Source organism: Lepidochelys olivacea (assembly GCF_965140295.1).
Source record: "Lepidochelys olivacea isolate rLepOli2 genome assembly, chromosome: 2".
In the NCBI taxonomy this organism is placed as follows: domain Eukaryota; kingdom Metazoa; phylum Chordata; order Testudines; family Cheloniidae; genus Lepidochelys; species Lepidochelys olivacea.
Genome location: NC_140412.1, coordinates 127,644,086 through 127,932,443, shown reverse-complemented (window position 1 = coordinate 127,932,443; position 288,358 = coordinate 127,644,086). Strand labels below are relative to the sequence as shown.

At 40.3% G+C, this 288,358-nt stretch overlaps 1 protein-coding gene across 1 annotated transcript; it reads right to left on the bottom strand.

Annotated features, from left to right (window-relative positions):
- Positions 1-81,654: 81,654 nt before the first annotated feature.
- CDH9 (cadherin 9) lies at positions 81,655-218,114 on the bottom strand. Its single transcript, XM_084619616.1, has 12 exons — positions 217,853-218,114; positions 181,613-181,936; positions 140,120-140,414; positions 118,195-118,314; positions 116,723-116,890; positions 112,690-112,877; positions 110,023-110,276; positions 107,549-107,685; positions 106,072-106,193; positions 86,913-87,030; positions 86,432-86,683; positions 81,655-82,530 (listed from the first exon to the last, which is right to left on the bottom strand). The coding sequence occupies exons 2-12, from the start codon at positions 181,838-181,840 to the stop codon at positions 82,043-82,045; spliced, it is 2,370 nt and encodes a 789-aa protein (XP_084475742.1). The 5' UTR covers positions 181,841-181,936; positions 217,853-218,114; the 3' UTR covers positions 81,655-82,042.
- Between the last annotated feature and the right edge of the window lie 70,244 nt (positions 218,115-288,358).

Here is a 288,358-nt window from a genome sequence, read left to right as displayed (position 1 = left end):
TACTGCTTAAAAATAGATTTAAAGCCATAGCCAGCATTTAGGTGAACAAAGCTGCTGCACAATAACTTTTTCTTATATTTAAATAGTTCCCATGCTCATCTTAATGGTGACTATTTTGTGTTTGGTCTGCATCTGTTTTACTCTCTAATTTTCTGCAACCCGAATCTTTTGAAAATATGCGTTAGAGCTGGGTTTGGCCTTTTATATTGTTCAAGCTTAGTCAGCACTTTAGGAAATTATGTCCACAGAATCACTGCAATCAGAGATGAAAACTGTACTTGATCATTTGTGTTAACTCATTTTATGGAGAGGGCTGAATTCCATTTTGAATTATTCTCCGCAGGCTGCATTGCAAATAGAGGATCAATCAACATGTGTTAAATAACTATTAAATGCAAAATTCATTCCAAAGACCACTATCCATTTTAGTTCAATGTTACTTTTATAAATGAAGGGCTCAATCTAGAGGCCACTGAAATCAAAGAATGTCTTTCCATTGATTTCAGTGGGCTTTGGATCAGGCCCTTAATGAACAAACGGGGAGTTAAGGCTCTCATAGTAACCTTAGTTCACCACATTGCATCATAAATGTATATCCAAAGCTATCTAGTAGATAAGTTCATTGTGTTTATGGCTCAAGTGCAACTCCACATTTTATTAACAATGTATTTATGGGTACACTCATTAATAACATATCGTTATCACTCTCTTGTTTGGGACAGGAAACCATTTGGAACTTGATAACATTTGATGTGCAAGACTTTTTTTTATAGCTTTACATCTGCATCATTTGATTTCTTTATATTGGATATAAGGTATGTAAACTAATATTAATGAATGGTAAATGTACTATATGTTGGGTTATTGATTTCATTTTCCACTTTAGTACCTTTTCTAGTAGAGAATGTTTATACAGATACTTGTCGCATAAAATTATAATGAAAGTTATTGCTTTTCTTCCTAGATATGAAGCCAAATTCTGGCATTAAGATAAAACAAATAAATGCTAATGTGTGCAACGGAATATGTATCTTATATAGAGCTTGATCTTGTGAGGTAGTGCCCAGTTCCCTCAATTCTGTGACACAGCAGAAGATGCTCAGTACTTTGCATGTCCATGCCCATGCCCACAGTGCATATCATAGCACATTTTCAAAGTATGGGTGAACTTGTTCAGGTTAAAATAAAATCCAAGTCAAATCATGTCAGGAATCAGGGCCTTCCAAAGAGCCAATCTCCAGACAACCTAACATGTGCATCTGGCATGTAGTATCTACCTGATTGCCTATTCTGCCTGACTGGTTGGAAGTGTCAGAAGACCAGCTCTTAAACTCAACAACAGCAGCTCAGTGGCTGATCAAAGCATTCAGCCACAGCTGTGATAACTCTGACTCCTGCCTTGTTCCTGTCTTGGACCCAACCCTGCCTTGCATCATTCCAGGTGACAGACCCTCAGCTCTGATGTATGACTTCTGATTTTGGCTCTGACCCTTGGCTCTGGCATTTGGCCTCTGAATCTGGCTATGACCCATGGCTCTGATTCCCGACTATTGACTCCTGCTCTAACCACTTGGCCTGACTCCTTCTCTAACCACTGGAGAAAACTGCCCATGTACTGGTCACTGACAAATGGAACCTTTCATGAAGGTTCAAAATATTCAAAGTATTATTTCCTCATTATTGTTCATTTTCATGAATATCCAGATTTCTTCTAGCCAGGTTTGGAAGTGAAAGTCTAAAATACAAGAAGAGGGATTTCCAATCAGACTGAGAACAGGGAACATCTTGGCAATCTCAGAGAAGAACCTGTTTGGTCCCATGAAATTTATAGCCCAGTCTTGTAGGGAGACATTGATAGGTTGGATAAGGTTCACGTCAGCATCCTAACATGAAAGCGCTTTTCAACCCCCTCACTCTCTATGGTTGGCTTTTTGTTTTTGTATTTTCATGTTGAAAAAGGATTCACAAATGTATGTTTTTGGAAATGTTTGGTGAAGATATTAATTATTTCTTTAGCTATTTCACAGAAATGCAGCATAATCTGCTTACAGTTTTAAACCACAGTGATTTAATGCCTGGAATTAACAGTAAGAAGACAGTATAGCTATCAATAACATTAAGATGAACATGGATGGGTCATTGATGAGGGCTATAATTCACAGACTAACATCCTGTCAATGGTGAAGAAAGAAAAGTGGGAAACTATTTTACTTCAGATAGTTAATCTATCAACACCCTAAATTATATAGAGAAAAATAATACAACTGAACAAAAGGGAGAGAGATATTCAAAGTATGAGGGGAAATTATTGTTAGAAGAATTTTAGTGGTATATTCAATGAGTTATGCAGATGCAATATTAGACTAGGACAGATATATGGGATGGGGAAATACTTCACAATCTTCCTAATCATTTTTATTAGTTTGTATATGTTTTGGAATGAGCTTTTAAAAATGAAAGCCTGTTTGCCCTATATGAATGCTAAAGACCTCATGTTTGATATGAATAGGGTTTTTATTTTATTTTATTTTAATTTAATTTTATGTGTCTCCTTAGCTAAATGTTCCCTTCCTCTACTGCTGAGCAGTGTGTTGTCTCCTGGTTGGTTTCCATCATCCACCTTCGTGGTGTTGATACAGTAGTTGGGATATAAAAGAGATCAGAATACTTTGGGATTAAATGAATTCTACAAATTGAATATATTTTATTTTAGTGTTGTTTTAAAACTCTGTCGTCTTAACTTGAAATTACTTCAGACCCAGAAAAAAATGTAACATTTGTATTACTTTGATTTATGTTTGTAGCATAATATAAAATTCAAAATTTTGCTGGTCACAAATTTGGCTGGCAAATGAATGTTTTTTTGTCTGTACCTGTGCTCTGTCATAGGTCTCTCTCTCCCTGTGTGTGTGTGCGTGTGTGTCTTCCACTCCACCTTGGGACCTCCTCTGTGTTGCCAGCAGTCTTCTCCCTCTCTATTTCTGTTTCATCTGGACACATTGTTTTCCCTTGACAGTGAATTGTAATGACTGAGAGAACTGTCAGAGTTGTATTAGACACTGAAGTTCTCTCTGGTGCTTCTGAGAACAATCTAAAACAATATAAGAATTCCTACTGAGCTCAATGGTGTGAAGAGTACAATAATACTCCATCTTAACTATGATTCATATCCCGTCCTTCGCTCATTTGTTGCACTTTATGGCAATACTGATATGCATATGTAAGCAGATAAACATAGACAAATGGTACTCTGATATGAAATTGTAAAATTGGACTGGAAATAGATTGTTCAGGAGAGCACATCTGTCATCATAAAAAAGATCTCTTGAAATGTAGTATAACAAAGCCATAAAACACTGAAGTTCCACAGGGAGCCGAGAGGCACTCACATGCCATGATGATTGGCTCCAGCATAAGAACCTTGGTAGGTATGTAAAAAGGAAAAGATTTATTGTTCACCCTGTATACAAGAGCTTTTTAGCATTGTATGTTCTAGGGTTACCTCTAAGAATAATTACATCCAAATGGTATCTGCCTACACACGTTTGAATGGAATACATAAAAGCCCTTTGCCATTTACTAGTATGTAAAGCATACAGTACAACAAACACAAGGCAAACCGGATCTGGCTTTTAAAAAGCTGGAGGGTGACTGCTGCATCTTGTACAAGGATCTGTATGCTTGCAAATACTTTACATCAGATCCTGGTTGGAAGCTGGCATTTTCAAAGGTCATGAAGCTCCTCAGCACTAGTCAATTACTGAACAAAGGGTACCACTGACAGTTTTAACACTGTGGCTGAATTAGCTGAGCACTTGCTGAGACAATCAAACCTTTTCACCAAAAGCAGCCTGACAAACTCTACAAGATTTCTGCCAAAAGTTTCAAAAATCAGACCACCATCACCCATAAACTTTCTTTTGCTGCATTTTCAAGGTTTTTTTTTTTTTTAAAGGAAAAAATCACAATAAACAATGAGAAAACAGCAGTGTTCTCTATTGGCTTGCACCTTGTAAAGTTACGTACAGCTGTGTTATCATTCTGACCTGGTGGTATTTTATCAGTTCCTTGCACAAGTGAACTATGGAGCCTAAGCACTGATGAAAACATCCAACATTTCTAGTACTGTACATTGCTGTAAGTCGCTGGCTCAGAGGGCTATGGTATGCTACTTACAATCTTTCAATGGAGAGTGCATCATAATTACAAGGGGGCAAAAACAAGACAAAATGTTCTTTTAGGGGGGCAGGGGCAGGAAAGGGGGAAAAAGTGAAGGAGATAAAAGGCCCAGTATTGGGGTTTAGTTTGTAGCACTGGATGTGTTTGCAAGGAAACATTATCAACTAATAGAATACGTGTATACAGATCATTGTGTGGTATTTATTTATTTGCACTAGAGATAGTGAAAAGGGGAAGCAGGAAAAGTCTATTAAACTTACAGTAGCACTTTTTATTTTTACTTATCTATGTTTCACCACCAAGCAGTCAGCTGTATGAGGAAATTGTTTTTATTGTCTTTTCCATCTGAGTTATATAGCTGACGCAGACTGACACAGAGGCTGATTCTGTGTTCTAAAAGCTAACTCTTGGCTATCAGTTTGTCATGGGTATGGGACACCAGATCCTTTGTATCCATGAGTAACCCATAATATTCAACACAATTTACATTTTGCTTGAAACATTAATGATGATTTGCACATGCATGTTTTCACTAGTTTATTAAACATACCTATTGCATGCATGTAAATTATTATTATTTGCATTCTAGTAGCACCTAGAGTCTCAACTGGCTCTAGGAATCCATTGTGCTAGGTACTGTGCATATACAAAGTAAGACTTTCCTTGCCTGTAAGAGTTGACATAATCTAACTCTTTCTGTTATATACAGACACATCCATGTACACACTCAGACAAATGTTGTTTTAGGTATAATAATTATCTAGAAGATGGTACCATTTGTTGGCTTCCTCAGACAGTGGGTGATGTAAAAAGTTCATTCAATCGCTAGACAGATTTACCAGTTATAGACATATTCCCCATTTTAAGCACAGAGAATATCTCTAAAAACAGAATGGATTTTTTAAGTCTACCCGCAATGTCTATTCATTTGTCTATAACTATTCATATAAGTAAAAATCAAAATTATATAAGAAAGACATTTTTGAAAGCACTCAAGCTAGTGAATCTGTCTACGAAGTAAGCTTCTTGTGTGCATGAAGTATTTTAAATGTGTGAACACAAAGAGGCAGGGAGGGGATAGGGTAGACCAAAAGGTAAAACCAGAACTGTTGCAAATTTTTTCATACATGCCAGAATTCACCTGAAATCAAAGTGAGTCTGAATTCTATTTTTTTCCCACAAACCTCTGCCCATTTTCACCTTGAACCTGGGGTGATGGTGTTCAGACATCCCTTTACCTCCTATATGACTCACCCCTCCCAAGTATCCCCATCCCTGAAAGGTCCTTTCTATTATTTGTCTTTGGAAGAGGGATCTAGATGTCAAGCTGTCTGGAGTGGCTCATGACCATGTGTGCCAACCTCAGGGCAGACTGTTACACATGAACCCCAAACTGGCTGAGTGTTCTATAATTATATATCACCAACCAAGTATCAAGTGTGAACTCCTTAAGCACTATAACAGCCTTGACGTGGAATCACAGACAGTTCCCTTGGGCACTCCTGCCACATAGGCTAGCTATGCTTTGTGATAGATGATCCCTTATCATCCCTTATCCCAAAAATCACATTGATATTCAGGTTACTCCCAGTCCCAAAGGACTAGTCACTTACCCCAGGTCAATAACACCCTAGATGCCTCAGCAATGACAACACTTGTAGCCAATCCTATAGTAAACTCACTAAAGATTTATTAACTAGAAAAATGAGTTATTTACAAGTTTAATGCAGGTAAACTTACACACACAGACACACAAATGAGTTGGACTTGGTTCCAAAAAGTAATGGAAACTGCTGTAATGTGCAAGTTTTGTATGTTCTTGTGACAGGACACTATCAGTAACATCCAGATCACTGATATTGCTACAGCCTAAAGACAGCTGCAGGCCCAGCTGCAGGCAGTTAACCTTTCTTTTGGGGGATTATGACCACCAGCATGGTAATCAGTGGACAAACAATGTTAATGGGAGGATATAAGTAGATGGAAGAGGAAGCAAGGGGAGAGCTCAGAAAGAAAACTCAGAGGATGAGCTTGGGCTGAAAAGCGAAGTCTTCAGGGGAAGCCCCCTTTGCTCTAAGCCTGTATTATACTGTGATAATTTGTAAGGAAAAAATAAATACATAAGTTGGTGAAAGGATAACAACCTGGTGTGTGTTTGTGATTGTGAGACCGTGCAAACAGGCCAGGCAGTGGAGTACACCGAGTAGTGAAGAGGCACCTTGTGACAGTCCTTTAGGGCTACCCCAAACTAAGTAGCTTGGGGTTCCTTTGCTTAAGCTTAGAAATACTGCCCTTTGCAAATTTCAGGCAGCATAATAATACAGTTCCTTCTTTTCATGGATATTTATTCCCTTCTCCCAGAGTTCAAACTGTGATGAGATGAGAGTTTGTGCATGTCCCCTCTTTGTGGGTGTGGGAGGACCAATCAACCAAGTCTTTTGTCCACTGATGTTTCACAATGGTTTCTCCAGTGTCTATAGGCCTTCTTTGGTAGGTCAGGAAATGACACCTTTTGTAGTAAACTAGCATTTCACATTTGGTAATGCTTCTCTCCTGACTGTCAGGGTTTCCAGTTACATAGCAAACACTTTTAATGTTACCTTATAATACGGGCTCAGATATTATAAGCGAGATCAATTCTTGCAGATACCCATGAACATTTCATAAAGTCCAAACACTAAACGTATTCATACAAACTGAACATTCATTTTAACAATGGTAGCACACAGGTGTGCCAGACTTGCTTCCAACTATACACTTGTCAGTGTTCAGTGAGGCCTAGGGACCTGGGCATGAGCTGTTGTCTAGTCTGCTAACATCACACCAAGCTCTACCCCTCTCCCATGAAGTCTTCCTGAGCCGCTGGCTCACTACTTGCTCTTTGGGGACAATGGGACACTTCCCTCTCAGGGTCTTTGGGTAATAACTGGTTTTCAGGTACTGCTCACAGTTCTTGCAATATCTTTGGAAGAGGGTCATAATGTGAACCCCTCTACCTCTGACCCTCTTACAGGGCAGGAGAAGAACAGGGACATATTTCGAATCACACTGTTAGCTGTTGAGGAATGATCCCTGACTATGGCAGAGATGACCCATAATCCTCAGTGCACAGTTGCTAGGGAACACATCCCCTCTAACATATCAAATGTTAAGGATGGTGGAATTCAAGATGAGGCAGAAGGCAGGGGCTACAGAGGACGAAGGCATTTTGCTAGAGGTTTGAGTTCATGCAGTGGCTGAGTTAACACATTTGTTTGTTCCATTGTCATTGTCTTTTAAATTGAGTTTTAGTTCAGTTATTAAAATCAATAGGGATTGGAATAAACCAATAGAAATTATATCTGAGGATTTAAGAACTTGGAGCAAAAACAAAATCTCTATTTTGGGGGAGTTAGGTGCGAATTGTTTCTGAACATAGTAGTGCTCAGTTGTCCCTCCCCTTTATCTTACCTTGGCCTCTCAGTTTCTTAGGTGTCTTCTGAAAGTAATCAGCCCTGTCTGTGCCTCTGGTGCAGCTACCATGCCAACTGCAAAGCAGGGGATGGATCCTGTTCCCACTGAGAAAATGGCAAAACTCACATTGGCATATACTCTATACATCACACTCGGAATAAAAGCCTTATGCACTCAAGTCATTTTGATTTGTTGGCTGTTCTCTCTTGGGTCTGAGTCTGCTGATTCATAAGACATGAACTGAATCTCTTCACTGACATTGTATGGAAACACAGACATCATGATGACCTCTATAGATATCTATCTCATATATATCCCACCCATGCAACAAAGATATTGGACCTGGCCTACAGTTCAGTTCACTATTAGTACAGGGCACTGTCCTTAGGGTTACTGAGTACCCTTGAATGTTTAAATCTGTGACAACTCTCACTTCACTGCAGGGTAGACATATGTAGCCATTTTCAGCTGACATAATTATTCAGGATCACATCAGATCAACCAACCACGCTTCAAAAAATCTGTCTCTCCTTACACAGCAAGCCTATATATTCATCTTCAATTTGAGAAGAGCAATCTATCTCACACTCAGCTGATTGCTCATTTGGCAGTTGTCACAGACACAGTAAAAAGTACAGCATCTGTGATGGAGAAATGATTCTGGAAGCTCCATTCAGTGATCATCCAGGTGGTGTCCAGCAGGAAACATACATTTCTACTTTGCCTTCTTAAGTGTGATGGCATCCGGTAATGAGGCATTCTCATGAGTAAAGTGAAAAATGGAGTACTTGAAAAGAGTCATACTGAATAAATGGCTGAGACAACAGCTCTTTATGCACCATTAAGTCAGGGCTCTAGACCATGCAAAAGATACTTTGAAGTGGTGGATGATAAATCAAAGAACAGCAGCCATGCCTGGTACTAGACTCACAGACTGGAAAAGGATGTGAGGGACATCTCAGTTTAAGGCATTTGTTCCAAAGAAGGGGTAGTGGAGGGGGGAAAACCAGCATAGTTTTCCTGGTACTCAGCAGTCTGACATGTCCTTCTGAAAATGCAGTCTGTTTTGAAAGAGCAACACATCCTAATGACAGATAGCATTAAACCAATGGCATCCCAACAGGAAATATGGGAACTGGAAGGATATGCAAACTCCCGAAAGCAATGATGCTGTTGCAGTGGGCAAAAGCCTGCTCTATACATTTGACAGAGTACAGTTTGTCCAGTGCCTCTTTTCTGTTGACAATGATAAAATGAGAAGTTGTCCCATTCTGTCTATAACCACCATAGGTTTTCTGAGCCAGTGAAAACATATTTCCATCCATCCCTTCAGGTCAGAGATAGAGCTGATATTTCCTTGAAGGTATTTGAGTACTTCTATTGGGACCACACTGCTTGATTTTTAAAATGTAATTAATTAATTAATTAATTATTTTAAATAAAAAGTCTGCCTATTGAGTAGGAAACTACGAGGAAAGAAGGACTTGGGACAGTTTTACACACTTTGTGGGTTTCAAAAGCCTCTATCCAAAATCTGCAGTTTTGGAACAAAGTCACCTCCTATGTAAAGAGAAATCATGCCTCAGCAATCTATTAGAATGCTTTTAGGGAATCAACAAACATGTGTACAAGGGTAATCCAGTGGATAGCGTGTACCTGGATTTTCAGAAAGCCTTCAGTAAGGTCCCTGTTCCAAGGCTCTTTAAGAAAAGGAAGCTCTAACCACACACCTACTACACAAGGGCTGTGAGCAAGGTCAGTGTAGAGGACTTACTCCAGCTTCACTTTAATTGGAGAGGCGTCCACTGGGGGTATCTGGATGGTGTTGTTCCTATCCCCTAAAGACTCCAGAGCAACTGACAAACAATCCCTAAGAGTTTACTTTAGACCTAATAGCAGCACATTTCTCCTACCCTTCAAATAGGAAGAACAGAATTATAAAATTGCGGCATTCAGAAAACATTTTTCAGCACCTTGATAATACATACAGTCAATCAGAAAAAACTGTCCAACACTGAGTGACATCAAACATAACTCACTATTCAGTTAAGCATTTGGTTTATCAATCACTCATGAACCATGTGCATTGTGTTAACTCAGATCATACTTGCCTTCTTGCCAAATGCTATGCCAGATTTTTGACTACATAAATGGATATGTGTGATGTGCTTTCATTCCCGCTCTGCCAATTTAACTGCCTTCTCTTTTGAAGAAAAGAATGATGGGGAGGGTTTGAACACATTTTTGTGAATTTATATGAAAGTCATTAAAAGTAGCTATGTTTGCTAGGAGAGTGCATAGGTTTAACAGGGTAGAAGTCAAAGCTTATCATATTAATCGGAAAACTAACTATTGGAATGGTGTGGTCAACAAAGGTCAGGCGCATTGGACAAGAAGACAAACAAGCAACTCCAATGGTGACACTACTAGCAGCCCATAATATTAGAGGCACGAGCCATTGCTTTCCACCCTCAGAGAAATAGGAAATCAGACTCCACAGAGGGAAAACTATGCAAACAAAACAAACTTTTCTGCACTCAAACTCATCACTTATTTCCAAAAGTTAAATAATTAGCATTACATCTCAACTGGATATTCAGATTGTCACATTATTTGACTGTTTAATACATAGTTTGCTAAATAATCCTGGTAAAACTGATTATTTAATGAGCAGGACATATGGCAACGATAGTCTGACGATTGGAAACAGCATATTATTATAACACTTTATTCTGTACATTAAAAACTGACAAAATATTGATTGCATATTGAAATGTATGGGAGACATGCCACTACCCACCAATCCTCTTGGGAAAAATCTGAACCAAAAGAAAAAAGACTGAATACAACATATTAGGCAAAATCCTGACCATGCATTGAACTGGCAAGGAACAAAGCCAAACCAGATAGGAGTCATATTTTCAGGGAGTGGAGACATTAGCAGCAGCTGTAAAACTGTTTTACTTTCACCAATCCCAACCCCTATTCCTAGTTTTGGAATCCCTAGCTCCATGCTGCTTTATGGTTCCAGGCAACTTGGACCAGTCTGATAACTCTGAAATAGAGTTACCAGCTTGTGAGAGGGACCCACTGGGGATGGAAGTAGAGAAGGACAGCATAGTCTCCTGCAATCTTAGTGGTATGCCCACCCACAAGTACTATTTTATTTTTTCAGGATTCTGAGTGAACACTGCTCCCTGAAACCCTCTAATTTTCCTCTTTTTTCCCTCTAAAGTTTCCTCTTTGAGTGTATACTGAAGCCTCGGGAATGCAGTAAACTTCTGTGGCATCTGGGCAGTTGAGAGGAGGGTCAGAGTTAGTGCCAGTTGAAAATTTTCCATCTAAACAATTTTTTTAATTGAAAGTTGGGGGTGGGGTGGGGGAGGGTGACTAAATTGCTTTGTCAAGTGTCAGCTTTTTGAGGAAAACCTCCATTTTCCATTTGAAAAAGGACACCCCAAACCCCAAATATTTAGTTTAAAAACCAAAATATTTTAATTCAGACATGCTACCACGCTGCCTCATGGTAGTTGTATCTTGGTTTCCTCATATTCCTATTCTTCTCTATGGTCCTAGCTTCCCAGTTGGACTACATCTCCCATGATGACACCTGGCAAAAGAGTACTATGATGCACAACCTCCCTTCACCAAGAGGAAAGATCATAGTGCATTATAAGATGTATCTATATCTATCTACCTACCTATCTATCTATCTAGTCCAAGTAGACTAGAGGAGGAGAGGGGGAGGAAGCATGATGTAACCATGATGTAGTCCAACGAGGCACCATAGCATATTTTTGAATTGTACAATTCCTGAATTGTTGTATTTTGGGTGGGGATTTTTTGTGTCTCCCTCGTGCATCCCTCCCCTCCCCCCAGTCACAATTTTCCTCAAGGAAAAGAAACATTTTCCCATCTAACTAGTCAATTTACAAACAGGACTGGTTGAGAAGGCAGGGAACTCTCTCTTTTTGGGCGCCATAGTTCCAGGTACAGAGTAGCTGAGGAACTTCTATGCACTCCCTGTTCTGTTGGTCTGATTCTCATCAAAACAAGGCAGTCTGGCACAAAGTTCCTCTTCATGATAGAGAAGGGCCTGAGCACTTTGTAAGATATGACCTATTAATATTTATTCAGTAGAAGAACTGGTAAATGTGTTTTTAAAAAGGACTTGGTGCTGGAGGAAGGGACCGAGGAAATGAAGTGAAAAAAATTAATCAACAAATAATGAGCCAGCATAAGAATGAAGGATAACCAGACATGAGCCACGGTATAAAAACACATCCCTGCCATGAATGAAAGCACAAACGTAACGGGAAAAATACATATGCAATTATGAACAAATAGTTTGAAGAACCACATTTCAAAATGTAGAAATGTACAGTGTGCTTGAAATGGAAAAAAAAATATCCAGCATCATGAAGCAGACATACATTTACAAGAAAAATCCAGAAATCAAAACAGAAACTAAGAGGCAGATTAAAAACAGCCAAAGGCTTTTATATCTTCTTACCATTGGCATTGAATGGAGGATAAGACTTCATGTTTTAAAACTCTGTTTGTTAAGTCTATATCACCATGACTCGGGATAGGCTTGTACAATGTCTTCTGTTCCAGGGATTGTTTTCAGCATAAAGTAATTTTTAGGCTAATTTCCTTTTACTTAAGTTACTTTGTACTTTTTTTCTATGTTCTCTTTATTTTAAAATAAATTGCACTATCCCCTGTTATGTTGCTTGAAAGAAAAATGCCAAAGGTCGAGGTGTTTTAAGCAAGTGGATATCAGTGATCCCATTCAGATCTCAATCTGAGCAAAGTGGCAAAGTTTGGGACTGTTCTGGCCAGAACTATATCTACTTTTAGCATGTTATTTATGTAACAGACAATTAAAGAATCAAGTTGATAACTGGATGCATATCCAGTTAACTATATGAGAATGAGATTGAGTAATACAATTATAAATCAACACTTCACCTAAATGAAAGAGCTATAAAATAGCCCTGAGATTCAACTGCAAAGCAATTAACCTATTAGATTTATCCTAGAATCAAAGGACTGGAAGGGACCTTGAGAGGTCATCTAGTACAGTCCCCTGTACTCATGGCAGGACTGAGTATTATCTAGACCGGGGTGGGAAAACTTTTTGGCCCAAGGGTCACATCTGGGTATGGAAATTGTATGGTGGGACATGAATGCTCATGAAATTGGGGGTTGGGGTGGGGCCAGACATGATGAATTCAGAGTGTGAGAGGGAGTGTTGGGGCACGGGGGATGAGGGCTCCGTCTGGAGGTTTGGACTCTGGGATGGGGCTGGGGATTAGGAGCTTGGAGTGCAGGAGGGTGCTCTGAGCTGGGGTGTAGGGGTTCAGAGGGCGGGAGGGGGATTGGGGTGTGTGTTGGGGGGGAAGCTCAGGTGTGAAGGCTCTGGGCAGTGCTTAACTCAGGCACTTTCCGGAAGTGTTGGAATCCCTACTCCAGCTCCTACATGGAGGTACAGCCAGGTGGCTCTGTGTGCTGCCCTGTCCGCAGGTGCCACCCCTGCAGTTCCCATTGACTGCGGTTCCTGGGCAATGGGAGCTGTGGGGGCAACACTTGGGGCAAGGGCAGCATGTGGAGCCCCCTGTCTGCCCCTATGCACAGGAGCTGGACTGGGACTTGACACTGCTTCTAGGAGCCATGCGAAGCCACAGCATGCGTGACAAGCCCCTGACCCTGCTCCCCGGCTGGAGTGCCAGAGCCGGACAAGCCCCAGACCGTGCTCCCCGGCGTTAGCTCAAGGGCCAGATTAAAATGTCTGAAGGGCCTGATGTGGCCCCCGGGCCAGTTTGCCCATCCCTGATCTAGACCATCCCTGACAGGTGTTTGTCTAACCTCCTTTTAAAGATCTCCCATGATGGAGATTCCACAACTTCCCTAGTTAATTTATTCTAGAGCTCAACCACCCTGATAGTTAGGAAGTTTTTCCTAACCTAAACCTCCCTTGCTGCAATTTAAGCCCATTGCTTCTTGTCTTATCCTCATCTGTTAAAAAGAACATTTTTTCTCCATCCTCCTTGTAACAACCTTTTACATACTTGAAAACTGTTATCATGTTGTTGTACCAATAAAATAAAAACCAGCAGGATCTTATTAAAGGGAAAAAGGCAAAATACCACATTTATTGTGAATACAGAAAGAATCATAGTAAGCAGTTAGTTATAGCTATAACATTCCATTCAATCTCATATTTATTCACACATTCATTCATACAAACACACACACACACACACAGGTTCTGCAAGGTTGTTATCATAGTTACCAGCCTTAGAGTTGCTCATGCCAAGCCACTGGCCAGATGGCCTGGACATGAGGAGGGATCAGGGCCTTGTCAGATGCTCATCTGATGCTCCTGGAAGTTGGTTTGCAGAATCAGACCCCAAAGTTCTCACTTTTTAGAGTCTATTTTTATAGGAATTTCTTCCTATGCCAGTCTATGGGAATTGCTTCATCATGCTGTTGCTGAATCAATCAGCAGATAGCACATTCCTGACGGCTCCAAGATGTTATCTTGTTCTTTGGTTCTCCCATTCTTGAGGCTGTTGGGTGGATTCCAGTCTGCCCTCCGGGTGGGGTCCTCTGGTTATTTCCACTTGACGCCTTCTTCAGCCGATGGACACTGGATTCTTAGGCTGGCACCTCCCTGATCATTCAGTTATTATCCACACCAAGCATCCATCCACATACATCCTCTATCTCTATTTTAATCACAATGGTTAATACAACAAAAGGGTGGGGAGTCTCTGGGTGCTGTTTCTGTTGTTAGAGTATTGCTTTGAGTCTCTCTCTCTGTGAATTGCTTTGAGAACAGACTCTGTCTTAGAATGTACTAACACAATTAGCAGCTTGCAAGTTTCACACATAGAGAGAGAGAAACAGTACCAAAAACCAAGAGACCTCTTAATTAGTAATACCCTGGAATTTAAACTCTGGGGAATCAAACTCATTTGTGATTTTAATACAGAACTTCTTTAATATGATCCAATAATGTCCCCCTCAGTCTTCTCTTTTCAGGACTAAACAAACCCATTTTTTTCAATCTTTCCTCCTAGTTCATGTTTCCTAGACCTTTAATAATTTTTGTTGCTCTTCTCTGGACTTTATCCAGTTTGTCCACATCTTTCCTGAAATGTGGTGCCCAGAACTGGACACAATACTCCAGTTGAAGCCAAATCAGTGCGGAGTAGAGCGGAAGAATTACTTCTCATGTCTTGCTTACAACACTCCTGCTAATACATCCGAGAATGATGTTTGCTTTTTTTGCAACAGTGTTACGCTGTTGGCTCATATTTAGCTTATGGTCCTCTTTGACCTCCTGTCATAAATATAAAGGGAAGGGTAAACACCTTTAAAATCCCTCCTGGCCAGAGGAAAAATCCTTTCACCTATAAAGGGTTAAGAATCTAGGATAACCTCGCTGGCAGCTGGCCAAAATGACCAATGAGGAGACAAGATACTTTGAAAGCTGGGGCTGGGGCGGGGGGCGGGGGGGGGAGAAACAAAGATTCTCTCTGTCTGTGTGATGCTTTTGCCGGGAACAGAACAGGAATGGAGTCTTAGAACATAGTAAGTAAACTAGCTAGATATGCGTTAGATTCTGTTTTGTTTAAATGGCTGAGAAAATAAGCTGTGCTGAATGGAATGGATATTCTTGTTTTTGTGTCTTTCTGTAACTGAAGGTTTTGCCCAGAGGGATTCTCTATGTTTTTAATCTAATTACCCTGTAAGGTATTTACCATCCTGATTTTACAGAGGTGATTCTTTTTTACTTTTTCTTCTATTAAAATTCTTCTTTTAAGAAACTGAATGTTTTTTTCATTGTTCTTAAGATCCAAGGGTTTGGGTCTGTGGTCACCTATGCAGATTGGTGAGGATTTTTATCAAGCCTTCCCCAGGAAATGGGGTGTAGGGTTTGGGGAGGATTTTGGGGGGAAAGACGTTTCCAAGCGGGCTCTCTCCCATTTATATATCTATTAGACGCTTGGTGGTAGCAGCAATAAAGTCCAAGGGAAAAAGGAAAACAGTTTGTTCCTTGGGGAAGTTTTAACCTAAGCTGGTAAAAATGAGATTTTTTTTGAACCAGAAGCACAGATTTTTTAAAAAGGACATTTTTTTTTCCTTTGGGCTGCTGGAAAGCAAGTTTTTAGCTGAAAGCAGTTAAAGGTTTTTTTTTTTTTTTTTTTTTTTTTTGCTCTCTGCTTGGGGACCAGAGAATTGTCCAAAGGGAATTGTCTTTTGTGAGCTCGAGTTTTCTCTACCTAAAGGCAGGGTAGTTAACCTCCTGCAGGGAAATTCATAAGTCTTCACAGACCTCCTGAAGAAGTTTTTTGTTTTTTTGTTTTTTTTTTAACCTAAAAGCAACTAGTGGGGTTTTCTGCCTATTTGCCTGGAGACAAAGGTGTTAGGGTTTTTTTTTAAGGATTTTTCTGTAGGCTGACAATCGCTATCAGAGAACATAGGTATCCAGACAGCACAGCAAAATTTTACAAGCCAAGTTTTTTTTGTTTTGTTTTATTTCTAACTCTCGGGTGTAAAGTTAGTTAAAAACAGAGAGCCCAAAACAGAAACAGCCCAAAGAGGCTGCCCACAGGAGAACTATGGAAACAAAGGAAACAGAATGGAAGCATGCTGAGGAGGAAAAGGAGGCTGCCCACAGGAGAGAAATGGAGGCAAGGGACAAAGAACTGGAGGAGAAGGAAAAAGAGAGGAAGCATGCACTGGAGATGGAGAAGGCAAAGGCTCAGCAGAATATTCCAACAAACCCTAGCAATCCTTCTCCAGGTACCACTTCCCATCCCAGAAAGTTCCCCACCTACAAGGCAGGCAATGATACCGAGGCCTTCTTAGAAAACTTCGAAAGGGTCTGCCTTGGGTACAGCATCTCTACAGACCAATACATGGTAGAGCTGAGGCCGCAGCTCAGTGGACCCTTAGCTGAGGTGGTGGCTGACATGCCTAAGGAACACATGAACCAGTATGAACTGTTTAAAACCAAGGCGAGAGTCGGAATGGGGCTAACCCGCGAGCATTCCCGTCAGCGGTTGAGAGCCCTAAGGTGGAAATCAGACGTGTCATTTACCCGACATGTCTACCATATTGTGAAACATTGGGAAGCCTGGATATCAGGAGCAAGTGTTAAATCTCCACAAGATTTGCCCTTCCTCATGCAAATGGAGCAGTTCTTAGAGAGTGTTCATGAGGAAATAGAAAGATACATCCTAGATGGGAAGCCCAAAACTGTAATCGAGGTGGGGGAGATTGGAGCCAATGGGTGGAGGTGGCAGAAAAGAAAAAAAACTGGTCGCAGTTGGAGCGGATACCAGAAGAGACAACCTCAGACCACACCCTACTACCGGAGGCAGCCCAAGGTCCCAAACTACCCCCCAAGGAACCCTCCAGACACCTTATCGTCCCGCCACACTGATCTCCAGCAACCCCCCTCGTCCCAGTGACCCGTCAGCTGGATGATGTTTTAAATGTAACAAGTCGGGCATGTAAAGTCCAACTGCCCCAAGAACCCCAACAGTTTGCAGTTCATTGCACTGGAATCCCACAAGAGGTCCTCAGGCCCAGATACTTCCCAGATACCCTCGGAGCGGAGGGAAACTGTGAGTGTGGGCGGGAAGAAGGTCACCGTGTGTAGGTGAGCACAAGTGTCGGCTATCCATGCTTCCTTAGTGGACCCCAATTTAATCAACCCAGAGATCCAAGTGATGATTCAACCCTTCAAGTCAAACTCTTTTGGCTTGCCTACAGCCAAGTTGCCTGTCCAGTACCAGGGCTGGTCAGGAACGTGGACTTTTGCAGTCTATGATGATTATCCCATCCCATGCTGTTGGGGGAAGACTTGGCCAATCATGTGAAATATAAGGCTTGAGCATCAGTGGTGGGTACTTAGTCTCGCAGGTTGTCAAGGCTCCTTCCCCACTCTGAACTCTAGGGTACAGATGTGGGGAGCTGCATGAAAGACCCCTAAACTTATTCTTACCAGCTTAGATTAAAAAACTTCCCCAAGGTACATACTTTGCCTTGTCCTTGAACAGTATGCTGCCACCACCAAGCATTTTAAACAAAGAACAGGGAAAGAGACCACTTGGAAACGTCTTCCCCCAAAATACCCCCCAAGCACTACACCCCCCTTTCCTGGGGAAAGCTTGATAATAATCTTCACCAATTTGTACAGGTGAACACAGACCCAAACCCTTGGATCTTAAGAACAATGACACATAAAACAGGTTCTTAAAGGAAGAATTTTAATGAAAGAAAAGGTAAAAGAATCACCTCTGTAAAATCAGGATGGTAAATACCTTAAAGGGTAATCAGATTCAAAACATAGAGAATCCCTCTAGGCAAAACCTTAAGTTACAAAAAGACACAAAAACAGAAGTATACATTCCATCCAGCACAGCTTATTTTACCAGCCATTAAACAAAAGAAAAATGCATTTCTAGCTACATTACTTACTAATTTAACAGGAGTTGTAAGGCTGCATTCTTGATCTGTTCCCAGCAAAAGACCCTTTGTTCCCCCCCCTCCAGATTTGAAAGTATCTTGTCCCCTCATTGGTCATTTTGGGTCAGGTGCCAGTGAGGTTACCTTAGCTTCTTAACCCTTAATAGGTGAAAGCGTTTTGCCTCTGGCCAGGAGGGACTTTATAGCACTGTATACAGAAAGGTGGTTACCCTTCCCTTTATATTTATGACAGCAGTACTCCTTCCTAGGGAGTCATTTCCCCTTTTGTATGAGAACAACTGATTGTTCCTTCCTTAGTGGAATACTTTGCATTTGTCCTTATTAATTTCACCCTATTTTCTTCAGACCATTTCTCCAGTTTGTCCAGATCATTTTTGAATTTTAATCTTATCCTTCAAAGCACTTGCAACCTCTCTAACGTTGGTATCCCCCGCAAACTTTATAACTTTATAACTTTCTGTCATTATCTAAATCATTGATGAAGATATTGAACAGAACTGGACCCAGAACTGATCCCTCATTATGCCCTTCCACCATGACTGTGTACCAATGATAACTGGGAATGGTTTTCCAACCACTTATTCGTCCACCTTATAGTAGCTTCCTCTAGGTTGCATTTCCCTAATTTGTTTATGCAAACTTAACTGCACAACAAAATAGTGTAAAATCTACTTTAGTATCTGCGTAATAAGTGTCCGACTTAAATCAAGAAAAAATATTTAGTGTTGAAGTTGAAACTCTAAATTTCTTTATTTTCTGAAAAAAGGAAAGGAGTACTTGTGGCACCTTAGAGACTCACAAATTTATTTGAGCATAAGCTTTTGTGAGCTACAGTTCACTTCATCAGATGCATGCAGTGGAAAATACAGTGGGGCGATTTTATACACACAGAGAACATGAAACAATGGGTGTTACCATTCACACTGTAACAAGAGTGATCAGGTAAGGTGAGCTATTACCAGCAGGAGAGAAAAAAAACCTTTTGTAGTGATAATCAAGGTGGGCCATTTCCAGCAGTTGACAAGAACATGTGAGGAAACAGATTAACAGTGCTGTTACTCTGAAACCTGTCTTTATTTTCTGAAGCTCGCTAGCCTGACTTGATGGTGAACTGTCAGATCAGATTTTCAATCTTTTGTGCATTTTTCTCTATAAAGAAGCCTTTAAAATTTTGAAATTCCTAGTAATTGATAAAATAACAGCCATTTAAATGCAAATGAATACTACATGTAAAAACTCAGGTAGAATTATGAAGGCTGAATATTTTTTCTCTTTGTATTTCATATCAGTAAACACCAATGGAAAATTCTTAACTGCAGAACCAAATAGTGTAACATTTAGGATTAAGGTTCAGCTATATCTAGAGAAAAAATGTGACTTTGAACATCTTCCTTCTTTTGATACAGTGTGGTTTGTGACGGCTGACAATTCACGCAACCATACCCCACTGTAGAAACCAAACTGAGGAAGTCTTTTACTCTAATGATCAAGGGGAGTGGGAAGGTGAACTGCAACCATACATTCTGGGGGCATGAAAATGTATTTGTTTTTGATATTACTGTTTCATTCAATCATAGTACCCGTCTGTTTTTGCAATTTTGTTTTTTCGCCATTCCTGTCATGTAGTTGTTGACCCACATGTTATCCTGTAAAATGTGCGCTCAATAAGGTCCCTTAACTTCTTCCTTTAATCTCATGGGCTTACTCCTTTAAGAATTTGATGTGTAGTAGTATTCCTGGACCTTTCTCTAAATAGTCTTTACATATTTCCTGTCATTCATCCTCCCTCAAGTTTCTTATCTAGACTATTTTAAAACATTTAGTTTTCTCCGTCTGAGTCCACTTAGAACACTTACAACAGACTAGTAAAAATAATTAGTAAAGTAGTAAATAGCCTAGAAGTAGCATTTGTGGAATTTTTTAGGAGTTCATATATGTACATGGTTTTCTTTTTGTAAGAGACAGTCTTAACTCTTCAAAAAACAAGAGTAGAGATACATTTGAACTCCTAAGATTTCCTCTGAGATAGTGCCAGCACCGATGATTAATGGGTTCAGGGCGGAAAAATGCTGCTTGCTGTATTTATTATTAATTTTTAAAATGAATTTAAACTTGGTGAAAAGCTCTTGATTGAGCTCTCCAGAAACTGAAGATCTCTATTTTAATAGTTCTCTTTGTATTACAGTAGCACCTAAAGGTGTACCAACCTATACAAGGGCCAAAGGCCTGGCTTCCTCCAGGCCTTGGGGATGCTCAACCCCATGCTCTGCCTCTACCTACCATCTTCACCCAAGCCTGCACCTCTACCTGGACTCTTCCCGCCCCTCTCCACTCCAGGCTCTGCCACCACACCTTCCCTCAAGCTCCTGCCCCACCTCTTCCTGCTTAATTCCATCCCCTCCCCGAGCATGCCCCTGCCACCCTGACTCCCCACCCCAGCGCCTTCTGCAAGCTGCAAAACAGTTGATTGCAGCAGGCGGGAGGTGCTGGGAGGGAGGGGGAGGAGTTGATTGGCGGGGCTGTCGGCAGACAGGAGGTGCTCGCAGGGTGGGGGGAGGTGAGGCAGGAGCTGGCTGCTGGTGGGTGCTCAACATCCACTAATTTTTTTTTCATATGTACTCCAGCCCTGAAGCACCCATGGAGTTTGTGCCTATGACAAGGGACCAATTGTGCAAGACATTTTATATATTTATATAAGAAACAGAACTTGCCTGGACAAGATTAATATCTGAACAGAAAAGTCAGGCAAGTGGTGGGAAAAGTGAAATGTTATCATCCTCATTGTATTAATGGAAATCTGAAGCATGGTGAGACTGAAGTGGCTTGCCCAGTTTCACACAGGAAGTGTGTGGCAGAACCAGAAACTGAACCCAAAACTTTTGAAGCTTTAAGCACAAATCATCCTTCCTCACTTATCAAAATAGACATAGCAGAAGTGCAGATCTTCTCACAGTGCCCTGCCAGCCTGCTTCAGAACTGTGGCCTGGGATAATATAAGAGGGCAATTGCAGTACTGGTGATAAGTAACTTGATATAAGCATCTTGCCTAATTTCTTCATGCACATGATTGGGAAGGTAAATGGATTAGTAGGCTAGAGACAGGGTGTCTGTACAACTTGAGATAAAGGGGAACATCCTGGTGCTATTTACAATGGACAAGATAAGTCTAGAAAGTAAGATGAGGCAAAGAGTAGGTTGTGCCTGCAGAATGTGTGGACAAGGCATGCTGTATAGGAATTGATTCCTGCAGAGTGACCAAGCCAATGCAAAAGTGTGTAATGCAATGTATAATTAAGAATGTGTGTGTTATTGGTGTTGGTAAAAATGCACATAAGGAAAAATTTTGCTGTGTAATTTTGGATGTGTGGTATGCCCTATACCCATCCCCTATGCTTGAGTCTAATCAACTCTGTATAGCTTTACTGTATGCCAAACAAATGAAACTGAGTGACGAGACTGGAGTCAAATTGAGTTCTTGGGGAACCAAGTGGAAAAGGTCTCAGTAAAAACCCCAACAGTAATATGTACTAATGACAACTTTAATTAAGCATACTTACTTAAGGTGTGCATACTTACTGTAAGAATGTAATGGCATTATTGTGTTCTTGCAAATGTTATCCTTTCTTATCTGATCTCCCCTTCCACTCCCCCATTTCTTTGCCATTATTTGTTGCTCTCATTCACAGGATCATGTCCAAAATTAGATTACAAGTTTTTGGGGGCATGGGATATGTGTTTGTATTAGTTCTGTAAAGAACCTAGCACTTTTTGGGGCATGATATAAGCAATTATAAAAATAATCATGATTATTATCAAAGTCAATGTGGGTTACTCAAGCAAGTGCTTACCAACATGAAAGCAAAGATTGCACAATCAGGGCTTTCAAGATTCTATGGAAGAACTTTCATATAGAAGACAAGATACAGATCACCAAATTGTACACCGTTCAATTCCACAGTAGCATGGTAATGAAGCATAGCCAAATCATAATAAGGAAAGTGGATGGGATTTTTGAGGACGGCAAAGGGCGTAGGATGCAATTGACTTGAAATGGGAGTAAATCTTGCAGACCCTTTGAAAATTTCATCTAGTGACTTTTATAGAGCTGGTTGGGAATTTTCTTTGTCAGAAAATGTTGATTTCTTGCAACTGAAACGTTTCACAGGAATGTACCAGTTCTGATTAAACTTTCATTGAGGAAGGTTCTCAGGTCCAAGATGGAATTACAGGTCAAAACCAAAGAGAGCTCCACCCTAGAATAGACATTAGACTGCTGGTTAAGACAGTGGTCATGGATTTGGGAGATCCAGGTTCAAGATTTTGCCTGATTAAGACAAAAGAATTGAAACTGGTCTCCCACACTCCAAGTGAGTGCACTAACCATTGGTTATTTTGTAGTGGGTGTGTTTGTTTTGTTTTGTGCAAAATACTTTGAAAGATCTGTTTAATCCTGATGAAAAATGGAATCATTTTTTGAAATCTCAAAGTTTCCCTGGATGGGAAAACTGTTTATCACCCAGCTCTACTTTTATATTGTATTTTCTATTTTCCTATAGTAATGTGGAACCATTCTCCTTTTTATAGTCATTTCTAGTTCTAATTGTAGGGGCTTTCGTAAATGGCAAGATGAGGAATATGATATAGAAAATATCCATGTTTACAATGCTAAAAAGTGAGCCAAGAAACAAAACCAAAATCCCAAATCCACTAGCTGGTTATTCTCTCCTTTGATCTCTTTAGTCCATTTGATCTTCATTTTGTCTTTTGCATTCTAAGCTTTCGGGACACAGACTGTCTTAATTTTGTGTCTTGTACTGTGGTAAATATGTTATCACAGTTTAACAAATAAAAAAATAATATGCGTGCAAAATATTATGACATAATTAATCAAATTATTTGATGAATGTTATTTAACCCAGCCTTATGACAGGCAACACTCATTAGTTAAGTCCTAATTATATCAAAGGTAGAAGAAGCTACCAGTTATAAAACTGACAACAGTTATAAAAGTTTCTCATGAACAGGCATCTGTTATTGGTTTTGAGATTCAAGGACAAAGACAGAAACTTTTAATGATAGTAAGAAAGGTTGCTGCTTTCTACTAATTTGGCACAGATAGAGAGATTAGACAGTTGATTCAAATAACAGATTGTACAAATACAGTAAGGATACAAGAACAGGTCCTCATGGTGATGATGTATGTGTTGCAAAGAGCGATACAGTCTCTATCTTTGTATTAAGCAAAAGTAATTGCTTTAATCAAAATAAGCTTAAACAGAGAAAACACATAGCCGGCACACACAGATCTCCAAGCCCAGTATTCCACCGATCTTGGTTTAAAGTGATAGATATTTTACAGCAGAAAAGCAACAAGTGCTTAATGTGTTGTTCAGATCTATTGCTTTCTGAAGCAATGAAACTATGAAGGAGGTGTTTATACTCCCTCCAAAAGTAGTACCATGTCACAACTGGGGCCTTGTGTGGGTATCCAAGCAGGGAGAGTGTCCTGCACAAGGGCCAGTCACAGTGGTAGTCCCTGTGCTTGTGTGTGTGTGTGTGTAAGGTGCTCCTCCCTCTGTGTACCCACTGGGGTGCATACTGCCCCAAAAGGGGCAGGCAGGGCAGGCCATAGCTGCCTATATACTGCTCAAAGAAGAGGCTGAGCTCATTGGAATGAACTAATTGCACAGCCTCTGTATTCACCAGAGAGCTCAAGGAGGGATTGTGCTTCAGAGACACAAGCCCTCTCAGCGCACCCTTTGGAGTCATGAAGCTGTATATTTGCCCATAGCCCAGGCTATGCCTTTCTGGCACAATCTAGTCCTATGACTGCTCTTACTATAGGCTATATACCTTGTAAACTATCTCCTTAAAGCTTTCCAAAGCACCTAACCTAAGAGCTAGTGCCGCGGGCAGAAAGATATATCAGGGTCTGATCAGTTTGCCACACAGCCATGACTAATTTTGGTTTCCAAAGCTAAAGAAGTTCTTGTCCTTAGGGCCCATCAGTTAGGATTGGTAGACATTTTTCTGTTTTATTTCAAAAGAAAATTGGCTAAATGAAAACTTTTGCGTGAAGTGTCTGGCTCGGTTGAAACATTTCAGTGTTTGGCAGTTTTTGGCCAAAAGTCCATTTTTTTCTTGGTGGGTTTAAAAAAAAAAAATTTCCTGCCAGCTCCAACATTCATTCTCACAAGCAGATGTTTTGAAGCCAGCCTCAGAACCTAAACTAAGAAAACTCAGTCTTCCTACATCCATGAAATCCACTCTATTAGTAGATAGCACTGTGGTTTCTGTGAAAGATGAAGTGGTTATAGTAGTCCCTGATGGCAGAGAAAAAGGCTGTGTCTAAAGTGCCAGAAAATTAATTTTATCCAGTAGTCAGTGAATAACCAATGCAGTGTGCAGAGTACCAGGATGATGTTCATCACATCATCTAGTGTTGCTTAGCGGAACAGATGGGCTGCTACTTTTGAACCAGTTGGAACTTTTTCACAGCTGGTGTTGTCACTCATAGAAACAGTGCACTGGAGTACCCAAGCCCAGCTGTCACAAACCTGATCACAGTGGCCACATCATCATCCAATAAGATGGAGTGTTGTCTCCTGGCCAGTTACAGACAGAAGAAAGCCAACCCAGCAGCTGTTGCTGTTTGTGAATCTGATTTCAGTGCAGAGTCTAGAAGGAGTTTCTGGGCTGTGCCCTATGTTGATGGGCAGAGGATAAGTTCCCTCAGCTGAAGGTGATGATATGGTTTTTGCTTGATCTTCAAATAGTTTGCTGCTTCCTACCAATGCAGTTTACATTGTTTCTAGTTTCAGTTTCAGATAGCAGGCTTCCATCTGAAGACATATCCCAATTAGCAAGGTAGCTTTTTGGTATGGGGATAGTAGTAGTATTTTATGCGAAGGATAAATACAAAGTTGGGTCTTATCAGTATGTTTTATGCATGTTTAAAAAGTGCAGCATCTCTCAATCTCCCCTAAGTGTTTTACATATCCATTGAATAGGGGAGAGAAAAGATTACATAAGATCATAGAATATCAGGATTGGAAGGGACCTCAGGAAGTCATCTAGTTCAAGCCCCTGCTCAAAGCATGACCAATCCCCAATTTTTGCCCCAGATCCCTAAATGGGCTCCTCAGGATTGAACTCACAACCCTGTGTTTTAGCAGGCCAATGCTCAAACCACTGAGCTATCCCTCCCCCCCATTAGTCTGTAAGGCCCCCACAAGAAGGCCCATACCACCAAGTATTAATACCTGTCCCCAGCTGCTCTCCAAGATAAGTGGCCCTCCACAAGTGTGGGCTGTGGGTGTCCATTTTGACCCTCTGGGCATGTCCTGAGGCCAAGGGTTCCTATCTGCTTTTCCCTGCCAGATATTTGAGGAGCGGGGCAGGGTCTCTCCCTCTCTGATCAGTTTGGAAAAGCAATTACCATTGACAGTATTACCTTTACATAGTCCTTGGGCTCAGAAGAAAGCCATATTATGTCCAGATCCTACATATACACACACAGAGCTGGGGGGACATCCCTCATAACTTTTAGTCCAGTGGTCAGAGTATTTACCTGGGAGAGGTGGACACCCAGTCCAAGTCTCCCCTCCACCTGAGTGAGAAAAGGGATTTGAACAAGTGTCTGCCACCCCTCAAGAGAGTGATCTAGCCACTGGGCTGTGATATTCTGATGAGGTTTTCTCTCAATCTCTCCTTTTGAAGCTGTTCCACTGTGGATTATTTTAAAAAGTCATTGGCACAGAAGGATTGGGTCCTTGAGCTCCCACCTCTCAGGAGAGTACACTTACCACCAACTACAGAGTCATTCTCATGCTTGTTCTGTCTCTGGCCCAATGCTTCTTTCATTATTTATCCTCTTCTGCCCCCAAACTTGGCTTCTTGCTAAAATAGTATAGGCACCTAACTCCATCAGAAGGTTTGCAGCTGAGAATCCCAACCAAAGGCAGGTGCCTCCTTTTAGCCCAGATTTAGGCACCTATCTCTCCTCATTCATTGTGCAGGAAGCCTAGGTGTCGAACTCAGGAGTTGTAAATCCAAGTGATTTTCTTAGATGTGGCAATGCTCAGTGTAACCATGCATAAGTTCTGTCGTGAATCTAGCCATTAGTCTTTCTGTGCCTCAGTTGGGGATAATGTCACTTTCTTACCTCTTGAAGGTGTTGTGAGAGTAAATACACTGAAGAATGTGAGGCACTTCAACACTCTGGTAATGGATGCCAAATAAGAATCTAAGATAGACAGGAATCATAGTGTCCTTTCAGTGAGACTTGACTTATTTTTTCTTGCTGCTTTTCTTAATCTAAAATAAATTATTTTTACCCTTTTGCATATGGAAAAAATTAGCAGTATTCATAGATTGGTGTTTGGTTTGAGAGAAAGAGAGGCCGAATAAACTAGAGGATCATGAAAGATTATCCCCCTGCTGTATGTGCCCAAAATAAAGCAATAGCACATGAACATTGGGACTTAAGACTGAGATATTGGAATGACATCACATTAGTTCCCAGTAAAAGCATTAACCCAATGTCACTTCTGTAAATCCTTTTAAATTAAGAAAAGCAACTTTAAACTCTGAGTGACTCCTCAAGGAACTGACGACACAAAGCACAGACCAAACCCACTTTATTAAAGACTGTCCTATCCAGCACAGTTGGTTTTACATCAAAAGTGTTCTCAGTTGAAAAGATCACTAACACGCCACAGTGTATAATAGCACCAAAATACAGCAAGATGTGTCCTGCACAGCTTGCTTTACAATATATTCATCTTTAAAAAGTGCTTAGTCTGTCTTACTTCTTCCTTACAGCTTACTTTATCATTACTTCTTCATTACAATAAGATGTTTTTAGTGATACTGCCCTAGATGAAGCTGATGTCCAATGCATAACTGGCACAGTAACAGGCTATTTTGATTTTAAAATCATTAGATTAAAAAAAAATCTGCAGCGACCTGTGCTACGTAATACCTTTCACTAACGTAGCCAGCATTATGGTGAGATAGAAAAGGGATTTTAACACTACAAGGTTCCTTCCCCACTCTGAACTCTAGGGTACAGATGTGGGGACCTGCATGAAAAAACCCCTAAGCTTATTTTTACCAGCTTAGGTTAAAACTTCCCCAAGGTACAAACTATTTTACCTTTTGTATTTTGTCCTTGGACTTTTTTGCTGCCACCACCAAGCGTCTAACAAATATAACAGGGAAAGAGCCCACTTGGAAACGTCTTTCCCCACAAAATCCCCCCCGAGGACTACACCCCCTTTCCTGGGGAAAGCATGATAAAAATCCTCACCAATTTGCATCGGTGAACACAGACCCAAACCCTTGGATCTTAAGAACAATGAAAAACAATAAGGTTCTTAAAAGAAGAATTTTAATGAAAGAAAAAGTAAAAGAACCACCTCTGTAAAATCAGGATGGTAAATACCTTACAGATTAATCAGATTCAAAACATAGAGAATCCCTCTAGGCAAAACCTTAAGTTACAAAAAGACACAAAAACAGGAATATACATTCCATCCAGCACAACTCATTTTATCAGCCATTTAAACAAAACAGAATTGAATGCTTATCTAACTAGATTGCTTACTGACTTTTTACAGGAGTTCTGACCTGCATTCCTGCTCTGATCCTGGCAAAAACAACACAGATGGAGAGAACCCTTTGTTTCCCCCTCCTCCAGCTTTGAAAGTGTCTTGTCTCCTCATTGGTTATTTTGGTCAGGTGCCAGGAAGGTTGTCTTAGCTTCTTAACCCTTTACAGGTGAAAGGGTTTTTCCTCTGGCCAGGAGGGATTTAAAGGTGTTTACCCTTCCCTTTATATGTATGACAAAGGCAGACTTAAAATATCAGGAGTCTGGTTCTCCTTCATAGCCCCACAAGTCAATTATCACATCTGAGGCACAGTTTACATTTGACAAAAATTTTGCAAGTTGTATCTCATCACCTCATATTACACCCCCAAAAGGTGTCCCTTTATAGTCTGGGGGGGATGCCGTGCACAAGGCCTACTTACCTTTTGGGGTGCAGTTTGGCCAAGATCCCTCCAAAAAGATGTGGACAGAGCCAAATCCCATACATTATCCACCTCAAAGACCAGCATAGTGAAAAGGTTATGTTACAGCTGGTCAAGCAGACTTATCTTGAACCTTAGTTATCCTGTACATGGGACCACAAAAGATAAATATCGATCTTCTTGACCATTGACAAATTCTGGGCATCTGTGGCAGATGTACAGGTGATTAATATGTCATATGTTTTAACACTGACATATATATATAGTGGAACCCACATGTGGGTCAAGTTGTGTTCAGGAGTATGCAGCTGAGACTGAGTGTACAAGATTTATCTCTAACTAAGTCAGACATTTTAGGGATATTATTCCTGTTAATTATTCCGTGATTCTGAAGACTTCTTGAGTGAACTTAACCATAAACTGGGTTTTAAAGGCATCAGTGAGGAGCAAAATACTATTCTTGAGCTGATAGATGTGCACAACTACAGCTGAAATAATACTCCATTGTTAGACATTGTGCACAGTAGCATAGTTGTATGTTCACATCAGTGTCAGCTGAGCTTTTTTTCTTGCTCTTTTCTAATTTACTGCATTTATCAGGGGATTTTATTTCTCCTGGGATCTATAGATTTCACATTATCCAGACGTCTTCTATGATTGTGCTGTCTGTCTACCTGTTTCGCCCATTGCCATCAGCTGCTACTATTTCTGTCACATTCAGTTGCTTACGATGTGATGGACATACTAGTGTACATGCTGGGTCTCCCAGAGCTGTAAATGAAGGATCCTTTGCAACATTTTATAAATATTGCTTTTTCCTGTTGGGGAACATCCACCCTCACTGAAATCAACTGTTGGGTATTGGTCACTTAGCATATTTCTATGGACTTGATGAGGTGACAGATTACAGTTTACAGTTTCCTATTTTGGAGTAATTTTTTAAATGTTCTTTCACCCCCCCCCCTCCCTTTTCCCCTTCTTGCTTGGTTTTTCAATCCCAAAAGGGATGACTAGGCCCCAAAAAATTTAAACCAGATTCATGATAGGGCCTTACTGTTTGAGTTTCAGTCAGTGTCACTTTCAGAGATTTTGACTATGTTGTTTGCTTCATATCACAAACAGTGCTGTCGATTTTTGTTCATGCTGACTGGTGCAAACCAATGTAGAATTTTTGGAACTATTATAGCAGGAAGTTGCACTGTTAGACATTGTCTTACCAATTTTTTAGCATGTGAACAAGTTTTAGTGTTTGAAGAAATGTTGTACTGTAGTTAGTTTTGTTATGCGGTAATCCTTTGAGGAAAACAGTGGAACATAACAGAGTTTGTGCTCTACTTTAGATTTTATATTTGCGGGCAATTCTTGGGACAGAGTAGCTTTTGGGGCACTGGACATTGGTGTGTGGGGCTGAGACTTCTAGAAGAGGGGGTTGCTTGTGTGCTATTTATGACAGCCTTTGTCCCAAGAGTGGGATAAATAAAACAAGCTGCACTCAGAGTATACCCTGGCTCCATGTGACAGATTTCTCCTCCACCAGGAATCCAACCTGCAAGGCCCCAGAATTCTGCATCCATTCAGTAATTTTTGTTATAGCTTACATTTTTATTGGCTTTCGAGGAGTCAGGGACATGTGCCATTTATGGTGTTTATATCAAAAGTAATGATTAAATAAATCAGTTCACTTCATCAGAAATTTTCTCTACTTATCTTGGTTGAAGATGTAGTGTAAATATTTTAAATAAGATCTTTCTTACTCACACTTAGCTTCTGCATGATCCTTCAGTATTGTCACAAATCTACTTCTGTTCATTACTTCACAGTATGTATGAATTGAGATGATTGTAATGTCTCAAGGTCTCTGTTACAATCTCATTTCAGACTGAAGCAGGATGGGAAATTGGTTGTGAAAAAGAATTTCACCTAGTTTAGGTACGAAGCTCCTCCTCACTGATGTACAATCAATACAACCTCAATTAAGTGAATTGGGATTTCATTAGTTGTAACTCCTATTAAAATCAGTGGGACATGCACTCCTGCCAGCAAGAGTATTACTGATTACTAAGGTTCTAACTGAAGGCAGATTTTGGCCAAGTAGAGAGTTTTTAAATGGTGCAGTTCAAACACAATTCCAAGCCTTTGTATGCTTAATATTTTGTTTGTGTGTCTCTTCGAAAGTATGCTCTGTATTGTTTACTTCACATTAATTCAAGTATAGATTTTGTGTATGTGGGTGTATGTATGTATTAAAATGTGGATGAAATTTCAGAGAAATCTAAATACTGAAATAATGCTACTAACTGCTATTTTGTTCATATGGTATTACTGTTATCTTCATACGTTCATTATTTGTACTCTGACCCCCACTTCTTGCTTCCAAGAGTTTGGTGGATAGTCTGGAACAAAAATTTGATCAAATAATATTTTTAGCTCCTGATTCAGAGCAAACATATATGCATAAAATCAGTGGGACTTAAGAATATGCATAAGCACTTTGCTGAATTGGAACCTCTATGTTCTTTTGTTTCTGTCTCTGTTCTTGTACCTTGCTTCTCTCTTGATAGTGGTCTATGCTATTGGCGCACACATCTATCACTCGCCATTCTGACATACTAAGTTGCATTTAATCAGCATTTAAAAGAATAAAAGATAATCTCAATCTTGGGTATATTATGTGCATTACTGTAACCTAGCATATTTGAATGATACAATTTATTTGTGTAGTCATGTAAGAAATATTTTTTTCCATATTAGGTGCTAGTAAATTCAGATGTCGGGCACTGTCTATTCAGCACTAACTGATCCAGGCTCCAATTATGTCAGAAAATGCCTTACCTCTCTACCATCTCAAAATACCTCGATTCTGCAGAAACCCTTGAGCTTGTCTGCTCCAAATGTGAAGCTAATTGATGCAAGGGGAAGTTTGTATTTTGTCACAGGCCTTCACCTCTGGAACTGGCTTTCAAACCTGGCCATTTTTAGTTTATAAGATCCATCTCTTCAGGCTTCCTACTAATTACAGAACTTTGGTAAGACGAGCCACTAAGGAACTCCTGTCTGTGCTCCTTTTTAGGGTAGTTGATTTTGCTGCTGTTACAGCAGTGGTGTAAACTTATCCAGTCATGCCTCCTTTACCATTCATGGAATTTGTTACACACACACACACACACACATTGCAGGTTATCTGAAGTAATTCCTTATTTCTAGTGCTTCCTTTAGAGCTGGGAGGCTGCAGCTGCTGGCTGGGGCATTGCCACCCTCACTTCGGCGCTGCTGCTAGTGACGGTACTGGCTTCAAAACTGGGTGGCTGAAGAGTGGCGGCTGCAGGCTGGGGAGTTCACAGGAGCTTGTGGCACAGGAGTACTGTTTTTTTTTATCTCGCTCCCACCCTGCCCTGCAATATCAACTCTATTTTTATCCCGCTCCCGCTATTGTGATGGTGTGTTCTGTGGAACCCAGGGGATCCCAGTTTCTTTGAGCCCCCAAGCACAATAGTACTAGAGATGGGTGAGGCAAATAATGCATTTGCTGAAGAGCATGCATGTGATAAGCTGTATCTAATGAGCCAAATGTTTCCAAATAGCAAATGAAAGACATTTGGGGGTGCACTGAGAGGTCAAGAGTTAATGGCAGAGGCTAGATGGAGATTTACAGGTGTCCTGAGAGAATTGTAGACAATCAACTCTGTCAGTTCTGATCTACCTGCCTCTCTGATTTTCCAGTCCTTCCTCACTTGGTTCAGGATTTTTTTATAAGCAGGTTGCTGCTCTCAGAGGGGAAAAAAATCTCCTTATTCTCACTGTTGTCAAACATTTTACACCTACAAAAATACATTTTAAAAGTCCCTTTGCAAAGAATGTGTTTATTTTTTTGACACAGGAGGATGCGGGAGGGCAATCAAAGGAGAACGCCTCTGTCAGATAAATGCTTATTTCATCTCCTCTTGTTTTGACATCTATCTCTGTGTAGGCCATTGCATTGTGTCTGCCTTTTTTTAGTGGGTATAATGCTTGAAATCTCCAGTCTGATATCCATACTTTAAAAAATGAAAACAAATCTCAGTTCTCTTATCCTCTTAGCTTACTCTTGTGAAGCTGATACTGACCCACTGCTCTGCCCTTTGTAGAGAATGTTTAAGCCCTATTACTTTCTCACTAATTTCTTATGACCAGCTTAGTTCTATTTTCTTTATTTTTTTTTTCAAATCTGAAACCTTTCTCATTGTTTTACAAGTAGGATGCCTGATTATGAATATTATTGGAATCTTAATATTTTGGTATTCAACCATCTTTAGTAGAGTCTTCACACTACATTCATATATTCAATATGTGATGGCAATTTTCCATTTGCATTCCTGAAGTGAAAGAATAATGTATAGATATTTCGGACGGTCTATACGTAATTTTTTTTGCCAGCATAGCTATTTTTGTTAAAAGTGTGTGTGGGGGGGGAGAAATCACATCACTAGCTGATATAACTATGCTAGCAAAAACTCATGTCCTTTTTCCAGGATAGCTTATTTCATTTGGGAAATTGGTATAAGCTATAGTGGAAAAATAACTGCTTTGCCAGTATAAGCTGTGTGTTCACAAGGGACATTGGTACAGCTGTACTGGCAAACCCTTTATAGTGTAGATAAGGCCTGGATCTGCATAAAACCAGCAGCTAACAAATTTACGTCATCTGTAAAATATCTATATTGATAGAACCTCTGACAAATACTTTTTCACAGCATTTTTCACAGTATAAGTGAGTGGACTTAAGCCAAGAATTACAATTTCCTGTAAAGTATAAATAGTTACATTTTAAATGCTTTAATTTTAATTGATTCATGATAGCTGAATGCTAGTTAGATGACTATGTAAGTTTTTTAGGGTCAAATTCTCGGAAAAAAATAATTACTGGCCTTTGTGCTTACAGTTGATGCCAGTATTGTTCAATTCATTATGCAGCTTCCATAACAAAACCCACTGGCAGTGATACTGCCCAGAGAGCTGTCATTCAATATGGCATCAGGCACTTGATCTCCATTAGGATGAGGAGTCAAGAAAGTTGACCTAGCAATGAATCTTTGAAAACCTTTGTGTTCAGAGGTCCCAGAACTTCTCAGAACTGATTAAGTCCCTCTTAGAAACTGCTGCAGAGTTGCAATCTATTCTGCAACATGTTGAATAGGTTAATTCCCATTGATTTTTATGAGATCCATACCCATGATAGTAAATGCTACAGCCAGTAGTGAGGAGTCGCTAATCCAAGCTCTTATAGTGCAGATTATATCCTGTAAGGTGAAATCACCCTAACTTCTATTAAAATTAATGCCTTTGAGCTGGCTGAATGCCTAGCACTTTCTTCTCCATTTCTGATAGTGTGGCTGCTTGGGGTCATGGCCAGTGGCTGCCCAAAGGCACCACCCCTCATTAAAAGTGATCTTCATCATAAGGAAGATGGGGGGTCTGTGAAGAGAAAATGCAGTCTGTGGCTTTATCAGCTCCCCACCCAGAATGGGAGATGATGCCTGCGTCTTTCTAGTCCCACTTCTTGCTAGCTCCCTCCCTCCCTTGTGGTAACAAGATGTTGTTACACTCCCCCCCCCCCCATGAAAATCCTGAGAATCCCTTACACATGGGTACCTTGGAGAAAAGTTGGACAATTCCCCATAAAAATGTCCTATTCCTCTTGTAAATCACAACATCCAGACACATCAGTAACTGTTTACATGTTATTTATCACTAATCCATCAAATCAGGGAGAATAATATTGAAGCAATGTCAGTAATTTAAACTTTAATTGTTCAAAAATCCTGAATTGCTTAAAATCATGAGAATTTTAAAAATTATGTATCTATTCTTCTGCTTTTTATTTCTGAGCTTTTAGGGTACACTCTGGCCATGTTTTTAGGCTTTTTTTCTGCAACCATCAGGGATAAAAACTTTATTTTCCTTTAAATGAAAGCTGAAATACTCACATAATCACTTGACTGCAGGAGCTGGGCTTTAAGAAGGACACAAAATATTATTTAGTCTCTAAGGTGCCACAAGTACTCCTTTTCTTTTTGTGGATATGGACTAACATGGCTGCTACTCTGAAACAAAATATTATGAGATTCACAATAATATTGTGAGAATTGGTAATACGTCAATAAGGTCTAAAGTGTGTCTCTCATCCACAGTTAATTTGATCTTACAATAGTATTGACATACGCACGAGGGGTTCTATTAGTCTAAATCAGTCACAGAAATTCCACAGTGTAGCAGCCTCAACATTAAAGAATCAAAGAGAGCTGCTGTGTTCTAAAAATGTATCCTATCTCAAAAGCCATTCTCAACTTCACTGCAGTACTTCCTCCCTCCTTTTCTCTGGACTGGCTTCCCGTTACAGATTTAAAGAACCAGTAACAAGGGAACTTATCCTCACAGCATACTGCTGGTCCCTCTTGTTGTTACCATAGGTTAACATGCAGCATATGACCTCAGCATAAAAATAATGGAGATGTTTTGAGCCAAAATATAAAATATTGTAAGAAATGCAAGCAAGAAAGACGTCATTGGCCTGAGATAGCGCACTATGTCAGTAAAAAGGAATAATAGCCATGAGGCTGTTCTGTCCCACAAAGCTTCAGTTTATAATGTGTCATCTTGGAGACACATCAAAGAATCACAGAATATCAGGGTTGGAAGGGACCTCAGGAGGTCATCTAGTCCAACCCCCTGCTCACAGCAGGACCAATCCCCAACTAAATCATCCCAGCCAGGGCTTTGTCAAGCCTGACCTTAAAAACCTCAAAGGAAGCAGATTCCACTACCTCTCTAGGTAACCCATTCCAGTGCTTCACCACCCTCCTAGTGAAAAAGTTTTTCCTAATATCCAACCTAAACCTTCCCACTGAAACTTGAGACCATTACTCCTCGTTCTGTCATCTGCTACCACTGAGAACAGTCTATATCCATCCTCTTTGGAACCCCCTTTCAGGTAATTGAAAGCAGCTATCAGATCCCCCCTCATTCTTCTCTTTTGCAGACTAAATAATCTCAGTTCCCTTGGCCTCTCCTTATAAGTCATGTGCTCCAGCCCCCTAATCATTTTTGTTGTCCTCCACTGGACAATTTTTCCACATCCTTCTTGCAGTGTGGGGCCCAAAACTGGACACAGTACTCCAGATGAGGCCTCACCAATGCTGAATAGAGGGGAATGATCACGTCCCTCGATCTGCTGGCAATGCTCCTACTTATGCAGCCCAAAATGCTGTTAGCCTTCTTGGCAACAAGGACATACTGTTGACTCATATCCAGCTTCTTGTCCACTGTCACCCCTAGGTCCTTTTCTACGGAACTGCTGCCTAGCCACTCGGTCCCTAGTCTGTAGCAGTGCATGGGATTCTTCTGTCCTCAGTGCAGGGCTCTGTTGAACCTCATCAGATTTCTTTTGGCCCAATTCTCTAATTTGTCTAGGTCCCTCTGTATCCTATCCCTACCCTCCAGCGTATCTACCACTCCTCCCAGTTTAGTGCCATCTGAAAACTTGCTGAGGGTGCAATCCACGCCATCCTCCAGATCATTAATATGTGAAACTATTTCCGCCTCATCTTTGTATGATTAGTTTCTCTGTGAAATATTATCATAAATAGAAATGTGACAACCTACCTGCAGTAAAATCAGCTTGACATTTGTTGTAAATGTAGTACTAGCTAACACTTGTAATATGGCCAGTAGCATTGTCTGCTGGCATTATTAACTTTATTCCTGCAATATATCTCTGTAGTTTAGATATTGTCACAGGACTGCCCAACAGTTCTCTTGAGTAGAGCTGGTGGGAAATTTTTTTTCAACACTTTTTTTTCCCCCACAGCAAAATGATGATACAGCAAAACTGAAACTTTTCTCAAAAATATATCTATTTAAACTAAACTTTTGTCAGGAAGAGTTCTCATGTCTTGAATGTGTGGGGGTAGGGGAAGAGGTGTAGGACTCACCCCCTACAATAACCCAGTGGTTAGAGCAACTACCAGGGATGTGGGAGACCCCTCGTTCAAGTCTCTGCTCCAAATATGGCACTTTGATATATCTGTTTTGTTCCAATTTGAAACAAAAATAATTTTAAAATCCTCAAATTTTTCACAAAATGGAATTCTTATTTTCTAGCCCATCTTAGTCTTGAATTCATTGTGCATTTGACTGAAATAACTAGTATCAGGAAAAAAATGTCCTATTGTTAAAGCTATTAAAAACAACACACATAAAGCCATGACTTCATGCAAACACAAATGGCCAAATATACAAACAGTGGGTAGCGGACAACCCTCAAAGTTGTTTAACCATGTTGTTAACATGTCATATGTCAATCTGCATTCCTTGCCAAAAATAAATAAATAAATATTTAGGCTACATATTCAAGGACACAAAAAATCTGGAAATGCTGAGTTTAGGTTGACTGGTTAAACCTATCTCTGTTCCTTCAGTGAGAGTTAGGATATGGTCTTCAAAGCTTTTCATCTGGTCCATCCAGTTGCAGCTTCTTTCTTCAACCAACTGACACATCTGTTGCTGTATTCTGTCAGGTCACATCTTCATTTCTATTCCCTCTGTATGGATCCTTCTGCTTCCCTGTATGGGGCCTGATCCAACATGCACACAAGTGAGGGGACAGACTACCATTTACTTTAATAGTCATTGTAATGAGGCCATTGTGCCTCCCCACTTCTTCCTTTTGCCCTAATCTCAGTCCCCGCCTGTACTTGATCTAGTTCTTCCTACTGGATCACAATGCCACATGTATACGTCACTAACTTCTCCTTCCACTTTTGTCCTCCTCTGTTCCTGAATTTTTAAAAAAAATCAGGAATGAAGGAGCAATCCATGATACCTGTTTGGATGATGAGATAAAATTTTTAGGGTGTGTTACAATTTTCATGTTAGTTTTCTTGCCACTACATAAACAGGTTCATACTTTATCCAACAAAATCACTTTCTTCTAACACTGAACGTGGAACATATTTAAAATAAGGAAAACAGTATAATCCCTAACACAATTCTTTGCCTCTGTCCCTCTGCTTCATTAACAGTTTATTTTTGTTTGATTTTTTTAATATTGGAGAGAGCATATGCTCCCCCCCCATTTAGCTAATTTCAGTTTCCTCTTGGTAAATTTTGCATTAACCATGCGCAGCCTAAATAAGTAGCCTCTGTTTAGGTGACATACACAGAGGTTGGCGGGGAGGATGTGTGTAGATGGAATTGTCCCCATAACCTGGAGTGAAAGCATGGAACATCTCTGCAGCCGTTCTGTGGTTGTTACTGGAGTCTGTGCATTGCTGCCACTTGCCCTGTAAATTGGATTTGTGGCTACTGGATCGACATCATTCATGGACTCACTGGCTAGACCCTGCCAGTCTCCATCTCTCCCATGAACCCCCTTGCATGCTCCTATGGTGTTAGCAACTACAGAATAGCACTTCATGGCTCTCAGGAGATATGGAGCCACACCTTGCATCCCATGTGTCTTGCCTTTCCCCCTGTGCAGTGGAACCACAGCACCTCAGCCCTTGTGTGACCATTTGAAGGGAGGCAGTTTAGCCCATGACAGCAATTACAAGATTTGTATTCAGTTCAAACACTACTGTTACGCAGGACTAGATTTTATTCTTGATGGTATTGAACCTGTTTTCTTTGCATTTGAGTTCCAGCTATGTCATGTGAAGAATTACTATTTGTGTGCTATCGATTTAAAACTTAATAATATGTTTGAAGCTTCACTTCTAAAACTGCAGTGAAAACTGATGTTTCCTCCAAAACTGATGGTAACAGATATTGTGTGAGTCCAAGGGCTGAAGGTGAAGGGCTCAATCCTGCTTCCACTAAAATCTATATCACAACTTTGATCTGTGTCTGTGGGAGCAGCCTCACAACACAAAATTCTACCCTGCCCTCAGAAACATTTGTGCAATTTCCACTGCTGTGTATGAGAGTCACATGAATGTATCCGGAACAAAACATGGCCTAAGAAAACTGAATATAATAGTGCATCACCAGCACAGCAAAGGGCTCTAAGTACATTTTACTTCATAGTGCTTATGTAGATGAACTACAAAATTTTATTGCAGTCTAGTAAATTTACCCAATATGCCCCATGACCCAAATCTTGGGATTTAGCACACATTCTACTGCTGAAGCCTCTGGAAACTGCTTTGTTGCCTGATTGCTCAACCCACCTGCAACCCCACCCAGTGATGAGCTGCCAAAATCTTAACAAACGGGTTCTATTCTCACCCCACGAGGGGATTGTTCCCCCCCACACACCTCCCGGGACTCCTGTCCATTCCAACACCCCGGGTTCCTTGATGCCCCACCCCCAGGACCCCTGCCCAATCCACCCCCCTACCCTGTCCCCTGACTGCCCCCAGAACCGGGAAGGAGGGTCTCGTGGGCCACCGTAGTGGGTGCCCATCCCACCCCTAAGAGCCAGAGGCACCTGCTGGGGGGCGAGGTGGAGAGTTCCGGAGGTGGTTACCTGGGGCAGTTCCCAAGAAGCATCCGGCAGGTCCCTCTGGCTCCTAGGGTCAGGGGAGTGTAGCTAGGGTGGGAGCAGGGGGAGCGGCCTCTCCCCCACTGATCACATCAAAAGTGGCACCTTAGGCGCCGACTCCCTGGGTGCTCTGGGGCTGGAGCACCCACGGGGAAAATTTGGTGGGTACAGAGCACCCATCGGCAGCTCCCGGCCCCAGCTCACCTCATCTCCGCTCCGCCTCCTCCCCTGAACCCACCGCCCTGCTCTGCTTCTCCGCCCCCTCACCCTGCTTCCCGCGAATCAGCTGTTCAGCGGGAAGCCTGGGAGGGCTGAGAAGCAGGCAGTGGCTTCCTGCTCAGGCCGAGGGTGGTGGAGGTGAGCTGGGGCAGGGAGTGGTTCCCCAGCACCGCCCCCCCCCAGGTTACCTGCTGCGGAGGGGGCGGCCCTCCTCACATCCCCCCGCCCCAGTTCACCTCCACCTCCCTGGGCCTGAGCGGGAAGCCGCCACCTGCTTCTCAGCCTGCCCCAGCTTCCCGTGCAAACAGCTGATTCGCGGGAAGCCTGGGGGGGCAGATAAGCAGATCGGGCCAGCGCGTTCATGGTAGAAGGTGGAGTTGAGGTGAGCTGGGGCCGGGTGAGGGGCGGGGAGCTGCCAGTCAGTGCTCTGCACCCACCAAATTTTCCCCATGGGTGCTCCAGGGCTGGAGCACCCATAGAGTCTGTGCCTAAGGTGCCACTTTTGGCCGGTTACATTTAGAAGCCCTTTTAGAATTGGTTGTCCCTCGCAGAACAACTGGTTCTAAAAGGGCTTCTAAATTTAAGAACCGGTTCTAGCAAACCGGTGCGAACCAACTCCAGCTCAACAGTGACCCCACCATTTAGTTTTTATGAGGTTGTTTCACAGATAACTAGTCATAGAAGCTGACTGAAAATATTTCAGTGGAACAGTGTTCTGTTGGAAAATGCATTTTCACTGAAATCGAAACTTTTGCATTAACACGATGATTTCAATGAAATTTTTGATGGGGAGAAAGTCAAACTGATTTCTTCTACCTTTCACTTAAATTTGATAATATTGAAATGATTTCTCTCTTGTTGTATTACACACAACATTTTAAATTATATATTTAATATGACAACATTTTGATATCAGAATGAAGCTTTTTTACCATATTGAAATGAATTGTTTCTGGGCTGATTTTTTCCCCATTCCACGAGAAATTTCAGGCAGAAGAGAAATTCTCTTTGCTGACAAGTCCTAATACGCATCAGTCCCGTGTAGTCCAGATTGTGTCAGATAGGTACGCCCTCAGCAAGAGGCAGCTGCGCTTCCTCGAGGGGAATGCAAGCAAAGCTAGTGCCTCATGCTGCACAGTCTGTCTGAGTGCTCTGCTGTGAAGGGGGTGGTGCATGAGCTGCTCAGTCGTTCTGGTGTGACAAGCCCCCTCCATGCAGGGCCCTAGAAATGCACCAAAGGTGAATTTGCTCAACTTCAAATTTTGATCTTGCTTCTGATTTTGTGTAGCGCTTAAGCATGTGACATTTCAGCTCCTTGAAAAAATGTTAGCTAAAGATATGGGAAGTGAAAATGGGGTTTCTAAAGGAATTTGTGACAAAACCTTAAACCAAGTTTTCTCAGAAGTATACTTGGTTTATATTACATTACCTTGAAACAACTGTTTTTCCCGGTGCCTTCAAATGTAGAGTGAATATAGCTTAAAGGTCTCCAAAACACAGATGGAACTAATTATTTCTACACTTGTTATAATATCTTATTTGTTTGTACTATAAAAACATCCAAAATATTTAAATATATCACATTCTATTATTGTTTAACAGTGCGATTAATCGTGATTAATTTTTTAATCGCTTTACAGCCCTAGTATATATTTATTTATATATATAAAGCCAGTGCATTTCATATGTGTGTGTGTGTGTGTGTATAATTAAAAAAATCACCTCCAGCCTCCCCAGTGGCGTAACCACTCACGCTTTCCCACAGCTCCAGCCTTTTGTACAATCTAGGTTTATAGTTGTCTGTTTAGGGACACATGGTAGTGAAAGCAAACAGAGACATAGGTTTTCCAAGGTTTCTAAACACAATTACTCTCTATTATATAGCAGAAAAGATACACAGATACAGACAAAAATTTATAAAACCTTATGTGCAGTTTTCACACCAGCCTGGAGCATTCTCTGGGCATAGGCCAGAGTCGCCTGGGGTATTCAGGATCCTTTTCTGTGCCTAATGGCTTCTTTTCCAAATTACTGAGTCGTGGGGTGGGAGGAGGTATTGTTTTATGATCTCTGTGTGTATATAAAGTCTCCTGCAGTTTCCACGGTATGCATCCGATGAAGTGAGCTGTAGCTCACGAAAGCTCATGCTCAAATAAATTGGTTAGTCTCTAAGGTGCCACAAGTACTCCTTTTCTCTCCTCCAAGTCAGCTTCCTTTAACCCTGATTGGTTCCACAATCAAAAACCATCCACTATTTCACAAAAGTATGCCCTTTTTGTTCCTCTCCCTTCCCTAAGTTTCCTCATCCTTTGCATCCTTCCTCTGTTCCACCTGCATTTATAAGTCCTAGCATTAACTCCTGGTTTCTTTGTTCTGACTCTTGGGGATTTTATACTCTTCAAATCCCAGTCCCCTGCAGAGAAGTTGGAGAAAAGTGGCTTGTTTGTCTCATTGTTCTGTCCAAGCCAGGTGCATTTCCTAGTCGATGTCAAAAAGAGGGGCTGCTCCCTTGCTCCTAAACACAGGGCTTGTCTTCACTACAGCTATAAGTCCACCTAAGTTACACTACTCCGGCTACATGAATAAAGTTGGAGTCAACGTAGCTTAGGTCGACTGTGCTGCATCGACGGAAGATGCTCTCTGGTCGACTTACCTTACTCTTTTTGGGGAACTGGAGTACTGGAGCTGACCGGAGAGAGCTCTGCCATTGATTTAGCAGGTATTCACTAGACCCGCTAAATCGATACCAGCTGTATCAATTGCAGCAGCGTCGATCTCCCCAGTAGTGAAGATGAGCCCACAGTAAAACAGACATAAGAATACAGACAGTTCATAAAAATCAAATTCTAATTTATAAGGGCTTGTCTACCTTGAAATGCTACAGTGGCACAGTGCAGTGCTAGAGACTACCTATGCTGACGGGAAGGGTTTTCTCATCAGCATGGGTAATCCACCTCCTTGAGAAGTAAGTAGCTAGGCCCATAGACTAATTCTTCTATCGACCTAGCACTGGCTACACTGGGGGTTAGGCCGCCATAGCTACATCTCTCAGGGATATGGATTTTTATACCCCTGAGAGATATAGCTATACTGATGCAAGTTTTTAGTGTAAACCAGCCCTAAGCTGTACATAGTTTGGTTCCCCAAATCCTGCCAGTTTCTATCAACTGTTTGGTAATCACCCACTGCAATTCTGAAATAAACTTTTTCTTGTATCCCTACTCATCCATTCTGATAAATAGACTGAAGATAGTATAACTGTATGGTATCCCCAACCCATTCCCAAAGTCTGTTTGTGCTTTTTTAAGGAACAAACACTAAACAGCACATGAACTTTATCATGATACCTTCTTCTTCTTTTTTTTACGGAAAATTTTGAACTGAAGAAGTTTGAGCAACTGCCAGACATTTTAAAGTAAAAGTGGAGTCATCTGAAACCTTGCTAACAATTTCTGCCGGGATTGCATTTTGTTTTGAAAATACACCATATGAAATTTCTGCAAGATTCTCCAGCTGTGCAATTCCTCCCTTTCAGGAATTTGCACACAAATAAAACATTTAGTTGCCATAATTAAAGGTTTATTGCACTGCATCCTCTACTGCGAATCCCAGACTGGAATCACTTTTATTTCCTACCACAATAGACTCTAGTAATAATCATTATTTTCTCTCTTCCCACTTTGCTATTCTTTCCCCTTTGCGTATTACTATTCTCTTGTTCCCTTTGAGCACTGCTGTTATCATATTCTATCTCTGTTTAGGTATAGAGAAGGTATAATGCCGTAAAAAAATGCCTGGTACGTTCAACTCTAATGGCAGATTGCCCAGAAAGATATTTAAAGAAAAAAAATAAATTAAGTAAAGGAAACACTTTAGAGAGTATTGTTGACAGAAAGTAGGGGGTGGGAAGCCACCCACTTAAAGACTTTCTAAATTAATAAATGTTATTTGAACTTCAATCTTTTTTCATTGTATTTCATCCTTTATTTTGAAAGGGGGAGTTGGATTCTTAAAAGGGGAAATAGATGGATTATACAATTGTAAACATTAGAGAAGGGAAGGTCCTACTAGGCCATCTACTCTGTCTCACTTCCAAAGCTAAATTAGTCCCTATGGTCTATGTATTTTCATATACTTTGTCCAGCTCACTTTTAAATGAATTCTGAATAGGGCTTCTTTTGGGAGAGAGTTCTTCATCAAACACAGATCACTAAAGACAAAATGCTCTTGACATTCAAACTAAATTTACCATTGCTAAATTTCATACTGCATAATTCTCATTTTTTGTTTTACTAAATTAAAGGCATTTCTAATGATCCCATCCCTTTTAATACATTTATAAAATAAATTGTACTGAATGTCTATAGTGATCATTTCTAGTTTTCATTCACAGAGAAAACAGGTACTCAAAACACAGTAATGCAGCTGGATGCTCTGAAGTACTATTTTCTGTATTTTTTTAAAGCATGTTAGCTGCATTTTGTTAAACACAAAGAGAATATCTGTAATTCCAGCATCTGATCAGGGTTGGACCAGACACTGTATTAAGAGCAGATTTTTTTTTTAAATTAACACAAAGGATTTCTTCTTCTACGAGCAAAGTAAGAAATGGTGCTAGTCTTACAATGAATCCTTTAGACCCTGCATAAGTCTAATTGATTTTCAGTGGGAGTTACTTCACCTATTGAGGAGAGAATACTCACCTTTGTATGTTCAGCAACAAAGAAGCAGCCTCCATTTCTGTGTTACTAGCGGCAAACAATAGTTGGTTTCTTAGTACAAAAGAAGAGAACTCTTTTAATAGAGGCTGTTTATACTCAGAATCTTGATGCTGTCAAATTTGATGAGCTAAAATCTACCACCTCCACTTTCTCTATTGCTGGTGTCATTGCAGGCTTGTAGAAAATGAAGCAATGGATAAAGTGTGAATCTCAGTATACAAAGAAGAGAATCAAGGCTTAGTCCTCGAAGATGGACAGCAGTTCAGGAGAACACTGCAAATGTTACCATTACAGTCCCTAAACTATTTAAGACAAATCCTACAGAAATGAGAAATGACCAAGAGGAGATCCTGTATAGTATCAGCATCAATATGCCATAATATTACAAGCCAGTATGTACAGAAATTTCTCAAACAAATGTAAAGGATGCAAGTTTCTTCACATTGTCCGTAATACGTTTTCTTAAGAAATAAAAGGTAAAGAAAAGCAATGCAGATAGTTTCTTATTGTATTAAGAGAACAGTGATTTATTTGGTCTGGCATGTTGACTCCCACAGTAGCTCAATGCATCGACCCGCATGTGTGACAACTGGAACAGGTAAACACTTCCATTACAATTGTTGGCTATCTATTGAGAACAATGTGCACACACTCACATGGCAGCAGAAGTATGGAAATACTCAATCTCCTATAACACAGCTCTGCTGTGAGGATGTGACCCTAACAAACCCTGAGTGCCAACTGGCAAAGGATTCACTATTCTGTAACAGCAACTTTTATCAGGCCTGACAAACTCACTACAGCTACCAAACTGCTATAATATTTTTTCCCCCTGAAGGGTCATGTGAGGTATCTAATGGAAATTTATGTCATACTGACCCTCAGTTGATGTATGTATGGATGACATTTAAGAAGTTGTATGTGCATATTGAAAATATATTTTAGGATCTGTCCCTCAGGCAGGGTTGACAGTTTTTCCTAGACAAAGAAATGTTGATTTATCTGTCTGCCTAGATGAATTAAGCATTGTAAGCCAACACAACGGAAACACCATTTACAGATGTTGACCGACAATGGGACGTGAACTCAACAGGGGAGAGCACACCAAAGTCTGAACTCTAAGTAGTCATGCTGTCAGTGGTAACAAAGACAATTAACTGTGGGAAACATAAGGAGAAGCAAAAGTCCATCTTGGTATCTATTTCATTGAGGAACATGCTTGAAAGATGAGGGGTGACTGGTGAATGTTTTGGATCCTGGTTTGACTGAAAACTAGCAAGATCTGCAGAAAAAGCTTAGATGTGAGGCTTTTGATGAAAGGATTATAGCCTGTCAAAGTTACATTTTAGTCTAGTAAAAGCATGGTATGCTTTTGCTTTATTTGTAACCTGTTGTTCTCATTACCCTTGTTCACTTTCTCTTAAAATCTTTACCTTCATTAACACAATTTACATTTGTTTTCAGCATACTTAGATTATAGTGCTGTGTTGTTATATTAGAGCTGATACTCCGTTGAATCAATCAAGCTGATGTGTGTTACTATTCCTTTGTGAGTAGCAAACCTGGTAATTATTGTACTGACAGGGGCTGGACACAACAGGAGGATGCTTCTGAGATGTTCAGGGACTGAGGACATACCAAGTGTTTACCTGCAAGGCAAAGTGGGGACTGGCAGATCCCAAAGGAGAGTGCTTGGGTGGCTGAAGGGCTGGCAGTGTCAGGGAGCTGACATCAAACTACCATAAGAAACACTCACTTTCACTAGAGGCAGGAGGGTAGAACAGCAACCCACAGTCCTGGACGCCCCAAGAAAGTGTCACAGAGCATGAGGGCAAACGTGACCTATAATCCTCTATAGGTTCGTTACCAATCAGATGCTAGGAATTACAGGTTATCCAATCTTAGTGACTCTGGTCCATTTCTGAGCTCTTCTGCTTAAAGGATAGTTGGCAGATGGTGTGGGATTGGAAATGTTCCCCCCACTCCTGCTGTTCCATGTTGGGGCAGTGCATCCTATTTCTGTTCTTGGGAGATTTAGGGTACACCACAGAAGCTGATGGTGAATGGCCAATTGGCACTTCTAGAAAACTAGGGGGGAAACAGCTGAGTCAAGGTTAGCGGCAGTCCCAGGGTTCAGATGTAGGAAGGTGATTTGAAGGTGGACGGGAACACCTATTGAGAGGGCAGAGATGTGATGGATGTTTGGAAAATGAACCTTAGTCCATTTTTGCAAATCATTCATCATTGAAAGGCCAGAAAGGACCATTACAATCATGGAATCTAACTGCCTGTATAACACAGGCAATGGACTTATTCTTACCTACCATTTATGAGAATACTCTTAAACTCAATAGCTTGTAGTTGACCTAGAACATATATTTGATGAAGACATTCAGTAATCACAGTAAGGCTCCAAGGGATGGAGAATTTACTCCAGTCCTTGGTGATGTGTTCTAACGATTAATTACTCTTCTAATGATTAATTTCTGTTTAATGATTAATTACATCGCTGTTGATAATTTATCTTTTTTCCACTAGGACTGAATTTTCCAGGCATTTGATCTAGTTATGCCTTCGTGTGCCTTATTAAAAAGCCCTCTAATACCTGATGTTTTCTTCCTGTGTAAATACTGATAAACCATGATCAAGTCACCTCTTACTCTTTTCTTTGATAAGCTAAATTGCCTTAGGTGAGAGTGTATTCATGAATCTGGGCTGGTGTTTGTTTATACACAAATTCTTTAATCCACCAGGATTTCAGATAGATTTTTGGTTCTTTGTGAAAATTTAATGTAACCCTGATGCATAACTTTAGTGCCCCTAACAGGGTATTCTTGAGAAACCTCCATACTGCTATAATGGCTTTTGATTTTCTCCTTCAGGCAGTTTCCATCTAATTTGTTCATGTTCCTTTTTCATGTTTTATACCACGGTATCATCTCTTGACCACCGAGAGGGTGATGGTGAAACATGAAGACATATCATGCTCTAAACCTTTCTCATTAGTTCAAATTCATCTCAGTGTAAACTCCATTGAAGCTGATAAAGTTACATCATGGTTGCATTGGATTAGACACAAGGTGAAATACAATGGAGAGACAGTTTTCAAACAGTTTATTCTCAGGAAAGTGTTACCTGTAATATTTCCATGGCCAGCACTCATTTATACTCTCCCACTTCTCCAGAAAGGAGGAAGAGGTCTGTTATGAAACTGTCCATGATAGAATGCTCCCTTTAGGCTATGGGGATGAATGTGAGTCCAATAGCCCCCACACTCAAGTGGGTACTGAGCGGTGTCTTTCTATTGGGCTGGTGCTCGACCCTATGCCCAAGGCCTCTCGACCATCTTATCTCCTCTCAGGGTCCCAGGTGAGACCACAAAACAGGCTGCAGTCAGCAAATGAGATTAAAAAAAAGAAAGGTAAAGAAAAACCTGTAAGCAGCCCTCTTCAGGAAATGGGTCTCTCTTACTTCAGAGGAGCCCAGGGAGTATTACTGCTGCTTCAGAATCACTGGGGTTCCAGTGGAAGTTTTTTTTTCCTCTTCAATTCAGGGATTCTGCACCCTCCTTCTCTCCTGAGTGGAGTTCCTTCCTTTTAAATCCCCCTGCAGTCCTAGCATATGTGGGTGTGGTGGGGCACAGTCACACCAGCCCAAAGTAGCTCATTAACCCCTTCAGTACTAACATGAGATTCAGTGGCAAATATATTGTCTTCAGGATTGAGTGCTACTGTTTCTCATGAAAAGAAAGTCATTCTTCCCAGCCCAGTGAAGCATCTGGAAACTATAATGACAGGTCCCAGTATTTTATCTGCTGGTTAGTGTCTTTCATAGTGTGAAAAGAAAAGTACTTGTGGCACCTTAGAGACTAACCAATTTATTTGAGCATAAGCTTTCGTGAGCTACAGCTCATTTAATCGGATGCATACTGTGGAAAGTATAGAAGATCTTTTTATACACACAAAGCATGAAAAAATGGGTGTTTACCACTACAAAAGGTTTTCTCTCCCCCACCCCACTCTCCTGCTGGTAATAGCTTATCTAAAGTGATCAGTCTCCTTACAATGTGTATGAAAATCAAGGTGGGCCATTTCCAGCACAAATCCAGGGTTTAACAAGAACATCTGGAAAAAACAAGGGGAAATAGGTTACCTTGCATAATGACTTAGGCTTGAATAGAGACTGGGGGTGGCTAAGTTAATTGTATCCAATTGCAAATGAATTCCAATTCAACAGTCTCTCGCTGGAGTCTGGTTTTGAAGGTTTTTTTTTTTGTAATATTGCAACTTTCATGTCTGTAATCACATGACCAGAGAGATTGAAGTGTTCTCCGACTGGTTTATGAATGTTATAATTCTTGACATCCGATTTGTGTCCATTTATTCTTTTATGTAGAGACTGTCCAGTTTGACCAATGTACATGGCAGAGGGGCATTGCTGGCACATGATGGCATATATCACATTGGTGGATGTGCAGGTGAACGAGCCTCTGATAGTGTGGCTGATGTTATTAGGCCCTGTGATGGTGTCCCCTGAATAGATATGTGGGCACAGTTGGCAACGGGCTTTGTTGCAAGGATAGGTTCCTGGGTTAGTGCTTCTGTTGTGTGGTATGTGGTTGCTGGTGAGTATTTGCTACAGGTTGGGGGGCTGTCTGTAGGCAAGGACTGGCCTGTTTCCCAAGATTTGTGAGAGTGTTGGGTCATCCTTCAGGATAGGTTGTAGATCCTTAATAATGCGTTGGAGGGGTTTTAGTTGGGGGCTGAAGGTGACGGCTAGTGGCGTTCTGTTATTTTCTTTGTTAGGCCTGTCCTGTAGTAGGTGACTTCTGGGAACTCTTCTGACTCTATCAATCTGTTTCTTCACTTCCGCAGGTGGGTATTGTAGTTGTAAGAATGCTTGATAGAGATCTTGTAGGTGTTTGTATCTGTCTAAGGGGTTGGAGCAAATGCGGTTGTATCGCAGAGCTTGGCTGTAGACAATGGATCGTGTGGTGTGGTCAGGGTGAAAGCTGGAGGCATGTAGGTAGGAATAGCGGTCAGTAGGTTTTTGGTATAGGGTGGTGTTTATGTGACCATCGTTTATGAGCACTTTAGTGTCCAGGAAGTGGATCTCTTGTGTGGACTGGACCAGGCTGAGGTTGATGGTGGGATGGAAATTGTTGAAATCATGGTGGAATTCCTCAAGGGCTTCTTTTCCATGGATCCAGATGATGAAGATGTCATCAATATAGCACAAGTAGAGTAGGGGCGTTAGGGGACGAGAGCTGAGGAAGCGTTGTTCTAAGTCAGCCATAAAAATGTTGGCGTACTGTAGGGCCATGAGGGTACCCATAGCAGTGCCGCTGATCTGAAGGTATGCATTGTCCCCAAATGTAAAATAGTTATGGGTAAGAACAAAGTCACAAAGTTCAGCCACCAGGTTAGCCGTAACATTATCGGGGATAGTGTTCTTGACGGCTTATAGTCCACCTTTGTGTGGAATGTTGGTGTAGAGGGCTTCTACATCCATAGTGGCCAGGATGGTGTTTTCAGGAAGATCACTGATGGATTGTAGTTTCCTCAGGAAGTCAGTGGTGTCTCCAAGGTAGCTGGGAGTGCTGGTAGTATAGGGCCTGATGAGGGAGTCTACATAGCCAGACAATCCTGCTGTCAGGGTGCCAATGCCTGAGATGATGGGGCGCCCAGGATTTCCAGGTTTATGGATCTTGGGTAGTAGATAGAATATCCCCGGTCGGGGTTCCAGGGGTGTGTTTGTGCGGATTTGATCTTGTGCTTTTTCAGGGAGTTTCTTGAGCAAATGCTGTAGTTTCTTTTGGTAACTCTCAGTGGGATCAGAGGGTAATGGCTTGTAGAAAGTGGTGTTGGAGAGCTGCCTAGCAGCCTCTTGTTCATATTCCGACCTATTCATGATGACAACAGCACCTCCTTTGCAAGCCTTTTTGATTATGATGTCAGAGTTGTTTCTGAGGTTTCATAGTGTGCAGGCACCTGAGCGGAGTGTGATCTGTGACTAAAGGAAAGTGGTTGCCTCATAAATAATACTGTAGGGAGTGCATTGCCCATTTTACCACCAGCACTTTGTTCTCTATGAAAGAGCATATCTTTTATCAAGAAAACAGCTTCCAGACTATATAAAGTACCATGTGTTCTTCTCCCTCCATCTCCTGTGAATTGACTGCCTTTGGTCCTCTATCTGATACATCAGTTTTCAGGATAAATTATTTTGAAAGGTCCAGATTAAAAAAGGCAGGCTCGAGACATAAACACTCCATACAAAGTCTTGAAGGCCTTATCACAGGCCTCTGACCAGTGGACCTTCCTAGGACATCTATTCTTCAAAAGAGGCCAATGAATGGGTCTGAAGTGGAGGCAAATCTTGGTATGAATCGCGAACAGAATCCCAACAGACCGAAGGAGCACATGTTTCTTCATCATGGACACTGGCTAGTCTCTCAACACTTGGACCTTGTTGACTAGTGTTTGTAAATGTCCCCCTCCTATGATTGCTGATGTTGCACCATTTGCTGCTGCTGTTGGGCAGCCTGTTGCTGCTAGTTCTCCGTAACCCCCTTTAATAATCAATCCAGATCCATTCTTAAGCAATGTCCCTTCCCTTATACCAGGGATGATCAATATGCCTGCATTCTCCACCAATTGTCAACCAATCTATCTGCGGTAGGGCACATGGGGAGTGCATACACGTGAGTCCAATTACTCCATCCTGCCCCCACTCCAGAGAGTGCAGCGGGGTATCTTTCTATTGGGCCAGCACTTAACCCTCTGGCAGGGGCCTCTCAACTGTCTCATCCCCTCTCGCGGTCCCAAGTGAAGCCACAAAACCACTCACAGCCAGCAAACAGGGTTGAGCAAAAGACAGGAAAAGAAAAGCCTGTAAGGAGCTTCTTCCAGGATATCAGCCTCTCTTACTTCAGAGGGGCCCTGGGATATCACTGCCACTTCAGAGTTCAATGGGTTTCCAGTGTGAGCCTCAGTCCTTTTTGCTTTTCATCTCAAGGGACCTGCACCCTTATTCTGGATGGCAGGGGCTCTGTTCAGGGCTGGAGAAGCTCAACATGGTTTCCCCATCTGAGTGGCATTCCCTCTTTTTAACTCTGTATGGAGTCCTGGCATGATTCACAGGTGCGTGAGGGTGGGTTGTCGAGAATGCCAGCTCAAAGAAACTTTTTAATCTTTCCATACTAGTGTGGAGTTTATATACCCCATTACATGGTTATTGTGACTCCTTTGTGTCCATTCATGATCCTTTGTGGAGGATGCATCCTACAGGATGAGAACAGTCCACGTTATATAAGACACATACCTATTAGCCTGGCATTTGTCCTTTTTTAAAAGCATTGTGGTAAGTTTTGAATTTAGGAATATGCATAACTGTTAAAACAATCTTTTATTTTTTCCACATTTTGCATTTTATGAGTGATATAATCTGAATGCCTCTGTCTTACATATTGCACAGGAAAGTTACTTTAAGCATTTGACACTTAAAAATTGACCCTACCAATGGGACGGGAATCTTTTTGAATATAGTCCCTAATGTTTTTTTGTAACTAAAGGCACTTAAATGTATAATTCAAATGCAAGTAGGTGGCTATATTAAGAGAGCAATTCCATCATAATCATTCTATGTTAGCATGTTAATGCTACTATCTTTTAGCATTTCCCAGAATTTTCTCAATTGCTTCATCCATTAACATCTTTCTAAAAGCCATAAATATTCTTTAAGAAAGCAAAATGCCATCTAGAAGCCTGTAATTGCTATCATAAAAATAAAAACAATCCATACAGCATTATAAACTAATGTTCTTAAAATCAAAATGTTTGACAACCAAAGTGTACTTCCCAGTGGCAAAACATTCAAGGCGTTCTTTATTAAACAAAGTCTTATTTCTGCTGATGCAGGAAGTGTGCAATTTCAGGAGGGTGATGCTAAGCAAAGGGACATTTGGCATAGTTTTCATAACATTCTTGAACAGAGATGTGAGAGGGTGAGCCCTGTGAATATAAAATTTTAAAAGCCTTTTATATTTTAGAAAGCCTTTAAAACATTTAAAGTTTTAAAGGCTTTATAAAATTATATAGAGAGATTTTAAAGAGGCTTGAAGACCCTGTTTGGAAACATCAAAGCAGATGTCCTGACATTTTCATATGGTTGGAAAGGAACAAAGGCAGGGAAGCACGTGTGGTTTGGCCTAACAAGTAAATAGCAGCAAGGAAAGAAGGAGCAAAGGTGTGTTTTCAGTTGTCCATCTGGTTTACGTTGTTACCCATCTTCACATTTATTTTATTGCTAGTTAGAAAGTAGTCAGTGGGGGGGTGGGATATTAATTAAACTATGATATCCTCTGAAAGACAAATGTACCAGCTTTAGTGCTCAGATGCCTCTAATTATCATATTGTAAGTGAAAGTGCTGAAAGCTTAACATTTTAGTGAAGTATGGCAGGGTTATACAATATAAGCTGTTGATAGGTACCTGTAACTTGGACTTGATAGACTGTGACATTAAAAGCAACAGCAGCACACCTCTTGCCTTCAGGCAAGAATTGTATGTGAATTTCAGACATGTTCCAAAGGGTTTCATAAATGTTGCATACAATATGTCACAAGAGGCTCATTCAGTGGCACTTGACAATTCAAAGTGTTCCTCCCGTTTTATAAATACGAGTGTACTTCTGAATTTAAGATCCAAATACTTTCCCACTTCTAAACCATTCAGAATTACTAACAAAATTAGAGAGCTATTATCTGAGCTTGTTCCTTTCTCTCTCCTTTTGCTTTTAGGAGTGCTGTCATTAAATTTGCTCTACATTTTAATTTTGACCTTTGTTTTCCATAAAGGACAAATAGCCACGTTCCTGTACTTTAAAATAAATCCAAACTCCTCCTGCATGAAGCTGAAGGAAAACTGGCTATAGAGAAGATCAGTTTTCATCGTCTGTGCAGAGAGAATCTATATAATCTCTCTCTCTACCCAAATCACAATCAATTCCCTCTCACTGTAACTTATTTCTGCTTGTTGCCTCACTATCAGTTTGCCCCCAATCAGTTTTTGAGAACTAATGTGTCTCACCTGGTCTCAGGGTGGCACTGGCCATTTATGAAGGAAAAGACCAGTGCACCTGTGAGTCAGCAACAGACAGGGGCTGAAGAAAGGCACCTGGGCCATACGAATGGGGAGAAACTGAGACAGTGGAGGGTTCGGTCAGGGAAAGTTCAGATGAGAGCTGACTGGGAGTGAGAGGTGGCAGGTGAGAGCTGTCAGAGCCAGGACAGAGGAGATAGTTCCTGTGGGAAGACTGAAGGCAGGAAAGCAGCGAGAGGCATTTCCTGGCTGGCATCACCAAGCCAGGGCTGAAATCCAAAGAGCACCAGAGGGAGCTGACTTTTAGGTGGTAAAGCTGGAGTCAAGGGCCAGAGAGGGCTGATGGCAGGAGACTAGTGGAGGAGTTTACCCTCTTATGTCTCCTGGGTGGAGAAGACTAAGGGCCAGGGTGCGTGGGGGATGTTCCCTGGGTGAGGATGAACTCCCAGAACAGTAAGCAGGAGGTGTAGGTGGTTCCTGCTAGGAAGAATGAGATTGCACTCCAGCTGGAACGGCTGGGGTAGCTGTTCTGGTAAAAAGACAGGAGAGGATTGATAAAGAGTGTGTAGTGTGGGCTATTCTGATGGACTAGATGATGTGGGGTTTTAAGGAGCATATGCAGTGTGATAACTGGGCTATGTTTTGGGACCTTTATTATGGACTATTTGGGCTATATTTTAGAAATAAACTGGCCCCAAGAAGGCTACTGTTGAGTCAAAAGAGAACATCATAGAGTCTTTGGGATCCCTACCAGGGGCAAATGAGGTAGGTATGCTGCTTCTGCCCTAGCCTGCTACTGGAGGGTACTCCAGGAGGGGCCACCCTATAACACACACAGACAAATCATAATAAATTATCCCCCAGCTCACATTCCTCTCACTGTCAAAATGAATTCTTCCTCACCAAAACAGTCACGTCCACCCTCCACTGAAACTCCATTGTGTTATAGCCTTTGATATAACCATGGCTGTCTCCAGCTTCCAGGTATTTTCAGGTTGTCATGCCAGTATTCTCTTCCCTTTCACTCCGACACTTCTATATACAAGGGTCTTTCCTGAGTACTCCTCCTTCTACCCGCACCCTATCTGGAGTCCTCCTGGTCTTCTCCAACCGCCCATTCAAATGTCCTCTCCATATTCCCCTTCTTCTGTCTCCCTCATGGCCCAATGGCACCGAGTTCTACAACTACTGTGGTGGCTGCAGGGTGCCAGCTGATGGTGATGATTCATCCATGTCCTAGCCTGGTCTACTCCTAAAACTTACGTTAACCTACATTGCTCAGGACAGTGCAACATAATTAGGTTGACCTAACCCTCACTGTAGACACTACTAGTTAATGGAGGAATTATTCTGTTGACCTAGATACTGTCTTTTGAGGGGGTGGATTTACTACAGTGATAGAGAAACCCTTTCCATGGCTGTAGCAAGTAGCAATACTATAGTGCTGCAGCACTTGCATTGTAGATATATCCCTAGTCAGATGATGGTGGCTAGTCTGAATCTGTCTCCTTCTGGTGCCCTGGTGCAAGGGGGTGGACACTAGGACAATCCTCAGCAGTCCACCCTGTTGACAGCTGCAGATGTATGCATTTACAAAGAGATAAAAGCAACATGATTCCAGATCTATGTTTAACTAATTATGAAGTGAGATACACTTGAGGCATAAGAATAAATTGTCTCCATAGTCAGAGTTCTGAAGTACTGTTAATTAAAAGCAACTTGATACTTTTTAGTGTGAAATTTGTTTTGGGGTTTAGGCTCACTAGGGTATGAAGATGAGAGACCCTTAGAATTTTTAGTTAATTAAGGGCTGAATTCTGCATTATGGGGAATGCTGTCTGGGAGGTGTAGAGTGCCCTCAGAAGAGGGGCTCAGCCACTTTCAAGATTGCACCATTTATGAGTGGTCATTAGCTTTCCTTTCCCTTCTCTTTAATATTTTTACATTTAAATATAGTGATTTTTATCCTGAAGGATCCCAAAGCACTTATGAACTATATAGCAATTACCAGGTACTTTAAAAAAGTTAATTCAATCTCAATATAATCCTCTTTAAAAGTCTTTTTACATTCTAGCTGCCTTTTGGGGCTTGTACAATTGCTACATATTGTATTTAAAAGCCTTATCCTACATTCCTTTCACAGCTATAACTCCCACTGAAGTAATCAGGAGATGTGGCATTCACAAGGAACACAGAATCATAGTTGAGTGTATATTTCCTGCAAGCAGACCTAGCCTGGTAATACCTAGTTTTGCCTTGAAAAGTTATTGTAAAGTTCTAAATCTCTCAACAGTAAGATTACACTAAAGAAGTAAATGTGTAAGACAAACAGTAAAGTACCAGTTCTCTAAATAAACAATCTCACCTATTGCCCAGGTTATTCCCCAGAAAGACACCTCACAAGGTAGAGATAATTTATGGTATGACTTTATTAAATAAACTAACAAGGTATAAAGGAGATGAATTAATATAGGCTTTTCAGCAAATTATGGCTGTAGCCAGAGAGCCTGACCACATCCCTTCTCCCAAGGGTTGATAGACCAGAGATACCCTCTGGCTCATGCAGGCTTCTGCGTGCAGCTTATACCAATCCATGCCGTTTCACATAGTGAATGTTCAAGTTGCCAGTGAGAGAAACTAGGGGTGATTTCTGTCGATGAGTCTCTCTGTAAGCTGCACACTGAATCTCACATTTCTGGGGAGATGTTTTTTTCCACCTATCTTCCCATCCAAAGAGCCAAATAAATATATCCCCTGTGAAGACAAAGTCCACCTTTAAAGTTGTGGCATAATATAGTTGAACATGTGTCTGAAATGAATTCTGGCATGACATGAACAGAGAAGAAAGCATGGTGATAAGTTACTGTAGCAACAACAACAGCATCATACACTAAATGCCAATATGATCTCCCAAGGATAAGGACTAAGTGATTGTCCTATGCCCTGCTCCTACGGATGTGGGTGGGTAGAATGCAAAATCTCTTTGCAGAAAGAGGTCAGCCTACATGGCTCTTTGCTCCTCTTTCAACTTAGCCTAAGGCAGGGGACAGCTACTTCCCAGCCAGTAAGAGTCAGAGTCTTAGTCTGACTTAGTCATGCCTGAGATGAACGTGGTCTACTATTGGTTAGGAGGGCAAGGAGGTTACCATCCAGGTTACCCACCCCACCCTCCCAAACAAACCTAACTCATCCAGCCACCACCCTGTGAATGTGTGTAGAGAACAAAGGACGGGAGGGGAGGGACAGGACAGCAAAGCTCAATTTGCAGAATAAATTGAGGGTGGAGATATATAATGATGGCCAGTCTTAGGGTACGGTTATAGTGCAATTGGAGGTGTGACTGCGGCATATGCAGACATACTCCAAGTAGCTGGAATTTAGCTAGCTCAAATAGCAATATCAATGAAGCTGCAGCAGCTCAGGCTGTACAAGCTTGCCTGGAACTTGCCTGGGTATGACTTGAGTGGCTAGCCCAGACCCCAAATAGAAAATCGCAAGGGAATGTTTGACACCACAGAACTCTTTTTTTCATTAATTGCTGCAAAAAGCAAGATAAAGCCCTCACTCCCCACCATGTTCAATATGTGGATTTGGTTGAATAATGTGGCAAGACACATTACAAAATAAATATTTATTCTGAAATGCCTAAGTGAGAAAGAAAATGCATGACAAATCCACTGTTTCTTTATATAATTTCTCTACAATTTGCTAGCTATTATAATGTTTTGAAATATTTAGCATTTTCTCAGCATGAGGACAGTGGCAAGGAAAAAAAATACTTCGTCATTGTGAAATCCCAGACAATTTTCTTATGAGCTGTGACTTCATGTTAATGTAAGAAAATCTCTGCAGTTGCTCGAGACAGAGCTTGTAATAACCATTTCAATCACACTAGAAAATAGATCCTGTTAATCACACTAGAAAATAGATCCTGTTAAACCAACTTGATTTTTTTTTAAGTTTGGTGATAAAGGTAGTAGTGATAATGTAATATACTTAGACTACTTTACAGTGTTTGTTTTAACATTGTCTGTATTTATATAGCTAAATTTAAATGTATATATCTAGGAACAAAGAATGTAGATCGTACTTACACAATGGGGAATTCTATTCTGGGACACCGTGACTCTGAAAAAGAATTGCAGGTCATGGAATATAATCAATGACCTCGCTGACAATGACCTCGCAGTGTGACACTGTGGCCAAAAGGACTAATGATGTCCTAGGATGAATCTTGGTAGAAGTTAGAGAGATTATTTTGCCCCTTTATTTGGTACTTATGCAACTGATGGTGGAATTCTGTGTCCAGTCCTCATGTCCACAATTCAATAAGGATGTTGAGAAATTGGAAACGGTTCAGAGAAAAGACACGAGAATGATTAAAGAATTAGAAAACACGCTTTAATAGTGATAGACTCGATGAGGTCAATTTATTTAGCTTAACACAGAGAAGGTTAATTTGTGACTCAGTTACAGTCTATAAGTACCTCAATGGGGAATAAATATTTAATGATGAGCCCTTCAATCTAGCAGATAAACGTATAACATGATCCAGTGGCTGGAAGTTAAAAATAGATAAATTCATACTGGAAATAACGTGTACATTTTTAAGAAGTGAGGGTAATGACAGAGTAAGATAGTATATTTTGAATAATGATATTCTCTAATAAATGGCTCATATAAAGAACAAGGAACTTGTTACTGCAAGCAGCTGGGGAGTTATCCTGCAGCTCAAGTGTTTGAAACATGTATTGGAGCTGAAGGACAAGCCTTCTGGTCTTCGTTTCCTCTGAATGACTGAAAAAATATACAATAATGATCCACCTGCAGCACACAGACTCCCTCAATAGTCTGTTTTAGCTCCAATGTACATGTGAAGCCTCATGGCAAGGTCATTTCTCAACATAAGGTAGAGAGCAACTAGTATTCTGTTGATGCAAAATGTTATTTTTTTCCTTGGACCCTGAAGGTTTGGTCTCTCTGCTCTGGAGAAATGTTTGAATAACAGTATCAGCTGGATGTGCCAGATCTATCTCATATAGTGATGAGAGCTATGGAGAGGAACTTAATAACTCTATATTCAGAGGAGTGTCTGAAGGATATTCAGTAAATAATACAATGGGTCACACATTGTATGATGAGGCTAAAACAAAATATTGAACAGCTATCCATTCAGTGAGCACCATCCATCCTACGGCACTGAGTGAAGCTAGGGTCCTATGGCAAAAATAGCATGCAGTCATGTAGTTAAAGATTGTATCTTAATGCATACACACAACAGCGCCAAATTAGGATTGCACAAGCAACCTTAATTATGGCACTTCCTAATTTTAAAATGCTCGACTTTGCAATGTTATCATTCCATTAATGTTGGGTTTTCCACTGTAATTTAGATCTGCAGTTACACAGCACTGTTATAAATAGGGTGACCAGATGTCCCTATTTTATAGGGACGGTCCCGATATTTGGGGCTTTTTCTTATATAGGCTCCTATTACCTCCCACCCCGTCCCAATTTTTCACACTTTCTGTCTGGTCACCCTAGTTTTAAAGAAAGCGAACTAATCCTACATAAAGTGCTGCCAACATAGCACTGACCAACCTTGAAACAGGAAGAAATATACATTCCTCTAATATCAATATAACCTGTCTGTTTGAGCTTGTCAGATACTAGAAAAATGGTGTCTGAACATTCAGCTGAATTCTGAATGGCTGCTCAGTTCAGCCATGTTCATGCCTCTTTTCCCCCTCCCCAATGAACATTTGAACAAAGAGGATTTTATTCAAACATTTGGGGAATGGTTATTGCTCATTCAAAGATGTATTCAGATAAAAACCAAAGGCATATGTAAATTAATCAGAGCACTTCTGTTATTCATTTGTGGCTAATCTTCATTTCTCTGGGTTAAAAAAAGTTTGTCATCCAATCAGGAACCAGAAACAAAGCCAGGAGTCTTAGGTGATTGTTTATATATTATGAAAAATGAAAAGCAAATTTTAAAACAAATCATGTGACATAAATAAACAATAGTCAAAGTAACTGGATTGTGATTATCTACAGGCTGAAAGTTGTTCATCCAAACTATTGGTTGTGAACTTCACCATCATATACACAAGCCTAGTAGGTAGAGTAGTGGAATGGCACTCAAGAGTTCTGGGTTCCACTCCTGGCTCTGCTTCTAGCCAGCATGGTGACCACTTCACCTCCCTGTACCTCAGTTTCCCTGTTTATATAGTAGGATAGTGATACTTTGTAACCCATTTTGAGATTTATTGTTGAAAAGCACTATATAAGAGTGCTGGGGTCATGGTATTATTGCTTAGGCCTTGTGTCAGCCTTTTGCATGATGCTAAATTTAATCCTCAATAAATACTTAGAAATGACAAATACATTTGCAGTAGTCAGGATTCAGTCAAGAATGACAAACAAGGCTACATTGATTGATTGACTAAATTATTTGCAACAAATCATTTGACCATCTCTCCTGTCTCAGTTGTATAATACTATAAGGATTGGTGACATTTTATTTTTTAATAAAATGACTATTCTATTTTTTAATTTTACCTTTAAATATCACAAGCATTGGAACTAGCAGGCTGAAAACCTCCATATTTTTGAATAAAATATGTCAGTGGTTACAAGAAAATAAATCTTTATTGGTTATAGGGTAAGCACACAAATTTAAATAATTAAATAAATTGGTGTGAAAACAGTTGCCTTCAGATCCTAGAAGAAGGATGGCCCAGTGGATAGGACCCTGGCCTAGGAGCTGGGGATCCTGTGTTCAAGTCTCTTACTCACCACAGATTTCCTGTATTGTCTAGGGCAAGTCATTTCGCCTCTCTGTTCCTGAGTTTCCCATCTGAGTAATAGGGATAATAATTCTTTCCTACCATGCACTGAAGATCAAGAGGTGCTCAAATGCTACATTAATGGGTTCCACATAAGCAACTCATAGAGAGTTTGCTGAATGTGAGAGGATGTGCTGTAAGTGCCCATAGTGAAAGCAAGGTCGACCTAAAGGACCGACTGCCATGACCTAGTTATTGCTATAATTTATTATTACTGTATAAATCAGATCTGGAATACTATTGGCCACATGGTCAGCATTCATTTGATCATTGGGTATGCTTATAGATTTGCCAATCGTCATTTCTATATTGAAAAATCTGAAATAACAAAGTATATCCATATGGGTTTTATTTCTCATGTTAGTGGATTCTTCCTCATTGAAACAAATCCTTAAGAAAAGAAGTGGAGACGACAAAAAATATCTATGTACCAATGGTAATCTCTAGCATCATTCTAGTACTGCCCGTCTCCAGTGTGCAAAATAGATTTGTTATAACATTGTTTTTTATTAGGCAATGTATAAAGCAAACACAGAAGCTCACATTTTCATCATTTTATGGATTGGAGAGTGATTTTCCTCATATCTTGTGCAATTTTTGTGTTTTTTAAAAAAACCCACCAACACACATATACTACATACATTTTCTAGATTATGTATATGAAATGTTGCACTCAGCATTGTTTTCTCAATAACATATTTTTGATGACTGCTTTTTAGCAAAATAAATGATTAGTTCAGTTGAATGACAGTGTGACAACAATAAACTTCTGCCAATTTACTGGCTTGAGATATAACTGATGAATACTTAAGAATCACAGTAACCACCAAAATTGTTTACAGAATATAATAGAAATGTGTGTTGAGAATTCACTCCTGTGTGTTGTCAGCCGTCTAAAAATCTTTTTATTTAAATTTTATGTTATATATATGCTGGTTTAGTTACCTGTTGTGGTGTTATAGTGTAAAATGGGTATAAAAGTGGCATGTTAGGACCATACCCATGTGTAGTTCTCTTTATCTATAAAGTAAAACAGCATAATTCATTAAAACAATAACAGCTAACAGCATAACACCATACATGTGCTTACCAAGTTAAACTGCTCTCTCTAATGTTAATCATGATTTAACATAAACACATCTGTAAAATTGCTGCTATTGGGCTGGTTTACAGCTGGTCCAGAAACTGTGGCCCTGTTTTGTAGTATTTATACAGGTTAGTTCTTTTTTGTTATATTGCTTATTAAATTGTTGCTGCCTGCTGTCTTTTATCCATGGCTTCAGTAGTTCAGCAGGTTTTTTCATCCATTTTATTGTAATTTCTTCGTCTAACCAGTAATAATGCTAATTACACAGAAGGCTTTATATCATGAATGACATTAGTAAATAAATACAGAATGTATACTTCAAAGAGGATGGAGCTAGGCTGTTCTTAGTGGTGGTAGATGACCGAACAAGGAGCAATGGTCTCAATTTGCAGTGGGGGAGGCCTAGATTGGATATTAGGAAAAACTATTTCACTGGAAGGGTGGTGAAGCACTGGAATGGGTTACTTAGGGAGGTGGTGGAATCTCCTTCCTTAGCGGTTTTTCAGGCCTGGCTTGACAAAGCCCTGGCTGGAATGATTTAATTGGGGTTGGTCCTGCTTTGAGCAGGAGATTGGACTCAATGGCCTTCTGAAGTCTCTTCCAACGCTCATCTTCTATGATTATATGAAGTGAGGAGAAGTAATTATGTTCTTACAATATTTGAAAGCATTCCCATGATATTTTACCAATAATCCTGCATTTCCTATATGCTACTGCTTTTTATTAAGGGCATAATGAACCTACTTGAATGTGACACCTACGGCATGTTTTTGACATCTTGGCTTTGAATTTTTGAAGCCCTTTTGAAAGTAAATATTAAATTTGCTGTACATTAATATTTTAGAACAGTGTGGTAATTATAGGCTGAAATTCAAATTAGCTATTTTTAGCTATCCATATTGACTCATCAATTGACAATATCCATTAATGCCCACATTTCCAGTGACCTGGAGTAATTTGACATCATAAAAGTACTGCCGTCACATGTCCGCTATGGCAAATGTTATCAGAATAATCACTGGGATTCCTTCTGGGCTGCAAAACCTAGTTTATACTTTTTCTTCTTTTCCAAATACTGGTCATCCTCACTTCCTCTTCCATGCAATTCCATGTACAATTCCCATCACCATTGACTTAGCATATCGTGTCCTTACAGTCCAGGACAAGGTGTTTGCTTCAATTTAGGATTACTTTAATTTAGAATGACTTTTTTTTCACAATGTGCATCCACTGATCCTTTCTTCTTCACTTTCCTTGCCCTGCTGTGAAATTCCTAAAATCCCCCAAAATAAGATAATTACCTCTTCTCTTGATATCCTTCACTCTCATTGTTTGGTCCTGGCTGCCCACTTTTACTTCCTAAACACAGAGTCACCATTCTCTACAAAGCTGATTCTCTGGCACTCCCCCTGTTCTGTAAAATCAGCCATTGTTTATCATGTACTTAAAAGCTCTTTCTTGACATTAAAACATTGTTCAGCTACATTGAAAGGACAGGAGACACGCGATATGGATTTAATCAGGCTGCAACTTTATCATTAGATGTCTTGGACTACCTGTCCGATAAAAACGTACAGCGCAGGCACTTCATTCAAATATGTTCATTCAAATAACTACCCGGGGCTTCCACTAGCCCTACTTCATTTTCCACCTAGGGTCCCCCAGCCAATCCATGATTTGGACCTTACCATCTCCCCCCCCCTCCTCCCTGTCCCGCATACAAGGGTTAAGGTAGGCTATAAGAAAGGGGAGAAATAGCTGCCATACCAATCATAGGAGCCCTGACCCTCCACCCCCATTCCATTCCTTTAACCAGCATTTCCTTTTATGTCCTTCACCAGGCAATTTATTTGATCACTGGATGCCTTCCCTATGGAGTTCTTTCACTGGACACCCACCCCACACTTACAAAATAGTTGTGACATACAGCATAATCCCCTTTCCTCCTTTCTATAATAGGTCCCCTGTGGCACCTGCTGTGAGGAAGGTGAAAAAGCCCATTCCACCTAAGCCAAAACAGAAAATTCCTTCCCAACCCTCTTAAAAAGAAGAGGCTAGTGCAATGCCCACAACAAGTCCTAACACAACCTGATATTTGCACCTCTAGGGGAGCAAGGATGGATGCTGCCTTGCTTGCTTCCTGGAGAAATGGCTTCTAATTCCAGGGTGTGCACCTTTTAAAACCTTCTGCCCTTACATTCCCAGGAGATGAGTCAGTCACCAGCTGACCCCTATGCACTTTTTTGCAGCAGTTTCTGACCTCTCCCCCTCCCCCGATAAAGCACTGTTACCTTCCTCTGGTAAGCCTCCCTCCCTCCCACTTCAGGTGTGGTGCAGTCATTATATCTTTTCCTTTCTCATTGAAGAGGAACTACCTCTAATGTGTCCAATTTCTTCTCAAAAGGGTGTTCATGACCCAGTTCTGTTTAGAATTTGCTGTGGCTACCATGGAAACTTCCCCAATGTGGTTAATGACGCCTCACTTTCTGCTAATGACGACTCTTTGACCTCTTTCCACTGTTTGACAATGTTGATGACTCCATCCTCCTGCATAGCCTGCATAGCAATCCATCGCATGATTATGTTTCCTAGTAATCTAACCTTTTATTCGCCATTTCCAGTTTTGGATCCTCCTTTTGTGCTAACATTGCTCCTCTCTGGCATCAAGCAAAGCTTAATTCACGATCTTCCATGTTTCCATGTCTGTCTTCCTTCTTATCATCTTTATTCTGGTTTAAAAATAACTGTCACATTTATATTGACTGTCACATTATATATATGCATCTGATGAAGTGAGCTGTAGCTCATGAAAGTGTATGCTGAAATAAATGTGTTAGTCTCTAAGGTGCCACAAGTACTCCTTTTCTTTTTGTGAATACACACTAACACGGCTGCTACTCTGAAACCATTTATATTGACGTTACTCAATTTTATAAAACTTTCAACACCTTGAATGACACCTTTTCCCACTCTGGGTGGGGCCCAAATATTATGTTATAATAATAAATCGGATAGTTTCATTCATACATTTTAATGAAGAAAAAGGATGTGACCTCTGGTATTAAAAATGCTGTTAAAGTAAGCATACTGAAGGGGGTTAAGATCCTCTCAAGTGAGCATACAGTAGTTGTTTATATTAATAAACAGTAGTTGCTTATATTAATAACCAATTTCTTAAAGGACTGTAACTGCAAAAGGTAGCTTTACTCTTAGCTATATTTAACTAACAGTTGTAAATATCCTCCTATATGTATTTCCCTCTACATACGTTATCCATGGGTACTCTGATGTGCTGTGACACACAATATATTTACTGGAAATACTGCCTCTAGAATGAGCTATAGCTGAGAGTGACATTCACTGGTCCAGAATCATTATTTTCAATGGTTTAATGAACAGCTTTTGGCACGGATGCAAAACCACCAGAAAGGATGAAAGAATTATGATTGTGCCTAAAAAGCTAACAAACTTACTGTTCCATCCTGCAGCCTACAAGACTTTTCTAACATCCAAAGGTACCAGAATCCTTTTCATAGTGTGCTTGAATACAGATTTGTCTACCATTAACTGATATTAATATAAACACTGACCTTTATTACATAGTATTTTGACATTATAGAACATGTGTATGAAAGAAAATAGTTTTTAGTAACACCTTTATATACATCTCAAATGACAGTATGAAGATGTCACAGAACATATCTTTAATAAATCTTCCTTCACTAATGCAAAAGTGAAAACTTTACACTAATTCATTATATTTCTCACATATGAATTAACAACAGGCTATGTAGCACAATTATTTCTAGGTGAATGATGGCAGAATTGTATAGTAAGTTTAGTAGGGATTCAGATAACCCCTACAGATGATATATATTTACATTTAAATATCTTTTAACATTATTTCTAAATAATTAGTTATTCAGTGAGCACAACTGATAATTATTACACTGAAGCTTTAATGACAAAGGTTGTGCATATTTTAATGTAATTTGAAATAGAGAAATGAGAGTAGATTAATAAAGAAAAATTGTAGAATACCATCTTACTTGTGAAGAAATTTTAGAGACTGAGAAATAAAAACAGCTCTTCAGAAGTCCAATAGTGAGATCAACCCAAGTTTTTCAAACTACAGTCATTGTCATCTAACCACTGTGAAAATACAATTCCCACATCGATATTAAATGATGTTAGCATGAATAATCTTATTCTAAGAAGTAAACAGTGAATTAATGTTACCACATTATATTATCTTATTACTAGAGATGTATAGACAGTTAAGATTTAGAAATATATACGCTTTGTCTCCTGGTCTAAAGTAACTGACTTAAAAATGGAAGGTTCAATGTGTTCTATTTTAGAAAAGATGCTAGTACCTGCAACACTATCCGCAGGGGCACACAACCATGGTTCATATTTACTGGAAAGCAAAGTAAGCTGACCAAAATCTTAGGAAGATCCAACTCATTGAATTCCTATGTACCTGTTCAAAATCTTACCCCAATTAATCTATTAGAGTCAAAATTTTCATCAACTGTTCATTGGCAAATATAAATCATGTTCAGAGTCAGACCACAGACAATCTGCCCATCTCATTTTCACTAAACCTTCCTTAATTATACAGCTATGGAAATGGCTCAAGTGGCATGACACCCCCTCAGAGGACTATTTCCCTACTTTGCCTATCTACCATATGCTAACCAAAGCAAGTTAACTGCATTATATTGGCACTCAAATGTTGGATCTAATGCTCCTAAGATTTCCACCAATGTAGTTCCATTGGATCTAATATAGCTACTTCTAATTTACACCAGTATGAGAGGATAATGGGGTCTATTCTGTGCTATTCAATTCTAAAGAGAGTTGAGAACTGATCATTCAGTTTGTTGCCTTAAGATGTGGCAGTGTGGAAGTTGTCACTCCTTATTCCCTATAGGGCCATGTGGAGGGACGACTGTTATATCTTCCAAAATCCTCTAAGCCGAATATGCCTTTTTAACGAAGTACAGTGATTTTATTTGGATTAGAACAACAAGAAAAATAAAGTAACTGCAAAAATGCATCATGGTAGCACCATGAGAAAGTCTTTTTTATTACAAGCTGCATCCAGTCTTCCTGTCCCATTCCTATGTTCACTCTCCAACTTCCAAATCTAGCTGCATCAGCTGCTAAGTCCTTTTAATTCGGTCACACAGAAGGTTCTAAACCTTAAGGGTGCAGTCACTACACACAATCAACATTTTTTTAAAGCTCCATACATCACAATCTCCCCTGTTACTTTTAAGTGATACATCTCAATTTTTGAATGCTTGCGATTTTAGTTTGTTCAAAAGCAGCTGTCAGGAACAGCAGCTGTCTCTTCCTCCACTACTTCATTTACCTTTATAGATTTTTTTATTGTCCCCCATCATTATTAAATTAAGTTTCTGCATTAACACAGCCATTGGTACTACCCTCTCTAGTTCAGTAAAGAAGGATAACAATTTTCTTTCTTAGAATGATGTCAACTAATTTTCAATTCCTCTTCTATTTCTGAATCTTTTCCTAGTAACAACTGGTCAATATGTTCACTATGTCTCCATTTCCCTCTGCTAGTGATGTCAGAGTTGATCGTTAAGAAACAATGCCCCTTGTTTCAGAGTAGCAGCCATGTTAGTCTGTATCTGCAAAAAGAACAGGAGTACTTATGGCACCTTAGAGACTAGCAAATTTATTTGAGCATAAGCTTTTGTGGGCTAAAGACCGATGAAGTGGACTGTAGCCCACAAAAGCTTATGCTCAAATATATTTGTTAGTCTCAAAGGTGCCACAAATGCACCTTGTGTTATCTTTGTGGAAGCCTATTTTGTTGATTTAATTGATAAAAGCAAGTTTGCAAGAATATATTCTTCCTAATTTTTCTCTGTCTTTCTTACGTGTGTGCAAAACAGCACTCTCGTTTTTCATTGATGTTAGGTGACAAGTAGTAGTTCTAGTGTTCTCTTAGCAATGATCCAAAGTAGCTTTGAAGTTCCTTTTTTGGAGTGATATGGGTTAGGAGGGGCAAATTCCTATTTACTACTTTGACTGTTTGGCTACAGAGTTTACTGGCACACCAAGTTAACAGGGCAGTAGCACTTTTCAAAATGTTGATATGTTTCTTCCTTAGGGTGGATTATTTTTAATAACAGGTTACAATTTGCAGAATATAGTAAAACTTGTGGAAAAAATGATGAAATCATAAAATGAACAATATTTTCCCACCCACATTTTTGTCTTGTTCCTGATATTAGGACAATATTTCTTTCTTAAATATGCCTTGTATTTCAATGAGACCATTATTATCTCCATTCAAATTTTCCAGCAGTATCCCATGCCACTCAGATAAGCAGATGGATTGTACACTGGGATGTCAAAAAGGGGGCCCGGAATGTGTGACTTCCAGTGACCTCCATGCCTTCAACCTGCAGTGGTCAGGAGCTGCAGGATCCCCAGCTGTCTGTGGGAGCAGGGAGATGTGGGGTACCTCCTCCTCCTCTAGCAGCCCTTAGCCACCACAGACACCCCACAGCTCCCAGCCTCCATGTGTAGCAGGGGGACCCCTGGAGCTGCAGGTAGCAAAGATACCCCGTCAGCTCCCAGTTGCTGCAGGCGGCTCCTAGCCCCTGTGCAGCTGTCCTGCTTCAGGTGGTGTGGGGACCTGAAGATCCCCATTTTGCCATGAATATTTTTAGTGAAAGTCACGGACGGGTCACAGATTCCAAGATTTTTTTCTTTTTTGCCCATGACCTGTCCATGACTTTTACTAAAAATATCCAGGAGAAAATTTTAGCCTTACTGATAACTAGAGCTGGTTGGGAACCGGAATTTCAATTCCATGGAAAATTCTGACATTTTAAAAATAAATTAGTTCCAAATCAGAACAAAATTCCAATATGGAAATTTCCAATGAAACAAAATGTTTTTTTTTTAAATAAAAATCATTTGGGGTCCATTAAAATGTTTTGTTTAAAATAAAAATGTTTAATTTTAATTTTGACTTAAAAATGTAAATATTTTTATCATATAAAATAAATTTTGCAGTGAGAAGTCATTTCTGAATGAAAAATCCAAACACTCCACTCCAAAGATGCTGTTTTGACATTACAAATATTATCAAAAATGCTTTAGTTTGATTTGTTTCTAAATGAAATTTTAGACATTGTTGACAATGAAAATTGACATGTTCCTTCAAAAATTGAGATTTTGACAAAATTCAATTTTCTGAAGGAAAAATGTTCTATTAGAAAATGTTCAATTAGCTCAACTTATAACTTTATTATTATTTATGCTTACTGAATACTGCCCATCTCAGCTTTCAAAATCTTGATTCTGGCCCCCCAAAATAATGTGTTTAGGATAGAAATTATGAGAATTTAAAAACAATAAAAGTTGAGTTCTTTTTATTTGTCTTCTGCTTTTTGAGCCTTTATGGATTCATATTTTCAAGCTATTTTGTGCACCATGAAACCTAGAAATTTACTCTTCCCTTAAATTCTATTGACAATCCTGTGAAGCATGAGATATTTGGAAATATATACAAACTGTAAGTCATTTATCTTTCTGTACTTTTCATTGTCAATTCTTTATGAATGTCAATACAAATATAATCTCTCTCACACTCACAAAGCTAAGACATAATCACATCTCTACAAGAGATGAGGATCTAAAAAAAAATCAAGTATCATGAGAATTCTGATAAAATCATGAGAAAGGACAACACTGACTAACACTGAATGGTATTTATCTCTCAAAAGTCAGATCAGACCCTCCTCTTTACTGAGCAAGAGGGTTAGTATCCAGGTGATCTATGCCTTAGGTTGGTTAGAAGAGGAAACTGCTGGAAATTGCTGCTTCCTCTGGGCCTGTTATTGAGGTGGGGCACATACTCGTCCTGCTCAGTTGGTCGACCATAGGTTTTTTTTCTCTGCTGACTAGCTGGTCATATTTTTCCCCTCCTGATCCACTCATGGGGTGCTGAAAATATTTTATGCTCTGACCAGCAAACAACATAGGGCCATACCTGTTTCTCCTCATTTCCTACACTGTGGAAGGTGGTGACATTATGAATTTGGGGATTCATAGATAAGGAAGGAGCAGCTAAAGGATTTAACCACGGTGAAGGACACAGCGGGAGGATTTTATCCCACGTCCTCACAGAGTTTTTAAAAATGATCCTGTTGATGTTATCCTATTCCTTCCCCTGCCAATTTTTAGTATGGGACCATTACTGGATGGCAGAGGAGACAAGACCTATGCCTATATAACCTACTGGTGAGCGTGTGTTACAGTTCCCGCACTATGCCCAGTTGACAGAGGATATGAATCTGCTGCAGCCCTAGTTAGGGAGCCATGGCTCTTTACCTCAAGCTGTAGCAGTTCACACACTTTTAGCTCTAGAGGTCCCCTGTTCAATGTGTTGGGCAAGATGGCAGAGGTTATACTCAGAGAACCAGAGCAGGCCAATGTGCTGGAAGCCAGTCATAGGGGCCAATACCTTAATAGGTCTTTGCCTACATAGAAAAAAGTACTGTTTTTTTCATATTATTTTTGTTATTATCTAAGTTTCCTGGTACAATAATAGCAATATATTAAAATACATCAAAATTTCATATTACAAAGAAATTCAGAATGAATAAAGTGAAGGTCCATCATGGAATACTAATATTCATATAAGTGTGCATAAGATAGATTGTACACAGTGTTGATATTTAAATTTCCATATCTGACATATCAGTGAATTGTTTTTCTTTTATTACATCCAGAGAAACACCACATTAAATGTACACTGTTAACAGCTGATTCATTGAATGCCATGTCTAATAATGGTCAAAGATAACCAAATTGTTTCATATTTTCTTGTAATTTCTGCTGCATAATGCTGAAATTAGGGCCTATGAAATACCATATTTCTATGTTTCTTGGAAGTGGAGGAAAATATACAAATACCACATGCTGGGCTGATTCAAGCATTTCACTATATTAGCATAAACATTTCTTTTTGAAAACAAATGCATAAAAAGCACAGCAGGATTGTAAATCTGGCATTTACACACACAGCTTTTGCTTATGTAGTATTAATAGTAAACTTGGGCTCTTCAAAGAGAAACTCACTGTGGCTTCATACAGGTGTAGGTGTCTGTCTGCACAGAATCTATGCAGGATCAGGGCCATGTCCCTCAGTAGCATTTCTTAAAAATAATCTGCTTTTAGAACCATTTGGTATCATTAATATTAGTTGTTGAAAAGTCCTTCTGGGAGCTCTGTATTCCCCTCCTGCCTTATCAGGACTGTTCTGTACTACGTGGTTGCTAGTGCTCTGTCCAATTAGTTTTAATTTTATTAGGGATTTCCTCGTTTAATCGTAATGGGATTTTCACCCTTGTTCCTTAGAGACTATTCTACTATCTAACAGATCTCAATGATAGGATGTTGCTTTTTCCCTCATACTCCATTGAAGTTTTCCCTGTCTTCATTTCATTGCATTCAAGGATAATCCTACATTTTTGACAAATTTTGATGACCTACTCTTTTATTTTGAGTCTCTTTTTCTGGTCTTTTGTAATTTTCTTAGAATTATATTTTAAAGTTCACTAATGTGAAAAGTGACTATTTAAAAATGACACTTGTTTTTACTGCTCTTAGCATTTTAGAGCCCATACAGGGAGCAAAAACTAGATTATTTTTCAGCTCACAATGAACTGAAGTTCTATGAGTTTTATTTTAAAACTTTTTAATACATTGAAATAAAGAATAAATAAATGAAACTAAATTCTAATTTCAGAAATACTGCTGGCAATGCATGAGCAAAAAAACAAACAATTACCACCCCCTCCCCCCCCAAAACCCCCCCAACAACAACAAACCAACAACACAGTTTGACTTTCTGATTCCATGCTGAGTTTGAGCATTGATAAGAATCAAAATAATCCTTTTACTAATATAATGAATGGATATGAACTTGAAGTTATTGACAGATTAGAAATATAGAACCACCATTTGTTACAGTTACGTATCAGTCTTAGAATGAATTTCCAACAGTGACAACAATATAATAAGATCAACATTTGGGGAGAAGGAATTATACCAAAAAGTAGCTTCGTATGATTCTAAAGAGGGATTTTTTTATTTGTATAAGCTAGTAAAAAAGAGTGTTCAGGTTCTTCCATCTTGGGAGACAGTATAATCTTATTTTGACTACAGGTGATACAGATTGTACAAGATTAGCTGGTTTTATAAGACTTCTACAATCTTGTGAGCCATGAAACCAGATCCTGAAATGTATCCCTTCCAGTTTTGGATCCTACCTGGAACCAGATCATTGGGAGGGATTCAGTTACAAGGATCTGCTTTTGATTACTGGGTAGACAATTGTCTATCTTTATCCTTTTCCTCAGTTTGATCATCCTCTCTCCTGAAGGCCAGAAGATTCATTTACAGTTTGAGAAATGTTTCATTTCTTCTCTTTTTTTGTTGCCAACTTCTGCCATTATCTTTTCTTCCTTATCAATATCATTATCCTCTTAATCCTTATCAATATAATTTGATCCTTCCATTTTTGTCTCGATGTAGCCTCCTTTTGTGATTTATTCCAATGGTTTCTAATGTGTGGTCCTGTAACAGGGCACAGGTGGGCCCCTCGAACTTCTGCAGCTTCTGCACCCACAAACCAGCCAGAAACCTCTGCTTTGGTGCAATCACCAGTGCTTTTTATTTACACTAGAAGTTCCCACCACCTTGTAGCTCCAGACAGCATCAGGCTTACAGCCTCAGAGACTGCTAGCTTCTGCAGCCAGCAGGGGAGAGTGGCCTCTAGCTCCCTGTTAGTGGATTCTGATTTATATAACTTCTGCATAGATCAGCTGTATCTACTGGGTTACTTTACATAATAAGTTTAGCAAGGTCAATGAGAGTTCTGAGGTTAAATTGCATCCCCTAATTAATTTAATAAAAGCGTCCCTCTGGTTGAAACATTCACCTCTCTGACTATAGAGACATGGGACAATTAAAAATACAAAAGAATAAAGCATCCATACTTGGGGGGTGGGGGAAATCTGGCTTTTTCTAGATTTTTGGGGCCAGAAGGGATAATTTGCTCATCTAGTCTGACCTGTGTTTCGATAAAGCATATCTTCCAGAAAGACATAGATTTTTTTAAATGAAGACTTCAAGAGATGGAGAATCCACCACTTCGCTTGATAACCTTCCAAAGTAATGAGGGAAGTAAGTATAAGATACCATGTATGAAACACATTGGGAACGCCTTTGACTGAGCAAACCTTTCTGCTGTTACTGTAATGGTATATATTGTGCATGTTACCCAGATACCAATAATGTGCAATAGCTACACCTAGTTAATCCTTTATTTTTCACTAGTTTTTTTTTTTTTATTTAAAACATATGTCCACTTGTTTTACTCCATCATCATCATCATCATCATCATCTTTTTAATCTGTCATAAAATTGTATGTACAGACAAAACTTCAAATAAGGAGGGGTGGGGGAAGGCTACCTAACCTGTTTTCATAGATCCATTCGATAACTAGATTTCCCCAGCCAGCCCCTCAACCCAGCTCCCGCTATGCCTTTCCTGTCTACTGCCTTCTTTCCCACAGACTCCAATCCCCAGGCTCCTTAGACATGTGAAATTCACTAGACAGAGTCCTGATCTGTTTACTTGGTAAGTTATGTGCAGCTAGGTAACTGTCTGGCAGGCCATGTTAATTCCACAGCTGGAGAAAGAGCCTCTCTAGAGTAGCTACATGTTCTGTTTCTTGGAGAATATTTGCTGTAAGACGCATTGCTTTTTCCACTTCCAGCTGTTCCTGATCTCAGAGAGGGAAAGCAATCCAACATATTCTAAAATCAAACCAGTAACGTGTTTGAGTTAGAAAAGAGTAGTAGTACACATCTATGTATTAAACAGTATTGGGCTTCGCTCTCCTCTCACATATATTAACGTGACACCCTAGACCTCAGTGGAGTTACTTCTTATAGGTTTTAAGTTTACTTACAGTTTACTTCTTCTGGTTGCTATGATCAAACCTACTGACTTCACAAGAGCTACATGTGGTGCTTTAAAGTATTGAGTGTGACTTTAGAGTCACAGGCTAAGTATCACTCAATTAGATAGTAAAATGTATTTGGAATAGATATACATTATAGGTGTAATAAATATATATTAGACTCTTTTTGGTGTAAAATACCTTATCTCTTCATTTAGCAGCCACTGCTTTGATTAGATTTAATTATTTCAATTTTTCCGTCTACATTTATGGTTTCTACCAGCATAGTTTGTGAGCACCTTTTTGCCCCTGATGGTTTAAAGTGAGATCAGTTTCAAATCAAGAGTGCTTTCTCCTAAATGTAACTGTTGTCCTCTGCGGCTTTCATTGTAAAGGTGAATGAGAAAGATGCAGGTTCTAAATGAAGATACAGACCATTGCAAATGTGTTTTTATTTATTTAATATTTTAGATTATATTATTTTATATTAAATATCAAAATATTTTTAATTATACTGACACTTGGACCTAAAAGTACATTATGTCCTGTATGGAAAAGACCAAGAATACTTTGTAGAAATGTATAAACTTTCCATAGGTGCTTTGAATTAGCTTATATAATTTAATATAGAAGCACAGTATTCTGGTACAATCATTTAAAAACTATAAAAAGGATCTCTTGCTTAAATTCTGTAACAAAATGTATATAGAATACAGAATACTATTAAGTATCTGTAGAACCCACTCAATTTTATAGAAATCTTCCATATGTGATTGGTGAAATCATCTTCTAATTTGTATATGTCCATCCAGTTTAAATACCACAAAACTTTTTTTTTTAAAAAAATATGATAAAATACATACCTAAGGTGAATTAAGAAACCTTGTGCCAAATTTCCAGACATGAGTTAATATTTACAACCAAACTTAAGACCTTTCTGAAAGAGGGTTTATACAAACTGGGGCTTTGGGAGGGAGAGAATAACTGTGTTAGGAGGAGGTTATTGTTTCCTGTAACAAATCGCATTGCAAGACTTTATGACAAAATCACATATAACGTTCTGTGTTGGTATGATGGGCTACATCAGCAAGTCAGTGAACTTGGAAGTGAATTACTGTTGGTAAAATCTCCCCCTTACTGGCAGCGCTCCATAAAGGTTGTCTGTGAAACAGTGCAGTGCTGGCCACACATCAGTGTCAAGTACTCCGGCACCACAGGACAGAATGGCTGAGGGCAGTCAGTGCACCATGCAGAGAAAAGCACTCTGTTATTCCTTCGGAAGAGATCAAAGTTCCTTCTGAGTATGTTGTAGAGGACAGTATATGCACTACTAGGTGAAGGAGCTTGTTCTTGCCCTTTAGCTGGCAGGCCAGCCCCTTAGGACGATGGTACACTGACATACACATTCTATACTCCTTGAGTACTGAGTTGAAACAGGGCCTTTCAGTTGTATGGGAGAAATGGGGGAAAGCCTTTTCATGTGCTTTTTTCTCTCTGTACATCCACACAACAAAGGGCAGGGTTTAGTCCTGTAGGTTTGTTATAAAATTACTAGCTGGGCACCCTTGGGAACTTGGTATTTGTTCTACAATGAGAAGATAATTTCTCATCTGGAAGTTAAATTAAAAGAGAGGGAAGAAATCATAACAAAAATGACTGTTTTTACAAGGATTGAGGACCAGCTGATGCGGAGTTCCGCAACCTGATATTGTTCCACTATGATCCCCTTCTGCCCCAATGTCATCTTCTCTGTCTGAAAGATTAACTCGGGACTAAAAACCATGTGATTGCTGCTGAGTTGCTATATTCTGTGAGCTATCTGAAATACTGTCCATCTCCCTCTCTCTCTGGAATTAAACACTCCTGGATGGGCCTTAGAATACACATCAGTTCAGTTGCAAGGCACCAAAAGAAGGCTAAACACAGAAGCATCATGGTGCTGATGATAGGTGTGGATATAGATGTGGGCTGTCTGGAAGCTGTGGGGCAGCTATAGATTGGCTGCAAGTAAAGTTAGTAGTTAGGGGAGGAAAGGATGGGCATCCCCAAACTACCCCAGATACCAAACTATCATGCTTGGTCCTAGCAACAAGCACTCTGTGCCCCCCTCCCAGCAGCTGAAATAATGTTCCATGTCCCCTTCAGTGACAAAAATGCCTAACATGCCCCCTCTTTCACTTGCCATATTCTCCACTGCATTCTTTTCCAGGGATAAGAGCCTCTAAATCATACTTCTAGCTACCAAAACCATTGACTGCATTCTCCATGAAAATCTTCCTACTTCCTATTCCTCCTCTAGGCTTATTTTTGGTTGTGGTCCTTGACAATATATATATATATTTGGATCCTGTACTGGTCAATAGCAATTCTTGTTCTGTTGTAAGGGGTAATAAACTGATTCTAATGCAATCTAAGTGGCGGCGAATAAATCTAACAGAAAATTGAAGGATAAAACCCTAATGAACAGCACTGTTATCCTTTTACACCCACCAAAAAATCTGCAAATCGGGGTTTGTGCAGACTCAGCTTGTCATTCTGCCATAAGAGGAAAAGGAAGAAATGCTTGGCACATCAGCTGTAAAAGCAATTGCATTTGAAACTATGTATATTCAAAGCATAAATAGGGTACATTAATATGTTATGACTAGAGCTGTGCAGAATTTCAAGGCAAAATGAACAATAACAGGGACTGTACCTATTTTTGAGTTCATGGGGTTATCATGAAAATGTATTTGCTGCTGAAGAGTGTCACATCTGCAGAAACATAATTGAAGCTGAACAATAAGCTTTTTGTACTCTTTGGATTTCTGTGAAATTATAGTGAAGATGCAAATCCCAACTTGCCCATAGCTGGAGGTATTTAGGGGTCTGGTTTCAGACTCATCTCTAGTTTAAGAGACCATTATTCCGAGGAAACTTGTACAGTTTAATATATTCCATATCCTGACAGGCCATTATTCAATAACCAAACATGAAACCACGTCCCTTCCTTTCATCTCTAGTATGTACTTAGCTGAACATACGTTGTGTTTTGCTGTTCCTTTGGGCCTAGAAATTGTCTTTACATGGGTAGAAGTGGCCCCAATATTTCCCTTTGATTAACTGTTGTATATAAAATAAACACACACACACTACTAACTTGCTTTATTCTCTGAAAAATTGCTGGTGCCACCTTCCTATCCAGAATACACCACTGTCTTATTATTATTATTATTTTATTTTATTATTTAGTATTCTAAGAGTTGGCTGAATTATTTTGTACTTTGAAATTTCAAGAAAAGGGGGAAAATGAATTGTTTTTGATTTCCACACACATGCACACACACCCTTTGGTGCATTCTCTCAATTCTTTCCCTCCCCACAAAGGAGAAGAAAACTGCTAAGAGACGCTTCTGTATGTAGTTCTTGTAGGTCTTACTTTTGCCCTGTTCAGGTCAATGTTAAAAATCCCCATTGATTTCAGTGGCACAGGATTGGGCCCATACAGCCAAATCCTGAGTTAGTTAGGCTGCATCCTGAATTTAGGGATTAAATAAGGGGAAAGCATGGGTCATCACAGCTTCACTCCTCTGCTGAAAATAGGCTGCAGAGCTCCCTCTCCTTGGCTGATATGGTGAAGACAAAAGAGACAAGGGAATCTGAAGACACAGCTACGGGAAAAGCTGGTGACTGATTTAGAAGTTTCTGGGGTACCGAGTCTTCCCAAGGGATTGTAGGTGGGGCAGCAGCACCTATCATGGAAGAAGAGGTCTCTTACCATAGTTCTCTAATAAACTTTTCTCCTCTAACAGACAATTAATCTGTCTCTTCCACCAATTCCCTTTCTCTCCATTTAAATAAGTGACATTAAGATCAACAGCAACATCTACGTACGGACATGGGAACTAAAACCTGTGTCTTCGGAGCCTGGACCACCTGATATTTCCCACAGGAGGAAGCACTTCCTCAGGAACTCAGAGTGACAGTATTCTGAGGCCAACTGTCCCATTTAACCCCAGAGGATGCCCCAGGAAGTTGTCTGGGCAACAACACAGACTTTGAGTCTGCTGTGACTCCAGACCTCACCTTGTGTCCTGATCTCTGATCCCAGCCTGACTCTTGCCTGATCCAGTCTCTACCTCTGACCAAAACACAGCCTGGCTTTTGCAGCAACAATAGCTTGACTTCGAGTGGTTCATGAGATCTGTCTTCATGGCCTTCCAGACCATATCACCCCTCAGACCAAGGCCTGCAGTTCTGGCATGAACTACTCTTCTAATTGTGCTTTTATATCCTCCACATACCATCACCAGGTAGATGGGCAGATGGAGGGGGTGAACCAAGTATTAGAGTAATACCTATGATGCTTTTGTCAACTATCACCAAGATAACTGGTTCCCCCTCCTTTCTTATGCCAATTCTCATACAATAATGCCGACCACACCTCCATGGGGCAGAGTCCTTTCCTCGCAAATTATGGAGTCTACTCTCACTTTCACCCAGCCTTGCTCGCAGACTCCCTGAACCCAGCAGCTGCTGACTGGGTCCAATGAATTCTCCATATACAGGAGGAGCTTAAGACATGAAATGGGACTATAAGCGATATGCAGACTGTCAATGCCAGGAAGTCCCAGCTCTCATGGTAGGTCAAAAGGTCTAGATTACAGCAAAACACCTCCATACAAACAGGCTGTCACTTGAGCTAAACTACCAGTTCTTTGCACCATTCCAGATTTATCAGCAAATCAACCCTTTCATCTTTCAGTTGCAGCTCCCTCGATCCCTGAAGGTACATCCTCTTTTCCATGTATCCCTCCTGAAGCCTTACATAGAGGACCCCTTTCCTGATTGGTTCCAACAGCCTCCCATGCCAGTCTAGCTCCAAGGGCTTGAGGTATATATAGTCCTTGATATCCTCAACTCTGAACTGCAGAGTGGGAGACTCTACTACCTAATAGAATGGGAGGGCTATAGGCCTAAAAAATGCTCCTGGGAATCCACTGCTAATGTCCATGTCCATTACCCTGACCTGGTAAAAAAAGGTTTCATCAACAACACCTGGATAAACCAGGCCCAGTGCCTGCCAGGAGGAAGGGTGTGCCTGGAGAGGGGGGTAATGTAAGGATTCAGGGATTAGAAGCTGGGTCTGCAGAGCTTGGGATGGCTGACTTTCCCACAGTGCCACCAGGAGGCCATGTGGAGCCATAGCTAGGGAGAATAAGCAACACAGGAAGTATTGCCCAAGGGACCAAGACTGACAGTACCCTGCAGCCCTCTGATTGGACAACCATCCTATTTAACTCTGGAGGGTGCCCCCAGAAGTTGTCTGGGCAGCAAGACAGACTTTGCACCTGCTGCAGCTCCAGACCTCATCTCCTGATCTCTCGTCTCTGATCCCAGTATGACCCTGACTCTTACCTCCTGACTCTAGCCTGCTACTACCTCTGATCTGTGATCTTTGACTGGAGCCTGACCCTGACCCTGCATCTAGCCTGGTACTACCACTGATCTGTGGTCTCTGACTGGAGCCTGACCCTGACCCTGCTTCTAGCCTGGTAATACCACTGGTCTCTGTTCTCAGCCTGATTTTGACCCCAACTCTTGCTTTTTGAACCCATCTGTAGCAATTCCTCCGAACTCTGCACAGACTACTGTCGCTGACACGTGGACCCCAGCTCAGCTGTAACTGCTAGGCAATACTGACAATGCTCCCTTACAGTAAGACAAAACTGATGACCTCTCCCTTTTATTTTTGATCTACTTTAACCACTGACGGGCATCATAACACAAGTAAGATTTCCTTCAAAGTCAATGGGAGTTTTTCCTGAGCAAAGCTTTCAGACTTGATACAAACAAAATCTTTGTCTCGTGACTTCAATTTGCTTCGCGATTGTCATAAATATAAAGGGAAGGGTAAACACCTTTAAATCCCTCCTGGCCAGACGAAAAACACTTTCACCTGTAAAGGGTTAAGAAACTAGGATAACCTCGCTGGCACCTGACCAAAATAACCAATGAGGAGACAAGATACTTTCAAAGCAGGAGGGGGGGAGAAACAAAGGTACTCTCTGTCTGTGTGTTGCTTTTGCCGGGACCAGAGCAGGAATGCAGGTCAGAACTCCTGTAAAGGGCTAATAAGCAATCTAGTTAGATATGTGTTAGATCCTGTTTTGTTTAAATGGCTGATAAAATGAGTTGTGCTGAATGGAATGTATATTCCTGTTTTTGTGTCTTTTTGTAACTTAAGGTTTTGCCTTGAGGGATTCTCTATGTTTTGAATCTGATTACCCTGTAAGGTATTTACCATCCTGATTTTACAGAGGTGGTTCTTTTACTTTTTCTTCAGTTAGAATTCTTCTTTTAAGAACCTGATTGCTTTTTCATTGTTCTTAAGATCCAAGGGCTTGGGTCTGTGTTCACCTATGCAAATTGGTGAGGATTTTTATCAAGCCTTTCCTGGGAAAGGGGGTGTAGGGTTTGGGATGATTTTGGGGGGAAAGACGTTTCCAAGTGGGCTCTTTCCCTGTTCTATATTTGTTAGACGCTTGGTGGTGGCAGCAATAAAGTCCAGGGACAAAAGGTAAAATAGTTTGTACCTTGGGGAAGTTTTAACCTAAACTGGTAAAAATAAGCTTAGGGGGTTTTTCATGCAGGCCCCCACATCTGTACCCTAGAGTTCAGAGTGGGGAAGGAACCTTGACAGCGATACATAGCATCAACACAAAATCTTTAAAATCCTGGAAACCAGAAGTTAAGGGGAAAACATCCTGCATACCTTGCAAATTCCATATTGCTTACACTCCAACTTTAAAGCTTTCATTTCCCTTTCCAGTAGATACTGAAAATAATGTGTACCCCAACTTCATCAAGTTGACAACAAACCTCAACACTGACCTCTTATGCCAACAGATGTGGTTCTCTCATTCCATGCCCCTGGGAAGTTATTCTGCCTTAAAGTTGCTGAGGTTGCCATTACAATTTTACATCTGAATGTAAATTTGATTAATTTGGAATATATAGTACTACTACACGCAACTATAACCTTCCCTTCATATGAATCATCAGCAGGATTTGAACCCCGTAATTTCTGATCTACCAGTCCCATCCTTAGCATCTGAGCCACAGGAGTGACCTCAATGTAAAGCAGCCACTAATGTGCACCTGACACATACTTCCCTGTGGATTATACACTTATTTGTTGAATAGAAGCAGAAAAGTGGAGATTAGGGATCCTGGATCCTATCCTTCGGTATGGGAGGAGAGTACAGTGTAGTGGTTACAGATATAACCAAATCACACACATTTGAACAAAGAATTTGAAAAGCAGCATGGCTGAGTAAATAAACTTTGGGTCTGGATTCTGTTTGCAGCTGTTCCCGAAGTGACTCTGTGTAATCGTATTGTTAACATACCTGTGTAAGGGGTGGGTAGATGCAGTAGTAGCACATACTTGACTGTCTGCTAGGTTGGGGTTCATAGTCTTGGTCACTATGAGGGTGGTGAAGTGCACAGAAATACAAATGGGAGAAAAGAGATTTGAACTTGTGGCCTGACAGTCCAGAGAATTTCTCTGAAGTGACGGCAGCTTTTGGTGAGGTTCTCTCTCATGTCAAAGTTCCAGATGTTAATCTGTATTACAACAGCAGTTCTGTCTTCAATGCAAAATACAGTAGGCTTGTCTTGGCGCATATATTTGCAGCTATTTTCAAATGTTCAAAATAAACTCTATGCAAAAACGCTACCTATCTACATATAATACTTTGGAAATTGTCACAAGTGGAGCAAAGCCCAGAGGGCTTCAAATTTCTTGGAAACAAAATCCAAAAATAAACTGAGGCATCCCATTGAAAATTTAAAACTACAGTGATTTTGGAACACTTAGTACTTTCTCTGTATATACTCACTTATCAAATCATGTTGAAAAATTGAAATGCTACACAAACTTTACATTCTTTGTTTTGCTTTTTGCCATTTTATGAGGGCTTTTTATTTAACAAAATGAAGGTTTAAAACTTTCTAAAATGAAACCTTTGCTGCAACCTTAATTAGCGTGTTGCAACTGGTTCCACCTTAATATGATGCCATGTCATCCTGTGATGTCAATGAAAAATCTCCATTGCTTAAAAACTGATTGCACAGTATTATCCATAGATTTATTAAATGTGTAAATGTGTTCTAGGTGATAAAAATGTATTCCATGCAATTTGCTAGGGTATTTTATCTGAAGGAAAACTACACTGAAATCTTTTAAAACTATTAAGGTTTTTTTTTTTATTCCTGTTAACTGCCCTTCAGTTTAAAAAAAGAAGAAGCATTATTAGCCTTAAAATTTGCCTTAAAGAGAGAGAGAGAGAGAGAGGAAAAAAAGAAAAGATTAGCTTGGAGCAGACTTTCTTGGATTGCTGACGTTTGCTTTCTCATCAAAATATAAAAAGCACAGTGAATTTGTTTTTGCCTGAATAACATATCTACTGAAACAAACCTTCATGGTTTCTTCAGTCCTCTGTAATTCATGTATTTAATTCTTTTATTGGCCAACTGCCAGTAAATGGGGATGCTGGAGGGGTGGAATCAACAGTGAAACTATATGTTGATGCCTTTGAACAGTACAATGTTGAAGTAAGACTACATTTATTTATAATCACCTGTGTTTGGACTTACCCAGAAAAATTGCTTTTTATTTTTTTCTACACTGTAGCTCTGTCAAAGAGAAACGCATTCATGTTTTTTTTTTCTTCTCTTCATTTTACAGTACAGCCATTATTCTGAAGTAAAGACGTTAGTTTGAAGAAAAAATCCATACAGCATATGATTCCTCCTGTTCAGTAATTTATGACTGGCAAAGTAAATGAAATAATGTTTTTATAAATACTAATTTATTTAATAAAAATACAAAAATATAAATATGCATATATAAAAATATCATGATGAATCAACACAGACATTCTTTAACTCAATAAATATGGCAGTAATATTAATTCCTTTTTTTAAGGTATATTTTTTTCAGATTATGTTACAACACGGGTGCACAATCTCCCAGCTAGTAATAAATGTGATGCAAAGCAATTAAAAAAAAAAGTATAAGTTTTCCATCTATTTATTATTAAAGGCACAAAAAGCCTTTTTTTAGTGTCTTCTCATTGTCTGTGAGAATCTTCCTTCAGGGGTTTTTAGGCAGAGAGGGTGAAGTATAGATTTTATTTTTATATCTAAATCAATCATATTCATTTACGTTGACTTATTGATTAAGCAAACCCTTACTAAAACAACACTTATTTTTTGTATTTTTTTCCAAGTAAGAGAGTGTAGGCCACTTTATCTAGTAACATAGACATTACCTCCACTAACACTGACCAAGTAACAGATTACTTTCTCAGTCTCGGTCACTGTCATCTCCACCATACATGTCTGCCAGCTTTTTAAATCGAGGTCCCCAGTCACTGAGGTAATCATAATCTTGGTTGCCATCCATAGTAAGTGATTCCAAAGAGCTAAGTGAATTTGCTATTGAATCGTTCCCTTCATAGGCATATGTCGCTAGTGAATCATAAGGGGGTGCAGTTGGGTCTAAATCATTTTCCTTTAGCCTTCGTTGAATAAAATCTTGGACATCAATGTTTTCCCACAGAGGTGCAGTCCTCCTTATCTGAAATATAGTTTCTGGGATAACATCTCTTCTCATCTTACTTTCTTCTCTTGCTTCTGGATTCCTTAGTGTTCCAATGTCAAAAGCCTGGGTATCTTCTTCTCCACCTCCTTCATCATTGTAAGTCACAATATTGTCTCGGACATCATCCTTTGAGATTATCAAGGGCTCTTTCTTTCTCTGCCTCTTCAGTGCTGCAAACAGCACAACTAAAACTGAAAACAAATAGATAATGAGATGCAGTGTAGCCTAAATAATGAGATGAACAAAATAGTTAGCACTGAAATGGAGTTAATGCACATTTGCAATGGACAAATTATTTTATAACTGAGAGAGAATGTTTGGAAAATAGGGGAAAACTACTGTCTAACAATAATAAAGTGAATGTTGATTCAGATATAAGAATTACAAATATATAATTTTAAAGTTAGGTTAAAGTTAAGGAATTGTATTATTGATTAGAATTTGCATTTTCAGCAGGAAGCAAAATCTTGTTCCTAATGTTTGTCATTGTGTGGTTCCACACTGGAGAGGAGGTTTCTTTGATCATAGTCCCTAATAATGTTTAGTTTGTTTCATTTCTGTTCTGTGGTGCTTGTCATGCAGACCTTAGGGGCAACATTTTCACAAGTGAGTGTATGGCTACACCTGTGCTGCTATAGCACTATAGTATAGACCAGGGATGGCCAACCTGAGCCTGAGAAGGAGCTAGAATTTACCACTGTACATTGCCAAAGATCCACAGTAATACATCATCAGCTTCCCCCCCTCACTCCTAGCACCTCCCACCCACGTGCAGCCCCGCCAATCAGCGCCTGCCCCTCCCTACCCGGACCTCCCAATCAGCTGTTTCATGGCATGCAGGAGGCTCTGGGGAGAAAGGGGAGGAGCGAGGGCACAGCAGGCTCGGGAGGGGGCATGGGAAGGGGTGGGGTGGGGGCAGGGCCTGTGGCAGAGCTAGGGGTTGAGCAGTGAGCACCTCCCGGAACATTGGAAAGTTGGTGCCTGTAGCTCCAGGCCCGGAGTCGGTGCCTATACAAGGAGCCACATATTAACTTCTGAAGAGCCGCGTGTGGCTCCGGAGCCACAGGTTGGCCACCCCTGGTATAGACACTTGCTACAGCAATGGAATCACTGCAGTAAATGCACCCCTTTGAGAGGAAGTAGATAGGTTGACAGAAGAACAAATGGATATAAACTGGCCATGAACAAATTCAGGATGGAAATTAGAAGAAAGTTTCTAACAATATGAGGAGTGAGGTTCCGGAACAACCTCCCAGGAGGAGTTGTGGGGGGCAAACAACTTAATTTAGTTTTAGGATAGAGCTGGACAATTATGAGTGTGATTGTATAACGGATTGCTTGTGATGGTAGGAGTCCGGGCTCAATAGCCCTGGGGCTCACATCCAGTTTGCCTTACATTCCCAAAATCTCATGCTTCAGGGTTTCAGCCAGCCATCTGCAGGGGCCAGGAAGGGATTTTTCCCTCCAATCTATTCTGAGAGGGTTTTTTTTTTATCTCCTTCCTCTGAAGCATCAGAGACGCCCATGGCTGGAGATGGAACATTGGATGTGGAGGAACAGTGCTCTGAGGTGGCACCAAGCATTTTCTCTCTCACATGCTTGATTGGTTGGTTCTTGCTCATATGCTCTGAGTCTAACTATGTCTAATCACTATATGTAGGGTTAAGAAGGAATTGTCCCCAAGGTCAGAATGGCAGGGGTCTTAGAGGTTTTTCACTTTCCTCTGCAGCGTGTAGGTGCAGGTGACTTTCCTTCATTATCGAGGTATAACTCACTTAATCATTTCCTTGTTATTGTGGGGGCCTCAGGCACTGGTGCACCTTGGTCCCTCCTGTGCTCTGCCTTTGGCACATCATAGTCTAGTCTCCTGTGGGTTGTAATGCTTTGGTCTCATTTGAGTTGTTGGATTTGATGTGCAGGTGCTGGGTGGTGGTGGAGGCCTGTTATATACAGGAGGAGAGACTAGATGATCTGGTGGTCCCTTCTGTCATTAAACTAGATGATCTGGTGGTCCCTTCTGGCATTATGACCTAGTGCTGTCTATACCTGTGCTTGAGTCATCTTAACTGAGTCTCTCAGGGGCACCTGCGTTTTTAGTGTAGGTCAAGCTTTACGTTCCTAAGGCCCCATTTTCAAAAGTGACAGGCACAGTATAATACAGCTTCTGCTGACGTAGCTATGTTGTCCAGGGGTATGAAGAGGTGTGATCTCTGACAGGGTATAGCTGTGCTGACAAAGGACACAAAAATGCTGTTATACTGACAAAGATCACAGTTTTTGCTGGTATAGCTTATTTCACTTGGGAGATGGGGACTGAAACAAGCTACAGCAGCAAAAGTGGGGTTACTCTAGTGTAGCTGTGTCCACACTAGGAGCGTTTTGTTTGGATAGTATGCTGGTATACCTATACTGGCAAAGCTCTCCTAGTTTATACATGGCCTAGATCCCATTGATTTTCAGTGAGACTTAGGGCTTGTCTTCACAATGGAGCTAAATTGGTGTTGCTGCAATCGATGAAGCAGCATCCGTTTTGCGGGTCTAGTGAAGACATGCTCAATCGATGAGAGAGCGCTCTCCCATCAATTTCTGTACTCCTGCTTAATGAGAGGTGGAAACAATCTGACAGGAGAGCATTTCCCATCACATAGCATAGTGTGGACCCCACAGTAAGTAGATCTAAGCTACATTGGCTTGAGATAGGCTAACGTAACTTAAATTGCGTAGTTTACATCAACCGGCAGCTGGAGGGTAAACCAGCCGTTTGGGTCCTAGGTGCCTAATTCACTTTTGAAAATAGGAATTAGGAGCCTAAGTCATTTAGGCTTTTTTTAAAAAAAATCTTGCCCTAAGAAGCTACAGTCATTGATGCCAAAACATTTATTGACTTCTGTGCTTGCAGGACTTGGTATCTAGGTCTGTACTAACAGCCACTTATATAAACAACTGATCCTGTTGCTTTAAGAAATACTAGTATAGCAATCTTCACCTTTGGATGGCGTAATTGAAGCTGAAGTGTGAACCTCTGCAGCAGGAGCTAAAGGACTAAGATCAGTAGCTAGGAGTTACAGCACAGTTAGGTCATCTGTGGATCAGATGTAGAAATGGATGCCTAACTCATGCTAAGAAGTAGGTTACATTTGTGCTCAGCAAGATGAGCCAACTTATACATGAGCACTGGTGAGTAAAAGGAGGAGAGGGCATGCTGGGGACAAGAGAGAACATGGTGAGAAGCTATATGCTTAAATGTGATCCACTGAATGGAGATAGTGCTACAGTTCTGTTCTATATAGTTTCTTTCTGTGTGCAGCAGCCATTTTTAGATTTTTGTTCAATTTCCCCTGTTAGCCAGGAATAGTGGTTAGTCAAGTATGTTTAAGAACTTCACTTATAAGAACCAGAGGCATTTATGAGGGCAGACCCCTTATTTATATGCTTATAAAGGTTCTGTGAATTAGTATCTTTCACAGTCAGATGCTTAGTGCCTCTTACATAAGCTGTGCATGGCATTCATGCTGATTTACCAGCTTCCAGTGTCTGCTTCCTCAGCACTTTCTCCAGTTGTCAAAGCCCTCCTCATCTCCCCAACCCCACCTCACCAGACTTCATCCTAGATCCCTGCATATCTTCTGATGTCCCTCCACTCTCTCCCTGTTCTTCTCCCTTCCATGCCCACCAGTTACCTCCTCCACCCCCTTCCACTTGCAAATGTCTGAAAGTTACTCTCTATATATAGCTCTTCCATTATATTTTAAAATATAGAAAATATAAATGACTTAATAACTGGTTTAATTGTTAATTTTTAAGTGTTAGGAGGCTGATTCTGTCATCTGTACGCCTATTGAGTAGTACATTACTCAACTTCATTAAATGGAGGACTACTTGTCAAGTAAGATAATACTCTGCATGAGTAAGGATAGCAGAATCTAGTCCTACGTTACTATTTGCCTCATATCACATCTTAGTAAAACAGTGACATTCTCATCCCAGTTTTCAGCTTTCTTTTGAGTAGTTGTAATGACTTACAGTCCACCCACCTATTAAAAAGCAGTTAGTGTGGAAAATGGCCACATATAGGTCACAAGGATCACTTACCTAACAGTATAATGATGCAGAGGAGAATGGCAATCAAAGCACCCGTGCTTAGGCCAGCTGAAAGAAGCAAGGCCTCGGCATTACAGGACTGCATGTTCCCCCGGCTATCACAGGCACACACTCGAATTGTCAGCGTGCCGGTGCTACTCTGGATTGGATAGTCATTATCAAATATTAAGACTGGCAGGAGATAGGTACTCATTTTACTGCGACTGTATCCATTTCTTCTAGTGAGAATCCCTGCCGTGTTATCTGAAATGGAGGAGCAGAATAACTGTGTGTGACAAAGTGATGTGGTCTCTGGCATGGGGGAAAACAGTGAGTTGACATGCTAGAGTTGCCAACCCTCCAGTATTGCCCTGGAGTCTCCAGGAATTAAAGATTAATCTTCAATTAAAGATAATATCATGTGATGAAACATCCAGAAATTCATCCAACCAAAGTTGGCAAGCCTATGACATGCAGGACCAGAGTTGTTTACCTTTGTTGTCGACAACAGAGAAGTTGGGATGAACTGCAAATTCGGGCACCAACTCAAAGAAGAATTTGTGGCCTCGAGGAGGCTCATCTTTGTCCACAGCACTAACAGTCTGGACCAGCTGTAAGGAAAACAAGGTGTTATGTTCTTAATGGGTTTTTTTTTTGTTTTTAAATAAGATAGCATTTTCATATAGCATATTGTAAAATACTCTATGCAATTATATTTGAAGAAGCCACCCAGTGCCCAAGAGTAAGTGTGCTGTGTGGTGGTCTCATGTTAAAACAAGAAGAGCTTCTGTTAAACACATCAGCTCTTTCATTTTTAACTTCACATCCACTTAACAGCACACAAACAAGGGTCTGCTCCTGGTGGCAGCAGGCAGCTTTCTATTCTAGTTAGTTCTCAGTGCCCTGCATTGCTGTGTGAAGGGTGCCCCTCTGGCCAATCCAGCCTCCTCCCATGCCCTTACATAAGTCAGCAGCTACTTCACACACTGTGCTCTGTAAGTGGGAAACATGGGTTCAGGTCCTAGTCCACATATTTTTGCTCCTGGAGATAAAGTTAGAATATTGCAGAAGCAGAATTCTTAGATGTTGGGGGCTGGGGGAAGGAGAGGGTGGAGAAATCTCTTGCATCACCTTAAATGGACACCTCTGGTTGTGGAATGGCACTGGTGGAAAGAGAGGGCAGTCAAGATCAGTTGTGAGGGGAAGATAGTAGCCCTGTCATAGGGCCATGGGAGCCAGCATGCATAAAGAGGAGGAAAATGTTAAGGGTTCCTTCTGGAATGCAGAAGACTCCCCTGCGGAGCTGGTGCTAATGCACTGGAGGCCTTAAACAGGAATATTTTGCCCCTCCTCCCCACAATACTAAAACAGGAAAATTCTTATAATAAAAACTGAATAGGCGGCCCCTTGAGCTGATCGGGGCTCTAAGCAATGCTTAGTCTGTTTATGCTTAGCACCTGCTCTCTCCCCTGCCACATTAAAAATAATTTTAGAAAAAGAAAACAAGTACTCTGGTATTTTTCAGACTAATTTACGATGTTGAAAGTTGCTAAAACTGGGAAAGCGAACACAGTAAGGAAGAGTGAGTTCAGTACCGATATTATATTAAGCATTGTGCAGTTATAACATGATGTCATTACATTTACTATGCTATAAACTGTGATAATTCATATGTACGGTAAAAATGAATACTGGATTGTTTACATTCACTAACTATTGTAGTACCACAGAAATCCAGCATGTTTTGCAATGTCCTGCTGCCGGAGTTGTGGCTCTATCCAAAAGGAGAAGCTTTGGGCTTAATCAGGTGTCAGGATAGCTCAGTGGCATGAGTGAGTGGGTGGATTTCTCAGAGAAAGGATTTGTGGCTGGACTCCAGAATAAGTCTCAGCAGAAAACTCTCCTTACCACTTCTTTACTCCTGGGCAGAGAGCTCCTTTAGCACATGCTGTGAAGATGGACCTGCTTTTTATGATATTGCGGTGTGCTGAGTGCCTCATTTGAGATGCTAAGTGTCTCCATTGTACTGGGCATCTTCCGCTTCCACTGACTTCAAAGGGGTTTGTTATCAAAAGGTTTATGCATGCAGCTTGTTTCGCTGAGATTTCCAGAGCACATGCATAGCATTAACTGTCCAAGCAAAAGCAGTAACTGCTAAATAATACTATCTTAAGCTTTTGTAGCAATTGAGTTAGACAGTTCCCTTAAAACACCTTTCTGAATATTAATTTCAATGAGAATTAAACACACTCATTCAATATTTTATATAGTTATTCTGTTTGGGACCTAACTTAGACTCTACTGACAATACAGCAAGAAAATATAGTAAAACACTAGATGAATAGTTGGCTCTGGAGTAATTTAATTATAGTCAGTAGAGTTACACTGTTGTAAATCAGGTGTGAATGGAGAATTTGGCTCATCAACTTCCTTGGCATTATTCCTCATTTACACCAGCGTTGGGGAGATCAGAATCAGGGTCTTTATGGTTTCCTGTTATCAGAACAGAACCTGTGAGGGAATTCATGAATGTCACGTTCCTTCATGATGAACAGAATATAGTTAAAGCAGGATTATGCAATATTTCTTAAAATTAATGAGGCTCTCAAGTACACATTAAGATCTCTATATTTTGAAAGCAATTAGGACCCTGACACTTGGGGAACTTTTTAAATACATTTGGCCAAGTTCACACTCTTTACAAAGGACTCTGTTGGCACGTCATTGAACCTGTAATTCCACTATCACTTTTTTCTCTAAATATTCCCAGTGTTGCTACCACTGCTACTGGCAGTAGCAATGGTGGATGTGATAGTGTAGGCATGGGTTTAGGTAGCTACAACATTTTAAGCCCCATGTCTCCTAAGCCTACAATTCCAGTGCCATTATAGCAGAAATTCCTTATGGTGGAAGGCTAGCAGAGTATCAAATTGACTGAAAAAAATTTCCTCCTGAATTTTTGTAGAGGTCTGAAGGACAATGTGAGAACAAAAACATCAGGTAGAAGAGAGAGAATTAGAATAGTGTGGATATTCGTCCAGATATTGCTAGGAAACATCCCGTAAGAAAATACCCAACTAGAATAGCTACCAAAGCATTGTAGCTGAGTATCATGTGGCTTTTCAAGATGTAATCAGTGAGATGTTTGTAAGATCCACATATGATTCCCTTCAAGTGAAAATAATATCAAGAGTGGACAATTGTGGCAGAAATAGAGGAACCTAATTACACTAAAAAATTATTGTGAGAATAATTCTGCAGAAAAGGGGAAAAAAAACAACCCTTATTATTTGTTAAAGGTATTGGTTGTCTTGAAAAGATGGAAGAATAAAGGGGGGGAAATGAAAAAAAAAATATTGCAGGCAAAGTTTTCCAAAACGAACAAACAAAAAATAGAAACATTATGAGGTTAGCTTTTGTAGATCTAAAAATCATGAATAAAACAGACTAAAGGCAATCCTAGATGCAAAAATTAAAGAGATGTAGCCATTCTGATTTTTGGTATGGTAGTGATACTGTAAAATCTAGGGCACAATGTTTTGCTATTTAAAGTTTGTGGTATAAAATGAAATACATGCTTTTTCCATTTTGAAACAGTTCTGAATTTGGAGTTGTACTCACGCTTCACAGAGATTTCAGAGAGATGCCTGACATTGTACGATTTATGAGAGTTTTTTTTCAAGAAAAAAGAAAAGGAGGACTTGTGGCACCTACAGCTCACGCAAGCTTATGCTCAAATAAATGTGTTAGTCTGTAAGGTGCCACAAGTCCTCCTTTTCTTTTTGCAGATACAGATTAACACGGCTGCTACTCTGAAATTTTTCAAGAAAGTGACTTTTACTCAACTCAAATGTGATTTCAAGCATATCAGACCTATTGAAAAAATGCATTCCTTTACGTTTAGCTGGCCTGGTGAATGAACTCAGATTGAAAAATTCAGCATTGTCAGTATTTCTACCTTTCTTAGGAGAATCAGTGTGAGGCAGCTCTTTGGGATTTATAGGATAAATTCCCATTCCTGAAGGGATCACTCAGTTTTTCAAGTGCTGATAATGTAAACCTGGGATGTCCATACAAACACTTCATTTTTATATCCAGCCCAGAGTAGTTGTACAGCCATTTAAACAATGTAGGCCGAGCTGTGCAACCTTTCTTCATGAGCACTTAGGCCCAGATCCCTGAAGGTATTTAGGTCTCTATGTGATTTCATAACTTTGAGGATCTGGGTCTTATTCCAACCGAAGTCAGAGGGACACCCCATGAGTGAGACATGAGGTGGGGTTCCACAGATGTGTAGGTGCTGGAACTAGAGGTGCTGTGGGTGCTGCAGCACACACCGGCCTGAAGTGGTTTCCATTATATCCAGGGTTTACAGTTTGGTTCAATGGCTCTCAGGACCCCCACTATACAGATTGTTCCAACACCCCTGTACATTCGGCCCCTGTTTATATATCTGTCACAGAGTGCCATCTCTTTTTCACATACTGCAGATGATTTCGATGCTATGGTGTTTTCTCCTCATTGCTCCAGACTACTGTAATTGTAAGTCACTCAGCATGCTTTAGACGATTCTCTTAAAGGCAGAACTGAAAGTTTCTTTATAAAAATCCAAGTAAGTCTTTTGTATGAATATGCATGAAGGCAATGGGCTGGGACAGAAAATATAGCAAAATGTTTGGGGAAAATATATTTACCATAATATTTTAACAAAAACTTGAGACAGCCAACACGTCCATGAGATGTTTGGCACTTTGCCACACACACGCCTTTTCAAAACGTCACTGTCAGTGTATATTGGTTATCATTATGAAACATGACACCTTTCTTTGAAAACAGCAGTTTTCATTCCCTTTGCATAAGGTAGCTGTGATGTCACTTGCTATGAAACCAGGAAGATTCCTGAGGCGTTCAGGGAGGCTAATTTATTTAAACAGTCCCTTCTTTGGAGTTTTCAAACAACTCAATTAACTTACAGCATAAGTTTTGTACTTTGCAATAATGATAATGTATTCTTAACCTGGGGATGCTTAACTGTCATGGCTTCCGAATTTTGCTTTTGTTCTGCTACATATTACGGAGCTGATTGGAGTGTAGCCTTGAATTCAGTTGAATGATTTGAGCTTTAAGTTCTAGTAATTTGTGACTTTGCCTGAAATGAACATAGATATTGCATAACACTAGATGGCTTTTCAAATGTCTACACTATTGTTTGTTTCTCTCATTGACTGTTTGTGAGATATCAAACATCAAAAATGTTACTAGTCCCCTGATTGACCAATTTTTTATTAACTTCAGTGTAGGGGTATGTCTACACTTACAGTGGCATGTAAAGCACACACACTGCCTGCCCTCCTAGCACAGGTATAAATAGCAGGGTATATACCCAACGTGGCTCTCTACACGCCCAAGCAGTGCCTCCCACATCTATTTTTAGCAATATAGGGTCCCACTACCATCCTCTTGATAAAGACTTTCCCTGCTGTCTCCCCCCACTACTAGAGCCTTTCACTGGCACGCTGTCATTACAGAGTGCAGTGTGCACACAGCCTGCTTTTCATTTTGTCATGTGGCTACATGAGCCCTGCATGCCACCACTAGTCTAAACAAGGCCTAGGAGTGAATATCACAAATCTCAAACCTTCAATCACGGTATTATCATTTCCTGACATTTGTTCATCTAGTTATGTGCTGCACATATTTTGTCAAGGATCTGCCACAAAAATCCCCCCCCTAAATCCATGATAAACTATGAAAAATATGCTGAGGGGGAGATTGTCATTGGACTTTGCTGAATGCGTAGGAAGGAGGGCACAAGGAGACTTTCCTACCATGCTCCCCTTGGGATGATGTGACTCCACTATCCCCTGAGTATATCAATGATCAATCATAATGGTAAGTGGAAAAGATGAAGATGTAGAAGAATCTGGGAGGGACTGTCCTTTTTAGGAATTCTTTCTAAAATATCTGTCCTTTGATGTAGTTTGATGCATTTTGAAGGCAAATGATTTACTCATCAGAAGTTGGCTCTAACCCCAGAGATAATTACCAACATGTCAGAGGTCAGAAAATCTTTCCCCTCTTCCTCCGTTTAAAAGGATTGCTGAGTTTTAACATATAACCCTACTAAGTCAATGGATGCCTACCCATAATTCAGCTACAGGTCTGTACAACAATGCATGATCAATATTTATCAATGGTGTCATGACAATTATGCCTTTCCCTGCTCCTTCCCAGCCTGTGGAGAAAATACAGAATAATGAAAGGAAAAAATCATTTTCCCAAATAAGATGAGCTCTATCCATGCTCTGATGTTTGGGAGCTCAAAAATGGCAAGAGAGAATATAGCACCAATGAGCAAAACAGTCTAGTTGTTGATCATTATTGTTAATGTGGTCTCAGCAAATATAGGGAGTTGGATGAGTTGATATCCTGGAGTTGAATTTTGCAATCATTGATTCATTCCATTGCAGTTCCATTAAGGTAAAACTCCCTGGCTTCCATGTAGAGAATTGCCTGACTCTGCCCCTAGTTCAGCTCAGGATCATGTACTGCTCTTAATGAGCTCATAGAATAAGGTTGTGAGAGGCTCTTGTGCAAGAGCCTTCCACAATAGCAGTCCTTGTGCTTCTGGAGCTCCATCACAGAAAAAGTGACACTTAAAAAAGGACAAAGATGAGTTGGGGCCAGGATCCTGCTGCTCCCACTTTAGCCCACATTACCAGTCTGTGGAACAGATCTGGAACTCATCCTAATGGATGAAGCAGAGATTATATTTCCATGTGAAAAAAGCAATTCTAGAGATGATGCCCTTCCTCAATAGACTCTCTCATCACTGCCGCCCCTGGATATTGCAACTCTGTACTGCTCCCCCGCCACACAGCTGCATCATATATGCCACAATCTACCCTCTAATATTGGCTGACATTGAACACAGGTATTGTAAGTTGGCAATGGAGAGGAATAATTGATATTTCTGGCTGCTTCCTGATGTGAATGAGATTTAGAAAGTGGTGTGATTAACAGCTAAGCTCAATTAAAAGAAAATCTTAAAATTAACTAAATATATTTATCTTCTCTGTCTAGCCCTCCTGCTGTGACCATCAGCGTTAAATGCACTGATGTGGTGCAACAGGAACCAATTACAATTCTAACAGGTTGGCTGCTTTAGGTGAGCTCTAAAATAGAGTAGAATAGTATGAAATGAATAATAGTATATTCTAATATATTGTACAGTATGCACTATCATACAATAACAGTATTGTACAGTACATTAAAATAGGCAACAAAACTGAAGACTATTTGGAATATAAATACTATGTCCAAAATGTTCACTATGTGCATTTAAATCCATAATTATATTCAGACATCTAATTAAAAGTGACTTGATTTTAAAGGTGTTGAGCCCTTGCAGCTCCCAATGAAGCCAACTTTACATAAGTGCCTAAATATGAATTTGGGTGCCTAACTTTAGATATCCATGCTTGAAATTTTTTACTTGAATCTCCTACTTTCCTGCAGCCACAGAAACCTGCAAATATCACATCCCTGCATATGTAACAAGTCGGAGGCAGTACTTTGGGGAATAATATTTGATGCAGATAATGTCTGTAGCATTACTACTGAATTTGCCATTTGGGGAAAATAATTTCTGGAATTACATGCTGAGCTCATGCTATTTGGAAGGAGCATCTGAATAGCTAAATACAAGGCCTCTGACAGCTACTTTTTTTTAAATGCACACATTTGCTCTAAATCTGCTCTCTTCCTTTTTAGCAACGTAAAACTTGGTGGGGATGTAATGGGAAGAATGTTGACTTACTAGAATCCACACAAATGTTACCCAAAGTCAAGTAAAATCTTTAAGCTCTTAAATATTGTTACAGGGTCAGGACAGTTGGCTACAGGAGAGTAATAGAAAGCAGATATATTAGCCCCAGGTTAAATAGGTCACTTTCCCCTGGGTAAGGTAACAGGGAAAGTTTTTTTTTTTTTTTTTTTTTGAAACAGAAAGAAAATTTATTGGTAACGCTTACAGAATTACCAAAGGAAACAAAACAACTATGCAACAAAACAACGCAATCAGAAGGTATAACACAGCAGCTTTCAGGAGGGAGAAGTGTTCAGGCTAGCCTGGGCCCAGAGCGGGGGGGCTTCCTCGACACTCGTGGTCTTCCACCCTCCTGAGTTACCTGGTGGCCTAGAGCGGGGGGGCTTCCTCGACACTCGTGGTCTTCCACCCCCTCGAGTTACCCAGTGCCGCGCCCAGTGTCACCGATCCTCCCTCTCCTGAGAGTGCCCGGTAAGATGGGCACGGCTGCGGGGTGGGCGGTTTAGGGAGGGGGGGGTAGACACCCATGTATTATAGGACCCCTCCTAGATGACAGGAATGATGGTATCCACAGCGGCAATGGCTGGGGCTGACGTCTCTCGCTCTTCCCCTCAATCAAAGGGTCAGACGGAGGGAACCAGACGGGGTCACCGAGCAGAGAACCCCAGACAGCGCCCACCGCTCCTCGAAGGCTTCAAGGGAGTCGGTGGACGCCGCCCAGAGGAACTCCGCTCGGATACGTGAGTGTACTGAGGATCGGAAAACGGCCTCACAATCGCAGGACGTTTCATGGGCCAACCTCCTCTCTCTGGTTTTATAAATGGCTGTTTTAGCCAAAGCTAGGAGGAGGTTGACCAGAAGATCCCGCGACTTTGTGGGGCCGTGGATGGGAAGTGTATAGATAAAGAGGTGGGGGGAAAAATGAAGCCAGAAGCGTAATAAAATATTTGTGAGGAGCCGGAAAAGGGGCTGCAATCTGGCACACTCTAAATACACGTGCGCCAGGGTTTCCCTCACATTACAAAAAGGACAAGTGTCCGGAATGGGGGTAAACCGTGTCAAAAAGACGCCCGTGCTCACAGCTCCGTGAAGGAGCTGCCAACTGATGTCCCCGACGGGCCTTGGGACCAGGGTGGAATACAGGCTGGCCCACCGAGGTTGCTCACCCTCCAAAGGTGGCAGGAGATCCCGCCACTTTGTATCGGGGCGGGACACCAGGGTGTGGGCATGAAGGGTGTGAAGCGTAAGTGTATATAAGTATTTCCGTGAAGCAATTTGAAAGCTAACCGGCTGCAATTCGTGCAGCCGGCTTGCAGTGAAAGGGTGAGGGGTGTGATGGGATCTACAAGGTGGGGGCCCGATGGAAAGGTCCGGCGGGCCTGGGGTAAGGGATGGGCGGGGTGCGCCCTCGCACAAGGCTCGGCTAACATAAGCCCGAGCAGCGGGGGTCAAGGCGGCCTTCACCTCCTGAAGTACGCGCCGGGGGGTACGGAGGCTGGAGAGCCCCATGCGCCGAGCGAGCATCAGGGGATCCAGCCAGTCTCTCCGGTCGTAGTCCAGGAGGTCTCCGACCCTCGTAACTTCCGCCAGGACCAACCTCTGGCGCACCGAGCGGGACTCCGCCACCTGCACACAGAGCTGGGGGTTGTGTAGCAGGGGCTCCGTGAGGAGATCTGCCCCCACGGTGGCCGCCACAGACCTGGTTGTTAGAAACAATTTCCAGGTCCGGAGGAGGTCCTGGTAGAAGGCCGGCAGCCCGGAGAGGTCTCGCGGAAAACCCCTCGAAGAAAGATAAAAGAGCTGCCGGTCATATCGAAGCCCTTGGAAACGGCGCAGGAAGGCGTGCGCCAGTATGCTCCATGCCGAACTACTTGCACTATAAAAGAGCCTCTGCAGGGCCTGGAGGCGGAAAACGCGGACCTGGGTGTACAGACACTGCAGGCCCTGCTCTCCTTCCTTCAGGGGTAGATGAAGAACTCCAACAGGGACCCAGTGCATTCCTGACCAGAAGAACTCTAGAATCAATCTCCGGAGGTGGGTCAGGAAACCCGGGGCCGGGGCCAGGGTGTTGAGCCGGTACCAGAGCGTGGACAGGACTAGTTGGTTAAGCACCAGTGCTCTCCCTCGGAGGGAGAGACATCGGAGAAGCCTCGTCCATCTCCGGATCCGCTCTATCACCCCGCCCTCTAAATTTTGCCAGTTCTCCGGCGGGGAAGGATGCGTGGCGGAAAGGTAAACGCCGAGATAGAGCAGTGGACCCGCACTCCACCGGATGGTCTGAAGTGCGGGTGGGAGGGAGCTCACCTGCCGCCAGTCCCCCACCGCCAAGCCAGAGCTCTTGACCCAGTTGACTCGGGCGGAGGAGGCTGCCGAGTAGATGGCTTGGCATGCCTCCACTCGCGCCAAGTCGCCCGGGTCCTGGACCACGAGGAGTACGTCATCGGCGTACGCCGACAGGACCAGCCGCAGCTCCGGCTCCCGCAGCACCAACCCTGTCATCCTCCTGCGGAGGAGACAGAGGAAAGGCTCGATCGCCAGAGCATACAACTGGCCCGAGAGGGGGCACCCCTGCCGCACTCCTCGCCCGAAGCTGACCGGTTCAGTCAGGGTCCAGTTGAGCCTAACCAAACACTCCGCGGAGGCATACAGCACCCGGAGAAAACTCACAAACTGAGGTCCAAATCCAAACGCCTGCAGAGTGCTCAGGAGGTACCCATGGTCTACTCTATCGAACGCCTTCTCCTGATCAAGAGACAGGAGGGCGAACGATAGACCATCTCTCCGCCCGAGTTCCAAAAGGTCTCGGACGAGAAAGAGGTTGTCGAAAATGCTGCGACCTGGGACAGTATAGGTCTGGTCTGGGTGGACCACGTCCGCCATCACGGACCCTAGCCGCAGCGAGATCGCTTTCGCTACGATTTTGTAATCCGTGCTAAGGAGTGAGACGGGACGCCAGTTTCGTAGATCGCGGAGGTCCCCCTTCTTCGGCAGCAAAGCAAGCACCGCTCGCCTGCATGACAGAGGGAGGACCCCGCTCTGCAAGGACTCAGCCCAGACGGTGACTAGGTCTGGGCCTAGAATGTCCCAGAACGCGCGGTAAAACTCCACGGTCAGCCCGTCCATGCCCGGAGATTTATTGGTGGGCATGCGACGGAGGGCTTCCGAGAACTCGGCCAGGGTGAGAGGCAGCTCTAGTCGGTCTCGGTCGCCCACGCTGACCGTGGGGAGTTCCTCCCAGAGCACCTCGCAAGCGTCAGGATCGGTCGGGTCCGGGGAGAAAAGGCTTGTGTAGAAGTCACGGGCCCTCCCACACATCTCCTCCGGACCCGTGAGGGGGGTGCCGTCTTCCGCAAGAAGGCAGGTGACGTGTTTCTTGGCCCCCCTCGTTTTCTCCAGGGCATAGAAGAAGCGGGAGCCGCGGTCCATCTCCCGAAGGAGGCGGATGCGGGATCGAACGAAGGCACCTCGGGCCCGGTGGTCCTCAAGGGCCCGGAGCTCCTCCCGCTTCTCCCGGCACGCTCCGCAGAGGGACGGGTCCTCGGGATCGGCGGCCAGGCGCCTCTCCATCTCTAAGACCTCCCGTTCCAGCTGCTCTATCGCCGCATTTCGCCGTCGGCTGGTGCCCCGAGTGTAGTCACGGCAGAAGAGCTTGGCGCGCACCTTCCCAAGATCCCACCATCGCCGCACCGAGGGAAAGGCACGCCACTGCTCTCGCCAGGCCAGCCAAAACTCCCGGAAGGACATCACAAAGCTCTCGTCTTCCAACAGGCTGTTATTAAAGTGCCAATAGGCCGGCCCCGGTCTCTCTGCACGGAGGGAAACCGTTACAGCGACTAAATGATGATCGGAGAATGGGGCCGGCCGAATGGCGGAGGAGTGGGCCTGTGAAAGATGGAAACGGGATAAATAAATACGGTCCAACCGAGAGTGGTGTGACCGATGGGCCTCCACCCGGACAAAGGTGAACGTGGAGGTGTCATCTGGGTGATGGTCGCGCCAGACGTCCACTAGGGAGTGATGGTCGACTATCCCTTGGAGAATATTCGCGGCGGCCGGACTCGGTTCGGCCCCTGAGCGGTCCCGTTCCTCGAGGGTGGTGTTAAAGTCCCCTCCCAGGACCAGGCACTCATGCGAATCCAGGGTGCCGAGAAAGTCGGACACCTGCTGATAAAATTGTGGCCGCCTGGAGCTCATTTGCGGGGCATAGATGTTAACAAGATTAACCACGAGCCCCTCCATACGGACTCGAAGGTGCAGCACGTGGCCCGGCATGGCCTCGTTGACCCCTAGCACCTCAGGCCGTAGGTTGGGGGAGAATAGGGTTGCCACTCCAGCCTGCCAGGTCGCAAAGTGGCTAAAGTATACCCCGTCCCCCCACTCCAGCCGCCACCTGTCCTCGGCGGCCGGGTCTGTATGGGTCTCCTGCAGGAAAACTACAGAGTACCTCCCCTCCCGAAGGTAAGAGAGCACCTGGGACCTGCGGAGAGCCATCCTACAGCCCCTGGTATTCAGGGTCGCAATAATAAGAGGCATCATACGGAGGGCTGGGGGGGTGGGGGTCTTGTATTGGCGGGGGGGTTCAGGGCCCCCGGCGGGTTGCGCAGCAACCCATGACCCATCCCGTGGGTGAGTAGATCGCTTCGGAAGCTGCGGGCTCGCTCGTAGGCCGCAGCACCGCGCTTTCCTTGCCCCCTGCCCTCCTTTATAAGGGCCTTTGTGGCCTGGAGGAGTTGATCAAAGTCCCCCCATAGCCGAAGAGCCAGCTGTGCCCTATTGCGGGCGCCACGGGAGTGCTCTAGGAACTTCCGTAGCGCATGCCGCAGCTCATGGGGGGGTGGGGTTACAATTCCCGAGGTATTCCCTGATGGGCCTCTTAATACAGCCTCGTGGTCCGCTAAGGCAGGTAGACAGGGTGCGGACCACCGACGGGGCGTCTGACAGGCTGGGGTTATTAAATTCATTTCACGCCTTGGGGTGGAGGGGGATGGCAGGGGAAAAATTGCCACTCCTAACGGGTCGCGACTAGAAAGTGCAAAGACTGCTCCCTGGGGGGAGTCTGCAAAAGGCGGAAAGGAAATAACCCCAGGGGCGGCATTAACATTGCAGAAGGAGGGACCTTGGGCAGGGGCAGGGGTGGGGGCAGGGGCAGGGGTAAGGCTCTGGGGTGCAGGAGGCGAGCAGCTAAAGGAAAGTGCCTCCTGAGCAGAATCAAGGGTTAAGGGGGAAGGGGAGGGGCTCCCAATAATGCTAGGTGCTGGCTCCATGGTGGTTTTAGCGGTCACGGCATCAGGTGGTGGACCGCCTTCTGCAGGGTGCTCACCCGGGAAGGCAAAAAGGGGGAGGGAGCATGGGGAAAGGGAGGCTGGGGTAAGGCTGCCCAGCTCGAGGCCGGCCGGCAGCAAATCATCCCCTCCCTGGGTGACCGGGGTCAAATCTAGGGCCTCAATCTCCGCATACACGGAGGAGAGGCCAACTCCTGCCACCCCGGGGGCCTCTCCTCTAGGGCCAGCCTCAACGGCCGCCTCGGGGTCCGTGGGGGGTTCGGGTAGCATCCAGGCAGAAGGGGTGTCCTCAGGAGTCTCGGAGGGGAGGGTTTCCCGTGGAGGGGGGATTCTGCCCTCCAATGCCAGTCCGTCTTCCCCTCCCGACACCGGCGGATGGATCTCGCTCGCGGCCGTGGCGGGAGGCTCAATAGCAGTGCCTCCTTTCCTGGTCTTCCGGGGGGCTTCCGCGTCGGGTGGATGCAGCGGAGCTCGAGCCTTCCGCTTGCCTCGCTTCCCCTGGACTAGGGTCCATCCCTCCATAGCATCATCTGGGGGCTGGTTAGCAGGGGTCGTGTCGGGGGGCGGAGGCGATGGTTTAGGGGTTCGGGGAGGTAGCGGTGGGGCAACATGAGGGGCGGGGGCTTCTCCTTGGGGAGGGCCCTCTCTTATACCCGATAATATCCTTGCCACACCCTCCTCCATGGGCTCTATTGGGGTGGTACTAGCAAGGGTGGAAACCCCTTGCTCGCCCGGGCATTGTAGGGAAGGTATCTCTTGGGCCCGGACGGCAGCAGCGATGGGTCGAGTAGGAGGAGGGTTGGTTTCTGGTACTGGGCAGCCAGGGGCGTCGGCAGCGACGGGGCCGATGTCCTGCCGGGTCTCGGGGGTTTCGGGTGCCTCTCCCTCCCGAGCCAAAGGGCAGTCTCTGCGGACGTGCCCCGCTGAGCGGCAGAGGTAGCACCGGGCCTCTCCGGTAGAATAAAAGACCCGATAGCGGGCTCCCTCGTAGGGGACTAGAAAGGACCCCTCAAGCGCCTCTCCGTCACGCGCCCCTGCCGGTGGTAGAAGCTGCACTTGCCGGCGGAACGAAAAAATGTGACGGAGGGTGGGGTCCTTGCAGCCCAACGGGAGAGGGCTGATGACAGAAACAAGTTTCCCCAGGGTGGAAAGAGCGGGTAACAGGGCAGCATTGGGTAAGAAGGGAGGAACGGAGGTAAGGACGAGGCGAACGCCCAGGTCTTCTAACGGTTCTAGGGGGACAAACACCCCCCCTACCGTCAGGCCCCTCTCCACCGCCTCCTGGGCGGCATCCTCCGAGGCTAAGAAGAAAACGACCTTCCCATACATCTTGGAGGCCGCCACAATAGCCGTGGGTCCTACCACCTTCGCCAACGCCTGCACGTATGTCTCCACGTGGGGCGAGGCGGACACCAGGAGGCAACGAACGCCGTGCTTCCTGGTCAAGGCGGGGAAAGGGCCTCGGCCGCTGGTGATGGTGGCAGAGGCGGGGGGGGGCGAGATGACGAGGCGGCAGGCAGCGGGAAGCCCGCTGCTGCCCGGGCATACGTCCTGGGGGCCGGGGGAGGGACAATCGCAGAGCTGGTGGAGGGAAACGCTGGGAGGGGCGCCACGGTTGATGACGAGGCCGCAGCGGTGGGGGCAGCCCCTGCCATGGAGGGCTCAGTGGTTTTAGCGGGGCCCTTTCCTTTCCACCCACCCCGGTCCTTCTGGCGAACCGGGGGGGGGTTCCTAGAATCTGGGGGGGTGGTGGGTGCAGCAGCAGCAGCAATCACCCTGGTGCCTCCTGCTACCGGTGCCCCAGCAGGGGGGGTGGTAAGTACCTTAACAATAGTAGTAGGGGGGGACCCTTGGGGGTTGGGCAGGGGTGGTGGTGGGGAAGGGACAACTAATTTTATTAAAGCAGTCTCGCCTCTCTCGTTCCCCGCCATTGTGAGCAGGGAGAGACAGGGAGACACCGGAAGAAGGAGGGGGGAGGGAAAAAGGCAGAATAGCCCCTCCTTCCGCTGGCTGCGGACGGGAAGGGAAAAAATGCCGAGGGAGGGGGGCTGGGAGGATGGGGGGGAACAAAATCGGGGTCCAAAAAAAGGGGCAAGTTGTGGGATAAGCAATCCGGGGGGGGGTGCAGACCCACACACGTTTGTCCAAAGAGTCTCGGTTGGTCGGTTGTTAGGTCCGGTCCGGAAGGCAAAGTTCAAAGCAAACAGCTGGATCCGAAGGGAGATGGCAGATCGCCAGCAGGGACAGACTGCGGGGGGGCCGTGACAGTTGTAATAACGATGGGGGGGTAGGGGCACCGATGGATCGGGGGTGGGGGTCTCCACGCCACACCCCCTGTGCCGCCACAAACGCAAGTAATCACAGTCAAACTCCCCCCCACGAGAGTATAATTCAGAAAGTTACTCAGTCTTACGGCCTCCGTCACAATGATTTATATTATTTCTTCTGTCCGATGGAATCTCCGTCTCCGGCTGTGTTGGCTGTGTTCCAAGTCCTCCGGTATGTTAAGAATGCTATGAGGTCCGAGCTACTGGCGAAATGGCTGGGTCTGGGGGTTTCCACTCCCCCCTCCGGACAGCAAAATCGGCAATCTTCTGAGGCAAATAGCTGCGCCCGAAAGCAGGCGTGGGGGGGGTGGCTGGCGAAGGACGTAGACGGAAAAAAAACACAAAAAATGAAAAAAAAAAACAAAAAAGCGTCTGGCCCGGTCGGGGGGGACTAAGGCAGGTGCAAAAAGTAAGAAAAATCCGGGCCAGGGGGCTTTAGGAAAGAACAGAAAGCAGATAGCTGAGGAGCAAGCAAAAGACGTTCCGTTTCCTAACAGGGAAAGTTCCAGAACAATCAGGAACCTTCTGGAGACAATTAAGACAGACAGGCTGATTAGAACACCTGCAGCCAATCAAGAAGCTGCTAGAATCAATTAAGGCAAGCTAATCAGGGCACCTGGGTTTAAAAAGGAGCTCACTTCAGTTTGTGGTGGGCGTGTAAGGAGCTGGGAGCAAGAGGTGCTAGGAGCTGAGAGTGAGAATGCGGACTATTGGAGGACTGAGGAGTACAAGCATTATCAGAGACCAGGAGGAAGGTCCTATGGTGAGGATAAAGAAGTGTTGGGAGGAGGTCATGGGGAAGTAGCCCAGGGAGTTGTAGCTGTCGCACAGCTGTTCCAGGAGGCACTCTAGACAGCTGCATTCCACAGGGCCCTGGGCCGGAACCCGGAGTAGAGTGCTGGCCCGGGTTCCCCCCAAACCTCCCAACTCCTGGTCAGACACAGGAGGAGTTGACCTGTACTCTGGGTTCACGAAAACGGCCAAACTGAGGGCTGCCATGAATCTCGGAGGCAAGCAAATCCACCAATAAGCGCAAGATGCACCAAGGTAGAGGAGGAACTTTGTCACAATATAAATAATATAGAAAGATCTGAGGGCCAAAAACAAAATGGAGGAAATAATAAAATAATAAAACAAAAGTATATAAAAGGGATAAAAGTATCTATGTAGATACATCTTGGGTGATGCTGCTTTAGTCCTTTGTGCTCCTTGAGAATCACATTGTCTCAAAATTTCTGATTGTTGTCAACCAGGTGATGCAGGGGCAGAGTTAAGATTGTTTGAGTGATATTAAATGAGCTTAACTGTACTTTCTAATACACTGAATATATTATATTTTTTGGGGGGGAGGAGGCAAGGTAAGTAGTTCCTCACATTAGAATATCTAGATTTTCTAACACTTGTATTTGTGACCAAACAGCAACTTCAAAACAGCCTTCTCTTTGAAGGCTTAAACTTTTTGTTAAGTGATAAATTATGTTCAACCTTTACTCCAGTTTATCTAAGGTTTCTGAAGAGGAGTGATCAAGTAGATAAATCAACTGCAAAATGCAAAATATTTGTCTCTAAAGTATTATTGCAGAATATGAACTTGAAGAATCAAAAGGAAAAGGAAAATGTAGGCAGTTAGTCAATTAACTCCCATAGAAAGTCAGTGTCCAACTCCTACTAAGTCTTATAGGTCACTTTGAAGATCCGAGCCCTAATTTACACCCAAAGAATGGGAAAGTGTTGTGAATTACACCCACACATTTAGTTGGGAAGCTAAATTGTAATTTGTGCATTATTGAGTATTCCATACATTTGGCGTTTGGAAAGCTATCATTTAAGAGGAGGTGACAAGTAGCCAGTCTGGGAGGAACTTGTTCTGTGACCATACCCCCAAATTTGAGTTCCCTCACTCAAAATATTACATATGCTTAATCTTGCTTTGCTTTGCCCAGTTCTATTAAAGCTTTTACCATGACTCACATTGATATCAATCACTGAACTGAGATTCTAAAAATTATTTGTCCACAATCTTGTACTATACAAAGAGGTTTTGTTGCACAGACAGAAATCTGGTCATATACCAGCAATACAGACTTGCTGGCCAGAATTATCTGAATGTATTTCTGTTGAAAAAGTAATTAATACATTATAAAACAAAACTACCAGAGTACAATAAACAGTAATTGGATGAAATTTCTAAGCTCATTACATAGATCTCAAACCTTGGTCACACATGAAAATGTATGTCACAGTGGTATCCTAATTATAAACATCACATTATTTTGTGACAAGGTGTACCATTAAGCTTAGAGTTTCATGTGTTTATTTCATTATCTGTTATAATTCCTACCATTATTTGCATTTAATTTAGTATTGCTGTTACTGTATATATTATTTTACTGTATTATGTGCATCAAAAGTAATGAAAATATTTGTATGAAAAAGAATCATATTGGCAGTGAAAGCCCTTGATACAAACCAAGGCAATTCTGGTCAAAGTATGTTATATTATCCTTCCAACTCACGGCCTGGCTCATACAATTGGTGACACTGGGTGAATAAAGTGAACAGAATGTGACTCAGTTGAGCCATTGGCTGCACATCTGCCACCTCTTTTTTTTCTTTCCTTTTCCAAAGTAACATTCAAATGTGCTTCGTGTTTCAATTGCTACCTTACACTCAATCTGTACTTCCTGACGTTCCCTAGTTTATAAGGTGAAATCTACACATACAGAGCTTACCCAAGAGGGCTCTACACTTTTTCTATCATGGGCTTCTGCCTCTGAATACAGTCTGGCCCTTAACTTTTAATTCCTTAGAAATCCATTCCATACTGAGATATTTTTAATGCAATGTTTCCACACAGAGTGAATGTTTATAGTGAAGGCATAACTCTGTGAACAAAGGTGTTAAAAACTGAAATGTCAACTGACCCCATGATAAACAGAGAGACAAGATGGGTGAGGTCATATCTTTTATTGGACCAACTTCTGTTTTGATAATTGTTTTGGGTTCCTTGAATGATCATGGAGTATGTTTCCTGATTTTTTTTTCTTCCTGGTACATGGCAGTATGTGATGAAATTGGTCCAATACAAAATAGTACCTTACTCACCTTGTCTTGCTAATGTCTTGAGAGCAACACAACTACAACAACACTGCAAACAGCAATGGAAGATAACAAATTTTGCTGTTTGAAATGAAATCTCCACAACATGAGGAGAAAGGAAGCAAAACTTACCAGTGACATCTACTTCATGAGTGAATCATAGACTATCAGGGTTGGAAGGGACCTCAGGAGGTCATGTACTCCAACCCCCTGCTCAAAGCAGGACCAAACAAAACATCATCCCCAAAGGACTCAAATCTATAGCTCTCTGACCACTACATAAACATCGAAGTTGTGCAATAAAATCTACCTCACACACATTCTCTCTCTGATATCCTGAGACTACCATAGCTACAACAATGCTGCAACCATCCATAGTAAATAGAAGATTGTAATAATTACAATAGTAATAGTGCAGCAAAACACACATATCATGGATATAGAGAAATATTCTATCTACCTGGAACTTTTATTCTCTTTTCTCCAAGCTAGTAAATTGCTTCCTCTTTAAATCTGTTTTAGTTTATTAAAAGGATGTGTTGATCCAGTTTGTATAAAGCAAGAGCCATCCTGGACCTTTGCACAAATTCAAATCTAACGCAAACTGAATCTTAACCAAGGTCTGATAAAGTTGACACATCTTTTTAGCTTTAAAATTATAGTTCCATACCACAATTTCTTGTTTCTGTCAGGTACCATAAATATGTGAGATTTCCAAAATTGGATTTTTGCATATTTCAAGTTATCAATAGATCATATAATGCTTTGGTAAGCATGCAGACAAGAAGAATTATCTAAACATATGAAATTTTAGTGACTTATCCATGACTCCTTCTATAAAAGAGATTTGTGACGAAGGCTATTAAATCATTACCTAAAAATAAAATATTGTGTATGTGTTATATTAGAGCCAAATCCTGCATTCCTTGTCCACCTGAAATGTCTATTGAATTTGGAAATACAGTCAGAAGATTTATTATTTATTATTTTTCATCCATGCGAATCAAGATTGTCATGAAGATGTTAGTCTCCCTTGTGAGTAACTCTAGAAATGAATAAAACACAGCAACAGAAGATACAGGCATAAATTTGCTGGTAGATTAAATATGCATTTACCTGTCCTGCTTTTGCATTTTCACAAACAAAAGTTTCATAATATTTAGCAAATTCTGGTGCATGGTCATTTATGTCTAAAATCCTGATGAAGACAGGTATCTGGCTACTTTGCTTAGGATTATCTGGAACAAGAAAATAATTTATAATTTAGCTAAGGAATAAAAGGATTGGAAAGATTTACAGTTCATGTAAGAGAAGTGAAATTATCAAGTATATTTCATCTAATTTCTCCCCTACCCCACAACATAAAAGAAATGTTCATATCTTTACAGTTATGTTCAGTTTTCTACTGGTATATAATTTAATATAGTTAAGACTCATATTTACATTTTAAACCCATTACATTATTTTTAAAAGAAAAATGTTATATTAAGGCAAAACTATCTTAGTCTAAATTGATTTGCAGTTGAAAACAGAATTTTAAATTATCCAAGGTGTCTGGCTTGCCAATGTATTCCAATCAGCAGTGAGTGTATACATGCTTATTTTCTGGGATCTGTGTCCTAAAATGGAGTTGCTGAGGTTAATCCAGGGGGGATAGATATATTGTATGGATCAATTCAAAGCCCTGTCTAGCTACAAAGGCAGGAAGAATGTATCTGACACCTTTGTCATTAATGTGCCACTCCAAGTAACCTCCTAGGCCAAACCATAGTCAATGGGATGAATAAAGTGAAGCAAATATTGGCAGTTGGGCCTGTGTTTGGAGAAAATAGTTTTCTTAAAGAAAAAATGGTATGGCTCTTTCTAAAAGATGGTCTGTGTATCCTATATGCTCATCACAGCTCATACAATGTTAATCTCACTACTTCCCAAAGTGAAGGAAGAAGTTGTAAGGAAGAGAAAAATAATGTCATAGAACATATCACTTAATCAATTGTGGTGTGCCACTTTGGAAGATACAAGGTCAGATTTTCTTTTCTGCCCGGGGGGAAGGGTAATATATTAACTTTACAGGCCTCTAGTTGTGACTGGGGCTGGGTTGATCTCTGGCGTAAATTAGAGCAGCCTGAAGGCCAATCTAATGTCTGCCCATGTTCCCAAAGGACCATTCTGATGGTCTGGAATTGCTGGAATGCTCTAACCATGCCCTCATTTTCTTATAAATTTCCCCTTTCCCCTAGAGGCTGAGGGAGCAATGTAGAATCACTATGCTGGCTCTGTACCAATTTATGCAAGGGAAATCCTCAGGAAGCCAGTTATGTTGGCTTTGTGCTGCTCTGCACAACTGAAATGGACCTGAAATTTTTTTTTAACTATGGGGAAAAGTAAGAAAATCATGAAATAATAAGTTTTTAATTAAAATTTACCCCTATTGAGTTTTCTGGCTTGTAGTTAGCAAATTATATGCTTGGCTGAAATTTTTAAAGACAGACAAGGGTGAATCTGGTAAAAAAATTTAAAACAGAAATTTGTTATAGAATTGCCAAATTTTCATGTTCTAACATTCTCTTCAGATAAGCCATCTCCAACTCACTGATTTCAGTTGCTATAACAGTGATATTGTGCCAGGGGTTTTCTTCCCGATCAAGTGGCTTTGAGATGAATATAGACCCATTTCCTGAATAGATGTTGAATATTCTGTCGAGGTCCGTGTGTCGATCCACAGAATATCTGTCAAGATATAATACAAGTGTGTATCACCCTCTTCTATTATATTTTCCAGTTTTGCTTACTAACCACCATTAAATGCTTCCAGTTTTACGTTAGGAAAGGCTACCTTAAAATTTGCAATATGGTATTACCTAAGGTTCCCTGTACTTACTATAGGGAATAACTAGTGCAGAGTACTGTAAATATTGAGTTAAGTTATTTAAGACGTTGGCTCTTTCTGAAAGATAGGGTGTAAACTCCATATGCTTAGCATAGCCCATACAATGTCAGTTTCATGGCATTGGTCTTAAATAGGATTAAAGGGTAACACATCTGTATAGGAAGCTATTCAGTATGAGTCATTTTACAAAATATATTTTAGCCCAGAAATATTACAAATTCTGGAATGATAGTAAGTTAACTCAGACTGAATTGTCTTTAAGATTTTCACAAATGATTAGAGATTTTGGATGTTCAGTTTTTTCGGTGCTTAATCTCAGACATCATCACAGGAATTTAATTTCGGTAACCATTGAGCATCCGCTCTCTGAAGACAAGGCACCTTTGATTTTTCTCAGGATGGGCAGAAAATCACTCAAAAATATTTTTTAAATTTTGGCTTTTGCATTTGTTGAGCTCTCTTTTCCTTCCAAAAAGATTAACTTACATTTATAGTCATCCTCTGATCTAGTGAGCTAGTGACCATTAGCCACAAACCTGTTGCGTGAAGAGCATATGCGTAATTTGCTTGATGACGTCATTTTGCCCAAAAATGTGCACGTAGGTCATTCAGCGTTGTCTCACTTTCAATCAGAAATGTAGCTGAAGCAGGTTTCACAATAATTTGCATGGTCTATGCACTAATGTACAAATGGTCAGTGTTATGCATGTCAGTTTAGACCAGGGGTGGGCAAAATTTTTGGCCTGAGGGCCACATTGGGGTTCTGAAACTGTATGGAGGGCCAGGTAGAGAAGGCTGTGCCTCCCAAAATAGCCTGGCCCTGCCCCCTATCCACCCCCTCCCACTTCCTCCACCCTGACTGCCCCCCTCAGAACTCCCAACCCATCCAACCCCCCCTGCTCCTTGTCCCCGGCCACCCCCTCCCAGGACCCCCCACCACTAACCGTCCCCCTGGACCTCACCCCCTACCCAACTCCCCCTGCTCCCTGTCCCCTGACTTCCCTGACTCCTATCCACACCCCCGTCCCCTGACAGGCACCCTGGGACTCCCAAACCTATCCAACCCCCCTGTTCCCCATCCCTTGACCGCCCCCCTCCAGAACCTCTACCTCTTATCCCCCCCGTCCCCTGACTTCCCCCTGGGGCCCCCTGCCCCTTATCCAACCCCCTCGGTCCCCGCTTATCATGACACTCAAAGCACCAGGACCGGCGGTCATGCTGCCGCGCAGTCGAGAGCACCAGGGCAGGCTGGCGGCCCTCACAGTTGCGCTGCCCGGCAGGAGCTCATAGCCCTGCTGCCCAGAGCGCTGGCTACACGGCTAGCTGAGGCTGCAGGGGAGGGTGGACACCAGGGGAAGGGCCAGGGGCTAGCCTCCCTGGCCGGGAACTCAAGGGCCTGGCAGGACGGTCTCGTGGGCCAGATGTGGCCCACGGGCCATAGTTTGCCCACCTCTGGTTTAGACAATAATAGCAGATGCGCTAACAGTTACGGCAGTAGCACAAGGCCAAACATTTACCTCCTAATTGTTATGACTTTCTCACAGTAGTTTCCTATTTAATATGCTGTACAAATGTTGATCATTAAATATTTAAGAAGTAGAACATGGTAGATGGTGTATCTCTACAGGGGATTGTTTCATTCACTGGGCCTGTTGCAAGGTGTGATGCAGAATGCTGAGTTCCATCGACCCGCAGAGATGCATGTTCATCCAACAGAAATCACCGTCTTGAACATCTTAGATAAGCAGGCCAATAGGGACAAATAAGGTAAAATAGCATTGCCCTGAAAATGATATAAGCAAGAGTTCTGCAAAGCAGTGTGTGTTTGTTATAATCAGGCTTATACACTTTTGCCTGACCCCCATATTTTTCCATTTGAAAAGACATATTGTGATGTATTAATTCTGTTTGCCATCACTAGATCTCCATAGATATTTGATTGCTCAGTTTCTTTCCACTTGATCACTGTAGGCCTGATCCTGTAATGTGCTAAGTGCCCTTAACTGTCACTTCACTCATTTGTGTCCTCTACTGTCACTGAGCTCATTTGGAATTAAAGCTGCTATTTACTGCTGAGGATCAGACCATATGCCATTTACTTTACTACATTTTGAGAGAAAGATGAAATGAGCATCTACATCTAAAGCATTTTACACCATGCATGAACTGATATTTACTTTATTGCATTCTTGGTAGTATCTGGATCTTGAGCTATCACTTGCCCAATGATAGTTCCCTCCTTGGAATCTTCATCTACTTCTATTATATAAGAGCTCCTGCTGAACACTGGAGGTTCGTCTATGTCTTCCACAGAAACTTTGATGAGAGCTGTGTCCTTAAATGGCCCCAAGTGGAAAAAGCGTGGGTCAGGATGAGTGTTGGCTGCCTCCACTCTTAAGGAGTACAGCATCTTGTTTTCAAAATCCAACTGCTAGAGAGCAAATGATAAAAAACTGGGGTCAGTTTACAAGAAATGTTAAAAAAAAATACAGCACTAAAATAATAGGGGCAGGAGTTATCAGGGACCACATTAGCAGGGTTCTTACATGCACATACTCAACTCATCAGTCACAGCAATATAGAGCCAATTATAGATGACTAAGGTACAGGACAGGGGATTCTTCATCCTATTATGCAAAATGTAGCTTGGTAATAGTGATTAGGAAGTTGGTAAAGTCACTTTCTCCTTTCATTGAATTATAGAATTGGAAGGGACCTCGAGATGTCATCTAGTCCAGTCCCCTGCACTCGTTGCAGGACCAATTATCTAGACACTTCCTGACAGCTGTTTGTCTAACCTGCTCTTAAAAATCTCCAATGCTGGAGATTCCACAACCTCCCTAGGCAATTTATTCCAGTTCTTAACCACCCTGACAGTTAGGAAGTTTTTCCTAATGTCCAACCTAAACCTCCCTTGCTGCAATTTAAGCCCATTGCTTCTTGTCCTATCCTCAGAGGTTGTAACAACCTTTTATGTACTTGAAAACTCTTACCGTGTTTCAAAGCAATTAAAATCTGCTATACTCTAGACATACAATAATGAACATATTCCATATTAAAATCTTGTAAAGGGGATTAATACTAGTGATGGGAAAATCTCAAAGGCATCATCATTTGGGATAAGCTTCTAAAGGCTTGCATGTTGAGCCTAAATTTTTATATAAAATTGCTTTTTAGAACAATCAATCCAGAATATTAGAGCTAGAGCTTTCTCATGAGTGTATTTTTGAATTTCCTTATTATGGCCAGTGTTAGGAATACCATGGGAAAAAAGCTTTTCTAATGGCAATCTGATACATCAGATTTGAGATGAAACTTGGAAGAAGGGCAGAAAATGGAAGGAAAAAGGTTTTAGTATGAGTGATGTGGGTTTTCTTAAAAGGTTTTTTTGTTTGCCAGACTTTAGGTTGGTTTAGCTATGAGACTGTGTCCATCAATAATTACATAATTATGACAGTGGTTAGCTTGGTTTTACCATTTATATTCTATGCTGTATTTCATCTCTTACAAATATGTATATTATTTTTATAGGATTCTGATGCAAATATTCCCCATAAACATGATTTATAAAACTGTATTTATAATCGAGTACTGGGTCAATCAAAAGTGGAATAGAATGAACTATGTGGGTCTGAGTTTTTTGTAGATCTTGACTATGATATCCAGCATATTGTTCTATCAAAATAAAATAAAAATGAGTTGTTCTAGCTCCAGTTTCAACTTTGATTCACATATTTGTTATATTAAAAAAAATTACATTAAAATAAGTTAAGGTTGAAAAGTCAAGCACTCAAAAATTTAGGAAGTATCAGAATTACAGTAGCCCAGACACATTCACTCAGCCTTATTTTGCATAAAAATGTGAAAATTATTCATAATTTTTCCAATTTTTTTCATTTTCAAAATGGGATTGCCAATTCTTTATCAGAAGCACTTTGCAAAGGTTCTCAGCTGATGAAGCTTAAATGACTTTGGATTTATGTTCATATCTAATTATGTACCTGTATGCAAGGTTTGGGTTTTACGGTTTTATTCATATTTTCAGGGGTTCACATGTTCAGTAGGAAAAAAAATGAGGCTAATGGCTGAAATGGAAAGTATCATGAGTTACCCCATATGATCTGTCTCAACAGCCCAAGGACAAACCCAAAATAGTGTGAACTGTAGCCTAAAATGTGTATTCAAATAACCTCAAAATAGTTTTCAATATGCTTATCTGGCCAATTTCAAGCCCTAAAGAATCACAGATTGTCTGTGAATTCAAGTTCTGTATATTCCTTTTATCTGAGAGCACCTGTTGACATGTCATGTAACTGTCAAGGTATGATGGAAATAGGGCAGATTTTAAATAGGCTGGAGGTTTGAGTTGAACCTTTCTTGCAGCTCTAGAAGAAATCCCTCAGTGGAGAGACAGGAAGGCTACAGGAGGATAGGTTATCTATGGTGGGTTAGTTCTCTTTAGAGGTGCGAGTTCATCAAACTCAGACCTTCAGGCAAACCTACAACATTTTGTTCACCTCAATCCCTTGTGAACCACGCTGCAGAGTTCAGATGTTGAACGCCTCCAGGTTTTCATGCCTCTACTTCAAAACTATTGTTTGTGAGAGTGTCTCTTTGATAGACAGCAGCTGTTGAGAATATTGCTTTATGTGAAATGACATGCCAAGAAAATTCCCCCAAGCCTTGGGAATAACAATAGCTGATGAAAAAAGAGGACAACAAAACTAATACAGTTTCTCATCAGGTGACCCCAGGTAAGACTTTCCTTTGCCCTCCCCCTTGAGGAAAGAAAAAACCCACCTGGAGTGCTAAGTGTAATAAAAAGAGAGGGAGGAAAAATAAACCTTTTTGATGGTTATAATCCCTTCCTGTGTGTCCTTGTCAGTGATGATATCAAACATGTCTGATCCTTCCCCTTTGGAAATGCTATATTCAATCTCAGCATTTTCACCCACATCGAGGTCATTGGCTTTTATTCTGCCGAGAGGAGTCCCAAGTGATGCAGACTCAGGAGAGCTGAATTGGTAAGTACCTGGAAAAGTTAAATCAAACTTTTTTTTAGTCTTTCATCTCTCTAAATAATGCCTTTTGTTTCCCCTAGATTTTTTTCTTTCAGTTGCCTTGAAAGTTGAAACATTCTAAGAAAAGTGCTCTTAGTCATCAGGAGTAAACTTTAAAACAAAGATGACTTGACTGTCAATGAAAAGTTTTGTTGTTTTTTTTAATGAAAGTGTGACACTTCAAAGGCACTTAGTACTGTATTCTTTATGTACTTTTCTTTTTGTACTTCAGATGAAAGGAACATAGATAGAAGCACAATAATACAGCAGTGATTATGACCCTGAGTAGTTAATGGATTTATTTATTTTGTCTATCTTCTAAAGACGTTTTCAATGATTGCAGAAGTTATTTTTTCTCTAGGAACCACAGTTTTCAAAACAAATAGCAGATCTGAGGAAGAAACTAAAATACAATAGACAAGGATTTCTATTTTGAAATTGCCTCGAACAGTTTTAAGTGTGTTTTATGTGAGATGTAAGTTTTTCATGGAAACACATAATACAGATATATCGCAAAAAGCAATTGAGATGTGTAATATGTAATATTCCTGCTAACTGCTTGAACTGTATGAAATTGTACAAATGTGTTCAGATTCTTGAATTAATTCACTTTGGACACGTTTGTTTTCATGCCTGATTTCTGTTAATGCTTGTGGAATCAGGTTTTACTAGCCTGGATGCTATTGACAAAGGAATTTTAACCTTGCACATCTTAGTACAGAAGGTAAATTTTAAATTTATCTTTTCCCAGCATATGTACCAAAAACCTAACTGTAAAGTTAGGCTCCTGCAGAACAGGAATAAAATCACATGAGTCTTTTGACTAGTCACAATCAGGAAATATAACTTGAACTTCCATTAGCAAGATATGGCGTTAAAATAATTCTTAAAACGGTGTTGGCAAATACTTAGTAGTAACAAGAAGGTGTGAGAAGTTTGCAGACATTTTGCATGCCAATTTGTTGAATATTTGTTATCTGTCGTTTGCACAGCTCACTTAGTTACTAGCAACATGCCACTCGTAACAATTAGAAACTGGAACCCCGTAGGATATGTTGTGAAGCCTTGCCTGACCAAGACAACCTTGGTGAAGGCAGTGTGCCTGAAGAAGATACAATCCCTATTTGAGTGGTTTAATGAACAGACAGACTGTACAAGCTACACCAGCCTATAGCAGGTATGGCCTATATCACTTGATATGACTAGTTCTCCTCTAACGATGCATCCATGGCCTTTCTCTTCTCTCTCATCCATTTTGTGTCACACTGAGAGAGCAGTTTCTGAGTTTTCCCAAGTACACTGATCATAACAGATCCTTGTGTGGGCTAAAGAAGGTTAAGTGAGTGTCTATCCCCAGTATCATGCACCTAAATCACAGTCTCTGACTCACTGGAAATGTCTTACCTTTAGAGATTTGTGAAAAAAATGGGTGATATAGTATGATGCTGAATTGTATTTGCTGTTAGAAAGTCAACCCTATAACTGAAAAATTAGCGGTGGCCTGCAAACCAGTAAGGCTGCAAAATTCATGTTACTCTCTTACAACAGGCTGAAAACTGTTTAGAAGTTAGATCTTATGACAACCAGCCTTCAAAAGTCTGACCTTTTCCATTTGTAGGCTTATCTAAACTTTTCATTCTGGCAATTGAGCCAGAAATCCTAGAGGCACAAACTTAGTCATGACACTTCAATTTTTCTCTGACATGAGAAGTCCAGAAATATCAGGGGAACACCTCCTTTGGGTGAGTTTGATTCTGAAAGCTGTCACTGTAATTGAGATGATGTCAGTGACCTGCATATTGTCAGCATACAAGATAATCAACTTGGTTTAGGGTATAATTCAGTTCCTGAAGTGTCCATTTTTTCATGATCATATGGTACAATTTTGTAAAGCTCTTGCCCTTCCTATCATTTATATTGTGCATAGCTCAGGTCTACTAGTTGTGTGCAGACAACTGTACCTTCTTAAAAACCTTTCTTTAAATACTTAGTCCAAGCCATGGTGGCTTCTCGTGAGAGTCTGTCAATTTCCCTTCTTTCTGGCCTCTCAAATAAATCAAATTATTTTTCAGTATTTTGGAGTTCATTCCTGTCTCTTTCACATGCAACTTCTTCCTCCCCTTTGGGCCTAGTTTCCCCGTATCCTATAGCCTCACATAAAGGGAAGAAAGGGAGGTAATTGGATACAGGAGGAGCAGATTTTTAAAATCAGCATCCTTTGGAAACATGCTCCAGTTCATGACTGTGTGAGGAGGAATGAAAACCTGTAGATTTTCCATTCATTTCTTGATTTGCAGGAGGAGCAGGAAACCAGCATTCTGGGAAGCAAGGCAAGAAAGGGGACTGGTCATTACCAATGTTACAATCATCTCAGTGTGTCCAGCCCAGATAAGGCCTTCCATATCACCTTCTGTGTTTCAGTGAGGTTTAAGCAGTGCACTGCATAGGGCCTTGTATGTGGCCTTTGCACTGGTGTAACTTTCACTCTAATTAAGGGCCTGATCCAAAGCCCATTCAAGTCAGCATAAAGGCTTGCACTGATTTCAATAGACTTTGGACAGGTCCTTTACTAACCTTGAAGACTACCAGCAGGAACAAAGGCTCCAGGGTTTCAGATGCCAAAGTTACATTACAACTATTTACTATTACATAGCCTTTAGTTTTAGATTGCAACTCCATGGCCAATCGTGTAATTCAGTGCAAAGAACTATACCCCATCTTTGGGTTCAACATCTCCAATCTGATAAAACCTCATGGACCATATTATGCTATTGGTTTATTTTTTAGCAGAACTCCCTGTTAAAGTCAAATGGGAGCATTCTGTTGAGAAATCAGTGGCCTGAGCTTGCCCTGTGAAGGTGGTCATTAGGTTAGCAAACTCACAACATAATAATCCATTCTGGACTGGGCGACAAGGTATTTTTCCTGTATTCATCACCATGGTATCTGAGTGCCTTACAGGTTTCCATAAATCCAGAAAGGTGGTCTCTAAATCAGCCTTGATGTTTGTTCAGTCTTTGGGGGGTCTGATGAGAGTGCAAGCAAGGACCCCAATCAGAGCCAAAGGCAATAGTAATTGAATAATGTGGATATTTTCCTAGCAGATACTGAACTGAAACTCTGAATTATTTTCATATAGTTTACCTAACAGTCATCAAGTGCTGCTTTTAACAACTTTTGATTGCTAATCCGTTTGGGATCAGATTTACACCAGCAGTCTAGGATTAAAGGGTCCACATCACATTGCACATCCCCTCTACCATCCCACTTTTCCTTGGCTGCCAGTTTTGCAGCCTAAAGGGTTTTCTTTCAAAAATATAATCATGTAAAATATGGGCCAGATTATCAAAATTACTCAGCACGTGCAGCTAGGGCTAGATTTTTGGCACCTAATGAAGTGGCCAGATTTTCAACAAAATTTAACCATCCAATAATGCCCATTATGAGGACTGGAAAACCAGACCACTCATTTAGGTGCCCAAGTGGGTTGGATACTGAGCTATTTTGAAAAGCTGACCTTGTATTTTACAATGTATTTGCTGTAACGATAAATTGTTTCAGACATAACATTGCAATTACCATGGGTTATTGGCTCCTGTTGAAATTATTTTAAGGGTTTGGGAAGTAAGTTTATTCTGCTAAAGAAGTTTGTTTGTCTTTTATTTTTAAAGTGGACTCCCATGTGCTTTGACAAAGCTGCAGCATAAGCAGACATAGCAGTGCAGCTGTAGATGTGAAAAAGTATCCCAGATGGTGATGGTTAAACAATTTTAAAGAAGCTTTTTGAAACACAGCAGAACTATTAAAGGCTCCATACTCTGGGGGAATCGAGGCGGATTGTCATTGACATCAGTCAGTGTGATGTTCACCGTAGTGGTCCCTGATAATCCTCCCATCTGGCCTCCCATGTCCTTGGCCTGGATGACCACTTGGTACTGCTCCCTGTTTTCTCTGCTCATGTCTGGTAAAGCAGTTTTGATTATTCCTTGGATAAAAGAAAAGAGGGGAGAAACAAAAAACACTTTAATCCCTGAGTTTTAAAATGTAAAATATATTGTACGGATGTTAATCCCAGGCAAACAAATAAAATTGAAGGTGTATTCAAATAAGGCTTTTAATCCATGACCGATTTAATGTGATTGCAAGAAAAGAGAGAAATATAGCAGTGCAATGATTCAGTGTTTGGACTGTGCTAAATCCATGTAATTATCCTTTTGATGAGGAAAAAAAAATGTTAGGTTTGTCACATTAACGAGAGCTTTTCAGGTATTTTCCCTGGCTATTATTTTGATAAGGTTATTAGCTCCGACCCTGGAGTGGTCTCTGTATTATACCACTTTTTCATTAACAGGGCAGAATTCTGTGTTATCCTGGATTCACTATTTCAAACTTCAGTAGATTCATAGGTTTTAACTTCAGAAGGGACCACTGGGGTCATCTGGTTTGAACTCCTGGATAACACAGGTCACTGGATTTCTATAAATTAATTCCTGTTTCAGGTCCACTAGCTGTGGCAGAACTAGAACATAACTTTTAGAAAAAAAACATCTAATCTTGAGTTAAAGATTTTTTTTAGGGAGAACTCATTACAACTCTTGATAAATTGTTCTGTTAGTTAATTACCCTCAATATTATTTTTGTGCCATATTTCCAGTCTGAATTTGTTTAGCTTCAACTTCCAGCCACTGGATCCTATTATACCTTTGTTTTCTAGATTGAAGAGCCCTCTATTATCAGATTTCTGACCCCAAGTAGATAAGTATAGACTGTAAGCAAGTCAACCCTTAACCTTCTCTCCGTTAAGCTAAATACACTGACCTCCTGGAGTCTTTCACTATAAGTTATGTTTCCAATCTTGTAGTCATTTGCAGGGCTCTTCTCTAAACCCTCTCCAATGTATCAACATCTTATGGAAGCATGAACCCCAGAACTGGACACGGAATTCCAGTAGTGGTCTCACCAGTGCCAAACACAGGTATAAAATACCCTCCCTATTCCTACTACTTTAAGAAAATAAAACTTACATTTTATGGTGCTGTAGGTTCACTGCCTTAATAATATGGGGCCATATCACGCCATCAGTTTTCAAGCAGAAATCAAGGGGGTCTTCTGCTTAAAACCAGATAGATAGTCCATGTTCATTCTGAGTTTGGGACAAATATTAGACAGTACTTGAACAATTTAATTAGAATTTTTATAAAATTGGGTATAAATACTTGAGTGAGAAGGATCTTTATCCCTGTGTGTATTTCTGTAATTATGACAAGTAAAACAGAAAGGGTTGCTGACCTGTCTCTGGGTCCACTGAGAAATATGGCTGTCCCTGGAGGATGCTATACACTACTTTGGCACTGTTTCCATAGTTGGCATCATCCGCATCTGTAGCTGTCACTTGAATAACAGAAGTTCCTAAATAGGAACAAAAACAAAGAATCTATCATATGAAAAGAGATAATTTAGATCATAAGGCTGATGTACATATTTTTCTTCTATTTATAAAATCTATATAATGACCAGATGCATAGAACAATCAAAACCGGCACAGAATACATCAGACTAATCCAGTGTTAACAAAATAATTCCTTCTCCATGCAAAATTAAAATAAAATGTAAAACAACACATTTTTCTCAGAATTAAAAAACAAAACAAAATAAGCCTCCCTTAAACGCATCTTTCAGAAAAAAGTCTGGGTAAACAGATAGGCCTTGATGCATGATCTGAAAGTCCAACACATCATGAGTTTATTGATCAAGGGGCAGCAAATCCAAGATCTGAGGATTGTCCTCTGAAAACACTCTGCTCTCAACTGGAACATGTCAGCTAATCTCAAGTGGTGGCCACAATGATGAGGTGGTCTCTGAAATGCAGAGGACCCATGCCATAAATAGCTTTATACAACCAATACACTGAATTGGACACAGATTAAGATTTAAAATCCTGTGAAACACAGGTATAAATGACTTCTGTGCAAAGCACTAATAAGTACTATAAAAGGGAAAAAATGTTTGGCACTAGCTGTTGTTTCTGAGCAGATCAGTAACCCTTTTGGAAGTTTGGGGGCGAGGGGGAGGGACAAATGAATGGATAAATGCAGTCAGTACAGAATCATAAAGTAAATCATTAACTCCTTGCCAAATGCAGATGGAGAAAAACACCCTTTTGGCCACATCTTCTTTCTGGATATCCTGTAGGGTCTCCAGATCCTGAATAAGAAAAGGTGTGGGTATACTCCATCCATCCATGGAAGGGGAGATATCACCTCTGTCATTTCCTATAGTTGCCCCCCCTCTCCCCCCCATCTCATCTAGGTTGAGCTTCAGTCAGCTACCCTTGCAGCAAAGCACCAGTCTTGACTAGACACTAGGAAAAAATTTGTCCACATTATCTGGAATTGATGGAACACAGGTGTTCTATAATTCCTTTCAGTGCTTCACGTATGCATTAAGCAAAGGGAATGACAGAGCAGAACTCTATGGTACTCCCATATGGCAAGGCCAGCAGGACAGATACTGCAACTGAGTCTTGTTAGATGCAACTCTGTTTACCATTGTGATATGGCAACAGTACCTACTGGTTAGGGCATTGTGAGTGGCATGGTAGAAGACAGGAAATATTTCTTCCTCTGCAACAAAAACAAGTAGTAAAATTATAAAAATGCTTTATGTCACAATCAGTCAAACTCTGAGGAGAATTTCTGCCCCACGCTCTTTAGATTTCTCTTTACCTGCTTAATCTGTCAAAGGTCATCTATAAACCAATGAGAGCTGTAAGGATAATGCAGAAGTAGGGGGTGTTTAAGGATAACTGTGTCAGTAAAGGGCAGAAGATAATGAGAGCATCCAGCCAGTCTGTGGATTAAGTAATTCACAAGGTGAACAAGATTCTTTCACAGACATATGTAGAACATAACTGGTCTCATCAGATGCTGAGTTGAAAAAGTAAAATTAGGCCTCTGCCACCACAGGGGCTAATATGGCCCTTTGTTGAAGGAAGTTTGGTGCTTTACCCCCACCCACCTCCTCCTGTCCCAGTTACGAGGTAAGATCCAGATCTCAGTTCAGGCTGTGTGTACAGAACACATTCCCAACCAGCAACTGATCTGCATCCCTATATGCTTGCTACAGTGGTGTCTAGGAGTTAAATAAGAACTGCAGAAAACAAAAACCTATTGAGGAGGATGAATAACTCTCTGGTGTACTTTGTGTTAAATTGTAGTCCGAAACTTTAAACATATATTTACCTTGTTCATCAAATGTGGGTATTTGGGGAATGCTTTGGTGAAAAGGTGAACCTTGGAGTATAGCTTGAAGATGATTTTCTTAGGGAAAGTGATCCACAGGTGAGGTCTGGCTTGTGTTGAGAAACCTCTACCTTATATTTCTTTTGAGTTTATTTTTGCTCTCTCAATCATTGGGACAGTCAGACCCAAACAGGGGGAAGTTGCAGAAGGAACTGTAACCTATTCTAGTCAGAGCTGGGTAGACCAGTATCAGAACTTTAATTGGATGTGACACAGAACGGGGTTCTAGTGCAGTTTGTGAAATACTGGTGAAATATGCTTTCTTTGATTTGTACCATTGTGCAAACTGGCCACTACGCAATGTATCAGCTGCTGCTTTCTAGTGAACTAATTGTCTAATCAGGAAAAGTGAGTTACAGTATTCCAGAATGGAAGGCTGAATGGCCTCTACAGCAGTCAGAAAGCTTCCCCACCCGCACCCCGAATTCCTAAAACAGAATAGATTCATAGATTCATAGATACTAAGGTCAGAAGGGACCGTTATGATCATCTAGTCTGACCTCCTGAACAACGCAGGCCACAGAATTTCACCCACGCACTCCTGCAAAAACCTTTCTTGTGAAAAAATATTGTATTTTTGACATTTTGTCCCAGTTTGGGACATTTCTTTTATTCAAAACTGCACATTATGTGGCAAAAAGGGATTCCCCTTTTTTGGGTCAGCTTTAATCAGGAGCCACATGCAAAACATAAGTAACTGTTGCACAGTACAACCCTACCTCCTCTCACAAAAGCAACCCTCTTTCCCCCACAAAACCTATAATTCATTCTATTAGCATAAATCTCCCACCACTATGGAGGCAGTATTTCATAAATACATGTATTTTGTAAATGTAGGGATGATATCATTCTTGTCCTTTCTAGCATATATGAGATGTTTTCATTTTTCTTTTTTTCTCCCCAAAGCTTTCTTTTGTATGTTGAAATGAAATGCTCTCCTCAATTGCATTACTAGGACTTGTACTGAAGGACCATAAGGCAATCTTACCGCATAGACAGATGTAATATGACTAAGCTGCTGTATATTTAATCTGTCTGAAATACTGTGTGGAGTAAATGCTCTTGCCACTAAATATAATGCATTTACAATAATAAAATAATTCCATAAAGTCTAACTGAGAAAGAATGGCTAAAACTGAATAACACTGCTAACCCTTGCCATCCTGCTGTTCAGTACTTTGGAGTACAACAACTTTCAGTACAATAACTTTAGTTTTTGTTTGGTGGTAATTATGCCTCTGATGCCCTGCTGGCAAATTTGAAAAACATTATAGAGGGAACAAAGAGCTGGAAAAGACAGAGTGATGTAGTTTGAAATGTTAGTATGCGTACATGTCCACACGTGTTTATCCTTTCTGGAGACTGGCTCCTCATCCCTGTCCTCCCAATAGGTACAGCCTAAGGAAGCACTTCTAGCATAACCATACCATACCAATGATGAGACAATCAGAGAAGGAAAGTAGTCAGATTAAAGCATGGCATTTGGGACTTTTTCAGTAATTAAAGAGAGACAATATAAAATGATGGGTCTTTCATAAAAAATGAACTATAACTATCTGAGTGTTTCTTTTTCATTTTTTTTTCAATGTGCTGTAAATATTTACAAGCAGAGGAGATGCTGCTCTAAGTTACACTCGCTGCCAATGGTCTCCATGGACTGAAATAGCAACTGGCAATCAGCACAAGGCTGGGTTTCTTGCATATGTCATCTTTACTCTGGCTGCACCTCTGTGCTGGCAGCAGTGAGGTGTGTGGTGGCGGAGCCGATAGGGATACTCCAGGTCTGTTGCCAAAATCTGCAACAGTGGGGCATGAAGTATAGCAACTATATCCTTTGTATATCCTTGAGGCTGCAGATAGTCTCAAAAGGAGCCAAGAGGATGAGACTGACTGGATAAAATGTTGGACAAAACATTTTTTGTCCAAATTGTTTCAATAGAATAGTAAAACAAAACAAAAACTAAATTAAAGGTCTTGTTTTGTAAGAAAAAATCAAAATGTTTCATTTTGACATGTTCTAAAGAACATGTTTCCTTTTTTTCAATTTGAAATGAATTTTCACGTTGAAAATTTCCTTTTTATTTTTTTAAATTAAATCCTTAAAAGATCAAAATACAAATGAAGCATTTTGGATCAAACACAGTGTTTCATTTGTCACAACATTATTTTTTGTACTTTTCGGTTTGCCGAAAAGTTTCCCTTTGGGTCTGCCCAAAACAATTTCTTTCAATGTTTTTGGAAATGCCAGCAAAAAAACAAACAAACAAAAAAACAGTTCTAATTATAACCCCCTTCTTCCCAAAATGCCAGCCCAAAGAATGGACCTGATGCAGTGGGGGAGCAGGCTACACCTTGTGCACTGGGGAACTTGGAAAGGAATTGTTCCTTCTTGATTGTTCTTGCTGAGATGCAGTTGTGTGTAAGCCCTTAATGTGGGAAAGTGCCTAAATGCCACCATATGGCTCCTTATCAGTAACAATTCAGATTAATAAAAGGGAGAATATCCAAATCTAATTTCAACTAAGTTTTTAGGTGAAATTATAGTTTTCAAGAAAATGCTGAAGCCAACAGCAGCAATCATAGCTGTGTAATATCTAGACAATCCCACAACACGTCAGTTTTTTTTTTTGTGTGTGTCTCTGGCAGAGCCCTGAGGATGTTTCTTTTTTGCACAGTTGCTTCTCCTCATCTTCAAAGCTCCCCATTTTGTCCAGTTCATTTGGCCAACAAAGACTTTATGGAAGCTTTTTGGTGACCCATAGTTCCTTTACTTACATCAACTAAAAGGGTCACTATTGAGAGAAATGGGATGCAGAAAACCCCTGCCATCCCAGAGCTTGGATGCTTAGTCTCTGAGAAGGGAAGCAGCATAGTCCAGTGGATAGTGCCCTAGGCTGGGACTGTGTTCTACTCCTGATTCTATCACAGACCTGCTGAGTGACCTTGGGAAAGACAGTTTTCCTCTCTATGCCTGTTGCTCCTCTAATCCTTTGTCTTATTCCTCTATTTAGACTATGAAGACCGATAGATTGTTGACTCCTTCTATGTGTTTGAAAAGCAGCTAGTACAATAGGGCCTCAATCTTAATTGTAGCCTCTAGATTCTACTATAATAAGAATAAATAATGATCTCTGCAGTGCCCCCAGCCTTTAGCAACCCAGGACATGACACACTGTAATCAGAAATCAGCCCTGAATCTCTAACATGACAGTGAAAATATGGTGCACTATTATTAGGACACCAGACTGACCTTACATTTGTTTGATGTGAGGACATTTTTGTCAGCTGAGAAAACTCGTGTTTGTGTGTTGATAAAGCCTGGTTCTGTAAACATTAATATAACTGTGGCAAATAATCATTTTCTATGTGACTGCTGTAAATAAAGATATTATTGTTAACTAAAATGTACATTAATGCGTGATTCATGAAAGCATTTTGCTGCTGTAGTAGTTAGATACTGTGGATTTTGTGGAAAAGATAATAAAGAGCTGTAATTTGAAAGAGAAATCCAAAGTCTGAAGCAGAAGGCAATGCAGCAAATTCCAGGGTTATCCTGGTCATATGCATTGTGAAATTAGACCAGTCACATTAAGGTTTGTTTTTTTTTAAAACAACAAAATAGTTAGCTACTATTGAGCCTAGATGATTGCAATCAATTTTTAAGTAAGCAATCACTGAAAGAACTTACTCTATTATTAGATTTAGGCATTTTATCATCAAAAGTCTTCACAAACTTTGGGTTCAGTCCTGCTGATGGTCCACATATATAATCTTCCACGAGGAGATGGGGGTGCTCAACACATAAGCGAATCAAGCCACCTATTGATTATGGGACATGCCATAAAACTGCTGAATGGGCTTGAACACATTATTTCATCTCTGTTTCCCACCCCACCATTCATCAGTCTTGTTTATTTAGGCTATAAGCTTTTTGAGGCAAAGACATCTCTCCCTTTGTGTTTCTACAGTATCTAGCACAATAGGGACCCAGTCTTGGTTGTGGCCTGTAGGCACTACCATATCATAAATAATGAAAATCTTGTTTAGGTATTAACAATTGAAAATGTTGGTCTAACTGACTTACCAAAGGGCACATAGTGAATCAGTGTCAGAATCAAGAGCTCAGTAAAATTTTTCAAAAGTGCCTAAATGTAATTTTTAACAGTCACTTTTGCACTTAGGAGTCTAATGCTATGTGTGCACTATAAGGCAGGAATGTGATGGCCAGCTCATGTACTCATACTCGTTCTAACTGCAATTGGGTTAATGAAAGGGTATGTACAAGAGCTGGGAATCACAACACAACTCATACTGTAGACATAGTCTAAAAGTATGTCTAGACTAGAGCTGGAAGTGTAATTTCTAGCTTGGGTAGACATACCAGAGCTAGCTCCAATCAAGATAGCATGCTAAAAATTGCAGTGTAGCCATGTCTACATGGGCAGCAGGGACAGGATAGCTGCCCTGAATACATACCTAGCATTTCAAATGGGCAACACTGCTATTTTTAGTACACTTGCTTGGTTAAAGCTAGCACTGGTCTGTCTATCCAAGTTGGAAATTACACCTACAGCTCCTATGTAGACATACAGTAAGTCTCATTGAAAGTCTGTGAGACTTATGCTCTTAGTGCCTTAGTCACTTTGAAAATAGGACTTAGTCTTTTACATCATTTAGGCTCTGTTGAAAATGTCATCCATGAGCTCAGGAGTTCCTGGTTTCCCAGTCCTGTGCTTGAACTATAAAGACTCACTTCCTGTGCTCCTCTGCCCTCACCCAATCGGCTATATTAAAGAGGTTTGGATTATTACATTGGTGTTATGAGACAATAAACCTTCTGATTTGCTCCTCCAGTGCATTGCACTATTTGTCATGCACTATTTAACATTTGCCATGGGGCTGAGTGAAGTAGTTCTCATTGGGGCAGCCTTGTGATGGGAAGGTCTTGAAAATCTGTGAATTACTGGCAACAGTGATATTTTATGGACTGCATTTGCATGCATGCATCCATAAACGCTTCAATGAACAACAAGTTGGCAGGTATTCTGACAAAACTGATTAGATGTGGGTGACAGGTATTTTAAATGTTTTAATACACACACAACTATTGTACAAAGAGCAATATTCTTATTCCCAAAGGGCTTGATCACACTTGTTCTTAATCTCAAAGCATCTTTTATAATATAGATAGGAGGTTAATAGAGACAGCTGGCTGAAAAGTGATTTGAGAAATATTTTGATATGAGGTCACATAGAAAACTCAATATGAGCTTGGAGATTGCCATTGTGGTGGAAAAAGACACTACTAGTCTTGGATTCATAGACAGAGAGAGCATATGAAAGCCAGCAATGTCACAATCAGAGCTGTATGGGAACAGGAATTTCCATTTTGATGGAAATTCCACAATTTTGAAATTTGTGTTAATTCTGAATTGGAACAAATCAAAGAATTTTTAATTTTTTTGCAAAATGAAATTTTTGATTTTGTGTGCGTTTGTTTTGGGTTAATTTAAATACTAAGTTTTGAGGAAATCAAAATGTTTTGTTAGGTTTTTGACTTTTTAATTTTCAGTTATATAATATAATATCATCTAAAATAAATTTTGAAACAAAAAGTTTTTTCAATATGAAAATTCAAATATTTTGTTCCAATAAGTTTTTATAAGCTCTAAGCAGAAACAGAATAGAACATTTAGACCTTATCAGAACAATTTGTTTTAAATGAAGTTTCATCAAAATCAACATGTTCCCACAGAATGTTTTGATTTCAATGAATCAGCATTTTCTGACAGAAAAAAATTTCTATTGAAAAATTTTTCATCAGCTCTAGTAATAATGCTGTTCTAGATAGTCTTGATGCAGCCTCAGTTGGAATTTTGGTCTTGTAGTGCTATTATATAATGTGAGCAATTTCAGTCCCATATTATAACAGTATAGAAAAACTAAAGAAAATAAAATGTATGCCAACAAAGCAGATACAAGGAGGAGATTGCAGACACTAATTATATAGGATCAGATTCATTCCTGATGTGACTACATAAATATCAGCGGATTTGGGATGAATTTGACGCATAGTCTCAAAAAGAGAGCTCAAGGGGAACATGATTATAGAGTGTAAACAATATAAATGAAGGAATATAATTTATTCAGAGCTGTAAGAGATGAGGATATTAAGATGTGCAAACAAGTGGTTCTTGGGCGAAATCCTGAGACGTTTTGAGTAGAGATTGCATTTTTCGGCTTGTGGGCCTTTCAAAAAAAAAAAAGTCCTTTTGTGTTGACCCCAAAATTGGGGGGGGGGGAAATGTTGTGTTTGACCCAAACCAAAATGTTCAATTTTTATTTTTAAGATAGATTTGCAGTATATTTTGGAATGAAAAGTCACTTTGAGTCAGAAAATTAAATGTTTCATTTTGAAAGTGTCAAAACAAAACATTTAGATTTTTATTTTTTTTTTACTAGGACATTTTTTGATTGTAAAATTCAGCAAAAGTGACTCGATTTTGCTAAATGTTTCAGATGACTCAAATCTGCTTTTTTGGGGCGGGAATGTTTTGGGCAGAAAGTTTTGCTTGGATTTAGTACTGAGTGCTTGAATTTCCTACAGATTTTATGGGCAGTTTCAGAAGCCCAGCACCCCTGTGTCTGCCCTGTGAAGTGTGAAAGCTACAGACCCCTTGAATGAACTGCCAAAAGAAATGGTGGAAGCACTCTTACGGCAGATACTCAGGAACAGGATAGATAAAACATTATTGGGAATAATATAGAAAGTACTCCTTTGAATAAGCTGGGGGGTCAGACCAGATGACCCACATGAGCCCTTTTTTACCTTTCTGTCTCTGATTCTGTGAAGACAGTGCATCAAACTATAGACAGGGGGGAAATTTCACTGTCATATGGAATGCATGCTGAATCACCATCACTAACAGACCACAGACGCATGCTCGTGCAATAATAATGTTGCTGTGTTCCTACAATTTATTTAGTACATTTACTCCTATTATTAGTTTTGTCTCTGCGCGCTTCATTGTGGAAAACGATTATATTAAAAAAAATTAAACTGTGTGCTAAACTAAAATTGTTTTTAAAATGAAAACATGCTAATCTAGCAACAGCAAACCTAGTAATGTACAGACTTTTATATTTTTCCCCTTACTTTCAAAGCCATTTTAATGTCTGCATTAGGAAAAAGACCAAGATGAACTAAGGGGAGAGAGATTCCTTTCTGATGCTTAGGTCAGCATGGTTGTGCTGCAGCAAAGCTGATGCCAGATTCTGACACCATCACTAAAACCACAGAGCACCTTAATCTCCGAGTCGCAATCAATGGGACTGAAAAAAATATATTGAAAAAAAGGTTCTACGCAACTTAAGTGAAGATGTCAGAATCTTGGCTCTTTGTTCCTATGCTGTGATTAGTCTATTTGATGTGTCCTTTATCGTCACTGAACACTGAAAATTGTGTTCAAAGCATCTTTGTCTATGCTGTGTTCTGTGTGATGCTTCATTATGTTAATTTACATTGTATTAAAATAAGTTGCAGCATATTGTTTTGCGCCGCACTAAAAAACAGATCTTATTTGCACACTTTGGAAATAATCTAATTGTAGGGGACGTCTGGTGGAAGGAGATTGCCTTTGTATTCTGCTTACAAAATGGACACATTTGATATGCTTCATTTTAACATGCTGTTAGATAATAGGCCTGACATTTTCAAACTTGGATACCTAACGTTAGCCACTGAAATTCATACTCATGCACCCAAAATTAGTGGCATTATTTTTCAAAAGGGTTAGTTTCCATTTGACTCCAGTGAAAGTTTTGCTTAAGTAAGGACTGCAGGATTTGCCCCAGGCTTTGAAGGATGGAGAATAAAATGTGAAATATAATATAATTAATATATACACGTGTGTGTGTGTGTGTGTATACATAATATAGATGTGTTTTTATCTTTTTTTGGAAATAGTTTTTGTATTCAGATATATTTAAAATTGGACTAGTCAATTCCAGTTTGTGCCAGAAACCTACTAACAACTGCTGCTGAGCCAAAATGCAGAAAGGAATGTTTCCAAAGTAAACTCTGAGGCAGGTTAGAATTTAGTTTCATAAAGTGTTTTTCTGTCCGCAAAGACTAAATTATGAATTTTTGTGGTGTGGAGCGCTGGGAAAGGGGAGGACTCTGTAGTCCAATACAGCACAGAGGGAGACATTTTGTTATCGGTGTAAAAAGAAAAGGAGTACTTGTGGCACCTTAGAGACTAACAAATTTATTATTATTAGTCTCTAAAGTGCCACTAGTCGTCCTTTTCTTTTTGCGGATACAGACTAACACGGCTGCTGCTCTGACACTTGTTATCGGTATAATATTTCCAAGTGCCCCTAGACAGCATGGTGTTTTTCTATCCTGTTGCAAAGGTATTTCTTGAATGGTCCTGTTTTGTTGTTGGATGGGATATGACTCACATATGTCTCTCTCAGACATAAGTGATTAGCACTGCAGGCAGCGGTAACTAATCCCAACCATTGCAATCTCCAGCATCTGCAGCCCAGTAAAGGCTGTTCCCTGCATGGTTACATTGCATTGGGGGTAGGTAAGTTGCTCCTTACACTCACCCCTCTGGCATATATCTTCCCATGAACAAGCTTAATTGGAGCCATTATTTGAAATACCTTGTGAAGCAATGGGTTAGCTAGTTGTAGTTCAGATATTATGTAAGGAAAATGTGTTTGTGATGCTAACAACAGGTCACAGTCTTGGCCTTAAAACATGTCTATAGTGCGAGAGAAAATACTGGCCAGAACAATGAATCTGTTTTCAGAGTACCTATGGGATTTTTACCTGTGCATCAATCAGAAAGGGAGAGAAGGAACCTTGATTTAACATCTTATCCAAAGGACGGCATTGCTAACAGTGCAGAATGTATTCTCTAGTATCCCCGTGCAGTGTCAGCATTAGATGTGAGCAAAAAATGCTGATGTGTTGACTTCAAGCCAATCATATTTTTGTCCAGAGGTTAGAGTTTTATATTTGAACAAGTACTCAAGTAAAACTGAGGAAAATTGATACATCAAACAATTTCTGAGCATAAGTATGATAAAAGCACTTTCAACATGAATATAAAGATCTGAGCCAGTCAGCTGCAGAAACACTTTCTCTTTTCTAGGCAGAAATAATGGGAAATAAAATGACCCAATAAGATATTCACACAAATGGTATTACAATATATTATATGAGGGAGATAAAGAGGGAAACCACACATTTGCTATCAGTCATGGTTGGAAATTTGTACACTTGCTAGGATTGAATCTATCTTTGTACGTGAGGACCTCACAGTGTGTAATGCATTAATCCTCACTACCCTGCTGTGAGTTAGGTAAGTTCTATCATTCCTGTTTTACTAATAGGAAGTTGAGGCACAGAGAGGGTAAGTAACTTGCCCAAGTTTACACAGGGCCCTCCGTAGTGAAGCTGGAACTTGAACTCCAGTCTCCCAAATTCTAAACTAGTGCCCTGACCTTTGGAACAGATCGCAAATGCCATTTAAACACACTGGAAAGGAAGGGTTACAAAGTTATGTTTTTCTCTCATCCTTCTGGTTCCATGGAATAAGTTATTAGGGGAAAGTTTTCATCATGGGGCAAAGTGATATAACTAAGTGCCTCTCACGAATATCAGCTGGGAAGTGCCAATGAGCACCTAACTCCCTGGGCACTTCTTTGAAATCTACCCTACTTTATGGGAATGACACCTGGTTATTAGTTACCATACTTCAACTCCTGTGCCCCCTCACCTGATAAGCTGTTAGCGTCCCCTCCTACAGAAGGATGGCTTAGAGATTCTGAGTTTCAGGTCTGAATTACTTGGATTAGTTAGCACTAGTGATTTGAATCTCAGGAGTGTCGATTTAGCACTTTATCTTTCTGAGGGATATAGAATGGACTGTGCACTGTCTTCTTTCAAATAAGACATTATAAAAACTAAGGTCCTCTACTTGTGTGCACATTAAAGTTCCCATATTATTTTTTGGGAGATGAGGGTTTACTCCAATATTACTAGCTAAGTTCCATCCCCTCTCCTCTGCTGTACTAGTTTTCCATATGGTTGCTGTCGTTCTATATTGGAGATTATTACAATCCAATGCTGGGTGAAAAGATTCATGTTTATATAAAATTAGTAAAGCTTTACAAGAGGAAACATGCTGCAGAAATGAAATATATTATTTTAGAGAGAGAGAGAGAGAGACTTTTTAGAAGTAGAGCTAGGCAAAAATAATCATACCCCCAAAGAAACTGGTAAAATTATTACCAATACTTTTTGGTACCAGATAGGAAAAAGAAATACTTGGGTCATTTTTGGTCAATTTCACCCTCAAGGAAAATCAGTTTTCAGACAGAAAATAAAGCAATTGCCATTTTTTCACTTTCTAAAGCTCCTATCTGTCTGTCTGTCTAGTTGGAAGTAAAGGTCAGATTTGAACATACTGTAACTTCTTCTGCCACTTGGTCTCAATCCAAATCTTACACCGAGATCTTTACTAAAATGGAGGGTCACTGGCAGGAGAGGGAGTGTCTCTTGCACAATGGTGGAAAAGATTAATCAAAGAAAATAGCAAATATATTAAATAAATATCTAAGATGTACATAAAAATCAAACAAAATCAATATAAATTAATCACTTTAAGCTAAATGCTCCAGTTTCCTTTTGGTCATGTAAATACAAGGCAAAGGGATAAGTGCAAGAAAGGGGTGAAGAAGCATGTATTGTATAAGGACTTGTCTTCACCATGGGGAGATCAACGCTTCTGCAATAGATGCAGCAGGCATCGATTTAGCAGGTCGAGTGAAGACCCACTAAATCAACAGTAGAGCGCTCGCTGGTCAACCCCAGTACTCCAACTCTCTTAGAAGAGTAAAGAAGTTAACCAGAGAGCGTATCCTGTCAATGGAGCGCAGTGAAGACTCCGGGGTAAGTCAACCTAAGCTACATCAACTCCAGCTACATTATTCACGTAGCTGGAGTAGCGTAACTTAGGTCAATTTACCACATTAGTGAAGAAAAGTGCTAAGTCTTTACCCCCCAAACCTGCAAACGTTCCTGTATGTGAAAAATGCATAGTCAGCGCTCGACCAGTGCTTCTCTGCCTTCCCAAGCTATCCATATATGTCCAGACAGTTATGTGATATGTATGTGAATGTATGTGTTATATAATTTGAGAGCTATGACCTCAGGTCCTTCCCTGTGTCAGTAGTTCCTTGGAGTGTGATAATTTGTAATTTTTTGTAAATCTACCTTCTCGTGGGTTTTCCCATGTTTGCCATGATCTATCTCCTAATGTCCCCAAATCCTCCATTTTTATATCATTTAATGCATCTAATTATTGTAGCTCAAAAGCCCTTTTGGCGTTTCAGTAGGAAAAAAAGGTAGGCATAAGTGGACATACAATCTGTACAAAGAATAAATCCTTGGCCTTACAATCAAATCCATGCAGGAGGATCTTTATGCCTGCACAAAATCCCACTGAATTCAATGCAAAAGAGTCTGTCTGCACAGAACCTACAGGATCAAAGCCCGAGGCTATAAACTCCTTATGGCAGAGATGTCATTTTGTCAGTAAAGTGCTATTCACATTGTATATGTCACTGTATACATTATTTAAAATAATTATAATTCAGGAAGAAATAAGTATAATTTGAGAATACAAATGGGACTAGAGAAGTGAATAACAAGGCCTCAGTGGATTTTTCCCAGTAAAATGAAAAAACATAACCTGAAAAATGGAGATTTCCCCAACTAAGAATATTCTTCATCAAATTTAGTACACAATATTAGCAATAAGTCCCATATAAATGACTGATGAACATGAAGTATTAAGTTACTGTGTAGAAAGAGCTGTATCAATACTAAAAAAGTACTCCGATCCCTGGGAAAAAAACACATTTAACTTGTTTTGCACATTTGAAAATGGAAATATTTTGCTTTCTTACCTTGATATTTTTTTAAAAAAAATTGAGCACAGAACTGCCATTTTGCTTCAAATATTTTTCTGTGAAAATGTCAAAATTTCTCTCTAAGAAAGATTTGTATAATGAATACTAAAGAATCCTCAATTTTTAAAAAAACAGGAAAAATGTAAATATAAAAATGTAAATATACATATACAATATTACATACATACAATTGAGGAAACTACAGGTTTTGACACTATATAGTGGATTTGAAACTCATTTGAAGTTGCAAATACCAACTGAAACCTAATTCTCACAAAACGTGTCATAGTATTGTACAAAATATTCTGTCTACAATATCTATACTATGCAGTGTGAGAGTTTGCAGTGCAAAGGCTATATCTGACCACAGAATGTGGTATATCACTGTATGAAAAAGTCATTTTTTCTCTGCATTCTGGTTGCTTTTCTTTTCATGCTAACTCAAAGCTAGGCACACTCCCCCCCCCCCCACACACACACTTAACCAGAGCATATTTTGTCAGCTAACACTCCCAGATTCTTAATCTAATAGAAATGGGTTTTGTAGAGCATAACAAGGCCATGAGGCTCAACCTTATTCCTTGCCCTCTTGCACCTGAGACTGGGGAAAAAGTGTTCTATGTAGCATAAAAATGTAAATATTCCTTGATGGAATTTTACACAAATCTTTAAATTAATTCTTATTGACTTTTAAGCAAACTCAGAAATAGAAAACATGAGGTTTATCATATGTCACCACAGCTTTTCCTGTAAGAGTTTCAGAGGTGGAATAACCAATGTCCCCTGAGTTATCAGTAGCTATGATGACACAACGCAGAAGAAAGGTGATGGGAATACTCTAAAGCAAACATTTCAGTGTAGTCTCATTGAAAGCCATTAGGGAGCATGGTACTTAGGCTTTGTCTACACTGGCATGTGAAAGACAAAACTTTTGTCATTCAGGAGAGCTCTCTCCTGCCAACAAACAGCGGCTATACCATGTGCCTTTTAGTGGCACAGCTGTAGCAGCACAGCCATGTTGCTAAAAGCTCTGTCGTGTAGACACAAAGTCTGTCTTTTGAGGGAGATTATGCACATGGTGAAAAGTGATAATACTATTTTTAAAACAATCATTCCTCCTGTTTATCTGAGTGTGGGTGTGGCTGTAGCAAGTGCATGTAACGAGAGAGAGCACACAGCCCTCAGTTGCATCTGTTAAATCTGACTGACACTAATGGAGTTGACAGATAAATGAACGTGGTTTGACTTTATATTACACCTATTCTTATTGTGAACATGAAGTCAATTTGAGGATTAAAAAATATATTCTGAAGGATGTTTACCAACTGTATATTAGAGATTGGTGAATGATGAAGACTAGAAGCCTTTCTTGCTGACATTAAGAGGACAGGTAGAGAAGTGTGTAATATTGACCTAGTTCAAGACCAATTTGTTTCCAACCACTTTACTGCTTCTACTACTAACTTGTCTTTTCACAACTTCCTTCAGATGTAACACTTTCTTTTAAAACTTCAGAAAAGTCACTTTCATGCTTGCCTTTCCTTTGATAAACATAACTTTTATCTGTGATTGTGAAAGGTAAGAAGATAATAGACTAGATATAAATATATACACCAGTATAACATACATTTTACCTTTTCCTTTATAGATTGTCTTGAAAAGCCTCAGTTGAAATGATGTTGCTGAGTTTATTTTCAGTTTCCAATGTGTACTTAATAAACCTTTGATTATGCAGGTTGGAAGGTACTACAGGTTTTTTAAAATCTTTGGATGCTTCACAGAATACTTTTCTTGTAATATTTCCACGTTCCAATGTGGTGCAAAGAATAATCACCTCCTTCTATGTAGAAGCTGAATACTTCATCCTAAGAAGGACATCATCAGTCCTTTGTGTCCTTTGGAATATTGGAATTGCCATATGAGATCAGGCAATTGTTCCTTACAGTCTAGTGTACTATCTCTGACAGCAGCCAATAGTCAGTGGTTCAGAGTAAGGTGCAAAAATCTCCATAATGGACAACTACGGAATACATGTCCTTAGGGGAAGTTTCTTTCAACCACCTATAAGCCACTGGTTCCCAGTGGATTCCACAGTTTAATTATAATATGTTCAAATAAATATATATTCCTCTTGTCCTTCAAGCTTCTTTCTTTCAGTTTGTTTCCCTTTGCTTTTGTATTATATGAGCGGTTAAATAGCATCACTCAATTTGTCTCCTCTAAGTCATTCATTATTTCATATAATTCAGTATCTACTATATAAACTGAACAGTCCTAGTGTGAAGTCCTGTTCCCATTGGAGATACAATCTTTTCCGTTTCTCTACATGTAGAAGTATCTCCAAGTCTCTGACCATTTTCATCACCCATCTCTGAATTCTTCTTTGTCTGCAGTAGTCTCTACTGAGACTTGTTGATCAGAACAGAATATTCCAGGAATGAAATCATGGCCCTATTGAAATCAAGGGAAAAACTCCCTTTGACTTCCTTGGGGCCAAAAATTAATGTTCATTGTTTTGACAACCATTGATTTATAGTGTGATTATAATAAATTTTTCAGAGCTTCAGTTTTCATTTGCTGTCCCATTACTTATGTATCCAAGCATTTTGTTTTGATTTGCCTTTACCGAAACTGGCTAGCTTGTCCCTATTGCATCATGTTAGACTAGGTGTTTTATAACTCATTTAAATTCTTATTTGAATGCATTTACATTGTACTTGAGGAAGACTCACTGGTCTGTAATTCCTATACTCCATCCAAATATAGTTACAACACGTATTGCCCTCCAGTCCTTCAGTATAGAGGTTGATTTCAATGAGAAATTGCTTTTTGAGTTTGTGTTATTGACTAACTTACTCATTTATAAAATGTACCTCTGCGATGATCTCATGTTGTTCCTCCTCCATATCAGCTATATTTTCTATTCTCCTCTTTACTATCTGATGCAGAGTTACCTTAGTAATATTGGCACCCCTAACTGATCTCTGTCTTACTTGAGTGTTCCTTGATAGTTGGTGAAAAGAAAAGGAGTACTTGTGGCACCTTAGAGACTAACAAATTGATTTGAGCATAAGCTTTCATGCGCTACAGCTCCCTTCATCGGATGCATGCAGTGGAAAATACAGTGGGGAGATTTATATACATAGAGAACATGAAACAATGGGTGTTATCATACACACTGTAACAAGAGTGATCAGGTAAGGTGAGCTATTACCAGCAGGAGAGCGGGGGGAGCGATGGGGGGGACCTTTTGTAGTGATAATCAAAGTGGGCCATTTCCAGCAGTTGACAAGAACGTGTGAGGAATGGTGTGTGTGTGTGTGGGGCGGAGGGAATAGTTTTACTTTGTGTAATGTCCCATCCACTCCCAGTCTTTATTCAAGCCTAAGTTAATTGTATCCATTTACAAATTAATTCCAATTCAGCAGTCTCTCGTTGGAGTCTGTTTTTGAAGGTTTTTTGTTGAAGAATTTCCACTTTTAGGTCTGTAATAGAGTGACCAAAGAGATTGAAGTGTTCTCCGGCTGGTTTTTGAATGTTATAATTCTTGACGTCTGATTTGTGTCCATGTATTCTTTTACATAGAGACTGTCCAGTTTGGCCAAAGTACATGGCAGAGGGGCATTGCTGACACATGATGGCATATATCACATTGGTAGATGTGTAGGTGAATGAGCCTCTGATAGTGTGGCTGATGTGATTAGGCCCTATGATTGGGTCCCCTGAATAGATATGTGGACACAGTTGGCAATGGGCTTTGTTACAAGGATAGGTTCCTGGGTTAGTGGTTCTGTTGTGTGGTGTGTGGTTGCTGGTGAGTATTTGCTTCAGGTTGGGGGGCTGTCTGTAAGCAAGGACTGGCCTGTCTCTCAAGATCTGTGAGAGTGATGGGTTGTCCTTCAGGATAGGTTGTAGATCCTTGATGATGCGTTGGAGAGGTTTTAGTTGGGGGCTGAAGGTGATGGCTAGTGGCGTTCTGTTATTTTCTTTGTTGGGCCTGTCCTGTAGTAGGTAACTTCTGGGTACTCTTCTGGTTCTGTCAATCTGTTTCTTCACTTCAGCAGGTGGGTATTGTAGTTGTAAGAACGCTTGATAGAGATCTTGTAGGTGTTTGTATCTGTCTAAGGGGTTGGAGCAAATGCAGTTGTATCGTAGAGCTTGGCTGTAGACAACGGATTGTGTGGTGTGGTCTGGATGAAAGCTGGAGGCATGTAAGTAGGAATAGCGGTCAGTAGGTTTCTGGTATAGGGTGGTGTTTATGTGACCATCACTTATTAGCACCGTAGTGTCCAGGAAGTGGATCTCTTGTGTGGACTGGTCCAGGCTGAGGTTGATGGTGGGATGGAAATTGTTGAAATCATGAAATCATGGTGGAATTCCAGTCCTTGCAACAAAGCCCGTTGTAATGGATGTGTCATTACACAAAGTACAACTATTTCCCCATGTTTATCCCCCCCACCACAGACACACCGTTCCTCACATGTTCTCCCACCCTGATTATCACTACTAAAGGTTTCTCCCCCGACCCACTCTCCTGCTGTTATAGCTCACCTTACCTGATCACTCTTGTTACAGTGTGTATGGTAACACCCATTGTTTCATGTTCTCTATGTATATAAATCTCCCCACTGTATTTTCCACTGCATGCATCTGATGAAGTGAGCTGTAGTTCATGAAAGCTTATGCTCAAATAAATTTGTTAGTCTCCAAGGTGCCACAAGTCCTCCTGTTCTTTTTGCGGATACAGACTAACATGGCTGCTACTCTGAAACTTGATAGTTGGTGGTTTCCCCCCACTTCCTAGTTTACACAACCCTTTCCCCTCAAAACTTTAGCATTGTCTCTGTCACAAAGTTCCCAGTTCAGTGCCTGATAAATTCAAACATCATCTTCTCATCAACACACTGTGACTTTGAATTTGGCTGTGTACTTGGAACCAGACACATTTCAAAGAAAGCTATAGCAGAGGCCCTGAACTTCAGCCTACTTTCTAATCTAAATTTAGCTTTCAAGACTTCTCTTCTACACTGCTCTAATTCACTGATACCCAGTATGTACCACAGCTAGTAGAGATATTGCATATGAGGCATACATTAACTCAAATGCATGTGGATAATACAAATAATATTTTGCTGTGATTATGACAAATGTTATTTCAAGAAAAAAATTGATTTTTCTGCATAGAGAGATAAAAAGGAATTAATATAGGTGATCAGTAAATCCTAGACATTGAATTGCAAAGAGGTCATTCCTACTTAAATGTCATTTCCATAATGCACTGGTTACTCAGTTCAGCTCACATGCAATATAGATCCTAGCCATATAGGTGGGATCTGTGCCATTTCTAGTTGCACAGTCAGTTTTCATGTATTCATGTATTAATGTACCTTCTATATTTTGGCTATGCTTTCTATCATTATCCCTTGTTGCTGTTTTTTGTTGGGTTTTTTTTATGCCTTTTCTGTCTGTGCAATATTAATTGGCTTAAATTTATGTAACTTGATTTAATTAGATAGGAACATAGGACTGGGAGGGACTTCTAGGGTCCTGAAGATCAGTCTCTGCCATCTCAGGCAACCATATCATATAATCCCATTCATAAATTGATTATGCTCCATCTTAAAACAAGTTAGGCGGTTCCAGAATCTCACTCTTCTGATGGTTAGAACCTTCTAATTTCCAGGCTAAATGTATTCATGGACAGTTTATACTCATTTGTTCTTATGCCAGCTTAGTCCTTTAGTTTAAATAGCTCCTTTCCCTCCATGGTGCTAACCCCCATGACATATTTGTGGAAAGCAATCATCATCCCTTTCAGCCTTGCTTTTGCTAAGCTAAACAACCCAAGTTCTTTCAAGAAATCCACAACTTTCACACCTAATATGCTAGTCACGGAATGGTTTGCATGATCACCACATACCCTGCTGACAGTATTTTGAATTATCAAATTCCATACTGTCACAGCCTGTCTAAATCTCACAAGTGTACTCCAGTCTCCTGGAAAGCATATCCCATCTAAGGAAGTTTACCCATTCAACCCACATTGGTTCTTTCTCAATCTGCCATCTGCTTTCTGAGCAAGAGGAAGGGAGAAAACTGTTCTAAGTTGTGCCCTGCCTACAGTGTTTCTGTTCAGTGTCTTCAGAATCTGGCCTCTGTCTGCACATCCCATCAATCTGCTCTGGCCTCAAGATGCCGTACAGTAGTGAGGTTCTGAGGGCCAGGGTCTGCTTACACCCGTCATACATGTATGTCATTTGGACACAAGCCAAGTGGTCAGGCATTCTGCACAGTAAACTGTCTGCTTTCAACTGATTTTACTTCAGTCCACAAACAACTAATTAAGCAACCTACTACCCTTACTGCCAAACTCCGCTGTGCTCATTCTGTCAGAGCCACTCTCTGAGCTCCAGCTACTGTAGCTATATAAATTTATATTTATATTACCACCATCACCATAGTCTCTGGATATTTCATAGACAGCAGCCTCCACTGCCAAGAAACTGGATCCAATTCTGTTCTCTAACATTCCCTACTGACTCTAATGCGGCTGTACTGATGTACATGAAATCAGAACTGGGCACTTTGTTTTTGATGCCAAACTATTCCAGTGTAGTTCTTTCTTTAGAAATAAACTTAAAGTGAAAAACTATAGATACATTCTCAAAACCTGTTTTCTTTACAGACTTTTATCAAAATAAACCTCACCTCACAATTAGAAATAATTCTGTTTATTCCCTATTTTCCATATCTCTTTAAGAGAACCATTATTTGTGTTCTTTATAGCTCAGAAACTAATGCAAGAATTCCCCTTTCATGTCAACAAAATGAAGTTTTCTCTAACGCTTTCATATTTGTGCTACTGTTGCCAAGGACAGTGGTGAATTTCTTGAAGTTATTTTGAGAACACATGTATCTGTCAGAAATTGTTATTGGTACTTTGCCACTCTCAACAATGCCATTTTGCAGAGCTGATACAGCAGATCATGATATTAAATCACAGTGATTAAGCACAGATAAATCCACAACAACCAGTTGCCCCACTTTGCACGTGTGCTTTATATCCACCCAGCTCTGTTGGAGAGACCATCTCTATTCAAGAATCAATTAGACTCTTAGGTAATTATGAGAGCTTTTGATGAATGCCTATAGTGGCATGCTGGTGGATAATAGCTAAAGCATTATATTACACAAACAAAAAATGGAGAATTATTTTCTTTTGAGAACATATTCCTCACCCTACTATTCCTACAAGCACTTCATGTTTTGCTTTTCAATGCTGCCATTGTGAATAGCTGTAAAACATTTATTTCATTTAGAAAAATCTCCTTAGACTGAAATAGTAATGCTTTCCTTTCTCCCTCCCCCCTCCCATATGTTTTATATCTTGACAGAGAGAGACAGGTGGAATGTTTTTGTGGGGGTGGGAATGAGCAAAATGAGTTGAGGTATTAATAAGAACACATTTTGGTACAAAATGATTTCTTTACTTGTATATTTACAGATTGTTGTGTGTCAAGATGCAGAAATGTCCAATTGATTGGAATGTTAATATTCCTATACAAACACTAGTTGGACATGTTATAGAAGTGGTATTTTGAAGTGATGCAAAAGTAGCTGGTAGTAACTGATAAGACCATTATGTATACATTCCCATTTTGCTGTGACGAGTTTAAAACAGCCATAAAGAAGCCCGTGGTATGGAAAAAGGCATGAAAAGTGGATGAAAATGAAACAAATAAGCAAAACCAGGTTTCTGATCAGGAGTGATACGTTCCTGGCCACAGGAGTTATTGAATAGATAGTCACAGAAGCTTGTACTACTATTTAAATACACCAAATAACAACCTCTCCATTCTACTCAGGAGTTACTTTTATCCTAGAATCCCCAAAAGCCATTTTATATAAGGATAAGTTATACCTACCAACTCCAGACATTTCAGGAACACTGGCGGTGTACATGTCCTTTGTAAATTTTGGTTCATTGTCATTGATATCATGGATTTTAATGATAAATTCAGATTCCGGCTCCACTTGTCTTCCAGTCTTTCTGTCTATAGCCTTGGCACGTAGCACATACAGGGACTTTTCTTCTCGGTCCAATTTCTTTGCAGCATGAATATCTCCTGTATTTTCATCTATAATGAACAGACTGCCAGCCCCATCTCCTGTTAATATGTATTTTAAATTTCCATCTCCTTTATCTTGGTCAGTGTGTAGCTTCAGGGAGGTAGAAAAGAAGAATTCTATAAATATATGTATTGTTATTACAGACCAAATCATTTAGCATATATGAATAAGTCTGTACAAATCTTGACTGTAATTGGGGTCAGCAGTGGTTATCTTCTGTCTCACTGTTGGAAAAATTACAAATTTGAGACTCAGTCACACACATAAAATATCTCTAAACAAATTCATAAGGACACAAGGGAATGTAGAAGATAATACAGTAACATTTATAATAATCCAATGATAAGAAAAATGATGTTTCTTTCAACAGTCTGTCCAGAAACCCAGAGAAGTCTCATTATTGAAGATAAGAGACATCTAAAACTCTCAAGTCCTTTTTGTAAGATAAAATTAGGATTTATGTGTAGAATAGAACCAGTTGCTTTATATCAGTGATGAACAGATTGGTGTTAAGGATTAGAGCTTTCTGAAATTCCCAAAAGCACATGTAAAAGTTCTAACTGAAGAACCTTACAGTTTTATTCCATTTTTTTCTTGAGGGTCATCTATCTCAGTTAATGATTTACTCCCTCCCCCCATCCCCCACCCTCTGGTCCCCCTATATACAAGAAACAATTTTCAAGAACATTAGGGGGTAAACTTTCAGAGCATTGCATGGAGTTTAGCAGCTCTCTTCCTGTTAAAATTAAAGGGATGCCACATGGCTAAATCTTTTATTCTTATTCTTCTCATCCTCATAATTCAGCATATATGGAAATACATTTCCTTTTTTAAGGACATCTGTAATGTGTAGTCAGCACAGTTTTCATCATCAAGAAATCCCAACTATGTTGCATCCTACTGGCATCTGACAAGGATTTGATAACTTGATGCGCCATGATATTATTTTGGTTAGACAAAACCACATTAAAAGAAAGATTCCTTCTGTCCATTTTTAAATGGGCACTCATCAACCTAAAAAAAAAAAAAAAACACTGCATGTTATAAGTAGGTGTTCTTCAAGATCTAGTTCCAGAAAATTTCCTCAATACTATTTATTTTTCTGCTGGTATGTTCATGCTACCATGCTTACTCTTACAGTTTCTGTCTCCACATCTTCTGCTGTTACATCTTCCTAATACTCTGACTGGCTGGGTTCTTGCCAAAATGAGGAATAAAATATTAAATGGAAGTTACTGATTTTTAGTAATTCTAAAAAATGGAGTTACTGATACAAAGGGTCACTGTACTGAATTCTGCATTAAGTACCTATTTATTTTCCTCTTCCAAGGGCCAAAACCTGTTCATTTTACTCATGTTATCAGCGTGGCTTTGTTTACAGTAAGACAACTAGATGAAATAGTTACGGTGTGATGACAATGCTAATGCTACCTGTTTCTGATCTATACTATACTTCAAACCATTGGTTGCATGACTGTAGTTAATGGCTACTAACATTTCTAAGGTTTACATAGTACAGAGTGAAATCTTCACCCTACTAAAATCAATGGAAGTTTTACCATTGACATCCATGGGGTCAGGATTGCACCCATAAGTGCCTGATCCTGCAATTACATCAAGGGAAGTATGATTCGATCTGTACAATGGGACGTCTTACATGAGCAAATCAAGCAGGATATAAGCTATAGTATAAACGTAGCATTGGCTCAATGGTGAAACCCATATATATATATATATATATATATATATATATATATATATATATATATATATCCCAATCTCAAAATCAATATCTCAAAATACCAATATGGTATTTGGACTTTGTGCCTGTGTACACACACAAAGTCCAAATGCTGTTTTGATATTTTGGTATCCACTGTATGTGGAGTATAAGGAAATGCCATGCAGAAAGATAATTTAAAAAAAATATTGGTCATGATACATTTTATTTCAAGAATAAAATGGATTTATCTGAATGCCTAGGTTAAAGTAAATCAAGTTGATGTTAAATAAATCAGAGACATTGATCACAAACAGGTCATCAAGTGCTATTTCCATGCGCACTGTTATCTTATTTTATCTGTAACGTTGACCACAGCTACATATGTGGAACTTGCGCACTCAGTTTTCACGCATTAATAAATTAACATACTTTGTATATTTTGGATATACTGGTAATTTCTGTCATTGTCCCTTGTTTCTTCTTCTCTTTCTTGTATCTGTGCACTGTACAAGGTATATAACTGCTGGCTTAAATTCATGTAACCTTTTTAGTGATTATTTTTCCTGGTAGATGCTTATTTGGAATTCCCAGGCAATAGAATATGTGTATATAGGTTCAGACCTAATAGGACTATTTATATATCTATCTGGGGCCTGATCTCACATCTGCCTGCATACAATACACCTGTTGGGCCTGATTCTAGAAGTGTTCTGTATATGCAGCTCCCACTAACTTCAAAAGAAGTTCTACCTGTGGAAGGCTTTCACATCAGGCAAGAAATCCTGGCCCTATTAAAGTCAATGCAAGTTTTGCTGTTGAATTCAGTGGAGCTAGCATTTCACCCTAGGCTTTCATTAAGTAGTATCATAGGCAGCTTACATGCTCTGTGCTTTTCAAATTATTATTTTCACTGTTATTTTTTAAGTTAAGGACAATTATTTTAATTACATCACTGATGAATCCTTAAGATCCTTAGGGCCAAATTCAACCCTGGTAGAAGTAAATGCAATCCCACTGAAGTCAATAAAGTCACTGAAGTCATTTCAATCTTCTGTGCTGCCCGGCTGCATCTGGTAATTATATTACCACGTCAATGCAAGCTTGAATTCTTATTCAAAGATCTAAATACTAAGATTTTCTACACAGTATATGATCTTCATTTGAAGAATCTTTTCATGGGTGGCTTAAGCATTTTTTAATCTTTGTATGTTTTGCCAAATAACTCTGCTTTCAGTATCTTCTTAATTTTTTCAGATTAAAAAGAAGTTTGTACTTTATCTTACCTTGTAAGTGTTTTAAGTCAAGCTAATAACAATAAAAACTCAAATTTACATAGTGCTTTTCATTACAGTCCTTTTCAAACAGGAAGTGATATACAATCTTGACACTGAAAGATTGCTTCACCCACCTCCTGTATTCAATATCTGCAGCTGTTAAATTAGTGGACAATGACACTATATAACAGCATATGAACTAGAGAATGCCCCCTTTTATCTTCATATCTTCTATGTTGTTTTCTACCCTGGGAACCCACTCCTTTTTCTTGGGCACTATCCAACTCCCTCTAAAGTTAATGGAAAGTCAAAGTTGGATTTGGCCCATTGTTCTCCATGTGACTTTCCTCTCCTCATTCACATCCCTTCTTGGCATACATTTCTTTCATGACTCCTTTCTTTGATGATCCACCAGTCGTACATTCATTTTTAATTAAAAACAAAATAGAAGGGACAGTGCGTAGAGCCCACTTGATGTTTTGACCATCAGTCTTTGTAGTAGGTATATTGAACTTTTTTTCCTTTATCCAATTGAGACTGTAAGACCCTTGGAGAAGGGATCGTCTTCCTCTATGTTTGCATAAAGATCAACACATTGTTCGATCTCAATCATTGCCAATTTGCCAAATTGAAACTGATGGACACCTGCATGAATTCTGATCCACTAGTCCACCTATCTAGCTTCTTGGCAGACCTTGTGGTGGAGAGGTTGGAGCTGGTGATTCCTGTGCTTCCAGGGTCCTTATCTTCTCGGCTACCTGCCTGGCAGGATACTGAGAAGTTGAAAAGCTTGGGAGCTCCAGTTACTATGATCCTGAGGAGCCTGGAAGCCCAGAGAGCATATGTCATTTTGGAAACATCAAAATATTTCCGCTGTGGCAAGGTTTTAGTGTTCCTAAAATAAAATATTATGGACTTACATGTCCACACACAAAAAAAGTTTAGAGATTTGTACCAATGTGGAAAAACAAATTTTCCAAAAACATGACTTTTTTTTGTGGACCTGGAAGTCCCTTTCCCAGGCAGCTCTACAAATAAAACATCCCTGTGAGACTGCATAGAGGTATTTAAATAGAGAGAATGCAATTACACAATTGCATATTTTATTGATTTAATATTCCTTTTCTTGTAAAAAGTGTCATGGAGTTTTTAATAGCCCGACGTGATCCCGAATCTCAGCCTTACCGCTTGCATAAAATACAGCACATCCAGTAACACTGCAACAATATCACCACATCAGGGAGAAACAAAGTACTTTTTTAGGGGTCTTCCATTCCACTTTTGAATCCTACTTAGTAGATAAAATCTAAAGGGGGTCACAGCAGAAGGTAATATGTAGGCAAATATTAGTTTCTCAATCTTCAGATGCTCTTATAGATCATTATTGTGAGAATGCTAGCCTACTTATAGAGAAGGAAGAGATTTAGATAGCATGTATATACTTTGTATAAAAATCCATGGACTCTTGGATGATTACATTACACCTCGACTGAGAACCTTTTTGAGGAATGCTCATCACTTCCTTAAACTTTTCTTTTGGACATAGGAACTTGATGCTAAAATTCAGAAACTCAGTGAAATATTTCTAGGAAACAGTAAGTCAGTTTTATTTTTATTACAAAGCCCAAAAAGCAAGAAGGTTTAACATGGTTGTACATTTTATTTTTTATGTTTCTAATTTGAGCTGTTATGTTATTTTTATAGTAGTTCCATAATTTTCCAAAAGCATATTATTCCATTGGAAAATGCTATTTCCTTGAAATATAATTTTTTTGTGGGAATGTGTTAACTTCAACAATTTTGTTCAGAAAAAATAATTTGAATAAGATGAAAATATTCTATTTCAACCTTATCAGAATGCAATGTTTTGATTTTTCATTTCAAATGAGATTTTTTGAATTTTTTATTTAAATGTTGCACTTCAATACAATCAAAATGTTTCATTCTAATTTTGAATATTATAGAATATTGTTGAGTAATTTATACTTTTTTATTTTATATTATACTGTCTGAAATCTGAATGAAACATTTTGATTTTCCTGAAGAGGAATATTTTGACCTGAAACAAACAGACACACAATTTGAACAATATATTTTGCAGGAAATTTCATTTTTTGTTTGTTTGTTTGTTTGTTTCCATTCAAATCGCAAATGAAAACAAATTTGGAAATGTCAGAATTTCCAACAGAATAGAAATTCCAGATTTCAACCAGCTCTGTTTATTTTATGATTCAGCTCTTGGAAATATCACATGAACTATTTACAACAAACTAAACTTTTCAATAGTCAAAAACATAATTTAAGGAAAGATGAAATGAAATTAACTATTCCTTTGCACAAAGCCCATCTTAAAACAACAACAGCTGGACCATTCCAACTTTTTTTTTTCCTTTTTAAACGTAATACAGTGTTCATGAAAGATTTTGCCACCCTGGAGGGTAAAATCCTCTATCTATCTATTCTTTTATCACTTATAGCATTGACAGTGACTTTTAAAGTTTGCTCATGCTGCCTCTTCAATGTACTTTGACCCCTCCATAACAGTTAAGTTTCCTTGACCTCTCGTCTGAAACTAGTCACAAAGCTGTCAATCAGTTTCAATAGTGATTTTGGTTTTAGAGACCACCTGCCCACTAGGAATTGTGTGGAGACAATCTGCTCATTTCATGTAGACTACCAGGCAGTATTTGATGTCCAGACATTACTGATTTGGGGCTATGTTTGAACTGGCAGCCTGTGATAAAAGGTTCCATATCCGTTGGCATTGCTCTGTCAGTAACACTACTGGAAGTATAATCTGCAACACTATCACAACATAGTGCATCTTTGTTTTCTAGCAAATGTAAAAATCTTTCTACTTGTATTAAAAACTACAGGAAAATTCATTTGCCTATGATAGAAAACATAGGAAACTTGCAGTATGATAGTTTTAGACATCATCATTGTGTTGTTTTTATTTAGCAGTTACCTGGTTTCCTCACTGAAATAAAATACTACTTTGTAAAATGGAGCAGTGGCACCATTATCATCTAAATGCAAAATGTACTGCATTATTTTTGTTAGAGTGGTTGCAGATAGTATTGTACATCTTTATAGCCAAATGAATCTAGTTATAAATACAATTATACCAATGTCCTATAATTTAATTTTCACTAATCCACTATCCCGCTATTGTTTCTCTTCTACAAAAGTATTTAAAATTTGACATCGAAAATACTTCTACAACATTTCAAGATTCAGTTACTCCAAAAGAAGCCCACAGTGGGTCACATACAAATATGATTTGAAATATGTATGTGTTACAGACACAATATATTGTCAAGCTATTATTAAGATATGCATTTATTACTAAAACCAAGTAATAATAAGAAGAAAATAATTAGCCCAATCCTGTTCCCATTTATGTCAACAAGAATAGTGTTGAGCCCAACGCAAATGCCAGATATACATGCGTATAATTCATAAACTTTTGCAAATTCGGTATCTTGTGTGTGCGTGCGTATATGGAGTATATATATTTGGGGGTGTTCACAAAAAAAACAAGCACAAAAGGGCCCCTAATACATTCAAACTGGTATATATATATATATATATATATATATATATATATATATATATATATAAATATTGGAAGTAAGTAACATTTGATAAAATATTCAGCTCTGCCATTTATCAGTAGTAGAAATTCCTCCCTGTAGGAAGATATAGCTTTATTTGCTTCTACATGCTCCCTTTTCACTAGTCAGTGTTTTCAGTAATTAATACACTGTCGGAAATATGTCTGAATAAAGACATAGCTCAGACAATACACTTTAAGGATCCTGTTCTATTTCTATTAATATTATTCTCATTCAAATCTTTTGCTTTAGGTCTCCTACATGGCTATGTGGGTGCATCCTCAATGTGGTTTCTCTTGATATTTGTTAGACACAAAGACATTTGTGGTGGTGGGAATTAGCTGAGAGAATAATTGAGCATGCTTTGAAAATATGGAAATGGAAATTCCCCCTGACACTACACCCCATCCCCACTTAAATGGGATAAGCGTACCTTTCAAATGATATTTTCTATTCTATCTGTTTCTGCAACATGGGAAATTCATGCACCATGCTGATCTATGAAAAAGTTGTTGCTTCCAGAAAACATCCAGTCAGTATAATCTTACTATGAATATTACTATTTCTAATATAAATTTGAGCGGAAAGATCTCAGCAGTTGGCCTCCTATTAATGCCACATTCCCTCTATATCAACTACTAATTGCGTTCGCTCAAGCTTCACCCTTATCTCCTACTGATAAGCCGATAGTAGTTATGTGGCCTTTAAGTGTCTGGACACCAGCAATATTTGTGGTTATTTTCCCTGTGTGTATTGTTAGTGTGCAGGAATTAAAAAAAAAATACTTTCTTTACAATGTCTAAAAGGGTGTTGACGTTGTTGAAGGAGGAGGAGTAAGTCTAGTGTGCTGTAGGTATGATATGGCAGAAGGAGAAGTCAGGGTGTCAAAAGTAAAAGACAGCAATATGGCTACAGAAGGTTGCTGTTGAAGAAGGAGACAGCCCAATTAGAGGGGAGCAAGGAGATATTCTTCCTGTTTTCCCCTTACTGAAATTTCACCCTCCATATTTCAGATGTATCTAAACTGTACAGTAAGGACCTGATTATCAGCTCATTTATGTCTGTGTAACTGAGGAGTAACTCATGGAGTTATAAGGAGTCCGGTAGCACCTTAAAGACTAACCGATTTATTTGGGCATAAGCTTTTGTGGGTAAAAAACCGCTTATCTGAAGAAGTGTTTTTTTACCCATGAAAGCTTACGCCCAAATAAATGGGTTAGTCTTTAAGGTGCCACCGGACTCCTTGTTGTTTTTGTGGATACAGACTAACACTGCTACCCCCTGATACTTGACATCATGGAGTTATATTGACATAAAATCAATGCAAGTGACAGGAGAAACAGGATCTAGGCTTCTACTAGACACAGGCAAATTATATAGCTAGATTTACAAATACTTACTGAATCCAAAATTGTCACACTTCACCTGAATCTGAACATGCCATCTGCAATTCATTTCTGTTCAACTCCTGTGATAGCTGAAAAGGGAAAGAAGGACCCAACCCATCCAAAAGAGCAACTTGTGGCTAAAGACATTGTCATGAACAAATAGAGAGAGAGAAAACAAACCTTGATTTAGTCATGGGAGTTTAGAATAGAGACCTGCTCTTTTGTGAAATGAGGTGAGAAGCAGAAATCTTGATGCTGCTAAAGGAAAGAGAGAAGGGGGAGGAAGGTGCACAAAGAGAGCAGTAGACATATCCTCCATGTTGGCAGATATTGCATTAAAGTATACAACTGGTTTTGAAAGCTTTGCATTCTGCCTGCATACGGTAATGGTTTTAAAATATGCTATTCTTGCATTGTCTTCATCCTAGGCCCTAATTTTGGATCATCCATGCCCCACCTCATCTCCTTCCACCCATACAGCTCTCCCCAACCCTCGAACCCCAGGCTGTCCTACTCCATTCACACTCTGCCCCTATTTGCTATTAAATGCTTTTTAGAAGGTGTTGTGGTGGCCTTCACCCTCTCTCTGCTCCCAGGCTCTGTGGGATTTGCTGAACCCATACGATTCTCTCATGAACCTGTTGATTTCTTTAGCAATGTTCACTGTACAGCAGTGAGGGGGTGCAATGGAAAGAAGACTGTGCTGCCTTAGGGGGAAAGGAGGAGCCTACGATCCCCTCTGGTCAACTTTATGTTGGGGAGGAGGATGATTCCTTTCCTCTCCCTATGATACAGTAGGAGGAAGCTGCAAAAGAGGGATCAAGAGGTTGAAAACTGCCATGATTCCCTTTTCAAAGCTGAAGAGTGGCGAGTCAATCTGGGGAACTTTGTTGGCAGGGAGGGAAGATACTTAGGGGATTCCGGGATTAGGTTCAACTGGAGAGAGTACTGGGTTAGATACAGATCTGAGTGGATGCGAAGGTGCTTTTAGGGATCCAGGGTGATATAAGAATAAGCTAGAAATAAAGCCAGTTTACTACATGTCCCAAAATGCATTTTTGTTAATATGGGCAGATGGTTTATCACCTTTGCCTCTCTTTATATTGTGAGTACTGTGGACTGATTTACTGTGTGATCCTACACTTCCCGGATGCTCCTTTTTCTGTTTCAGCAATGGTTAGGGCTTGTCTACCTTTTCCACCTGCTCTTCAATGTATATCAGTAATGCTTGCGGCTTCCCTATGAAAAAAAAAATCCAATAACTTGTAATAGAAAGCTACAACTTTTCCACAAATTTTATTTATTGTACAAAATTACTGAGGGAACTATAACTGTTCTGTAGTGCTTTACAGGAGAGTTACGAGATTCTTTCAAGAGGGCATCACTCCCTATTGAATTCTTTAGTTTTGTAAAGTAATTTCAATGGAGCCTTATTACTTTCATCTCTGTTACGTCCACTGTATTTTACCATAAGATCTGGTTTTCTGTATGATTTTACTCTTATTTGCCCAATGTGGAGGGTAAGGTTTTGTGTGTTCGGACAAATAGTTTAACAATATTGAGGGCTGGCTTGCTTCATGGTCTTTTTATGCATTCTGGCACTTCTGGGTGTGTTTCATTGTGTGCTCTGATAAGATCATTTGTGAGAAGGAGCTTGGGGTTTGCATGCAGTTTATTTTATTCTTTTCCTGGTCATGGAAGCAAAGCAATAAATAATTGAAATGTAAAAGGAGATTATTATTTTGGGTTAAATCTATCACACATCAGTAGGGGAAACTTAGAAACTGAAAAATATACTGAGAAAAATGAAGCTAAAGCCCAAACCAAGGATGGATTTGGTTTTGTGTTTTCATACAAAGTATATCAGTAATGTAGGTGTTGCTGAGCCCTCAACTCAGTCATCTCAGCACATCTCTGCTCATTTATACTTCATGTATTCATTTATACTTCTGCTCATTTATACTTTATATATTTGAAACAGGCCACGCAATTCAGATGGAAAACTGTTTCTTTCCCCCCAAAACACATTACATTCAGCCTCCTCGTTCCTGGTACATTTAAGGTTCAATCTGTAAATCTAATTTTTAGCATACAAACAATTCTGCATTGCTGTGGAGGAAGTTTTAGGCTTGGTCTACACTGAACAATTATATTGGAATATCTGTGTCAGTCAGGAGTGTGAAAAACACACCCCTGACCAGTGTAATGTCATGAAGTCAGCTGGCTCTTGGTGTGGTTGCCTTGCAACACAATGAGCTCAGGTGGCCCCAATAAATCCTTACTATGAGGCTGTGCTCCCTCATTTAACAGAAGGGCCAAAAAGAAAAAAAAAATCACCATTTAAGCATTGTAGCATCAGCATCACAGTGGCAACTTAATTTGTCCTTCATCCACAGCTGTGCCAGACCTGCTTCCTGACCAGCTCTTGCTCCAACCCTTGTCTGCTGTGCTCCAGCCATAGTCCCTACCTTCCTGAGAACTTCTGTCTCCTAACATTGTCTTCTTCCTCATCGTGCCTCTGGTTCTACCTCTGGTTATTTTGCTCTAGCTGCTGGGCCAGACTCCTGTTCTAATCACGAGGTCACACCACCTGCATCTCTGCATGTGTCATGTAACTATGTCAATATAACTCACAGCGTAGATGCAGCTATGCCAGTGTAAGAGGGTTTCCTTTGACATAGCTAATTTAATTCAGGGAGGTGGTATTCCTATACAGAGAAAAAATAAAACCTTTCTACATTGCCTGGCTAAGCTGGTATAGCTATGCCAGTACAGTCTCCATTGTGTAGACATACCCTTAGTCTACCTTTATAATGTTGCTTTTCTTATGGTTTAGGGCAAAAGAGTCATAAGTATATAGTTCCAGATTTAAAACTTTGTTTAGTACAGTATAGCAATTCACTTAATATGAAATTATGTTAGATCATCTCAAAGCCAAGACATTTAGTGTTGTGGATGTGGGGGGGGGGGGGGAAGCAGCTAAGTAGAGTGCAAATTTGGTGTTCAGCAGACCAGGATATTCCTAAAGCCATGGACTCTATAGCGTCTTCATATTCAAACCACAAAGTGGTTATCTGGAGATGGGACCTGCAATCAAGTGGTATGGTCAATGAGTTTAGTGTGGATGCTCCCTAGCACAGATTTTCAAACAAGTTCATATATTTTTGCATCGGTAGAGAGACTACGTGGTCCCCAAGGATCACAGCTCTCAGTCCTGTGGCATAACCACTACCCAATACTCCTCCCTGGTTGTTCTCATTCTTATTTTCAGGGTAAATCTGCACATGAACGCGAGAGAGAAGGTGGTGATAGAAAAGGAGAGAGACTTGGTCCACAAATCATGAGAAATTAATTAAATTGCCATCACAAATACAGATAACTTACAGTTGTAATAATAATTTGTGATCCCACAGCCAATCCAGAGACCTCACAGAAAATATCTTGAGATCTAGTTACAGGTAGGAAATAAGCCAGTGTTCCCACTGTAAGATTTTATAACTGCCCTTGAAATTTAAAGCAGTCAATTATACAGCAGCAGCAGCCAATATTCTACTACATTAACATTTTACCTAATTTAAAAGTCTAAAGACAGCTTAATAACTGCAGTAGGTCTTCAGTATGGATTACAGTGGCAATATCTGGTTTGGTTTAATTTCCTATTCCTATGTGTTTAAGCAAAAGTTTTATGTATGTACTAAATGGTAATATATTTACCTGATCTGAATTTGTGACATCAGCACTAACTTCTTAATTAAACATTGCTAGTCTGTGTGTGAGGGTAACCTAAGTGACTGTATATTAAAAAAAAGAAATGACATTTACTTTCCTTATCTTCTGTTTTCCAGCATATGCTTCTTGTGTACATCATTCCACTGTTACAAATTCTCAGAGTACTGTACTCTGAAATGTGTTGGCAATTCCTGCTTGAGTAGTAGTGATGCTGCTGGGGCTGGAGGGGCAGAAAATTGCCATTCTATTAGGACTGGCTGAAGAGCCTACTCAGTAACTTCTGAGTTCTTCTGATGTCCAAAATATTTGGTGAACTCACTTGCTGAGGCCAGTTTCTCCTTTCTACACTCTGGGGACAGGATTCTGGAGATCAGGGTTTTCCTTGGCCTCCAGCTTCCCAGCTGGCTCCTGCACTTCAGGTTACAGGGTCTCTGGGCCAACTCTGACGATGTGGCTGGCTCATTGCTTTTCCCTATACTCTGAGAATTGGATCCTAAAGCACAGGGTTTTCTCCTCTTTAACGTATTCCATGGATATATCCCTGGATTGTAGTCCCCGAACCTACAGTACTAACCCATCACAGTGTTTTGTGAAACAGTCTAGATTTTGATTTGCTTGTCCCGAGTCTTTGAATCCAGGCTTACTAGATATCAGTATAGTCCCCAGGTATCTTCAAAATTCTGAAATAATCACATCATGATACAGCATGAAACAGTCACTTTAATCAATGATTGAAACAGGTAACTAAGGGAAGTGAAGTATCTGTGGCACCTTAGAGACTAACACATTTATCTGAGCATAAGCTTTCGTGAGCTACAGCTCACTTCAAGGGAAGTGGTAAATTCATCATCACATGGAAATTTTAAATTGAGAGCATTTAAAATGTCTTCCGAAAATATCCCTTCAATGAAAAAAATACTGTGTGAAATTCTACAGCCTGTATTATGCAGGGGGCCAGACTAAAAGTTCACAGTGGTCCCTGGTGGTCTTCAAATATATGAATCATAAGGGGGTCTATGAAGGACTTCATTCCTGCGGACAAACTGTACAAGTGTGTGTGTGTTTGGGGGGAGGGGTAACTTTACGTCTTCAAATCAAGACTAGGTCTCTTTTCGGAAGATATGGTTAGTCAAACACAAGTTATTGAGCTCGATACATGTGTAACTGGGTGAAATTCTATGGCCTGAGATATACAGCAGGTTAGATTAGATAATCCCTTCTGGTTTTACAATCTGAGACTCTGAATATTAATCTATGTCTTCTGAAACAAATTAATAATAATTACATTTAGCCCAGAAGATTCTAATTCAGATTATTTCCAAACCATCCACCCACTTCTACTTTTCTATGAATGACCAAAATGTCCACAGATGCTCTAAATTAAATATTCATTGAAGCACTGATTTGAATTTACATCTCCCACATGCCAGGTGAGTGCTCTAAGCACAGGGCTAGAGAATCGTTCTCACTTTCTGATGCAATGATTATTCAACTATTTTGTACAGCATGGAAGATTGAGAGACGCTCTCACCAGACTACGCATATCAGAATGTCCCATAGTCCAGTGTTAGGACACTTTTAGGTGGGAAATTCAAGTCACTTCTTCACAGCAGGCAGAGGTCTCTCAAATCCTAGGTGAGTGCCCTAACCACTTGTCTAAAAGTTATAAGGAGGCCACCCCTTTGTCCCCCCATTATGTGAACAGTGCCAAAATACCCTTGGAATCTAGCTGGGAAAAATGGTTAAACTATTTGGTGAATTTGCATCAATTTCACAAATAGTTTCAGGTCAACCAAAATTGCATTTTTTGACAAATAAACTAGTCATCCAAAAAAGTCACAGAGCTCTAGCAGTTAGCCAACCATGAAACACTTTTCATGTATTTTTCTTCCAGAGTGGCTCTGTCCTGAAAACTGGCCCCAAAGGTGATGCTATTGTGTTCTATATTTATTGATTCTTGATTTCCAGATCAAACATGCTTAACTGATAACTAACGAGATTTTTTTCCCCCTGAACTACTAGCTCTGCAAACTGAAAATAAGTTTTTAATCTAGTTTAATTCTATTAGCCCTGCAGAGCCAAAACACTCAAGAGAGTGAACTAGATTCTGTTTTTCTTGTGCATCATCAGCACACTTGTTTACTGTGTTTCAATGAGTTTCACTTGTCAAATCTATTATTGGAACTGAAGGCCTAAACAAACTGAGTTCTTTCCTCCCCGCTCTTCAAAACCAGTACTAAAGGTTCTGCAGGTCATATTTGGCCTTCAGTGTTACTCATGTAACCTGACTGCCAATAATAGGTTTGCACAGGTATAACTTGAAATACAATAAACAGCTCCATCAAAGATACATAAGGAGGAGTAGAATCTAGATTAAACTGCATTGAAAAGTATTCTAACAGCAGCAGACCCGCTGGTTAAGAATATGCCATTTTTATATAGTCCTAGTTAACAGAACATCATATATTGTACAAGAGTTTCTGAGTGAAAAATACAGCAATTGCTTTAAAAAACAAATCAAAACAATGTCCTGCTATAACCCCTGGGACAGCTCACCAGTGCTAGTGGAAGAGAGAGCACTTGATGTGTGGTGTTGGTATTTTTTTTTTATTGAACCTTCTACTTATTGACTACAATGATATAACAAAAACAATGGAAAATAATATTTTCCCAAAACATATGCACAAATCAAGGAACAGACTGTCAACTTAATAAAGAAAACAGAGAAAGCATTAAAAAACCACAGTTTCCTAGTCACGCTCCTAGCCCAGAGTAAGAATGCCATTCAGTGCTCCCATGCAATAGACAAACCCTCAAAACATTTTGAAGTGTTGTTCACTAAAGATTATTTAAAGAGTGCTTTGCAAATAAAACAACATAAAAGATTTGCTATTCTGACTGCCTACTTTTTCCCTCAGTGCTCTCAGCACACCGAAGAGGGAATCAGACACTGCAGCCACTATCTCAGATGCACTCTCTTGAGTGCTGACTTGCCCTGTTCTCCTCCTAGAACCCCTCCTTAGCTGTATTACCCTTAGAAGCTTGAACAAGACAGCCCACTAAATCTAAAGCTATGAATATGTCATGGAGATTGGTGTGTTGATTGCAGGGTTTCAAACATTTACAATGTTCTTAGGGATTTTCCAGCTGAAATGAGTCTCAGATTCTTTCAGCCATAACTATGTGCTAATTATGATTTTTGCCTGGGATGCAGTTTCTTTAACAGGTTCTGTTAGATGACTTTGCCTTTCACAGAACAGTGTTAATAAATGGAACAACTTAAGAATTCTTTGACAGCCTGGTATTTAGGGATATATGGTCTCGGAATATCTCATAAAGACATGCTACAAAGGAGAACATCTGTGCCTTACAGGGATATCTTGCTGCCTCTATTAGCAGGGGTACAATGTGCAGGAGGTAGGGGGCCCCACGTGGCCCCTGAGTGGAGCTAGAAATTTGGCCTAGTGCGGTGTTTAGAACTGGGAGCACTGGCTATTGGGAGCTGAAAGGAGAGGAAACAGGAAGAAGGGGGGGGAAGTTGAGGAGGCAGAGTGAGAGTTACCGAGATTGCAGCAGCAGCTTGGTAAAGAGATTTCCACTTTAAAACTAAAGTCCTGTTTTAAGTTTGTAAGTACCTTGCCTTGGTTGCTACAACATTTTGGTGACGAGGATGGGATCTTCTGCCTCTGAACCCACCTGCACCCTTTCTGCAAAGCCCAGGTGAGCCTCCAATTGCTTTTACTGTTTGGATCCATATGTTTGAGACTTATCTGCTTGCAATCAGTGCTACAGAGATTTCTAACGTAAGAAAGCGTGCTCTGCTAATCCACTGCCTTGGAGCAGAAGGGCAGTGTATATTTTACACTTTTCCCCTTGAAGATGATAAATACAAGACTGCACTCACTGCATTAAAGAACATTTTTGTGCCAAAAGTGAATATAGTAGCTAATCGCTACAGATTTTGCCAGCATGAGCAGAAAACAGGGGAGACTATAATGCAGTATATTGCTTCCCTGAGGAGTCTGATTGTAATTTTGGGAATATGGCAGATGAGATGATTAGAGACCAGCTCATTGAGAAAACAACCATGCTTCGTGTAAGAGAAAGCTTACTTCTAGAACCACAACTTATACTAAAAAAAGCAATAACCATTGCTACTCAGATTGAGTCAGCTACAGCTGAAGCCAAAATAATGAGCATGGATACAGGAGGCACAGTCCAGGCTGTGACTTCTTTGCAGAAAAGTTCACTACTGCTGCAGACAAATGATTACAAGAGGAAACCTAATGAAAAACCACCAAATCAGCAAATTCAAAATACAGTAAAAGCATGCTTTCGCTGTGGATCCCCACAACACCTTGCAAGCTACATAGGCTGTCTGGCAAAAGTAGCTCAGTGCAATCATTGCAAAAAGATTGGGCATTTTGCTAAAATATGTCGCAGCAGCTAGTTCAATTATCAGGTGCATGTAGTTACAATTCCAGATGTTACTGTGCTGAGCAAAATTACTACTGCACATATTCCAGAACAAATAAAGTGCACTGTAAATGTTTCTATCATACCCTCAGGCAAATCACGCTCTATTCAGCTAATGTTGGACACTGGCTCAGCAGTCTCTATACTATCTGATTCCATCTATTTGCATTACTTTAAAGATGTGCCTCTTACTGAACACAACTTCACTTGCTGTGCTATTTGAAAAACCACATTCCAGTACATGGCTGCCTGCCAGCAATAGTTACTTTTGGTGATTGCTGTGTAACTGCAGAGTTCTACATTGTCCACAAAGGCACTCCTATACTTGGTGGAGATTTATTGGCTGCTTTAAATTTCAGGGTAGTTAATGAACGAATTGATCTTCCTCAGCAAAGCACTCTTGCGGTACACACACCAGTTTCAGCTGGGACCCAACACCAGCTTGAGGAGAAACTTGGCTGTGCTTATGGGTTTCTGCATGAAGTTAAAATGCGGAATAATGTGATGCCTGTATGACAGAAATTACGGTGCTTACCATTTTCAGTCAGGGGAGCTGTTTCAGAGGAACTTAGAAAACTTGTTCAAGAGGACATTATTGAAGAGATTGACTCCTCAGAATGGGTTTCACCTACAGTAGTGATGCAGAAGAAAAGTGAAGGCATTCACCTTTGTGTGGACTTAAGGGAGCCAAATAAAGCTATTGTGATTGACAGGCATCCTCTTCCTCACATAGAATAAGTATTTTCAGAACTCCATGGAATAAAGATGTTTTCTACTCTTGATTTGCAGAGCGCATACCACCAGGTTATGTTACATGAAGATAGCAGAGACCTCACAGCATTTATTACACATGAGGGACTATTTCATTTTAAACGTGTTCCATACCATCTCGCATCTGCCCCGAGTGCCTTCCAAAAAATGATGTGATTGATTCTGAAGAATCAACATGGAGTTCAGTGCTATCTGGATGATATTATTGTGTTTGGAAATACTTCTGAGGAGCATGACAATAACCTGCAGTCTGTACTAAACTGCATCATCAAAGCAGGCCTCAAGCTCAATAGGTCCAAGTGAAAGTTTAGACAAATTGAACTCTCCTTTCTGGGCATACAATTTCACAGGCTGGACTAAAACCTGATCCAGATCATATCCTGGCAATTTCAAATGCTCCTCCTCCAACAGATTTGCAAACCTTATGTTCCTTCTTGGGCCTTACCTTCTGGTATGCAAAATTTATTCACAATTATGCTTCTGTCATTGAACTGTTACAAGAATTACTATGGACAAGTTCAACCTTAGTGTGGACAATAACACAAGCTAGTTTCAAAACGGTGAAAGACTTGATTATACATAGTCCAGTACTTGCACTATTCAGTCCTGCATTGCCCACAATTGTAACTACTGATGCTTCCGATTATGGACTTGGGGCTGTCCTCACACAACTTCAAGAGGACAACACAGAGAGAACTGTTGCATTTCCTTCAAGAACACTAAATAATGCTGAGAGAAAATATTCTACAGTCAAAAAACAAGCACTTGCTTGTGTCTGGGCTCCTGAAAAATGGAAAAGTTACCTGTGGAGCTGCATGTTCAAGTTGCGCACAGACCACAGCCCTTTGACGATGTTGTTCACCATAAGAGGACTGGGAAGAGCAGGATATCATATTGCTAGATGGTCTGCAAGACTACTCTGTTTCAATTATGAACTGGAATATAAGCCTGGAAACCAAAATGCGGTAGCTGATTGCCTTTCTCACCTGCCTTTGCCTTCACCAGATGGTCCACCGGAGGATGAGGATGTAGTAGTTGCACTTATTACAAGCACTCTCACTGCAGTTACAAGAGAACAATTTCAAGCTGCTTGTTCAGCGTGTCCAATTCAACAAAAACTATAGGAATTTCTGACAAAGAGATGGCCCAATAACTCTAAAAACCTTGACCCAGTTTTGCTGCCTCATTTTAGAGTTCAGGATGAACTCTATTTCTTTGCTTGATGGCTGTGTGCTACGAAGTACATACCAGCTACTTGTGCCAGAAGAATTACAGTCAAAACTCATACACCTAGCACATGATACTCATCAAGCAATTGTTAGAACCAAACAAAGACTACAGGATCTGTATTGGTGGCCAGGGATGGACTCTCAACCTGAAGCGCTCATAAAATCCTGTGTCACTTGCCAAATGCATGATAAGATAGCAGTGACGTGTACCACTCCATTACAGCCTGTTCCTCTTCCTGAATCTGCATGGAAAAAAGTGGCAATTGACATTGTTGGACACTTTGATACTGCTCCAAGTGACTGCCATTATACCATCACTTTAATTGACTATTTCAGTAAATGGCCTGAGGTAGTGTTTACATCACAAATCTCTTCTGCTACAGTAATTAAGTTCCTCTCTTCAGTTTTTAGCAGGGAAGGTAATGCCAAAGAACTGGTTTCTGATAATGGTAGTCAATTTACTTCCCTGGAGTCTGAAACTTCTCTAGCAGAGAGGAACATTTTACACAGAAGTTCATCCCTATACTACCCTCAAGCCAATGGGGAAATCAAATGGTTTAACAGAAGTTTGAAAGGCAGTTTGCAAACGGCTAAACTGGAAGGGTGATTGTGGATAACCTTCACTATTGATTTCTTGCAAGCATACCAGGCTATACGACATGCCACAACGCAAAGATCATCCACAGAGTTACTGCAAGGGAAACAGACGAATACTAAACTGAACATTGCTGGACTGTTAAAGGCATGACCTGATGCCCCAACCAAGGATGATGTGAGAAAAACAGTTGAACAGAACCAAGTAAAGTATAAGGCTTTCACAGACAAGTGGCAGGGTGCTAAGGAACCAAAGTTTGAGTGTGGTTCCTTCATTAGAATATGAAAACCTGGAATTTTATGCAAAGGGGACCATAAATTCACAGCTTCTCTTAAAATCATAGAGAAGAAGGGACCTTACACCTATCAACTTTCTGATGGGTGGGTATGGAATGCTTCTTATTTTCACCTGCCTATGCACCAAGAGGAGATTATGCCAACACCCATTCTGCATTGGATGACTTCACCGTAGTATCAACACAACAAGACATTGCACTGGAACCGGGGCTTGAGAGACGGCTTGTCAGACCCAAACGACCAGCTGTCTGGACTAGAGACTATGTTATGTAGTATCTACACTGTTTTCAGTGTAATATTTCTGCCTACAGTATAGTGTCTTGTTTCATATTTGTTCCTGTGGTTAGGAAAACAATGTTTATTTTAATTGGGAGAGTTTTTTTAAGAGAGGAGGGAATGTGGTGTTTAGATGCTGCTTGTTATTATTAGAACTGGGAGCATTGGCTGTTGGGAGTCTGAAAGGACAGGAAACAGGAAGGAGGGGCGGGAAGTTGAGGAGGCAGAGTGAGAGCTACTGAGGGTGCAGCAGCAGCTTGGTAAAGAGGTTTCCACTTTAAAAATAAAGTCCTGTTGAAGTTTGTTAGTACCTTGCCTTGGTTGCTACACACCTAGCTGCCTCACTGTCATGGGTGTTACGAGCTCAAGCACCTGCTTGCCCCCTGCTACTCCCCACACCTTTGCATTCCTTCTGGTGCCCATGGGTACCAGGCAGCACCAGCCTCCAGGGAGAAGCAAAGCATGGGGCACCAGAAAACCCCAGTCCCCAGGAGGGTTGGAGGATTGGATCCAAGCTTTTGGTGCTTCCTGGGGAAGTGGAGATGCAGGAGGAGGAGGAGGTCTGGGGCTCCCAGAACTGCCTGGTCTCTGGCAGGGATGGTGCTCTTCAGCCTGACCACCTCTCTGGGTAAGAGCTTGGGATTGAGGGTGGATGTAGAAGGGGTAGAGGGAGGGCAATACCAGGGGAAGAACACATTAATTTTCAGTGACTTAGTGATTTTGTCCCATGTTGAGAAACCTAGAGCCTGATTTCTTGAGTACTTAGCATCTTGTAGGTACACTCATCATTACTGTTCCATTGAGGATGATGAGTAAGTAGTAGTATTCTCAGTTTACTGGTGAGGAAACTGAGACAGAGAGATAGTGATTTGTCCAATGTCAGACAATGTATCAGTGGTAGATCTAGAATTAGATTTCCGGACATCTTGACTTCCAAGACAGCACACCTTTCTCCAGACTACACTGACTTACTGCTAGAAGTGCTGAGCATCCATCCACAACTCTCATTCACTTCAGCTGCCATTGCAAAGGCTCACAGTTTCTAAAATTTAGGGCCCAGGGCCCTAAAATGAGGAACATGCAATTTGTGTTGAAAACTTTGGTGACTTGTTCAGCATCACAGAGGAACTGTGTGATACAGGTAGGAATAGAAATGTATTATCTTAGGTGGCATTCACCTGCTTTAACCACAAGACCATCCCTGCTGTTGCGTCAGTCTCTTTCTTCACAGCTACCTCAATTTCTAGCATGAAAAAGGAATTGATCCTAAAGATAACAGCTTCATTCACTGCACAAACTTGATTCATTTCCTAAGCACTGAATGAGGCAAGGAACCTGTGGAAAAAGTAATTTGTGATCATGTATCATAAGGCATATTCAGAAAGAGACCAACATAAGGTTTCACAGACAACCTTAAATCCTTCATTTCCTAACTTTTGAGTCCTTAGTTTTACAATTTGAATAATTTTATTTTAACATAGTTTTTGTTTGTAATTTCTTAGGGTTCTTTTTCTGAAAACGAAAAAAAATCAAAACCAAATTGGATTATGTGCACCAGTAATACACCCCTCCTTCCAATCAATATGCATCAGGAACAGGATCTGAACTCTAAATCTGAACACTGCAGCACAAGCCTCTGCTTGATCTAAAGGACTAACTTTATGTAACTCACCTCAAACAGAGGATTTATGGGAGTCCAGCAAAAGGCACCTCTTTGATCCCAGGACTATCCCGATGCCAAATTTCAAAGTTGCCCTTAAAATCATAGAATATCAGGGTTGGAAGGGACCTCAGGAGGTCAGCTAGTCCAACTCCCTGCTCAAACAGGACCAAGGCCCCCAATTTTTGCCCCAGATCCCTAAATGGCCCCCTCAATGATTCAACTCACAATGCTCAGTTTAGCAGGCTAATGCTCAAACCGCTGAGCTATCCCTCCCCCCTGGATCATGGATCTGTAACAGCTTTTCCAAATAAGTTTGCAAGTTTTTGTGTTTTTTTTATGGGAAGTTTTAGACAATGTAAATCTAGAAGTTGATGGCATTCCCTCTACAAGTGAAGTTCATGCATATAAATGGAGAATACGTAAAGAAAGTTGGTGCAGAGTTAAGGCTGAAACTCAGTTTCCATTATAATCTGACATTAGCCCCCTCTCTCAAATCACACTCTCTCTCACACACACACATACACACACACACAGAATCTTTGCTTCTGTATTAGTATATGAGCTCTAATTTTCAAGTTGAGTTTTTCCATGAGATCTGAAGTAAATTAATCAAGGGAGGGGCTCATAATTCATGGCATGTTAAAAATATAGCTGTTTATCAGAGGTTAAAGAGTTTTCTAACTCGTTTTGCCTCTATGTAATATAAAAACAGAAAGGAGAGACTTCAGCAGTTTCTTCAATTTGGACTGGTGTAACTGACAGCATAATTTTGCTCACACTAAATCTGTTTGCCATTGCAATACATATAAATAGGCTTGGAAGGATTAGATTTTTTGTGGTAAATGTTAGTCAATATCAATTTCACTGTAAATCCTTCCCCCTAAAAAAGACAACTTTTTTCCATCAATGATAATCAAAAATTACAGATAGGCAAAGTAAGAAAAACGCTGCTTGAGAATTTACTAGATTTGGATATTTACTTTGTATATATTTATAGGTGTGTGGTTGACAGTTTGTTTTGTAATGGTTATAAAGCTTTGTCTATTGCACTAAATAATTATTGTCTCACTTCTCCTGTTTCTGATTCACTCCATAATTTCCCCCACTGTGGAAATTTAATCAATAAAAAAGCTTAAAAGCCATAATGCTGCATAACTGAAAATTTAAAACAAAAAAAAGCTTAAAAATAAACATCAATGTTATCTGTTGAAATTATTTTAAAAAATGATTTCTGCCTAGTCCACATATAAAGCAACCCTTTGACTGTAGCAATGCATCCCTATAAGAACTGATTAGAGATTACAGATTGCTCTGCTGATTGGTGTACGGTATAGTGTTAAATTGACAGATTATCTTGGCTAGACATATCATATCACTCTTTGAGGCTCACTATATTTCATTTTTTTGTGGGCTGATTCATGCAATGGACAGGATTGATGCATCAGACGTGTACAGGGAGGCAAAGAAAAGATTTGATATTCTTGACAGTTGCTTGTTGACAGCTTCCCTTTTTTCCTTACATAAAGCCTTCCTGGGAGAAACAAGAAGTTGCACAATACCACCATCTGAGGCAGACAGGTAAATTGCCCTTTCTAGGTAGTTACATGTTGATTTGTTCTGATGGGTTTCACACTCATTTTATCACTAGATTGGCAGATACTAGAAAACCACAATACAGTCCAAATGCTTCCCCCTTTCAGCATCTCTACGATGTTGTAATCAATGTGATTAAATATAATGCAATGTGGAAAGCATCTCAGGAAATGCCTTTTGCCCCCCCCCCCTTTTTTTATATAGCATATGAGTGCCTGACAAGAGGCAAATGATACATCTGGAAATTTCCATGGTCTAACGCTCATTTCCAGTGGCTTAAACTTGCAGGAATAGGTGATAAAGCATTTTTATGGAGAGAAAATCTGGTCTAAGACAGAATGTGACCCATCTGAGGCCTTTGGTGAGTGTAATTATTTAGGGAAAATTCCACATTTTTTGAGTGGAAAGGGGGAAACTTTTCTGGGATTTATTTTCTTTAAAGGTGGCTGCCTATAGCTGCCCAGGGACTTGGACTATTAGAATAAGACCCAGGGGAGATGGAATGCTGGTCAGAGGACAGGAGAAACATCAAAAATTGCATGATACATTTGTTTATCACATGTGCAGTTTATATCATGTATATGGATAAAGGTGGTGATATTAGCCTTGCAAAATTCTTAAGAAAACTTACCAGGCCAGACACACATCTTCCTTCCCCACACCACCCAAATATCTATACAATTGTGCATACATACACATATCCTTTGATTTCTCTCATACACATACCCTTTATATTATTATCATTTTTTATTTCTGTTGCAGTAGTACCCAGGAGCCCCAGCCATGGATCAGGAATTCATTGTGTTAGGTGCAGTACAAACATATAAGAAAAAGTTGGTGTCTTCCCTAAAGATCTTACAATTTAAGTAAAATATCCCTGTCTTGCTTGGGAATATGAAAGTGTTTGAGAAGGAGGCTGGGTTGAGCAACAATTGAATTGTCTTCTGCTTTTCTTTTCTTCTTTTCCTTTTGCTGTACGTTTGTTTAATTACATTTTTTTTTCTTCTGTAATATTTTTTGGGTTTTTTTTTTTTGTTTCCCATGTGCGGTTTAGTGGACTTTGCTCCCAATTTTGCAAACTCATAAGTATCTAACTAACTTACATACTTATCACCCCAACACTCCAGTAATCGAACATCTCATGCTATTTAATATATTTATCCTCACAATACCCTGGTGATGTAGTGAAGCACTATTATCACTATTGTACAGATGGGGAACTGAGGCACAGAGAGACTAAACTACTTACCCCTTTCACTTACCACTTACCTCTGCAGTGGGGGAGGTTTAGGTTGGATATTAGGAAAAACTTTTTCACTAGGAGGGTGGTGAAGCACTGGAATGCATTACCTAGGGAGGTGGTGGAATCTCCTTCCTTTGAGGTTTTTAAGGTCAGGCTTGACAAAGCCCTGGCTGAGATGATTTTGTTGGGGATTGGTCCTGCTTTGAGCAGGGGGTTGGACTAGATGTCCTCCTGAGGTCCCTTACAACCCTGATATTCTATGATACCCAAGGTCACCTAGGAAGTCTGTGGCAAAGCAGGAAATTTAACTCAAGTCTCCCTAATTCTAGCCTTGTTCCCTAGCCAATGGACATGCTTATCTTTATGCATGTGAATAGTCCCATTGAGGTCAATGAGATTACCCGTGAGTATGAAGTTAAAACATGCATAAAGATATGAATGATAGGGACTTAACCATTTCAAACATTTTCAGGTTTTTTTTTTAAATTTAGCTGAAATTACTTTTGCAAAACAATAATAAATATTTATTTGTTTGTGAAAAAAATCTTTTTTTTTAAACAAGCTTATCAAGGGATTTGAATTTTTATAAAATGTTTCTATTAAAAAAATTCAACCAGCTCTTATCAGGATTTTAGTCTTCAACTCCTGGCCATTCTGGCATTCAGGGAAAGCCACCACTTTTGAATGAAAGCCCTAAGATTTGGAGCACAGCTGTGGTTTTAAAGACCTTGCTTCCAGGAAATGTTTCAATGAAGTGTTGTCTGTAGAAAACCCAGTTCACTGTCAATAAATAATACATATGCTCTAAGATTCTTGAGCAATCATGATTCTCAAATGAGCAAACCTGTTCATGGTTTGTTGAGTTTAGCTAATAAAGTAATTGAGGAGGAGACTGTTGTAAACTAACATTCCTTTGTTCATGGTTTACCTTTTTCCATATCAGTTGTTAAGATAACTATTTCCAAGTTCCTGTCTAGCACCATTTGGTAATTACCAGCAGGCTATTGATCTGGCTAGTTATGGTGAGGCTAACTGCACACTTAAAAACAGAACAAGTTGAAAAAGAAAGTAAAAAATTCAGATACTTTTGAAGACATATTTGTACTGCAGCTTTTTAAATAGAACTATGTTTTCATTTTTATTTTTTATGAAAAACAGTGAATTTTCATTTTCATCCTTTTCCCCTGTGCTTATTCCTCTGCCTTTTCCCCACTTTTTTTCTTCCACCCCATGCCTTCTATTTCTTTTCCTGTTTTGCCACTGCATGCAATATAGCATAAATGATACTTTGCTTGTTTGGCCAGTCTGGAACTTATGAAAGGTTGCACAGCTGTAAAAGGACAGTTGCAGGTGGGGGAAAAAGGAGGATGGTGGTGGAAAAGGACGGGGAGGACTAACTTTTTTCATTTCTGGTTTAATTTAAAAAACCCTGAATTATTTCCTTAGAATTGTGAAATTTAGTTTTAGGAAAAAAAGGTTATTTTTCAATGAAAAACCATTGTTTAAAAACTTTTTGACAACTTCTGTGTAAAAAGATGCCATTTGATTGTAGTGCACATTAGGTGAAATGTTATGAATTTTCACCAAGAAGTCTTTATGAGATTGAATTGTGTTTTTAAATCCTTAAACATTTTCTAAACTATAAGCTTGAAAAGTGTGATTACACTGGTGTTGGCTCAACTGAATATGTGGCCTGGAAGTCTGGCACATTGGTACCAATATCAGGGGAAGAAATAGGCAGCTTTGAGGGAATTTATATCTGTTGGCAGAACTGAAGATGCACATGAGTTTAACAGGAGGTGTGTTTTGGAGTGAGGCTCAGTCATAGAGTTTAAACCAGAACGCAGCATCAGATCAAGTAGTGTAACCTCCTATATATCAGAGACCATCAACGCCACCAAGCACCCACACACTAAGCCCGACAACCGATAGGTCTTAGGATGAATCTGCAACTGAAGCTGTGCCAGGACTGGATGGGAGCAAAGTACAGATGCTCCTGAGAATGTTTCACATGTATCCATCCCAAGAAAGGGTGACACCAATTTTGCACTGAGAGATATGGTAGATACTAGGGAGAATGCCCCAAAAATTGAGTTCCTAAGTGCAATGGTAGCTCAGGATAAGCAATATAGATGTTACAGGTCAGTCTCTAGAGCGTGAACTGAAATCCAACAGTGAAAAGAGATCTTTAAAAATAAATTGAGTGATGACATATTTGCAAAAAAAAGATTCATCTTGGTTTTGAGGTTGGGGGGGGAAATATTTTAAAATTCTACTTGGCAAAATGAAGTTTCTGCTCAGTGCAGCACTTTAAGTGGTGTTAGGCACCCAGCACTGTGTCATCCCCTCAGTGCCAGCAGCCTCTCTCTTCTGATCTGTCTGGGGCTCCCTGCTTCAGCTCTATGGCTGAAGCCTAATGGGAGTGATGGGTGTGATGATGCCATCAGTGACTCTGTGTTCTATCACTCTGCTACTCAGCATATTAAAACAGAATATATCCTGGAAAATGCTAATTGTTTTTTTAATGTAACCAAAGGGAATTGTGGAGTTGATGTAAAAGAAAATTTCCAGATCCCAATCTGTTTTGCTTTATAGTAAGATGAAATACTCTACCGCTCAATTAAGTAAGAAAAAAAGATAAAAAAAATGTAGAAACTGATGGCTGAAGTGTGTGTGTGTGTCGGTGTGGTGTGGTGTGTATGAGAGACAGAGAATCATGAGACTTTATATAGCAGCAATGCTGGGGGGTTAGTAACCTAATGAAATATTCTGTTTTCTCTTCTGTAGTTCTTTCTGCCTTGTCTCTCCCCTTCGTCTTGTCATGAGTACTGCTATCGTAAGCCACCTTACTTGTGGAACTCTGAACAGTACCGGGTTTACCATGGTGACAGTGGTCGGGCCCGCCCTGCACTCACCAGGCGGCAGGAAGTGGAGCGTCCCCAAAAGTCCAGGAGCCAGGGGACCAGAGCGGAGCAGGCTGCGGTTGGGTCACTCCACTTCCTGCCATCCCATGAGTGCGGGGTCAGGCCCGCCCTGCAATCACCGGCAGCAGGAAATGGAGCGACACGGACCCAGCCCACTCCGGTCTGCTGGCTTGTGCTGGGGGTGATTTCTTTCCTGCCCCCACCAAGCCTGGGGCAGAGATGGAGTGATGAGGAAGGGGCATGGGCTGGGGAAGCGGGGGCTGAGGAAAAGAGGCAGTGGGGAAGGAAGGGTTTGGGATGGGGAGGAGATGGGGTAGTGGGGAAGGGGCATAGGATGGGGAAGAGAAAGGGATGGGGAATGTGGGGGAAAGGGGGAAGCTGGAGCCGAGCATACGGCATCCCCTTGGCAGAAGCTGGGGCTCCCCTGTTAAGCAGGCCCATCGATCCCTCACCCTGACCAGCCCTGCCCCCCTACATCTGTACCACCTCGATGAGCCCCCCAGGCATCCTCCACACTGTGCCCCAACCACCTGCACCTGGACCTCCACCCAAATGAACCCCAGCTCCCCTGCACCTAGACCCCCCGTGATGAGCACCAAACACCTTCACCTGGATCCCCTGCAGAGTCCCATTGCTGCTTCACCCCGCAATGAGCTTCTGTGCATCCAGATTTCCCACTCAGCCACCTGCACCCAGATTGCCCCACAGAGAACTCTCTTACCCCCACCTGGATCCCCCCACACTAAGTCTCTCTGCACTTAGATCCTGCTGCTGGGGTGAGCCTGGCACAGGGGGGCAGGGCCCCAGGTTGTTTCTGCGGCAGGCCTGGCCCTTGCACAGTGTCAGGGTTGGGTGCAGCCTCACTGCCGAGTCCCTGTCCCGGGGTGTGGGGCAGGGAGAGGCTGCAGGGTAATCTCCCACCTCCATGCAACCAGTGGCCTGTGCTCCCCACTGCCATGTTGGAGCCTCCACATTTATTTATTGACAAATAAAATTTTCAGAATTTTAAAATATTGTGCACAGAATTTTTAATTTTTTGGTTCAGAATCCCCTCAGGAATATGGGGTGCTCTGCAGTATGATGGTGGGACTGTGAGGAAGCTGGTGGGCAGTGGGGAGGTCTATGGGCGGGGGGCGCTGGGCGAGTTGGGTGGTGTGGAGGGTGCTGTGCAGTTGTGGTGGGAGGCCAGCGGGGGAGGTCTCTAGAAGGGATGGGGGTTGGGCATAGAGATCTGTGGTGGAGGTCTCTGGGTGAGGGGGCGCTGGGCATAAGGGTGTGGCACTGGGCAGGGGGGTGGTGTGATGCGGGCCCACCCTCAAGAGGAAGGGGCATGCTGGCAGCATAGGGCTGGGCTGGGCTGGGCAGGCCAGTGTGCGTCTGGCAGCTGCAGGTTTGTAAACAGTGCCCTCCTGCTGGGCTGCTCCGAGCCGGGCTGCTCCCGTTCCACTGTGTTTCATTGCCCCCAGCCCGCCCTTCACTCTAAAGACTGACCATCTTGCCCCCCCTGCACTTTGCCCCATGGGGGCCCACAAATATGTTTGGCACTGGGCCCACAAAAAGTTAATCTGGCCCTGTCTCTGAATGCTAACAAGTGCAGAGACGTAGAGAAAAGAATGGTTGTGTTTGAATATCTGTTGCAAAAGAAAATTAATTTCTAAGTGGGGTTATCATGTTTTGTTTTTAAACAAGGGACACATGCAAATGTCTTGAATGTAAATGGCTGGTTAACTGAATGAAGAGAAGAGTTCTTTTCTTAGCCAGGGATTCAGTATAAGTGTTGGTTGGGTTGATATTTTATTTCTGGTAAAGTGAAGCCTGATTCATCTGTTGTCATGAAAGTTGTTAAGGATAGGTCATTCATGGTTTGGGATAGTTTTGATCAACATTTTGAGTGACATTTATCCCTATGATGAAGAAGAAGAAAGGATTCTTCTTTAAAAACCTGAGTGGATTTTTATCAGACTGCCCATCTTATAATAGATTTTAGCTGGTGACTTTAATTGTATAATTTATGAGGGTTCTAATAGAAATCATCAAGACCTTCACCCATTATCTGCTAAGTAGCTGTCTTTTATTTTGCAAGCCAGTGTCCTTCATCTATGGAGGTATTTTAACTCTCATGTTGAGACAATATAGCTGGTTGAGCATCGCTACAAGCTGTGTCCTTAACAAGACTGGACATGTTTTATTCCTTTGAAAAAATCACAGAAATGTATTGTTAGCGAGTTTAACAGGATGGCTTGCCCCTGGGCTGGAGAGCCTGGGACTAACCTACTGGAGTCAGGACATTCCCTGCGAAGGGCAGCATTTGGCTGCAGTAATGGGGGAGAGAGGGGAAAGAAAGAGGAAAATGGAAATGAACATGAAAATTTAGGAAATTGCAGGTAGTAAGAAAGGCTCCTGCAGGGATGACTGCAATACCAGAGGATCTAGAAGTCAGGGTTAGAAATTTGAGACTCCAGCAGGGAGTGGCCTGCCAAAACAGGAAAGGCCAGATGCAAGAAGGCCTGGAAATAGGGTGACTTGGAGACTGCTGGAAGGGAACAGTCTCCAGCAGGAAGACCTGGGTCATGGGGTTTCCCTAAAGACACCAGAGGGAGGAAAAGCCCATGAGTGCCCCGACAAGAGGGTAAAACTGATGGATTTTGATTTGAGACTTTGAATTTTATTTCGGAGCTTTACTTGTGTGAATAAACTCTGAGAAAGGGTGGTGAACGTATAAGACAAATCTGCGCTGAGTTTGTGTATGGAGCCCATTGAGGGTATGTCTATGCTGCAATTAAAACCCTGTGGCTGGCCCATGCTGGCTGACTTAGGCTAAGGGGCTTGGGCTAAGGGGCTGTTTAATTGCTGTGTAGATCTTTGGGCTTGGGCTGGAGCCTGGGCCTAGGAACCTGTGAGGTGGGAGGGTCTCAGAGCTCAAGCTGCAGCCTGAGCCCAAATGTCTATGCCACAGTTAAACTGCCTCTTAGCCTGAGCCGCAGGAACCTGAGTCAGCTGGCACAGGTCAACTGCAGCAGTCTAATGGCAGGGTGTGTCTACACTACCAAATTAGGTCGATTTTATAGAAGTCAATTTTTAGAAATTGATTTTATACAGTCGATCGTGCATGTCCCTACTAAGTGCATTAAGTTGGCGGAGTGTGTCCTCACTATCGTGGCTAGCATTGACTTACAGAGCGGCACACTGTGGGAAGCTATCCCACAGTTCTGGCAGTCTCTGCTGCCCATTGGAACTCTGGGTTAAGCTCCCAATGCCTAATGGGGCAAAAACATTGTCGTGGGTGGTTTTGGGTACATGCTATCAGTTGCCCCTCCCTCTGCGAAAGCAATGGCGGACAATCATTTTGTGCCTTTTTTCCTGGGTTACCTATGCAGACGCCATAGCACGGCAAGCAGGGAGCCCACTCAGCTCACCACTGCTATTGCGACCCTTGTAAACACCTCACACATTATACTGCAGTAGGTGCATACCTGGCTAAGACACGGCAGCACGAGGACGATTGTGAGGAGGACATGACACAGACGTTCCTGAAAGCATGGTATGTGGAAATCGGGACATCATGGCGGCAGTGGGGCTGGTTGATACAGTGGAACGCAGATTCTGGGCCGGGCAAACAAGCACAGATTGGTGGGACTGCATAGTCTTGCAGGTATGGGATGATTCTCAGTGGCTGCAAAACTTTCCTGGAACTCTCTGAGTTGCTTTCCTGCACCGTGAAGTGCAGGAATACCAAGATGCGAGCTGCCCTGACAGTTGAGAAGAGAGAGGTGAAAGCCCTGTGGAAGCTTGCAACGCCTGACTGCTACCAGTCAGTTGGGAATCAATTTGGAATGGGCAAATCTACTGTGGGGACTGCTGTGATTCAAATAGCCAAAGCAGTCACTGACATTCTGCTATCAAGGGTAGTGACTCTGGAAAATGTGCAGGTCATAGTGGATGGCTTTGCTGCCATGGGTTTCCCTAACTGTGGTGGGGCAATAAACGGAACGCATGTACCTATCTTGGCACTGGACCACCTAGTCAACCAGTACATAACCACAAGAGATACTTCTCAATGGTGCTGCAAGCTCTGGTGGATCATAAGGGACATTTCACCGACATCAGCGTGGGATGGCTGGGAAAGGTGCATGATGCTCGCATCTTTAGGAACTCCGGGCTGTTTGAGTAGCTGCAAAAAGGGACTTACTTCCCAGACCAGAAAATTACTGTTGGGGATGTTGAAACGCCAATAGTTATCCTTGGAGACCAAGCCTACCCCTTGCTCCCATGGCTCATGAAGACATACACAGGCAGCCTGGACAGGAGTGTTGAAAACCCCAGGGCATGGCCACTAGTTAAATCGAGAGAATGGAAGGCCATAAGAGTCGAGAAAATCTCCCTGCTGAAGGCCGAAGGCCTTCTTGTCAACCCCCCTTAATAGAATTCAGGCCTGGCTGGTTTAAGTAAGCTCTTTTGCTCTTAATCAATGTTGCAGTTGTAAATAATGCCTCATAGTGTAAAGTTGGCTAATGCCAAATTAAAAATAACAAAAAAGAACCAGCTACAAGGCCAGACAGAATGTGCTAATTGTTTAAGTTGCTAAAAATGCTTGTTAAAAATTTCAAAAAATAAACATTATTATAACCCATATAAAAAGGTAAAGTATTTGTGCAAAGCTTTAATTAGCTAATATGTAATGCAGTAGAATTAAAAAATATAAAAATGTATATAATAACCTGCTCTGGTGTGCAGGATTTAAGATTTATCTCCCTGTACCTTTCTTTAAAATTCCAAATAAACTTTTCTGCTTCTCCACCCCGTTGTGTTTATTGGGTGACGCACACTGGGCAACAAACCCCTGCTGTTGTTTTGCTTCTGGGCACTGGGTGCCGGCAACAGGAGTAAGGAGCAGTTCAACTATCGGCTGAGCAAGTGCAGAATGGTGGTTGAATGTGCCTTTGGACGTTTAAAAGCTCGCTGGCACTGTTTGCTGACTAGTTTAGACCTCAGCGCAACCAGTATTCCCATTGTTATTACTGCTTGCTGTGTGCTCCATAATATCTGTGAGAGTAAGGGGAAGACGTTTATGGCGGGGTGGGAGGTTGAGGCAAATCACTTGGCTGCCAGTTTTGAACAGCCAGACACCAGGGCAATTAGAAGAGCACAGGTAGGAGCACTGGGCATCAGAGAGGCTTTGAAAACCAGTTTCATGACTGGCCAGGCTACGGTGTGACAATTTTGTGTGTTTCTCCTGGATGCAAACCCTCCCCCTTTGTTGATTTTAGTTCCCTGTAAGCCGACCACCCTCCCCCCTTTGATCACAGCTGGCAAAGGAAATAAAGTCACTATTGTTTTGAAACCATGCATTCTTTCTTTATTAATTAAAAAAAACGGGAGATAACTTAAAGGTAGCCTGGGTGGGGTAGAGTGGGGTGGGGGAGGAGGGAAGGCACATTGTTTATTGTAGCCACACTACAAATCAAAACTGTTTGAATGACAGCCTTCTGTTGCTTGGGCCATCCTCTGGAGTGGGGTGGCTGGGCGCCTGGAGCCTCCCACCGTGTTCCTAGGCATCTGGGTGAGGAGGATATAGAACTTGGTGAGGAGGGCAGGCAGTTGTACAATGGATGTAGCGGCGGTCTGTGCTCTTGTTGGCTTTCCTGCAGCTCCACCAGGCACCTGAGCATGTTGGTTTGCCCCCCCATTAGCCTCAATATTGCATCCTGCCTCTTCTCATCGTGCTCACTTAATGCTTTCCTGGACTCTGCCACTGAATGTCTCCATGCATTCAGCTGTGCCCTATCAGTGTGGGAGCTCGGAAAACATGTCATTGCGAGTGCAGATTTTTTGCCTTCTAATCTGCGATAATCTCAGGGATGGAGGTGATGGGGGAGCATAGACACATTTGCATCTGCAGGGGGAAAAAAAGGGAGAGTAAAATTTTAAGATGATACATTTCTGAGAACAAAAGGGAGACTCTTCCACAGTGAATCAAGCAATTCACAACAGACAGCACATGTGCTTTAGGTACAAGGTCACATTTTGCCTTTTATATTGCACACCTGCCGGTACGGTGACACATCACACACGGCTGGGCAACAGAATTCAGTTTCCAGGCAGCCATGGTAAGCCAAAGGGTATGTGGGTTTGGCTTCTAATGCCTTCATAACATGTGGGAATGTTTTCAAACTGCAGCATCCTCCTTTCCCGTAACAAGCAATGTCACTTGGGTTTACCATTTAAAAGGAGGGGCTGCGTTTTTTGGGTGGACGTGAGGCACACACCTGCCCCAACCCCTCCGCGTGGCTACTGGGGATGATGCCTTCACCCCTCCCCCCTCCGCGTAGCTATTAGCCAAGCGCAAACAGCCCAGCATGAACAGGGTCCTTTTACTGTTCTCTTACAACAATTCCCCTATTTCAACCAGGTGACCATGAATGATATCACTCTCCTGAGGCTAACACAGAAAGATAAAGACCGAATGCGACTTGAATGCGACCAAAACCCAGGACCATTCATTGCCATGCTTTGTGCTGCAATGGTCCAGACTACTTGCTACTGGCTTGGCGTGGTAAAGTGTCCTGCTGTGGAGGACAAAATAAGGCAGCCCTTCCCAGAAACCTTCTGCAAAGGCTTCCAGAGTACCTCCAGGAGAGCTTCATGGAGATGTCCCTGGAGGATTCCCGCTCCATCCCCAGACACGTTAACAGACTTTTCCAGTAGCTGTACTAGCCGCGAATGCATCCCAATTCTTCAGGGCAAATCAAACATTAAACACTATTGCTTTTAAACCCTGTACTGTAGTTACAAATGTGCACTCACCGGAGATGCCTTCTCTGCCTTCAGTGGAGGGGATCCCACCTTGGGTGGGTATTGGCTCCAGGATGATGAAAAGGTCCTGGCTGCCAGGAAGAACTGATTCAGTGCTTGCCTGCTGTGCATTCTCCTCCTCCTCTTCCTCATCCACAAAATCCTCCTCCTTGTGGTGTGACTCCCCCTTTGCAGGTGTCCACAGACAGGTGGTGGAGTACCCCCCCCCCCAGAATACTGTGTAGCTGATCATAGAAGCGGCCTGTATGGGGCTCTGACCCAGAGCAACCATTTGCCTCCTTTGTCTTTTGGTAGGCTTGCCTGAGCTCCTTAACTTTCACGTGGAACTGCTGTGTGTCCTTGTTGTAGTCTCTGTCTATCATGCCCTGTGCGATTTTTGGCATATATATTAGCATTTCTTCTTTTTGATTTGAGTTCTGCTTGCACGGATTCTTCTCCCCATACAGATTTAGTGTCTCCCATTCACTCCATGATGGAGCTCCTTCGTGATTCTGGGGGGACTGCATGATCACCTGTGCTGCTGAGCTCGCCACGCTGACAAACAGGAAATGAAATTTAAAAGTTCCTGGGGCTTTTCCGGTGTACCTGGCTAGTGCATCGGAGTTGAAAGTGCTGTCCAGAGCGGTCACATCAGAGCATTCTGGGATAGCTCCCGAAGGCCAAGAACATTGATTTGCATCTGCACTACCCCAAATTCGACCCAGCAAGGACAATTTTAGCGCTACTCCCCTTGCCGGGGAAAAGTACAGAAGTCTATTTTAAGAGCCCTTTAGGTCGACGGAACGGGGTTGCTTGTGTAGATGCATTCATTATGGGGGAGGGATAGCTCAGTGATTTGAGCATTGACCTGCTAAATCCAGGGTTGTGAGTTCAATCCTTGAGGGGGGCACTTAGGGATCTGGGGCAAAAATTGGGGATTGGTCCTGCTTTGAGCAGGAGGTTGGACAAGATGACTCCCTGAGGTCCTTTCCAACCCTGATATTCTATGATTATAAAATCAACCTAACATGGCTAAATTCAACCTAACCCTGTAGTGTAGACCAGGGCTGAGGGAGAAGTTATTAGCAAGGCACTGCAGAGTGACCTCTAGCCACAAGGATACAGCTCAGGACTCAATTGCCTTGGCTACAGTGTGTCATAACAGACAAAATTTTGAGAACTACGAGTGGTTTTCATTGCTGGAATGTTTGGCCACCTAGAAGCTCCTTTGTTAGGGTCTTGATATTTAAGATGTTGGGTCACCATAACTTTATGAAAATCAGGCCCATTTAAGGGGTGTGAAGTTGGCTGCCCAAAAACTGAGGAACCTGAATTCCATATTGTCTTTAAAAAATGTAGGTAATTATCACTAACAGACTATCTGATCATAGCCTGGTTTCATTTACTTTAGCTTTGCCTTTTCTGAAAGAATATGATCCTTATGGGTACTTTCTTTTTGTATTGGATGCATGCTTTGGGGTTTGTTTTAATGCTTTCTGGGGAGATTTGGCTAAATCTAGACATCTTCTTCTTCTCTTAGGCAACAGTGGGTGGTGAGTAAAGGTCACATGAAATGCTTTTGGCAGCAATATGTGCAGCAGGTAAATTGAACCTACCCCAGATCATGAAAGAGTCAGTGAAAGAAAGAATAGAAACCAATATCTCATTTTGTAAGCAATATGTTCTTAGGCTACGTGTGAGCCTGAATTATAGAAAACTGCTCTCGATTGACCTTTTGGATAGCAGCTTCCAAGCTGCACAAGTTAGAGCTAGATTTCAGAGGCTTAATGAAGTGCCTGCACTGACTCAGTATTCCTTTGGACTGGAAAAGAAAAATACTGAATAAAAGATAATTAGCCACTTTAAAATATTATTGAGGGGAGAGTTATACGATCTTGTGGAAATCCAAAGATTTTCAGTGGGGATTTACTCTCCGAAGAGGCTGAACATGGGACTGAAACAAAGCAGTTTATGAAGGAAACTGCATGGGCCTCAGGTCTTTCCCGGATCATAATGCCTTTCTCTCCTCCTGGCTATTTCACTTTCTTTATGAACAAGTTGTTTCAAATTTAATAGAGAATGAGATCCTTTCTCTAGGTCCTTTTTGACTACCCCATGAGACTTACGTGTCATGGAATTCTATAGAATGGTTAAAAATCCACTATGGAACAGATCTGATTCTCTATTAAATTCTATAGATTTTGGAGTAAATTCTATAGAATTCTACCAGTTTGATCCTTGCTAAATTATATAGGACTTCATAATAGTTGCAGTGCCATTTCCCTAGTCCCTGCAGAGAAGTCAGGGGTTCTGCGCTGTCCCTACTCTTGCATATAGATGGTGGGGTGGGGGAGTGGAACTGAGTTTTTGGGATATGTGTTCCTTCCCTGTAGAGGGCAAAGGAGATCTTGGGACCTATGGACCCAATGGGTGTGATTTGTATTAAATATTTTTATTGTCCCCAGAATAACTCAAAAAAATGATTTACCCCCTCTCTTCTAAAGGTGTTTGTGTTAGGATTCTAACAAGGAAATCTATCCCAAGTATACACATAGCTGGGTGAACAACTCATAGTGAACAATTCATTACTACTGTGTTTGAGAATTGTCAAATGAATTTGACAGCTTTGCTCATCATTTGCAAGTATTTGACAAATTTAAGATTGTGGATTACTCAGATGAATAATGTGATTATTCATTTTGGTATTAGATACTAGATAGACCTTCTGGGTGACTGATCCCTTTAAGTGACATAGTAATGTTTCTATTCCCAGTTTGGATGGCCTAGCCTTTAAGTAGCTCTTTGACTCTGCATGCCTTACTTTTGCCTATTTAGATTGTAAATTCTTTTGGAGAAAAGCTGTCTCTCCCTATGTGTTTGTATGCCGCCTAGTACAATGAGGCCCAGTTATCAGCAGAAACCTCTAGGCACTACCATAATATAATTGAGATGAAGAAGAATACAGAGAAGGGCAAGGTTAGTTTAGTCTGCCTTTGATCCTTTCAAGGGCAAAAGAACGGGAAGCTCAGGAGAGAAAGTGAGAGAGTAGTGAGCCTAGAGAATTTTAGGACATTTTAAACTTTTCCATTTTTGTATATGGACAAGTGTTATATTTGGCTGTATATGTAGATCCCAGATTGAAAAAAAAAATACATGGATCCCTTTCTGACCAAGTGTGTGGGAAAGGGGAGAGAGACACATCACAGATATATTGACTGTTCTGCAGATTTACATTCAATTTTCTCTTGCCAATTGATACAAAATAATGGCATGTGGCATATGTGTCCTACTAGTGAAAGATACACTATGGTCTGTGTCTCCTAGCTTGTTAATTTACACAGTGCCCTGGTTTTGGCCAACTGTATTAAATACCCCATATGTGTATCCTAATCAACAATATTTCCTATATCTGCCAAGTGCATTAACTGAATTTACTGAGCTCCTTTTTCTACCACATATCACCATTCACCACTGTTATTAACAAAAGCAATACAATAATAATTGGTAGGGCATGCGTGATCTGTTAGCGTACTATTATCTTATTTAATAGCCTCAGCACTAGGACAGGAAAATTTGGGTAACTATTGTGTTTGTGGTGCATCCTATAAACAACATTACATAGAGCAAGTACGTTGATTGAATTGACTCATAGATTTAACATAGTTATTGTTACAGACAGCTTGTAGTAATTGTGTTCTTGCTTGGTTCTAAACACAAAGTGTATTGTCAGATCTCTTTAATAACTTGGGATTCCCCTGCTGTGTTAATATTAAACAGTGTCCCATTAATAACTACATTTGCTGGTTACCAGTGTACACAGTAAACAAGAGAGGTTCTCATAGTTCTGAAGTAGAAAGTGGTCTGCATGAGCCAAGAATGTATGATTAAGCCCCATGCATTTTCTAGGAAGTAGACCTAAGAAGGACACCACCAACAGATTTCCTGTGCCTGTCTGGTACTGGCAAACCACAGTGCTGTAGAGAAATATCAGTATAATTAATACATTTTGATTGGCAAAAGCAGGATTGAGATGGGGAAATTTTGAATACAGAGGATGCAGTGAATGCTCTTGACCGGTCACAGGATGGTGGAGGGCGGGGGGGTTCATATGTTTGTGTGATGCTTATATGAGTGACATATTGCTGCTAATGCTCCTGTTGTTTTTGGTAGAGTTCTTGTCCTGAATCCTCTCACATGATATCACATCATATGGGATCCATCTTTTACATACCGGAGTCAATAGCAACATTCCCATTAACTTCAGTGAGTGAAGGATTAGGCCTGATTCTTGTGTGATACGATGTGATGCCCTCTATGTAATGTGGCAATTAATAACACAGCTTCTGATTCTGTTACATAACTTTCATATATTCACTGCAGTGCCTGTTTGAAGAGATGGGTTTGACTATATTTTGCTTTAGTGTAGCAGTTGCAGCCAATGACTTTAGTTTATTGTTCATTTATTGTGTGATGTTATGATTAACTCACATTATGTCAATGTAATCATTGTACGCTAAATTGAGTTAAGTTGTAGGATTATAGAAGTATAAGATTGATCAGTATTTAGAAGGGATAATTGTGTAGAAAGTATCTAAGGAAGGAAGGCTGAAATGCAAGACCTGTATGCTGAGGCCTGTAAGATTTTAGCTTAGCTATTTTAGGCCTTACAGATAAGAAATGCTGACATAAGTAAGTGACCGAAGAATAACCCGATGCCATAAAATTATGGGAAAAGATGTACCAAGGGGCAATATTGCAAAAAAAACAAAACAAAACACAGTAAGAGTATTTTTTTTTTCTTACAAGATACCCAGCAGTCATGTTTTTCTAACACATGCCCTAACTGCAGGGTGCAATATATGTGTAAATGATAATGAGGTATAGTCAGAACCACATTATAAAAAGAATGTGCCCAGATTAGGAAAATTGAGTTTCCTATGGAAAATTCCAGCAGGAACCATCCCTCTACAAATGGTCACTTGACAACGCATCCATCAGATCTTAAGAATATCCTTATGGATGTGAGTATAACTATATTTGTAACTTGTTCTTAGGGCTTTATAGGATTTTTATATGCATGAGTAATCACAACTTTAACTGTAACTTTAATAAAACTTGTAAAAACAGACTAGACCTTATACTTGTGAAATGTATGTGTGGTCACCATCCTTGGTCTTTGTGATCCTAGAGACTCTAAATCTGAAGCAAGTATCAGATGTGACTTTCACTCTGTTGAGCTTGAAACTGTAGGTGAACCCTCGGTGGTGTAACACCACATTACAAAATTCACTTTACATTAAAAAAAAAGGCTACACAATGTACAATGCACATGGGTGCATATGCACATACACACACACACACACACACACACTGAAGATAGAGCCTGGGAAGTACTGCTACCCTGTGAATGCTGCAGCTGCTGCTGGGGATAGGGAATGATAAGGATGGTTATTCCTCCCTCCCCCGCAATTACCACCAACTCTTCCACCTTCTCATGGATACTGTTGATTTTATTTTATTGTTCTTCCTGCTTCTCTCCCTCCTTCCTTTTCCAACTCCTAAGCCACAGATGGCTTTTAGGAGATGGCTGTGGAAGCATGTCTGATGTGACTCCTTATGCAAACAGAGCTTCACACCAGTACTTATGGCACATTTTCTCTTTGGAAGCCTTCTTGTGAACAAACACAGTCTCATCACTTTTAAAGAAGTGCCACGAGAATCCGGGCCTGACCCATGTGTTCCAGAGGAATCCCAGTAATTGAGACTCCATGAAACAAGTGTGTTGAAAGTTACTGTGGAATATGTTACAAGTGTGTTCAGAAGTAATGACACAAAATTGATGTTAGTTGGTGCTGCACTTAAAGTAAATGGGGATCCACAGGTATAAGTCAGGTCAAAATTTTAAGTGACATAAAAGCATAATGCTCACCTATATGAGATGTCTATAAATATAATGTTTAATATATCTTTCATATGCAAGCAGATAGCACAGCCAAGTAATCCAGTCCCAGCCAATTCCTAATAACACATTGTTATGTCATAGGCAAAATACACTAATGTAGTTGTACATTATTCAGTGGGACTGATCAGAAATTGAATCCACTATAGAGAAAAATAAATATTAATTTTGTCAACTATCTGATCCTCTAACAAGTGTGCTTAAAATGAGAGTTTCTGAATTCATTTCATTCTCTTTGTAGTACAACATTATTATATTACTCTAAGAGTCCTTCAGTCTATGTCTCTCCATATTAAAGAAGGGCTGGCTAGGAATTCTTGCTACCGACTCGTCCCCATGAGTCTGAATAAAAGTGTTCTCTCCTCACATGTAACACAATTTGCTAATTGCCATCAGATTCAGAGACAGAATACTAAACTGAGACTTAAGCTTTTCTCAGAACAGACATTGCTCTAAGAGTTGTTTTAAAAAACAAAACAAAACCCTTAGATGACTTTCCTGTTTGTCACACTTTGGGCCTGCTACATCTCTCACACCATTTTTATGATAACATAACTGGCTGAAATGGAATTACTCCTGTTTTACACTGAGAGCAGAATCATGGCAATTATGTACATTGTCAGATCATTAAATGATCTCAGGTCTTAAGGGTAAAGCATAGTATGGGGTGTGTCTTTATTTGTCCAGTAGTGCATTCCTGAAAGTCAGTGGGAATTTTGGGCATCGAAGGAATGCACGACTGGGTGAGGTGGGCATACCATCTGCTGTAGATTCAACAAAGTTGTCCCTTCCTTCATAGATACATTTTCTTTTTTAAAGAGAGAGAGAGAAAGAGAGAGAGATTCAGACTCTGATCTCAGTTATTCCAGATTTATACTGGCATAAATCTATTGAAGTCAATCAAATTACTTTGTATCCACACCTGTGTGACTGAGGTCCGAATTTGCTGCAGTTTCCTATTTCTTGTTTTTTTAAAATGATTTTCCAAGACAGAGATTTCTGTTTTTGTGAAGGCCTTGTCAGAAAACAGGGAATGTCAGGGCAGATGGTGAGGCACAGCAAAGGCTGCAAATCTGAAACTCCTTGATGTAATTATCACCAGGAAAGGCAAGAGGTCAACTTGGAGTCACAAAGATTCAGTTAGAATTCAGGGATGCTGTTGGAGCTAACAGCTGGAAGAGGACTCACTTTTTTTCAAGTAATCTAAGTAAAGATTAGAGTTTATTTGCTGGAAAAAAGGCTGAAGATCTTTTCTTTTCTCAACCACCATTCTTAATAACATAACGTCTCCACTGTACATGGATAACATTTTCATTATTAACAAATGGAATTTTGTGTGCATCTAGTGGAAAATATATCTCTGCATAATTGCAAATATCACAAAAGATTGGGTGTCATTGAGGGAACCTATCTTTTAGCTCTCCCTTGTAATATTTATCTTTGACAACTGAACACGGACTTGAAATGATACAGTGATTGAAACACCCCCACAAATGTGTGTTTGTCTAACCAGGAATTAGTAATGTTTAGGCTGAACTGTTGCCGTTTCATCACGACATCCCGCCTCCCAGTTCCTAACCCTTCTCCCTCAAACTATAATACATTATGCGTGCTTTGCTTTAGCGCTGATGAGAAAATAAGACCACCTGTTTTATATAAGAAATCAAGTAAGAAGAACTGTGCAAAGCACCACTTGTCTGATTTGTCAATCCTATGTGGTCTTTTAAATGCAAAGCTTACCTTGCCCACATACTGAGTATCTGGACCTGTGTACTCCTCCAGCAAGAAAAACTGATTCCACATCCAGCCACGTTTGCTGCGGTGCAGGGTTTTCCCATCATCCTGTGAAAACCCCAGTATCCTTCCTTTTTGTGAATACTTGATAGTCCTTTTGGGGGATGGTGTCATGTGAACCACATGAAGCATACAGGTCCAGAACAGAAATGACAAGCAGTAGCAAGTCCTCATTGTTTGCAGCTTTAGAAAGGACGCTGCTGGGGTCGACGTCTCTCCTGTTTCACCAGAACAAAACTCTTGAAAGGTTGTATTCCACTTTTAAAGGACCTGTGAAATGGACAAAAGTTTCTGGGTGAATTGTAATCATCTCTTGATCAATATTTGTTAAAGTATATTTGCAGCCTGGTTGTTAAAACTGCATTCCTAACTTGCACATGCGGTTGGTTGCCACAGCTGTGCTTGTAAATCAGAAAACTGCACACACAAAAGGCCAGCACAGGAAATGGGCCAATCATTTGTACAACCACTGTATTTTAGTTTGTTACTAAAATTAGATTAATTTGTATGTATCAGGCTCTTTAAGTCTTCTCTGTCCTCCTCTCTCTCCCTCTTTTTCCCAGGTATATGATTTCATGCACAAATAATTGTTGAATCAGGTAATATGTTTCTTGATCTTAAAAATTAAGCAGGCTCCCGTTATTTAGGTACAATGTTTAGCTGGGTTCTAAATCACAGAGCCAGTTCCTAGCTGCTACTATGATGCTAATGGAGAATCCACACAGAAACAAAGATTTCAATTTACTCAATCACATGGCTCACCTTGGCTTTGCCCCTGCCTGCTACTATCCCACCTTCCCCCTCTGCACAATGGTTCCAGAGAAGCTAAGATTTGCAGTGCAGAGAGACACACACCTCCTGTGTCCCACCGCCTAAATCCTGCCTTTGCTTATACAGTGGAACTGCATCAGTTCCTCTGCCAAGGGACTTACTGTGCTATAGATGCAGGATTTGTTCAGAAGAGCGTAAATGAAGAAAAGGGCCTCCTGCAGGTCCCCTGAACTGGGATTAATTATATTTATTAGATGAATTCTGTAAGATATCTATGTCCGAAAATTCCACTGGACTCATTTTGCATTTGGAGTAAATCTGATCTGAAAATGTCTCTCCCAACACCTCCCCACCCCTCAACCCCCCATAGAGAAACAAAATCAAAAAAGAGAAAAAAAGTCATTTTTGTTTAATTTTTCCACAGAAAATTTCAACTTTTCAATGAAAAATAAAAACCCTAAAAATCTAACCAAAAGTTGAAAATTTTCATTTGAAAACCAAAATGTTTGCTTTGCAAATGCCACTGAGGTGCCTCATGGGAGTTCTCCTTCAGATGACCCACGGCGTCATTCTCTTCCATGGGCTGGGCTCCCTGGCTGGACTACAACTCCCATGCAGCTACATGTTTTTTTATTTTTTTCTTAACAGCTGCACTCCATTATGAGAGTTCCATGGCAATGATGCATCACGGGAGATGTGGTCTGGCTGGGGACCCTGCCCCAAAGAGGAGAATGAGGCACCTGAACTGCCATGAGGCACAGTGGCAACAATTCTGAATCAAAGTTGTGGTTTTCAGCCATAATTTTGTTTGTTTGTTTTGTTTTTCAGGTGTCTGTATTTTTAAGAAGTTAAAATGTTCTGCAGAAAGTAGACACTTTTCACAAAACAGTGAATTTAGCTGAAAACAAACTTTCTGTCAACAAACAGTTTCAGTGGAAAAGTTGATGAGCTTAATGATTATAAAGTTGGACTTGATTCTTCACCATGCCTGGCTAGTACAGATCCTTGCATCTGTGGGGAATCCAGTTTGTCAGTGAGCCTCTGCATGGACACAGGGATTCTGAAGCAGGATCAAAGCCTTGGTGTATTTTAGTTACTTCAATCAGAGATTTATCTGAGAAAGAAGTGAAGGCTTGAAATATTTATCACTTTCTAGCATCATGTTTTAAAAACAAAAAGAAAACATTTTAATAGGTGTCTAATTTATGCAGAAAATTATAGTTATAATGCAGGAAAATTCTAATTTTCTTCATTTCTTTTTTTTAATTGAAGAATCAAAGCACACAGTGAATGAACTCTGATTTGCATAAAATCGTGCATGTACATAGATCTTGGCATAAATTAGAGAACATGTTTTGTTTGAATTCTGTAGGTATATTCAATATCTCATTTTGTCTCCTGTTATTCTCAGTATGTTTCTGTTGAGTTCAGAGAACCATGGAAGAGCTCTCCTGTGGCTAATTTAACACCTGTAAATTCCCAACTTGTTAAGTGAAGAATGTGTCCCGTAATAGATAGTGTGTTACTATAAAACTCAGACTCACCTGACTCAAATCCAATGGAGTTTATTTTTTTTAAAATCATTTATTTTGTTTTAAGTGACAAACTCATCTAAGTTTCGTTTTAATTATCAGCAACTAGAGCTGGTTTGAACTTTTTAATGAAACAGTTTCTCATCAGAAAATCCCAATTTGTTGAAACCACATAACTTTGCAAGAAATGTTTCATTTTGTTGAAACTTTAATTGGGAGGGTTTCTCAGGTCCAGGATGCATTTTTGGAGGGTATCAAAACAACAGAGAGTGAGCCCAGATTAGCCAATAGGCCAGTGCATAGGGTACTCATCTGGGAAGCAGGTGATCCGTATTCATCTATCTGTTTTGAATCAGGGACTTAAGCCTGAGTCTCTCACATCACAGCTGAGTCCCCTAATCACTGGGCTATTTGCTAGTCTGGAGTGGGTCCCTCTTGTTTTTCACTTTTTTTTTTTTTAAATTCTCTGTTTCATCCTGATGTGGAGCAGGACATTTATTGAAATCTCAAAAATGTTTTCAGGAAGGGCAAATTGTTTCCTGCCTAGCTCCATGAGCAACTCCAAATACTCTGCAGTGAAAATATATATTTAAATGTATATTCATTAAGCAACAAGAGCAATATACAACAATAAATTAGTTTCTGATCAACTTTTGGACAAAAGTGTTCTTGACAAAATCTAGGGAGTACATTTTACTTTCTGCTATTTTGTACTTACAATGCTTAATTATTTTTTCATTTGTTTGCAGTGTTTTTGTAGCAGTGTTGTTCCCAGAATATTAGGGAGATAAGATGGGTGACGAAATATCTTTTACTGGAAAATATTAGTGAAAGAGGCAAGCTTTTGAGCTACACAGAGCTCTTCTTCATCTTCCATCCCCCCACCCCCACCCCCCGAATCGAGGAAAGCTCTGTTTAGCTTGAAAGCTGGCCCAGAAGTTGATCCAATAAAATATATTTCTTCATCCACTTTGTCTCTTTATTTTTTCATGTCTTTCTCAATATACTTTATTATATTCATGGAATATATGGGCTTTTTCCTGTTGTTTATTGAACCCCCATACATCCACATATCTCACAACAGAATCTGCCTTCTGTTTAAGGCTTCTAGGATTACATAATTATTCCTCCCAAATCCACCTACTCAAGAAAACACTAGAAACTCAACATCGGCCAATACACTCTATTTCCAACGCAGAACCATGGACCAATGGACATGTCTAACCCACTTAGCTAGGTAGTACGTAGGTTGAAGTCAACAGCAAGCTCTACCCATGAGTGAGGTTAAAGGCAGCAGCTCTAGGAATTTCTGCAATGAGAAATTCTGCCCTGCTAAGCAGTAATTCTTTAACAGAGGATATACTGGAAAGACTGTCTGCTTCCACATTGTATTCCAGTCAGGGCAGGAGTTAAAATACTATAGTGAACTGGCTTTCTGCATGGTGCTGCCCTCTAGTGAATGGTTCACTGGGCTTGCTTACTGGGCAATAGGTCTTGTACTGTCAGCCAAACTCTTTCATCTCAATCAGTAGAGGCCTGTGTTTTGGGAGCTAATGAACCATGGATCTAACTTTTCCCATTGTGTGTGATAATATTGTAGATGTATGCATTCTCTGTAGAGTTAAATGTGTTATAATGGTGGGATGTTATAATGTCTACACTGAAACCAATAGCAAAACTCTCTCTGATTTTCAATAGGAGCAGCGTGGCATGGAAGTCTGAGAATGGAAGGAAAGGTTTTGTTTGTTTTCTTTCTAACTTGTGAAATGTACTGTGTCAGATACTATATTACAGCATTTATCCAGCATCTGTTGCTTGAGTCTTTCCCACCATCTAGTCAATCGATCTATCCTTCGTTTTACACAATGGAAAACACTTTATTTCCTTAGTTACATATGAGTTAAAGACATTATTTATGACACGCTATTCATATAGACACTTGAATGCACATATTGTGACCTGCATCCTTTCTTCAGGTTGCAAACCAGTTACATCTGATGCTCTTGAATGGTAGAAAATGAATGCTTTTTGCTGTCTGTGGAAGTAACCTGAAATCATTAAAATCTTCCAATGCAGTGAGTGAGTTTGATATCAAAGTCCTTAGGGAGTTCCAGGTAAATGAATTATCTTCATATGAAAGACATAATTCTCCTTAATACATTAACAATTGAAAAAAAAATTCTTAAAGCCTTTTGAATGTAAAACATTCTATTTAGATTCTTGAGGTGTACTGTGAAATAAGGCCTGCTGGGATCAATAGCAGGGATTTGTTAGCAATGATGCCAATTTAAATGTTACTATAGCAATCACCATGGTAATGTATTTAATTAGTGCTGCACAGTCACTCACAAGCATGATATGCATCTATTCTAACCTTCAGCAACTTTACAATAGAGCATGCAGAATAGTTTGTTTCAGTTGTTGACACTGAAATAAAGTTCCATTCCAAATGAAAAAATAAAAATAATGGAATATAGATGCATAAGCATGGTCCATCATATTTCAACTGACTAAAGTGTATGTTTATCTGCAGTAGAAGCACTAGATATGTCTCTCCTAAGTCTTTACATAAAAATGATGTACTTCTTGTTCTTAAAGGTCCAAAGAATCTACAAAGCTGGGACACATATTTTATATAGGATACGCAGCAGTGTGGGCCTAATTTTGTAGTCGTTTCTCATGTGAGTAGTCCCTGGCTCTGACTTCTGTGAAACTACTAACATGAGTAAAGGCTGTAGAATTAGGTGTGAGATCAGTATGACTTTTAAAGAGCAAGATATTTGTAGATGTAATATGGAGTGCGTGTCCTTTTTTCCCCCCTCCAAAATATAAACGATGGGGAAAATACTAAAAAGAACAAAAGGGTGAAAAAAATAATCAATTAAAGTGTGTGCACTAAGAAGCCTAGCGGACGTGAGCCAAATCTAATGTCATTAGCAGAATACTTTGGGGGGTTTAGGGAGACACAAAAGTAGAATTTAAATAGATTTAATAGTGGTTATCACAGACTGTGAGTATTAAGGATCTAATGTTATACCCAGTGGGGTTAGTGGAAATATTGCCATTTACTTCAGGCGGAACACGATTAATGAACAAATGATTCCAAATAATTAAGAACCAGATTTTCAAGTGCTCAGCACCTACAATTGAGGCCAGATTTTAGAAGAGCTCTGATCCATTTAAGTACCTCAACAAGAGCCAGATGTTTAAGAACAATCAGCATCAACAGCGCCCTTTCTGACAAGAGCTAGTCAGTAATTTTCTGACAAAACTGTTTTTCTTCAGAAAATGCCAATTCAAGAAAAACAAAAATGTTTTAAGAGCGCGAGACCTACCCTGATAACTAAGTACTTCCTTGGGAGATGCAGGGAGTTGAACTTGAACTATAGAGTCAATCCCTCTCTCTGGCCAAGAGCTATTTAATTAGTTATACGAAGTGGTAGAGCTTCAACAGGCGAGACTGAGAGTCCTTTAGTTTTTAAGGTCAGGCTTGACAAAGCCCTGGCTGAGATGATTTAATTGGGGATTGGTCCTGCTTTGAGCAGGGGGTTGGACTAGATGACCTCCTGAGGTCCCTTCCAACCCTTATATTCTATGATTCTATGATTCTATGATCCTGCCCCTGAATACCTGATAGCTGGTTAGGGCACTCAGCTGGGATATGGGAGACCCTTGTTTAAGTTCCTGCCCCAAATCAGGAAGAGCAGGATGTGGATCTTACAAATCCCATGTTGTTCTGCGGTGAGAGGATTATCTCACTCTTTAATTGAAACACTTTGGGCCAGGTTTTCAAAGAAGTTCAGCACTCAATGTGCTGCTGAACTGTTTTAAATAGATGTCCCCTTACTTTGGTACTTATGGAAGATGAACTCTTTTTTGAAAAATCTGCCCAGTATTGTGAATGCTGCACTGTGTTGAAATATTAGAAAGTCTATTGAATTCATGTCTATATCCACATCTATCGGCAAATAAATCTCTGATGAATGGGGTTATTAAAAAATATTTATCTTATTATTGAAATTAGAGTTAGCATTGTATTTAAAAATACCGCAAGTCCTAGAGACATTCTAGGTGGAGATACTGGGCTAGGTTCAGCCATAAAATAGACTTCTTTTTGCTTATCCAAGGTTTCAGACCCTTGGTGCTTGAAATTCTTAGAGCTTGAAATTCCCCTGGAGGGAACTTGCAGTAGTTCAATCCCTGCTTCACTGAGCCACTACAGTCGCATATGTGAGTGAAGATGGCAGGAGGATATGTTGATTCATATCTGAATAGTTCCCATGGGTAAGGGCTTGATGTCCACTGGCATATCCCTAGAAGAGTGTGGCGGTGAAAACACCATCTTCCCTCCCCAACAGTGAATCCCTTTTGGGGAGTGGGAGAGTACACTTTTACCCCACTCTGAGCCCTGGTCTACACTACGAGTTTAGGTTGAATTTAGTAGTGTTAGATCGATTTAATCCTGCACCTGTCCACACAACAAAGCCATTTTTGTTGACTTAATGGGCTCTTAAAATCTATTTCTGTACTCCTCCTCAATGAGGGGATTAGTGCTTAAATCGAAATCACCGGGATGAATTTGGGGTAGTGTGGATGCAATTCAACGGTATTGGCCTCTGGGAGCTATCCCAGAGTGCTCCATTGTGACTGCTCTGGACAGGATACACTGGCCAAGTAGACAGGAAAAGCCCCACAAACTTTTGAATTTCATTTCCTGTTTGGCCACTGTGGCAAGCTGAGCAGCACAGGTGATCTTGGAGTCCCAGAATTGCAAAAGAGCTCCAGCATGGACTGAATGGGAGGTACTGCATCTGATCGCTGTAAGGGGGAGACAAATCCATGCTATCAGAACTCTGTTCCAAAAGACGAATGCCAAAATATTTGAAAAAAATTTCCAAGGGTATGATGGACAGAGGCTATAACAGGACCCACAGCAGTGCCACGTGAAACTTAAGATGCTCGGGCAAGCCTATCAAAAAACCAAAGAGGTAAATGGCCACTCTGGGTCAGAGCTACAGAGCACTATTTTCCAGGTCTGTCTGTCCAAGTCATCCTGTGTGCAAGAAGCAATAAGAGGCTATGGAAATGTACTTTAGAAGCTCAAGTGGTGTTAAAATGTTACTACATTTCTTTCTGTGTGTGTGTGTGTGTGTGTGTGTGTATGTGTGTTGTTTGAATAGATAGTGGTCCCGATCTTGACGCCCGTTCTTCCCCACCTTAGTCTAGTCCCTTTTCACTACCCTGGTGATACAAATGTGCAGGAAAGCAGCCCTACCAGGGTAGCTTCCGATTTCCCCTATCTCCTGCCTTCCAGTCTGGGATATAGATTTGGTGAAGCTGGCTCTGTGCCATCCTCTCCGCTGGCATATAATGTGACCAGAGAATGCTGGGTAATTATAGGCTGTCAGCCTGCCATTGATCCCAAGCAAAATAATGGAACAGCTGGTAAAAGACTCAATCAATAAAGAATTAAAGGAGGGTAATATAATTAATGCCAATCAGCATGGGTTTGGGGAAAATAGATCTTGTCAAACTCACTTCATATCTTTTTTGGTTGAGATTACATGTTTAGTTGATAATAGTGCTGATGTAACATACTTACACTTCTTTAAGGCATTTGGACTTGGGACCACATAACATTTTGATTGAGAAACACGATCAATACAAAATCAACATGGTACACATTACATGGATTAAAAGCTGACTAAATGACAGGTCTCAATTTTTTTTTTTTTGTGAACGGGGAATCATTGAGTAGTGTGTTCCTTGTGGGATGGGATGGGTTCCTGGTGCTATGCTATTTAACATTTTTGTCAATGACTTGGAAAAAAATAAATCTTTACTGATAAATTTTGCAGATGACACAAATATTGGGGCAGTGGTAAATAATGAGGAGGACAGGGCATTGATATAGAGTGAGAAATCTGGGTTGCTTGGTAAACTGGGCCCAAGCAAGCAATGTGTTTTTCAGTATGACCAAATATAAAGTCATATATCTAGGAACAAAGAACTGTATCCTGGGGAGAAGAAACTGAAAAAGACCCAGGGATCAATGTTGGATGATCAGCTGAACATGAGCTCCTGATACAACATTATGGTCAAAAGGGCTAATGTGATTATTGGACGTATAAACAGGGTAATCTTGAGCAGGAATAAGGAGGTTATATTACCTCTGTATTTCACACTGTTGTCACCATTACTGAAATTGTGTGTCCAGTTCTGGTGTCCACAATTCAAGAATATTTTTAATAAACTAGGGAATATTCAGATAAGAGCCCTGAGAATGACAAGGATGGGAATCTTGCCTTATCCTGAAAGACAAAAGGAGCTCAATATATTTAGCTTAACAAAGAGAAGTTAAAGAGGTGACTTGTTCATAGTCCGTACATTCCTACATGAGGCTGCTCTAAGCTGTGTCTGGATCTGACTTGGCCTCGGGCAGTCCCACATGTTTAAAGCTACCTTTGTACCCCGTTGCCTCATGTATTCTGATAGACATCTGGCACAGTGGAATATTTGGCCCTATAGTTCCAAGAACCCAATACACTTATTGAAACTTACAGTAATAGTGCAGGGAATGTCAATATAAATATGAGGTTGAGATTTTGTGTCTGTTCTTATGTCTGTCCGGAAAGAATCTTTATCATAACTCCCTTCCATCTTCATAATAATTGTTCTGATGACTTGTGCATTTTCTTTGCTTTGTTAAAAGTGAGTTACAAAGAGGAAAACTTGTTATAGCCTACAACTATCACCGACAGTAGTTCATAAAAGAAAATTACAGTACCTCAGCAAATCCTTATCACAGACAGTGTTAATAACAGTAGTGCTTTGTACTCCTGTGGTACAGGTTGTTTCAGATTTCTTACACTGCCTGCTGCCAGCTTTTATAATTCAACTGTACAAGCTCAGATGTTTGTTTAAACTAGTTCCTACTAAAAGTGCCAAATTGGTAACTCTGAACAATGAAGGTCTCTATTTAACCACAGGAATAGCACTGGTCCTACTAGTGCAAGCTTCTTATACTACCCCATCAATTCCTCATATGCCACAGTGATGGATGACCTTATAAAAGCCGGTGTAGAGAGTTAGGCTCTAACTCTGGCCAGGTGGGTTTAATTCTAGGGGTGAGGCAATATATCAGTCTTCTTATCCATTTAATCCTTGGCCTCTCTACTGAGACTGCATTTAATTGTACTGATACCTTTTTATGATTTGGACACTTGTTCACTAGCAGTGGGACTGAGACCGCTACCTCTTTCATCTAGACCACCAAATAGGCTTTATGTGACACTGAAAACAAATTTTGGCCATTGCCATCCTGGGCCACATTTGAACTGGTGACCTAGAGGAGGAAGGTTTTGAACTTCAGTCTGAACTTCTAGCTCAGGTTCTGATCTGCATTACACTATTATAGAACTTCTGATCTGTTTTACCAGTATGAATCCAGAGTACCTTCACTAATTTAGTGGTGTCACTCAAGATTTATCTAGCTCCCTGTCTCTCACTGCCCTTCAGAGTCAAATACAATAAAAAACAAAGGAAATGATTGCATTAAACCCTGTCTGGTTTCTCTGACACACTTTGGAAAACAGAGGGCCACATTCCCCAATGCAGTGCAGCTGCCTTGCTCCATCTCACCAGCATGATTGAGCCCCCAAACCATCTTAATTCACCCAGAGAGGATCAAAGTCAGGGTGATCTACCAGTGACGAAGAGCATTTACACAACACAACATTCCTCCCAGGCTACATGCATAGCAGGTTAAAGGCATCATGTCTGAATCCTGCTCCATCACACTAATCCTCAGCTGTGGTTTTGGCCCTTGACTATTCTCAGGGCATGTCTACGCTATAGCCGCTACCGTGGCATAGCTATGATGCTACCACTGCACCACAGCGTAGACTCTTCCTACATCATGAAGGGTTTTTCCACCAATATAGTTAAGTCACTTCTCCGAGATGTGATAGCTTGGTAGGCCAAGGGTTAGGTCGCCCTCAGTGTGAAATGTTTCCCATCCCTGACCAATGTGTCTAGGTTGACAGAGTTTTTAAGTGTAGACCAGACCTAAAATATAATAGAGGAATTAGCCCTATAAGAAGAAATAGCAGTATCAACGGAATGCATAGGTAAGTACTACAGACAATTATATTCAGTCAGATTTTCTCTTTCCTTGCTTTCCGTGGGAATGGATATTTTTAGGTGCAGTACCTGGGTGATGTCCCCATCCTCTGTGACATCCTAACCATTTCTACAGCATCAAATTGTAGAAATGGTGTCACTATAGAATATTATGATGTCAGGCAGAGGTTAAGCAGTAGAATCTATTGAAATGCTTTTACTGCAGCTGTCCCAAAAGAACGGTAAATTGTTCCTAAATAGGAGTCTCCAAGATGAGGGCTAAAGGACTTGGGTGAACAAGCAGCTGTTCATGGCAGCGAAAATACCTTAAACTGCCTGATAGTGAATGATATGATATTTTATAATAAATATTACTATTAGATATTAGTAATAAATAATAAAGTATATTGAGATGTTATTTCCCTGCTGGCTAACGTGTTATGAATTATTAATAACAGAGTGAAGGTAATGATATAGTGACATAATCATAATGATGCAATGTTGTAAAAGTAAAATATATAAATCTATAACATTCTTTAATAATATGACCTTTAAATGTTCAGTGGAGCAGTTGTGTGATCTGCTGTCTGGATAATAAACAAACCTTTTAACATGTTGTAGAGAGAGTGTATCTTTTTATGTGCACGCACACATTTTCTATAAGAATAATCTGAAAGCAGAAGTGGAAAAGTTCAAAGAGAATGTTTTAGCTGACACTCAAGCTGGTTGAAACTTTGATGAGAAACGGTCAAATTTTTCATATAATTTTTGCCAAAAAAATTCACATTCCTAGTTGACCTACAGCAATAGAAATTAGGAAATTAAGAAAATTGAATGTAGTGAACCATCTTAAATGTGTAACTGTATCTCTATATTTATTGCAGGAGTCTGGTGGTGTGCTGCAAAGCCTAGGAACCCAAAATGCAAGTTAAGGATCAAATATAGGCCCTTTTATTTCTATGCTTTGGTAGTTCATGTCACAGTATTAGGCTAAAGATTTGAAGTAAATGAGAGCTTGGATTCTTACTTCACTGAGACCAGAAATTGGCCCTTAATTTAAATGATTAAGTTCTAACTTCATTTTGACTTTTTTTCCCTCTAAATGGCCGTTTATTTTACAATAATATGTATTTGTGCTAAGTTGCAAGAAGTCTTTTAATGTTATTCTTCAGGGGTCTGATTCAAAACTCTTTGAAGCTTTCAAGAGGCCTTTGGATCTGGCTACATTTTATCAAACCTGGATTAGCCCCCTTCCCCTCACCCCCAAAAAATCTACAGTTGATTTATGTTTTAGTGATGTAGCTGAAGACAAAATATTAAGAGAGGGAGACAATTTGCCTTTTTTTAATAGATTTATATATATTGGTCTGAAAGGTAAGTCAGTTAAAAATGTTTCTCCATATACACTCCCTTGATACTCTTATTTTGAAACACAGCACATCCCTCATTGCAAAAATAGAGCTGTTCATGAAGATCTGTTACTTTTCAGTTTTTACAGTTACTACCATGCACTAATATTTTAAAACATTTCATTGAAAATGTAGTCAAAACACTAAGTGGCAAAAGCATGTCTATTTTTATACAGTGCCCAAATTCTGTGTGCATTATGATTACATTTTACAAGAAACTGTTATGAAAACACATGTTTTATTCACTCTTTTTTCCACTGTCGTTAAATAGTACCTCAGGAAAACTTAGATGCCTGTATAATGTTTTGGTGCTGAGAATATACAGAGTTTTCTTACAAATAAATACTTGATATCCGATATCCAAAAGAGGGAGCCATAACATTGTGCTTTATTTTTCAATTTTATGTGCCTGTAGACTTGCATACCTTTTTCATTGTATTTTCAGTGTAAACATGCATTTTGCTTTGACGTTTTTGTTCTTATGTATTTATATACACAAACAACACAGTACTAATAATTTAACCAGTTAATTGATCTAGCAGTTTTAACTAGAATTGTGTAAAAAAGTCACATTGAATGTCAATACTTGAATGAGAGCGGAAAATAACCATTATCTTGTTATAAGACAGAGGACTGGGAGTCAGGAGCTCTTTCTTGATTTCTTGACTCTGCCAGATTCTTCTGATGTGACTTTGAAAAAGTCACTTGGTCTCTTTCTGCCTCAGTTCCCCTTCTATGAAATGGAGAAAAATAATACTTAGCTACCAAACAAGGAGGGGCGGGGTGTTTGTGGGCCAAAAAATAAATTTGCAGAACACTGTTAGATTTTATTTTGGATGGAAGGTTCTACACAAGCATCAAGTATTATTATTTGCAAAGTGAGACTTTACTTTGAAGCAAATTGTGTTCACAAATCTCTACCCACACTCTGAAAAATTTACCAAACATGGGCGGGGATTGTTCTCTCAGCTGGGAAGCCAGTAAACAAAGGTGTCTGCCTTTTAGGAATACAATAGAGAAGTAGATAAATGTATAGTATTTTCCTAACTACTTCAGGAGCTTCTATTTGTTCCCTCCCAAATGCTGCTACTACTTTCAGTGAGCTCCAGAGTGCCGCTATAGATAAGAAGAGGTATCCTGCAGCTTTTGACAGAAGAGGCGGTGGTGACAGGACGGACACTGAGTTGTCAAATTGGACCCCTAAGTTGTCCAACAGATGAATTACAAAATAGTTTTGGTTTGAAAATTTCTTTGAGAAGCAAACTCTGGCTGATTTTATATATCACCCATTCTTGATGCTCTTACATTATTTTTACACATAGTTTTAAAGGTCTTCCATGATGATGCACTGTGTGTTTGGAAGAAACAGCAATACACAGACAGGAGAGTTATATAACTATGGTATTACAGAGTGGCCATGTGAAAAGAAAAATGGATCCAAACGAAAACCTTAGTTTATAAAACCCTTAAATCTTAAGGGATAATTTCATACAGACATAGACCCAGATCTGGGTAGAAACCCAAATTTTGTGCCTAAAGCCAAACTCTCTAGTTAAATATTTATACATCATAGCCATATGAAATGGGCTTTAAAGGATAGTTTTTACTGTCCCTCCTTGTTGTTAATTAGCAATAGGTATTGAAATAAGAAGTATAGTTTTTTTTTCACTAATATTAATTCAAAGTTTCTAATTGTCAGCTGGGGAGGTAAGATCAGTGTGTTGGGTTGTGCACCAATACCAGCCCTGGTAGGGTTAATGAGGACTTTAGAGGCTAATTAGATTACCTGGTGTTACCTGACAGAAGTAGAGCAAGGATTAATTGAGAGGGGAGCCCAGTTGGGGAAGGTCTGGGACAGTACTACAAAGCTGGGGCTGTAGAAGGAGGAGTCTGCTATCACTCCCTAAGATGAGGGACATTGTCAGGGACAAGAAGGAAATCCAGGGGAAGAAGCCATGAGATCCTGCCCTGGAGTAAGGAGTTTAGCAAGAGTGTAGGAGAGGTTGAAGTAGTGTTGGGCAATAGAGTAAGTTCCTATGATAAACCCAGAAACTGGCAAGGGAAGGGAGAGATTCTGGATAGTCAGGAGCCATGGGACACAGCAAGAGAGACGGGCACTGAGCAGAAGAGGACTGCTGGTTTATAGGGTTCCTGAGCCAGAATCCAGTATAGCAGGTGGACCTGGGTTCCCCTGCCAGATACTGATATAGTGGCACAGAGTTTGGCTGACCATTATCTGGAGATGGCATTTGGACTGTGGTCTTGTTGGACTCTGTAATGCCAGAAGTGGTGGGCTAAATGGGGACCTGGCCAGAAGAAAGAGTATTGCAGAATGAACAACTTAACAGGTAACATTCTACAAGTCAGAAACCTGAATATTAACATGATGAAATACTGCGTCCCCTCTTAAAAATCAGAACAGCAAGCTGACCACATCCATCAGTGCCATTCATCACTCTGAGCTGGATCATACCCCACTAGATCCATATGAAGAGGTGGGTCTTCACATGCATATCCTCTTTTTATGTGGAAACTAGTGAAACCCTTAATGAATGTCTGGAATCTGCATTGTTGGAGGGGAGGAGTAGATGGGATGAGGTTAGAGGTGGTGACAAATGTTGTCAGCCCTCTAGTCATGTGTGTACCTCACCTAGAAAAGACATTAGCCCCCTCTGGTTTTACTACCTTTCAATTGTACGGGGGAGACTGCTACAGCCTAGGAAGAGTCCCTGAAGGTGGAGCTTCACTGCCAGAGAGGTGGGAGATCCCTGCCAGCAGCCCAAACCAGTGTAGAAACACATGGTCTTTACAGTGATGGTCATGGCTTACCACAGATGCACAAGGGTTGGGCTGGGGTCTCCTACCCTTTTCTTGGGTGAAGACAGAAGCCATGCCCCCCCTTCCCCAAAGAAGAATGTGAGGGATCCCCATGAGGAAATACCCCTTGCAGAAATTTCCCTTACTGGGCTCATTCCTCTGCCCTTTATCCTGGGAGGGGAAGACCTGGCCTGGCCCTACCTGTGGAAGGTCTCCTAATTATTTTACCACTATAGAGTGTATTACATCATTGAAATAACTGTTTCAGCATGGTAGAATGCGCCTGATTCGCAGGGCTGGATTAACTTTTTTCTGGACCTGGCACCAAACATATTTGTGGGCCCCCATGTGGTTGTGATGTGCCCTTTGCAAGTGTGGTCCTAGTGTGATAGCACCATTGATGCCATAGTAAATGTGGTACTGCTGGGATGGGAATAAAAACATTTATTCAAAAACAAAATAAGATATTTAAAGCCACACTGAGACCTCCACTCAGCCCATAGAGAACAAACTGGGCTATCAATGTACCCTGAACACCACTGAATTTGGTTTGTGTGGGAGAGGGGTTGTTTGTTAGTTTTGTCTTTTTTCTTTAAATACTCAGGGCCTGCTTGGGGACCTGAACACAAATGCTTAATTAGCACACTTATGAGCCATATTATGCCTGAATGTATCAGTCAGTGGTGTCTCACCTGCATTCCCCCCCCCCCCTCTCCACCCAAAGTTATGTTTTGTAAATACATTTTTTGAAAGCTGCATTTTCTACTTTGGTACAATAATGTTTACAAAACTTTGGGGCGGAGTGTGGAGAGGAAAATTGCTGGTGCCCATCTTTTGCAGGGAGAAATGGCCCCTGAGAGAAAACACACACTTTACCACAAAGGCTACCACAATCAAGCCTCAAGCTTCTATCCCAATCTTCACATCTGGGCTCTCTCTCCCCCTCCCCGCCCCATCCTTCCTACTGTCCCCATCCCACACAACTAACTCCATAACAAAGGCTCTCCTCAATCTTCCTGCTACTGCCCACCCCCTGACACACACTTTCACCCCAGGGCTGTCACCTCCCTCTCTTCTACTACACCCCCCACAATGAGCCAACCCCCACCTTCAACCCAGATTCTACCCTGCCTCCCTTTGCTCCCATCACACCAATCCCCACCTTAACACCCCTTTCTCCTACACCCCCCACACAGAGAAACCGCCAGTTCCCCCATTGTACCACAACTTGCCTCACAACTGCTCCTTTCCTCAAAAACTGGGCTGCGCCCTCTCCCCTCCCCAGAGTGCAAGGGGGCAGTTTTGGGCATTCCCACTGGCAGGGGGTGTGGCAGCTAGCACTGACAAGCCCCACTGTCCCCACCCTGCCCTGCTCCCAGGGACCACAGATAACCACTCCCACCCTGAAGTGCAGGATCAAGACGGTACCCAGGAGCCCCCGGGCATCACGTTCACTGGGGGGCTGCCCCAGTTCCCCAACACCCCAGAAGAGAGGGGGAGACTCAAGGGTGGGGGGAGTCAGGAGCTCCAAGCGGGAGGAGAGCGCAGTGGGTTTAACGCCATGAACCCCCTCCCTGCACCAGAGCATTTCCTTGCTTGGGGTTTCTCTTTGGTCCACTCCGACAACTTCAGCTGGGGTGGCTGGTAGCATGGCATGGGGCATTCTGGGACTAGTGGTGCAGTTGGCAGCACGGGTCCCAGGGCCTCAGCAGAACACAGCAGCAAACTACAACTCCCTGCAGGTCCCTTTTGAACCTGTGCACTGCGCTCCCCAGGCTGCTGAGTGTCTCAGCTGGTGCCAGGAAGTTGCTGACTCTTCACATTGCTGGGCTGTGGCCCAGGCTGGATTAACCCTTTGTGAGCCCCTTCCAAGTGTGGGCCTGGTGCCACGGGAGCCCTTGTAAACCTGGTATTGCTGATTTGTTTTATCACTACACACACCACTGTCTCATCTCTCTCATTGTGTGGCTTCTACATCAATGCATTCTATTATATATTTCAGGTGTATGTCTCACATATGTTACTGAAACAAGTTTTTTTCTCATTTCCCCCTTAACTTATTATTTATTTGTATTACCATAGCCCCTAAAATCCCTAATCCTGTACCAGAACCCCATTGTGCTAGTTGATGTATGAACACAGAACAAAACCAACAGTACCTGATCCAAAGAACTTATGATTTAAGTAAAAGACAAGAGACAATAGATGGGTACAGACAGGGCAGTGTAAGGGGATGGGATGGGATGGGATGGGGTGTACAGCCAGGATGGGCAGGGATGGTGTCTCTAGCCTCTGTTTGCCAGAAGCTGGCAATGAGCGCAGGGAATGGATCACTTCATTCATCACTCTTCATTCCCTCTGGAATTGGCCACTGTCAGAAGACAGGATACTGGGCTAGATGGACATTTGGTCTGACCCAGTATGGTTGTTCTTATGTAGGCTTCATAGAATCATAGAATATCATGGTTGGAAGGGACCTCAGGAGGTCATCTAGTCCAACCCCCTGCTCAAAGCAGGATCAATCCCCAACTAAATCATCCCAGCCAGAGCTTTGTCAAGCCTGATCTTAGAAATATCTAAGGAAGGAGATTCCACCACCTCCCTAGGTAACGCATTCCAGTGTTTCACCACCCTCCTAGTGAAAAAGTTTTTCCTAATATCCAACCTAAACCTCCCCCACTGCAATGGGAAGACCATTACTCCTTGTTCTGTCATCAGCTACCACTGAGAACAGTCTAGATCCATCCTCTTTGGAACCCCCTTTCAGGTAGTTGAAAGCAGCTATCAAATCCCCCCTCATTCTTCTCTTCCGCAGACTAAACAATCCCAGTTCCCTCAGCGTCTCCTCATAACTCATGTGTTCCAGTCCCCTAATCATTTTTGTTGCCCTCCGCTGGACTCTTTCCAATTTTTCCATATCCTTCTTGTAGTGTGGGTCCCAAAACTGGACACAGTACTCCAGATGAGGCCTCACCAATGTCGAATTGAGGGGAATGCTCACGTCTCTCGATCTGCTGGCAATGCCCCTACGTAAACATCCCAAAATGCCATTGGCCTTCTTGGCAACAAGGGCACACTGTTGATTCATATCCGGCTTCTCGTCCGCTGTAACCCTTAGGTCCTTTTCTGCAGAACTGCTGCCGAGCCATTTAGTCCCTAGTCTGTAGCGGTGCATGGGATTCTTCTGTCCTAAGTGCAGGACTCTGCACTTGTCCTTGTTGAACCTCATCAGATTTCTTTTGGCCAAATCCTCCAATTTGTCTAGGTCTCTCTGTATCCTATCCCTACCCTCCAGAGTATCTACCTCTCCTCCCAGTTTAGTGTCATCTGCAAACTTGCTGAGCATGCAATCCACACCATCCTCCAGATCATTTATGAAGATATTGAACAAAACCAGCCCCAGGACCGACCCTTGGGGCACTCCACTTGATACCGGCTGCCAATTAGACATGGAGCCATTGATCACTACCCGTTGAGCCTGACAATTTAGCCAGCTTTCTACCCACCTTATAGTCCATTCATCCAGCCCATACTTCTTTAACTTGTTGGCAAGAATACTGTGGGATACTGTGTCAAAAGCTAAAGGAGAGATTTGGAGGAGGGATTTCATTATTGTTAATGAGGTAATTTTGTGGATATTTATGGGAATCATCTCCCAAACTTGTGAGATATCATGGGAGAAAGCACCAAGCTACTTATTTGAAAATTTAACAAGTGGGCAATGGAGGCTGACACCATGAGTATAATCAGAGGTGGTCATTGATAACTGAATAGCAATTGAGAGGTGATAGGTTGTATGGGGATTGACTGTGAAGGGCTTTGAAAGTGAAAACAAGTAGAATAAGTTTGATTCAGTAGAGAAGGAGGAGCCGGTGGAGAAATTTAAAGAGAAGGGTAACATAGTCAAAGTGACTTGTATGTCCTTTGGGTGGTTGCTTCTCATCTGCAGACCAGGAGAATATTCTTTGAGTGGTACTTGTGAAGATCTCTGTTTGCCTCTTTGTCACACTGTTACTGAGTTATTCACATCCTAAGAGGAAAATGGCTTTGCTGTCCAGTTGTAACAGCTTTTCTGCATCTACTTGACAATCATGATCTGAAAACACTTGATCAGAAATCCTGCATCATAGAGATAAATTTCATATGATGTATCGTTGTTTCATTAAGAAAATCTCAACACAAATGCACTATAGTACTCAGTGAAGATGTAACAGTCCTTTTAACTGTCGTGATCTATATGTGTGACATACTGAATATTTCATAGACATATCTGCAATCTGTGTGTTCATATGAGCTCATTAATGTGTTCCTCTGGTTCTCTCTTGCATAAGCCCACACCCAAATGGCCTTCATGGATGAGGCATGCATTTCTTTCCTTATGCTGCATGGAAGTTAATTTAATTAATTTTAAAATTACATTATCAACCATCAATATGAAATTATGATGATCATCACTAGAAATTTTTATTTCTTTCTTTGCCTCCAGCTATCCCTCAGGTATCATCCCTTTGAGAAATTCTAGTTCTGCAAGTTTTGGGGGGAGAAATAAGCAAATACATTTTGAACAATAGCTTATCAGTGTTTATGTTCACATTGTAACTCTTATTGTATAGCAACTGTGCTTTACCTGAAACTTTTGGATGCTTTCCTCTGTTGAAAGCTGCAAATGCTTTTTAGTGCTATTTTACTGATTTGTATGTAGACCATTTTTTTCCCTATTATCCGCTATTGCATGACCCTAGTTATTTCTTTCACTGATTGATTTAATAACTTTAAATTAATCATGTATATTTACACCTGAAGTACTTGGTCTTTCGGTGTAACTAGATTTTTTTCCCCTCCTTCGGAGAGTAATACCTGGGATTTCCTCATGATTTGAACAGATCTGGTTTTTGTCTTTGGTGCAACTGATTTAGTAAAACAAATCTTTGATTTATTCTAGTTTATTATTTTGATTACATGAGATAATACCTGCAGTATACATTTAATCACTCATAATTTTTCACAAATTTTCATCCCTAATGCAGGCTGGTACCATACTCACAGTAGTAAAACTAAGTGGTCTCACTGTGAATTTTTATATTCACTTAACACTCGATAATGATAATCCCAGTTACTAGCAATTTCTCCTGATATAAATTCCTAAAATTTTACTTTTGTTTTCTCTACCTCAGATTTAGTCCTGATTTTCTGGTGCAGTTTTTCTGGCAACACATTATCTTGAGCCCTCTATCAAGTTTAACAGTGACAGGAGCTTCATAGAGTTCAAAACATTCTTTTCTTTCCCATATTATTAACAAAGGACACTCTTTCAAAAATCAATTAATCTAATGCTGCTCTTGCATCATCATATTTTTTAAAATACATGTTACTTGTTTTGAACATTTTTTTCAAAAAAAATTGTTCTTTTGTGTGTGCAGATTTTCCTGATATGTAGAACTTTAGAGTCTTTTTTTAAGCCCATTAAAGTCTGTGGAAAGCCACCTATTGATGTCAGTGTTTTTGAGGTGGGACATTATTATATTTGTGTAATTTTCATTACAGTGTCTTCCTTAACCTTGCATTAACTGCTCACTGTCTATGTATGTCTTCTCATGAAACGCACTGTTTCTGGGTGTTGTACTTTTTTGAATGACACTCATATCAGTGGCTTCATTGTCTGACTATACCGAAAGAACAGGAGACACTTGATATGGTTTTAATCAGGCTGCAACTTTATTGTTAGATGTCTGGGACTACCTGTCAGATAAAAGTGTGCAATGCAGGTAACTCCATGATCATTCAGTATTTACCTGGGAGGCTTTCACCAGCCCCACACTTTTCCATCCAGGTCCCCCAACCAAACCATTGATGGGACCTTACTATCCCCTCCACTCTGTGAATTAGGGTTAAGGTGTTCTATAAGGAAGGGGGGTTGGCTCCCTGCTGTGCCAGTCATAGGAACACCTCCCCTGCACCCCCACCCTGTTCCATTCCTTTAAGAAACAGCTTTTAAAATCCTTTTCCAAGCTATTTGTCTGGTCACTGTATCCTTTCCCTATGGAGTACCTGCCCTGGACATCCACCCCATGCTTACAAAATGAGTTGTGAGATATAGCCTAATTCCCTTCCCTACTCACCATAACAAAGCACTCCCTAAACCCACTGTGGGGAAGGCAAAAGAAACCCGCACTCCACCTTGACCAATCTGGTGGTGAGGGAAAAATACCTTCCCAGCTCTCATAAAAAGGAGAGGCTAGTGCAATGCCCACCACAGGTCCTGAGAAAACCTGGTATTTTGCAAGCACCAAGGGAGGGGCGGTGGGGGGGATGCTGTCCCGCCTGGTCAGAGAAAAAGAGACTTGCCCCTTTTCAACTCTGCAGTCCTTCCAATCCCAGGGGATGAATCCGTATAGCCAGGCTAACCAACTCCCCTTTTGCAGCAGCCTTGGAGCCTCTCTCCCATCCCTCACCCATAAAATGCTATTCTCCTTTCCCTGGCAAGCCAGACCATACTCCACTTCCCTGCTTAAGGTGCAGTGCAACCATTTTCTTATTTGTTCATCAAGGTTTTTATCCGTGATTTAGTAACTTATGAGGCTTAAATCATTGCAAAATCTAGATATCTTAACAGACTCTCCTTCCAGCTGGGGTTATTAATACCACAGATGATCTTGGTTTTTCATCAGAGATCTGTTAGGGCTCCAAATTCACATAGTTTATGTTTAGTTTCTGATGATACGTATCTATTGTCCTACATAGTTGCTATACACAAGTACACCTGACTTGATTTCAGTGATGCAGAGTGATGTCATGCAGAGTTAATAAAAATGGTTCTTGGTCTTAACTCTTTGCATGTATTGTTGTTAACTTTGGACCTCATCCTACCATATAAATCTAAGGATTAGCTGCATGTGCTGTATTTGTGCTTTCCCCCCTTACTGCTTAGCTAGATGTATCAAACCCATTTTTGACAATTTCTACTTTGAATGAATACCTCCACTCCTAGGGCCTTTCCACAACCCCACCCTCATTTGATGTTTCTAATTTTCCTAGTAGTCAAATACAAGTACACTTAGGCAGCTCCATATGTTAGACAGTAGAAGGTGTTACCTCAAATGTGTGAAAATACTAAGGGCCTAACTCTGATCTCATTGGTATCAGGTTTGCTTTCACTGATCATTTCCTATTACTTTGGTGGAGTTGCACCAGATTTACACCATTCTAGCAGAAAAGGGCTCTCTGGCTTTATTTCCCAATGTATAAAAGTCACTTACTTTTGATTTCAAGAAAGGGTAATGCTTTTGATATTAGAAGATTAGAGTCATATTATTTTTCACCAGCCAGTTATTCTCAGTGGGGATAAATGCCACATGGCAGAAGCTTGCTAATCTACACTTTGACAAACCATGCTTTTTATAACCAGCACAAAACACCTGGCGGTCCTCACAACCTACCCCATCCACCTCCATCTCTCAGCAAAGATTTAACAGCAGATGCTGCAATTATGTTTTATATTGCTAACACTTCACTATTTTTTACAAAATAGGCTTTATAACCCACATGTGCCTGTTCCTAAATGGCACAATATTAGGAAATGTATTGACCCGGGGGAACTCAGAAAGATCAGTCTCTCTCTGAGTTGCTGGATGTGTGTGGAGGGTGGTGCAGACTGCTTCCCATTGCGTATGTGGCCTGCTGTGGGATCAGCCGAAGGACAGGGGTATGGCCTTGTTCCTAGACCTCCACACCTCTTTGGGGTGATGTGTGCCCTTCCCGACTTATACAAAGATCCCATCCTGGGAGCAACTGAATACAGTGTATGGTCTATAGAGAGCATGACTCTTCAGTCTTATGTTAACTTATTCTCCTCTTTGACGTTTTCATTTAATGGGTTTTTTAATGTATGGATTCACTTCTGTTTAACCTGTGCATATTTTTTTGCATTCGTTTTGTTTGGATTCGCTTTACAAGTAGTTTTAGAGAATGTTAAGCAGATGAACAATGAACATCTGCTCACAAAAAGGTGATGAGCAATGGAGCAATTAAAACCAACAATTGTTGTTTACTGAATTTTAAAAGACATAAGCAGAGGTTTTCAGGAGCTTTTGCTAGATTTCATGAATGTGGTAATAGGTGAAATCATTTCCACTATCAGGCACAGTGATTTACAATAAGAAATAATGAGATTCTACCTTTGAAATAATTATGAAGTTTTATATATGTTACAATTCCCCCAAAGAGAAATTTTGCCATGTTTACAGAATTGTCACTGTTTTTTAAAGCAAAAAATGTTCCTCTTTATTTGCTTATAGAAATGACAATCTTCTTCTGTGCAGAAGACTGAAAAATTGGGATGGAACCATAAACAAATTTACTTTCTGTGAAACTACTGAAGACATCCCTTTTTCACTGGTTTTGTCATGTGTGCAAGAACGATGGGGCTTTGCGGGCATGTGAGGTGGGGGTATGTATGTGCACAACTCTAATTGCCACTTATGAAGGATACTCACCTTTCTGGGGATTTTCTACCTCCTGTTATCATTCAAATATTTTTTATATCTTTGACTGAGGAATGTGTGATTGTCTTTTAGCTGCACATAAGAAAACAACTGTTGGTAAATGCAGATGTTAGTGGAGAGCTTTTTATTATTAATGCCTATAATCCTCTATTTACCCAGACAACAAGAAGTAGTATAGCATAGATAGCAGCCTTAACAGCTTCCTACACCATTCATCATGTCTCAGTCTTGATCTGTGTAGACCAGTTTTAGCATGCCTATTTGTCTCTTTATCTTTGCTGATATTCCCACAGTTTAGGGGTGTGTTTTGTGATGGAAACATTTGCCAAATAAAAAAAACAAACAACTAATGTCACCTGCCTTGATTTTTTTTACACAGAAAAGTCTAATTGCAATTAATTGGGAGGGTTCAGAGAAAAATAAAACACATTATAAAAAACACCCCAAACCTTGCATGGGTTACTATACTCCCTCCTTTCTTCCCTAGACCATGAAAAGATTAGAGATTATCTTGGTGATTTGCTAACACTTGCATTCAGATTTTAAAAGGGCATTTCAGTAGAAAATACCACAGACATTTCTGGCTCTGGGTGCACCAAGATGAAGGCAGTAGACTTGTCATTCACCAAAAGAAGAGACCAGGTTGCCTGACTGGCCACTCAAGGAAAAGAAGTGGAAGGAATTCTCTTTTCTTCAGATAGGGGTTTAGAAAACACCTGTTGTTTGGAGGAGATTATATAAGATTGGAAAATTAATGGATGCTTATCTCTGAAACTTTTCAGGTATATTCATATAGCATCATTGTTCTTCAGAGTGAGTCTGAGTCACTGGCACCTCTCCCAGGAAATAGAAGATTCAGAACTAACCTATTGGTTAGAACAGATGATGTGCTGGGAGTGATGAGTCAGGGTACATTCAATCCAATTATTGATCAAGCAGAATGGCATAATGGATACAGCACTGGACTGGCAGAAGACTGGTTCTATTCCCAGCTCTAGCACTTGGTCTACTATATTTTTGGGGGCAAGTCACCTTTCTGTGCCTCAGTTTCTGTGATAGTGGTTCCCAGAACTGTGAGCCACTGTGTTACCAGTTCCCTGACACATCATCTTGTCTGCCATGTCAGCGAACTCTTCAGGACTCTGTCCATCCATCTTGCCTAGCAGGTAACAGTCAGTGAACTCCAATTCTCAAATTTCCCAGACATCTGTTTGTAGTACTCAGCTTCTGTCACAAAATTTTGTCAAGTTTGCAGGACCCTTAAAGAGACAGTACACAGCAGTTTATTAGCTGGGATTGACAAACCCTCCACTTCAAACAAAACACCGAGCTAGTTTATCATAAAAGTAAAACAAGTTTATTAACAACAGGGCATAGGATTAAGTAATACCAAAGAATAAAGAAAGAATAAAAATAAAAAAAGGTTACAAACAAACAAAACTAAAATGTGCTTCTAAGACTAAAACTTAACTTAATCAGCTCTAGTTCAAAAGGAGGACTTAAAGACGATAAAGTCATCATGGAGAAACTAAATGAATTCTTTGCTTCACTCTTCACGGCTGAGGATGTTAGGGAGATTCCCAAACCTGACAGATCTGAGGAATTGTCACAGATTGAAGTGACACTAGAGGAGGTTTTGGAATTAATTGAGAAACTTAACAGTATCAAGTCACCGGGACCAGATGGCATCCAACCAACAGTTCTGAAAGAACTCAAATGTGAAATTGCAGAACTATTAACTATGGTTTATAACCTGTCCTTTAAATCAGCTACTGTACACAATGACTGGAAGATAGCTAATGAAACACCAGTATTTAAGAAGGGCTCTAGAGGTGATCCTGGCAATTACAGACCGGTAAGTCTAACATCAGTACCAGGCAAATTAGTTGAAATGATTGATAATAAAGAATAAAATTGTCAGACACAAAGAACAACATAAATTGTTGCACAAAAGTCAACATGGTTTCCGTAAAGGGAGATCATGTCTTACTAATCTATTAGAGTTCTTTGAGGGGGTCAACAGACATGTGGACAAGGGGGATCCAGTGGACATAGTGTACTTAGATTTCCAGAAAGCCTTTGACAAGGTCCCTCACCAAAGGCTCTTAATTAAGTTGTCATGAGATAAGAGGGAAGATCCTTTCATGGATTGAGAACTGGTTTTCATGGATTGAGAACTGGTTAAAAGACAAGGAACAAAGGGTAGGAATAAATGGTAAATTTTCAGAATGGAGAGGGGTCAGTCCTAGGACCAATCTTATTCAACCTATTCATCAATGATCTGGAGAAAGGGGTAAACAGCTAGGTGGCAAAGTTTGCAGATGACACTAAACTGCTCAAGATAGTTAAGACCAAAGCAGACTGTGAAGAACTTCAAAAAGATCTCACCAAACTAAGTGATTGGGCAACAAAATGGCAAATGAAATTTAATGTGGATAAATGTAAAGTAATGCACATTGAAAAAAATAACCCCAATTAGACATATAATATGATGGGGGCTAATTTAGCTACAACTAATCAGGAGAAAGATCTTGGAGTCATTGTGGATAGTTCTCTGAAAACGTCCACGCAGTATGCAACAGCAATCAAAAAAGCAAGCAAGATGTTAGGAATCATTAAAAAAAGGATAGAGAATAAGATGGAGACTATCTTATTGCCCTTATATAAATCCATGGTATGCCCACATCTTGAATACTGTGTACAGATGTGGTCCCCCCATCTCAAAAAAGATATACCAGCATTAGAAAAGGTTCAGAAAAGGACAACTAAAATTATTAGGGGTTTGGAATGGGTCCCATATGAAGAGAGATTAAAGAGGTTAGGACTTTGCAGCTTGGAAAAGAGGAGACTAAGGGGGGATATGATAGAGGTATATAAAATCATGAGTAGTGTGGAGAAAGTGAACAAAGAAAAGTTATTTACTTGTCCCCATAATATAAGAACTAGGGGTCACCAAATGAAATTAATGGGTAGCAGGTTTAAAGCAAATAAAAGGAAATTCTTCTTCACTCAGCACACAGTCAATCTGTGGAACTCCTTGCCTGAGGAGGTTGTGAAGGCTAGGACTATAACATGGTTTAAAAGAGAACTGGATAAATTCATGGAGGTTAAGCCCATTAATCACTATCAGCCAAGATGGGTAAGGAATGGTGTCCCTAGCCTCTGTTTGTCAGAGAGTGAAGATGGATGGCAGGAGAGAGATCACTAGATCATTGCCTGTTAGGTTCACTCCCTCTGGGGCACTTGGCATTGGCCACTGTCGGTAGTCAGGATACTGGGCTGGATGGACTTTTGGTCTGACCCAGTATGGTCATTCTTATGTTCTTGTTCAAGATGGTTTCCCTACTTACAGCAACTTCTCCAACATGGCTGGCTGTTCCAGCCAGAATTCACCCTTACAAAATGATATTGCTGGTTTCTTTGTTCCCTCAAGAGATAGCTAACTCTTGGGCAGGGGTTCCCAAACTTGGTTTGTGGTTTGTACAGGGTAAGCCCCTGGTGGGCCACGAGATGCTTTGTTTACCTGAGCATCTACAGGTATGACCGCTTGCAGCTCCCAGTGGCTGCGGTTCACTCTTCCCGGCCAATGGGAACTGCGGGAAGTGGCGTGGGCCACCACTTCTCACACCTCCCATTGGCCGAGAATGGTGATCCGCAGCTACTGGGAACTGCGAGTGGCCATATCTACAGCGCTCAGGTAAACAAAGCATCTTGCAGCTTGCCAGGGGCTTACCCTGAACAAGCCTCAAACCAACTTTGGGAACCCCTGCTGTAGGGGTTTGTGCTCTCTCTGTCTCTCTTTATAGTCCAGTAAACCTTTGAAATGTATTCTTCTGAGGTATTGGCCTCTTTTATTTGTCTGGAGAAAATCTGATTATCAGCTCCCTCCTCCCTGAAATGCCAGGTTTAAAAACGTTTTAGGCTCATATTTCCAGCACATCTGTAAAGATTTTTGTGGGTTAACCGTACATACATCACACAAGAATATTAATAATCAATGAGTTATTAGTTTATACATGATATATTACATACCACCTTTTGGGTAAATGTCATGACAACAGTACCATCTGGCATTGGGGGTGCTCTTAGGGACACAGTTTCCCCATCTATGAAATGGGGATCATAATCCTGACCTCCTTTGTAAAGGGCTTTGAGATCTACTAATGAAAAGTGGTATATAAGAGCTAGGCATTATTACTAACAAATTGTTTGATTAATCTTTTAAACTTTCTCCTTTTGTACTGATAGTGTGTGGAGAGCAGCTATTCCCCTGGGATTTCTTCTTTGATATTTATTAGTGTGGGCTTGCTGCTCAAGGCTGCACACCTGAGGTAGCCAGCAGATTTTTCCCTTTGCCCAAAACATCTAGCCATCTCACCATAGTCTGATCCTAGCTAGGATATATTCCATAGGGATCTTGTCATGCCAATGTATTATGATCCGAGTACATGCATGGTTTACATGCTCTGCATACATTACAAACATATATTTTTACCACGGTCACCAGAAGTTCAGGATTGATTTCTTTCCTACTAACTGCTCAGGCTGACTAGCATGAAATTTAATTTGTGGCAATCAACTCGAGGTGAGGGGAGCATAAAATTAATGTGACTCATTTATGTTCCATTTCTGCAGCAATCTCCCCCTACTTATATCCCTTAATAGAATGTTTTATATAGCAGCTTTCATACTTTATAAAGCAGAGGCTAAAGCATTACTGTTGCAAACACTGTGTAGGCAAACTGTGTAGCTGTTATGCTTTCAACAGTGGTTCACTTAGCCCCTGCAATGGTGCAGCATTCCATAGTACTGCACCAAAATCAGGGCTGGATAAAGGTGATCCAGGACCATAGGCACATGAAAATTTGAGGCTACCTGTGGCTTCCCCCCTGCAGAGATGCCCTCATACCCTTGGAGTGGCAGTGTGAAGGTGCCCCAGTTCCTTCACAGGAGACAGTGGCATGGTAATCTCCTGTCCCTTTAAGAGAGGTACCAGGGCCCCTTCCTCCCCTTGTGAATGGAAGAGGTGGGCCTCTTATTATTTACATAAGTAGCCTGGATGTATATGTTTGGATGGATGAGGAAGTGCCCTTCTCCTCCTGCCCCATGTAGAGTCCCCTGCAGGGACAGTGCTGGTAGGGCCCTCCAGGGCAGTAGATCTTGGAGATAACATCCTATTGCGATGTGTGGGTCAGTTCACACTTCTCAGAGCTGTTGTTTCAGGCTGTCTGCAGACTAGGCAGATGTTACTGTGTTGGTTACACTTGGATCATATTTTTCAAGTTTTTCTTCAAAACCATGAAGCAAGTAATTTACTTAAAAAAGAAAGAAAGAAAGAAAGAAAGAAAGAAAGAAAGAAAGAAAGAAAGAAAGAAAGAAAGAAAGAAAGAAAGAAAGAAAGAAAGAAAGGCAAGACTCTCATTTTTATCAGAAGAACTAAGACCTTAGTCTTGGCACTATAGTGCCTATGCCTTGATTCAGTCCCGGACAAAATGTAAACTTTGAGCATAAATACTGCTCTTGGTTAAGAATGTAAAAGCCATGCAGATGCCTCTATAACTCTTTCCATCTGCTAGGAAGAGTTTAGGATCATTACAGTACAAATTTTGTCTTTATAACGTGAGAACATCACTAACATGGTGCTATCAGCCATTGCTGTGCAGCTTTGCAAGGAGTTAAAGATAGCCAACGACCTGTGTGACAGTACAATGGAATATCTGGAGAGCCATTGGGTAAATTTCACCCTACAAGTAATTTTCAAACAAATCGTTTAAAAATCAATGGGTTTCAGGGAAAACTATTGTTATCTAGAATTGGTGTGTCCATTTAGCCACAAAAAATGTGAGAAGCATATGCAATATGGGGCTGCTAACTAGTGTGTAGGCTCTTATGTGGAACATATTTGCACTAAAATGTAGCCATGAATTTGTTTTTTGTAAAGGGGAAAGTAGCAGTGACTAGAGATAATGTTGGCAGCGGTTTGCATTTGAATGCCAGGGTATCTCAGTCCTGATTTATAGCAACTTTGATAGTCCACTCCTTAGCCATTCTTTACCTAGATTCATCTTTTTTAAGAATTAAGTCAAATTGTGCGGTATTTTAATGATGTGCTAATGCTCACTAGTTATTAGGATGTGCCTTAATTTGGGCTCAATCATTGATCTCTAGGTGGGAAAGGATAATTCACTAATGTGTGTGTAGACCAGTGATTATGATGTGGTGTAGGGTATATGGTGAGGCAAGACAAAATGTAGTGCTTGTTAGGTTTTGAAATGACTCTTGAATGGCATGTTTGCATTAATGTTCATTAATATTTTAATTAATGGCAAAGGGTGCCTAGAACCCAGGACAAGCATCCTTCTGTTGTATAGAATTCCAAATAAATAATAAATCTGTGGTGCTGACAAACCCCTTCTCCTCAATCTTTCAAGCCCCAGGGAAACTTTTGCCATTACTGAATAATCACATTAAAGCAGAAGTTCTCAAACTGTGGTCTCTTGGTCTTTGGTGGGTCATGGAGCACTGGCAGGTGCTTTGCAGAAAGTTGACTGTTCACATGTGGCTGGTGCTCCCCATCCTTATTTCCAGACTCTAAATTACATTAAAAGGCAACTAAAAGTATATTCAATACTTTCGCTAAAATTCCTTTGCTATGTCGCCGGTTTCGTGTTTGCTGCAGGTATGTTATGATACCATGAGTGGAAGGGTAGGTGGTGTCTGAGGCAATCTCTGTATTAAAATGTGATCCATGCTATGAAAATGTGTGAGAATTGCTCTTTTAAAGTGATGTGTGTTCCTTGTCTTGTTAATAATATTATTAATAATAATAATAATAATAATTAATTAATAGATATCTAGCTCTTTGTAGCTCACTATGCCCATAGCGCTCAAACTGTTTTTCAAAAGAAGTAAATATCATTATCTCCATTACACAGATGAGGATATTTAACTGCAGGGATGGGGACTAATTTGCCCATAGTCACACAGTAAGGCAGTGACAAGGTTGGGAATCCACTGGGCTATGCTGCCTTCTATAGAAAAGATATAAATGTCATCCAAAAATGTGTCTTAATCATGAAACATGAGGTGTGTCACATAGATTGTAAACACTTTGGGGCAGAGGACCATCTTTTGGCTTTGTGCCTAGCACAATAGTCTCTTGCTCCATGACTTGGGCTCCTACACACTACCGCAATATAGATTCTAAATAATAAGAATAATTAATAAAGGATCAGAAATAAACATTAATTTCTAACATTTATGATTTTCTTCAGGCCCATATAATTTTTGGATTATTTTATTTTATTTTGCATAGGGAAATAAAGGTTAGACCTATTTCAGACATTGAAAGAAAGGGGGAAAATATCTTCCACAATGTGATATTTATTATAACTCCATGTGACAGGATTGTGCAATATTATTGTCAGACAGAGGTCATTTTAAACAGCCAGATTCTGCAACTCTTTCTTACTGGTGTGTACTCACAAAGGTGGTTCTATTGGCTTCAATGGGAGTACTCTGATTACTAAATGGTATTCAATGCCAGTAACTGCTGCAGAATCTGGTAGAATCTCTATGTTGCCTTTTGATAAATAAGATTATAGAAAACTGCTTTTGAAACAACGGGTTTTACAAGAGGCTATTGGGTAATCCAAGGCCAGATTGATTTCCACAGGTTTCATAGAAATCACGTTCACATAAACAGACAAAACAGATGAGAAGGAAAGAGAGCAAGAAAGCAAGCATGTGTTGGTTCCTAATTATATTAAATGGGATATTTGCATTATCACAATATGATGAAGAGCAGCATGAATAAGTAAATAGATTCACTATTTGACAGAAGCAGCATTGTAAAATACTTAGGAAACCCATTTTAGTCTGATGCTTGCTTTCAATTAAATTTGATTGTTTAAAAATCATTCCTTCCATGCTTGGCTCACTAAGAATGACATGAGCTGGGATTACATTGATTCATTAAATTTATATGTCACCAGTTTTCTAGCACCTTCTGATCATATCATAACATGAAAATTCTGGATTTTAAAATCATCCAATTTGCTTTCATAATATCTAGGCATTATGTCTTTTATCTCAAATCAGATGTAATAGATGAATATTTTTCACCTCCTCATCAAGAGGTGAATAACATATATTAAATGATGGAAGAATGGGGGAAATGGAAGATATTAACCATGATGATAATTTGATATGAAGATTTTAGAGCCTGATACAAGGCATGCCTTTTAATTTGCATTTATGAACACTTATACTCTCACACTCACTGATTTTTTATTGTTAAGGAATGCCAAAAAGTGTGTTATTCATCAGCAGAAAATGTGGGGGTTTGGATCAACTCATTACCCGTGAAATTGATTTTCAATTTCCAAAACTAATGGGATAAATGAAATATGCCCGTATAAACTGTCAGATGGCATAAATACTGAGAGGCAGATTCTCAGCTGGTGTAAATTGATTTCAATTGGCTTCAGTGGAGCTATGATGATTTGTGCCAGCTGAGTATTTGCCCCTAAGAATAATATTGAGAAGTTCTACTAGTATAGTTAATAATGACTTCATATTCCCTTAACAAACATAGATACATTACCCATACTTTTTCCTCTTTCACTGATGCTTTCAGTGGTGTTAGATTACTGTGCAGAGTTCAACAGCTCTTCTTCCATGTGCTTAAATGAGCTGTTGAAAAATATTTTCTGTGTCTGAGTGAAAATTTGGGTCTCTGTGCAATGACACATGGCTTTTTCTTCCCTTGAGTAAGGTCTGTGGGGGTCAGAACAACGTGGATAATATTTAATAGCCAACAAATGTACACTCACACATTTGAGTCTTTATGGTTTGGCATTTTTGAAGTCAGTAGTTTATAACAACAAAGCCACGATGATGCCATCTTGGGACAGGGTAAATTGGGTCTAAAATCTAAGTTGGCCCTTATATTCTAGATACCCTGTTAGCAAAATGTATGAAATGTAAATAGAAAGCTGCATTTCACTGATTTCAGAATACATAAAGTATCATATATGGAAAGATGTTGTGCATTCCCATATTTCTGCTCTAGAAACATTGTTTTTAAATAATAGATTTTATAAGAGACTACTTAATAATTCAAGAGCAGATTTTTATCATGGAAAGGCAGTGTTGAAATGGATAAGATATTGGACTGGAGATGCTGCTTGTATTTCTAACTCTGCCACTGACTTGCTGTGTGATCTTGAGCAAGTCACTTCAGCTTCTGGTGTGTCAGTCTCCTCATCTGTGACATGGGGATAGTGCTACTTACCTTGTTTTGTCAAACCCCTTGAGATACATGGATGAAAAGTGATATATAAGAGCTAAGTCGTTATAATAATATTACAGTGCTTTTCACCAATAGATCTCAATGCACTTCACAATCTGTAAGGTATTTATTCTCACAGCACCTCTGTGAGTAGAAAAATGCTACTATCCCCATTGTACAGATGCGGAGTTGAGGCACAGAAACTTGCTCAAACTGTCACAGGAAGTCTGTAGCAGAGTAGGGAACTGAACCTGGATTTCCCAAATCCTAGGCTAGTGTCATAAACACTGGATAATCCTTTCTCCCCATTATAATTAGCAAATGAAACATGCCACTCCTTTCCATACAGGATTGAACAGTTATTTGGCTCTAGCACTTTCTGAGTCTAGAACTTTCTTCTAAGCTGCACCTATATATACATAGTATTTTCTATGGTCCTTATCCTCCCTTTATTGAAGTCAGTGATAAAATTCTCATTAATTTCCATGGAATTCCAAGGAGCAGAGCTTAGGTCCACTAGGAAGGACATGAACAGTCATCTGATCAAAATGATACTGTCTTGTTTAGTCACTCAAGAAAAAAATCTAGTGGGCTTCTAATGTGAGAAGACTTTAAGTTATCAGATCTTTTTACCATGGTCAATCCCTGAAAGACAACACAATTATCTGTTTTTTTATCCTACAGCAAAATTTGCTATCAATCTGATATTTGTTTAAATGTGAAAGGAATGAATGCTTCTCCTGGTATTCTGTTTGTTCAGGTTTGTGAGTCATTTCCCTTCACTTTATTTCTTCCCAAAATTACTTTTCATAAGCTCACACACACAAAATGCAGTCTGCTTCCACTCAGACATCCCTATTCATGTTCAAATATTTGTGCTTCTCCAGATACAATTTGCATGTATCACCTGCTGCAAGCCCTAGAAATTCAGAAGGCACTCTGATGAGAGCAGAAGCATCTTTGTGTAGGTTTTTGTTTCAGCAGCATCCTACAGTTAAATAGTACACACTGAGGAAATGGGGCATTAATACAATACTAGCCCAATTCCAGACTTGTTCAGATGATTTTCCACAAGCATAAAATTTCTTCATGAACTGTGAAAATTTGTATGCAATGACTCTTTGAACATAACCGAGTGTTCATTTCCAATAAGGACTTACCACATCACTGAGCACTTGGAAGAATCTTGATTAGGAAGAAATAAAGACAGGATAGCAGTTCTGTATTTGAAAACAGCTGCTACATCTTTTGTGTCCTCCTAAAATCAAACCAAAATACCGGAAATAATGTGCCTTTAAGGGTCATATCTTGCCAGGTTGTTGGCAGTATTCCTCAGATGGAATTGAAATTAATCTACCACATTTCAACTTCTGAAGAAATTGATGTTCAGAGGAAATTTTGAACCATATTATTTACCACACCCACATCATACAGTTTTTGCCAGCTGAATACCTGTGACCTAGTGGCTGGCTAGACTTTCAGAAACCATTTCAATTTTCAAAGATTTCCAGACACAATCAGATGTTACTAGTAAGTTGTTTGGTTCTATTCATAGCCTTATGAATAAGGTCGTAGTTAAGTAATTACTTTCTATTTGGCACCTAAACTGGGGAACTAAATTATTCTCATTGGTTGATCTAATGATCACAGAGTATTTCTGCCAGCCCAACATAACTAACATGCTGTACAGTATCCTTGTTGACAAGCATTCAGACGAAAAGAATATGCACACCTCTATAAATGAGCTGTTATCCTGAAGTCTGGATAACTGGAATTTTGGTCCTTATTCATAATGGCCAATTCACCAGGCAAGTTAAAAAGCTTCTATACAGAAAATATGAAGGAATCTTAACATAAGATGCACAGAGACTAGGATACAATATTGCCATACTTATTTTGTCTTTCAGCTTCTTTTTGTACGTATGTAATACACATTGAATTTTATTAATATCCCTATTATAGCTTTTATCAAAATAATAATAATAGGTGTTATCCCTTCATGCAACCAAATGTATAACAGTTTAGTCCAAACATATTAAGAGAAATATATGTGTAGTCCAAACATATTAAGAGAAAAACAGAGACATGACAACTATATTGGGTACAACTTTGGTGGTTTACAATACTAAATAAAACAGACACACTTTCCTCAGTTAACATTCACATTATTCATCTTTTAAGGGCTGTGCTTTTGTTATAATTGTTTGGCTGCATAACGTGCCTGTTCATGTAAAAGTCTCATGTTATTGCTAATAAAACATTACAACAGGTGACAACAAAATATAAGGCACAAGGTCTAAATGTTTAATTGTATATCTATTCATGTTTAAAATTTAATTAATATCCTTTAGAGGGGGTGAAAAAACCACTACCTGTCCTCAATAAACTCCACTACTCTGACCAGTCTCATTAATAAGGAAGATGCTTGACCCTACTACTTAAGCTATTTTAACTGTTATACGTGAAGAATACTCATTGATTTTTAACTCCAGTGCATGGCTTACTCATATCATAAGAAACTTGAACTCAAGTACATTGCTCTGGGGCATGATCTTGCTCATATTAAAGTCAACTGCAGTTTTGCTACTGACTTTACTAGGAGCAGGATTGGACTCCTGGTTGTAAACTTGTCTGCTGCAAAAGGAAATTACCCTAAACGAGCTCCTATTCTATTATACTGACTCATTATTTTAAACTGTCTGCAAGAGGATAAATTGGTACGGTATGCATACAGCTACAGTATTCAGACCACTACATTATTACAAGGAATATTGATTTCCTTAACATTGGTATTCATCATTCTTTGTTTGAGACTTGTGTGCTCACTGAAATTGAATTGATGTGATTGCATGTTTTTTGTATGTGTAAAAAATGTCATTTATCAAATAATTGCATTCTGCAGATTACTTTGAAGTCAAAATATCAATTGTGCCTTTCATTCTTTCTGCCTTGATTTCTATCCAGTTTGCTGTTTCTAAATATCATGTTGGCTAGGTAGTTAGTTAGCACTTCTGGAAAGTAGCCATATACTTCAATCTGGCTGCCTTTGACTTACTGCTCAGAATATCCCAAGGAGCATTACCGTTACCTCTCCAGGTCCCTGAACCTTATGCTAACAGTCACTTTAACTGACCGTCAATTCTTCTCCTATATCAACTATATATAAAATATGGATATTTTTCTTTTAGCCCTACAGAGATAGGGATTTTTTTCACACAGTTTAATGGCTAAAACTTGCTTCTTGTTTATCCTTTTATCTAGAGTGAATTCTGACTAGATCCTTTCAATAAAAATAGAAATCAAAGATGGGGGGATTGCAGCTAACACACAGAAGAGGAGAGAGACTAGCCTGCATAAAAATGTTAGGATATACTGGTAAAGTACAAATAAAATAGAACTTACTGTATATTGACACTGTCTAATAGCATAAAGCTTCCTAATACACATAAAGCAGTCTCTATGTATATATTGTAATATTCAAGGAAATTAACCAGGCATTGCAAGTTTTGTGTTTCAACTTTCAATAGTGTATTACAATATTTTTTATAACATAGTCTCAAAATCCTTCCCCTCCTCCCCCCCCCCCCACCATTCCTTCTTATTCCAGAAAAGAAAAGAAACCAAACCAAACCAGAAAAGGTAACAATCAAGGATCACTGCTGGTTTGAACAACTTCTTTTAAAGAAAAGTTTCCACTTTTTGCTGCCAGTAATTCCAAGGCTAAAGTAGGTTAATCCTCTTACCTTATTCACCAATGTAAAGTGAATCTAGCTTGGCTCAGGGCTGCACTGCTCAGTGCTGCTTCTCTGCCTGCTTTCCCTCTTGCTGCCTGTTACAGTATCTCCACTGCTGGATCTAACTGGGGCTCCCTCTCTCCCAGCGTCACTTTTAACTCAGGCAGGCAGGGAGCTGAAGCCAAAGGGACTCTCTATCTGATTGGTTTCCATTCAGTGCCCATGATTAATAAGAAACGTCCCTCACACAGAGAGATATTGCTGCTGATGGAGCTGCAGTGCTCAACATGAGAAGGTTTGGGGCTGGGGTGAGTGCAGGCTTTTCCAGGCATACAGTGATTTGCAAGTGAATGCAGTGGGAGGGTACTGAGAGGAGGGCTTTGTCAAGGACCCCTTTTTGATAGAATGAGCCTCACGGTTTGAAGTCTCAGTTAATCAGCCCAGTTTAATCTGTTTTCAATTTTAATAATAAAGGTGAAGGCATGTCTGTAACCTGTAAATCATCTGGAGAAAAGATTTACCTGCATTATCTATCGTGATTCAATGCCATTTGTGCACACGCAATCACTGAAGAATTTGATATTACCTGGTGCCAGTGCAGGGACAAAAGATTTGAAGTTGAAAGAAAGAGAAGGTGAAGAAGATCCCCCACCCACTCCCAAATTTACAGCATTAGATTCATTTACAGAGATTGGTAAATTATGGGGGTGTTATTGCATCTCAAAACGCACATAATGCCACATTATTGAGAATGTTTCACTTGTCATGGTTAACAGTTCTAGCACAATTACTGACATATAGTTCTGCCAGCTAAGGGTAATCAAATTTCCTGCTTCACAGTGCAGTCTGATTACCTACAGGGGACAGGAAGGAATCTCTGTTCCCCACTTCCTACCTCCCCCAGTGTATGACAGTACATGTTTAGCTAGATATGTTCTGATTGGTTTTCACCTACATCTGAAGCATCAGATAGTGGCCTCAATAGACCACAGCACTGATGAAAATATAAATATAAACCCCATACCTGCGTCCAATCTTTTTTCGACCTTATCGCTTGGGAAGCCTGTGGCTTCAGCCAGGGACAGCTGAGGTTATTTCACTCACTGTCATAAGTTATGGTGACCATAAACTTGTAATGACCTTGTAGAGCCTGTTACTCGTCAGGATCATTGATGCAGAATATGGTCCATCCATGCTGCAAATACACCCTTCAGTGGGCTTGCGGGGGTGGTGTAGGGCAACAGAGGAATATCCAAATGTCTATGTGGAGCACCACTGAAACAGCACAAAGGGCATATGTTCTTACTCTGGCTAATTTAGAAGTGTATTTCTGTTTCAGATGAAGAGATGCAAAAGTACCTCATATGTAGGGCTCTACCAAATTCACAGTCCATTTTGGTCAATTGCACGATAATAGGAATTTAAAAATTATAAATTTAATGTTTCACCTATTTAAATCTGAAATTGCAAAGTACCGTGATCGTAGTGGCTTGACCCAAAAGGGGCGTTGCAAGGTTATTTTAGAGGGGTCATGGTATTGCCATTCTTACTTCTGTGTTGCTGCTGGGCAGCTAGAGAGCAGCGGCGGCTGCTGGCTGGGAGCCCAGCTCTTGAAGGCAGAGCTGCCACCAGCAGCAGCACAGAAGGAAGGATGGCATGGCATGGTATTGCCACCCTTACTTCTGAACTGCTACTGGCGGGGTGCTGCCTTCAGAGCTGGGTGCCTGGCTAACAGCCCGCCACTCTCCAGTCACCTCTAAAATAACCTTTCAATGCTCATGCAACTCCCTTTTGGGTCAAGACCCCCAATTTGAGGAATGCTGGTCTCCCCCATGAAATCTGAATAGTATAGGGCAAAAACACAAAAAAGGTCTGTGTGTGTGTTCACGGTCTGTGACACATTTTTCGTGGCTGTAAATTTGGTAGTGCCCTACTTATATATAAGTAGTGACACCAGTTCATACGTCTGAAATACTATTAGGATTATTGGTTTGGATTTTCCAGGAAGAAAAAATCTGCTCATCACTGTAGAGAAAATTTACTAAAACAAAGAGCAGTGTTAAGATGACAATAAGAGGAGAAGCAGAATATTATACAGGGTGAATCTGATGACCTACAGGACTGGAGTAATAGAAATTAGATTAAATTTAATAGTCCAAACTGCAAGGTTATGCACTAAAGGACTAACAATAAGAATTTCTGCTGTAAGCTGGGGGCTCATTGGAATACAACAGAGTGGTACTCAGTTGTACAACTGAGAACCAGAAAGACCTGGGTGTATTAGCAGAACTCAGAATGACTGTGAGGCAACAGTGTGGTGCAGCTGTTTGAAATAAATAAATAAATAAATAAGGCAATGCAATCCTAGAACATATCAGGAGAGGTATTTCCTGTAGATATAAGGAAGTACTACTGTACAAGGCACTGGTAAGACCTCATTTGGAATACTGTATACAGTTCTGGTCACGTGTGTTCAGGAAAGATTCATTCAAACTGGATCAGGTGCAGAGAATGACTGCTAGGATGATCAGGACAATGGAGTGCCTACTTTATGAGAGGACAGTGGAAGAGCTTGGCTTATTTAGCCTAGCAAAATGAAGTCTATGAGAGAATATGGTTGCTCTCAATAAATATATCAGGGGGTAAACACCAGGGAAGGGGCTGCACTATTTAAGCTAAACGACAATATTGGCACAAGAACAAATGGATATAGACTGGCCATGAATACATTTAGGCTGGGAATAAGAAGGTTTCTAACCATAAGCGTAGTGGGGGCAAACAACCTAACTAGTCTTAAAATGGAACTTGTTAAGTCTATGAATGGGATTATATAATGGGGTTCGTATGATAGCAGGGGGCTGAAGTTGATGACCCAGGAGATCCCTTTAAGTCCTGTGTCTTATGTTCCTGTGTAGCTCAACCAGCCAAATTGAGTTCTTTAAAGAACAAAGAATAATTTACTTATGAATAAGTTCTTCCTTAATACCACCCACCCCTCATTGATTAAGAATCATAAAGCTTATCTTCACAGCAGGCTGTTTCTAATGACCCATTTCACTGTCAGAATCCCATTTGACATTCTTAAGGATCAGATCCAATACAAATCAAAATCAGTGACAGTCTTTCCACTAACTTCAATGGTAATTGGACTGGACCCTAAATTAACTAATTTCTACTCTTTGATACTATGCACACATACAACTCCATTGAAGTAAGTACCTGCATGTGTGTAACAGAAGTCAGATTTTGGCCCATTATTTTGAAAGCAAAGGTAAAAACAAAACAAAACAACAACAACAAAAAAAACCCAGAAACAATTAATGTATCTTGACTAAACATGTAGAAAACAAGAAAAGTTTTAATAAGCACTTTTATCTCATGCTGTGTCTGCTTTAATTAACAGTAGAAATACTGAAGAGTTAGGTGATGGGATTCTTGTCTTCACCAGTTACACAGAATTATGTGTTCAATCAATAGCAAAGCAGAACAGAACATCTTGGCCCCAGTTCGGGGCCATATGCCATCTGCTTTTGATGCTCCATGGCACAAGCAGCCTTAAGCCTGGTGGCTCTAGCATGTTTGAGATTTTCCCTGAATAGAAGGATGCTTGGAGGTGTAGAACCATCATATTGACTCCTGTGTGACCCCTGTACAGGTTGCCAACAGGGGCATGCCTGTCAAGGGTAGCCAGGGCTTCTTTTTGCCTCAGCATTCTTTATACCGTTTTGGGTATACTAACCTGTGCTAGGAGACTAGCCTCATGCAGAGAAACCCCAAGGGCATGTCCATACACTCCTCCCATTCAACTCCACAAAGTGCTCCTCAGCCCTACCTGAGGATCTAGCCCCTTGCCTAAAGATAGCCATAGCCCAACTCAATACCAGGCATGCAGTGCTCAGGTGGGGAAGGCTGGTTCTCCAATGATGCCATATTTAAGCTCTGAATAAAACAAACAACGCTGTTTATATTAGCCTGTTCCTTCTCATATATTTTTATTTTTCAAAACATAGTACAGTAAGTACTATAGGGAAAAATGCTATGCCTTCAAAATAGACATTTTCTAATACAAACATCATACTATGATGATACACATGCTAAAAAAGCTTTATAAAATATACCATAAAGGGGATAAGCATCAATCAGGAAGACAAGAAGGAAAAGGTCTTGGAGAGCTTCCATATTGGTATAAAAGAAGAGCAAGCAAGAGCAGAATCTATGTGAGCGCTATAACTTGTTGAAAGATACCCCAGGAGGCAGAAAAAATAGATTCCTCCTTGTCAGAGTAGTCAGCAGCAATAGATATGGGAAAGCTGTATGTGTACCAAAGGGTGCAGCAGGATTTGCTTTGATTTCAAGCCAGGCCGTATTTTACAGAAGTTGCTTTGTGAAGCCTTTCTGGAATCAAGCCTTTTTTCTTCTTTTTAAACAGAAAGCATACTGAGCTTTGTTTGTTGGAGTCCATAGCAAAAACTCATAATAAGTACAGTCCTGTGAGGCTCTGAGTGCCTCCTGACTTCAGTGGGAGCGGGGAGCACAAAGCACCGTGCAGAATCAGGCTGTCTGCTATGTTAAATAGGTTTGTGCTCAATAATTTTTTACTCCTAATTTATTAGTCTCTTGGTGTGTTATTTATATTTACTTGCTTAGGCAAATCTAAATTCAAATCAATGCACCAATTTTACATTTTCTACCAACATGCAGGATACCAGAATAGCCCTATCACATTGTTTCATTTTAATCTCATCAGCAGAGAAGCTCTTGGGCATTTCAGCTACAAAGAGACCACATCCCTTTGGGATTTGCCATGATCCCATGGGCAGCGAGGTAAGATAAGGTATGGCAAGGTATGGTATGATCCCAATGGAAACAAGTCTAAGGGGAAAACAGTTCAAGAGAGTTGGCAATTTTTCAGAGAGACATTATTAAGGCCACAAAAGCAAAATATCCCACTGCATAGGAAAGGTAGGAAGTAAGGCAGGAGACCACACTGGCTTAAACAGGAGATCTTCAATGATCCGAAACTCAAAAAAATGCCCTACAATAAAATGGAAAGTAGGTCAAATTACAAAGGATGAATATAAATGAATAACACAAGTATGTTGGGACAAAATTACAAAGACAAGGCACGAAACCAAATTAAACTAGCTAGAAACATAAAGGATGACAAAAAAAAAACCCATGCTACAAGTATATTAGAAGCAAGAGGAAGACCAAACCAGGGTTAGCCTGTTACTCAATGAGGGGGGAGGGGGAACAATACCTGGAAATGGCAGAAGTGCTAAATGCTTTTTTATTTCAGTTTTCACCAAAAAAAGTTAGTTCTGATTGAACATCTAACATAGTGAATGCCAGTGAAAATGAGGTAGGATCAGAGGCTAAAATAGGGAAAGAACAAGTTAAAAATTAGATAGACAAGATAGATGTCTTCAAGTCATCAGGACCTTATGAAATACATCCAAGAATACTCAAGAAGCTGACTGAGGAGACAGCTGAGCCATTAGCAATTATCTTCAAAAAGTCATGGAAGGTGACAGAGATTCCAGAGGACTGGAAAAGGGCAAATATAGTGCTAATATATAAAAAGGGAATTAAGGACAACCTGGGAATTACAGACCAGCCAGCTTAACTTCAATACCCGGCAAGATAATGGGGCAAATAATTAAGCAATCAATTTGCAAACACCTAGGAGATAATTAGGAGACAAGTAACAGTCAGCATGGATTTGTCAAAAACAAATCATGTCAAACCAATCTAGTAGCTTTCTTTGACCCAGCCTTGCAGATAGGTAGAAGCTGTAGATGTGGTATATCTTGACTTTAGTAAAGTTTTTGATACTGTCTCGCTTGACCTTCTCATAAACAAACTAGGGAAATACAACCTAGATTGAGCTACTATAAGGTGCGTGCATAACCTGTTGGAAAACTGTTCCCAGAGAATAGTTATCAGTGGTTCAGTCAAGCGGGAAGGGCATAACAAGTGGGGTTCCACAGGGATCAGTTCTCGGTCCAGTTCTCATCAATATCTTCATAAATGATTTCAGTAATGGCATAGAGAGTACACTTATAATGTTTGAGGATGATACCAAGCTCGGAAGGGTAGCAAGTATTTTGGAGGACAGGATTGAAATTCAAAATGATCTGGACAAACTGGAGAAATGGTTTGAAGTAAATGGGATGAAATTCAATAAGGACAACTGTAAAGTATTCCATTTAGGAGGGAACAATCAGTTGCTCACATACAAAATGGGAAATGACTGCCTCAGAAGGAGTACTGCAGAAAGGGATCTTGGGGTCATAGTGGATCATAAGCTAAATATGAGTCAATAGTGTAACAGTGTGTTGCAAAAAAAGCCAGCATCATTCTAGGATGTATTAGCAGGAGTGTTGTAAGCAAGACATGAGAAGTAATTTTTCCACTCTGCTATGTGCTGGTTAGGCCTCAACTAGAGTATTGTCTCCAGTCCTGGGTGCCACATTTCAGGAAAGATGTGGACACATTTGAAGAAAGTCCAGAGAAGAACAACAAATATGATTAAAGGTCTAGAAAATATGATCTATGGGAGAAGATTGAAAAAGTTGGGTTTGTTTAGTCTGGAAAAGAGAAGACTGAGCAGGGACATAACAGTTTTCAATTAAATAAAGGATTATTAAAAGGAGGAGGGAAAAATACTTCTCCTTAACCTCTGGAGATAGGACAAAAATCAATGGGTTTAAATGGCAGCAAGGGCAGTTTAGGATGGACATTAGGAAAAAAAAACTTCCTAACTGTTAGGATAGTTAAACACTGGAATAAATTGCCTAAGGAAGTTGTGGAATCTCCATCACTGGAGATTTTTAAGAGCAGGTTAGACAAACATCTATCAGGGATAGTCTAGATAATACTTCATTCTGCCATGATTGCAGGGGACTGGACAAGATGACCTCTCTATGTCCCTTCCAGTCCTATGGTTCTATGACTATGAAATGAAAAATAATTAAGGGAAGCACCTATTTTAATCCATAGTTCATCTCAGTTGCCAGATCGCTCCTTCCTGTGTATAAAGCAACAGAGGAGCACAGTGGGACACATCATGGCCTTGAGACTCCACAGTATTTACTCTAGCTTCCTCTCTGGAATGTTGGATGGGATAACCCATGGGGAGGCAGTGTCCATGGTTCTGAATTCCCACAGTTATTCTGAGATCAGGTGGGAAAATCAGGCTGGTCATTGCTAGTAACATTTCCCCATATATAGGGTGAAGTTCATAAGCTTTTTAACAGGCTCAGTGTTAGTGATATTTTATAAGGTGTCTCTTAATGTTCCTCTAATAAAGGAAAAAATGCAGAAAAGTCTGAGAACGGAACAGTTAAGAAGCACATGAATAACAACCTTCTTCAGACTTGCAAGAGGAAAACTGATAATTTTTTTCCATTCAAGCACTGTACATTTTGACCAAAGTCCATAAAGCTCTGTGAAGCATAAAGAAACCAGATTGAGTTATCGCCATTAATTTAAAAATTGCATGTAAGCTCTTCCATATAGTCTTCTAGTTAATCATATCAAGAGAAAACAATTAGCTCTTCTCCTAGCTTTTCTCCAAGGCTTCTGGTCTCTTCCTGTCAAAGGCATTAAATGATTTATAAATTAAGGAGAACATGACTTCTCCCTCTCTAAGATTGACAGAACACTGCTAAATCAGACCCGACAAGCTCTTGATTTTGGCTAGCCCTCTGTGTGGTACTCAGGGGAGGGGGGGGCGAGGGGAGGGGCAAAAAAAAAGAGAAAATAAGAAACCAGCTGACCCCTTTGCACACCTATGCAAAAAGGAACCCCCATTCCAGTCTCAGAGTAGGAGTTACAGTACTAAAAGTGTCTACAAACTCCCCAAAGTAGCATGGTAGGATAGGGAGGAAGCAGCAGCAAGGTCAGATCATGGTAAGGATGATTATCTAATGTTAGAAAAGTACCATGCGACATTTACCAGCTTAAAACAAAACAAACATAAAATATAAACCAGACATGACATAATTTGCCACAGGACCAGTTGGTGTCAGGCTGGTAAGTTTACAACTTTAATATATTTGGATTATCAGAGGCACAGCAGTGACTGTAATTGCTAAGATTAAGTTCCAATTTCAATTACAACAGTTACCCCCCCATGTACACATACCTCTTTTGTTGCTCATAATTTTCTTGAGATAAACTAAATCTTCTGGGGCTAACATTTCCATCCTTGTTGTCAGCCCAGAGATAAATTATTTTGAGATAGTTGGCACACAACCAGTTGCCATTTTATTAGGTACATATGTGTGGAACAAAAAATCTTCCCATATGTTCCCATCAGAAACTGTATCTCTCAAAAGAAAAGGTTACAAATAGATTTTAAAAAGTATGATATGTAAGTAGGAGCCAATTTTCAACAAGCTCAGAAAAGCAGCTTTAAAGTTCCAACTATTTATAACAGACAATGGTGCAGAGTTTGAAGCAAACTAAACTCTAATAATGTCTATGATTTCACTATTATTTATAGTTCCAAAACATGGATGGGAATACAACATGTTGCATATAGCTGGTGTACTTTATTTATGCTATATCAGAAACAACATTGAATGATATGGCAAATATAAAGCTAAAAAGAGGAAGTTAATATAAAGGCATATGCATAAGTATGTAGAGTTCAGACTGAGGTTTTCTGTACCTTAACTCAGTATTTACGGACTTTCTGAGAGCTCAGTTTCATTAAAGCTGGATATAATTAGTGCAATTTCATTCCCCGACCTCAGACACCATCAGAAGAGAAAATTGTAAAGACACTTGCTCCTGCTATAGGGCTGAAACAACTTCATTAAAATGTTATTTGGCACGTACAACGTAGTTCATAAAATAACTTGATTTGGGGTTTCTGAATCCATTCTCTATTCCAACAAGTCCCATTTTCCTCATGTTCAGGGCATAGTAGGGAAGGACTGCGTAGATACTCAGAAAAAGTCCTGGGCAGCCCAACACAGTATGTGAGATGGTCACTGCTTTCTCATGTAGACTGCTTTGCTCATTGGAAATAGTGGTTTGTATCCAAGGTAGGTGAACCGCAGTTTTGTGTATCTCAATACAGGATCAGGTCTCCCTGGGTATTATGCAACTATATTGACTATAGGACAGATTTACAAAAAAATATTTAGGACCCTAAAGATGCAGATACATTCCTAGTGGGATTTAGAAAAATGCCTGAACAGGTTAGGCACTTAATACCCATTGAAAGTCAATAGGAGTTAGTCACCTAACTAGTTTAGGCATCTTTTGTAAATTCCACTAGATGCCTATCTGTATCTTTAGGCTACTAAATACCTTTGAAAATCTAGTACAGGGTCCTAATGTTCAGGAATGGTTAAATCTGTTCAAATTTAACTGAATCTGAGAACTAGGTTTTACAGAGACAAGGTGGGTGACGTAATACCTTTTATTGGACCATCATCTGTTAGTGAGAGAGATGAGCTTTCGAGCTTACCTCACCCACTCTGTATCTCTGGGACCGACATGGCAACAACAACATTGCAAACATAAGGTTTTTGGAAGTTCAGAAAAAAAGGTTTAGAGATTCCGTTTGGATAAATATTTGAGTACACATACAAATCTTCATCTGCAATGACTTTATAGTCTTGATCTTGAAAGTCTTCCCTTGGTGTATGTCATGTGACAATGGTAAAGAATGGCAAAAAAAAAGTTTTTGTCTGATATCAAACAAACAAGGAACTTTATCAGACTAAAGTGACTTTATTATCCCTAACGCGACTTTGTCTCTGTTCTTATCTCTGTCTCTTATCTCGGGGCACACCCACTGGGCCTGACTATGCTGTGCTTTATACAAAGTACATATAAAATGCTATCAAATCAGATTAATAGCATCTTTGCTTGGGGGAAATAACTACACAAGATTCAACCTGGTGGGGAACCAGGCCCTCTGTCTAGTACCTGCGCAGTCCTCTTCGGTCTGGCTTCTGGCTGCTAAAGATGTAAAGAATCAATACAGATGTATAATCTTCCAAGTGCAGAAGGCTGTTTTGCTTCACTACTATTGCACGTGTCAGTAAGAAGATTAGTTAGATGAAGTCCTCCACCCTGCAGTGGTAGTATATGTTAAAACCACTGTTAACTCATTCCCATATCGAGCGTTGCCAACTCTGGTGATTTTATTATGAGTCTTGTGGCATTTGGTGTTTTTTTTTTAAGCCCCCACTCCTATGGTCAAATATTATGCAAAAATCTCATTTTTCACATTTTAAGTAAGTTCGTCGCCTTCATGGTTGTGAAGAAAAAGCTGGAAAATGTGACCCAAATGCACCCTAAAGTCTCAAAAATCAGAAGGGAAATTTAAAAAACCCTGAAAGTTTTACTATTTGTTTAAAATTTATCACGGTTTTTAAGCCAACCTCAGGATATTTTGGGCCCTGAATCCTGATGTTTGGGATTACTAGCATGTTTACTTGAAGGGTACAGAAGAAGTGTTGCTATTGATTTCACTGTCTGAAGTCAAAGATCCTTATGACTGAATTCTGCTACTAAGCATGAGTAACTTGGTGTTCATGTAGGATCACTGTCATTAATGTAGCTGGGGTAATCCTGTGCTCCAATTCTTTCCCATCACATCATTTTTTTTTACACTTTTGCAGTTCAGTGTCCCTGTTCTGCACCGGATCAGGCCCAGTGTAGGGCCCAATCCTCTCATCTTTACCCCAGACATCACTAATTGACTCTAATGGATGTTTTCCTTCACTAGGGATCAAGACATATGTAATTAATGTTTGGAACAATAGACATTTTGTAAGCAATTAATCTAACCCCAGCAGGATAATTTGAGAGGAGATTACCGTACTAGCACCTATTTAATGATGTCAGTCATCCTTTATGAATATCAGAATAGTGATTTTATAAATATAATATTGAACTCCAACATATTTGAGACCTGAATATTTTCCAGAAGGTTAATGGAAAATCCAGAACCATTGTAAGTCTGTGTGTAACCATGCACATATCAAGCTTCCTTAAAGCAAAGTTAATAAAACCACAAAATATTTACTAAAATGCAGTTAACAACTGTGGTAATATTCTGTCATCATGTAAGTGCTTTGGGAATTGGAAAGAAGAAGGAAAGAGATTTCAGAAGGGAGGACAATTTAGCAGAGGGGTAAAAATAAAGAGCTGAAGAAGAAAAGTGAGAGGAACATGTATTAGGCAATCTAAATCTGAGACCAGATCATCCTGGTCCCAGGCTGAGATACAGCAGTTTTGTGGTACATAACTTGCGTACAATATAGTGGAAGCAATATAAAATATATCAACAGATGCCAGATCCCAAGAGCTATTGAGCACACACAACTTTCAATGACTGTAATAGGAGCAGAGAGTTGTCTTGCATCTCATAGGAGAAGGGCCAGCTACAGTAGTGCAGTACACTGTTAGTGTGCTCCCAAAGATGGCTGACAGGGACAGCAAAACAACATGGTTGCTTAGCAGATAGAAAATCTACCCACAGGTTTGGATGATGCCAACCGTGAACTTTAACATGTTCCTGAATCGTCAGTGCTGACCTTTATTATGATTATTTATTTATACTGGGGTAGGACAGAGAGGCCTCCTCTGAACTGGGGCCATCTTGTGCTGGACACTCTAAAAACACAAAATAGAAGACAGTTCCCATCCCAATGAGCCTAAAGTTTAAATCCACAAGACAGACAAAAGGTGGGAGAGGAAACAGAGATGCAGAGAGATGAAATTATCTCCAAGGTTATCCAGGAGGTCAATGATGGAGCTAGGCAAAGAGACCAGGTCTAGGCTCCCAGCCTAGTTGCTCTATCCAATTGACTATGCTGCTGATCTGAGATCAACCATTGCAAGCTGTCAGCAGTTTAATTGTGGCCACATTGCCCCTGGCACTGGAAGAATGGAAGAATGAGAATTGATATGTGCCTTCTGTTCTCTCACACATCAGTCAGTACTCCAGCACTGTGCAGACTGCCAGTTTAATAGCAATCCTTTCACCAACAGTAGGATCCAATGGACACCTATACTTACATGCATGAATTTTCCCAAAATGACCACAGAGTTTAGAAAACCCTGTTTTGTTGCCTATGTCAACCATCCATGGAAGACCTCGGGAAATGCTACAATGTTGTCCTCCAGCATTGCTCTTCTCAGCCTTATATGCAGAGGCCAAATTACTTTGTTTCTTTATTGAGGCTGCTACAGCAATGATAATGCACCCCAGCTGTTTGAATTTTGAAGCACAATTAGGGAAATTGCAAATCACAGTGCCCACAGAGGGATGCTCAGACCCTAGTAGTTTCCCCATTTCTTGCCATTTCTATTTTTTTCTTCATTTTGTGCTGATTATTTATTATTATTTACATTACAATAGCACCCAGACACTCCCACTGAGATGAAGGTCCCATAGTCTTTAACAGTATAAAAATACATCGTAAGAAACAGTCCAAGCCCAAAGACACTGCAATCTAAATAAACAAGTCTGTAGTATTATTACTGAGCTAATCTGTTCTTCACATCCTTTGTAAAAGACATACAAATGCTTGGGAACAAAATAAAGAACAAAACCAAAAAAATTAGCTACATGTGCTGTAGCAGTAGGGTGAATTGAAACAAAAAAGCACCTTGCTCTACAGCTATGGGTAGCATATAAGAATAGGTGATAGCTAACCCAAAATAATGTGTTACAACAGTAAAGCCGTCAGCAGCAATTTTCCCCTCAATTTTTCCACATTTTGTCAGCAATTATTCTTATTATTCCACAGGTAATGGAACAACAATTTCTATCATTTGCTACCAGCCCATGCCATTTCTGGATATTAAGCCTATAATTTCTAATGCAAAAATATATTGTGGTCAATTCAGTTAAAGATATTAAGCCTTTAAATAAGGATTATTGTTCCTAAATGTTGAATGAGGTATTTTGTTACTATGCTTCAATAACAGTTTTATCCAGTCACTGCCAAGAAACCATCTTCACTATATGTATAAAAATTGTTGCATTGCCTCAGGCATAAACCTAGCAATTTAGTGCATGGGTTGTTAATACAGTGAATTCTTTTCAGTTCTCTCAAGCTAAGTCAAGCATAGAGCAGAGGTTGCTGTAGAAAAAAGAAGTCTTCAGGTTAGATTCCCTTGCAGCTTAGCATCTAGGAAACAAAGAATAACTTGTAGTAAGTATAGTGATTCCATTTGCACTACTATAGTCTACTAAAGGCTTGTCAGAATTTCCATTACAAGCCCTACTCTTGAGAGGTTTCACTTATAATTCAAAAGTAAAAAAGAAAATGTGTCCAGTAAAACTTGACTTGCAAGCAAGTTCTGAATCCAAAAGCAAAACAAATGTATATATGTGCTTTTTTGTATGTTTAACTTCTGAAATGTAACATTGCATTAATGTCTGTCTTTGAACCGAATACAATGCAATACAATACACAGATCCAATCATTAGCCCACTTTCACCCTGATTGTTTCTCATGAGTCTTCCTCTCTTATTGCTTTGTTCTCAGCCTCCTTCTTCTGCAAAATACAGGTGGGCCTTTAAGCGCTGCCCAAGCAGCTAGGCCAGAAGCACCAATTGCTAGCTTTTAGTGCGTCATTGGAGATTTTATTTACAAAAAACAGTTTGTGGGCAGCTAAAGAGGAGATCGTATGAATTAAAAGAATTTCCTGCATGGGCTGCAATGCATTGGACTCTGAAGGGTTTGTACTGTAATTGTGAAACCCGGTAAACTATAATTGTTGTGCAGAAGGATCACTCATATCTGGAATGATTTGATAATCATTTGTCTGGTAGATATATTCTCAGAATCCAGTCTGCGTAATAACTTTCCAAACAGAAACACTTTTTAAAGCCCTCCCACAATGTATCACAGCACTTGAATGCATTGGAGTCCTTTGGAGAAAAACAGTACTGCATAATTTAACTGTATCTTTTAATATTTTTGGTACACTGAGTACAGTCTATTATTCTCTTCATAAAAAATCTGTTGTGATTGTAGAATATACAAAATAATCTGAACAGTTTCTCACACTACCTCCTCCTCCTCTGTGGTACCCTGAACTCTCCCTTTGTCCACTCTCAGGCCAATGTAACATCGGCCAAATCCTTTAGTTGCTCTGTTAGCTCACCAAAGTCACCTCAGTTTTATCTAGATTGAATTTTAACCAAATGGCTTGCATCCATGTCCCCCCAGTCACATCTAGGTATTGGAGAGATGCTCATCTGCACTCTCAAGGCTGGAGAAGATGTCAACAGTGTCTTATCTGATCAATGAAGATCAAGTGAAGGGCTAAGTACATGCCAGGAGACAATCTATTGGTGGTTGTTATATTATCCAGGCAGCAAGTGTGCAGATACAGTTTTGGATGGGAAAACCAAGATGCTACCATAGGTAAATAAGGTGGAATCCTTATGAGCTCAGTTCAATATACACCACTAGCTGAGTTGGCCAGAGCAACACAGTTGTATCTTGTCTTGGATTACATCTGCTGAGTGTACCTAGGGTGATATCAGAGATCACAAAACCAGCAATGGAATACTATGGAGAGAGAACATCTTGGCTGAGTCCAGGATCTACAATCTGTGCTGACTGGGTAATAGTCTCTAAATCATAGGAAAACATGAGTTGGAATCTTTGATACCTGGGTATTACGGTTTCAGCTAATAAATAGTTCTCTCATCGCTGACTAGTATATGGGTAGCATTTTTTTCCCTGGACCCAAAAATTGGCCTCTGAAAAAATGAAACTGGTGTTAGCTCTCCCATCTTGTAAGAAAGGTCTGTGGCTGAACAGTCAGTAAAGAATTTGATTATATTTTCTGTGTCACTGATTTGCTTTGACCAATGGATTACCGTATTCTTAAACCAGATTGTCATTCATTAGCCTAATGAAAAATAATACATGTTTTTAATATTTTTCTTAAAATATATAATAGTAGCATGTGTAAAGGGAACATAAACCCTTGCAGTTCACTTTGTGTGAAGTTGCCTAAAGTTGTTTGTGGTGATAAATTCCAAATCAAGATCTCCTGAGAAATTCCTTTATGTGTCATGAGAAGCATGCAGATTTTGGCACATTACCATTCCACAGACATTAAATAACTACTTGATAAGTTAATTCAGCCCAGACAGTAAGCCAGCTTATCAAAGATAACTCTGACACACTTCCCCTTGTCACAAAAAAGAATCATAATCACCTATTTAAATGCATTGTTTTTTTAACTGACTTTTGTTGTATTTGGAGATTAAAATACACCAAGTGTATAGTGTGTCAACTGGTTACATCTTTGCACCTGTGTGTGTGATTTGGGGGGCAGGTTCATCTTGAGACCCTTTAAAAAGAGAACTGATTTTCAGAAACTACTGAGCATTCACTCTCAGGCACCAAAATCACCTGTCACTTTTGAAAATGTAGACCATATACTTGTATAAAATACACACACACACGCTCAATATTGCCAACCCCACATGCTCAAAAATTATGAGTTAGACTGAAAAAAATCATGATTGTCTTAAAAATCATGAGGTTTAAATAAAGATAATACATCACATAATTTTTACCTGCCTTATGATTTTTTTTCACCTTTAATGGGAAGCCACCTGCCCCCAATATCTGTGTGATCTTCTCAGATTCAAAAGTCAAACTTAAATACACACAGAAATGCAGGCCTTCCTCTTAACTACACAGAGGGCATTCCATTTACCCTGACCTATCCCCTAGAGTGTTGAGAACTGCTTTACTATCCCGTGTATCTCCCTCCCTTGCTAGACAGAACAGTTAACTGCCCCACTCACATTCCCTTGGAAATCTGATGAGCTCAAGTTTATGTAGCTTCATTCTCCCCCATTCTCCTGTCCTCTACTAGCCCACTATATTTTCTTCCGTGATATTTCCCTCCCTTTTGCCTCAGTCTCCTACCCAGCACATTCTCCCTCTCTTTTATTCCACAGCTCCATGTTATCTCCTAAGAGGTCACAATCCAAGAACAGACTTCACAATTTGGAAATAAAATATATTAGTAGATCATTGGCAATATTCAGCCATCTAGATGTAGACAGATGATATCAGCTGATATGCTTCTCTTGCTTTTCATGCTTTTATTTTTCTGCCTAGTTAGACTCATAGGAAGAAGACAAGTGGAGTGTTGATCATGCATTCATAACTGTACCTCAGTGGCTATGAGCTTTTCATCAGCCACCACACAAGCTCTCCACTCCTGTCAGCCCATCTCAGCTTCTTTTCCATGGGCTACATAACAGGACAGTGAGAGGTCTCATAGCTCCCCTCCAAAGGAATGGAAAATCTTATTGGATCTCCCAACTTCTACAAGTATCTAGGAGAGAAGCGCTGGCAAATGCTAACACCTTTCTGCTAGAATGGCCATAGGAAGACTTTCAACAGCATCCTGGCAAAGCAACAGGAATGACCAGTGAAAAATCAGAAATCAGAGGTCTCCTGCAACTCTCTGAAGGATTTAACTGAGACGCCTTGGATATAAATGTCCTCTAAACATCAGCTTATTCACCCAACCCCCAAAATGAGCCAGCTTATCCATGCTTAACTTGGAAATCTGATGAGTTCAAGTTTATGTAGCTTCAGACTGTAAATAAATTTTAAAAAAATCTTGCCTACTGTTTGAAGCATCAGCATGGAAGAAACAGGGTGGAATAAAATATTTTATAAAGTAGGATGGAAAAGAATCAGTGTTGGAACACAGCCCATTACTATATGTTTTTAATAAAAGTTATGTTTAAAATTAAAAATAGCTTGTGAATTTCACTTTGTAATAGTTGCACTTCTTATTCAAACCTACTGGTTATGGCAAAGTAATTACAAGCTTTTTCTGTACCATTGAAAGACTAGCCCATTTTCCTTTTTTTAATACTACTGTTGTCAATGTGTCATTATCATCACTTTCAAACTAACTACTTGTTCAAGGTAATATGAAAGTGCACTCTTCTCACACAGGAATATATTATAAATTATTAGCTCTTAATATGCAAAGCAGCATTTTAACACAGTATGAGCTTCAAAAGGAGAAATAATATATGCTAGTAAGAGAGACTGAAGAATGTTGTATGCAGTGAGACATCACATTGTTAGATCTCTCAGTGAAAAGTATTCAAGGCTTTTCTTTTCTTTTTATTTTTGTGTAAGTCTTTTTACTTGTGCCTTAACAAATCAGGTGGCATCCTTCACACAGAAGCTGGGGGAGCATCTGAAGATGCCGTGGTGTGATGTAGACTACATGCTTTAGCTTTCAGATAGAGCATATCTCTCAATGATGACAAGTCAGTGTAAAGGCAATGAAATGAGTCAGAAGAAATACCATACTACAGGTACAACAAACAAAGTGAGGAGAAGGATGAAAGGAGAGGCAACTCTTTCACATAGCTATAGGTCAAAGAAAGTGGGTCATGAGTTTTGGGAAAATTTAATTTATTCATGAACCAGTGAAAACTTTATATTTGTTCACTAAGTTTTGACAAGGAAAATCAGCACTTCATTCCAGGCATGCGTATGCTGCAATCATGGAAAGGGTGTGATTGCAGATTGTATAGATGTACATGAGCTAGCTTTCATCTAGCTCCTTGGATATGATAGCAATGAAGCTGCACTTCAACACAGGCTGTAGGAGCCCACCTGGAGCTCGGTGGAATTACTCATGCAGTTAGCCCCCGCTGAATATTAGCTGCCACAGCTTAACTGTTGCCAGTTACCCAAGCTAGCTCGGATGTATCTACACGAGCTCCAATCACCCCCCATAGTTTCCATGTAACCATACGCTCTGCCCTCTATACAAAATAGTATGTTACCATCTAAGTAATAGCATTGATTTCAGTGTGACTACTCACAGAGAACTAATTTGCACCTTGTAGGCCCAGCCCTGGATTGTGGGTGATGTGGAAATGCAATGACCCAAGAGGAGCACAGGGAACATTCTCCCACAGAAAACTGAATGAGCTTCAAACTCTTTGGTGTATAGAGAAACATGTCCACTACAGTACACCACAGACCATGCACCACAACCTTAGCCTCCTACTGCATTTCATGCTGAACCTAACTACCCTTTCCTGATGCAACCAGCTATTACAGCAGTCATCCATGACTACTAGCCCTGGGGGAAAATAATCTGGTAAAGGGCAAAGGGGGATAGAGTTAAGATTGCATTGTGTCTTTGGTGAATGGCAGTTGTGGTAATGGGAAGGTATATCCCTTTGGCTAGAGAAGAGGAAGGTATGAAATGTTATGTGATTTATTTCCTTGCTTTTGTGGGTTTGTCAGGTATGTTGTAGGGGTAGTAACTCTAAATGCTTCAGAACAAAATTTTATGTGTATTAATTATATATGTCTTTGTGTGCAAATGCATAATAGGCACACTAGTTCCTATTGTTTTAATGCTACAAACATTTCCATTTGAAAAGGTCATTTTTTAGCTGTTTATAACTTTTAATGTCTTGCTTTTAGGCTGAACATTGGTAGGTTTGTTCTCAGCCAATAAGTATACTTAGAGAGTTATGTATATTTGAAGCTTTGCTGATTCTAGTCAAAAGCACTAGAATAAAATAAACAAACAACAAACAACAAAACTTCTCTTTGCTCAAAAAATACATTTTTGTAAATTGTGTTTTTTGCTCTTATTTAAAAGTAGAGATGGTCAGAAACTGTGTTCTGTGGAACATTTCAAAGAAAAACCAAAAAAAATGTTTTCATTGAAAAAAACAAAAATGGTCTCTTTTTTTTGGCTCTGAATTTTTTTGGTTTTCAGTGTTTTGTTTTAAAAAAAAAAGCAAAATAAAAAAAATGCTCTAGGAAAGCAGAATTTTTCCATTAAAATTTCAGTTGTCTCATTACCCCAATTTTCCATTGAAAAATAAAAAGGCAGAGTGGGGAAACTTTTTAATTTTTTTTATTTTATTTTAAACCCTAATTTACTCTTGCTTTTGCTTTTACCGTATCCTTACCCACATAGTGATGTGTACTAGGTCAACTATAACAGGGTTCAAAAAAGAACTAGATAAATTTATGGAGGATAGGTCCATCAATGGCTATGAGCCAGGATGGACAGGGATGTTGTCCCTAGCCTCTGTTTGCCAGAAGCTGGGAATGAGTGACAGGGGATGTATCACTTGATGATTATCTGTTCTGTTCATTCCCTTTGGGGCACCTGGCATTGGCCACTGTCGAAAGACAGGACACTGGGATAAATGGACCTTTGGCCTGTAATGGCCGTTCTTATGTACTCTCAATCTTAACTCCATTTTAACATAGTTTTTGACTGTGAATTATATATTACTGCAGGAGATATCCATGATGCTAGTAGTATTCGTATTACAAGTTTTTATCTGGAGAGAACTCTTTTTTGTGAATAATTGACTCTTTCCTACGGGGATTTCCTCAAGGGTCAGTTTTCCTGTGAGACCAATAGATTTTACTGTTAAGAAGTTAAAGGCACCAGAGAAGCCCTGCCAATGAAATATGACTGGATTGATTTATAAGATTAGAAACCAGGGAAAGAGGAGAGAAGACTACTGATTTTGATATGGACCTAACTGTGTAAAATTAACTTGTAGGCCTCAATCTTGCAACTACTTATTCACATTCTCAATGTTACAAACAGAGGTAGTTCCTGTGACTTCAATGAGACTACTCCCTTGTGTGTAGTGGTATAAGTGCTTGTCAGATTGGGGCCCTCCGTCTTTAATTTCTGGAGGGGGAAAAAGAATACCACGTGAAAGAACGACACTCATATTTCTATAATTAAAGGGGTGTCTTGTCAGTATTGAAGTTCATTAACAAGAGCTATTTGGAGACATTTGAACAACATTCACATAGACTATATCCTATGTTAAACAGTTCTAGCATCTGTAACAAGACTGTGCCCACTCTCAGTTTTTGCTGACATTAACAGTTACATCTCCACTCCAATAATCTCAGGAATTGTATCAGAGCATGTTCATTCAACAGAGCTAATCCCTGAAGCCAATGTGTGATTTTTCACTGAAAATGCGAATCTAAAGAAATAAAATGTCTGGGGGCAGCAAAATGAATTTGACACAAGTCCAAATGGCATCTGTATGATTACATTTCTTAAGAAAAGTAAGGTTGCACAAGCTACCAGACTTTTTGCCTTCAGTGCCTCATTGAAAGTAAAATCCTCACTTTTTCTGCAGCTAGGGATATCTGCCTAAACACCTGCCTTAGTGTTTTTGAATAAAATACACAATATGGTTTTGCCAAGCACTGGGACGTTAGGAATGTGGCACTGAATATAACACATTCCATTTATTGAAAGAAGGAATTTAAAATGTCAGTTTACTCAGTCAGGTGAGAGTAATCCTATCCTAGAAAGTAATTAAGAGGGTTTACAGCTATTAGTTGTCTCAGGTCAGGGTGATTAAAGGAAGAATCCCATTTATTTAAATCAGTATGGGATGTTATTAATATCAGTACACCTGGGGTTTAGGACTTCACTGTCATACAATAAAGTGATTTTAGAATAATACTTTTCTATCTCAAATTATTTTGAATTATACTATAATATCTTTTACATGCATAAATATTGATGGTGCATTTTTCTGGCTTTCATTCCCTTTTGCTCACATCCCCATCCCAGGACTCAACAATTTTTCTTTCAGGAAGATAGCTACAAGAATTAAATACTTGAAGCTGTATTATCACTCCTTCAGCCTCTGATCCTCCTGCTGAAATGATGCCAGGTTCCTGAGGAGAGCAGGGGAGAACTCTGCTTGCTTGCTTCAGCACCACTGATTGGGTGGTAAATAGGTAAAGCAACCAATCAGTGTGGGGGTGTTTCCCCCAGGCAGGGCTGAAATGTGCACCCCTCAACATGTTTGTCATGGCTGTGAATTTGGTAGGGCCCTAGTTATTTCACTGTAAGCACTAGTTAGTAGGCTCTGTTTCCTCCCCACTTCCTAGGCTACAGATCTGCCTCTTTGGCGGTGAAGATGCAGAGGAAACTAAGCAAGAAGAATCTCACAGTTTTTCCAACTGACTCATTCCCCTCCCCCTTGTTTTTTTTTTTTTCAATGAGAGGGAAACATTTGGCCCTGAGGCATTTAATGAATAAGATAAGAAACCCAAAGAAGTAAATATCCTATCCTGAAATATTTCCACAATTTGTGGGTTAATTGTTGTATATGACCACAGGCACCTTCACTTTAAATTCACTCTGAGTATTTTTGGTAGGCTTTTCTGAATCTGCTCTTCATTAGCTTGTCAGAAATCCTTAATATCTTGCTGTGCAATGCAAGCTAAGCAACTAAGGAGGGTTCAACCCAAGTTAATATTGTACATATTTGGTTACAAAAGGCTGGGCTCTTTGATCTCTATAGTTCTGGGCAAAAGGAGACAAGGCAGGAAAATAGCTCATGTCAGGAAGAAACCTGAAGTGAGATATCTAGTTGTGGTGCCATTGGCTGTGTCTGTTATCTGCTGGCAGGGACAGTGTCAGAAAAGGTTTTGGCCTTCAGTTTGGGTTGGTCAATGATTCCGATATCATCAGTTTTCCATGTTTTGATAAATGATGACAATTTCAATTTTGAATGTATAATTGAGACGTGGCTTGATGTTGCTAGAGGATTTGATTTAGGGGCAGTTGGTTTCAGGTGGAGTTTGGTTCAACGTCTGCCAAAGGGGGATTGGTTGAGATAAAAATCTGTATAGATGATTTTTTTCTAATTCAGTTCAGGATTCCATAGCCATGTTATATCATAGGGTTTATCTGCTAGAACTGGTCAGGAAAAAAATTCCCCTAAAAATGATGAACATTTTTCATTTTCATATAAATTCTTCAGGTTTTTGTTGAGAAGCTGAACTCCCTCAATCTCCTCCCCTCCCCCTCTGTTTTGGTTTTTAGTTGCTGAACCAAACCATTTTCAGTTTTCTACTTCTTGCAAAAATTTCCATTTCATTGAAAAATAATAATAAAAAAAAAAGTTTAGACAATAACTTTTCATCCAGATCTACTGGGAACACTTTGAATCTGATGTTTGGAATGCACTTTCCCCAAGTCCTGGACCCATCATTGGTTTGAGGTTAAGTGTCAGTAAGGCACATGTCTTGATAGTCTGCCCTCAGAGGCTAAAGGAATATGAAGGTGTCCCAAGAGCTCTGAAGGAGAATCATTCACTGTCAACAGTTTAGTAGGATTTTATAATGATCTTTCCATATTGATCAACAATTGATTGATTAACTACATTCCTCTTCCTTACTTTTGACCACCCAGGTTTACTAATTGCCTGCAACAGATGCATGAGAGATGGTGGTCCCAGCAGCAGGTCTTAGGTTTAGGCTGATCGGTTGCATCCAAGATATATATATTTCGTTCTTATGGAATGGCTGTGTGAGATGCATATAAGTCTATCTGAGCATATGTTTTGGGAAGGAAGAAGTGACTGTGGTGTGTTTTTGTTGAATTTGAATGATGGGGAGATGTTTGTTCATTACATGTTTTGCTGTCTTGGGGTTGATAAAGTGGATGCACTGAAAAAGTTCCACTAGTCTGAAAGTTTTCAACACTTCTAATGGAATTCTCCACTATTACAAGTGGGAAATATCTCTGGAACCAGTAGAATCTCTCATACGAGTGGACCTTTTTATATGCATGAACGTGTGTGGAGTAGGAAATGTGCTGCTATGAGTTTTGTGGTAATTTTGTAAATTGTTTTTCTGAAATGACAGCAATGGCATCTGGGACTCTGGATAGTTGTTATTTTATTTATTTGGTTTAAATAAAATAAAAAAAAATAATTATATCCATAAAACTCACTAATGGTTCTCTGCCACCAGTCAGCTCTCTGGGTCTAGCCTGCAAAGATACCTCAGGCCTCCAAAGCTAAAGAGTATAAATTGCACCTTGTTCCAAGACATTAATTCCCTTTTGAAGTAACTGCATAATTCTGACTTCAGCATTCTATTAACACCCAAGTAAGGATAGACTCATAGATTCTGTCCCATATGTTGATTGCCACATCGAACTTACGGCAATGAAGGTAAAAGGACAGGCTAAGTAGAAAGAAGAACATTAGAACTGGGTGAAAATTGGAATCTCCAATGTGTCAATATTTGTTTTCATGTGAATTAAGGATGAAAAGCTGAGCTAGCACATATTTTTATAGAGCAAATGTTCTGAAAAAAATGACGAAACATTTTGTCTTGGCATTTTCAATTGAAATGAAACATTTCAATATTCCCAAATCAAAACGTTAAGTTTCAGTGTGTTTTCATAGAGTCTAACACTAAATTGAGATCATCTCGCCTGACATCCAGTACAGCACAAGGCATAGAACCAAATCTGAAACAGTCAGTTCAATATTAAACTGCTTTCTCTTTGGTAACACATTGCTTCTTGGGAATTGTAGTTCGAGTGCCTGATGCTCCTATTCACCTCTATAAGCAGGAATCCGAGGCCAGACCACATTTCCCATTGTGCAGCATGCAGCTCAGTCCGAGAAGATCCTCAATTGCATCATGAATGATGTAGTCTGGCCAGGGAGCCTTGCCCATAGGTCAGAATGGGACATAAGGTGGCTGAACTACAGACCCCATCAGGCAACACAGCACCATTGGAATATGCGGTATAATGTTGAATTGACTTGAGGCAAAATATTTCAGGTCAATTCAACAAAGGGGAATATTTCAATTAAGGTCAAATGAACCTGAAACAAAATATTTTTTCAACTTCCTTTCCAAAAAATCTAATTTCAGCACAATTGAAACTTTCCAAAATAAAATTATGATTTTACTGAAACTGCATTTTCCTTCAAAAAATCATTTTGATTTTTAACCAGCTCTAATGAACATACCTTTGACTGAATGTGGCCCTCAAGTCTGGGAAATACAAGAGAGTCTTACCTGCCCTTTGCCAAGATGTTTTTTTTTTCTTTTAATTAAAAAGTATTCAATGCAACCTCAGGAGAGTGGGACCGATTCTCTGTTGTCCTGCATCTTCTGTAGTCCTTTACACCTGTGCAACATAAGTGCAGAATAGGTTTAAAACAGTCCCATTCTAATTTGATAGATTTTTCTATCCATTTTACACAGGTGGTAAATGACTATACGAATGGCAGGGCAACAGGGAATCAGGATTAATGAGTTTACTTAAATCTTGGAAAATATGCAATATATCATTTTGGAACAAAAGTTTCTTTTTTATATTTCACGTTGTTATAAACTCTTTCAGTGACAGAGTTTTTAAAAAAGTATATAGTGGTTATATCTCAGAATAATTATTTCCTTTGAGATTCCTGCAGGCCTTCTAGCTTCTGGGAGTCCTTGTCATAATGCTATAGATGTTATATTTTTGTCTCGCTACAGCTGCATTAAATCCACAGATTTTTTGTATATATTACTAACAAAATACATAGAAATAGATTCTGAGCTGCATCCAAACTGGGTGGGAGGCAAACTTAGCCATAGGCCAAATGTGTCGTCCTCAAATTCTGGGATCTACCAGTGTTTTCCTTATGTAAGTTAGAGTAGTCAAAGGGCTGCCCTGACTTGCGCCTTTTTACCCACAATCCCAAAAAATCATTCTGATAGACAGGAATAACTACAGAACTAAGTACTTGCTCCTTGCATACACCGCACACAGACTCCTTTTCCACAGGGAAAATTCTGGCTTTCGAAATTGACAGTAAAACCGATTGAAAATTTTCCACTGAAATGTTTTTTGGGTATTTTTGATGGAACAGGAGGGTTTTATTTTTATTTTTGCATGGTGTTTAAATGAAAATGTTTGTGGAGAATAGTTTTTCATTTTTGGTCACCCATTTCTCTCCCTTTTCCCCTGTTTCTGTCCTCTCTCCCTGTTTCCCCACTGGAAAAGGGGCGGGGGAGGAAATAAGGGAGTGGAAAGGGGAAAAATAGATGTCTGAACACTAATTTTTTGTTTTGTTTTTTATTTTAAGAACAATCATGGGAAATGTGAAAATATACAAAAACTTTTCAAAATTTTCCTTGAAGAACAAGTGGTGATTTTTAACAAGCTCTACTAGACAGAGCAAGGGGCAAGAATCTGGCACATTGTCTTTACTTTCTCTTAGGGCTTGATTCAAATCCCTTGAACTCAAAGGCAATGTTTCCATTGACTTATGACAGCTGAATTAAGCTTTAGCTGAGAGGCCTAATACTTGCAGAATTTCACTATACTTGGACTCTGTTCTCCAGTCTTTTAATCTTATTTTCATTCATTTTCATTCTGCATCAGTGCCACCGTGGGAAGTGACCCTGTAAGCACTCACAAGCCAAAGGGGTCAATATTTGCATGGTAGTCTTGGGTCTTCAGAGGAACACTTTGGAAGTCACATTAGTGATTTAGTAAGCAATTCTGCCAACCTCAAACTTTCAAAAATCATGAGTCACATACCAAAATATCATGAGATTTTAAAACAAATTATAATGTGGATTTCTTTGTTGGCCTTTTGGTTTTTGACCATTTAGAATGCACTTGGGTAACATATTTAAGCTTTTCTCTGCAACCATGAGGCTATAAACTTACTTTCTTTTTTAAGATGTGAGCTTAAAGCCTTACATAATCAGTTATCTCCAGGAGCTTGTGCTTTAAGTAAAACACCAAATATTATGAGATGAAATCATAAAAGTTGGTAATGCTGTACTGTAAGTGGTAGCACTTTTTCTTGTGTATCTGTACCTCATAAGGGTAAGGGTGTGGCCATGGTGAGCACCTCAAGGTAATGTGCTTGGTTTCCAAAACTGAGGTAATAACAAGTTATGGTTATTAGAGAACTCATATTAACCTGGTATAATGACCAAATTCTAGCTCAGGTAAATATATTTTGCCCCCTAAATTTAATTGGCTGTGCAATTGCTTTCTGGCCTAGCCCCTTGTGAAATGTTGCTGTGCTCTGCTGTGTGTGGCATCACCCCAGAGGTGACTACAAATTCAGTAATAGAATATTTTGGGATATTTCAGGATGAAAAGTAATACATACATGTAGGACATGATTTTGAAACACCTCGGGACATATTCACTTTTCGAACATACATATAGCCAAATCTTCCTCTTGATTCCTGGCTATTGCACAGGGCTGGAGAAAGCAGGGCTGCATGATCACTCCTAGTTATGGCTCTATGTACCCCAGACTGGGGGTGGCCTGCCAGGTACTAGTGGAGAGAGAAGCTGGTATCAGGAGCTGCAAGGCTCTGACTTTAGTGCAGTAGCAACAGTATACTGGTTCTACCTTGTTTCCTTCTACTCTTTTACTGCTGAAATAACGACTGGAGGGGTGCAAGGGGAAACTATTTGTTGGTTTTGCATTCATAAAGGCACTGGTAGAGGACGTGTGAGAGGCATTTCCTGGTAACAGTTGCAAGAGATATTACATTAGCTCACACGAGTAGGTAGAACTAGTCACATTTTTCTGATGGAACAGATTCTCAACAAAAAAAGTAATATTTTCAAAAATCAAAACATTCTGTGGGAATGTGTTGATTTCAATGCCTTTTTATTTATGGAAAAGTTGAAAAAATTGTTTTGACTTCTTCTACACTTTGTTTCAATAATGTTGAAATGTTCTCGTTTGATTTTATTATTTGGTGTCATTTAGTTTTGACTTTTATATTATATTAAAATATTAATTTGAGTAGGATATCTATATATATCTATATATCCATTCTATACTATAGAATGGAATGTTATTGAAACAAAAGATTTTGATATCACAAGAAAATGACAAATTTAAAACAAAATGGTTCTCAATAGAAATTTTTCATAATTTTCATTCAACAGGAAAGTTTGAAATTTCAGATTTTGTTCTGATCTGGACCAATTTATTTTGTTCTTGACATTTCAGAATTTCCTGTTGACTGGAAATTCCAGATTCTGACCAGATCTACAGGTAGGTCAATACCACAGCATAGTATCTGCTTGAATGAGAAACAGTTGACTCAGTTCCAGCCTCAGGGATGGCTGAAAATTTTAAAAATCAGAGCCAGGCTTAACACTGTGGGAATGCCTGCCACAACATCCCACAGTTCAAAAGATAAGGATTGCCTGTCCATCATTATCACACCACTCTGCATCCTCAGAATTTTGGGGAGCATTCATAAGACTTTTTGTGGAGGAGTGAGAGGGGGAATGTGATACAGCCCAAACTTAAGATTTATGTTATGATGCTATGTAAGCTTTTGTTCTAGAATATTTAAGTCTCTCTCCTCAAAGACCAGCGCTAGAAACTTACATTTTTAAATAAAAATACATGAAAGCTGAGATTCTCCTTCAAGGGGCACAAACTTTTTTTAATAGCCAACAGACCGCCTCTAGCTTGTCAGTGGCTGGATCACCTTGCACATATTGCTCCATCTGCAGCTTCCACCACCCTGCTGCAACAGAAGCACACTGCTTCTGCTGCTAATGGGGATCTTCCACATATAATTCCCCACAGTGCATACTTTAATTTCTTCCCAGTCTTACCTTCAGAAGTCTAGATGTCAGTGAGAACTCTTTCAATGTACCCTCCTAGCTATGTTCAAAAAGCACAGCTCCCTCTCTAAAAAAACAAATGGAAGCATGCTAATAGGTGAGGTAGAACCTTTTGACTTAGGCCTTTTCGTCTCAGGAGGTCCCTTTCCTTCCTGCTGGCATCAGTGATCAAAAGACCAGTGTCAGAGCATGAGAACCCCCTACTGTCATTCTTGGCACTGCAGTACTGAGATTTTATTGCTTTTCCTCTTCAGCTGCAATATTTTCTCATGTAGCACAAACTTGCCGCTGATTCAGTCGCTAATATCAGAATGACCTCAGATGAAACAAACATAAACCAAATGCTGAGGGCAATTTCAGCCACAATCACAGTAGCCATCCCACAACAAAGAGAGTTCAGCTTCTGTTTTCTTAAGGGCAGCAATAATGAAGTTCACTCAGGGGTTGCAAGATGTAGGAGCATTAAGAGAGAATGTGATCCTAGATCATTTACTGTATCTTCTTTCTCCCAATTTTTTCAAATGCAGGTGCCTAAATTGTACCCATAAAAATATGCATGCAACTGTAGATCTTTCATTTGCATATGCAAATCAGGAACTTATGCATGCAAACAGGAACAAAGACATGCAATCACATAGATTTTTATGCAAATATTTAGTTGTGTCACCTCCTGTCCAATCAGAATAGAGTGTGACTAGCGACTTCAAGAGGACCAGGATTTGGCCTTCTGCATGCAAATGGGAATGCTGCATGTACTTTTAAATTTAGCTGGTGTTATTTAGGTTCATACATAAGGAAACTGTGACATTGTTGTTGTTTAATTAATTAATCTGCATACTTTTATGATAGCAGATATGCTTCTTATCTGTTTCTGATACCGTTTCCTATCAGAAGTTTTGGTAAATTAAGTTTCAGTTTTAAGCGATTTTCTCTTCTTAGGGAACATTGTCTGTACTCCAGTGTTAAGTAGACTGAACATGATTCACTGAATTAGTAGAATATGCGCAAATGACGTCAATGAATGTTCATGAAGATCAAAATTTAAACAGGGAAAATTGTAGTCTGAGGACACATATTTAATTTATCTGGGTATAAAGTTTACCCAGGAATAAGTTAACATGAATTTAGGTCCAAAGGACATCATTGTTCAGGGGAAAGAACCACAATCAAAGTGACCATTAGCTCCTTCTTTAATATGCAGTATTTAAAGCAAAGGTCAAGATGTCTTACAATTCACATTTTATCTATGCATGTATTAAGGGGGGATTTGTCCTTTTTTATTTAATCAGTGTGTCTCAGAACACTTTAAACTAAATAGCAATTAGGACACAAATATTTTAAAATCTGCTTTTGAAAGCTTTCTAATGTAAGCAGGATGTAAATGAGCTCTCCCCTGACATCTACTGACACACTGGGGGAAAGGAAGTAAGGAGCAGACCGTATTTGCATAGATGACCCTACTCTGCTTAGGTGTTTGGCAGATAGATATGCTTTGCCAAAGTTATCAGTTTTATAATTCACTTTAATATTGAATGCAGGGGTAAGGAAATGTTGTTGTTATATGAGTAAAGGGCAGCAGAACTGTGCTTAGCATGCCCTGATTGAGGGGGTCATCATAAACTGAACTCACTTGCCAAGCACCTCCGGGGAGGCTAGCCCCAGCACTGCCCCTTCCGCCCAGACCCCCCCCCCCCCCGTCCAGAGCCCCAAGACCCCCTGCCCCTCCCTCCGTCAGAGGAGCCCTGAGTGTAGAGTTGCCAGGCGTCTGGTTGTCAACTGGAATGCCCAATCAAAAAGGAACCCTGGTGGCTCTGGTCAGCACCGCCGACTGGGCCATTAAAATTCCGGCTGATAGTGCTGTGAGGCTAAAGCAGGGTCGTCCCTACCTGTGCTGTCTCCACACTGTGCCCCGGAAGTGGCCAACAGGTTCAGCTAGTAAGCGGAGGAGGCAGAGGGCTCTGGGTGCTGCCTCCACCTCAAGCACTGGCTCTGTACTCCCATTGGCCAGAAACGGCAGAGGGAATTGTGGGAGGCCAGCTGGGCACAACGCAGAGACAGGACAGGCAGGGACCCTGCTGTAGCCCTGCTGCACCTCTGACCGGGACCCACCTGAGGTAAGCCCGCACTCTTACTCCCTGCCCCAGCCCTGAGCTGCCCCTCAAACCCGGAGACCCCTCCTGCACCCCAAGCTGCTCATCTCCAGCCTCACCACAGAGCCTGCATCCCCAACCAGAGCCCTCCCTCTCTCCTGCAGCCCCATCCCGCACTCCAAATCCCTCGGCCCCACCCCCCAGTCTGGAGACCCCTCCTGCACCCCAAATCCCTCGTCCCTGGCCCCACCCCAACCCCCTGTCTCAACCCACAGTTCCCTCCTGCACTCCAAATCCCTCCACCCGATCCCTGCAGTCTGAAGCCCCCTCTGGAACCCCAAACCCCTTATCCCCGGCCCCACCCCAGAACCCCCACCTCCAGTCGAGGCTCTCACCCCAGCCCAGTGAAAGTGAGTGAGAGTGCAGGAGAGGGAGCCACTAAGAGAGCGGAAATGTAGGCACTTAGGAGGTCAATGGGATTTAGAAGAATAAGTGCCTAAGTCATTTTGAAAGTGCGATTTAGCCTCCTAAAGACACTTGTGTCTATACTGCACAGTTAACCTGAGTGATCAGCACCCAAGTTAGCCTACCCCAGGTGCATGCATCCCTTCAGCAAGGTCCTAGCCGGGTTACTGTTGTCATACTAGACACACTGCTGTCCCTTCTCGGGATGTCTCTGAGTGTATCCTCCACAGGTATTAGGCCTTGGTCTTTACCTGTCCTGCAGCAGAATTCCACAATTCCCTCACTCTCAAACAAGAGTCTGGGTTACAGTCTCTAGGTACCAACTGTGACTAATTCAACTGAGTTTGGATCTGCAGGGAGATGGGACAGTGGGGGCTAGTGTCCCTGAAGTGGAAATATTGTGAGGCCTGATCTATGTTTCCACTCCTATAGTATTTCCTCTGTACCTGGAGAGGGTGTAAGATGGTATCCCAGGCCTCATTCCTCCTCTGGCCCAGCCCCTCAGAGCTCAGAGGCAGAAGTGGAGCCAGGTTTGGCAGGGAGTGGATGACTGACAAGAGCTGTGTCATTTCAGAGATGATGGGAGGGCTGTTTCTCCTTCAGAGAAGAAGACATTTGCAGTTCTGTAAAAGAATCAGCCAGAGCAGGGAGCTGGGCAAGTGGTGCTCTGGGCTTCAGGGGCAGGGGAGCAGGGACACTTGGTCAGCTCCCTGATCTGGCTGCTGCTGTGCATAATTCAGTATGTCTGCACTTCAGCTGGGAGAGACTCCCCCAGCCCAGGTAGAATAATGGAATCATAGGGCTGGAAGGTACCTCAAGGATCATCTACTCTAAGCCCCAAGATGCAGGATTTGTTGTGTTTTAACCATCCAAGACAGATGGCTATCCAGCCTCCTTTTGAAAACCTCCAGTGAAGGAGCTTCCACAACATCTCGAAGCAGTCTGTTCCATTGTCCTATTGGTTTACAGTTAGAAAGATTTTCCTGAGATTTAATCTAAATCCGCTATGCTGTAGTTTGAACTTGTTACCTCTTGTTCTGCCCTCTGTGACAAGAGAAAACAACTTTTCTCCATCTTTTTTTTTTAATGGCTGCCTTTCAATATGTGAAGGCCTCTATCATGTAGCCCCTCAGTCTCCTCTTTCCCAAACTAAACATACCCAGTTCCTCCAGCCTTTGTTCAGATGGCTTGCATTCCATCCCTTTGGTCACTCTGGTCATTCACCTCTGGATCCTTTATAGTTTCTCTACTTCCTTTCTACACATTGGTGACCAAAATTGGATACAGTACTCCAGCTGAGGCCTAACCAGCACAGAGTAGAGTAGTACTATCCTCTCCCATGACTTGCATGATGTCAAAAATATAAAGGGAAGGGTAATCACCTTTCTGTATACAGTGCTATAAAATCCCTCCTGGCCAGAGGCAAAACCCTTTCACCTGTAAAGGGTTAAGAAGCTAAGGTAACCTCGCTGGCACCTGACCCAAAATGACCAATGAGGGGACAAGATACTTTCAGATCTGGAGGCTGGGGGACACAAAGGGTTTGCTTTGTCTGTGTGATGCTTTTGCCAGGAACAGATCAGGAATGCAGCTTTGCAACTCCTGTAAAGTTAGTAAGTAATCTAGCTAGAAAATGTGTTCCATTTTCTTTTGTTTAATGGCTTGTAAAATAAGCTGTGCTGGAGGGAATGTGTATTCCTGTTTTTGTGTCTTTTTGTAATTTAAAGTTTTGCCTAGAGGGATTCTCTATGTTTTGAATCTGATTACCCTGTAAGGTATTTACCATCCTGATTTTACAGAGGTGATTCTTTTACCTTTTCTTTCATTAAAATTCTTCTTTTAAGAACCTGATTGATTTTTCATTGTTCTTAAGATCCAAGGGTTTTGGGTCTGTGTTCACCTGTACCAGTTGGTGAAGATTCTTATCAAGCCTTCCCCAGGAAAGCGGGTGTAGGACTTGGGAGGAGATATTTTGGGGGAAGACGTCTCCAAGTGGTCTCTTTCCCTGTTCTTTGTTTAAAACTCTTGGTGATGGCAGCATACTGTTCAAAGACAAGGCAAAGTTTGTACCTTGGGGAAGTTTTTAACCTAAGCTGGTAAGAATAAGCTTAGGGTGTCTTTCATGCAGGTCCCCGCATCTGTACCCTAGAGTTCAGAGTGGGGAAGGAACCTTGACACATGATATGCCTCTGTTAATGCAACCTAAAATTGCATTTGCTTTTTTTGCAACAGCATCACATTGCTGACTCATGTTGAGGTTGTGATACACCACAAATCCCAGATCCTTCTCAGCCGTGTTGCTGCCAAGCCAGTTATCCTCCAGTCTGTATTTGTGCATTTGGTTTTTCTTCCCAAAATGTAACATGTTACATTTGTCTTTCTTGAATTTCATTTTTTTTGTCCATAGCCCAGTTCCCCAATTAATCAAGATCCTTCTGAATTTTACCACTAACCTCTAAAGTGTTGGCATCCTCTCCCTACCTTTGTGTCATCTGCAGATTTGATCAGTATTCTCTCTATTCTTACATCCAGGTCATTAATAAGGATGTTAAACAACACTGGACCCAGAACTGATCTCTGTGGAACCCCATGTGAGACCCTCCTCCAATCTGTTATCATTCCTTTAACTGCAGTTGTTTAACCAATTATATATTCACTTAATGGTAGTTCCATCAAGCCCTCATTTCTCCAGCTTACATATCCAAATGTCATGTGGGATTTTGCCAAAAGTCTTGCTGAAGTCCAGATATATTATGTGCACTGCATTCTCCCTATCCACCAAACCATTCACCCTGACAAAGAAGGAAATCAAGCTGGTTTGGCATGATTTGTTCATGATTTGTTCTTGCTAGTGATTATCCCTTCATCCTCTGGGTATTTGAAAATTGAATATTGTATACATTGCTCTAGTAGCTTCCCAGGTATCGAAGTCAAGCAGACTGGTCTATAGTTCACCGGTTCCTCCTTTTTCAAGATGGGCACTAAGTTAGCCGTTCTCCAGTCTTTATGACATCTCCTGTCATCCATGAGTTTACCAGTATTATTGAGAGGGATGCTGAGATCCTTCAGCTAATTCCTTCAGTACACTCAGGTGAATAGCATCTTTTCCCACTCATTTGAATTAATTCAAATTGTCTAGAAGATCTCTAATGTGTTCTTTATTTATCCTGATCTGCATTCCTTCCCATGTATTATCTATAGTAACTTTGCTAATCATCTGGTCACATTATTTTTTGTGAAAAGACTGAAGCAGAGTAGACATTGAGCAGCTCTACCTTCCTATCATCTTCCGTTACCAGCTCGCCTTCTCTATTGAGCAGCAGACCTAAACTGTTCTTGATCTTTCTTTTTTGTCTGACATGTTGAAGAACCTCTTCTTGTTGTCTTTAATATTCCTTGTCAGATTCTACTTATTCTTTGCCTTGGTCTTTCTGATTTTAACCCTACACACTTGCACTATTCCAATGTGTACTTCCTTGGGGTCATGCCCCTCCTTCCATTTCCTGTAGTTTCCCTTTTGGCTTTTAGATAGCTAAATTCTTCTTCTGCAGCCACACTGGCCTTCTATGGCTCTTCTTGTCTTTCCTCTGTGTCGGAATAGCTAGTATTACATCTTTTTAGGAACTGCTAGCCCCCTTCAACTCCTTTTCTTCCTAATTGGTCTTTCCATGGGAACTTGGCTACTATTTCTCTGAGTTGGTGGAATCCACCTTTCTGAAGTCTAGTGTCCTTGTTTTGCTGTTCTCATGTCCTCCTTTCCATAAGATCTTGAATTGTATCAGTTCATGATCACTTCCTCCTAAGTTCCCAACCACCTTCACATTTGCAGCTAATTCATCCCCATTGGTCAATCAGATTCAAAATGGATGACCCCTTAATTCTTTCCTCAACTTTCTGAATCTGCAGAAAGAATTTGCAGGACATATTATGTTTTGTTGTAATAGTCTTCCAAAAGATATCAGAGAAGTTAAAATCTCCCATTAATACTAGCTCATGTGCATGAGCTAACCTCATTGTCTCATCCACTTCCTTTTCCTGGTTTGGTTGTGTATAGTAGACCCAACCATAACATATCTACCTGTCTTTTCCCTTTTTATTCTCACCCAGAGACATAGGGACAGGTGGAGAAAGCTGCAATCAGAGTAGGCTGATACGCCCCACTCGGAGACGGGAAATAAATCAGACCTTCCCAAACCTTCTGATTGCAGCTTTCTCCACCTGTCCCTATGTCTCACTTAGACTGTTAGTCTTTGTTAATGGACCACTTCACCTTGACTGGTCCCTTGAAATATGTATTAACTACTTATGCTAAAAGTGTCTGTTCTACCTTGCATTTAGTTGTGACACTGATTACATTTCACAGACCTGAAGGATTGCTCTCTGTAAGCTTGAAAGCTTGTCCCTCTCACCAACAGAAGTTGGTCCAATAAAAGATAATACCTCCCCACCTTTTGTCTCTAATATCCTGGGAGCAAGAAGCTACAACACTGAATACAGCCTTTTCACTGACACCTGGCCAGCATCTCAGACAACTGCCCCCTACCCTTCTTGCCAGTGGCACCTTTTTAAACTGTAATCTTGTGTCATTGGTTTATCTTTCCTGGATTCAACAACTATTTTACAGCCACTTTAAGTTTAACTATGCATTCCTTCAACTAGCAATACACAGCTGAACAGGGAAACTGAGTCACGAATAATATTAATTATGAATAATATGTATTTTCTCAGTTCATCACAACTATGTTGTCACTCTTTCTGCACTTGTCCATGTGGGTCTGTGGGCATATTCCATGAATCTTTGTGCTGAGACAGTCTATGATTCTTTCCTAGTCAACTGTGCCATTGCAGGAGAGCTTGTCTGTCCTCCTGGGGCAGGCAGGGGTATTCCACAAAGGGTACTGGAGGACTATCAGCACTCCAGTGCATCGTCTCTGTAAATGGAAGGGTTGTATACCCAGTTAAAGCAGATCCTGGGACTCTTACCTATACCCAATTTTTAATTTGTGCAGGGGCTTGCCAGGGTACCTGCACACATTATTACTAGAGATTTATTTCATTCCTTCTCCACCCAGTTCTGTAAAGTCTGGCCCTGCCCTGAGCCTTACTTGTCGAAGGGTCAAAAAAGAGGAGAAGCTGGCCTTTCTGCCTGCTACCCCTCCAAGCCCTGTTTGGCTAGCCAGCTGGCAGAATACCCTTCCTGTGCTCCTAACAATCCTCTGATTGGGGGATATGATGCCATTGGAGGAGGGAAGGTGCAGCCTGCAGGAGGGGCATTTGCTGCTGCAGGGAAACTGCAGACTGAGAGCCCAGGGAGCAGCATGTGTATATGGTCCCTATGAGCCTCCAGTGCATGTAAGATTAGGCCAAGACCCAAAGGGAATGTCTTAATCTGGACCTAGGGAGGTGAGGCTGTAGCTGATGGAAATAGAATTCCTTGCAGGCATCTTGAATGTATGCCATACTCCCACTGTGTGTGCTTTGCAATGACAGTAGGGTTCTTTACATGCAAATTAAGGGATTGAAAGAGAGGTGTGTGTTCAAGAGATTCCTGGATGAATGCCTGTCTCCACACAGGTTGTAACAATTTGAAACCACCTAGCAGAGAGGGAAGCCGCCTCACCACAGTCTCCATGCATACACACACACACACCTCAACAGTTCAATGTGTGTCTCTGTGTGTATGTGTTTCAGGCTACATTTCTCTGGAAAATTTCAGCCAAAACAGGTCAGCTGGTTCAAAGCACAAAGCTAGGAAAAAAAATTAGTTGTTTTGCCCATGTTAAAAATTCTGCTGATTTTTTTTTTTCGTTGGCAGCCCCACACTTTGGAGCAGAGACTTGTGATTTGGCAAGGGAATGCCCTTTGTGCCAGGGATGTGCCTCTTGCTGTTCCTATTAATATCTGCCCCAAATTGGCCAAGTTGTAAGCCTTTAAAAAATCACAGTTTGTACATGCTCCGTAAAGACTTGCTAGAGCTTTATAATTTAATACTTCAAAGATTCTGTCCACATTAAACATAGTCTAGTGCAGTATTCAGCAGGACTGTCCCTGCAATGACAATTCTTGGCTGCTGTTGGCCAACTAATAACATGAGACTCTCTCCGCTGTGCTCTCAATACCCCAATCCTGTTGCCCAGGTAGAGAGGAGGAGGAAGACACTTGAATCGAATGCAGAGGGGACAAGAGTTGGACCTGAGGAGCTGGGGGAAGCAGGGGGAGTAGATTGGGACAAGGAGCTTGGGGGAGTAAGGAGGGAGATGAGGATTGAAGGCTGGCAGGTGTCCAGTGGAAAATCAGTATGTGATAATGTAATTAAAGACTGTTTCATAATGGATACACACACGGGAGGTGAATTCAGTTTGCGTAGGAAACCTTCATTCTGGCATTTTCCCAACCTTTGAGTGCTTGGCTCTGAAATCTTAACAATGTTCTTCTAATACAGGGGTGGGTGTTTGGGAGTGTCTGTAAAATATATCAAGTTCTCAGTAATGAGTGTATGCAGGATCAGGCCCTTGGTCCAGAGTTCTCTGAGATGAGATGTCACTGCATTGTTTATGTTCAGGTCTCATTTTCAAGCTTTTTTTTTTTTTTGCATAACATTTGGAAACTTTGTTCATGTTTTTAAAAATGAAAGCTAGCATTCTGACTTGTCACATAATTCCAGGGTTTCGTCCCCTACGTACAGGCCTACAGTGTGGGAACACGAAGGAGGCAGGCAGTCCCTCAAGCAGCTCATGGGCAACTTATTGGCTGACATGGAACTATGGCCTGACCTATCAGAGGAAGTAATATAACCTTTTCAGACTGAAAGATGGCGCCCTGACACTGGGTTTTAGGGCAAAGGGCCAATAAAGAAAAAAATAGGGGATTGCCCTCTTTCCCTTGATGAAAATAAGTGGAAAAAATAAAATAACCTTTCAGTAAAGGAAGAAATTCTATGTAATTGAAACCACATTTTTATTATGGTATTTCTAGATTGGATGCTTTAAATTCATATGCAAATTAAATTAAGATTTAAATTAAGATTTATTTTACCATTGCTCCTGCACAAGGGGCAATGGTAAAATAAATATCTAGAAATACAATTAAGGCAAAATCAATAGAATATTAAAGGGGAAACTCTTCTGTATGAATTGGCAAATCTATTTGAGCTCATTGGGGAAAATATCCTTGAAAATGGACATAAATATAATAAATATTTGGTTATTGTTAGACTTTTTTAATGTTCTTTGTAGTGGCCTAGGCCCTGAATTTACAAGGCGCTCTCCACAAGTGGTGCACCATGCCCAAGGGGAACCACACTGAAGTTAAGAGGTCTATAGAGAGCAGTGATCCACCTGCATGAGGCTCATTGAGGGATCAGAGTCCAAGATAATCCAAGCCCTCAACTCTCTATAAACATCCCTCTATAGTTTTGGAGGACCATGCCGGGAGATTGCTTTCTCCACAGCATCATCCTTTGCTCTGCTGCTGGATTTTTGTGTGGGATATCTGCTTGGGAGATGATCAAGTCCTAAACTCCTTCAGTATTACCTCCCTCAGGGTAACATCCATGAAGGGTTCTAAGCAGCACCCATTGCTATGGGATGCTTCCTGACCCTGCAAATTGCAAAAGGCACATGATCAGCAGGACTGAAAGAGGGTGCACCTTCAGAAATCTGCATTCTTCTACGGACTCACCACATGGAGAGTGCCAGGAAAACTCAGCATGGGGGCAGCATGGAGATTTTGTCTCCTATTTGTCTCTTTCTTTACTTTTTTCCATGGGAGGGACAATCTAGGCAAGAGCCAGACAATGGCAATCTGGGACCTTAGGTGCACCATAGCATGAAGCCCTCTGACTTGGAGTGGTGATGTTGGTAGGGTGGCCACTCCCTTCCCAGACAGCACATGGCCCACTTTTCACCCCCCATCCCCAATGGCAGCAGGGACTTTCTCCACTTGTGAGCAGCAAGGACAGGAGTTCCCTTGTCTGCTTTCTCCAAAGAGGTGGGGAAGCCCCCAGTACTTGCCCCGCCAGCCAGATTGTATCTGTTTGGATGGTGAGTGGGCAGTCCCACTGTATTCTCACCTTCTTGCGTCACACTCAGTTCTGTGCTGGGGTGGACTCCGCAGGGCCCCCATGAGCAATGGGTGTTAAAACCCAGTAAGTTGCATGGAACAATTCCGAGCTCTTAGAGCTCTTGTTTCAGGCTTTCTGCAGACTCAGGTAGTCATCGCTGCATCAGTTACACTCAGATCATGGTTTCAAACTTTTCTTCAAGCTGTAATGGCTAGAAGTATACTCAGTATTTTAAGTGGAAACTGAGGCTATGTCTACACTTAGAGACAGAGGTGTGATTCTCTAGCTTGCATCGAGCTAGCATGCTAAAAATGGTACAGTAGAATGGGCCGTGGCATGTGGTAGCCGCCCTGAGTGCAAACCTTCCCAAACCCTGTGGGTGTGTACTCGAGGTGCCTAACCCATGCCGTCACTTGCCACGGCCAGTGCTACCATGACTACTCTATTATAGTGTGCTAGCTTGATCAGAGCTAGCACGAGTATGTTTACTCAAATTGAGAATCACAATCTCAGCTCCAAGAGTAGATGTAGTCTTAGACTCTAACATAAACACCTGATTCCAAGATTCAGGACCTTAGGCATGGACCTAGTTTTCCTGAGCTTTAATCCAGCTCTGAATCTAGACCAGAGTCAGGATAGCAGAAACCATATACAAAAGAACCCTTATTAATGATTGTATTTGTATGCTAGATCTTACCGGGCTGGCATTAGGGTAAATTTTGGAAATTTTATTTTTAAATCAATAGTTTTTAAATGGATTTAGTTTTGTTTCTAAAATTCAGATGTACTTTTAAAGTGATTGCTTAACTTTTAAACTATTACAACAAAATGTCCAGTGTCTACATTGTTTTTGCTCTGAATACTTTTGAAATAAACCATTACATTTTAAGGAGGCTCTGGATTTTAGGGGACATTCCCACCTCACCAAATGATTCTCATCAATTCCAATATGTTCTTTTTTTTACTTTTTTCCTGATGGTAAATCGTAATAATTAAAAAATAAAAGCAAACAAACCACTTCTATGACACCCTTTTACCAACTTAATCACTGACATTAAGTAGGTAAAGAATCATTATTTTTTCATTTGATATTCATTGTGTTAATATTACTCATAATGCATTATTTTGGCATTCATTTGAATGTAGCATGTAATTTCATAGGAATGAGTTTATCATTACTCTATTCCATTAGTTAATGTCTACTTATTATAAAGTGTTTCCAATTTACTTCAAATATCATTTCCACTATGTGTTCCTTACCTTCAATAGCTGTGACAAACCTTTTCTGTTTTACTGCCTGATTCCAAAATAACCCAAGAAAAGCATTATTCACTGGCTAATCTAGTATTATGGTAACCATAGCATAAGTAGCCTATATGTATTCTTATAGCAGTTTAAGGAGGAGTAAACCAAGATCTCATTTAAGATTTCAGGGCACTTTTCACAAGAATAGGGGTGTTAAATTAACTCTTCCATCCTAGCCAAATGCCAAATTCAAATTCCAGATTCCACCTTTTTCGCCCGTGATATTTCAATTGTAGTTATTGTTCCCCTTTCCTTTTAAAACCACTTGCAATATTGATGTAGTGTTGTTGGAGCGAAAAATTGTTGAGTGAGTGAAACTTATAAACACAGAACCAGACTGCATCCAGCCCCTGCCTGGTTGTGCAAGGGAGATTAAGGACTCAGGGAGCCAATTCCCACATTGCACCTCCAGTGAAAAGATCAGTGACAGTAAGATTGCAAAGGTGCAGCACGGCTAGCAGGATCGTCAGCCCTCGCCTGTGTATACAGGGAGGAGGTGGGACTATGACAGGATATAAAGGGAAGTATATGCCTCACTCTCATTCCTAGTGGTGCAGCATTATGCTTTTGAGCTGACCCCATAGCACCCTCAATGGCAGAACAGTGGCTTAATGTGCCAATTAGCCAAAAGAATGAAATACATGTGGGTTATTAGTATTCCATTAAATGATTTGTATTTTCTGGATTTTTAAGTAATTGAACTAAACTTTCCTTTTCTTAATGTCAGCCAATTATGCCTAATTCCCCCGATTTATTTTTGTTCCAATTTGAAATTTAGGGCCAGATCATACTTTCTGAAAAAAAATCACACAGTGGGAGATAGGGAGAGTGGGGGGAAAAAACTGCACAATTTTGGCTTTTGATGAAAGGGTGGAGTGAGCTTCAGCTTAAGTGGTATCCTGCCCTGTCCCTCTGATTCTGCATCAGCCACCACTGTGAATCTGGGGTTCCATTGCTGGGGAGCGAACAGGGTGGGGCTGAAGGATGTCCATTCTCCATGTCAGTGGCTCTAATAGTGCCACATTTAAACCGGGCTATTTAAATCTCCACTTCTATATACATTTGTAAAAACAATTTTAGGGTTTCTATCTTGCTGTCCCTTTTCTACTTCTCTGTGGACATATAATGCCTGTTACTATCACCAGTATAGTCCTATAGTCCCTGTAATTTGTAACTGTGCCAAGCACCCTGCACCCCCAGTGCAGTGAAACAAGTGTAAACTAATGCAGTGATGTATTCCTGAGTCTGCAGACAGCCTGACAGAATAGCTCTGAGAAGTGTGAACTGCCCTATTCATTTTAGTAGAATGTTTACACAAAAGCATACTTCTGATCCTTATAATATCCAACTAATATGTTTATCTGACAAATGCAAACTGTCTCCCACAACTTCCCCAGATTTGGAAAGTTCCAGCTGTTTCTCCCTCCCTAAATACCAAGGCCACCAGCTTCCTCTGACAATTTTTATAATACAGGAATGCAATATCAATACACAATTCTGCAGCAGCACCTTGAAAATTGAAGTTTGGAGGAGTTATGAAGTATATGTTAAATTAAATAAGAAGGAATTGCAGCTGTGATTGTATTGTTCATTTTCATATTGAATTCAGCAAAATCCTCTATTCTGTAATTCATCTGAACCTGCCACAGAAAATCCAGTCTGCTACAAGGGAGAGCTGCAGAAACTAAGGGCCTTGTGGGTCAGGTCTGCTATTTGACCTTGAACATTATGTTATATCTGTAGCACAAAGGTAGCAAAAAATTTGTATTAGTAAATTTTATGAGAACACTAGAAGAGTATATAAAATTTATGGTGGCATGGTTAAAAACTCAGTCTGACATTCATATTCACATGGATTCATATATATTCATCTGTGTAGAAAATTGTTCTTTAAAATTATTTTTAAATGCTTTTGATGCCATCTGGTATTGACTTAATATATAAAATCTAATTGTTTCCAGTGCTGACTTCTTACCAGAGAGATAATTTTCTGGTTAGCTGTTATTAACAGTATCTAAAATTTTACTGAATAATAGCTGTTACAAACCTCTTTTGATTTTACATTTTTCCCTTCACAGTGTGTGGCTCTGTACTTTATTTCACAGGGCAATGCTCTTTTGAAAGCTGTCACTCTAACAAATGGTATGATAGTTGTTAGGGATATCCAAAGAAGACCAAGTAATATATACATATCTTCCTTTTAATGTCTTTGTAACACATGGACTTTCCTGGCTTTAGGAGCTACTAAAAAAGAATCATCATAAGGTGAAGAAAATCTCCTGCTAGGTGGCCAAACAGCATGAAATCTCACGCTTCATTAATGATGCTTCTCAGACCAGCTGGCCAATGGATCATGAAAATGAATCGGGAGCACTACAGGGTTATTTTATTTATTTATTTCCAGTGGCAGTATTTATAAACAGTTATGAACTGCTCGGTTCCACTTCTTCAGTGGGGATTTTATGTCTCTGTTTTCATACAGAGAAGGAACATAGTGTAGTTGTTAAAGTGGGAGATTAGGGACTCCATCAGACTATCTTGTATTACCTTGGGCAAATTACCTAACCTTTTGGCGCTTCATTTTCCATATCTGTAGCTTGGGTTTGATAATACCGCACAAGATTTGATAATACCCCACAAGATTCTTATGATGCCTCAATTTTTGGCTTTCCAATTTGAGATGGTTTAAAATAGACTGATTTTTAGAAGGGGTAGGATGGACTAACTGAGCACTTTCTGAAAATCAGACTCTTCTCAAGTTGCATTTCCCAATAGCTGAGGTGCCCGATATCACTGATCACTTTTGAAAATCGTGACCCACATTTGTAAAGTGGTTTAAGATCCTCCAACAAAGGGTTCTATATAAGTACAAAGTATTACTGCTTTCTTGTATGACAGGTGTCTATTCTAATGTGTTATGCTCTAAAGCATGTATTAGACCCAGATGTTTTCTTTTCTGGATCCAATGTGCAAAATCCCTCCAACACTGATGGACGAAGCAATATTTTTCTTCTTCTTTGTAGTGCGGATCCAAATGCCTGCAGGCAGTTATGTTTGTCAGAACATAAATTAAGGATGAAACACATTTCTTCACCACCACTCTCTCTGTCATAGGCAGGTCTACACTTAAATGCTGTGTCAGCGCAGCTGCACTGATACAGCTTCAGGCCTGTAGTGCTTGAGTGAAGATGCTCCTTCACTGACGGGAGATCTTCTCCTGTTGGCATAGTTAATTCACCTCTGCGAGAGGTGGCAGCTATGTTGATGGGAGAAGCTCTTCTGCTGACATAGCACTGTCTACACTGTGGATTAGGTCAGTAGAACTATGTTGCTCAGGGAGGTAGATTTTTCACACCCTTGAGAAATGTGGTTATACCAATATAGTCTGTAGCAGAGACCTGGCCACTGGAACACAGGAAATACTAAACCAGAGCAGACCTGTAATGGGTATGCATGTCTGGGAGATGGACAAGACTTTTGGAAACCAGATGTATAGTTCTCAAAGTACAGTATGGCAGGACATTAATAGAGAGAAGTACAACAAATAGAACCTCATCAAAGACCATAAACTCCCTTTGCCCTTTATATGGGGTTTCTCTGCAGTCAGGTGCCTCTGTCCTAGACTTGAATCTTGAAAGCCCTGTGACCTGAGTCAAGGGAAGCTTTCTTTTGACCACAGGTTTGTCTCAGCTGCCCTAAGTTTCTGGCCAGGTGGGATTCTGTAGCCCTGAAGACTCCAAGAAGCCTTTGCAGCTTTCCCTTGTTCCATTAAGACCTCTGTCAGACAAAATGCATTTCCTTTGCTAAAACTGCGCCAACACTCCAATCTGTGTGATTCTCCACTTGCTCCTCCCTCAGATGCTCAACTGCAGGTATAAAGTTGTATTCAGCTTCTCCTGGTATAACCTCGGGCCCACCATAGCAGGAAGTGAGCCCAGTGAGAGGCTGCAAACAGAAAAAGCAGCCACAACATCTGTTCCATTTAGAAGCCTGCATACAGTCCGCACAACTTCAGAGATAGGCAGCGGGGTTTTCTTTCACTTGAGTCATGAAAGTGGGCCATACAGTTCACAACCCTGCAGTACAGACTGTGCAACCAGGATAAGGTAATAAAATGGGGAAAAAAGTGTGTGCGTGCGTGTGCATGCACATGTGGGTGTGTCTGTGTCTAAAACATTTTAGTAATAGCTCTATTTGGCACTAGGATCCTTTTTGTTGGTGAAGGTGGTGGCCTCGTTTTCTTGGGTGGGCCAGTGGCTGGTTTTTCTGTATCTTGGAGGCGGCACTTCTGTCTTGGCAGTGGCCCAGTGTGACCCTTTACTCCTGCTGTAAATAAGGTGTGAGATGAAAGAACACCAGACTTTAAATACTGATGTTATGATCCAGGTAAAAAAGGTGATCTAGGATAGTCATCACTGATTCCTTCTTGCATAAAGCAGTCCTGGCTTGGTTATTTTAAACAGGAATACTCATCTGAACTTTTGAAAGCTTCTACTTTCCTTTCTCATGAAAGTTTCCTAACCTGTAGTTATTAATCAGTCTTGGAGACCAACATCCTACAGTGATGAAGTAGAGACCCAGGCCATAACTACTGTAGGACAGATTCTCAGCTGCTGTAAATTGGCATAGCTCTATAACTTTCAATAGAGAGGCCACTTGAGCTCTATTTTTACACTGGCCCCAATTCACTAAAGAACTTAAGCACGTGTTAAGTATGTGCCAGGCTGAATAGGCATGAAGTGCTGAATCAGGCCGACTGCTGACTGTTTAATAAAATAAAATAACTGGAAAGACTGCTGTTCATATACAGTAGAGATGGGATGATGAAAAATCAACCACATACATAAGTACTGGGATGAATAACCTGTCTAATGCTTTTGTGGATCTCGTCATGCCTCTTTGTGTCCATCTACTTAGTCCTGAATTTTCATCTACAGTGAGGTTTCTTTACATAACGCTTCCACTTTAAAATCACTTTACACTGTCAGAGTAGTGTCAATTGGCCATTGAAGTTTACCCAACAGTTGAACAAATGCTGAGTTAATAACCAGTGTGTAATGTTTAGCAAATTGGGCATGGATGACTAGTGATGACCCAGGAATAACATAATACTCACGAAAAATGAGTCCCATTTTTTAAAGTATTTTGAGTGAGCGTGGTGGTTCTAAAAAGTGGCCACGTGACAGCCATGGGATCAAAGGCATCGATTTTTCAGTGGAGCAGGTACAACGCAGAGTATCTGACAAACCTGCTTCAGCCTCATTCTGGGAAGATGACTTCTGGAGGTGGAAATTGATGTTCACTCTATCATTGGTTTTCTCGGCTAAGGGCGTTATGTCTCCATCTTTAAACCAGGGGAGTGAGACCTTAAATGAGATACATAGCTATGAGCTTTATTCGTCATCCTGCACTGAGTGAGTAGCTTATCCCTGATTAAACTGTCCAAAGCAAGACTAATCAAAGACTCTGGGGAAAAGTATCTCTGTCGTTTGTTCCAAAGTCCTGGCCAAGAATCAGGATTGGATACAATGATCATGGACCTTTTTGTCATGTGAAGGCTTACGCAGTAGTAACTGTTTGAGATCACCAAGAAATTTCACAAAACCAGCTACCAACTGATCGTGTTTATTTCTGTTTATTACTGACATACGATACTTTTCAACTGGGTAACCAAAAAGAAAAGCAGCTCTGTAGCCTGTTCCTGAGCTCTAGTAGAATCCTCCTCACAATTAAAAACCAGAGCAAAATATGTTCTTGACTTTTAAAAGTAACGTAAGTATAGCCTTTCAATTTAGCCACTTTATGGGAATATGCAATACCTTGCATTATTGTAGGTGACATGCAATGTGTACTTAGCACCAGAGAGGGTAACACATTCCAGGAATCAGACATGCAGGTTGAGAATACGCTGGTTTGGCTGGGGTTCGTTCAAACAAGTGCATTTTAAACCACCTACACTACAGTCAAACAGCTTAGAAACAAATTACACCTGGGCTGGCACCTCATATTCAAAGTCTGACCACACAGTATGACCTTTTTGGTGTTTGATTTATCTGATTGCTGTCGTTTCTGTCAAACATCCCATTTCCTTTTTCATTCTACACTTAAGGACACCAGGATAATTAAAATCTCCTTTATTCTTTCTTCATTAGTGACATATACACCAGTTCTTTTCTTTTTTAAAGAGGAGTGTTAATGTTTTATTTATTTTATATTTTTTACTGTCTCCTTGCTTTTTGTGCTGTTCACATTTTAGCTCAGGCAGACGCTAATAAAAACCTTGTATTATTTATCTCCATCACTGGCATAGTAACAGCTTTAATGAAAAAAGGATAAAAACTTGGACACTGGTAATTACTCCAATCACATTTACCATACAAAGGAATATAATGCAATGCATCCTTTTACCGTGTCCTTCATGTATTCACAGCATAGTGAGAAATACACAGAGCTGTCGCTAAGCATAAGTCAAGCTGAACGAATGGGTTTTTAATTTTGACTGGAAAATATAGTCAACCCACTGTTACTCATCTCATGTGGAAGGGCATTGCAAAGGCATACAGTTGCGGAAAGTCTTTGAACTAGTGAAGTCAAACTGGTTTGATGGGAGAGATTTGAAGATGAAGCAATATTATCACTAAATAATGAGAAGAATAGGCCCTGCATATACGCAGTACGGTGACTATAGATTGCTATGACTAAAAATAGGGTAGAATAGATCCTAAAGGCCAGGTTCATGAAATAGCTTAAAGGCTAAACCATGAAATTTGGGAATGTTTAGAAAAACCTGGGTGGCTGAGGATTACAATAATTTATCTGTTGAAGCTGACCGAGGTCAGACAGAGCAAAATGCCAAAATCGGAATAATAAAACTTGCAAGGTTATGACAAATGACAGAAAATCACTGATGTAGGGAGAATGAAGAAAAAGGTTTATTTATAATTAGAATCAATGACAGGGCCAAAATCTGCCTTCATTTACACTTGGAAGTGATACTTCTGAGAAGAGTGAAGAGCTGAATTTGCTCAAAGTGTTAAGATTCGGTCTTGGTGAAGTACGAAGGCATTTTATTTTGTTTTGCTTTTTTAATTTTTGCCCATACATGTTCCACAAATAGCTTCTAAGTTGAGATAGGAAAGTTCCAATTGCAAATCCTTTTGAGTTTTATTTAAAGCTCTGTACTTCCTTTGCGGAGTGCACTTTATCATCACGCAGAACTCTTAGTAGGGACAAGTGGTTGCAACAGAATTTGGTCCATATATCTTGTTGTTCAGTATTTGATTTTGTACAATGGGTGAATTCCTGGCCACACTGAAGACAATGGTAATTATGCCATTCACTTTAAGGAGACCAGGATTTTGCCAATATCCTCTGTGGTATACATACACATACTTGGGTTTAATTCTCTCATTAGCAATGGATGAACCACTGCAGGTTCAGTGATTTGCTTCAGATGAGTACCATAATGATTTGGATGCTTTTTCCAAGCTGTCCTTATTGATTGGGAAATGTGTAGGAAATCCCAGGAGAAAACACTCTCTCAGGAGGTGGCTAGTAATTATTCCTTCTGTTCATGCCAGAGATACCATAAAGAATGTTGGCAGTTTCACTCCCATTCTTTGTCAGAATCAGGAAATGTAGGTTGCAGAAGGAAAAACAATATTACAAGGAAATATTTATCTTTACTACACTGAACCTCAGGAAAGGTTCATCTTGGTCTCACTTAGAGATTTGGGCAAAGATTCCTGATGCTTCAGATTTCTATTACACAGGACCTCACGTACTTCCCAATATGAAATGTCTGTGCCTGTCAAGGTTCCTCCCCCACTCTGAACTCTAGAGTACAGATGTGGGGACCTGCATGAAAAACCTCCTAAGCTTCTCTTTACCAGCTTAGGTCAAAACTTCCCCAAGGTACAAAATATTCCACCTGTTATCCTTGGACTGGCCGCTACCACCACCAAACTAATACTGGTTACTGGGGAAGAGCTGTTTGGACGCGTCCTTCCCCCCAAAATACTTCCCAAAACCTTGCACCCCACTTCCTGGACAAGGTTTGGTAAAAAGCCTCACCAATTTGCCTAGGTGACTACAGACCCAGACCCTTGGATCTTAAGAACAACGAACAATCCTCCCAACACTTGCACCCCCCCTTTCCTGGGAAATGTTGGATAAAAAGCCTCACCAATTTGCATAGGTGACCACAGACCCAAACCCTTGGATCTGAAAACAATGAAAAAGCATTCAGTGTTTTACAAGAAGACTTTTAATAAAAAATAGAAGTAAATAGAAATAAAGAAATCCCCCCTGTAAAATCAGGATGGTAGATATCTTACAGGGTAATTAGATTCAAAAACATAGAGAACCCCTCTAGGCAAAACCTTAAGTTACAAAAAAGATACACAGACAGAAATAGTTATTCTATTCAGCACAATTCTTTTCTCAGCCATTTAAAGAAATCATAATCTAACACATACCTAGCTAGATTACTTACTAAAAGTTCTAAGGCTCCATTCCTGGTCTATCCCTGGCAGAAACCAGCATACAGACAGACACAGACCCTTTGTTTCTCTCCCTCCTCCCAGCTTTTGAAAGTATCTTGTCTCCTCATTGGTCATTTTGGTCAGGTGCCAGCGAGGTTACCTTTAGCTTCTTAACCCTTTACAGGTGAGAGGAGCTTTCCCCTGGCCAGGAGGGATTTCAAAGGGGTTTACCCTTCCCTTTATATTTATGACAGTGCCTGAAAGTCATGTGAGTGATCATCACTGATGAAAGGACATACAAACCTGTATGGAAAGTAGATGGGAGAATTGTCTTAGTGTTTATAGAGGATTAATGAACGCCACTATGGACTAAAATATCTGTGGTGTCATTCCATTGAATTGAATAATATGTTTCAATTCAGTGCAGCGTCACTGGGAGAGATAGTTTGTCCCTATATATGCAGAATAATTTTGACCCAGGAGCCTTCATGTAATCTTTAGTGGACATCTTAAAAGGAAATTTGATCAAAACAGCTTCTATGAAGACAATGCAAACTGCAAGTATGTCTACAATATATTCATATAATAAGTAAGGATGTTGCAGCAAATCTCTGGACACCAGGGATAGCATGCTGCATATTATAGATACCTGGAACTTCACATTGGCATACTGGTGGTCCTGTTTCAAAATCTCATTTCCTTGTTCACTGCTAACAGTAGATGGCCAGTGGCACACAGTGGGGAAATTCTTATTATATTGATTAGAAGATAATGTTATACTTATGAACCAGCCAGTTCCCTATGATGTATCATGAAGAAAAGCAACATACTCATAGGCCTTCTTAACTGAAATATCAGTCAAAGATTAAACAACTGGCAAAAAAGATATCAGAAAAATGTAGCCTCTGGAAACCAAACCAACTTCTAAAACCTTGCAGGGAACTCATGCAAATATAACAAATAATATTGTCATAAGAAATATGACCACCAACAAAAAACACCAACTATTAAGTAACCTCTATCTCTCCTGCATCAAAGCAATTCCAAAATATATAAACCAACCAAGAAACAAAAAGTCCTATTTTACTAATCACAAACAAAGTTACTTGATAAAGAACACAAGGACCTTCCATTCCCCTATAGAAGAAGTCACCTTCCAATACAGAAACAATTAACTGGATATAAACAAAACAGAGCCATAGGCAACACTGGAGTAGTTACTAGGTAACCAGAGTGTAACTGCCAGCAAAGAAGACATTGTCATAATTTACATCTCTTGGGCTCTGCCAAAAATGACAAGATAACATTGCACATAAACAGAAATTATTCTCAAAACTCATTGGGTCAAGGGAGGTCTATTGCCCTTTTGTACATGTAGCGTTTGATAACACAGCCAAGTTTTACATTCATTTACATTAGTCTAAATTTTTGGAGCACAGTAATTCTATTGACTTCACAGGAGATACTTTAAATTTACATCATTTAAACCAGAATTTGGCCCAAGGATGAAAAAAATCATCACATTGTAAAAAGGCCCTGAATTCTTGCCCTCTGCACTAACGAAATTTTATCCAAGAGGAACAATATTACAGAGGTGTACGCATTGTTGTTGTAGCTATGTTGAACCCAGGATATTAGAAAGTGGGTGACTTAATATCTTGTATTGGACCAGCTTCTGTTGGTGAGAGAGACAAGTTTCCGAGCTTAGAGAGAACGCTTTAGGTCCTGAAGGACAAGAAGAGCTCTGTGTAAGCTCAAAAGCTTGACTCTCTTACCAACAGAAGTTGTCTCTAATAATATTACAGAGTAACATATAAATCTAATACCTCCATTCACTCAGTTTGATGCAACAATTGCCTCTGAATTATGGCATCAGTGACTTGGAAAATTTGACCATTAGAAGCCAATGACACCACCAAAGACTGTAAAAAGGGACATTTGCTGCTATTAATCTTGGGACCAAAACTATATGAGGTATTTGATGATATAAACAGGTCTTTCAATAAGGCCTTTCAGTAAGACCTAATTGTTTTTTTTTTTACCAAAGTGGAATTTAATATGACTGATCTTTATATCTAAAAGGCAACACGCTGCTGAATCAAGAAATAATTGTGTTGTCTGAGGACAATAGCCTAAACATGAAAAGTCCAACATATAGATGATGATCTTAAGCAATTCACATCCACCAAACTGTTGTTAAAAAGGCTAAGAACAGAAATGCCCCTTATGGAATTCTCATAATATAAGATCGGATATGTGTCTTCTACCTGGCCAAGAAGTACTGAGTTTCTTGTTATAGATGCAAATTATACCAAAAAAAGACAACTCATTGATTAGTTATTACTAATGTAGGAAGAGACTTGTTATTGTGTGGTCAACTATATCCTCACAAAGAAGCGTGTCATGCAGAAGGAATAACGTCTCTGGCATTTGTGGATATGTATGTCAGAGCTAGAATCAAAATGATACATTATGTCATTATCACAAATCTTCTAATTCTAGAACTTCAGAGAAGATGCAATCAAACAGAAAGCAGATTTTCAAAAACTTAACTGTGTACTGGAAACTGACTTGAAGTCTGATCAAAATACATCAGGTTAAGAAGAGGATGAAACTTTCATATACACAATCCATCAAAGTGGAATGGCTGCCAGCCTCAAAACGACTGTGCAATTAGTAGACACAAGGAGAGAATTTGTGCTTTTGGGAAACTGTAAATCTTGTAGATTAAAGCTATCTCAAACTTCACAAAAGAATAAACTGGTGCTAAACAGAATACTATAAACAAAAGAAACTAAACTGCTGACCACCAAAAGCGATTTAGTGCATGGAAACAAGTTGCTACTGGAAAACTGGGTTTATTCAAAACAAAAAAGGGAAAAAGGGTGTGTTACCCTCAAAAAGATTATATGGAAAGCTGTTTGACTATACTACCACCAATATCCTTTGGCAAAACTGGAAAATGCAACCATTTACCAAAACTCCATGAGATTTGATAAAATTAATAGTCTGCTAGCTAAGCATGACATCACATTTCATGGCTTAGGTATGCTAAAGGACTATCTGATTTGTCAACCCTTCGCTCAGACAATGATTCCTATACCTGATAACAGAAAAAATGCCTTTCCTATCCAAAATCTGATGGAAGAGGCATTTTGGAGACTAGAACAGCAGTGCAGAGATCTACCCCATGAGTATTTGTAACTGTAGTGGTCCACAAAGAACAAGAAAAAGCTACACAATTTGTATGTGTGGATGTGAATTTCCATTAAACATGAACATCATACTACTCCAACTGCGACCAGTTTGATGAATGTTTTCATAGAGTTGCATGCTTGCCAAAACCAGACTTTAACAAGGTTATCCAACAAGTTGAACAACACCCATCATACAGACACAACACCAGAGTTTCCATTCATATGGCATGACACAAGATTGCTTTTGAATATTTTGGACTACCGGAGTGTGTATTCTAAGACAACAATAACAAAATCCTGACGATAATGTAGTGAGCTCTGTAACAACATTCCTGTGTTTGGAACAATGCACTAAGAACAGAGACCATGGTGAGGGACATATTAAGATATCTAAATGGGGAGACAAAACTCTGAACCCAATTCAGCAAGATATTTAAAACATGCCTATCTTCAAGCATGTCAGTGTTCCATTGGCTTCTGTGTTCTTAAATTTAGGAATATGCTTAAGTATCTTTCGGAGTCAGAGTCATAATGAAGTTATCATTAATGTTCTAGTGTTCCTGACAACAGACAACTTAACACTGGCAAGGAATGGGGAAGTCCACTGGGATCTGGACTGCAGTGCAGGAAGGATAAAATGTACATTACAGCTTCAGGTTCAAGCTGTGCCACATCCTTTTCACATCACCCCCATCATTTGTTCTGTACATTTTTGCTGATCCTGGGGATCTGGCCCTATATGTTTAGCATAGTGGATTATGGGAGAGTGATCTACTTTTTTCCCCATGGTAAATAACTAACCTTAGTAATTACTGATGAATGCTTAATTCACTCACCCTGTAATACAATATTAACATCTGCAGTAAACGGTGTTGTAGATCCTCACGCCTGTTTGATATAGAAGCTAATTGAGGGTAGGAAGGGTTCAGATGACTTTCGTATCCCATAGATAACCAGCACCTGACCTGGTCTCCAGTGCAACTTAGAAAAAACCCATGGCTGCTTTCATTTGCAGGGACATTCCAGCAGATGGTAGTTCCATTCCATTCCAGGTCTACCCAGAAACACTCCCCATGGCCACATTCACAACACCAGTGTCTACAAGGGGCAGTGGCATTGGTTGGCTATGCCAACTTTAGTGGTGCAAAATAGAAAGTCTGACAATCTGGCTCAAAGTATTTACAACTTTTGGCATTTCCAAAAAAGGCCAATCAGATTCTGGGCTCCTGTTTTGAGGATAGGAGTAGAGCTGGTCAAAATTGTTTCATCAGAATGATTTTCCGATTTTATTTTCAAAACCACAATTTTTTTCATAGGAAGATATTCCTTTTTTCCAGCAAGTTCTAGTCAGGATTTAATTTGTTTGTGGAATATTTCAGTTTCAACACAGCTAAACAAAATGGTTGAGAGATTAACGGACAGCTTTCATAAATAGATTTTAAAAATCAGCACAATGTCAAAGAGATAGTACCACTAAAATGAACTGTGCCAGTTCTTATGATGTTATTGATTGACAACACATACGTTGACAAACGGCATTGAAAACAGCACTGCTTTAAGTTTCTCTGCCTAAGCCACCACAGGACAAAGAAATGATAAAACAAGCAAAAGAGCAAGATACTGATACTTTAAGTAAAGATATACCACCTGATCTCGGGGAAGATGACCAACTACTTGTAAAGCAGCCAATGACTAATAATCTACTCTGTTTGACCAACCCCATTTTTCTTCAAGAATAGATAAAGAAATTTTCTCACTGCTGAGAATGATGACTGATTAATCACCCAGAACACATTATTCTTTAAGATACGTCTACCCATTCAGTCGTTCAGTCCCAAGATCTTTGCTTGCCCATGCTTGCGGCCTCACTCTGGCCATGTAGTGATTGTTCCCAAGAGCCTACCAGAAGAAGCCTGTAAATATAAAGTAAGATTTTCAAAACGCCAAAGGGTTTATCCTGATAGTCAGTGGGAGTTGGGTACCTGAGCACCCTTTATGCCTTTGGGAATCTCACCATTAAACAGTATCACACAATTCAAGAGGTTTCAGAGTAGCAGCTGTGTTAGTCTGTATCCATAAAAGGAAAAGGAGTACTTGTGGCACCTTAGAGACTAACACATTTATTTGAGCATAAGCTTTCGTGAGCTACAGCTCACTTCATCGGATGCATACAGTGGAAAATATAGTGGGGAGATTTATATACATAGAGAAAATGAAACAATGGGTGTTACCATACACACTGTAACAAGAGTGATCAGGAAAGGTGAGCTATTACCAGCAGGAGAGCGGGGAGGGGAGACCTTTTGTAGTGATAATCAAGGTGGGCCATTTCCAGCACTTTACAAGAACAGTAGGAGGGGAAATAAACAAGGGGAAATAGTTTTACTTTGTGTAATGACACATCCTCTCCCAGTCTTTATTCAAGCCTAAGTTAATTGTATCCAGTTTGCAAATTAATTCCAGTTCAGCAGTCTCTCCTTGGAGTCTGTTTTTGAAGACTCCAACTAGATCACTCTTGTTACAGTCTGTATGGTAACACTCATTGTTTCATGTTCTCTGTGTATATAAAATCTCCCCACTATATTTTCCACTGTATGCATCCGATGAAGTGAGCTGTAGCTCATGAAAGCTTATGCTCTAATAAATTTGTTAGTCTCTAAGGTGCCACAAGTACTCCTGTTCTTTTTACAATTTAAGTGTGAAGCTGAAATATGTTCTTACATGTTTATAACAATTCTTTTAAGTATCTCATAGATTGAATATAGGATTATGCAGCCCAGCATGCTTGGTAGGAACATTAACTTTTTAGAATACACTATAGGCTTTTATTTTTGAGGAAAAAAGGGACAATGTAGATTTAATGGGTGGCATTATAGGCCAGATCCTCCACTGATTTCAATTGTTGCAGCTCCTAAGAAGTTATAAAACTACATTAATTTAAACCAGCTAAGGATTATGCCTGTTATCTTCATGACACTTCTGGAATCTCATTAGAAGTTTGTTGCCCCTGTAAGAGGTCAATGTACAACAGTTTGCTACATTAATTGGAGTTACCAAACAATTTAGTTTAATCACAACACTGAATTAGTTTTGATTAAAGAATAAAATAAGTTTACTTATCTGGAAAGAGATACATTTCACGTGAGTATGAGTATAAGGCATTAAAGTCAGAAATGGTACCAAGAGAAATAAAGATAAAATTATTTCTAGTAACTAACATTTAACAAACTAGATATGGTCCAAGATAAAATTCTTACCACATATTCCCAGCAACATAGCTGACCAAATTCTCAAGTCCTCAGACTTCAAAGGGCTGGTTTCTCTGTCTTCTTGGGGAGGAGGGGGTGAGTGAGTGTGTGTGTGTGTGTGTGTGTGTGTGTGTGTGTGAGAGAGAGAGAGAGAGAGAGTATAGCTGGGGTGGTTTTGACCCTGACTTCTATAATCTAGTCACCCTTTGAAATTTCCTGTATTTACCCCTAGATGAAGTTCCTTGCAGCTGTGATGATGGAGTCTCAAGGTGAAATAGGTTCCTTTTTTTTTTGTTTGCTAAAATGCAAATTGATCTGCTACTGCTCCCCTTCCTTGCCAAAGAATGACCGCTTGACAGGTGATTGCCAGTTAAGTTTGATGACACTTGGCTAGAGGTGTCCGCTTGTCCTTTATCTTCAAGAAACAGGTTTACCTGTTCCCCAGATTTGTCTGGTAAACACATTTTATTATAATTTCAGTTTATGTTCATAACTTTACATATAATGCGGCTACATACATTTCACCATATTGTTGACCAGTGAGTTTTCAAATGATATCTCACAAGGCATATTTTGTACAAAGATTATTACAATAGTGTGTAGAGTATGAACACAGGGACACACAGAGGCTCTCTGTATCTCTTCCTGCTCTTTGTTTAAATTTGTAATCTTTTTAAGGTAAGGTCTCTTGCTAGGTGTTTATAAAGTGCCTCACACGATGGGGGCTACAATCTCAGGTGGGGCCGCTAGATTCTACTGTCATAAAAATAATAATGATCTCTGTGGTATGGTTATATAATAAATAGCTAAAATAAATCAATGCATGCTTATTGAAATAGAGAAATGTATACATATACCCCAGGATAAGCTTAAAACAGTTTGTCTTACTTTACTTCATAATGGTAAGTGACAAGGCAAATTGGAGAGTGCCATTTCAGGGTCACACGCTGCCTTTGCATTGTAGCATATGTAACGTAAATAGTCCACTGCTTGGATCTCTGAAATATCTGGACACAGACAAGAAGAGCTGCTGTGTTAAGTCTGAATTGCTTTGTTTTCATGAGCTGAACTCCAGAATCCCATTATTTTAATACAGGGTCTTCTTGTATGTGTTTGATACAGGGAGGCAAGTTTCACAGTAAAATCTCTTATAGTGTAGGAGATATTTTCAGGGCCATCACAGTAACGGCCATCCCTTTAGACAAATACATTTTCAGGATAGTCATTATGATTTAATTTCCACTATAAGATTTTTTATCACAGTGTTCATAAAACTAAAAGCCATGGAAAGTAGCATTGTCATTAAATCTTTGGGAAGTTAAATAATAATAAAAACAAACAGTGACAGTTATGTCAACATTCCATTATAAATACTGAGGGCCAAATTTAGCTCTCTTGAGGATGCAAACTCATCAGTAGAAAACTCCATAATAGTCGATATTAAAGGAACAACCTCACTTACTTAGTCTGTCTACACTGTGCACCTTACAATGCCGCAGCTGTGCCACTGTAGCCACGCCACTGTAAGGTACGCAGTGTAGTGGCTCTTTGTCCTGAGGCGAGAGCTCTGCTTATGACAAAATAACCAACCCCCCCCCCCAAGAACTGTCTACACCGGTGCTGCACGTTGTTAAAACTTTTGTCACTCAGAGGGGTGTGTTTTTTACACCGCTGAGTGACAAAAGTTTTAACGATGAAAGTGCACATAGACATAACCTTGGTATGCTGCCCTTACTTCTGGAAGAACCATGGTAGCTGATCTGGATGAGACCGGCATGCATTTTCCTTGACAGGCAAAATAAGATCATGTTTCAACCAGAAACTGGTCAAGGAAGAAGTACTAAGTCTGAAAAGAGTTTAGGTAAGGGTTTGTATTGGAAACAATTATGATTAGCATTCAAGTTCAAGTTAGAATCTATTTACATGCTTTTGTCCTGAAACCAAGCAAGATCAGGCAAGCACACAAGGTTCCCATCATACTGAATGGTGTTACTCTTATGTTGCATCTTGAGAAAGGTGGTCGGATATGGAAACCTTCAGAGTTGTAATAATTTCACCCTTTTTTTTCAGAGCCAATATCACAAATAAAGACAACATGTGGATTTGAAGATCTGTTTTATTATGGTGAATACATACAGTCAACATGACATGAGATGAGTTACAGTATATTTCATACCCTTACCTCTCACATATATTTATATCATGTATCATATATACATATATTATCACCTGTGGATATCGTGGCAGAATCTGGGTCCACATAACTGCAACATATCATTTCAAAAATAAGCCTTTTCATTTACAGTTTCTTAAAAATAATCAGTAACCACTTAAAGCTTTTTGGCTTTAAGTCAAACAGATTTGTCTGAAACATGTCCATTTCAGAAGATACGATTTGCATTATACAAACATTGAATTTGAAGGTGTCTAAAATGGCGGATATAGGTTATTGCTCTGAATATGGTTGTTGCTGATGAAAAGGCTCACATTGATTTTTAATCATTAGATCTATATTGTGTCGCAAATGACACTGAGAAGAAAATGGTGTAAACATTGTTGATGGGCTTTCTTATGCTCAGAAATCGATGATAGAGCATAGTAGAGCCATGTTAATTCTGAACAGTGCAGATAAATATATATATAATAATCCATGATTTGTTAATATTTTGTTGGGTTTACCATGGTTAGAATACTGTTTTTAAGTAGGATTTTAGAATAAACCTTATCGGTCATAGAACATGTACAATCTCAGATTCTGATCCAAAGCCCAGTCAATGGAAATACTCTAATTAGGTTAAACGGGCTTTGGATCAGGTCATAAATGAATATACACCCTGCATAAATTGATATGATGCTGTATTAGAAAAAGATTAATGCATGATAGTAAATCTTTTATTTAAACAATAAAACATGACAAGGTTTGAGTTATGGTATAATAAGGCACACTGTGTGCATTGTTAAGGATGCGGCCAGAGGCTGAATGACACTAAATGCATAAGGTGTGAATTATTACACTGTAACTCATGCCTTGATACATATCTGATTGAAAATTTACAGTTGACCATATACTAATATTGTTAAATAACAAAGAGGTCAGAAATATTTCCCTGACTTTACAGTTATTAGCCTTACAGGTTTTATTTTATATCTTTGTTGTGGTGTTAGGGGCTAAGGGATAAGCCTGAAAAGTCAATCTCAGCAAGACACTGATGTTGGTATTGTTATGCAGAGCCAGTTGGAACTGGACAGAGAATAAAGCAGAGCGCTTACAAGCACCTTAACCACTGAAGATTCACAGGAGACACCATACTTCTTATGGTTGGTTGGTTGTTTTTTATGAGGACTCCCCAATAAGCTGCTTAAAAGATTCATTGTGGGACAAGCCAGTGGTCTCTTACTGGAGTGTTTTCAGGATGGGACTATGACCTGAATATGCCTGATGGGGCAGCCCTCTCCTGCCATCAGGGATCTTTAGAGTCGCCTTTATTTTTCTAGTGGCAATGGGACTGCAGGGAGCATCCTGGAGCATGGCAGCAGTGCTCTGGAAACAAACTAATTGTCTTCTCTGACTTGACTAGGACTTGTGAGGAAAGCCCACAGAGCTCCAGTAGCTGAACTACTTCAGGAGCAGCCAGATGACACTTTCTTCAGGAAAGATATTACAGCAAATAGTGACCAGTTATAGCAAATTAGAAACAACTCTCACCAATGTATTAATTAAAAGTGCTAAGATGGTACCAAATATCACCTGAAACAACAGGTATCGACCAGTCCTAACCCTTGGGAATTGGCTGATAAATTTAGATGTCAATTTTCTGCCAATGAAACTTTAGATTCAGAAGGGCCTCAAGTTGGCTCATAAATGCATAGATCATCACAGAGTCATAATACAGCTTCATATAAATAATTGATTGTAGAAGAGTGTTCATTTTCTTGGCTATAGCTATTTAGATTTCAAACTTTAAGACATCAATTGTCTTGTCTGTGTGAAAGGTATTTTTCATAGCAATCATAGGGATGTTGAAAGAAAAGGAGTACTTGTGGCACCTTAGAGACTAACCAATTTATTTGAGCATAAGCTTTCGTGAGCTACAGCTCACTTCATCGGATGCATTGGGGATATTGTATCTGCTGAGCAGACTTTATCTACTTAACTAAGGTTAAAAAAAAAAAAGTTTTAAGGGTGACAGGAACATCCACTGAAAACATTTTATTTCCAATCAGTGGCAAACCTTAAGGAGCACGTCGCATGACAAAGCTAGAATCTGTCTCTCAGTATCTCCTCTGTCTTGCAACAAACAAACAAACAAAAAAAAGAAACACCAACCCTCCTTGTAACAATCATGAATGGACTTTGGCTTTTGAAGTACCTGAAAATCAATTTGAGAAATGGTCCCTGTTTAGATGCTGATGAGATGCTTTCTGTAAAACTCAACTTCGTTACAAGCAAAGATTTACCTTCAGCTTTGACATGTTAATTGAAAATAAGCTGACACTCAGTGTTTACTTGCACTGTGAAAAGATCAACAAGATTGTAGATGACTTGCTAAGACTGCTTGAACACTAACTGATATTAAGGGGACATTTCCATACAGGGCCTCAATTTGAGTGCAAGGTGTACAAGATTTTTGTGCATTGCTATTTCAGCATTCAAAGGATACTATCTACATATTAAAACCCATTTGAACTTTGCTTCACTATGTATGTATGTATATAAATTCTGTGGTTAAAAAGCAATGGTATGTAAAAACAAATTATGTGCCCAGATGGCAACCACAGGTCTGATTCACTAGCCCTGTTTTACACTGGTATAATGCTATTTCTTTAAATGGTATTATGGCATTGTAAAACTGGAGTAGTGTAATAGAGGACCAGATTCCAGGTATGAAATCCTGACCCCACTGAAATCAATGGGAGTTTTTCCATTAACTTCAATTAAGCCAGTATTTCACTCCATTTTTTTAAAAATATGGACTGAAATACTAATAAAATGAAGTTGATGCCAAAGATTAGAAATGGAGTCTTTTTAAAAAAAGTTTTACGATAACAATTTTAAAAGCACCCAAGTGATTTAGGAATCTGAGTCCCATGTTCACAAGTGCCTAAGTCATTTAAGACCCTAGGGCCCACTGACTTTTAATGGGATTTAGGTGCTTTTGAAAATAGTGCTTTGATTTCTATATTATTTAGGCACTTTTGAAAAGTTTATTCTTAATGACTAGCCTTATTTACATCAGATTTTCTCTTTGAAGGTCAAAGTGTGTTCTTCTGAAGCCCCAGCTCAGTTTCATAGTTGAATTTGACTTAATTTGAGGAAAATCTTAAAATAATCTGAATCCAAATTTACATAAAACTAGCAGTGATATTAATATGAACTGCTAATGCAAACCTATATGTTAGGAAGGTGGATTAACATCTGTCTTGCATATTTGCACATAGTCACAACTTTTGTATCCTTTCTGTTATGGCAGAAGACCTCTAAGATTCCAGTTTATTTTTCCTTCTCAAAAACCATCACAGCATTTATTCAGCATCTTTCATCCCAAAGACTTTACATGAAATATCTATTTGTCTGTCCATCTACTCTGCTGAACAGCATACACACCATAAGATATCCAACTGAAAGCCCAGGGCAGACTTACCCAAATTGGAATTTCGATAGGGGCTAACACTGCTACTCTTACACACAAAGTTCAAGATGATTAAATCAGAGGCCTATGGGAAAACATACATCTATCGTATCTTTTGTCAAAAATATTTCTTGTTGCCTTAATTAAAGATCTTATGAAAAACATTTGGTGTAGCAGCATTATCCCCTGTCTACACTACCCGTGGTGTTTCATTCTATATTGTATGGACTTCCTATCTTAAACATTTGTTCAATGTTGATGGACATGTGATAAACAATGTAGAGATAATTGGGAGATGGAAAGATAGATGGACATTCTGAGTAAAGGTCATTGGAATCTTTCATCTTGAAAGACAATATGCAAATGCTGCAATGCTGCAATTGGTGTGTGACAAGAAATTGGAGGTTTTCTTTCCATGTTTTTGGTTACAGGACCATACTCAAGAAATTTCCCTGAAATTTCAATAGGATCTTTGATTCTTAAAGAGTTCATCCACTTGTGCTGATTATTCGTCCTAGGTGGTCATAGGACCCAGTCTTGAAGTCATTACTCATATAAATAATTCCTCTGAAGCCACTAGAACTAAACATGTGAACAACAGCTATAGGATCAGGTCTATATTCCTGTATTTGTGACATCTCGGTTGGTTACTGCAGAAATTCTTGTGATGTCCTAAATCAAGAAATATGTAGCTGATTCTGTACTTATTGTTCAAATGAGCAGTCACAATGGTAACCCCAGAGTAAAAACTCTGACGTCACAAACAAAAGAATGTCTTCATAGGTATCGTTCATGAAGACTTTACTGAGTCAAAAACTACTGTTGAAGTTATTGAGAGTTTTGCTTACATAAGGACTGCAAAACTGAGCTTCTTGTGATAAATATCAGCAGTAGTAGATGATCTAATAAAAAAAGATCCTTTACTAACATAAATTCCATTGCCATTAGAAAATTAGACTGCAGTGGCACCTGCTTTACCCCTGAGTATTACTTACATGGTAAAGAGCGGGAGAAGGTTTTTTAAAGTGTATGTTAAGGAAGTTTGGGGCTACTTTAATTTACACTTTCTTCCAACTCCTTGCTGAGTAAGTAATACCAATTTACACTCCCTTACACACATGTACAGGAGGTCTCAGAGAGCCTGATTAAGTGTAGGAGCTCTTTACTTACACTGCCTTATGCCTAACTTCTGAGCTTGGCTATAAGAGAAGAAAAATACAGCAAATATGTTATCTGAATGACAAATTATTTATAATTACAATAGAATGATTTGTAAATCACCCTGGGAGGTGGATAGAATGCAGATGCTAACTGAATACCAGCAAACAGGGAGAATATATATGAAAATCTTCTGCCTTCATACCGTAGAAAAGCTTGAGCTAGTTAACAGCGAAAGCGGGAAGGAAATCACTGAACCAAAAAAGATGTCAATAGAGTTCTTGCTCATTGGTAGTTACCATTAAACTAACTTGTCAAGGAAGAGCGACATGATAAACTGACATAATTAACATCTGTTTTTAATTAGTACCACTGTTGCTATTAGGAAAAAATGAAGGCCTGGAGAGAGTTCAAGAAGAGATAAGCTATCCCAGTGTAATTACCACAACTCCCAGCAGGGTCTTTCTCATCTGATTAACACCACAGCAGGATGGTTGTCCTAGCATCCATCTAACTGCCACAGTCATGGGATAAATAATAAAGGTGCTGACTGAGATACAAAAAGCTTTCCAGTTATATTTAAAATGTCCATAGTTCATCACTATAGTCTCTATATGGGCCAATTTAAATGATGGGTTTGGAGCATGGTAGTAAAGGGGGAGAAAGACTTTAATTTAAGTCCAGAATAATTTGCTGGAGAACAATTTAACTGAACTAAAGTGGCATAACAAAAACATAACATAAAACATAAAAAGTTAGTTGCTAAGGACAGGAGCTGGAATAGCCAAAAGGCTTTCTTGGTTGCAAGTTATTTTCTGCTGCCCTATATACATACTGGGTGAGATTTCCAAAGTGCTCAGGGTTAGCTCCACTCTAATCTCATTGAAGTCAATGGGAGTTTTACCATTGACTTGAATGGGGACAGTGTTAGGCCAACACTCAGGGTGAAGTCCTGGCCCTGATAGCAATGGAACTTGTGCCATTGACTTCAGTAGGACCAGGATTTAATCTCTAGTGCTTATTCAATGCCCGATGGGTGGGATTTTTCATAAAGCTCATCCAATGGACAGGTTTCTTCCATGTTGGTTCTGTACCTAACCCAACTTGAGGCAAAGGATCACCTTCACACATCTGAGTTTAGGATTGGGGCGTAAATCAACTTAGGATAGCATCAAAGAGTTTACTTGCAGCTTGCTATTTCTGATTTTTTTATGGCAAGCTACATAACCTTCCATGCAATACCAGTACAAAATGACACTGTACCTTTCATCTTGCATACTAATACATTAATAATACGATCTGATGTAATGAGCAATTTCAGAAATACTTCTGATAACTTTGTTCTCTCAAAACTTCTTAACAGACCATTCTCAAAAAGAAAAGGAGTACTTGTGGCACCTTAGAGACTAACCAATTTATTTGAGCATGAGCTTTCGTGAGCTACAGCTCACTTCATCGGTAAATTGGTTAGTCTCTAAGGTGCCACAAGTACTCCTTTTCTTTTTGCGAATACAGACTAACACGGCTGTTACTCTGAAACTTAACAGACCATTGATTTCTTTACAAAGAATTAATTACCTAAACATTCATAAACAAGCAGCTGTATTTATTTTGTCAATAAAATTTAATATACTTTAATCTAATTTTGAAATTGCAATTAACTTTTTATAATTGTCACAGCCTGTAAGCTTTAGTCCACCATAATTTGATAAAACATTATTTCATTAGGCCTCTAATTAAAATGTGTTGATATAAATTCAAGTCTGTTACTTTGTAAGGAAACCTCCAATGTGCCACTGTTTGAAAGTGTTGAAGGGTCAAAAATATTTGTTTACTTTATTTTTGTCATTATAAAGTTGTAATCGATACTTTGGTCTAATTTTTTTTTTTACCATGCTGGCCTGATGCAAAAGGTGAGGGCAAATGGGAGAGCGAGAAAAAATAAGTAGATTACTTATTGCACTCAGTCTGGAGGGCATGCTCCCTTCATATCCAAGAACAGGGAAAGGAGGATACTGGAAACTGAACTGACATATGTGCCACATCCGTATGAGGCCATGGTCTAAGGATTGGTGGGGTTGCACCCCAGATCTGCTTAGCACATATGCTAGTTTCTAGTTGAGTGCTAACCAGTGGCAGACAGGGGCATAGTGTGCTCCTAATAAAAAAGAATAGTTTGTGTTACCTACAATGTTTCTTCTTCCATTCTGTTATTGTCATGTTCTTATGCCACGTCTATAATGATGGTATCTGAGCACATGCCTGCTTTGATAAATTATGCCCTGATAAGGTAGTTTGTTGTAGCAGGGAATGCTCCAGCTAGCTTCTTTGCTCCCCTTAGATTTTCTGGTCAGGGCAGTAGGTTTTCTTCTCTGTGTGTGGCCTGTAATATACAATATATTACACAGATCATTGCTAACTACACAACTTCACTCCATGATTTAATAAACAAACCAAAAAAACCCACTAATGAACTAAATAAAAGTCAGACTCTCAAGTGGAGTAATGCAGCATAGCTCTGTAAAAGGTGATGGATTTGAGGAGTTTACACCAGTTGCATATCTGTCTTGGGAGCTTGTGTAAGTAACCATACTTGCTTTAATTACTTTAAAGTACAAAAACAAAAAGATTATAGACTTGTGGTATTTTGCTTTTGGATCAAAGTCTGAATGTGTTAGATTTCTTGAAGCACAGAGAAAAATTCTAGCTATCAGAGAACCAGATTCTGATTTCAAGATTTATATTGATTTAACTCCACTGACTTCAATGGGAAATACTTCTGATTGATATACGTGTAAGTGAGATCTGAATCTGGTCATTGTTTTTCAAAATGCAATATTTGCTTCAAAATTTAAAATGCATTCATTTAGTTTTTATGTTTACCTGATTCATAAATGGAAATTGAAAGAAAAGTAGACTGAGGTCATCTGCACTCTAACAACTGTGCTAATTTCCATTTAAAGGTTGCTTAACCACACATCTCAAAACAAACAGTAAATATGAAAGGGCCATATCAATGAAGCAATTTGGGTAAGCAAGGCAAGTAGGAATTAGACAAGGTAGATTGTAAAGAAATAATGGATGAAATCCCGTTCCCATTGAAATTAATGTCAATGTTGGTATTGGCTTCGGTGGGGCCAGCATTACTCTCCAAATCATATCCTATAATTATATAATATGATATTTCTATAAGCACTAGGGACCTAATCTCCTCTGCTTAATGCCCAATACTTCAGTCCCTTACACAAACTCATTCATGTCAGTGTAGCTACGTAAGAGAATAAGGAACTGAGTCTATCCCCAAATTCACAGTAAGAAGTACCTCCTTGAATAGTCAGATCGATTTCTAGGGGACCATTTGCACAATACTGCTTGTGGTGAGTAAGAGTTGACTGATTTAGCCCCTTTCATCTTGTTCCATCTCTTCATGCGGACAGAATTGTTCTAAGGGAATTGAAGGAAGAATACGGCTTGGTGCATTAATGTTAGATTCTTCATTGTGAAACAGAATGAATGCTGCTCAAAGGAAAGATTCCATGACAAATTAATTCTAAAAATAATATTTTGTCATCATCTATACACAATATTTAATAATCAGAGTTATATAACAAAGTCACAGATCTGTAGGTTTAACTTTCAACTTTTCCAACCTGAAAGTGAATAATATTGAATTCCTGCTTTAAAAAAAGAGACATTTTTCCTTCAAGTGTGGTGAAATTTTTAAGGTTCCAAGCCTGCACTAGTTTCATAATAGCCAGACATTTTAAAATGCTGAATGAAAAAGACTTGAGAGATAAAGGGTACACTTTTTAAAAAGAACCTAAGTGACTTAAGAGACAAACTGTAATTGAAAGCCAATGGGACTTAGGCTCCTAATTGACTTGTTCACTTTTTTGAAAATGGATCTCAGCCTTCTAAGTCAGTTTAGGCACTTTTGAACATTTTAACCATTATCAGAGTAGGAGTCATTCATGAACAAATATATTAAAGTAACAGCAATAGTACTGGAATAATTAGAGTCTACATCTTTATGCAATAATATTTTTACTGATTCATCCTTCTGTTGAACACAGGATGTCCATGCAAACATCTGCCACATGGACACCACAGCAGAAGAAGTCATGCCTTCAGACTTTCACACCTTGCTAAACAGATGCCTGACGGGCTAATAATAGTGAGGCTGGGACTGAGCTACCAATGTTTGCACAGCATATGGTACATAAAGTGAAGTACATGCAGCAAGGGTACAAAAGCACTATAAATTACACACACAAATTGTTCTTGCCATCCTTCTCTTGGTGCTCCAAAAATATATATAATGAACCCAGAGCTTGTTAAATTGACTTTAAAACAGGGGAGACCTATTTTTTTTTCCAAATTAAAATGTATTACTAGAAAATAGAAGGCCAGAGAAAGACTTTATAATATTTTGATTCAGGTACCATTTGTCATTACTGCCTGCTCTTGCAGCTGGCTCATTGAAGAGATAATTTGAAAACGCAGCAAATTAGGCCAAGAATTATTTACATAAAACACTTATGAACTATAGGCCCTGAATTTCAATCCACCATAGAGAATATACCAGAAATTACTTCCGTTCATCACTGTCCACTGATTGCCATGTGCAACAAAGTGGATGACAAAGCTTCCAACTTGCCAGTAATTTATCATCACCTCTGTTTTTAATACAGAACTGGTATCTTGAAGGATTCATGCAAACCAAGCTGGAGAGTACACTAGGATTCTCTAACTGGGTTTTCTGTGTGTGCATAGGCAGGGGCAATGAGAATCAAATTATCACAGATCCCAGCTATGCCCAAAGGAGTGTTCAGTGCTGGGAGCAATTAAAAATAACTATTCAATTCTTCTGTACTGTCATCCCACACATTGACAAGTCATTGAAAGCAAAGAATAAAACTCCTCACACATAATTAGCTAGTACAAACTGATGAAAGAATTAAATATAAAGTGTTCTGCTCAAAGACATGATCATCAATCTACAGTTCATTCCATCACCACTGATTTGGAAATGCAGCAAGATAGGCAAATTATCCCATCCTCCCACACAGTCCTTAAGGGGCAGAGAAGATGGTCTCAGACCCCTTCTTAATCCTTTTTATTTTTTTTTTTATATTTGATGTGGCTAGCTTAGCTTGATTAGTTCAGTCCCAAGTTGAATATACAGAAATAAAAGGGCTTCTAAGACCTAATGGAACTGTTTCGAAAATTAAAGTAAAACATTTAACCGACCATTTAAAATTCAATGACCTTTCATAGGACAAACAAAGTTTTAGGTGTCTAACCAGCATAATTTGTACACTTGGACCTAGAGGATCCAGGCTGAATTCACTTCAGTATAGTACGTTGCTGCTCATAGTGATTTTTTTGGCAAAGTCAGATAGTCAGTTTAGTAACATGGTCAAATGTTTGATTCCACTCAAGTCAATGGCAGTTTTGCCATTGATTTCAATGGGGCCAGGATTTTACCCCTAGTCTTTTAACTTAGAGCTTGTCTACACTGGCCATTTACAGCGCTGCAACTTTCTCCTTCTGGGGTGCGAAAAAACACACCCTTGAGCGCAGCAAGTTTCAGCGCTGTAAAGCGTCAGTGTAGGCAGTGCACCAGCGCTGGTAGCCTCACTCCCAGTGCTGGGAGCTACACCCCTCGTGGCGGCGGGTTTTTTAGAGCTCTGGGAGAGCTCTGCCGCGACCACACAAGTCACATTAAAGCGCTGCCACGGCAGCACTTTAGCGTTGCCAGTGTAGACTAGCACTTACTTACCGGCTGCATTTGGGTTTCACAGGCCAAGAGCAGCAATCTGATGCTGAACAGGTTAGGATCTTTACTATCCAGTTGAGAGTTTGGGGGCAATTCTGCCCTCAGTTATACCAATATAATGTGATTGGGGCAGACGCTTATTATTGCTTCACCAGTAAATGTGAACTTGGTTGATTGATTTTGTAGGTTGCCCAAGCGTAATTGAGGGTACAATTCATTCCTAAATGTTTCTACTGCTAATCTTTCAGTAAAATCTTGCATAATCGTCTAATAAATATGCAGGGTAATACATGCACATGAGCAGCTTTGATTGAATGAACTAAAGACAGAACTGTCATCCCACACAACACAGTCACTTTCTCTTTTTCTTCTGCAGGAGAACACTTTTTGTGGCAGAATGACCGCCCTGCACCTTTAAGTGGGCTGGAGGGTGGTATTTGGCTGGTTGGCTGAATGAATGAAGGAAATGGTGCTTTATGGCTTGGAGTGAGGGAGATGAAAACTGCTGCAAAAGGGTCAGCATGGTCTGACTCATCCCATGGGAATGAGAGGTTTAAAAGGGGCAGCTCTGCGCCTGAAGCCTCCCTTTTGCAAGATGGGGAGCTGGTGGAAGCCTCTGGGTATGGTAAGGTCCTGGCAAGATACCTGGATGGAGAAAGAGGGGGAGCCCCCAGGTAATTATGGAATAAACATGGGGTTACCTGCATCGTACACTTTTATCTGCTGCGTAGTCCCGGACATCTAATAATAAAGTTGTGACCTGAGTAAGCCCATGTTAAATGTCTCCTTTCCTTCTTTCGGTATAGCCAGACAATATGTAGCTATATATAGTGGTACATTTAGGTGAAGTGACGAAATGTACAGTTCATAATCCCTCATTGGCATGCTTGCTTTCAATGTTTGCATTAGTTTTGTGAGCACTTATAATTATTTTAAGTGGCAAGATCCTTCTCCCACTGAAGACAAAATTCTGATTAGGTTCAGTGAGAATTGGATCAGGCCCAAAGTTTACATGTTTTGGTATAGGACTTGATTCTACATCATGCAATTCAATGAGAGTTTGATAACTGACTTCAAGGGGAGTAGGATTGTGCACATAATGGATGAACAGTGGCCACATCTTGTAATCCTTACTGATGCAAGATTCCTCTTGCTAACTTCAGATGTAGTTTTGCCTACATAATTCCTGCAAGATTTGACCTTTTACCACAGTCTGTGAGAATATATAAAAGTATACATAAATAAAAGCATTACATGTCATTGTCTATTGCCATTATTTTATAGTGCAACAGCAAAAAGTTAGCAACAGACTGCCCATAAGAAGAGATAAAACACTTCTTTCTGTTGCACAGAGAAAATTCAGACATGCATACACTAGTCTTATAATACATATTGCTAGGTTGGTAAATCCATGATCAGAAACATCCTAATCTTTTTAGTATATCAATGACATTTCATCTTTGAAGTCAATTAAAAAAGAAGAAGAAAGAAAGAAAAAGAAAGATTTAGCTAGAGCTAAAGCGCTGCATTTTCAGATAAGGATTAATGCTGATCCTCTGTGTATGTGTGTATGTGTTTCAGCAAATGAACATTAGATGAGACCTGCCGTGACCTATGTAGACTGGCTAATTAGACAGATAGAAAAAGAAACTTTCCTTTTTTAAAATAAATGGCATTTTTGCAAGAAGGATAACTATAATTGGAACATATTTTGAAGAATATAATATGCCTGCAAAACTTAGACCAAAGTTCATCTTTTGAGTCACTCCATGGAACTCAGTGTGGTTACATCCCAGATGAATTTCCACCTGAGAGCTTCTTATCTTCATTTATCATTCTCCCATTGAAGTCAAAGACAAAAATTCCATAGATTCCCCATTGCCCTGCTCAAATCCATTATTAAAGTGAATAGCGAAGATACTTAACTGTTGTAAATTGTCTAGTTCTGGTGAAGTCAATGGAGCTTTGTCAATTTAGAGCAACTGAGGATCCATTCCAGTGTGTTTAAATAACTGTCAGGAAAAGTAGAATTTTGCTATATATGTATGTTTCCAAAAAGCTTCTCCTCCTATATCATCAAATATTTTAGTTTTGGCCAGTTGAATTAATTTCCTGAAAAAGGGCATGCTCAAAACATGCACAGCAGATGCCTCTTCAACTTAGTTAATATTAATTGCTTTCTTTGCTATTTTGAAAGTCTGCACTGAGCTAGCCCTTCAAATTAAGCTATCTTGTTGCAATGGGAACTAATCAAAATATTTTTTTTTCCCTGAAGACTCCAAACAGAACTGATATAATCTGGTTCTGAACAAACAAACAGCTGTTATGTGCAGCAGCAGATCTAGTGCTGAACACACTGACTGGACTGGGCAAAATGAGAGGAGCACTGATCAGCATGGTGCACATTTCCATGGCAAAGATTTGGGAGCCAGTGATCCAGCCATATCACGTCCATTTACAGACATTTATTGTATTTCAGCACCTAAAAAAACTCAGCTAATTATGTACAGTGTCCTTCAGCAGGAGAACCAAGTTTTAAGCAGAAAGCAGGTTATATGCTGGGCCTGCAGATGTTCGGTGAGTGCTAATCTAGGCATTTATACCATGCTCAAAATCAAAGTACCTGAATCCCCCTGTGGCATCAGAGCGATTGTGATGAGGATGCCGTAGTCTGGGATTTGGCCATGTTTGGGGACATACAGAGCTTATAATGTGCCAATGTTCAGGACTCTTTCTGCAATCATTAGTGAGGTCTCAGATGTTCTCCCTCCCAAGCAGAAAAGCAGTAGATAATGGAGATACAGGCAATGGGATGAGAAAAGACAACCTAGTCTATTATTTCTAGGGGACCTTTCTTTGTTTTACAAAATGAAATGGCTCCCAAGAGAGTCATTTACAGACCAAATCCTAAATTTAAGCAGTTGCTTTTGTTCAATTGACTTTGATGAGGCTTAAACATCTGCTTGATGTTAAGCATGTGTTTAAGTGCTTTGCTGAATAGTAATGCTTTCTTGAACAGAGGCCTAGTTCCTAAAGGAGCCCTGGTTCATTGCTACCTCTGGCAATACCTGGTCGGAATTTGTTCTTCTGCTTCTTCAGGGTCCTCGTCCTTAGTCATTACCTTCACTAATTTCACCAGGTCTGCTTCATTTTCTGTTGGATACATGCCATATGATTTACCACACACCCGCCATATGCATATAATATGCCATATATACCAACAACTTTAAGAATAATTGACTTTAAATATTAAGAGGAATTTATTTCCTTGATTTCTTTTCAATGCTAGAGTCTGAAGAGCAATTTGTCTTGCAACATTATACTGAAAGTTAATCCCTAAAAGGGACCAGTCATATCATGTGGAAAAATCCGTTTTCAATGAAATTAGTCTTCCCCTGATTTATTTTTTGATCCTTTCCTGAATGGTGGTTGCTACAATGGCAACTTTGCTTCATACATTTTCTGCATTGAGTGTAAGTTTTGTCTCCAGCCCTTCCATAATGGGGCCAAAATTCTGTGAGATTGTGAATTTTCCATTATATTAAATGGTCTTCCATTTACAGTGACAGGTTTCAGAGTAGCAGCCGTGTTAGTCTGTATCCGCAAAAAGAA

Excerpts from the sequence above, each read along its gene's own strand:
- CDH9 (XM_084619616.1), bottom strand. The coding sequence starts at position 181,840 with ATGAGGACTTGCTACTGCTTGTCATTTCTGTTCTGGACCTGTATGCTT. Across the intron at positions 140,415-181,612 it reads ATACTCAGTATGTGGGCAAG|CTACACACTGACCAAGATAA; the intron begins GTAAGCTTTGCA and ends ACCTCCCTGAAG. Across the intron at positions 118,315-140,119 it reads TCCTGAAATGTCTGGAGTTG|GAACTTCTGTTATTCAAGTG; the intron begins GTAGGTATAACT and ends GTTCCTATTTAG.